The sequence below is a fragment of the Sciurus carolinensis genome, chromosome 11 (genome assembly GCF_902686445.1).
Source record: "Sciurus carolinensis chromosome 11, mSciCar1.2, whole genome shotgun sequence".
Lineage (NCBI taxonomy): Eukaryota > Metazoa > Chordata > Mammalia > Rodentia > Sciuridae > Sciurus > Sciurus carolinensis.
Genome location: NC_062223.1, coordinates 88859772 through 89148129, shown reverse-complemented (window position 1 = coordinate 89148129; position 288358 = coordinate 88859772). Strand labels below are relative to the sequence as shown.

Below are 288358 nucleotides of genomic sequence, written 5' to 3'. Positions count from 1 at the left end.
ATTGCTCCCACCTGTCTCAGCCCTTGTAGAGACTGGGATTGCCTTTGGGGAAGGAGAAGCCAGGGAATTTGTGTTTCTGGGAGAAGTGAATGTAAAAGTCAGGCAGACAAAGCATCTCCGCTGAGGAGAAAATACATGTAGAAATCTGGAATCAAAGAGGGGAGATGTCTAAGCTTTTCGGGATGGACTGGACCTCCACACCAGGTGGCCAGGAAGCCAACAAGGAAAACTGTGCTGTGACATCTACACTGGGCAGCACTGTAGGACACAGAATAGGCTCTCCCAGCAGAGCCCCTTGACGGGAGCCTGTGGACAGTAGGTTTCTTCAGAGTGCTCCTCTCATTACACATGTTCCCAGCTCCTTCCAGTGCTGTGGTCTTGGCAACCAGGGATGCAACAATCTCTTGTAACTGCCTGAGCCCCTCAGATGATTCTCACGCACCACAGACTTTCCTTTGAACATTTTAAGTGTACATCACAGTATTTCTGGATATAGTCATGGTGTTTGTGTTTCTCATTCACTCACCCATCTACCCTGGAGACTAGAAGACCATGGCAGTCCTGTGGGAGTCTGAGACGGCATGCATCCTGCTTCAGTTGCCCACTGATATCATCTCAGAATCCCAAATCTCTTGAGATGAGTAGGAAGTCTGTCTAGACATGGAGGGATCTGGGAAGTCCTTTTTCCACCACTAGGTGTCACTGTCCTTCCTTAAACTCCCTTCAAAATACTCCACCAGATAAAGTGGAATCTCTCCCCAAGGCCTTTTGGATTCTTGGCACTTGACTCTAGTTTGCATCTACCTTTCACACCCTTCCCCTCAAAACCCTACTATGTACAGGTGTGTGCTCTCCTCACCTCCTTGCCTGGTGGGTCTCTGGACTTGACATGGAACATGAGGAACACATCTACCCAAGCTAACAGGTCCAGCCCTTTTCATTTCTTCTTTCAGTCACAAATTTAGTGAGAACTTGCTATGTGAAAGGTTCTGTGTTAAGAACTTAAGACTCACAGAAGAAAAGCACTTGCCCTGTCCTTAAGAGCTTACAACTGGCATGTCTGAAGGACTGAGCACACAAGAGAAGAAGCCCTCAGGCCTGACCTGGGTAGGCAGAGAAGCTTCCAAAAGAGTTAGCACTTAGGTTCAGACTTGAAAAATGCATCAACTTGATATGCAAACCATGGAGACAATTTATTCCAGAACAGTGAGACAGCGGAGGCAAATAGGTCAGCCTAACATGCTTAAAATAAGCTTTCCTTGTTAAAAGATGAAGCCATGTTGAAATCAACTTGGAACCAATTACCTTGCATGGGAGAGAGAGAAGGCTCCATTCTCCACAGATACATAATCACCATTCTCTGCTCTTCTCCTGAGAACAAAGATATGACTTTCCCCATTTGTTGGACCCTCAAAATTGACCACAGTGGAGGTATACAGCATATTTTGAGTGCATAAATGAACAATTTACTTATCAGCTGAGTTAAGAAGCTAAAATACCATTAGTCTTGAAGTGGTCTTTTTTATAGGGAAAACTGAGGTCCAGTCCCCCTCGGGAGAGCTATGCATGCCTGCTGGCTCCTTCTCACTGCTCTCTGCAGAGTTTCTCTAGCTCATTACTTTTCTCCCATTAAACAAGTCTACAGACTCATCAGGCCCAGGGAATTGGCTGCACCTATTTTACTTCCAGATATTCATTCTACTACTCTTTCAGGAACCCTTCTCAGAGATGTATGTGGAACTAATAATGTAATGAAAACCTAGAAACTGTGTGTGCTCAACCAACGTAGAATCAAAGACCAGAGAGCGAGGTCATCTATATGCTAATCTCACAATCTAGACCTCTCGACCTTTGGCAGAAGTTAAACAGCTCAACAATCCACTCTCTGGAGTGATCTTTTTCCTTCCAGAAAATAATTAGCAGATATTTCTTTCTGCCAAAATTTATTAGGATCTTTGACACCTGGAAGGGCATACACTGGAGAGGAAAGGAGGAGTTAAATATGCAACAGCCAGGAAGGAGAAATCAAAGGGGAAATGAGAAAAACTGGCTCTGACCAGGATGCTGTAAATATTGGCTGTGGAGGATTTAGTTTTAAGTGTAGGATGAAGGAGATCAAAGTAAGCAGAAATAAATTCTGAGCCAGACAGTGACTGAGTCCCATTTCTGCTGAAATCCTTCCACAGATAGCCCCATTTCCAATAAAATCAAGTCCAAATGCCTCAGACCAACATTCATGGCCACTGTGGTTTAGCCTTGACTTACCTTTTCAACCTCCTCTGTTACTACTTTCCTTACTTTTCTTTTTCCCTTTTTTTTTTTCCCCTCCTACTATGTTCACTGTGAACCTTCCCTGCTAGCAAAATGGGCCCACACACCCTCACCAGAAAGGCCCATTGGTACCCAGTTACCTTCAAGCTCAGTCTTAGGGATCTTCTCAGAGACACACCTCATGAAACATTCACCTCACCAGGTGCACCGTGCTCTTTAATTAACAGGCTCCTATTTAACCTTCACTGAAAGTCAGAAGTCTTCCCTTACCACTCCCTTGATTGAGCTTGAGAATTGTTATCTTGTACACTTGGTAATGCAGTTATCATGGCTCTTGTTACCCTGCTCAGAAATTATTAATGTGCATGTCTCTGAACTCTGACCCTGTCTCTTAATGACAGGTGTCATGTTGCTCATCTGCTAGAACACCAGCTCCAGCCTGAAGTATAACAGATTAGATCATTAATACTGAAGCACAGAGTTCTCAAGGGCAAAGCCCAGATGTTAATCTCTTGACTATTGCTTGGCATGGAAAAGGACTGATCACAAGCTGGTTGAATTAAGTCATGGCAGGATAAAGGGACAGTACAAAATAAACATTTGACAATTACAAGTGTTATCAGAACCTAAGTTCTAAAATCTGATGGGTTAGTTGAAAGTGCTACCCGTTTTTTGCATCTAGTCTTCTCTATACTTGAGCTTCCAGTTATCTGAAAGGTGCAGAAAGGATATCACATGTTTGCCTAGGTATAACTGTTGCTCTCTGACCAAGTCTTCCACCACAATATTATTCTATGGCAAAAGAATGGGTATTTGAGAGACCTGACAAGAATAATTTTAGAGGAGGAAAAGTCTTATTGGTGCTTGCAATTTCAGAGGTCTCAGTCCATAGGCAGCAGACCCCATTGCTCTGGGCCTGAGGTAGAGCAGAACATCATGGCAGAGGGGTGTGGAGGTAAAAGGCAGCCCAGGACATGATAATCAGAAAGCAGAGAGAGCTCTACTCATCAGGTATAAAATATAAATCCCAAAGGCACAGTCCCAGTGACCCACCTCCTCCAGCCACATCCTCCCTGCCTTCAATTAATCTCTATGGGTGAATGAATCCACTGATTTGGTTACAACTTTTATTATCTAATCATTTCACCCCTGAACCTTCTTGCATTGTCTCACGAGTGAGCTTTTGGGGGACACCTCATATCAAAACCATAACAGTGGGGAAGAGTAAATTAAACCCAGTGAATAAGAGTTTCTAAATTGAGAAGCATAAAGCAAATGTTGCCAGTTTGGGCTTTGCGGTCTATAGTCTCAGTCAGAGTCTTATTAACTTTATTGCAAATTCCTAATGATGGGCAAGTTCTGCTCCTGGCTTGATCATGGGAAGCCAATCATTTTATAAAATCCTCCTTCTAAATATTTTTTGGGGAATTTCTAAGAATCCTTTATGCTCTTATCTCATAATCAGTAAAAACTGTCACTCTGTTCTCCAACCAGCATCACCCCAGTGAAGCCAGAATTGGGGACAGACAGTTAGTGGAGAAATAGGGGATTGGATCAAATCGAGGAAATGGAGGCCATGAAAGCCATCTGCATTTGGAAGTTGGAGAACGGAATGTCAAAGATCTCCAGAGCCCATTGATTACCAAGTCTACCTGCCCTTATGGAGGACTACAGGCAAGAAGTTGCTAATTAATGCCCCCTGGACCCATACCTGCCACCCATCAGCTTGTCACTTTTTACATCTCACCTGCAAAATTAAGCCTAGTCACGTAGGCAGGAAGGAAAGAGATAAGGGGGAAGGAACAGGAGAATAAAACCTATTAAAATGACGAAATTTGCTCATCCCGTGGATTCCTCTTTTGGGTCCCCTTCTTCCACCTGGGAGAAGTCTGTTTCTACTTTTCTTTAATAAAGCTTCTTACTTTCTATTCTACACTTGCCTTGGTGTGCTTCTCTGATCATGTAAGGTAACCAGTGGTATCACCAGTTCCTGACAGTTCCACAGAGGGTATGTGGCAACACAGAAGCTGGGTCCAGGATGCCACAGCCGATATGAATCAAAACCACTGCCCTTTTAAGTCAGGAGGAAATGGCTCCTTCAGTATCATGCCTAGCTGGCAGGGAGGGATCTCATAACACAAATGCAAAAACCTGAAGTATCATAATGATTAGTGAGTCAATCTCTACCTTCCAGTGTGCATATAATCCCATGGGGTGATTGGAGTAAGAGGAATTCTGAAATCAGCTACCTCTATGCATCCAGCACTTGTTCTCCTTCCTGGCATTCAGGCCTGTCTTGGGATCGGTTTGCTGTGTCAGTTCTCTTAGGTAGTCATTCTCACTCAAGGACAATTTTGCTCCCCAGTACAATTTTGTATATTTGGCCATGTCTGGGACATTTTTTGGTTGTCTCAGCTGGGAGGAGGGTAATTCTGGAATTTAATGGGTAGAGGTCAAGGATGCTGCCCAATTCCTACAATTCAAAGGACGTCCCCTACATCAATGAATTGTATAGTCTAAAATGTCAATAGTTCTGGTATACAGAAATTCTGTATCAGGGTGATTTCTGCCTCAGAAATCTTATTGTCCTTCCTTTTGATTTAGCCTCTATGCAATCCATTCTTGTCTACTGAACATGTTACTTTATGTCTAATCTCCAAGATGGACAGAATGAATTCTGCAACCCAGCCCTTGACCTTCATGTAACTCAGCAGATAAAAATAGTTATGTAGTGAGTCTTTCTCCAAACTCTCCTAACTGAGGCATCTGAACTCTAGTCCCTGACCATTATTATATTGAAGGCAAGTCACTGCAGATTCTTTCATTCAAAAAGCAAATGATGAGCACTTAACTATGCAGTTGACACAGGGTTTCTGCTTTCAGGGAACTTACAGTATGGAGGGAGCATAAAATCTATAATTCCAGATTTAACACATGCCCTAAAGGAAAAGCATGGGGTACTAAGAAGGCAAATAATGGAAAGGACAAAATTTAGGAAGGAAAAACAGAAAATTACTCCCTAAAGAAGTAATTTCTGGGCTGAGACCTGACAGAGGCATAGAAGTTAGTCTAGGGAAGAAAAAGGGAAAAGTAAATGTGTAAAAGTGCCTGCAGAGGAAAGAGAGTGGCATCGTCAAGTATCAGGAGAAAAGGATGTATGACTGCACATGATGTGATCTAATATATATTTTTAAAAAGATCACTCTGGCTGGGAATGGTGGTACATGCCTATAATCTCAGATACTTTGGAGTTGAAGCAAGAGGATCTCAAGTTCAAGGTCAACCTGGGCAATTTACCAAGATCCTGTCTAAAATAATTTTTTTTCAAAAGTCTGGGGATGTAGTTCAGTGGTAGAGCTCTTGTGTAGCATGTGAGAGGCCTGGGTTCAATTACCAGTACCAAAAACAAAAACAAACAAACAAAAACAGTCACTCTGACTGCCATGTGTGTGACAGTTTGGAGGGTCACAAGTGGAAGTGAGAGATCCATGAGAAGGCACATGTTGTGGTCCAGAAGCCTGGTGGTGATGGCTTGGCCTGCAGGATAAAAATGGAGATAGGAACAGAAGTCTGCAATGAAGTTCTGAGACAGAGGTCTGTACCCAGGGATTGTCAGTGACTGAGCACTTTGGGAGATGAAATATCACTATCTGAATAATTTCCTAGAGTTGCAGTGTAACAAAAATCATTACCCGCCTTTCTTTCTCTGCATTTCTGTTGTGGAGGAACTACACACATTATGAATAGGTATCTTTTCCTACATTGCATTTGAGATTTTTGCTGTTTCATCAATTAACTGAAATATTAAGTGGTATTTACTTATTTGTTTATTTACTTATTTATTGCTGTGAGAATGGAGAGAGGGGGGAAACAAATAATGGGTCACAAAACCCAATTTTCTATGTTTTCAAGAGCATTGGTCACCATCTTGGCTCAATGCCATCTTTCTGATATCAGACTGACCAACAGCAGGTCAGAGCCAGAGTCTTGGGGTTGTTTTCCTGGAAAGCTTTAGTATTGAGCCTGGACAAGGTCTTCAGAGGAGGCCTCCTGAAGCCCCAGCTGAGGCCCACCATGGGCGACTTACTGGGTGATAACCACAGCCTCTCCTCCCAGAGGTATCCTGGAAAGTCCAGGGGAGCATGTCAGCACCAAAGAACTTGAATCCACAAAGAAAATTAGTTCATCTGCCTTCGTTGTCAAGAGTGGCAGCTGTCCTCTTCTCAGAGGGCTCCTTCTTACAGGTCAGGACCACTGTCATCCAGGTCAGAAAAGAGAAGCAGGCATGGATCTAAATTTGCAGGCAAAAGAGATTGCCCCCAGCAAGAATGATCTACCTGGGAATTGCTGAGCCCCTACAGCAGTGTGCAGAGGACTCCATTGCTCAACTCTGTTCAGGAAAGGCCAAGGAACCTACTATAGGATTTAGTGAGCATGAACAAGTAGTGAGGGCTAATCAAAGATAAAAACCATAGTTCCTGCCCTTAAGCAGTTGACTTTTGGTACAGAGAGCATACAGGTATATTAATGGTAACAAGATGATGAGTCCTCTGCTAGGAGTGAGCACATACTGGTACAGGAGTGGTAGGAGAGAGAGGAAGAGCACTCTAGATCTACCTGGAGAATCAGGGAGATTTGTGGGAGGTAGTGATAACCCCAAGGAAATCACCAAAGTTTAATTAATTGCACGTAGAAAAAAAAAAAAAAGAAATAACATATATCTTTAAGGCTACATCTGCTCCATTATTTATTTTAAAATACTGATCAACTGATATTAATTTCCCCCATGAATTGTTTCCATTTAACAATGGAGGTGTGAGTTTTTAAACACAAAATATTCCTTTAAAGGTAAATTGCTTTAGACTTGGTATTGAATCTAAGCTCCAGAAGTGTTAGTCTATGGAAGAAACCTACCCTTCAAGTGAATTTTAGGAACCTTGGCAGAAAGAGATTAACAGATAAATTGTGAAGTGAACCACCCCTGCACAGTCCTGGTGTCCTTACTGCAGGATTCATGAGTGCAGAATGGAGTTGCAAAGTGGTAGCAGGCTCCATCTGATGCTTATGTTTGTTCCCTGCTGCTGGAACATGGCAAATTCCTGAAACCCTGGTCTAGGACTCCTTTTCAAAAATTAAAAAATTCTGTGATTATATTTTCAAAGCCTTTTTTCGCTTTTTAAAAATCAGAGCTTTTTAGTTATACATAGTAGTTAGATTCATCCTTACAAACTCATATATGCATAGAAATCGATTCCAGTTCATGATCCCCCTCTTTTCCCTGCACCTAAAGCATATTTTTAAAGAAAATTTTAAGTGCTATACTCCATCCTGTTTATTCTAGAGAGAAAACATTATGCAAACTAACGTTTACAAAAAAGGGGTCATTACTCCATTTCCCTTCTCACTCCCCCCAGTGTTTCAAAAGAGAACCAGTAAGTCAACTCGCAGATCTTCTCTGCACACTGTCAACAGGAGATGCAGATTCCTGGATGCGCAGGAGGTCAGTGGGAAAGGGACAGCAAGAGGATTTTATCAATGTATAAGATGTAACATTTTGCCATTGATAAAGCCTCTTCACTCACATTACAGGAATTTTTCCAACAGTTCCCTCAGCACAAAATCAGTGCAGATCACTAATTTATTTAAGAACTGAAAAAATACTCAAATAAATTAATGAAAGAAATGAGATATGAAATCAGCAGAAAGTATTCTGACATTGAGATGCAATTATAGCAAAATCAAAATTCAGATCAGAAAATGTAGTTAATCCTTGAAAGGATAAGATAAATTCCAGATAGAAATAATAAGTAAGTTTCTGGATTATTTGATCATCTAATTAATGGAAGGAAGATAATTTTGACTGCATTGGAACATGTTTTGCTGAATCACATGACAACACAGGACACTGGTAACCAACTAGTAAAATACTGTCATTTTAGACAGTGTTTAATATACAAAATATAAAAGACTACCTGATATCTTACTATGTATAATTCAGTAGAAGTTTTGCCATTTCTAAACATTCACACAATATATAATTTGTGTTGTCAAAAAAGTCTAATAGTCTCAATAATAAACTTAAAATTTAATCAACATGCAAAAGGAAGCATAAAGAACCTTTCTATTCTTTATATAGACAATGATGTTTCAAAGTCATTTGTAGAAAGTAATTGGAAAACAATCAACCAAAAATGTAAGAAAAAAAGTACTAAAGATATCTTTCAGGTAGTTGAATAACAAAAATAGTGTAATACTTTTCTAAATTATGTAACATTTGTGGTATTTTTAACATTTGCAAAATTTCCCTTCATATCTTTTCTCATTCTAAATGGTGTAAGTTTTATACCTAACCTCGTATTCCCAATTTTGTCTTCTTTTTCTGAAAAAGCTCATCCCTACCCTCCACCACCACCCTGCCACAATTGTATACCTTTCAAGCCTCATAAAACCTGTTCTTTTCCTGACTCACATGCATTTTATGAATGAAAAAACAGATTCAGGAAAGTTCTTAACCAGGGCCACACTGTGAGAAACTGATAGAGCCAAAACTCATAGCTGGTGCCCCTCTTTCTCCACAATGTTGTCTCTGTACCCAGAGCCTTAATGCAAGACAAAGCCTCACACATTTCCTATGGGGAAGCAAAGACATAGTCAGGTAGACTATTTTAAAAACCCCAAGAACACACTCACTTTTCCAAGAGGGACTCGGCAGGGCTGATTGCACATTCCTTGTCTTCCCTCAGGGAACTGTTGCTGGACAGAACTCAGATTGCAATCAGTATCCACATTCCAAACTCAAAGAAACCCCAGTCTCAAGTACATTCATGGCAAGTAAAGATGGGTCACATCAAGCGCAGTCTGGCAGTGAAAGCTAACTACTTCTTCCTGAGCGCCAACTGCAGGCCCAGAACTAGCACCTGCACTTGTCTTTATCCACATGAGCAATTCTCGTTTTTCCAACAAGGTAATAGGAACTCACAGGTAGGTTGCCCATTCTCACAGGAACAGTAAGAAATAGTTACAAGTTACAAAGCCATCCATTCTGTCCCCAAATCCCATCTCCAGTTTTCTAGGAGTAGTAGGCATGTCCCTTCCAAACAGGTTGAACACTGACCATGCCAAGCATCCTTGTCTTTTTGCTTCACACATTTCAAAGCAGTCGGGGTGGTCATGCTCTGCTGCCAGCCAAGGTCAGCAGATAAAACCAAATACCTCTAATCCATGTCTGGCACTGACTTGCCCAGGGACATAAGATGATTCCTCCCAACCTCACCAGAGACAGAAAACCATGTGTGCAGGGTAAGTGGCACCAAATCACAAGGATAACCTTGTGTCATACCACAGTGAGCAAGTGAGGCCACATTACCTACAAGTGTTAGCTCTTTGCTCTTCCTCCCACCTGGGATAAAAAGTGGGAGTCCAAACTTTTCTTTAAGTTTGGTAGCATGGCACACACCTGTAGTGCCAGCAACTTGGGAGACTGAGACAGAAAGACTGCAAGCCTCAACAACTTGGTGAGGCCCTAAGCAACTTAGTGAGATCCTGTCTCAAAGTTAAAAATGAAAAACGGGGGATGTAGCTCAGTGGTAAAGCATCCCTGGTTTTAATCCTCAGTAACAAAAACAAAACAAAACAAAAGTTTGATTGGCATTCAGGACCATGTAATATAACCAACATACTGTGCTGTACCCTCAGGACTTTCTTGGAAGCCAGGTATGGGACATCAGGAGTTTTTCAATGTCAGTGTATTCATTGCCTCCAGGATATAAAGTCCTAGCTCTGGGGGTTCTGACTGTTTTCACTTGGCCCTAGGGTGACATGCAGCTGATGTTCAACAGTGACCTCATGCCTAACACAAGGCCTCCACTTCAGGATATCACTAAATAGATCCCACAACCCACAGTAGTTGTAAATGTCAGCAGGGGGTTAGGTCACCTCTGTCAGTATGTACTTCCCACTCCACTGCTGTCCCTCTATAAACCATGATCTCTTCCTGGATACCAAACACCTCCGCACACACTTATTCCCCTCCATCCCCGTTCTGCTACAGTGTTTCCTCCATCCGGCAACCAGAATAAGTGTTTTTATTATGGCAAGAACTCTTGGCATAAGATCTGCTGAACTGTTCTTTGAACAGATTAAGGGTATAATATGGTATTGTTAGTGATAAGCACAATTTTAATAGCAGATCTCCAGACCATCATCTTGTTTAACTGAAACTGGGTACCCAGCGATTAGCAACTCCCTATTTTCCCTTCCCATAGCCCCTGTAACCACTACTCCACTCTCTCCTTCTATGAATTTGACTATTTTAAATTCCTCATACAAAAGAAATACCTCACAAAATATTTGACCTTCTGTGACTAGCTTATTTCATTCAGCATAAGGGACATTGAATTGTCCCTCCTCTCAGAATCCTTTAGTGACTCCTATTTCACTCCAGGATAAAAACCAAAGCCCTGCAGTGCCTTGCACTGTGCACCTGTGGCCTTTGTGACGTTGTCTGCTTCTTGTCTGCCCCACACTCACGTTGCCCCAGCCACCCTGGCCTCTGTGCCATTCCACCCACATTCCTTCCTTTCCTAGCCATCATACTTGTCAGGAGCAGTCACTGAATGATGGGTTTTGAAACTGTCCTGTGACAGAGGCTGTGATCCTTTGGGAATATTCTCAGTGTGAGGGTGCTTATTGAAAAGGCTCCATTGCACAGTGATGCCCTGTTCCTAAGGAGGTTCTGGCTAGCCACAGAGCCTTTCAGTTCTTGACCTAGATTTCAGACACCAGCTCCTAGGGAGAGAGGATTCTGAGTAAGAATCCAGCACTGCTACTTCTGAGCCTGCCACTTAACAGTAACTCTAGACAATGGGCTTCCTGAGTTCTGCAGGAAGCTCCAAGCAGGGCAACAGTAAAATAACTACAAGAATATTTCTAGTAACTTTCCAGTGCATAAAGAACAATGCCTTTATAGTCCTTTACTTCTTGACTATAAGATCCTAGGTAAATAAACTCGCTGGGACAACTCTTTAGACTCTTTTCCTCCATCAAAGAGTAGTATCCCACCTGATCCAAGCCTTTTATCGTCATATCTGTTTGTATGGCTTTTTTAATCCCCCATCACCCCTTGCTGGTACCTCAGGTTCAGCCGTGCAGGATGCCACACATAATGGCCAGGGTTTCTGCCTGCAACTGTCTTCCTCCAGATGATCACACTAGAGTGTGCTTCACCTCCTTCAAGACTTGGCTTAATGGTCACTATCTCAATAAGTTACCACCCTAATTAAAATGGCAACCCGGTCCCCACATTCTCCTCCACATCCCTGACCTCCATCTCTTTGTTGGTTTGTTCTTTTTAAATTTCTTTCCATTGCACTGATCACCTTAGAATGTGAAAGTTCCACAAGGACAGGAATTATTATTTTTGTCTGTTTTATTCTCTGAAATATTCCAGAATCATAGAAGAGTAGCCTAGCACACGGTAAGCTCTCAATAAATTGATATTAAATGAGTCTGCTAGACCTGGGATCTGTCATGTATAAGCTGTATGATCTTCAACAAATGTATTGAATTCTCTGTGCTTCCATGTTCCCAAATGAGGAAAGTCCTTTAGGTTTAAAGAGTGGTATAACATCAGTTTTCTTCTTTATTCTGATCAGCACTCTATCCTGCTTTACTATTGAAAAAGAATGATTCTCTGAAAGGTTATATAATTTATACAGAGATGCACAGCTGGAAATTTGTAGCTTGGATTTGTCCCATATCTTCTGATCCAGAAGATTGCCATTCCTTCATCCACAACACATCAGATTTATAAACATCATAAGGACTAAATACGATGAAGACTTGTCTTCATAGAATTTTATATTTAGAAGCAGGTAGAAGTTTGGATTAGATTGGGGTGCACTAGAATTACCTGGGGAAGCTTTACCATATGGGCATGTCTATTTACACCTTCAAACCTCTGGGGTGGGTCTTATGCACAGGCATGCTAATAACATCTCTCAGATAATTCTTACACACTGGATAAGAATCACTGCCTTAAATCACTTCAATTGGTTCTCAAAACAACCCAATAAGGTGTATATTATTGTTTTTCCAGTTTTAAGGATTAGGAAAGCAAGACCCAGAAATATGAAGGCATTAATGCTCAATCACATGACTGGTCAGTGGTAAGACTGAGAAGCTAAACTCCAGTCCTCTGGTTCAGATTGTATTTGCTAGAAAGCACAGAAATAGAAGTCAGTAGTTCTAGGTCCTGGTTGTGGCTTCTTCTTCAAAAGCTAAGTGAATGTTTTGAGTCATTCAGCTGCTTGTTTTTCATTATGGAGAGAAAAGAAGAGATTTTTAACCTCCTTGAGGTAAATAGGGTGAGGAACAAATGGGATAGTGGCTATAAAATAATAGACACAATATATCGATTGCCCATCAGAGAGGGGAAACACCGTGTTATCATACTCAATCTTCTTACCTATCTTACAGGACAGGCTTATAACCTTTATTTCATTAAGGCAGACAGAAACATAAGCACACAGCTTGTATGTGGTAGACACACAAAATGTATGTCTTTCTGATCCCAGAGCCCATATACTTTCAAATTACCACACTCCTACCATAATGATACAGGAAAAATTAATAGCTATGAGATACACATTAGATATAAAAGGGATGGGAAGCCACATAATACTGGTGAGATCACATGAACCTTGATTTACAGTCATAAATCATACCTAGTTGAGTTCAAATAATATTTACAGAGTACCTTCTAGGCTCCTTGGCAGTCAGAGAGATGAAGGAGACTCAGTTCTTGGGTTATTGACCTAGCACATTTTGTCAGCTATGTTACACACAGCCCAAGTCTTCAACTCAGATTTGTAACACATAACACAAACCCCTTGAGTTCTCAATTAGGAATAACAAATGCAGGCCTGCTGGAAGACTTTGAACAGACCCTCCAGGGTATAGAACCTGAGCCTAGAAAACAGTCTATTCGTAGACTTCAGGTTTCTATTAGTCCTCATGACCCTCTGATCATATTTCCTCTGAGGCCATAGGATTCAGAAAGATACATGTGTAGTTACACCTGAAAATAAGAAAAGAACAGTCAAAGAGTGAATAAGTAGTAAACATCATTTCCATTCTTTCCCATTCAAAGACTGGGGTAAACCTGATAGCAACCATGGCCCATAACACCTTGAGTCCCAGGAGCCATACAGAAATATGAGAAGCCCTTCCAGCAGCTATCTCAAGCCCACAACCCAGTGGGATTCTGTGAGTTGTAACTGATAGTAATACAATCATCAGTGCCTGACAGGAAGTAATAAAGATTAAGACCAAACACAAAGCAAGTGATCTTGAATCATGAACAGAAACAGGTTGGAAAGGGAAGTCAAAATTGTCAGAAGTAGGCTGTCAACAACTTTACCTTCAGAAAATTAGAAGCCAACAAATTAATTCCTGTTGACTTTGTAAAGGGATCAACATGTTAAATACCATGTTTCCACAGATAATGAGAAAAAGAAAGATGCTTTGTTTTACAATGAATCCTGGCCACCATGAATTCCTCAGGCGGATCATGTGAGGCATGATGGAGAGAATGTTGTGCCTTGGCCTTCTATTTCTTCTAACCCAGGAAACATAGACATGGGGTAGGTCACGTCAGGACAAGGCCATGGAATGCCTACCCTCCGGAGAATCCTAAAGCTAAAATCAGATGGGACTTGGTGTTCAGTTCATAATAAATCTTGACAGCAACTCTATGGTCATTTTTACTTATTTTGTCCAGTTCTTGGTCAGGTTCCCAAGGTCTTTATTAATGACCCCAAAGGACACCATTGCCTTAGTAACCAGTCCTGGACTGGATTGAACCTAATGCAGTTGTTTGGAGAGTTAAAGTTAGAAGCATTAGGGAAACAACTGATAGTGACTTCCAAGTGCGTTAATTGACATGAAGCCCTTGGAATTCAGACAAGAAAAGCCTGCAGGGAGACTTTGCTCTGTAGGGGAATGGAGAAAGACCTGGGAGAATTTCCAAGCCTGGAAGAACTTGGATAGATCTGGAAGATGATGAAAGGTCACTCCTTTCCAGCCTCAGCCCAAGCACTAAGACAGTCTAAGGACCTTGGAAACCAAAGTCAGGAAAGGAACGGCATGTCCCCGTGACAGAGTTAAGTAGGAGTTATTTTGTTTACATTGGGCAGACTTTTTTCAACCCACAAATTTAGGATGACTTTCCGTCTTCTCATTAGCAGCCTTGTGGGGCAAAGGATCTGATCCTTGGCCTGATAACCTCAAACCATTCCTCAGAGAAAGACGTGCCAGGTGTCTTGGGAGGCTTCTGTGCTTGAGCACTACCAATGTAATCCAGACTTACAGCTATGTTAAATACACTAACCCACCACTCACCCAGCCTTAAGCCTTTTTCCTTTGTGTGCTCTTTGCTTTATGCCAAGAAAACGATACAATGATCTGGTTTTTTTTTCAATTTTTAACAAAAATTAGTGATAGAAATAATTACCACAAAATACAATAAAACTGACAATAATGAAAACTCTACAGGATAGTTTGTTACAGGTAAAACCAAATTGAAGAAAGAATTATGCATTAATTATGAATTAATGATCATGTTATAAGATTCAAAAAGAAAAAAAAATCTGTTGAGAAGAAATAATCAGGGTTGAAGTGTATCTCAGTGCTTGCCTAACAAGCACTTGAAAACTAGCACCAGAAAAATAAAAAAGAAGAAATAATCAGCAATAACAAAATAAAACTGACAAAGAATGAAAACCACATCAGAAAAACTAGCAAAATAATAAACTCTTGCAAAATTTACGCTTAAAAATTTTTATCTGGAAAAAATCAAATTTAGTTACTATAAACACCAAAAGTGGAAAAAAAAAACTGATCAATAAAAGTTTTTTGAGGACAAATAATTTTTATTTTTCCATACCTTTATTGAGGTAAAATTGAAATATAATAAAATGCACATATTTCAAGGATGCAATTTGATCCATCTTAACATGTATGTAACCAATACAATCAATACAAAAAGCATTTCCATTACTTTTTTTAAATTTGAAATCACACAGACTGTTTCCTGCATGACTTATTGCATTGAAATCAATCACCTTGGGATATATCGAACTCCACTCCCAAATGTCAACTATTTCAAAATTAAATGGCACAGTTATAAATATCTCAGAGGTCAATGACAAAAGCACAATAAAAGTAAATAAAAAGTGCTTTGAACTAAATGATAATAAAAGCTTAAAATATCAGAATCTCTGGGAAGAAACAGTACTCAGATGAACATTTATAACCTAAAGTACTTGTATCAGAAAGAAGTTAGAATAACAATCAAATTATTTTCAAATTATGTAGTAAGAAGTGAAAAGAGTAGGTGCAGAAATATATGAAATAAAGAAGAAATAATACACTTAAAATTTGATAAAAACCAAACAAGTCTAATCAAGATAAAAGAAAGGACACAAAAATTAATATCAATGGAAAAGGAGCTATCAAAATAACCCTACAGGTGCTAAATATATATTAAGGTAATATTACAATTGCATGACAATATATGTGATAACTTACATAACAAGGTCTATATTAGAGAAGGATCCATGTGCTGCTGAGAAGAAAGTATATTCAGTCATTGACAAATGAAATATTCTATATATATCTGTTAAGTCTAAATTATCAATTGTAATTTTTACTTCTATAGATTCTTTATTTAGTTTTGTTTGGAGGATCTATCCAATGGTGACAGAGGCATTTTGAAGTTACCCAGTATTATGATCAATAAAATTTGACAATAATAAAACAATTGGCAATAGCAGAAAGTAACAGATACATCAAGGTTTATTTTTAAAATGTGCACAGAATGAATTCGTTAAGATCAATAACAGTAAAATACAAGTAAATCTAGAACTGGTTTAACTGCACTGCATAGAAAATTGATCAAGGAATTAAGTTGGATTAGTGCAGAACACTCCAAAAGAATAAAAATGCTTTTGCAATGGACATTTATTCACTACAAAGTAATCCTGGTTTAAATATTTAGTTTCAAAAAAAATGCACATTAAATATGCTCAAGGCCAAAACTGCCAGTTCAAAATACCCATGGAGTTCAAATAAGAGTGAATACCACAGGATCAAAATGCTCCATACGCAACTTCCAGGACTGAATCTTGGTGCTGAAATACATGACTGATACTAGCAAACTACGTGACTTTGGGAAAGTTGTTTAATGCTTCTAAGTCTCAATTTCCTCATCTGTAAAATGACATAATATATTTGCTCTTTGTGTTTATACCAGATTGTGCCAGCAAAACCATGGGAAGACGTACACATCTTTTTTCTGAAAACTTCCTTATCCCTACACTTCAATGCTTTATATCCCATAACCTCAGGTTCAAACCATGACTTCTGGAACGAAGGATTTGAATACCTGAACCAAAGATACCTAGTGAATTGGCCATCAATCTGTCAAAAGCATAGTCTAACAAAGATACTTTATATTCAGTGAATTTATATTATATCCTTACTGGTTTATCCAATCCATTAAATCTATTCTTGGGGAATTCTAATTTCAGATGTGCAAAAAAAGTGAGAAGAGAGTTGAAAAAAAAATGGTAAGAGAGAAATAAGCAGAGAGGGACAACCAGAAAACCAGAGGCAGAAGTCATGAAGTAGTGAACGCAGGCACATTTTAGTCACTTTTGCTACAAAAATATCTCACAAGAACAACCTAGAGGAGGAAAAGTTTATTTTGGCTGATGATTCCAGAGGTTTATTCCATGGTCAGCAAAGTCCATTGCTCTGGCAATGGTGAGGCAGCATATCATAGCAGAAAGACATGCAGAAGGAAGCTGCATGGCAGCTAGGAAATTGAGATAGGGAGAGAGGAAGGAGATAGGATCTCAGGGAAGATTAACCTTTCCAGGGCATGTCCCCGCTCATCCACCTCCTGTAACCACACTCCACCTGCCTACAGTAACCAACCAATCCACGCCATCTAGAATGGATTGTTTATGCTTAGGCTACAGCTCAGATACATTCATCGTTTCACCTCTAAACATTCCTGCATTAACAGAGGAGCTTTGGGAGGACACTTCATATCCAGACCATAATAGTGAATTAGTAAAATCCATGAGTAAGCTGAAACTAAGAAGGTTGAAAAGAGAAGTGGGAATCCATGAAGAATGAAATGGAAGAAACTGATGGAATGAGAAACAGAGATGAAGCTGCTCACCATTCCATTAGTTGATGTTCTTCAGAAAAAAACAGAATCAATAGAAAACAGATATATAAGAGAAGATATATCATGTGATTACAGAGGCTGAGAAGTCCCACAATATGCCATCTTCAAACTGATGAGTGAAGAAAGCCAGTGTAATTCAGACAGTCTAAAGGCCTAAAAACCAAGAGCTTCAATGTCTAAGAATGGGAGAAAATGAATGTCTCAGGTCAAAAAGAGAGGAAGTGGACCTTACCTTGCCTTTTTGTTCTACTCAGGTAGTCCCTGAATAGATTGGATAATGTCCACCCACATTGGTGAGGGTGAGTCTTCCTTACTCAGTCTACTGATTCCAATGTTAATCTCATCAGAAACATCCTCATAGACATATCCAGAAATAATATTTTACCAACTATCTGGGTATTCCCTATCACAAGCAAGTTAACACATAAAATTAACCTTCACAGTCATAAGGTCAGAAGACTTTTCAATTAATGAAGCCCAGAGTTACTAACAGACTCATGATGACACTGCTGACTTATACGTGGAAACACACAATACTCCAGGTCTCCAGAATCCTGGCTGTAAAGCCTTTCTCATTTTTCCTATGCATCCCTGAATTAATGCCCATTGCTAGTGATGAAAACTACCACAACAAAAGTGGTCTATAAATATGTAAAAATACATTCATCCTCACTCATAAGAGAAAGAAAATTAAACACATTTTTTTCACATGTCATATTGGCAAATATTCAAATGTGTAATGAGAAACCATTTGACCAAGGCTGTGGGGAAATGGGTACTTCTCTGCCAGTGGGAGAACAAAATAGTACAACCCAAGGTTAGACAAATTTGACAGTATCTAGCAAAATTACACATATAATACTTTAATCTAATAATCTCACTTGTAGAAATTTATGCAAGTATACACTAGGGATGATGTAAATATTCTGGAACTAGATAGAGGTGATAGTTGTACGACTTTGTGAATATACTAAAAAATCCAAACTATTGAACTCTACACTTTAAAATAGTTAATTTTCTGGTATGCCATTTATATCTCAATTTTAAAAAACATTTGTATTTGTGTATATAATTAAGAAGCAGAGAAACAGACATTATTACTTTATGTACATATGTGACTGCATGACTGATGTGATCCTACAATACATACAATCAGAAAAATGAGAAATTATACTCCATTTATGTATGATTTATCAAAATGCATAAATGCATTCTACTGTCATGTATAACTGATTAGAACAAATTAAAAAATTAAAAAAGAAAAAAGAAAAAACATAGAAAGATGTATGCACATGGAAATATATTTAATTTTAAGTAATGGAATTATAGCTGAAAAGTAATTGTCTATCAAAAGGACTAACTGGCCAACAGGTCTAGTCACCAAATTGTATACAGTTAATTAAAGGATAAGAATGTTTCTATGTACTGCCATGGAATGATTTCTTGGATTTAATATTACACAAAATATAATCAAGGCATTAAAGAATATGTTTATAATGCTACTGTTTATCTAAAAGAGGAGAGTACTGAGTATACACGTGCACGCACATACACATGTAGTAGATTCCATTATTCTCACCATTTATAGTGGTTGTCTTGCCACCACAAATAATTCAGTCCCGACTGAATTAGGAAACACTGAGCCATGGCTCCAAGAGGAAAATAAAGGGTTATATTTCTGTAGTTTAAGTCACCCACTGTGGTATTCTGCTTTGGCAAACAGTAAACTATGTATTAATTTGTTAACATCAACAAAAGAGAAACCAAATATTACTTCCTGATGAAAATACACAATACCATCTATGAAGTAATTCCACTTAAAAAATTATGAATTTGATTTATTTCAAGGTTTTGCTGTAATTACTGTTTAAATGCAAATGGAGGAGATAGAGGAACATGCCTCATGATACCAGGAGGATGCAACCTGCGAAACCTGGAGCATGGGAAACTGTAAGACAAATGACTCAGCTTCTTGAATAAATAAATATTAAAGAAAAAATACAAAGGAAAAGATAGGTGAAAATATCCTTGAAAGATTCTAGCCAAACGCAATATATAAGCCTTCTTTAGATGATGGTTCAAACTCTGTGTATGAGAGAGAGAGAGAGACAGAGAGAGAGACTGAGAGAGAGAGACAGAGAGAGAGACAGAGAGAGAGAGAGACAGAAGGAAAGAGAAACAGAGAGAGGGACAGATTTAGACCCTAACTGGATATTTAATATTATTCAATTCATTTTAGGCTATCTTTCAAATTCTTGGTATAATATCAGGGACACACTACAAAATCCAATTGCACAGTGGAAGAAAATGAGAAAGGATGTAAATTAAACAGGGCAGTGGTGAACTAACTTAGGCATTGTCATGGGAATAGAGGTTTCATTGTACTACTTCCTCTAAGTTCAGCATAAGTTTGAGATTTTTCACATTAAATTAAAAATTTTAATTTAAATTCGAATTTATCAACAAACTAATACATCCCAGTTTCTCATATCCTGAATAAATCCAATCACCACAGATTGATTGATTGATTTCAGTATGGGGTTAAGTACCCAGGGCTGCTTAACCACTGAACCACATCTCCAGCCACTTTTATATTTTATTTAGAGACAGCATCTCACTGAGTTGCTTAGGACCTCACTAAGTTAGCTGAGGCTGGCTTTGAACTTGTGATCCTCCTGCCTCAGCCTGCCAAGCTGCTGGGATTTCAGGCATGCACCACCACACCCAACTACACCATAGAATTCAAGATTAAATGAAGCAGCCCACAGAGCACAGTGAATACAGTGGCTGGTAGAATAAATGAATATATATATATATATATATATATATATATATATATATATATATATACACACACACACACACACACACACACACATACACACACATATATGTAAGTAAATAAAGCAAAACAGAAACTCCAAATACTGTGATTAGAACATTATCACTTTGGGATTTCAGCCAACCTGGATTTACCTGTGCTATTCAGAGAAATTTTAGGTTAACTCTATGCTTATTGGATTTTTCAAAATAAGGGGACCAGGCATACATTAAGTTTGTTAATCCATTGAAATTTAAATCAAATTAAAATTTAATATGAAAAATTTCAAACGTACTCTAAACAATGCAAATAATATAGACAAAATGGAATTCTTATACATCTTGCATACATACATTCAGAAATAAAATCTCAAGCTCTGAGTCTTTGGTTCCAAATGTTTCTTGTTTTCCTTCCTGTTGTCCATCCCGGGGGGGTTTCTTTAAGTCCCACCCACCCAATGCATACTGTGCTCCCAGACTCAGCCCTGAGTAATTCCCTGCACAGTTTTTGATATCACTAACTTTATTGCTCCCTTTCCTACACTATAAACACCTGCTCGCTGACTTCTTCAAGTCTGACACATCCAGTTGTTCTTTCCATCTTGACTTTGTCTCCTCTCAGCGCTAATTTAATTTCCCCACCTACACTGGGTTTCTCAAGACAGCCCAATTCCTAATTCATAGAGAGCCCTGCTACCAGCTTCATCTTGACTTCTCAGCAAAGCTGACACACCTTCAATATGCCTCCTTTCTTCCTGTCCTTCCCACCCTCATCATCTCACTCTCTAGCTTGGATGGGTCAGGACTTCAAACCAACCCTTTAGTAGCTCTCATTCATTCCCTCTCTGCTGACAATTTGCTTCCACTTTGCAATATACTTTATTCAGATTTTACAAGCAGTGACAAGTTCAGTACACCAAGTAAAATGTCTCATGTGGTCTCCTTAAGATTGATAACATGTTGTTGTTGACCCAGTTACTACATTCCACTGTTGCCAGAAATCAACTGATTAGGCAATTTGGGAAGTATTTTACTTTCTTTGTTGGTTGTTTGTTTAATTTCTCTAAGCAGAATGACCTTGTAGAATTCAATTGGTTATTCCCAAAAGTAGGCCTCATGGCTGGCAATCTTAATGCTTATGTAATTTCCAAGATGACTGGATTCTGTATTCTCTTAGAAGTTAATAACGCAACCTCTGATTTTACACCACTGTCAATTACAATTGGGACAAAGATTCAGAATCATTTAGTGTTCAAGCAAGATATATATATTCAGCATGGAAAGAACAGAGATTTTAACATTCAATCTTTTTTAACATTAAATCTTTGATTAAATCACATTCTCTATTTTAGGCCTCAGTTGTATCACCAACAAAATGATATTTAAAAAAAAACTTTTATCTATACCCTAAAAGCATCAGAGTCCTTCAAGGTCAGGAATTGCAGACATTAGATTAACCTTGAATGAATGAATGAATGTCCAAGGTTTTGTGAAATGGTGACTTCCATAGAAATATCCAAAATCTTTGACTTCTTCCACAGCTCTGTAGGGCAGTGATGGCTAATCATTTGTGATGAAAAAGAGCCCTGGGCACAATATAAGCCTGCTCAGAGTTGTGAGATTCAGGTCTCAGTCATGATCCTGAAGGGGAGATGGAGTTGAGTGGAGAGTGTGCCAGATTCTGCTTCAAGTCAGGCAACTCTTGAATCTCAGCTATGTTACACAGGACAGTGAGGCTGGGAAGCCAGAGATTCTAGGGTCAGAGAGGCCTGAACATGACTGGTTTCCATCAATTTTCCATTAAGAGTCTTTGAGTGTAAAGAACCAAACTCACTGGAGAAACTTTAAACAAAGGGTGTTGAGTTTTGTTTATTTGTTTTTAAAGGAGAAGTACCAACATGAACTCAAAGGCAAGGAGTTCACACAGGTCTCAAGAAGGCCTGTGGACAGAGCTGAACACTCACCCTCCAAACCAGGCCATGGACCAACTCTAATACCACTGTTTCCCCTCTGTCTCCCGCTCTTTGGGACTACATGGTCTCTCATCCTCTATTCCCTCTGCACATCTCTCTGTAGAAAAATTTCTCATTCCACCTGTAAATATGCTAAACATGGCTGCAAGATCCTTTTCTCCCCCCTCATTGCTCAGTTAAGGTAGTCACAGAGGCTGGATCATGGTTATAAGGTCCATTTCCAATTTCCAGGAAGACAGGACGATCTGATTTTCTCCACATGCTGGGCTCATGATTTCTGTCTGCCCACTGAGCAGGGACTGTGGCAATCTACTTCTTAGAGTCATGATTTTACCAGGGATATAAAATCATCAGAAACCAGGTCATGGACCCACGCTGGTAGAGTATCCAAGGCAAAGTGATCAGTTTAATGGATGTGCATTAATGAAAAAAAAAATGGTGATAACTTAAACAAAACTAGGTCTATTATGGAGATACAAGGAAATGAATGTGATGCATAACAGAATTGGAATTGAAAAATTAGTTGTGGGAATGAGAAAAAGGTCTAATCTAGAGGAGGAAGAATGGCAGAGCTAGTCATTGAACAAGAGGACCAAGAAAAGTGGAGAGTTTAGGTGGTGTTGGAGACAAGAGAAGAGTAAACAACCATATCCTGTTTAACAAAGAACAAGAATCTGAATATAAAGATTAGGGAGAGGTATCCTAGTAAGGTAGGGAAAGGATGGTCCATGGTGATCAGTTATAACACATTTCTAATCATATTATTACCCAGATTAACACTCCTCAGTAACTCCTATTACTAAAGGATAAAAATCCAATGTCTTGTACCTGGACCTCAAAGGTCCTCTGGCCATTTCTCCACCCTAAACTTCACCATAACAAGCAATAAAACCAGTTGCAGTTCCCTAAGCATACTACTTTCTCCTCTCTCCTGTGTGCATTTAGCACTCTGTTTTCACTTCCTAGATAGCCTTCCTCCTTTAGCTGTCTGACTGCTATTTGTCCTTCAAGACACAGCTCAGGATCCACGCCTACCACACATGATCTTTTCACCTGGTGATCTCTGTACTCCTTCCTCCCAGCCCCACACAAACTGCTAAATTGCAATCTCTGACATTTTGGTCTGACTCTCCAGACTGTAAACCCATGAATTCAGGAAATGTTGCTCATATTTTAGTAAACCCAGTTCCTAGACACAGTAAAACCTGTGAAAGGTTTGTAAACAGCTGGAATGATAGCCTGACCTCTACAAAGATGGCACTCACAGCCCTGACAGCCTTTTTTCCTGACAGTGCAAATCATTTCTGTCTTTTTCTCCTTCTCATTTTTTTCTTCCGTTTTCCCATACTGCACATTATTTCTGTGAGCGAGGCTATAGGAAATGGATTTTTGCTTCAGCCTTTGTATCAAATAGGCATCCCTGTGGTCTTTGCTGACTTCCCACCATGGCCTTGGAATTAAAGCACCCATTGGCCAACATTAATTGTGCAGGGAAGAGAAGACAGATCATTTTAAGTAAATTGAAATATATTCAGGGAGAATCTAAACCTACATGAGCTGCAAATAAATAGGGAAGAAGAGAAATTGGCTTTCTTTAAAATTCACAGTGGGGCAGATTAAAAAAATGTTGACTCATACATTTTAAATTAAAGTTTAGAACTGCATGGAGCCTTAGTCCATTCAGGCTGTTGTACAGTGTACTATGGACAGGGTGACTTAGAGCAACAGAAATTAATTTCTCACAGTTCTGGAGTCTGGGAAGTCTAAGATCAAGATGCTGGCAGACTCAGTGACTGATGAAAATCTCTTTTCTGGTTCATAGACAGTCTTCTTCTCACAAGGTGGAAGGGATAAGGGAGCTCTCTGGGTCTCTTTCATAACAGCACAAATCCCAAATACCTCACCTTCAAATACCTTCACATTGGGAGTTAGGTTTCAAAATACAAATTTCAGAGAGACACGAACATTCAGACCACAACAGATGAGGTACCCAAATGTATCCCTTCTCATTATTGTTAGTTTGTATTTTTCTTAAGTCAGATTACAATGGGATAGAAAGAACAGGAGATAGAGAATTAAAAAAGTGAGATAAAGTTGCTTTTTCAAGTGTTTTTGAAACCAGATACAGAGGACTATGAGGTACAAGTTTAAAGCAGAATGAAGTGAAAGTACTCTGTGGGTGTGTTTTGAAGACAGGTAAGATTTGAGCTTATCTGTGGACCGAAAGAGTAAATAAGAGAAAGAGAACTCAAAGAGGACATAGTCAAAGTAACAGGTCAGAAGGAATGGAGCCAGGACCCCAGGGTGGAGAAGACACATCTTCCTTACTGGCAGAGCCCCTATCAGCTTTATCAGTTCCTCACCCAAGGCTGTCCTGCTGTCCGGCTGCCTGGCACAGCCTCTTCCCTCCCACTCTCTCTGACCATGATACTTTCTCATACCTTCATGGTTCCCACACCTGGTCCCCTCCTCCCGGAGTGTCAGTCCCCTAGTTGTCTTCAGTGAAATCAGACTCACCCTTTCAGATACAACTCACAGATCACCTTCATCGGGAAATTTTCCTGAGTCTCCTTTTTGAGCAAAGCAAATCTTCTTCCAGTACTTACAGATTTGGTGAAGTGCACATTTATTGATGTCCTCCACACTTCTGACTCCCCACCAAGGTGGGAACACCTTGAGGAGTATGACTGTGCCTGGTTCATGGTACCTGACTAAACATTTGAGCTGTTTTAGATAAAGAGATAAAGGAGGGGAAAAGCCATTGAGTGCTTCAGAAGCTTTAAGATGGGGAATAAAAGAATGGACCCTTTCTGAGCTGAGGATGGATGGGCTACAGCTGGGGAGGACAGAGCAGCCTCTACTGGAAGTTGAGTAGAAAGGGAGTGAGAGCTGACAGTAGGATTCAGAGGCCCAGAGGGAGCCTAGCTGAAGTTTGCATACCAAAGGCATCAATTCATTAATAGAAATTCACCAAGTTCAAGTTCACGGCCTTCCTGCGAAGTAAAAAGCAACTCTTTTCACTCCCACAGTTAATAGCTTTATCTAGGAAATAAATTAAGAGTGATCAAATCAGATTTGTGAGACCTCTGGGGCAGAGTGCCTCAGACAGCTGGGGCTTTCTACAAGACTTTAAAAATACCCACATTCTGTCCAAGTCCAGGATCAAAGGTTTGCCAGACTCACTCATGAAGAAGAAAATAACTCTTAACAGGATTAAGAAAATCTTTGATTCTTAATCTTTCGCTGTGTGAAAATAAAAGAGTTTTGTCCACCAAATAGAATTAGTATCAATTAGAATGTTTTTAAAGTCTGTGTTGTAATCATGATTTAGCAATGTTAACTGATACGTGCAGCCAGTGATTAATCACCAGATGCACATGTAATATAATCTTGACTGGACTTGCCTCATTTCACTCCCTTCCCTGGAATTCTGCAATCACAGAACATCACAAAATGTTAGAGCCGTGAGGAACCCTGAGGAACATCTAGGCCAATAATCTCATTTCACTGGAGGCCAGGGTGGAAAAATGAATTCTCAGGCTTCCCTCTCCATTAGTGGTAGAACTGAGCCAGAAACCATTTTTCTTGCCTTTCCATTAAATGACCTTCTCTCTATGGCATGTTATGAAAATATGGTTAAATTATTTTCAAACTTCTCTTTTCAATTAGTCAGTGAAATATTCAGCATATTTCAAATGGTTTATATCCAAAAATGTTAGTCTAACGGCATGACCAATGTGATCCTACAATATGTATAATCAGAAAAATGACAGACTACACTCCATTTATGTAAGATCTATCAAAATGTATAAATGCATTCTACTGTCATGTACAACTAATTAGAACAAAGAAAAAAATTTTTAAGAAACTCCAAAAATATTAGTCTAAACAATATTTTCATGTCAAAAAGGGTAACTCTACATACAGCCAGAAAAATATTGTTTTCTGGAACCCTTCATTTCTTAAAAGTTTCAGAAATAGAGATTTCAGTGAGGACAAACACTGAATGCTCTAGGAGCTGTGAAGGGGGACTGATTGATACTGGGCACAGCAGGGAGATTGTGAAAGGGAGAAGACTTGAACAGAAAGCCTAAGAGAAAGGGTTGAACACCTGGGGTATAAGAGGAAAAGAATGGCATTCCTGACCAAGATAAAGGGATATATTACAATGAATGAGTCAAGGGAAACTGACTGCCAAATCTGAATTGGGATTGTTTAGAAAAACTTCTCAGGGCCTATTCCTCAAAACAACAGTTCCAAAATATGCTCTATAAAAAAATAAAGGGGGAATTCTGTGTTCAAGCAACATTGGGAAATGCTGTATACCCTCTTAAAGAATCTCAGGGCACAATGGCATATTAAATGTGCCCAAGTTTCTGGCAGTCAGGAAACTTGTTTAATATTTTTCAGACTCCTGGATGAAGTATGATGTACAAAATGGTACTGCTTAATTGATTTTCATAATTGAGCATGCAGGCATTTAGATTATTGAACACCACCTCCAGAAGTGCTTAGTCTTTTTCAATACTTTCCAAAATTCATTTGACCACAGAGCAGAGAACAACAAACTTTTTCTGTAGGGGCTGAGATGGTAAGTATTTTAGGCTCGTTGGTTACATACCAGCTCTGTTGCACATTCTGCTCTATGTTTTGTAAGATCTTTTAAAACTGTAAAAACCATTCTCAGCTCAAGGGCCACACAGAAATGAGCCACTGCTCAGTTTTTAGTTCTTTACTTCCCCCTGCCATAGACCCCTCTTTCGTGGTCCTTCTACATCATGATGATTAGTATCCTATTACCTCTAGTTGTACCAGAGACATTTTAGAAAATACAACTTAGAAAAATGGCTCTGGAACACTGAGCTTAAGATAGGGTGTGGTGGCTCACACCTCTAATCCCAGTGACTCTGGAGGCTGAGGTAGGAGGATCACAAGTTTGAGGCCTGCTTCAGCAACTTGATGAGACCATAAGCAACTTAGTGAGACCCTGTCTCAAAATAAAAAACAAAAGGGCTGGGGACTTAGCTCACTGGTAAAGTGCCACTGAGTTAAATCCCCAGGACAAAAACAAACAAAAAACATTGAGAATAATCATTAACTGAAAAATTGGGTAAATTTTTACTCCTGGACCTAAAATCTGTATTTCCCTCAAGCACCCTAGGTGATTCCCTTACAGGCAGAATCATACATGTAGGGAAAACTCACAGTAATGGAAAAACACAGGTGATGATGATCTTGGGGTTGAAGATAAAGAGGTGGTCATAGGGAAAAGAGGGAAATAGGCCTCAATTACCTCAGAGAACATCTTCTAAGCTTCTATAGGGGAAAATTGCCATATTTCTTAAATAATCAGAGATAGATAATAGAAAAAGACTTCAGAGAGGAGCAACCCTGATTTCCAAGATCCCTGTGACCTTGAGAATATCTCATTCATCAAATCTGCCACTGCCATGGGCGGGTGGTAGTGGGCATGGGTAGGCTTTCTCTCTTTCCTGGGTCCCTTGTGGCAGCACTGAGCAAGGAGAGACTTTCATTCAGGTTTCAGGAAAGGCTTCTAAAAAAAAGACAGAGAGAAAAAGAGAAAGCACAACATGTAATTAAATAAATGACCTAACGTTAAGGTTTCACCCAGCTCAATAACAGCCTGTATTCTCCAGAGCTCATGGTCTCCACCCCATCGAAGCTCCTAGCTTGTTTCTATGGTGTGGGTGACTTCAATCCAGATGGTGCTGGAGCCAACTCGTGCCAGCTGCGAACTGCATGACTCTCCCCAGCTCCCCGAACAGTATCTTCATGTTGGTAGCTTGAAATTAGTCATGGTGGAAGTACTCGCCCCCATAGAAACCAACAAAAATTGAGTCATTATTTATGTATTTGTTTTCTGAGGGCTAGTTGTCCAACAGTGACCGGCACATCACTGTGTCTCACTCCCCATCAAAATAGATTACAGAGTAGGCTATGCATTAAAGCAGACCTGCCTTGCTGGGCGTGGTGGCACACACCTGTAATCCCAGTGACTCTGGAGGCTAAGGCAGGAGGATCGCAAATCCAAAGCAAGCCTGAACGACTTAGCGCCATCCTGCCTCAAAATAAAAAATAAAAAGAGTTGGGGATATTACTCAGTAGTAAATATCCCTGAGTTCAATTTCTGGTACAAAAAAAAAAAGAGGCAGACCTTCTTTTGAACTCTATGACTATCCCATGCTAGCTACTAAAGCCTAATCTCCCAGTGTCTGCTTATCATTATATAAAAATGAAGGTAATAACTCCTTTCATTTTATGACTGGGAGTATTAAAGGAAATACTATACTAGGAATGCCTGACACTCGGTCAGTATTCACATGTGAGTTAAACAACTTAACACCTTAAAAGTAGAAGTGAGAGAGGTCCTGAGGGGGCTGGAAATTCTCTATCCCTCCTACCTAAAGCCTTCCAAAGTCCACTTTCCTGTCATGTTCCCCCATAAGTGACTGGCAGTGAGAATACCTTCAATGAGTTCTCACACTAATTATGGGACTTTTTCCTATAGACTAAACAGGTTTTACTTTCAGGGAATGCCCATTTAAGACCAATTAGCATAAAAGAGACAACCATATGTAGTATCAGGTGGGGCATATGTTATTATAGCACCTCCAGACCCAAAATTATGCCTAGTCCAAGGCACTCTCTACTCCACTCACTGGATGCAGGCCTCAAGGACAGACACCGTTGGCTCTTCATTCAAGAAACACATATAGAAACTGATAGAAATTATCAAGAAAAAAATGTAAAATTTTAATGTATCTTGATGCAGATTTGCTTTCCTTCCTAAATAGAGCATCTTGCATCCAACAAGCCATTCCCTGGTGTCTGAGGATGGTGAGGCTTCTAGGTCCTTGTTGTCAACATTAGTTCTCTGCGCCTGATGCTATAGTTGGGGCAGAAAACTGCATAGGTGCTGTATGAACCACAAGATAGCTCTGTGACACTGATTGTTTTCTTTGTTATTTGTCCCTCCTAAGGGCTAAGAGGAGTCACAGTGTATTGTAAGTTTCAGTTCCATAATCCAAGTTGATTAAGGTTTCAAAACCAACATCTTACTCATCTGTCTCTCCATCAGTTATGATATGGAAAAAGCAGAGCTGCAGGAACTGCAGTTTCCCTCCCCTTTCACCCTCCCCCTCTCAAGAGCCCAACTGTCTCCCATGTTCTCCAGCATTTCTCTTACATCTGCTCTAAGGAGGAAAATGTTCTCCATAGGATTTTAATCGATTTGCATCAGAAATCAATAAACAACACACAGTCCCAGATACATGAGCATGAGACAGATCAACATGTCGCTTACTTCATTAGGCCATAATTCAATTACAAGAAGAAATTCTTTCCAGTTTCCCACAGCCTTTGATGTTCAGAGTACAAGGTCAACTTCATTAGGATGAGGGAAGGTTTTCAAGAACAACTCTGGAAAATTAAGCTTGAAATTTCAGGTGTCTGCAGGAAATAGCTTCTAAATCATGAATTGCCCAAAGGTTAACATTCAACTTTTAGTCAGTCAAAGGCCCACTATTCATATGGCACCATCTTAGTCTGTTTTGTGTTGTTACAACAAAATACCAGAGTCTGGGGAATGTGTGTGCAATTGACATTTACTCAGATCACAGTTCTGGAGGCTGGGAAGTCCCATACTAAAGTGCCACCATCAGGTAAGGAACTTCATCATTACGGTGGAAAGTAACAGCGTGAGAGTGAGAGGAAGCTGAGGAGCTGGTGTGATCACGCTTACCTGTAACCCCACCTACTCAGTAGACTGAGGCAGGAGGATCACCAACCCAAGGTCAGCCAGGGCAATTTAGGGAGACCCTGCCACCAAATAAAATTGTTAAAAGGGGCGGGGATATGTGTGAGTCTCTGGGTTCAATCAACAGTACCACCAAAAAATAAAATACTGAAATAAGCAAGAAAAATAACTCATTTTTATAAAAAAAAAAAAAAAAAGTCACTCCTACAAGAAATAGCCTATTCCCTCGATAATGCCTCCTCTATTCACCTCCTAATACCATCACAGTCACAATTAAACTTAAACCTGAGTTTTGGAGGGAATATTCAAACACAGCAACTACCACTGGGCCTAAGAGTTCAGAACAAGCAGGCTCCTGCCCCATGAGGGAGTCTACATTCCAACATTGGAGCAAGACGGAAACACAGTGTACACCAATAAGTATGTGATGATGAATTATAGTAAATATCATGAAGGAAAAGTACAAGGAGCCACAGATAAATGGATTTAACTCTGCAGGAGTTAGGGACAATTCTTTCAGAAAGAGACATTTAAGCCAAGATTTAAAAGATGAAGAGAAATTGGCCTGGCATGGCATAGAGAATTTGAGAGTAAAGGAATACCATCAGCAAAAGGTTCTGCAGTGAAAAAGATCACATTTGGAAACCAAAAGATCAGTGTGGGTGATGCATGGAGTGAGGGCAGACAGACATGCCATGCAGCAGTGAAGCTGGGGATTGGGGTCATTATCCTGAGAGCAATGGGAAACCATGAAAGCAGGTTCAGGGAATAGATGACATCATGAACTCTGCAGTTTTCAGTGATCATCCTGGCTTCTGTGTGATGATCAGACTGGAGGGAGGCAAGAATGCTTTCTGGGAGGCTCATTAGGATGCATTGCAGTAATGTAGGAGAACAATCTAGAGGTACTCCAGGACACCAGGACACTCAGGTGCATTCCACACAAAGAAAACTTTCATTCAAGTATTGGCATCTTTTGAAAATTTTAACCTGGGGGTCAGGCTAAGGCCTGGGTGTGGGGGGCAGGGGCAGAGGGAGGTCTGGGAGATGAGGGAGGTCATCTATTGAACTAGAGTTTCAGAAGCTACTGGGGAGTAAAGGGGTGCCTTCATCAGAGCAGAGTCCTATGGCTCTGATATTTCCAGGCTGTGAGACCCGGTGTCAACAAGGTTTCCTTTGCAAGGACTTAGGAGACCAGCTACAAGTTGTCTGGAATCATTCCTCCTGGGCCGGACACATACACCACCATGGTGACTTGAACACAGCTCTTGCCTTTCCGTGAATGAAGAGACCCCAGAAAGAGAAGGAAGAGGTTTGGGCAGAGATGGGTCAGACACTAAGCAAAACCATTTAGTAGCTCTGTGACCTTGCACTAGCTATGCCCCAGTTTCAATATCTTAGTGAAAAAAAAAAAAAAAGGAGACATTTACACCTGCCTCATAGGGTTACTTTAAAGTAAACGAGTTAATATGTGTAATGCATTATTTAGCACAAACCTGGCATGAGAAGTCCTCAACAGAGGTTAGTTGCCAATTTTCTTATCTGGGTGGTACTCTAGACAAATCAGGGAATTTGGACCTATGCTCATATTTTAATACCACCCTTGTCATTTAGTCCTTGTGAATTTTGGGGAAGTGAATAAAATTCTCTGGGTCTCATCTTCCTCATCTCTTTAAATGTATACGATAAAATCTTCTTGTAAAAATTCCCCCAAAGATTAAACATGTTAATACTATTCACTTTTATTTCCACCTCCACTTCCACACAGGGAGGTACACTGTGAACAGCCTTTCCTCAAAACAAGAGAGTGAGTGGCAAAGTCAGTAGTCTGGGGATTGAAATGAGACAAATCTGAGTGCAGATGAGAGAACTTCAAAGGCATGGAGGCAACACCCTCACACCATACCTGCATCTCTCTGCACAAAGAGGATAAAGATTATTCAGAGTGAAGCTGAATCATTCTGCCAGATATCCGTAGGGAGAGACTCTAATTAGCATTTAAAGAGATGCTGGAAAAGGATATCGCTGATAAGGTAAAACCCTGCAGCTTGGAACTTTGGACTAAAAATATGCATCCTGCTCTGACAAGGAAAAGAAAGGAAACCTCCACAAGTCACTTTCCTGTTTTTCAGTTGAGAAAGGGGACTTGTGCTTATATTGCCAGCTCCAGACTCATCAGTGAACAGCAAGCTTGCCCTAGGCAGTGTTCTTTTATTCCTTTCAACAGTCAAGGAACACACACCATGTGTCAGGCACCTCCCAAAGATGGGAGAGACTGATGTGAACCTCAAGGAGTTCACAAGGGCAAAGAGCACAAGCAGCACAGTGAAGGTCTCAGGGACCAATAGACTAAACAGCTGCAGCCACGCTTAGAGTTCTTCAAGGAGGGAACATTTGAGTTATGACCCACATTATGAGTAAAAGAAAGGAAAATCAAATAGGCACTCAGAGGAGAACAGACAAGTATCATCTCAGAGTTGGGAAGAAAGGGCTTGCAGTCAAGAGACAGCCTGGGCAGTGGTGGGAGCTGTGGATGGATCTCCATCCTGGGCTGAGCCACAAAACATCCCAGAGAAGTCAGCCTGGCCACACAGATTGGAGGAGAGTGGTATGATAGTTCTCCAGAGGAAAGCAGGTTAAGGATGGGATGAATCTACAAACAGCAGAGTTGGAGGCATCCACAGAATAACTGGCCATTATCTCAAATGAGATAAAACTGGGAGTCAAAGAGTTGACAACGGGTAAGTGGCAGAGCAAGGACAGGAAGCCAGTTTCCTCCTGGCCTCTTAAGCCTAGATTCCCTCCTTTGTAGTAAGGCAAGGGTCCCTAGGGGCAAAAAGGTCCAACCTGGCCAATAAAGAGGCAGTTGTACTGTGACTAATGGTCGCCCCTCAAGCCACTGCCTCCCCCACAGCCCTCTTACTCCTACAAAGGGCTGGGAGAGGGAGAAAGGAGGGGTGCAAGCCATACTCCATCAGGACCCAACCTACAAAACAACTTCCAAGGATGAAGAAGAGGGTAATCCCTGATGTTGCAAACAGCCTACACTAGGAGAATGATTAAATAAGCAATCATGAATACACTTAATTGATCATTCCTCAGCTATTAAAATTTTTACAAGTATAATACTATTAAAAAACATAGACATTATTGAGTACTAATACTATCTAAAAAGCAAAAATAGGGAAAAAAAAGACATGAAAGCATAAACCAAAAATGTTGGTAAAGAGCTATTTTACTAAACAAAGATGCATTAAAACTGATTTTAAACTTTTCATTCGTTTTTTTGTTTTTCAAAATTTGTTTAGTTAGTATGTTATACCTTTATAATTCTAAGTTATATGATGGTAACATTCCAAATACCTGCCTTCTGCCAATGCCCATGATTTTGTCAGCTTTTTCATTGCTGTGACTAAAAAACCTGACCAGAACAATTGTAGAGGAGGACAGATTTATTTGGGGGCTCATAGTTTCAGAGGTCTTAGTCCACAGACAGCAGGCTCCATTCCTCAGGGCTTGAGGTAAGGGAGGACATCATGGTAGAAGAATGGGGCACAGGGAAGTAGCTCATATTATAATCAGAAAGCAGAGAGAGACACTTCAGTCTCCAGATACAAAATATATATACCCCATAACCACACCCCCAATGAACCACTTCCTCCAGCCACACCCCACCTGCCTCCAGTTACCACTCAATGAATCCCACCAGGGATTACTTCATTGATTAGGTTAAGGTTATAACCCAATCATTTCTCCTCCAAACCTTCTTATATTATCTCACACATGAGCTTTGGGGGATACCTCACATCCAAATCATAACATTCTGCCCCTGGCCCTCGAAAGCTTACACTCATCTGACAATGCAAACTACAGTTAGTTCATTCCCAAGAGTTCCCATAGTCTCAACAGTTCTGAGGTTGCTCAAAGTTCAGGTCCAAAATCTTCTCTCAAGACAATCTCACACTGTGAGCTCCTGTAAAATTAAAAGAAATTTACAAGTATCCAAACAAGTCCTGTAGTTCTGTGTTCAGCATCAGGAGCACATGGCATGTTGTCCTCTCCAAAGGGCTTGTGTAGCTCTGCCCTTGTGGCCTTGTTGGTTGCATCCCAAGTATCCTTTCTGTTGGCTTGTCTTGCTCAACTCCTGCAGCTTTCCTAGGTAATGTCCCCTTTTACTGGCACTTCTTAATCTTTGGAGTCTCTACTGGAGCTTCAGCTTCCTCCTCACCTCCACACTTTGATTTCTCAGGAGCTATCTGCAGGGACTCCAACCCTGCTGCACTTTGTCTGGCCTCCCAGGCCTTTCTTTGGAATCTTGGTGGAAGCCCTCATTACCCCTTAACTCCAGCATCTGCATTCCTGCAAACCAGCAACACGTGTTTGACACCAAGGTCTGCTGCCATCTCGAGTAGTAGCCAAACTTCCAGGGATCCTGGCTGCAGCAACCTCTGAGTGGCTGGGTGGCTGAGCACACTGAAAAAACTTCCTAGGCCCCTTTGAACAAGAAGGATGCCCCACTGGTCTCTTCTCAAGAGAATTTTCACTTTTACTCCCTTGAACCTGAGATGGGTGTGGTCTTGCCAACTCCTGAGACGCCCTCAAGTCATCTTTCTTATTGTCTCTGGGCAAAGTTTTTAGCATTTCTTTAATGGCAGTAATGTCTTTAACAACTGCAACTTCCTTAACCCGAGTTTTACTCCCAACTTTCAAGTTCAATTTTTCAAATATTTCTGCTCTGCTTTCTGCTCCTGAATCTTATAATAAATTTGGCTAAAAGCTGCCAGCAATATCCATGTGCCTGCCTGAATGCTATGCTGTCTAGAAATTTCTTCTGCCAGATCAAGAAACCCATTGCTTTTAAAATCAGCCTCACAACAAGTCTCAGGACACAGGTAAGACAACTTCTCAGCCAGAACATAATAGGAATGGCCTCTAGTCTAAATACCAATAGTATCTTTCTTTTCCTCTAAACTCTTTTGAGCTCAGTCTTCACTGTCCATGGTCCTATTGATAATTCTGATCTTCTGAGCTTCCACCAGAATCAGCCATTAAGCTCCACTTAGAACAATCTAAAGCATTTCCAGCTTGCACTACTAAACAACTCAAAATTCCTCTCACAAATTCCAAAATGCTCCACTTATGAATCACATGGTCAGGTTAGTCACAGTAATGACCCTACGTCTCAGTACCAATTTCTGTTTTAGTCAGTTTTTTCACTGCTGTGACTAAAGGACCCAACCAGCACAATTCTATCAGCTAATGGTTTCAGAGGTCTCAATCCATAAACAGTCGGATCCATTCCCCAAGGGGTTCCAGGAGAGGCTGAACATCATGGTAGGAGAGTGTAATAGAGAGAAGCAGCTCACATGGTGATCAGAAAGCAGAGAGAGACACTTCACTCTCCAGATACAAAATATCTACCTCATAGCCCCACCCCCAGTGAACCACTTTCTCCAGCCACACCCCACCTGCCTACAGTTATCACTCAATTAATCCCATCAGGGATTACTTTACTGATTAGGTTAATGCCATACCCAATCATTTCTCCCCCAAACTTTCTTGCATTGTCTCACACATGAGCTTTTGGAGGATACCTCACATCCAAACCTTAACAGCCCATATGCCAGCAAACAGCAATGACTTTTTCTCCTCAGTCTTCCAAAGCTCATTCAAGAGTCTGCTCTTGACAGAATCCAGAAAGTATGTACACGTGCACACAGAGATACATATGAATTACATTTCTCACATCCCTGTTTTTCATTTAACATAGCAGGCAAGCTATGTTTATCAGCCAAGTCAACATGCAATCACTGTGCATCTGCTTGTGTTCCCAGAATTGAATTACATGCCCTGGAACACAGAAAAAATTATAAAGACCTGTGTTCCAAAGTCTTAGAGAAACAAGACTGGTACAAGTGCAGACTCTGGTGTATAGTAGGTCTTCATGAACTGTTCGCTGAATGAATGACTATAAGTCCATGAACAGGATTATTAGTGATCAGTTCAGCAGGATCCTCACACAGTCTATTCACAGATCCTCACTGCCTGGAACTCCTTTTCCAAAAAACCTTTTCTGGGTTCTGTCAAAAAGATCCTCTTGAGTGAGCTTTGGAAGACTGAGGAGAAAAAGTCATTAATTCCCAGGGGCAGCTGTTTGCTGGCCTATGGATGTTGACAGAAGGCAGGTATTTGGAATATCACCCTGAGAATCACCCTTTTTGATGCTACCAAATATTGAATCTGCAGCAGCAGCACCTAGCACCTCTTGGCAGTCTGCTGAGAATTATTCACCTTGGAATTGCAACTCCCTGAGGCGTATGCACTTGGTGATTTCCTGAAAGCAATAGACTCCACCTTCTAGTGGCTGTAGGAATCTCTGATTCCCTGTATTAAACATTTTCCTACCCGAAATACCTAAATGGCCTCTGTTTTAACCTAGCCCTGACTCTCATGTTATTCCACAAGCTCTAGGAATGCTAGCCATGTCAGAATCCTAGGATCCTTTCTAAGCCAGATTAACCAACCAGACATGTGAATTATTTGTGTGTAAATGAATAACTCTCCTTCCTGTTTTCTTCATTCAAATATCTCCTCAGTTTTTCCCTCGCTCATTTACGCCTCTTCTTTCTCTTTACTATCAGGACAGATGAGAAAATCCTGTCATAGCCTTTTTTTTCTTTTTAAATACTGCAAATAAATATTGATTCTCCCTAAGAAGATCTCATTTGGGCAGTTAACAGTTTGGTTTCCAGGCAATGGTGGCCAACTCCCTGAAATAAGCCTGAGGAAATCTTTACAAAGTCATCAAGACATCTCCATCCCAGGTCACCCATTTCCAGGCACAACTTCTGAATGAATCTAGCTCCTTCCTCCACAGGGACCATGGAGGAGTGGCACAAATCCACTCCAGTATGACAAATTTACTCAGGGTATGGGCGGCTTTGAAATTAATATCATGAATGAATATCATTCATATCCATTATTCACCCATTCAACACCTGAGTTTAGTGTCTAATGTGAGCCAGGCACTGGGTGGGTGATGGGGGTATAATAGCCCCAAGACATGGTCCCCCTCTTTAAGATGCTCAGACAGCTGAGAGTAGCAACAAATGATTACATCATAACCATAGAAAGGTTCTTCTTTTAGAGTCAAATAGTGTTTTAACCCAAGTGCTTTTATAAAAATAAAATAAAAATCCGAGAGACAAAAGATCGAGTGTTGAGTGGAAGTAATTTCACTCCTAGGCAGGAAATATCTACCAGACATATCCAGAGGAGGAGATTGGGGCTTGAGGAAAAGGAAATGGATTCAGTATTTTAAAGCCCAGGAAGCACAACTCTCTCCATCCATTTACGAAAGTGAAGCCTCTGAATGCTGCTCACTGGCCAGTGGCACTTAGACTTGTCTTCAGGTGACACATGTCTATGGTGGTCTCTGCCATGTACAGGATGTACCTGCTTTCAGACTGTGGCTTTCAGTTGCCTCTGATGCTTACCTGAGTTGTCCAATTTAGGATTATGGCTCCCAGTGGTCATTTTATCACAAGTTATGTCTGCCCTATGGGCAGCGGGTTAGATGGCATGTCAGGACTCATTAATAGAATAACAACATAATTTGTCACCCCAACCAGGACACCTTTTGAGTAAAAGTGTACAACACTAATAACTCCAACAGAACAACATAACAGCTGCAGCCAGGACTCTCCTTCCCACCAAGGAGAGCTGTCACCTCCTAAAGCACAGAAGCCGCGGAGCCACATGGTATTGTGCTCTGTGCAATGTTCTGCCAGCTGTCCACATGTGCTTTCTCTCAGCTTAATCCTCACAACAACTCTGTAGAGTGGATTTTATTTATCCCCATTTTACACTTGAGGACCCAAGGCACAGATAACTAGTGAATTTCCCAGGGTTACAAGGTGATAAGAGGTAAAGCCATAATCTGGACTATGATTTGCCTAACTCTAATATCCATGTGCATCACAGTCATTACACTGGCTCTAAAAGTGGTGACATTTGTTTTAGGAGGCCCTCACTGACCTCAGGCTAGGGATACAGATTTTCATTAATAAGTGTGATGTGGTTGCTTGTTGCTATGTTCCAATATTCTGTTGAAGTTCAACCACTCATTAGGGCTGGACTTGTGCTATGGACACACAGTTGAAGAGGTGATTCTGTCCATGAAAGAACTCACAAGAATAGGGGAAAGACGGACAAGAAAATCAATAACCACAGAACCATATGATGAGTTCTGGGATAGAGGAACTCCCAAGGAGCATCTCACCCAACAGGAGCAGGAACCAGAGTACAACCCAAGTACAAAGAAAAGGAATTAGAAATAAAGTATAGCAAATACCACATGCAAAGGAGTAGTGATATAAAAGACCCTTTAAGGAAACAGAGAAAAACAAATGATTCTGTTCAGCTGGAGAAAAGGAGACAGCATGGCTCAGAGGACCCAAGCCCACTCCTTCCACTCGTCCTTCACAGAGTCCACCCATGACTTGGATTGTCGATTTTCATATCCAAAACAAAGGAAGTGGATCAGAAACAGGCTGTGACATGAGTAGAACAATAATCTGCCTGAAAACTTCTCTTTCAGGTCTACCCTTTTAGAATCTTCATTCGGCTGAGGTTACTAAATTGGGAGCACATGAGTGGAGTCTGCCAGGGCCATCTTGTCACTACATGAAGAAAGTCTGTGCATGACTTAAATCAAGATGAAGAAGACACTGAGGGGGATACACAGAAGAAAAAAAAAAAAAAACAATAGAATGGGTACCCAAAGGACGCAGCTTTAAACACTGAACACAGGCATGCTTGCTATTCAGAATTTACATATTTTGGAATTTGCAGTTATGTGACTGACTTTGTTTTCTTGCCTAAATTGAGTGGGTTTTCTGACCTAATGCAAAGGTATTTTGGTATCTTCCAAATGAGGCATCTAAAATATATCTGAAACTCAAAAATCAACCCATGAGACATCATAAATATGGAGCGATCACTATGGGGATTGAAAACTCAGGAATGAAGTCTTATCAATGGAGGGAACAGGTGTGTTAGTCAGTGTTCTGTTGCTACAACAACTTATAAACATATCTGAGATAATCAACTTATAAAGAGAAAAGGTTAATTCTGGCTTATAGTTTCAGTGGTTTTAGTCCATGATCAATTGATCCTGTTGCTATGGGGCCTATGGCAAAATAGCACATCATAAAGGGAGAGTATGGTGGAGCCAAACTTCTCACTTCATGTCCATGAAGCAAAAGTGAGAAGGAAGAAGGGGCTGGAGTCCCACAGTCCCTTTTGAAGGCACACTTACAATTGCCTGAAGACCTCCCCTTAGGCTCCACCTACCACCTCCCATAGTGCCACACTGGAATCCAAGCCTTTAACACAGTCAAGATCCAAACTATCCAACAGGGCTGAACAAGCAGTGGCCCTGCCCTTTGTAGGGAAGAACAGTAATGGGGAAGAACCCAGTCAACAGAAGTGAAAAGAAATCATCAGAAGGGTAGAAAGAGAACACAGAGAGAGCTTTGCTGGTAACTGGAGGAGGATAGCATTTAAAGAAGAGGGATTGCTCAGCAGGGTCCAATGCCACAAAAAAGTAATAGGAATTGCCATCTCAGGAAAATTGGAAAAAACACCAGTCTCCCTCACCCCCACCCAAGGGTACAAGGAAAAGGAAGATCATTGTCATGAGAGGAGTCAAAGTACAATCAGAAGTCCAAGACCAAATTCCACGGCCATTTCTAGCTTAGCATGACTTCAAGTACTTCCACCAGTGTTGGAAGGCCCCTTGTCTACCTCTTGTCTTGGTTTCGGTGCTACTTCTCTTTCTCCCCTCTCCCATGACAGCTTGTCCCCACCTTCTCCGTGGTCTTCAGTGATTTTTCATTTCCTCCTAAATCCGTGTTTCTCCAGGACCTGAGGCTTTCTTTCTTGTCTGTACTGTTTGGGCCATGCCATTCATCTGCTGGCTCTGCACAGCCATACCTCTGAACCACCTTGTGCAATCCCAGGTCCCCATCCCAGAACCACAGAACAGAAGTTGCTCTACCAGAGCTCAGACACGTCTTTGGAGGACTATGAACAAAGAAATCCCCAGAGAGGGGAGCCAGGGACCTCCAGGGCCACTAACAGAATTGTATGCTCAGCACCACATGAAAACACCAGAGCAAACCGACTGAAATGTATCCTGCACTCACTCCCAGGCACACACTCTGCACAGGGCCCTGTGCACCTCATTTCCTCAGTAGAGGTAAGGCACCAGCTACTTGCCAAAGCCACACAGCAACAGGGTACAAGACCCAGAATCACCTTTTTCTAATTTACACAAAGAGGAGGCATGGACCACAGTGGCCTCGGGGACCTAACAGACAGCAAACAAGAGAGATCTTTCCAGAGAGCAGAATGGGGCAGGGGGAAGACTGACCAATGAGGAGATGGCAGATAAATTTACTCTGCTTTGATGGTAGGAAATCTTCAGAAGTCCTGTCCAGGATGACAGATGGCAGTTTCAGGCCAGTGACTGCTGGGCTTCCCAGTCCCTCCTTTTCCTGCAGTGTTCATGGTAGTTAACCTGCTCCTGCTTTACCACTGCAGACAAGGTATGTTGAGAGGAGCCCAGATGACTTGGACTTGTAGTGTTTGGGTTGCTAGACAATAACAACATGCTAATGTGATGGGAAGCCGTGATATGATCAGAAATGTGTGTGTGTGTGTGTGTGTGTGTGTGTGTGTGTGTGTGAAACTAGCAAAGAAATAGATACGTGTATATGTTTGTTTGCTAGTTCCTGACATAGAACTCCTAAAAACCCTTATAGAAAGGGCAGTAGAGAATCTTTTGTTCAAATATTTGGTTTTTGACTCCGGTTTCTATCACTGTATCTTTATGATTTCCTGAGTGGTGAGTGCATTTGACACATTCCTCCTAAACCCGTTGGAATCTCCTGGGTGGTGGGAGCATCTTTTGTTCTAATAGGGCAGCTATTTCTGGGGTCCTAGGAAGCCTCAGTATGGGGTTGACAGCTAGGGGAATCAATCATGGGATTAAAGGATTGTAATTTTCAGCCTCACCCCTCAGCCTCCAGGCAGGGGAGAGGAGATGAAGGTTGATGTAATTAATCATGCAAACATAACGAGGACTCCATAAAATCCCCAAGGGATTTGGTTTAGAGAACTCCTTGGTTGTTGAACATGAGAAGGTGTTTGGAGGGGGACATGCCCAAAGAAGGTACCCCACCTCCATAGACCTTGGCCTGTGCGTCTCCTCCCTCTGGCTGTTCATCTGTATCCTTTGTAATAGCCTTCATAATAGTTGGGTTAATATGAGTGAAGTACTGTACTAAGTTCTATGAGCAACTCTAGTAAATTAATTGACCCTGAGGAGGCAATTTGGGAACCTCAGTTTACAGCTGGTCAATCAGAAGCACAGGTAACAGCTTGGTCTTACTACTGGCATCTACAGTGGGCAGCAGTCTTATGGGTTTCAAGTTGGTCAAGACTTTGGGATGGCCTGTCATGGGAAGGGGATAAGTGTGTTCTATGTAAAAAGACAATGGGGTTTTGGTAGCCAAATGATGTGCTAAGACCAGGTGCAAGATGCTAGCTAACAAGTTACATTTTCCAATTTCACTTCCATCTGCATAGAGCCATGTGGCTATATTTCAGCCAATAATTGTAAAGACGAGTTGTTGAGGAAGATTTTAAAAGAAGGTAGACTGCTGCAGGCATAAGCACTTTTCTTTAATTGCCACACTTTCTCCTGCTTCCTGACTGGAATAAAAGATGATGACTGGTCCCACAGTCATATTTGATTATAAGACAATGTTAAGATGGACGTTACATACGAAAATTGCAGAGTATAAAGATAGGTAAATTCCTGGGTCCCTAATAATACACCATGGAACCAACACACCACCCCTAAATATTAGGTATAATAAACTTTCATCTTTCTTAGACTCTAATTCTAGTAACTAAATGTAATTCCTAATAGTACACCATGAATATGTAGAAAATCTCCAATTTTTTTTTTTTTTTTTAATTTAGAGTTGAGATCTCCCAAGTTGCCCTCTAGCTGGTTGTACCCTTTGTCTCAAACTCAACATCTTCAAAATGAAGCTCATTATCCTTTTGCTAACCCTGTCCCCATTGAGTCTATTCTTCACTTTGGGGTAAGGGGATGAAGAATTGAAGAGGCAAGAAGCAGTGAGCACCAGGCCTCAGGAAGAAGGACCTATTTCAGGACAGGCCAACTAAGGGAGGAGAGACTCCCTGCCACAAACAGGGCTTTTCCTAGAGTACAACCCCTACCCCTGGGGACTCATCTAGGATGCAGCTTGCTACACACTGAGGGTCTAGGGCTATGCAAATATCCATGGTGAGCAGGGTAGTGAAGGAGGCTAGTGCTACCTTCCCCATAGTGCAGGTCCTAATATCGTGAGAGGCTGGCCTTTACCAAACACCTTGTATTTATGTGCCCATTTGGGCCTCACAAAAATTTGTGAGGGAAGAATTAATATTGTTCCTACTTTCAAGTGAGGAGACTGAGGCACATAGAGGCACAATCCCACTAAGCAGAACAATCTTCATCAAGTGCCACAACACTGGACTTTCCACAGGTGGGCTGTGTGAACTTACGTACCCTGGAGGGAGGGTAATTAGCACAGAAGCAATGCATCCAGGGGATGCTTTTGCCCCGCAGCCATGAACCAGCCGCCCACACGTGCTCTTTCTTCACTTGTTCAGTCTCTCCTGAGGACCAGGCCTGCCGGCCTTGGCTGGATGGAGGAGAAACAAGGTGAAACTGAGGCCAACAAGTGACACTAATAGAGCAAACATGGCACAGGTGGGAAGCGAGGAAGGGAGATTAAGGAAGAGTGGGCGGAATTAATTAAATTGTGAATACATTCCAAGCTTCCTTTTCTTTACATTCAGGTTCTACCTGATTGAATTTCAGAACCCTAGAGTTTATGTTCAAAATGCCTTCTAAAATTAGCATGCACAGCCCTGCGGCTTCTTATTAACAACACCTGCCCTACTCTGGCAACACCCATCCTCCCGGGGTTCTTCCAGCTGGGAGTGAGCAAGAGTTACCAGGTCTCCTTCTAACCCGAGCTCTGTCTGAAGAGACCCCTGGGTGATGTTGGAGGAGACTCACCCTCTGGGTCTTCATTTATTCTTACTCCAGCCAGCAAGAAACTGAGGTTGCTCTTGCTGGGATTTGGAGAAAAGCATGAGATACATGTGACACTGTCCAGTGCCACACATGAGGATATCGTTGGCCTTGGAGCGAGAACTCTTAGCCAGCCCTAACAATCTGGCTTCTCGTCCTGTTGACTATCCATCTTCCTTCACATCTTCTGTTCAAGGTGACCTCTTTTTCCATTCCATTCTAAAAGTGACGTTTCAGAGAGGTTATAGGCTTGCCTGAGGAATCAGAGTAAGTCAGTGTGGAAGCTAAGAGTCAGAGTTCAGACCCCCGGTTAGGGATGCACTCACTCCTTCCCTCCTCTTCCACTGTTACTGCATACATTCTGTGTACCAGACACAGCAATCAATGAGACCTGGTGCCTCTGGCAGAGGGGTGCATGCAGCCTAGGGGAGAGATGCAAGTCCACAGGCAGTTCCAGCAGGGAAGTGACAGGGCCAGGGTGGGACAACCAGCAAGCTGCAGAGGTGCAGGGGAGGTTCCTCAACCTCAGCCTGCCTCAGGGCTATAGGAATCACTCTGCACCCTCCTCAGTGTGCCTCACGGTGGGACGAGTGAGGATGGTACTCAGCCCAGGCCTGATGCTGGCAGAGGCAGGTGCATCCCAGCCGGTTTCACTCTGTGCCTCCTCATGCCAGCTTCCCCATCACCACCAGGGTCACTAGACATCAAGGGTGGGTCCCAACCTCCCCTCCCTCCAGATGACTTTGCTGTCAGGGGCTTAGAACTTAGAAGTTCTTCCCATACCACTAGGCCCTGGGGAGATGTGAGGATTAGGTGCAGAAAGTGCATACTTGCCTCCCTTCCTTCTTGTTAGTTGTAGTTATTGAACAGGCCTGCTTGGATTTCTGGGAGAATTTTATCCCCTTTCCTTCAGGTCATTCTGAGTTTTCTTTATATTTTCATTTATAACTCTGTAGGTTATTTTTCCCAGCTCAAATCTTTCCCCAACATCAAAGCTGTTGAACACAGTTTTGGATTATGCTATGGTAAATGTCATGAGGTAAAAATGTCATTTTAACAGCTAGCCCCAGAGTTGTTCTGAGGAAGGGAGCTGCCTTTGTTTGGGGAAACCACCCTGAGAAGCACATTTTACAGGTGAGACTGACAGAAGCCTCAGCTCAAAGCCAGAGGTTAACAGGGTCTGTGAAAAGAGAAGCAATTGTTTTGCTATGGAGAAAGACAGGTATAAGATCCAGGAATGCACACAGAAGGAAGTGGAAGAAGAAGAGGAGATTCAGATTAAGAGAGGTCAATATAGTAAGTGAAGGTCACTATTATTTCTGCCAGAGTGAAGCGGAATTCAAACACTGACCCTGCAGAGAGTTTCATGCTGCAAATTGCAATAACAGGGATACCTAATGTTCAACTTGCAAATGCTTGATTGTTATTATGTAAACCCATTCATCTGTTCCCAAAACTTGACTAAATTCTTTCATGCTGATGAACACTTCATGTGAGTGCGACTATGTTTTCAGATCTTGGAAAAGGGACCGAGTTTCATATTCTGGATCAATGTCAAGAGGCAGGAGTGTTTGAAAGAGATGAGCTCCCCGGGGAACTTGTGGAAATCTTTGAGACAACTTTGGACTTCTGCAAAAAAAAGAAGAAGAAAAAAAAAAAAAGAACTAGTTTGAGAAGGCCCAAGTTGACCTGTGAATTAAATAAATGCTTAGCAATTAAACAAAATGATCCAAAGTGATGGGGGGTAGGGGTGCAGCAACAAGGATGTAACTTGATTTAACCTGTCCAGGAGCTACACCAGTGCTTGATGCTTCAAAAAGTACTTTATCACTTGTGGTCTCATGGACAGAAGGGATAGTACCTACAATATGGGTGCAAAAGACATGCCCTCTTTTCATGTCCTTTCAGACCTAAACTCTACTCCAGAGAGAGGGATTCCCCTCAAAGGCTCACCAGTAGGAACCAGAGAGCTTGATAGACTATAGAGGTTATAAGATCTGGCAGATCAGCAGTATATGTGGGAGCTGGGGTGTGGCGGGACTGATTTATCTGAAATCCTACAAAGAAGCTTTGTTTTGAAAAAAAAAAAAAAAAAAAAAAAAAAAAAAAAAAAAAAAAACACTGTCCATTACTCCTGTGGCTTCCAAGGTGCATTCTGGAGCTGGGTTTACCCCACTTAAATATCCCAAGTGAACAGTGGATTCTGAGATCAGCTCTCTGCTCCTCCAAGGGCTGGCAAGAGCCCCAACACTCCTGCATCCAAGCAATGCTCCTAAGAAAGCCTTTCTCCCCACAGGCCCTAAATTTTGCTCATCTTTCCTGTGCGAGGCAGCTCTGTTGTTCCTCAGCACTGGCAATCCTGCCTAGGATTCCTGGAAGGGATATGTCTTTACTGGTGCTTTTCCTCAGGATTCATCTGAAGAGTCATCCCCTTGTCCTCAGACCTGCCAAGGGTTTTTGACCTTTCGGGTTCAAACCCCAGAATTCTTCCAGCAGATGTAGCTCTTTCTCTGACTCATGCTGTTGGTCACGGGTTCCTCTCTCAGAGGACTTGTATTTTGCCAGTTTTCTTTGGTGGAGGAGAAGGTATTTTGGTAACGAAGTAGTTGCCTGGTTGACCTGCAGGCTCGAACTGACTTCTTATCCCCTACCTTCCCCGAGTCCCTCCCTGCCTCCACAAACCTCAGGGTGAAAGCCTTCCTAACTTGGCCCCTCCACTATGACAGGTGTGCAGATGTGGGGCTGGGAGGGATTCATCCCCTTATGGCCTGTGTCACATAGGTCACATCAACATTTCAAAGGTATCCTCTCTTTCAGAACCCTGCAAAGAGGTGATTAATACAATATACAAATGTGTGAATATATCATGAATATATAAAGGTTCTTATTGCCTTTTTTGAGCTTAAGTATGAAACAAACTAAACCCCCTATTTCCATGAGCTCATAAGCACTCTGGTTTCCAAGTGAGAGCCAACAGCTCCCAACAGCCCTCCTCTGGGAATTGGACCGCCCAAACAGATTGTGCTAAGAGCTGTAGGACTCACTGACACTTAGGGACAAGGTCTGGGTGCAAACAGAACCTAGGCCCAAGTTGGAAAAGAAGTCTCTGCTGGAGAGATGATCCCCACACAGCTCCAGAGGTGGATGGTTCATGTGGTCAGGCTGGTCCAGCAGCATGCAACCCACCTGCAGGAGCCCACTTGGGCTCCTTTGCAAGAAGCTACCCTGAATCTCCCTCCTGTCACTGTGACACCCATTTCTTGCAGCTCATCTATATTTTCAGAAGAAAAGCAGCAGTGATTGAGTCTTAAATGACAGGACAGGCAGATGTGTGACATCTCTGAGGGTGGGGCTGGATGCCCAGGAGGGAGGGCAAGGGAAGGCTGCCCAGAGAATACCTTTTCCTGATCAGGAACTCCTAGTATAAACCATTGGAAGGGTTGACTCCATGACTGAGGGAGCTGATGAATCGATTTTGTCCCGTCAGTGCTGAGACTGAGCCTTACTAGCATTTCAGGCCCTACTGATTGCCAATGAGGCTGTCCCAGGAGAGGAAGCGATAGTGAGAGGTATCACCCAGACTGCAGGAAACAGCAAAGACAACCTAGTGCTGTGGAGGGTGGAAACTAACTGGGGCTGTACCACGTGCAGTTGGGAGCTGAGCGGTCTTGTAGCTCAGAGAGACAGGAGCTGGGTTTGTGGCCCCTAGATCCCTCGCAGCCCTGCACAATGCCCAGCAGGTGCCTCTGAGCCGGATGGAGCCGGAGCCTAGCCGGAAGGTTGCACTGGTGGAGCGCGGGTGCCACCTGGTGGTAAGATCTGGAGTTAGCAATGCGACCCGCGACTGGATAACCCCAGGAAGCAGCTGGTGCCGCGGCCACCACAATGGCTACTATGCAGTGACCATAATGATGTTCCCCCATTATCTGCACCGCATCCTTTTGCAGCTTTCCTGCATTTTGCCCTCTCTTGGCTTTAACCAGGTCGCTCCCTCTGTCGTCACAAGCCTATTAATTACATAAGGGTAGCAAATCCATCAAAAATAACCACCCTCTACAGTATTGGGCACTTTATACTATGAACTGAGCTAGGCATAAGGGATTTAACATTATCAAGAAACTCTGAAGCAAAATCTCGGAATCCACAAAATCAGCATGACATGACCTCAACCTACCTCTCTCATCCCATGAAAATTCAGAGTTGGTTTCCTAGAAATCTCTCCTGCCATTCTAGGTTAAAAATGTGTTGAATCAATGTCGAATCTCTAGAAACAGAAAAGGAGAGTTCCCTGCTCAAGTTCCAAAAAGGAATAATAACCGTTCTATGAATAACTGGAGCTAAAGACTCATCACTACAGCAAATCCAGGGTGTCCTTCATTAACAGCTATCTCTTCCTTTGGCTCACTTCTGGTCCTTAAAACTCACCCAGTTCCTATTCCTTCCACCTCACTGCTGACCACACGTGGTTGTGGTGCTTTTCCTCTCTGTAGCATCTTGGGCTTACACCAGACTATAATGCTTGCCTGTGTGCCCACATGTTTATGCCTATGTTTTAAAATACAACCCTAAAAGTCTTCAGCATCCCTGACCAAGATGTGGGAGTCTATCCAAGTAGACTTGTGACAGTTTTGATAATCAGAATATAATAGAAGTGACACTGAGTCATTTGGGCTAGAGAAAAACCTGGAACCATCCATAATCTTCTTGGAATACTGGTTTCCAGGGGCACATTTTGGCGACTCCTCTGAATACCAAGCTATAGGGAAAGGCCACAGGTAGGTGTTCTGGTTGCCAGTCTCAGTTGAACTGAGAACCTTCAAACCATCTCAGTCAGCCCAGGCCCCAAACCTGTGGGTAAAGAAGTCATCTTAGAAGGGGGCTGTCCCACCCATGATGTTCAGTTCCCAGCCTGTTTCCACATGAGGCCTCAGACATCACAGAGAACAGGAGCTCCATGTTTACTGCGGCCTTTATGAATTTCTGATCCACAAACCATGCAATCATGATAAAATAATTGTGTTATGTGTACCACCATCCCCACGAGGAAAGTACTGGTACAATTTCTTTAACTAGAAAGAGGCCAGTTGTGTAAAGAAGTCTTTTCAGGCAAGTCCAGGCCCTCCTGACTTATGACTCCAGGATAAAGGATACTTAAGTCTTATGGGAGACTTTAATCTCTTATCCTTCACAGTTCTAACTTCCCACTACTCTCATTCTTATTGTCACTTGGAAAAGAATATAAAAGCGTTCAAAGTAATATTGAAAGTAATATTGAGTATAATAGAAATAATAATAAATCACTAAATTAGTCCCCAAAAAATTCCAACCTGTCTGCAATTGATATGGATGACATCACTGGTGTGGTGAAGTAATAAATATGGTCATACTGCTTTTTTCCAGTTGGACCACTCTCTTACTCTGGAACTCCAGTAGCCACGTGCTGAAGGCAGGTCTGCTGTATTCCCCAAACTTTCAGACGCCTGGGCTATGTCAGTGAGTGAAACCAAGATCTCTACCCGGTGGCACTTATCTCCATCAGGGAGAGGTGGCCAAAATATAGATGCAATAAACAAGTCAATCATTCAGCACACTGAAGAGTACTAAGTGTTGAGGATATTTAAAAAAAATTTTTTTTTAAAGTAGAGCAGTTTTAAAGGATCTGATGCTAACATGGAGCGAGCCTCACTGTGAATGTGACCTTTAAGCACAGCCTCCAAGAAGGCAGCTACAAGTCCTAAGCATATCCAGTCTCCAGGAACACAGGTGTCCAATATCCTACACTTACACATTAAAATGGGAATCTTCAGTAGTGCTTGAAGTTTTACTCCAAAATGACCTGCTGAATATGCTTATGCCAAGATATAACAGCGGTTCCACTATGATAGTCCATTTCTGCTCCCAGAATTTATAGTTAGGGGTATGATCCAAATAACAGGTTCACAGAATACCAAGGCTAATGGTACTATAATTGACAAAATTTTTTGAGTTGTACTTTTGATGTCAAATTTAAGAAATCTTTGCCTAACCCAAGCCCAATAAGATTTTTTCAAAAGTTTTTTTCTTCCAAGAGTTTTATTTAGGTTTTGCATTTAGGACAATGATACATTTTGAATTAAGTATACGTATATAGTATGAATTAATTTTGTAATTGTTTGCAGTAAGCCTCAAGTTTTTGTTCTGTTTTTGTTGTTGCCATATGGTTAATACGTGTGGTGGAAGATTATCCTTTCCCCTACTAAATAACCATGATACCTTTGCAAAATTTTGTTAACTGAACATGTCTGGGCTGATTTCTGAACAAAGTGGAATGTTTCCCTTATCTATTTGTTTTTACATCAATATTAGAATGTCTTGCTTTTGGTAGCTTTATAAGAAGTCTTCAAATCAGGTAACCTAAGTCCTCTTTGTTCTTTTTCAAAGTTATTGTGGCTATTTAAAACCTGTCCCACTTCCATTACAGACTTGCAAAATTCATTTATCAATTCTAGTGGCTTTCTCTATATCCCACAGGATTTTCTGCATAGACAATCATGTTGTCTTCCATGAAAGGCAGTGTAACTTCCTGCTTTCCAGTGCGAATGGCTTTATTTCTTTTTAAGACTTACTATGGTGCTCAGAATCTTTAGTTCAATGTTAAATGATAAGAGTAGATACTCTTCTCTTATTAATGATCCTAGAGGAAATGTATTTGGTTTTTCATGATTCAAGTATGACATTAACTGCCAAGATTTTGTTGATGTCCTTTATTAGAAAATTGTTTTCCAAGCTTCTAGTACTCAAAAATGAATTCAGCAAAGTATCAGGATATAAAAGTAACACTCATAAATTAGTTGCATTCCTATGCACCAATGACAAATCAGCTGAAAGAGAAATCGGGAAAACTATCCCATTCACGATAACCTCAAAAGAACAAAATCTAACAAAAGAGGTGAAAGACCTCTAAAATGAAAACCACGGAACACTAAAGAAAGAAACTGAAGACCTTAGAAGAAGGAAAGACCTCCCTTGCTTCTGGATAGGTAGAATTAATGTTGTCAAATGGCCATACTACCAAAAGCATGATACAGATTTAATGTAATTCCTAATAAAATCCCAATGACATTCTTCTTAGAACTAGAAAAGGAAATCATGAAATTCATTTGGAAAAATAAGAGACCCAGAATAGCCAAAGCAGTTCTTAGCAAGAAGAGTGAAGCAGGGGGTCACAATACCAGACCTTAAATTATACCACAGAGTTATAGTAACAACAATGGCATGGTATTGGCACAGAAACAGACATGAAGACCAGTGGTACAGAATAGAAGACACAGAGACAAACCCACATAAATACAGTTATCTAAAGCCATAAACATACACTGGGGAAAAGATAGCCTCTTCAAAAAGTGGTGCTAGAAAAACTGGAAATCCATATGTAGTAGAGTGAAATTAAACCTCTATCTCTCACCCTGCACAAAATTCAACTCAAAGTGGATCAAGGACTTAGGCATTAGACCAGAGAAATTGCACCTACTAGAAGGAAAAGTAGACCCAACTCTTCACCATGTTGGTTTATGTACCAACTTCCTCAATAAGACTCCTAAAGCACAAGAAGTAAAATTCAAGAATCAATAAATGGGATGGTATCAAACTGAAAAACTTCTTCACAGCAAAGGAAACAATAAAAATGTGAACAGAGAGCCTACAGAATGGGAGAAAATCTTTACCACTAGCTCCTCAGAGCATTGATCTCCAGGATATACAAAGAACTCAAAAAACTTAACACCAACAAAATACATAACCCAATCAATAAATGGGCTAAAGAACTGAAAAGGCACTTCACAGAAGAAGAAATATGGTCAAAAAATATATGAAAAAATATTCAACACCTCTAGCAATTAGAGAAATGTAAATCAAAATTATACTGGGATTCCATCTCACTCCAGTCAGAATGGCAATTATCAAGAATACAAGGAACAATAAATGCTAGCGAGGATGTAGGGGAAAAGGTTAACTTATACATTGCTGGTGAGACTCCAAATTGGTGTAACCACTCTGGAAAGCAGTGTGTAAATCCTCAGAAAAGTTGAAATGAAATCACCATTTGACCCAGTTATCCCACTCCTCAGTTTATACCCAAAGGACTTAAAATAAGCACACTACATTGATGCAGCCACATCAATGTTTCCAGTAGCTCATTCACAATAGCCAAACTATGGAATCAACCCAAGTGCCCTACAACTGATGAATGGATAAAGAAAATGTGGTATATATGCATAATGGAATATTACTCAGACATAAAGAAGAATGAAATTATTGAATTTGCTGGTAATGGACAGAACTGGAGAATATCATGCTAAGTGAAATAAGCCAGTCCCAAAATACCAAAGGCAGAATGTTCTTTCTATCACACAACAAGGGGAAAATTAGAAGTTTATCGAATTAGACAAAGTGAATGAAGAGAAGGAAGAAGGGATAGGAATAGGAAAGACAGTAGAATGAATTGGACATCACTTTCCTATCCTTACATATGAATACACTATCAATGTAACTCCACATCATGTGGAACCACAATAATAGGATCCTAATTGGAACAAGTTATACTTATCCTATGTATGTATGTCACAATACAATCTATTATCATGTATATCTAGAAAGAAGAGAGAAAAGAAAGAAAGAAAGAAAGAAAGAAAGAAAGAAAGAAAGAAAGAAAATTACTTTCTTAGCTTCTATTCCTGGTTTCAGAGTTTTGAGAAGTAGATGTTAGCTTTGTCAAAAGCTTTTCTTGATTCTTGATGATTTTCGTGATGATCATAATGGTTTTTTTTAGTTTGTAAATATGATGAATTGCCTTGATTAATTTTCTAAATGATTAATTACTAGTCTTGAATTACTGAGATAAATCCCACTTGGTTGTGATGTGTTGTCCTTTTTATTGTTTGGGATTCTAACATTTTAGTAAGAATTCTTGTCTTTTTGGCTAGAAGATTAGAACTTCAGTTTTCTTTTCTTATAATTTCCCTGCCTGGACTAGGTATCGGGAAAATGTTGCTCTCATAGAATGAGATATAAATTTTCCCTCCTTATTAATTTCCTGGAAGAGTGTGTATAGAATTGGTATATTTTTCATTAGATGTTTGGTGGAACTCCTCAGTAAACAACAGGGCCTATTTTTTTTTAAGTCCTTTATCTAAAAATTCAATTTCTTTAATTCAGTTGTTCATCTAGTTCTTCTTGTATGAGCTTTGTGTTTGTCTTAGTTCATTTAGCATTGCTATAATAAAATGCCACAGATTGTGTAATTTATATAAGAAGAAATTTATTGCCCATGAACCTGAAAGCAGTTTGCAATTCCGAGATCAAGACATCAATTCCTGGTGAGGACCTTCTCACCATGCCTTCCCATGACAGGGGAGCAGAAGAAAGTGAGAGAGAGCAAGAGGGAACTTTCCTTTTACAATTAACTCACCTCCCTGGCCACCAAACCACTCCCTAGATGATGGTTGTCAATCCATGTGTGAAGGCAGAGCCCTCCAGGGTCCCACCTCTCAAAACCTCCACACTTGGGATCAGATTTCCCAAGCAAGAACTCTGGGGGATACATTCAAACCATAACAGTATCATTCAAGGAATTTGCCCATTTGGTTTATATAGTCAAATTTATTGGCATAAAATTGCTTATGATAGTCTGATAATACTTTTAATTTTTAAAGAATCTTTAATGACATCACCTCTATTGCTGACATTTCTTCATCTTCTTACTGTATTTTCCTCTAATCTGTTTAGAGGTTTATCAATTTTATTGTTTTGTCTCAAAGAACAAGCATTTGGTTTCATTAATTGTTTCCTTTTTTTCAATCACTTCACTGATTTCTAATCTTTTTTGTGGGGGGAGTACTGGAGATTGAACTCAGAGGTGGCACTCGACCACTGAGCCACATCCCCAGCCCTATTTCGTATTTCAATCAGAGACAGGATCTTACTGAGTTGCTTAGTGCCTCTCTTTTCCTGTGGCTGGCTTTGAACTCTTCAGACCCCTGAGCTGCTGGGATTACAGGTGTACACCACTGTGCCCAGGTGATTTCTAATCTTTATTTCTTCTGTTTCTGCTTATTTTGAATTTAATTTTCTCTTACTTTTCCAATTTCTTTAGATGTAAGCTGAGATCAATTTTAGAAATTTCTTCAATTTTACTATAGGCAACTAAGTTGTATTTTTATTTTCATTCAGGTCAATGTACTTTCTAACTTACTATTAACAAGCATGTTGTTTAGTTTTCAAATATTTGGGGGGGTTTCCAGATGTCTGTCTGTTATTGATTTCTTTATTTTCTTTCTTTCTTTCTCTCCCTTGCTCTTTCATTGCCAGAGAACACAGACATATGGTTTGAACCCATTTATTGCAAGTTGTTGGATGACCCAAAATATTGTGTCTTTTGCAGATGTTCTGAATATAGATGAAAAGAATGTGTATGGTGTTGTTGGGTGAAGTGTTCTATAAATGTCAATTAAGTCAAGATGGTTGACACTGTTTTTCAAGTCTTACACTTACTGGTTTTTTGTCTACATTTTAATGATAAGGCATTAAAATCTCCACCTGTATTTCTGGATTGCTTATTTCCCTATGCAGTTCTATCAGTTTTTTCCCCCTCATGTATTTAGGTGCTTTGCTATTATATATTAGCTATTTAGGATTATAATTTCCATTTGTTGAAGTGAGCCTTTATCATTTTATGATAGTGTTATGTTAATCCTCTATCCAGGCAATAGTCTTAGCTCTGAAATCTACTTGGTTCACTATTACTATAACAATCCATTTTTTAAAAATTTGTAGTATCTTTTTTCTTTCTCTATACTTCACTTGAAACCTTTAAACATAATTCTTTCATATTAGTGAGTTTTGACTAGCTTGCATATAATTGGGTCTTGCTTTTTTTTTTTTATTCAACCTTACAATCTTGCCTTTAGGGGGTTTAGATAATCTACAAATAGTGTGATCACTGACAATTAGACTCCAATCTATCATATTGCTTACTCTTTGTACTGTGTTCTTTGTTCCATTGTTCCTTTGTCCCTTTTTTCTTTTTGAAAACTGAAAAATTTCATCCCATTGTACCTCTTTTGTTAGCTGCTTAGCTGTAACTTTTCTGATGTAAGGAGGAATTACTTCAGAGTTTATATTATACAAGCTTAACTTATTACAGTTTCCTTCATGTAATTTTATACTTACTTCATAAGATAACCTTGCAATGGTACAGTTCCATTTGCCCCTTCCTGAACTTGTTGTGGTTGATGTTTATTTTGCTGCTATAAACTCCACAGTAAATTGCTACAATTTTTGCTTTAAGCAATAATTTTTTAAAGAGATAAGAGAATAACAAAAATTGTTTTCATATTTATTCATATATCCATCATATTCCCATTTGGTGTCATTTTACATCTGCTTGACTAAAAACATTTCTTATTGAGTGGGATCTTATGGTGATTTTTCCTTCTCTCTCTCTCTCTCTCTATATATATATATATATTGTACCAGGGATTGAACCCAGTGGGGCTTAACCCACTGAGCCATGTCCCCAGCCCTTTTTATTTTTTATTCTGAGACAGAGTCTCACTAAGTTGCTGAGACTGGTTTTGAACCCACAATCCTCCTGCCTCAGCCTCCAGAGCTGGGGGAGTTCTAAGCGTGCATCACTATACCCACTTGTAGAATACTATAGAAATGGCAGGTTTGCAGGACTTTCCCCCTGCACTGAGCTAAAGATGTTGCTCCATCCTCTTTTGCATTTTTTTAATTGTAAACAAATGGGATACACATTATTTCTCTGTACATGGCGTAAAGGCATACCATTTGCATAATCATAAATTTACATAGGGTAATGTTGTTTCATTCTGTTATTTTTTCCCTTCCCCCCATCCCTCCCACCACTCTTTTCCCTCTATACAGTCCTTCCTTCCTCCATTCTTGCCCTCCCTAACCCTAACACTAACCCCTCCCACCCCCCATTATGTGTCATCATCCGCTTATCAGCGAGATCATTTGTCCTTTGGTTTTTTTGAGATTGGCTTATCTCACTTAGCATGATATTCTCCAATTTCATCCATTTGCCTGCAAATGGCATAATTTTATCATTCTTTATGGTGGAGTAATATTCCATTGTATATATATACTATAATTTCTTTATCCATTCATCAATTGAAGGACATCACCACTTCTATTCAACATCGTCCTTTAAACTCTAACCAGAGCAATTAGACAAACCAAAGAAATTAAAGGGATACGAATAGGAAAAGAAGAACTCAAACTATCCCTGTTCGCTGATGACATGATTATATATTTAGAGGAACCCGGAAATTCCACCAGAAAACTTTTAGAACCCATAAATGAATTCAGTAAAGTAGAAGGTTACAAGATCAATGCTCATAAATCCAATGCATTTTTATACATAAGTGATGGATCTTCAGAAAGAGAAGTTAGGAAAACTACTACATTCACAATAGCCTCAAAAAAAATAAAATACTTGGGAATCAATCTCCATCGTCTTTTGACTGCCATTGTTTTAAATGAGATAGGTCCTGCCATTTTTATTTGGGCTCTTTTCTATGTAGTATGCCCTTTTCACTACCTGGATGCCACTAAATTTTCTTTCCAGTTTCATTTAAAGCAATTTGACAAAGATGTGCCTTGACATGGTTTTCTTCGTGTTTCCTTTTCTTGGGTTCATTGAATTTCTTTTATCTGTTGGTTTATAGTTTCTATCAGATTTGAAAAAAAAAATTGGCCATTATGTCTTCAGTTTTTTTGTTTTTTTTTTTAATTTTCCTGTACCTCAATTCCCTCCTTCTACTTTATCTCCTGGTTGCTTGAAATTCTTCCTGTCGCACAATAAACAGTTTGAGAAATTTTCTATGGCTATGGTTTTGAGTTCAAAAATCTTTTGTTGTCTAATCTGCTGTTACACCCACTCAGTGTTTTGTTTTGGCAGTACTGGGGATTGATATAGGGCTTTGAATATGCTAGCAAGCCCTCTATCACTGAGCCAAATCCCCACCTTAGTATAATTTTTTGTAAAATATACATTGTATTTTTTATTTATTCTTATTATCCATGACAGTAGAATGTGTTTTGACATATTATACACATATGGACTTTAACTTTCCATTCTTCTGTTTGTACATGATGTAGAATTACATTGGTGGTGTATTCATATACACACATAGGAAAGTAATATCTGATTCATTTGCTTTCCTATTCCCATTCCCCCTCCCTTCCCTTCATTTCCCTGTCTAATCCAAAGTACTTCTATTCTTCCCTACTGCCCTGCCCTGCTTACTGTGAGTTAGCATCCACAAATCAGAGAGAACATTGGCCCTTGGCTTTTCAGAATTGGCTTATTTCACTTAGCATGATAGTCTCCGGTTCCATTCATTTACTGGCAAATGACATAATTTCATTTCTCTTTGTGACTGAGTAATATTCCATTGTGTATATGTGCCACATTTTCTTTATCCATTATCTGTTAAAGGTCACCTAGGCGGTTCCATAGTTTAACTATTGTGAATTGAACCACTCTATTGTATTTTGAATCTCTTAATATTTTCTGTTCCATTGTATATCTTCCTTGTCTCCCCTTAACATACTCAATCTGGCCCTCTGAACTTCTCCTTGATTGCATGGCACATGGTTACAATGTCTTTTTGCATTAATTCTATTATTTGTGACTATGTTGGGTCTATTTCTATTCATTTTTTCCTCCTCTTATGGGTTGAATTTTCAGGGTTTTTCAATGCCTGGTAAGTTTTCACTGGATGCCAAACATTTTGAATTTAATTTCATTGCATATTGAATATTTTTATATTCTTTATTCTTGTAATTTGTTCTAACAGAGTTACATGGAAACTGAGATTTTTGAAGATAATTTTTAAGCTTCAATAGGTGAGGTCACAACAGGTTTTAGTCTAGGGTTAATTTTATTTTCATACTAAGACAATCAATACTTTCCTGACTACTCTATATTGTGCCCTTTGTATTATGAAGTTCCCCACTCTGGCTAACGAACTATTTACTGCCTTATGTAATGCAGTGATTGCTCCCTCTTCTCCTTTCAGGTGTTTTTCTCTCCAGCCTTAGTAATTTCCCCATACAGGCAATGAGTTCACAGCTAAAGTATTGAGGGCATACTCTTTAGATCACCAAGTTTGCTTTCTGTTCAGCACTCTCTTTTTTTGTTCTCTGCCCTATGAATTTCATCCATTTCAGCCTGTCTAGATTCTTGGCTCTGTTTTTTCAATTCAGGGAAACTTCTGGATTCTGCTTAGCTCTCTCCCCCTGAGCTGCCATCTGGAACCATACTTCAGGCATCAGCAAGAACAATCATAGGACTTGACCCATTTGTGTTACTTCTTTTGGGGTTACAGCCCTGCACTGAGAGTCAGGTTTTTAAATTGTTCCAGATGAAGAGGTAAGTTCACTTCCTGTTCTTCTGTCTAGGCTGGAAATAAAGTGGAGAATGAGATGGATTAAATTATGTTATGTGCATGTATGAATATGGCACAATAAATTGTACTATTATGTATAATTATAATGCACCAATAAAAAAACAGTAAAAAAAATACAGTTTTGGAGACAAAGTTTTTATTTCAATGTTAGACGATTACTTTTAAGGGAAAAGAGTAACAGGTATTACTTCAGTTTAAACTTTCAATTCTTGGAGATACAAGTTCAAATTTCAGTACAGTCACCTTGGGCAAATTACCAGCTTCTTTGATTTCCTGTTCCCTGAGTGGTAAAACAGAACTAATGACACTTATTTCATAGGGTGTGAGAAATGAATGTGATGTAAACAACCTACCATATATTAGAGGCTCATTGATTACATTTTTCATTTTTCCCCCTAAAAATGAATATTGGAGAAGCTATTTATTACAGCTCGACCTATCTTGATAAGTGATCCCAACCCTTACCCACTCTCTAATATCTAAGATCCTGTTACAGAAAAAAAATTAAATCACAATATTATTTTGAAAAGCCAGACAAAAAATATAATTCTGGGCAAATTGCCTGTGATTTTTAATCTGTGAAACTGAGTGGGAAGAGCTTTGTGTCCTGCCCTGTCTACTTCTGGATTGGATTTGGCAGTTTTAAGTGGGGAATAATCCAGAATTCCAGCTCTGTCAGGAAAAAACAAACAAATGAAACAGATGACGAATCATTTGTCTAAGACCTGAAGCCAAACTGGCTTCAATAGCTGCTGGGATTGTAGTAGAAGCCAATTTCCTAGAGTATTTACAAAATCATTTGTAAGGACGATATTTTCCAGACGTTCACAGGGATAGCTAAAAGTTGATATTTGGTTTGCAGATTCCATGAAGTTAGCAGGCATTCAATAGGCAGCTGCTGAGAACACCACCTCCCACCCTAACTCCACTCTATTTATAAAGGGCTCACAGGAGCCTTGGGATGGAGCATAAGCTAGAGTCTTTGTTCTTAAAATATATGCCACAATTTAAAGGAGCAACAGGTGAATACACAGATTATCACAATCAAATGAAATGTTCTTTATTGGAGGTACTAGCAACTGCTAAATTAAGACAGAGACAAAAGATCAGGCAAGGACTCACTGACTAAAGATGTCAGAGTGTGGTTCAGATTTCTGTACATTCAGTCTGTTTGGTAAACTGGTCCAGTTTGAATTTGCTTTGGCTGCTATAGCAAGAATCCCTTTAGTGGAAAGTAAAGTTGCAAATGGTTGTAGTATTAGCAACTGAGAAGAGCAGAAAAATCATTCTGAATGATCAGCAAAAATTATACAAGGTAGAACCAATTACCAAGCATATAAGTTTGGTATAGTGGCATGGGCCAGAAAAGAGTGCTTCTACAGAGCTTAAAAACCAGTTCAGCAATACTATCTTGTTTGCCAAGAACCCATTCCCACAGATCATCTGGTACAGAAAATACCTCCTGGCATGCAAGAACACATCCAGTCAGGCAGTGTTGGTCCATTTGGAGTTTCTCTGATTTTTTTGTGGTTGGACTATATGGTTGTATTTATTTCCATCAGATCCATCCAGGACTTATTTCCCCTAGAAAACCACAGCAATGGGAAAGAACTATGAGAGCGAGAAAACTTTCCTTGAGAAAAGATATAACAAAGATCTGGAACTTTAGATGCCATTCACACAGCCACCTTAACCCTAAAGGAAAGATCTGGGGCAAATGGCAGAAGATAACAGAAGGTGCAATCTGCAATGAAGCTGGATTTAGGGGATTTGCTTCACTTTAAGTTAAAATTTGGCTGCCACAGCACAATAATGAAGTGACTGAAAAATCCAGATTCCAGACAACCTATTTACTGAAATATGCTTAAAACATGTTTTATTTTGTAGACTTTGTGCAGACTTATTTCTACAGGGCCTGAGGGACAGCTGGTTTTTGAGTGACACTTATGAATCATAATAAATTGTTAAGGTTTTTCAAAAGATGAATGAAACTTTCAAAGAAGAGGTGACTGAATACTTCAGGATATGTGCAGAAGTAGAGGAGGAGAGAAAAGGAGAATTCTAAATGTTTGGAAGGAAGGATATAATTGAAATAAAACTGAGGCCTAATCTATATAGGGTTGGAATATGTCAATTAAAAAATGTTTTTGGCTAGAAAGTAACAGAATTCTTAAGGCCTTAAATGATAAGAGGTTTTTTTTCTCAAAATGCTCAGATATAGATAGTTACTGCTATCGATTCATTGGTTGAAGAATGTCATGTAGGCAGCACATTCTGTTTTTCTTCCTGATATCCTTAACATGATAATTTTTCATCTTTGTACTTTTTTACCTCGTATTGTAAGATATGATTGATGCCACAGATCTAGACCACAGTGACTAATACTAGTGTCCTACACAAGAGAAAAAGAATCCAAAGAGCTTTCCTTTTCTGGAGGGAAGGGGGTCCCAGAGTTTCCCAGATTTTCCATTTCATCTTATTAGCCAAAACTTGGTCACATGACTGCCCTCTGAGGAAATTCTGGTTATAAAAGTAGCTGAACAAAAAGAAAGGAGTAATATAAAAGGTATAGAACAAATCTGATCCAGTCCCTGGGGCTGGGCATGCTGCTATCTTAACATCAAGCTTTTATACACAAGGAAGAACAATTAAACAGTCAGTAAGTGAGGATTAACAACAACTGTAATCCCATTTCTGAACTTTAATCCGAGTTATAAAAAGTGTTCTGGTGGAGAGGGGGGAGATGCCCCGATGACTGAAATCCACCTGTGCTTTCCTGAGGCTTATTGGGGCCTTAGTGATTCCCTCCAGCAGGGACAGGCTTTCAAAAACTGCAGACTCAGATTCAGATGCAATGGAATAGCTTCCTTCCTGTAGCTTTGAAGTTTTTCTTTTACACTATAAATTAATTCAAAAGAAAGAAATTTAAAATTCTTTTCATATAAAACTTCTAATACTTTTAACATATTGCCAATTTAATAAGGAAATAACTGCTGTCTTTTCTTAAGCAGCACAAGGCCAGTTGATGACACAAACACTGCACACACTAATGGAGCAAAGTATCTTTGGGTCAATCCCTGATTTGACCACTGGCCTCCAGTCAGGTTTACAGTCACAGCAATGCTTGCAGACATGGCCCCTACTTTAATAATGAACTCCCCCTTCCTCTCCCATCACAGACGCTCTCTTCAGTCAGCCAAGTTGGGCAGTAGAGGCCTGTAAGCAGATACCACTGGGATGTGGCTCTGAACATTCCTCCTGGGACTAGATCCCTCTGGCTTACCTCTAAGGAGTGAGAAGAAAAGAGGAGGTAGTTTGCTTCTTACAGACTCAATACTCCTTAAAGCTCTTACCTGACCAAGAGCCAGTCTGATGATTGTATCTGAACTCACCTTCAATTTGCCCTGAAATAAATGGGAAAATAATGCCTCTTGTTTTGCCCCTAAATAACTCATGCTAGAGAAATAAATGACCAAGTTACTTTAGAAAAGCACAGGCTTGGGAAGTTAAAGAAAGAAATAGGAAAAGATAGATATGGTTTGAAATGTGTGCTGAGTCTTTTCTCACCCATCCGTTTTGGCTGTCCATCCCACAGTGACCAAAAAACACACAATGTACTTCTGCATTATTAAGCATTTCAGACTTTTGGTACTAATCCTTCTCTCAGGGCTTCAGGGCCCTCTTGGGTGACCAAAATAATATGAGAAGAAAATTCACTTACAGAACTCATTCATGACTGAGAAAAGTTTAAACAACACTGAGAAAATCAGTCTCAGAAGTTAACCAGTTCAAATTAAAGGATGAGAGAGGGAGTACTGCAGGGGCAACTTTAGACAATACAGTTCCACTGGTCCACTGTGGAGATCTGGATATCTCAAGCCACAAAGGGCAAAGGGATGTTGAGTCTGACCGAGGTTATTACTGGGAGTTTTACATCTGTGAGGACGAAAGATAAAGTCCAATATATTATCTCATTTCAAAGAGATTTGGAGGAGGGACAGATGGGCAAAATATGAGAGAGCAAAAGGAAAAATAAATTTCTTCTTGTCCCTTAAATGAAGCCACAACATATCAGAGTCAAACCATGTTACAGGGTTGTTAAGAAGACATTGTTCTGGAATTAAAGACCTTACGAACAGAGAAACATCTCTTTACACGTTTGCGCAATTATCTTCCATGTCATCCTGCCTAAGAAATGGAGAACTAAATGTTTATTCCATTGTCATAATCTTTCCAGAGGCCCCACTCCCACCACCATTACACTAGCTGGCGTCAATGGTTGCATTGGAGCTCTTGAGTCTGAGGAGCACAAAATAACACTAGCAAGAGAAGAAGGGCAAAGGAGCAACAAGCGGTCAGGCATAAAGATTCCAAGTCTGGTTAGACTGGGGATATAGCTCAGTGGTTACATGCCTGCTTACATTCCCAGGGCAGGGGGAAGAAAAAAATCCAAGGCTGGGAAGAAGAAGAAAGGAGAGAATTGGGACAGGGAGAAGGAAGAACAAAGGGACAAGATAATTTCCAAAAGACTAGCTATGAATTTCTTTCTCCAATTAAAAGTTGCTCACTTGTCTCTGTGTAAAATGACATACATTATTATTTACCACAGCCTCAATCCTAGGATACAGGCTGCATTATGGCCAAGCATTATGGCCAAACTCCTCTGCTGTTTTCAGAAGTCACACCCCAGCGTCAGCGTCACTTCTCTATAGTAACTTTTTCATAACCAAAGAGTTATCACAAAGTCACCTAGGGATACAACTTGAAACAGAAACACAATGCCATACAGCCCTACAATCAGAGTCCACACCCAGATCTCAGGGTCACCTCAGTCCCTGAGTCTCCTTTCCTTGTTAATTCCAAAAAAAGATATTATAGAGGCAGCACCAACTCTGAAAGGTTATCAAAACGAAGGCACATGATCAAGGAACTTCAATAACTTTAAGACAGTCTAAGAACTGTCTCCTATGCCTCCAGAATGAAGGCACCTTATTTCTCATCACCTTAAAAGCCAGTCTCACAGAAATTATTCATTTCTTGTTCCTTTTTAAACATTTTTAACCTTTGGGTCACTCATTTTCAGTTACCTAAATTTTCTTTGAAAGAAAATGAGGGGCTGGGGATGTAGCTCAGCAGTAGAATACATGCATAGCATATGTTAGGCCTTGGTCAGTACCCAGTACTTTAAGAAAAAAAAAAAAGTTTCTTCATCAGCTGGGCATGGTGTCACATGCCTGTAATCCCAGCAACTTGGTAGGCTGAGGCAGGAGGATCACAAGTTCAAGGCCAGCCTCAGCAATTTAGTGAGACAAAAAAAGAAAAAAAAAAATTAGAAAGAACTGAGGATGTACCTCAAGTGGTAAAGCACCCCAAGTAGAATCTCCAGTATCAAAAAAAAAAAAAAAAAAGAAGAAGAAGAAATGAATACTGAGGAGACAAGCAGCAGTGAACAGGTCAAGGTGTTAAGGGAGATAAAATTTATTAGGTATTTAAACAAGGTCACAATTTAGAAATGAATACTTGCACCTTTAAGTACCAAAAAACAACTTCACTGCTCCATCAAACTACCTGCTACTTATACAATAAAAATAAATCACAAGCAGAATTCAATTCATCCTTTGACTAAGGACTTCTCTTCTCCAAAAGCACCAAGAACACCTGAGTCACTGCTCCCAGTGGATTTTTCACCTAAGGACCTACCAGGAGGATACTCAGCCACCATTACTGGGACAGACTGCGGCACAGGCAGGTGGCCAAACTCCTTGAGAGTTAAGGACATTGATTTTATCATCTATGCACTGGCAAAGGATTTAGAAACTCAGGGATAGATGAAATACAAGCTGAAACATTTTATTTTTTTGTCAGCATTATCAACTAAATCAAATGTTAGCCTAGGCACAATCTATAAGGAGGTGTATATTCAAGAAAATATGGCAAATACCCAATGTGAGTTCCATCACAAAACACATATTTGTACTAGATAAAAGTGAATTATAAAATCTGAAAGTAAAGAATAATGAGATAAAATTATAAATTAAATAGCTGACTGAACAATAGCAAAAGAAAAAATAATGAAGTAGGTATCAACTGAGTGACATCTATGTTAATAGATCAAGAAAAAAGTTACAGAATTTATGAGAAAAGAACAGAACCAAAGATGTTCTTTCAGAAATGAGTTTCAGAATGGACACTGAAACTACCTGATGGAAAACAAGAGTCTTAACAGATTTGAGACAACTGGTTATATTGCAATCTCAATCTTTACTTAGTTGGTACAAGCTCTAGGATTTTATTAATACAGGAAATAGCAATGAAATAACCATATTACCACTTCTCCAAGAGCACAGTTTTTCATTCTACATAAAAATGTTGAAAAGACTAAGGGGCATATAATTGTTTATAATTATCGGCCTGGTGGAAACTTACTTGGACATGATTTCTTGAGAATTTAAATGAATTTAAAAACAAAAACATATTTTGGAATGGAGAGGTCTATTTGACTTTATTTAAGATGCCAATACATTGTCAATCAATACCTGATTAGTTAGAGGTAGAAAGACACTTTAATTGTCTTCAGGAACACAAAGTTTCTTTGTGTTTGCTTGAACAAGTATACTTTGCAATCTGCCATACTGGAATCAAACCGGACTTCTTGATTCCTCACTGCAAATTAGTTAACTATTCATTCAATCTATATATTCACTACTATATTCTGCTTTGTGATGTTTTATATTTTATATAAAATAAAAATGATTGTAATTTGTTAATATATATATACATATGTGTATATATTGCAGAAATGTACCTTGACCAGCAAAATTCTGCTAAACAATTCTAGAAAATTTCAATAGAATGTATTTTTCAATATCATAGTTTTTTAATGTCAATGAAAATAACAACTTATGGATTAAAATGACTATATTTAACCTGATAGGAAAAATATAACAAACAAAATCTGAACAGGGAAAATGAGGTGCATGCTGGTGCTTTCTCAGTGTTTTAATACTTCATTTAAAAAGTAAACACAGTACCAATCATCATTTTGATTCCAGTGAATAAAAACTTAAAACTGCATTTATTTATCAATTTCGAAGCCTGAAACCAAAATGATCCCTTAACAGTATGGCCAAATGGATGTCTACTCTAAAAAGTTAACCACAATGCAAAATTTTGACCCAACTGAAGTGACTCTCTGTTACCATAGTACTAGAATCTGCCTTTTTGCTGGGTTTCAATTTTCCATAACAACCAAAGATAGGATGACAAATAAGCAGAAGTATACAAGGCTTGATGAAATTTAATATGGGGAATAATGCATTTTTAACCTCTAAATTAAATTCCCTATTGTAACACAAATTCTACTGCATGATTTACCATAGCCTAAAAACTTTTCAGCAACAAAATTGTATTTCAAAAATATCATCACTTGTAGATGTTACATTCCCTGTAGACATCACAATCACTTTAAGCCTTTTATTACCTTAGAAAAGTAAAACTTTTCCCTGAAAAACCGTAAGTAGTGATCATATATTCATCAGCTGTCCTGAACTACTTTCGTCATCAGGAAATGACTACATTTTGTCACTTCTTTATTCTAGAGTAAAAAAGATGACATTTCTGTAAAGGAAGCTGGGGAACATGAATTAAATTAGTGATAAAATACGTTTTAACTACTACTGGAATTTTATGCTGTTTTTAGTTGTAAAATATCCATTATTTAAGTGAAACAGCTGATAGGGTAAAAACTGCTAAGCTTCACAACACTTCTTTTGTTCCATAGGACTTTGATCCCTTCTAAAACAACAGTGACATACAACCTGATTTATAAACAATTCAGCCTTTATAAATGACAACATAATATACCTATAGGAAGTTTAAAAGATTTGTTTTAAAATATTTGTTTTTAAATATTCAAGTGTAATGCTATTGTAAAAGATTAAAACATATGTCAATTTCCATTTGTTCCTAACCTGCCATTAGTATGTAGGTTTACTGAGCCAAACAGCTCAGTAATGGAGAGAGATGGTTGAAAAAAAGAGCATGGATACCACGACATTTACCCCAATGGTATAAGACCCATCTTTGCATCCCTGAAGTAAGAATGGCCACTTTTCTCCAATCACATTGCTCTATACTAAAGCAGCATTGTGTGTGGAGAGTTCCTTCAAATCTATAATATTCTACTGCTACAATACCAATTCAAAAGTTAAAAAAAATCACAGACCAAATCCATGTACCCGTGATCCTTTGTAAATCCTAAAATAAGAAATATTCTTAGTTTTAACTAAGAATTATATTGGAATGAACTAAAGATATCTTTTAAGCAATTTTAAGTGTACTCTTGGTATTACATTTCTACATAGATAATTCAATATCATTTGTGAACATAATTTAATCAATAATATATCACAATGTCAACCACTACACAGTAATCCAGAATCAGATTCTGGCTACAGAGGAAGCTTAATTATTAAGCAACACCTTCCTAAAAAGCTTCTGTATTTCTGATTGGTACGAAAAACAAAACAAAACAAAAAAGCATCTCTCATTGAAATAACACTGAAGTTCGAGCTGGGCCCCCTTCTTTGTATTCAACATAATTAACTCTTCAGGATATAATGATGAAACACAGTCACATTAATAAATTACAGTCATCTTCAAGAAAACTCTATGGGCAACTCTGGTGTTACAACTGTGTATCTTGGATCCAATCTGGGGATGAAACCCTGAAAGTGTTTAGATGCACCAGTACCAAAAACATCCAGGGCTTTTCGATTCATGACAGCAAATCTGTAAAACAGAGGAAACAATGAAGAAGTATTTAAGGAAGTTTATAAAATAAAATTATTTCCTTTATTTGACTTAGTTTTCATGGAATGGGAAAACAGAAAGGACTAACCAAGACTCACTGTATAATATTTAAAGAGATAATCCCCAAACAATAAATTACATCATTTGAAATTCTTCTATAGTTCTTTTCACTTGAGTATGTCAAACAGAAAATTTTCTGGTGAATGAAATCATAGGAAATTAAGTAAACAATGAATGAGCTAACATTTACCAATAAAAGTGTTAAATATAATTCTCTCATAATTTGAGAACTTAATGTCTTATAATCAAAAGAAAACACATCAAAATATGTAAATATTAAATGATTAAAATGCAAACAGCATACAGGCCTTCCAATTTCTAACAGATACAACAGAGTAAAAATATTCCCTCATGATGGATAACCTAAGAGGTGCTTTTAAAAGACACGTTTAGCTTATGTACAAAATGGACTTTTCGTGTCTCTGCCTTTTCACAAGTTTTTCCTTTCTGAAGAAGATACAGAATGAAGTAAGTTTTGAATCACTGGCCAGCATCAATATTTCAAGAGCCATTAAATGTGACTTTTAGTACTTTTCCAAAGTAAGTTCCCTTCCAAAATAATCACTGGGTAAAACTCATTAATTCAAAGAATCTGAACACCAAAAAAAAATGTGATGAAACAATAATAATATAAAGGATGGACAGTGTCAAACCTAAGAGGAAGAATTCTGAAGCCAGAATGTCTGGCTTATCCCCCAGCTCCTTTACCTCCTAGCTGTGTAACTAGCTAACTTCTCTGATTCTCAGTTTTCTCAAATACAAAACTAGGGAGATGATAACACTCATTAAGTTAAGCTATTTTAATGATTAAGTTTACATAAGAATCATAAATGTGAATCTTGAAACTGTATATGGGATACATTAAGCACTATGTTAGCATTTGTTACATTATTTTTAATGATAGTAAAATTAATAGCAGCTATGATTTAGTGAGTGCCTAGTAAGTGCCAAGCACTACAAGGAACATCTTAAATATCCCACAATCATACAATGTATGTGATATGGTTTGGATATGGTTTGTCCCCCAAAAGGTTAGTGTGCTGGAACCTTAGTCTGAGTGTAGTAATGTTAAGGCAGTGGTAAAACCTTTCAAAGGTGGGGCCTAATGGAGGGTAATTAAGAGATGGGAACTTCACTCTCATGAATGGTTTAACGCTAACCTTACTGAACAGGTTGGGTCCTGTAGGAGTAAATTAGTTTTCCCAAGAACAGGTTGTTATAAAGCAAGCTTAAATCACAGGCTAGGCATGCCACCAGTTCCTTTCTGCTTATCCGCCACATTGTGATATAGCCTGATGGCCCTTACCAAAAGGGTAGTATCATGCTATGTGGACCTCCCAGTTACTAAAATCATGAACCAAATAAACCTCTTTTCTACATGTAATCCAGCATCAGGTATTGTTATAGCTACACAAAACAGATTAAGACAGTATGTGTAATTGTTTCATTACAAAGGGAAAGAAAATTAGAGTAATGAGGACAAATAAATTTCCCACAGAAAAGTGGTTAAAGGTACCAGTGCTGGAGTCAAACTCAGGTCTCCATGACTCCAAAGCTCATGCTCTTTCCATTAGGTCAAGCTCTCTCTCTAAGAATTAAATTTGGATTAAGGGAAGAACAAGAATAAAGATCAGGAAGAGGAGGAGGAAAAGGAGGAGAAGAAAGGAAAGTACACTTACAATATCAGGCAATAGAAGATGGTTATTTTTCCATACTGAAATCAATTAATTATATAGAGATGAACCATTTTAATGAATATGTTTAATATTTTTAATCAAAAAGAAAGCAAAGATTGAAAAAGGGAGACTTAAGTATTTGTGGAGTTACTAATTAGCAGTTAGCAAATAACAGGACACTTAAAATATCTAAAATTATATAAAGAAAAGAATAATCCGAATCATGTTGATTCAATATTTCTCATTAACTTGGTCATATTTGGTTTATATATAAATACTAACTTTATCACTGAAAGAATATTTCCTCAAGGAGAAAAAGAGATTGATAATCTTTTTATAGAAGTTGCTTTTTCTCCATAAACACTGAACACATCACAGTCACTTACCTGCCCTTGGTGAGCCTTAAAAGGAACTTCCAGTAAGATGGTCGCAAGGTCTGAACTTCCATGACAGCCTAAGATTATTCAATATGAGATTTTTTTTTTTTAGTAAATACATCTGAAGTCTTAAGCAATGATTTTTATCTCTTTACTGCACATTGTATTTTTAAATGATAGTGATGAAAATAATAACATATTTAAGTCAATAACTTTGAAGAATATTTATAAATATGTCTTCAAATAGAAATGCTGCTTTGGGAATAATAATCGAGTAATTCATTTTTATCAGGAAGCATTTACTGAGTATCCATTAGATAGCTGACACTTCAATGATTTTAATGAGTTTATTAATATAGCAGCATTCCTGTAAGAAAGAGCAAATAAAAGCTCTCCTCAAAGCTTTGCAACAGCCCTTTAAAGCATTAACATCAATAATGATGATAACAGAATTTAAACTTCTACTAACCTATTTCTTCTTCCCTCTCCATTCTCTGAGTAATGCTGGCAAAATGCAATCATTCTTTACCCATGGAATTTTTTTTCTCCAAGAAGGTAACTAAATTAAGGAATTCTAACCTCTGTTCTGGAGTAAGGATTTACCTATAGAGTGCACACTGTTTAAACCTAAAAATTGGTCTGCTCATAAAACAGGGCCTGGCCCATTAAGTTAACTTTTAATGATTTGAAACATACAAGCTATCTTGCTGAAAAAACAAAAAGCAAAAAGTAATGTTATGTTCCCAGGTTTTTATTTTTCCCCCTCTGGCTTACTGTAAATTAAAAACAGAAATTTCTATTTCTCATTTCAAAAGCTATACTTACTGCATGGAAACAAATTGCTGTAGAGATGGAATAGATAATAGTATCTGCGTGAGGAAAATAGGGAACTTTCCCTGCTTCAATGCCTTTGAAATACATTGTCTGCAAAATAAGCATAATGCAAGAGTCATATTAAAAAACATTAAACAAGCATTAACATTATAGTTTAATGGTATATGCCCTCTACCTACAGTTATGTTTTCTATTTTTCTGAATCCTAACTCTTTCAGAGCTCAAATCATAGTATATCTTCCATGACAATGTTAAATGTCAGCCCCTTCCCTTTCCTTCATTCCTTCACTCTAAACCTTAGCTTTGAATAGCAATACTTTTCTGTGAAATTCAATAGCACTTTATTGCTACTGCTTTTATGTCATTTATTCTTCAATGCTTTTTATAGATTTTTAAGTCCTCCCTTCTTCGTTATATCTGTTCCTTTCTTCCTTTGCTCAGTCAGTAAACATTAATGGTGTCAACTGTATGCTGAGAACAATGCTAAGAGCAAGGGATCTAGAAATGAACAAAACACAATGCATAACATATCATTAATGCACTATGGTAAGAGTTAGAAAAGAGGTGTAATTATATATATTACATATTATTTAGCTCCCCAAAGTAGGGAGCAACTACTTCTTCTGGAACAGAGGACCAAGAAGACTATCAGAAAGACAAACTTTAAGCAGTGTTTCTCTATTTGCAGTGAATTTACAATTGCCATGGATTAATGGCATTTATAATAAAATGAGTTACTAGAAAAAATACATTTAAAAATTACAAAATTGAACCAAACTTGCACTCTGAGTTTCAAAAGACAACATTACTCTGCAAAATAGCTGTAAAAGTTCCCCAAATGTTGCCAAGCATGGTGGCACATGCTTTGTAATCTTAGATACATGGGAGGCTGAGGCGGGAGGATCACAAGTTTGAGGCTAGCCTGGGCAACTTAGCAAGACCTGGGATCAAAATAAAAAATGAAAGTAAGGCTATAAAATAAAGCTCAGAGATAGCTTTCCCCTGGGTTCAATCCCCAGTATTGAGGGGAAAAAATGGGTCAGGGTTTTTCCAGTGCCTACTCTGAATTACTATATTACTATACTTACGTTGTCATGCATGTCATGAGTAGTTATAAATGGTTGACAAACTAGCACTAGTCACCTGATCACACTTTTAATTGTACCATCTTAAAGATGCATAGTATCAACAATTCAATAAAAGAAAAACTGAAGACTAACAAACAGGCATGAAAGCATCTCTCTCTCACACACATACAGAGAAAGGGAACTGCCAGCAAATCTATATGGCTAGAACAAGTGAAAATTCATAGAAAGAGCTTTCGAGTATATGAGAAAGCTAAAGTAAAACTAGTGATGAAAGTAATAAAGCAGGCCAAGAAAGACAGATGTTATAGTAGGATGGAGGGGAAGGTTCAGGAAGGTATAAGATATGAATCATTTACAAAACAAAGAACACGAAAAGAATGAGAACTAAAAAGAAGTCACTGACAGGTGGCAATGACCTTCTCTTTATCATCTTTGCATGGTCTTTAACACCCACTCTATTTGCCAAATAAATGTCTTTTTAAAAGTTACATCCTCTTTTGTCATAAAAAAATTCTCAGGATACTTAAGAGCTACCATAATCAAAGAGCAAAGCAACAAAAGAAAGAATGAAGTTAACACATTAAATTTGAAAGTAAATATTGAGGAGTAAATATATGTAATGTAAATAGGGATTGGGATACATAGAAAGTGTAGGATGCATACAAAGTGACAATGTACTTAGGAAACAAGATAAACAGTCATATGCTGGCCATTATTTTGAAAACTTTTAATATAAAATTAATTTCAATCATAGAAAAATGATTGCCTATTACACCATTTTAACTAATTTCACAAAGGGCATAATAAGGATAAATTTCTAATTTTCTTTATTAAAAATTTCCTCATCAGTACACTATACATGCCAGTTTGTTTTGCCAAGATAAGATATGACCTGATGACATAAGAAACAGAGTGATGCCACTGCTTGGCTTAAAAAACTAGCCACATAGGGAAGCAGCTGTAAAACACCTGTTACAAGCTGGATCTCAATATTGGTTTCCTCCTGTATCAAAGAATATATTTTGCTATCTTGGGGTTATTTTCTATTTGTTACTCTTTTTTTTCCTCCCTATTAGCAAGTCTTATCTCTATTACCAAACAAACCATATCTGTGTACTTCTTTCCATCTCTATAGCTTCTATTCTGAAATGAGTTGTCATCTTCTGCTAAAGACTTTGTTCTCCAAGCTTTTTCTCCAAAACTCTAGGCATCAGATTGAAACAAACAGGGGTTTCAAGACCGGAATTGAAGATGATACTCCTGGTTCTATCATTTGCCTCCCTCCAAAATAATTTCCATATACTATCCAGAGTGTTCATCTTAAAAATGGCTTCTTCTGTCTCCCTGATTTCATTATGTATACCTTCCCTCTCCCGATCTCTCCTCCTCGTGCATGCACCCACAAACACACTTAGGAAAAACAAATATATATACACTTCTCTTAATGTCAATAGGGGCACAGATTTTCGGAGCAAGATAAAGCTTTTTAAAAAGCTAACAAGTAAAATAAAATCTATAATCTTAACTTTTAACTGGAAATACCTATAAACTCCAAACATATTTTCTCTCTCTTTCTCTAAAAAGAAAGGAGGAAGAAAAAATTCTCAAGGTGTGTTCACTGGAAAGACCAAGAAACAATGATCAACCTGGAAGCAAAAACACTCGTTTAAGTCTCTAAATATCTTTTCCCAATAAGAGAAACTAGGAACCATTGGGGAAAAAAGCTGATTCTATGTCTGAGACAGAAAATGTCTCAGATGAGCCTGGAATATCTTATATATCAAGACAGGGACCAAATATAATGGCATGTCAAAACAAACAGGAGACAACTTAGGAGGCTCTTGAAGCCAAAGATGGGAACAATTTGAGGATAATGAATGCACTGGGTTGAAACAAATCAGATATGCTAAAATCCATGTCTTCATAATGATATCTGAAAATAAATACCCATAACTCACTTTTGCAGAATGCCAAGGTAGGTACTAACTCATTCTGAACACTGACAAATAAGGGATGTAATCAAGCATTTTATTTTCATTGTCCTGAACAAACTATTTCAGAGTAGCCAAATACTTAAAATGGAAAAGTTCTTTTTAGAAACATTCTAGCTGGTGAATACAAAAGATGTAACAACAGATTATCATCAGTAATGATCCCAGTAATGATCATTTATAGCTGCTAAAACTATTAGGAAAAAGGCTATTGGAAATCTTACACTGGCTCTATTAACAGTTGGTACCATTGGTCAATTTTAGTATCAATAGGAAGACAACCAGACATTTATGTGACTTTTAATGTGATGCAATGGAATGTTCATCCACAAAAAAAAATAAAATAAAATAAAATAAAATGTAAAGTACTTCTGCCACTTACCCTCACCTCCAAAACTTGAACTTGAATTTGCTTAAGCCTCTAGATCTAGTTAACAGTTTATAGGAAATATATGAGTTAAAGAAACATAATAAACAATACCAGTGAGATGCAATCAGTAAAATACAAAATGTGGGAAATTCCATAGAACTATTGACCTAGATATTCACTGAATCAATGGCAGGAGATTTAAAAGAAAAAAAGCAAATTAAAAAAAAAAATGGAAAAAGGAGGAGGAAAAAAAGTAATTATCATAAATTAAGAGATTTTGCATTTTGATTCAAACAAAGATATTGCACAAAATATTTATAAGATAATCAGTAAAGAAGAAACTAATTAGATATGTGACAATATTAAGAAATTATTGGGTTTTTGAAATGTAGGATTACAGTATTGTGGTTCTACTTTCATGATAATGTTGATTTGTTTTTAAGAAGTCTATCCTGAGGTTTTTATGAATGAAATGATACAATGTCTGAGATTTGCTTTAAATTAATTCAGTACCTGGGGGTTGGGAAATGTAGATGAAAGGAGATTAGTCAAATGCTGATAATTGTTGAAGTTGCATGATGGATACACAAAGGTTAATTACACTATTCTTTCTACATTTGTATATATTTAAAAATAGTACACACAAAAAGAAAAAAATTGGGAGAAATTACTGTAAATAGTTTTATAGAATTAGAATTTGCATTTGTAGTGAAGACATATATTTGTGCTTAAAGCAATTAGAAGCTTAAAAAAAGCTTTATATCCTTTGGAACTGTTCATGCATAAAATTGTTTGCTTACCTCTACCAGTTTGGAAGCTAAATACATGGAAATTGTTGTGCTTTTATAAAACATCATTGATATACCCGCCAAAAATCCTGAAATAACAAATATGAAAAAAATGATCAGTATTTCTTTGTTATTATCAGAAATGTTAATTCATTTAAATAGTACAGAATTGACTCCAGCACTGCCTCTAGATACAACAGAGTCAAGGACAGTAATACACTTGATGACATTAAAATAGAGTGAGTTCTTATCACATATTTTAAATTTAAAAAATTAAATTAGAAATTAGAAACAAACAGAATTAGAAACAAACAGTTTTGGTTTATGTATGACAACTACTGTTTAAAACAGTAGTGATTTTGGCAAATACAGCATTTTAAAAATAACTTTTTAAAGACTATTGGTACCTCTGATCTTAAATGGGAATATTTATTCATCTATTTTCCTAAAAGCTCAAATTATTTTTAATGGTAGGTTCACACTTTTCTATAGGGATGGGGTCTAAAATACTAATAGTAGAATTATTACTAATAAATATCTGAAAAATAATCTAACTTAGGAACTACATATATTTCAGTTTAGAAAATAATATTTATTCTTCATTTCTATAAAATGATTAAGTTCCTCTCAAAATTTATTAAAATACATCATTTTCCAGTGGCAAAAATATAATTTAAAAAAATCTACTTGAACTTCCATTAACCACATATAAAATTTTAAGTATTTATGTTCTTCTGACATATTCTCTAAATTTCTGGCCTGTAGTAGGGCAGATCCAAGCCATTATATTGCCAGCAATATAGAACAAAAGATGGCCAGAGGTTCCTGATATGTTTAACTCACAGACAAAATATTTCATGAGTGTCTTGATACAATAGATAAAGGAAGATACATAGAAATTAAATGAATTTGGAAGCTATTTCCCATTCATTCCTGTCACTGATTGATAAAATTGTAATCATTCCCTTTTAATTATTGCTTTACCAGCTATAATTGCATGTAGTTCATCGTCCAGGTTTCTGATCCAACGCAAGAAGCAACTAGTACCCTGTATTGAAGGGGGAAATACACAATGACTTCAGTTATTTTATTTCTAGGAAAAAATTGCACGATTGCATGAAAACAACAATAACCATTAACATGTAAATGATTCACTAATTGACCCTGGAGACAAACTGGTGATCTTATATAAATTAAACTGAATACAAAATTTGAAATATTATGAACAACAATCTGTTATGAAGTCATTATTCTGGATAGACTTTAATAAGAAATTACATATCATATTTTTATTGAATTAATAAGTGGGATGGCATCAAATTATAAAGTTTCTGCATAGCAAGGGAAAAAAAAGAACATGAAGACAGGAGCTACAGAATGAGAGAAAATCAGCTAGCTACTCTTCCAACAGGGGATTAATAACCACAATATATAAAGAATTCAAAAATCTTAACACACACACACACACACACACACACACACACACACAGACCTAATCAATAAATGGACAAATGAACTAAGCAGACATTTCTCAAAAGAAGAAATTCAAATGACCAACCAATGTATGAAAAAATGTCCAACTTCTCTAATAAACAGGGAAATGCAAATCAAAACTACATCAAGATTTCACCTCATTCCAATTTGAACAGCAATCATCAAGAATACAAGTAATAATAAATGCTTGAAATGATGTGGGAGGAAAAAAAAACACTTGTACACTATTGATGTGATTACAAATCAGTATTACCACTACAGAAATCAGTATGGAGCTTGCTCAAAAGGCTAAGAATAGAACTACCATATGAACCAGCTATACCACTCATTGGTATTTTTTCAAAAGAATTAGTCAGCATACTAGTAATACATGGACAATTCATAATAGCTAAGTATGGAACTAGTCTAGGTTCTGTCAACAGATGAATGAAAGAATGAAAAAATGAAATTATGTCATTTGTAGGAAAATGGATGGAAATGTATAACATCACGTGAATAAGCCAGACTCAGAAAGTCAAGGGTCATATGTTCTCTCTCATATGTAGAAGATAAAGAGGGGAAAAAAATTTTAGAGACCTCTGAAAATAGAAGGAAGACCAATAGAATTGAGAAAGGAATCAGGAAGAGGAAAGTGGGAAGGAAAAGGGGAGGTACTGGGGAATAAAAATGATCAAATTATGTGCATGTACAAATATGTCATAATGAATCCTACTATTATGTATAATCATAATGTATCAATGAAAATTAATTAAAAAAAGCAGGGGCTGGGGTTGTAGCTCAGTGGTATAGTGCCTGCCTCGCATGTGTGAGGCACTGGGTTCGAGTCTCAGCATCACATATAAATAAATGAATAAAATAAAGGTCTATCGACATCTAAAAATATTTAAAAACAATAAAGCAAAAGAACAGAAACATACCATTAAACACAAATTGAAAGAAAGTTGAAGTAACTAAATAATATCAGACATAGTACATTTCAGAACAAGGAATATTACCAGGTATAAAAAGGAATATTACAAAATGAGCAAAGGGTCAGCTCACCAAAACCCAGAAATAAACAAGTTTATTAATTTTATAATAATTACAATATTATAGAGATGCTAGTAGCATGAAAAATTTGTTTTAAAAAATCACATATGACTTTGGAATACAATCAGTGAGTATATTCCATGAGATTTTCTGATTCAGTTTTATTTTCCTTAATTTAATGCCATTAGTTTGTATTTCCTAAGCAAATAAATAGTACAAGAAATGAAAAACAAAAAGTTAAATAAAACACAATGCACATTGACATAGACAAGATGGGGGAGAATAACCAACCTGGCACTAATAATGTTGTAAACAATACATGTGTAAACATATATGAGGTTTTATTAAGAATAAATACAAATACTATGAGAAATGAAAAACATGTAAGTACCAGTGATTTGTCCTTAACTCTTGCATGTTCAAAGACATTAGTAATGCCATATTGAAAATGCTTTAGTATTAATTAGATTTCATAACAAGTGATTTGAGTTCGTCTGTAGTTGTTTACTCCTTTTCATTTCAAAATACTTTTTCCACACCTACCTTTTATGGAGTAAACTTTTACCTAAAATGATACATAACCATTTTACCTATAATAAATTAACTCAGTTTCAATTTTCCCAGCATTAAAATTTTCACAGAAATATATATATATATACACACACATATATACACGTACATATATATATACATGAATGCTTACAGATCATCTTTAATTAACATACTTTATAATTTAGACTATATTTAGATTTTGAATTTAAGTTTTAGATATTTAATAAAATATGTCAGTAATATGATTAACATATTGGCAATTCTCATTCACCAAAAGGCCATTACTTAAAGCTGACAGTTGGGGCTGGGGTTGTGGCTCAGTGGTAGAGCACTTGCCTAGCATGTGTGAGGCATTGCGTTCAATTCTCAGCACCACATGTAAAGAAAGAAAATAAAGGTCCATCAACAGTTTAAAGAAATTAAAAATAAAGATCTTTAAAAAAAAATCTGATAGTACTGTGTCAAGAATTGTCTTTGTATATTTATATACATCTGTGTACATTTATAGGAATACCCAGAAGGAGGTAGAAAGAATGTTAACTCTGGTAATTTGAGAAAATAATAAGAGTGGATACAAGAGTGAAAATAAGTCATTGCTTATAATAGAAAATCTTTATGGATTGAATCAAGTATTGATATCAGCTGAAGGGTCTGAAATATGTATAAACTAATAAAAAGGTAGTCAGTATGATTAAAAACCACAGACAAGTTATATAATCATTTTTGATACTGGAAATATCAAGAAATTCATATTTTGAGTGTCAGTACATTGAAAAAGAAAAAGGAGTTTTTGTAATCTGTAATATTATATGTAAATGCAAAGTATCCATATAGTCAAGCATATTAAATAACATTCTAAAAGAAGAAATTTTTCCTACCTGAATTCTAAATATACTGTATATTTGGTGTCAATATATTTATGAATGTGGCAAAAAGAAGCATTAAATAAAATAAATGGTAGTTGAATTAAAGTCATATTTCATTCTTACCATAATCATGTTATTTATTTATCACACTGAAAACCTTACCTTGTATATACTAACAAAAGAACCAAGAAAAGCTCCAAGCTGGAAATTTTCTTTATTGTAGAAGAGAGAAAGTAGCCGGGATGGCTGCGTAAACAGATGCCTAAATGCAGAGGGGATTCGGAGGCAGCACTGGATCAAGTATCCCACACTAAACATTCTGATAAAACCCTATAGAAAGTTGGGAAGACAACTGATTTACAATCAAATTTTGAAGTTTGATAAAATATTAATTTTACCATCTCAGAAGCAAAGCCAAACTCATACTTAATATCACAGAAAATTTCAAAATAAAGTCTTAAACCCTCAAATAATAATTTTAAAATGATTATCTTAAAAATAAGAGTGAAATCTTGGAGTGAGTATACTTTATTTGATTTATAAAAGATTTTAAAAGCCTCATAAGCACTGGTCAACCTTGACTATGCACCAAAATTCCATTTCTTGACATTTTGTTGACAATAACCAGGATTTAAAATTTCTAAACCACAAATGAGTTTAAGAAACAAAAGCACTGAAATTTAAAAAAAAAAAAGGCTCACAAAACCAAATTCTTTGGGGAATTTTAACAGAATACTGTTCTTCATCATTAGTACTAGTAGAGATTCTTTAGATAAAAATGTTTTTCATTATTTCTTTAGACCTTTGGTACAAAATTTTTTCAACAATCAGGTTAAAAGAACATCCTAGGGAATATATAATCATATCTATGTTTTTATTCCTGTGCTCATCTGCATCAGGCTAAAACATCTCTAGGGAATGGATGGCCATTTTGAGATATCCAAAACTAAAACCAGACACAGTGGCACAAACTTGTCACTGGGTCTGAAGCTGGGGAATTGCAAGATGGAGGTTGGCCTCAGAAATTTAATAAAAAAAATAATAGGCCTGAAGATGTAGCTTAGTGGTACATCATACCTCAGTTCAATCCCCAGTACCCTCCCCGCAAATAAGATGCACTAAACGGAACTTGATAATACATTGTAGTACGGTCTCCCATTCCCTTCCCATCTCAACCCAACCGGCAAGACAATATATCTGCATTCCTAGCCTTGTTTCTATGCTCAGTTCTAAAAATCAGGTTTGTATTTTCTAGATTGTAGCTTTCTTTTCTAGAAAAGAATGAATTACTATGAAGAAGTATTGGTTGATTTACTAGAGTCTACCTAATACCTGTTTAAAACATGAAAAGTAAACTGGCAGATCAATTACTGTGAATTGCCATGCATTTGCTTAATTGAAACTAAAGTATGAAATGTTCACACTTTTATCTTGTCATTCATAATCTTATAATATTAATTAGGGTTTCAGGGATCACAATCATGTTACAATCCTCTTATGCTATTTTCCAAAAAATTAAAAAGAATAAAATAAATTTTTGAAAATCTACTCATTCACCCTTTCATGTACACAGAAAATATTTGCTGAACATCTACTATGTGCCAAGCATTACACTAGATGCTAGGGATGCAGTGGCAATAAAGATACAAACTTTGGTTTTCATGGAGTTTCTCATGCTCATTACAAAAAGAGAAAATATATAAGTAAACAAATAAGCATAAAACAACTACAGATTAGAACAAATGTTATGAAAGAAGTAGCCAGGGCACATGAGCAGTCTATTTTAGATTAAGTGGTAAAGGAAGACTACTGAGAATTTGACATTTAAGTAGACTCCAAAGAGAAGAAGTAGCATGAGAAAAACATTTCAGACAGCTTGGACAGAAAGCACAGAGACACTAAAGAGGTTGGTGGGTACAGGGACCAACAAAAAGTGAACCAACAAAGAAGAGGCTAAGAGTAGTAAGTGAGTTGAGGAAAATGTAATTAATATGAATATTAATCAATTAATATTTCTATTTACTCAGGGATATGATTTAACATGTGGTTTAACTATCTTCATGGAATAACAAGGCTTATTCTCAAAAAAATTAACTGTATTCATGCTAAATGCCTCACCCACAAGTCTCCAAATAGTTTTACATTTATGGATATAATATTCCAACTTATATATACATTATCAAGTTTATTAGAATACTGGTACACATTTGAAAGAATCTCTACTTGGTAATTATCACTTATTTTCTCAAAAAAATTTTAATATGAACCCCCCACAAAATTTCTCAAATACCTCTGATTTAATCAGAATGTTTCTCTTAGTTTCTCTCCTGAATTCTTCCTGTGAACTACAATCAGGTTCAGCTGTAAAGAATAACCTTGAGGAGACAGTAGATTCTGAGACTACCAATAATGTGCTTTTTTTTTCTTTCCACTTTAAAAGTGAGGCAAAGGAATCAAAGTTGGAAAGAGTGTATCAAAAACCACAGCACAACTGAAAATACACTCTACTGCTTTTACCCCTGGTCATATCTTTTGGGATTCTGAAAGTAAGTATGGACTCAGGCAAATGGCACTGTCAATGGTGGGCCACAAGCATTCATTCACATTCATAAAGCACTGATGTGAGGCAGACAGTTCCTCCTTTCTACAGGAACCATAAGGAGACTAACTTTTGGGGTGTTTCAGCTCTTCTCATCAGCAGCAAATGGGGATTGGACCTTGCAAGAAAGAACATTAACTTTTAAAATAATCAGAATTGTTAGAGCACCATGCCAAACTAAGGAACTTGCCGCAGGCGGTGCCACCTGTGCCAGGCTAACTGCAGTGATAAGGAACTTTCTGGGTGGGGAGAAGTTTTAAACTATTACACAAGTATAGTAAGCAACAGGGAATTTACACAGTGGACACAGCTAACCTTCTTAATGTAGAACAACTGAGGACATGATCCAATTAGCTTGATGACTTTTAAAAAAGTAATAGACTAATAAGTTCAAAACCAAATACCACTGTGTTAGATTGTACACAGTACATACAGTGTGTCTCAGTGTAACTGATCCAGAGAGCAAATTCCACAGTCCAAAGACCTGTTCTAAAATATACTTCTAATGAGGATACATTGCCAAGTACACATTTTAATAATTTTCTTCTTTTCCTAATTATTTTTACATATATTCCCCATTATGAAAGTAGATACATTAATATACTTACTTTAATGCAATAAGAGATACAATTATCATCATAGTGTTTGCAACATCTATGCCTTGGTCCATGCTTGCATCTGAAATTAAACCAAGTAAAAATTAAACTAATCATAATTAAAATGTATGTGTACATGTATGTATTTGTAGATCTGCTTAAAACTTTCTAAAACCAAAGAAGAGAATGTCACCACTTAATATAAATGTGTGCAACTTCTGTTTTTTTAGGACATACAGAAGCAAGGATAGCAAATATTTTAGTTTTTATTGTTGTTTACCATTTGACACAATGATTGTAGTCAAGATACTTAATGTGGAATACAAAAACATTGGTAAGTATTTTTGACTCAATATGAAAAATCTGTATACATTATCTATATGCCCTGCCAAATCTTTGGAAGCTTTAAATCACTTATTGCAGAGTGTAACGGTTACAAATCATCCGTGAAGCCAGTACTTGAGCAAAAATCATAATGAGAATGTGCTCAGGTTACAGGAATTTATACTTAATTATATTTGAGAGAAAACATCTGGAAAAGAAATATGATACAGTATTAGAAATTCAAAATTCAGTTTCTTAAAAATAAATATAGAAATAGAAATCATGTGAGAATTCAAAAAGTAGGTTGTTTGTGATTTAACTGTAAATCACTTAACCCTCTAGTGTTTAATATAAACATTTCTGTTGAGAGAACTTTTCAGGACATACTCATTTTAATTGTTTGATGTGTTGACTATAGGATTATTTATTCACCCTTGGCATAAAGAAATAAGTAGACTATCTAATATGGGTCTAGCTATTTCCTTTCTCTCTAAAAGAGTTGTGTTCCAAAATAAACAGTCCTTATAACTTCTTTCAGACTAGTTAATTAATTATTTCCATAGTTGGAACACATAAACACCTTCCTGTTTATAATAAAAAGTTGCAGAAAAAAGTTTTGGCCCTGCACCTCTCCAATTCCATTTGCAAATTGATCAGTGAGGTCTTTACAGAAATCCAAAATTCTAGACTGCAGCTGGATTATATAGGCAGCCTTTCTTAGTCAAAGGTGACAGTAACGTTCTGACCTAAACCCTTATGTTATTAGGATGATATGACCTATCTAGTTATGTGAAGTGCTGAGTGATTAAAGTTGGAGATGGAAAAAGAGGTGAATTATAGAAGGACTGCCTCATGCAAACCATCACTCTTCATACTTCTAAGAGTTCTCTTCAAAAATACTTCAGCCTTGCTACCAGAGCTGAACAGAAATGATTAAACTCTCTTCATTAGTGAAGTTAAATACTGATATCAACTAAACTGTCATCCTTAACCATTTTTAAAAGGGCTTCCCAAGTCCTGGGCTGCCCCTCTATTTTATTATTTGTTTTGGTTCAGATTATTCTGCATCTGCTTTCACCCCAGAGGACCTATGAAGGCTACTCTGACAAGTTCTGCCATGAGTTGATCAGCTCTAGTACCCAAGGCATCATTCACCCATGAAACTATTTTCTGAATTTTCTTCTGATTCTTGTTGAAATTTCCATTAAGGGGGATCCACTCTTCCTTTTCTCCACTAAGGTAATCATTCTATAACTATGGTTTAATTTGCTTAAGTTCACTACAATAATTATTTCTGTCCTTTCTTTACTCCTATATTCTGTGTACAGTGTATGCTAAAATGAAGGCAAAAATCTTTAAATTCAATAAAAATTTAACACCTGTTCTGTGCTCATACATTATACCAGGCAATTTCATATGTTATTTCACTTAATGCTCACAACAATCTTTAATAGAGATTATTAACCCCAGTTTACAGATAAGGATTTTGACATGCTTGGTGGTTAAATCACTTGTCAAAAGTCACAAAGTGAAAAAGGCAAAATAAGAGTCAAAGATCAGTTTTCTGATTTCTTAAAGAGTTTCATCTACCTATAATTGATACGTTAACTTTCAATATTATCTACTCATTTTTCCCCTCTCTAAAATATCACTACCATGATTGATTTTACTAATATTCTAATTTAAAACTATTAAATTTATTAATTGTCTATACTGGAAATATAAATGAATATATATAAAGTTTTTTTTTCCTTTGTATAACATAAAGATTTCTTATTTCAGTCTGAGAGCCCTTATAAGTTTTTGTTTCACAAAATATTCTTTTCTTAATCCTTGATCCTTATTATTTCTGTATCTTCTTGAATCTCTCTCAAGAACTTTTCTTTCTCTGTTCTGTAGTGGGCATATTCAATTAGCATGTATTAGAATTTTCTGAAATTCTCCATTACAACCTCTTGCTACTTGGAAATAGAACAGTATTTTAATTCCATGCAAAGTTAATTTAAAGGCCTATGTTGGTCTACCCTAGAAGAGAGAATGAATAACATTGACTTATCATAATGTGCCTTCTGTAAATTTCTATGCAGTTTCTGGTGAAAAAAGAAAGTAACATTGTTACCTAAAAACAAAAATAATTTGGCCTGGTACAAATATCATATAGTATGCCAAAATATCAAGATAAAGAACTCACATTAAATCCACAAGTTTCCTAACTAGAGCAATTATATTCATTCTTCTTGGTTTCTCCTCATGTTTCTCTCTCTTTTGTTCCACTTTTGCATATGCTGCCTCTGGTGAATAAGAATGTGTGGGAATTTCTTCCTTGCCTACAATGAACCTAAAGAAAAGAAAACAACATGAGGCATTTTTCAATAATTAAAAAAAAATGATAAGAAAAAATATTTGGCTTATTTATGAACATATTTTGGGGAGTATCTTATTTAAAACAGTATTTTCACAATTAATATAATATAGTTATTCTTTAAGAAAAAAAGACTTTCAAAATCTGAATACTCAGGAATACTAGGAATTTTTCAGTCATTGGGTTTAACATAAGGGTATTTTAAAATCAAATTAACCAAGTAAAACACAGCATAACACTTCTATGAAGCAATCTTGAATTAGGACACCTTTGTTTTAAGATATTACATGCCTTAATGATTTTCAAAAGAAGCAGATAGTTTTGTGTCTACTAGGCAAACATGAAAATTATATTTTTTTCTAAATTCTACTAATATTTACAAATGAACTAGGTTCTTTTTTAGAGTAAAACTAAATTTATACCCAATGTCGCTTTGAGTTATAAACAGCTACAGTGCAGAAGGTCATTTATATACACCTAGGAAAATAAATAGAGGGAACTAAAAAATGAGAATAAAACCTGATATTATTCCAATCTACTTATTTTTCTTCAGAAAAATATCAAACATCCAGAAAATGACACCATTCCTGGACAATATTTTCCCAAAGACAAGCAAATATTGCTACCATTAGTTAATAATTAAGAAGTATCCTCTCAGAGCCTTCCTAACTCATTTGCACCTACATAAGAGTCATTCCTCTTGTAAAGAATAACTGAGCTTTCCTAAAGATACTAGCAGAAAATAGAACAAAATATAATAAAACACGGAATCGATACTACTACACCAAAATTCTGAAATTTGTGGGCCTGTGAAAAATAAAATGTGAAAATTTAAGCACTCAAAGAGGGAAAGTAAAAGCTATTACATTCAACAACTGCAACCCATTGTGTTTGGGCAAACTTGGTAAAACACACAGTTCATCAAATCCTAAGGGGTGTGCAAAGGATTTACTTGCCACCAGGTGTCAGCTATGAATCATTAGTCACTCTTAGTCTAAAAGAACGTGTTTCTTACTCATGGGGGTACTGGGAGAGTTTAAGATAAGTATTAACAGTTATTTACAAGCAACACGGATGAAACTATGCTAGAATAGATGCCATGGTACTTTCATACCTTTTATAATACTGTTGCTGTTCTGATAGTGCTATCTCAGATTAGAGGTCACTTCTTTGGAGATGTTATCCTTGCCTCAAGTTAGGGGGAGTAAGTGATCCTAGCTCTGTGCTCTCATGATACAATAACACCCAGTACCATATGCATCATTTTAGTACTCTGTGTCCCCTTACTGAACTGACCACAAGATTATGTAGACCCTGAGATTATGTAGATTTTCTTTTACCCCAGTGTCTAGTAAAGTGTATGGCATGTATATAGTAAATATTTGATTAATACATATTGAATGAGTGAACATAGTAATAGATAACATTTTTCTGAGTACTTACATCACAGGCACAGTGCCAACCAAGGCTTTTACAAATGTTAAATCATTTTAATATTTGTAACACAGGAAAACTATAGGTATCACAATTCCTGTAAGAATTAGCATGAATAAGTATCTTATCTACTGGCAATAAACTGTAATTATTTGAACACAGAATTATCTGACTTGAAAGCTTGGCCTCTTAATCACTAAGCTATGTACACTTGTTGTACACTGTGGTCAATCAGGGCTTAGTGCATCTTCAGATAGATATTACCAGCACTAGCTCTTCTTCCAGGGTTCTGTGATTGACTCTATCTATTTCTATGACTTCTACTGTATAGAAAGATAATTTCCAAATCATTCTACACACAATTCCAGAGGAAGTTTCCTAAAGTTGCTTCTCTGATTCTCAGAGAACTTCGCTGACTTATGGCCTACTAAATTAAACACAACTTCCCATTTAAAACACTACCTAGGACTGAGAAAGTGCTCGCATAAGAATGAGTTCTTATTATTCATTATACCTAAATGCACTACTAGCCGTTCTCCAAATAAACCAATGCTCTGATGCTGCTCCTCTTACCTGGATCATTCTTCCCTACATCTTTGCTAAAGTCTTACCTGCCTTTTAAAGTCTATCTTACATGCTCCTTTGTCTCACCCTTTTCTGCCTATTACCGCTCAGAAGTAAAGGAAATAATACCTGAAATGTATAGAAAATTTCTATTCTCTCATAGCATTTGGGCTTTTCTATTCTATAAGAAATTCTGTGCAATTTTGTTTCTTCTCTACCTTTACTCCTATTCACAACTTGGGGACAGACTAAAGTTAGGTCTAGCTAAAATATATTCCTAAGATAGCCTACACCTCTCTATTGTAACATGGGGCATAATTATAATTTGTTGGGAGAAATCCTAGTTCTTGGCTGGCAGCAGTGAACATCTCAAGTATGTAAACCTGTGGGGAGGAGCGTTCTGCTTCGGTCACCTAGGAAAGTACACAACTCCCCCAAATTGACTCAGTGTTACCAAGGAAACCTGTATAGGAACCTGGTGGTCTGATCCCCCGTGGCACAATGTGATTGGGCAAGAAACCTATACAATGTATAGCTGTTCCCGCAATAAACGAATTTGCAAGCTGCTAGCCACAAGTCTGCTTCCACCCAACTCCCAGAGTCCGGGTCTTGACTCCACGCCCTTACCCCATGTATTAGCTAGCCCAGCACAAGAGAAACTACAATAATTGACATTGTTTTCCCACTAGACCATAAGCTCTAAGGACAGAGGCTGTATCTGATTTATTCACCAGTGTTTTCTCAGCATTTAATTCAATTCCTGGGACAAAGTAAAAATCTACTAAAATTACAAAGAATGAATGTTATCTTTGACTTGCACATGTGGAATGTTTAAAGAAAATAAGTGCTGAACTAAAGTTAAGGCACTTAACTTTATTTTCTAAAACTTTATTTTCTAAAACTTTCAATCTATGTCATACTAGGAGGTATTAAATAAGGTATGTTGTGAATATTTGTACTTTGTGAGTAAAGGACGGTTTTCCTCAGCTGAACCAATGTGTTTTCATGATAGAGTAATTATGATCTGTATAAGATAAGTACTTCCTTCAAGTCTGTGACTGTATCCATTTAAATCTGAGAATGGTGAGCATTCCCAAATGTATCAGGTGCTATATATACTTTCATCATCAAACTTTAATATTGCTAGGAAGTCATATTAAATTTGGCTACACAAGTGTTTTTCTTAACCCTTCCTTTTGTAAATAATATTAAATGTTGTGTCTTTAACATGCTTTAAATTTATAGCATATGTCTTCAGTAAAAATCAGTACAATCAAGAATGCAAGAAGGTAGAATTAGAAAATCACGTCAGAAGATACTTTTTATGAGCCTATATATATGAGCCCACATCTTTTTTTTTTTAAATAATGAAACTTAACAATAAAAAATACATCTGGCTTTTGGTATTGAGCATCAACTTTAATATCTGTGAGAACACTCAATTTGTAATGTGGGGAACTGAAAAATGAAATCAAATGTGTTTAGTGGAAGGAGATATACAACATAAATACAATGATAACACATAATACTTAACTTTTATTTTACTTACATATTTTTTGATAATGGGAATTGAACATAGGGGCGTTTAACCACTGAGCCACATCCTCAGCCCTTTTTATTTTTATTTTGAGACAGGGTCTCACTAAGTTGCTTAGGACCTCACTAAAATTGCTGAACTGGCCTGGAACTTAATGATCCTCTTGCCTCAACCTCTTTTGTTACTGGGATTACAGATGTGCCCACCACACCCAGCTATTTAATGATTTTTTTTTAATAACAAGAGTACTAACACGAATTAACTTTTTTTTCCAGATTATTTTCCTATAATACAGAGAAAAAAATAAGTTCAAATGGTTCAAATTATTCCTTTATTATAAGTGGATTTGAAGACGAGACACAAAAATATCTGACACATTTTGAATTTTTGCAAAGGACAACAAGCAAAGTTTTCTCTTATCTTTAGAGAAATCACCTTTTTGTTTTATCATCAGCTTTCAGTTAAAACAGAATGCTTTTTAATAATCATAGGAAACACAGCAAATTAAAAAGTTATTTTCTAATAAAAATTTATATTTTAATGAAAAAAATAAGAAAATTTTATTGTGTAGTATGACTTAGAAACATTTTGCTACCATAGCATTTCCCACAATTAAAATTATTATTATTATTATTAATTCATTTATGTTTGCAGTGCTAGGGACTTAGGGACTTCATGTATGCTAGGCATGTGTTAAAAATATTCCTAAACACATTGTGGACTCAAATTTTCTCTCTCATAAACCAGTTTCCTTGCAAGTCACCTGATTTTCTATTAATGATACATTCTTTCCAGGCACTTGGGTTTTTAATATTTGACTGGGATTAAGAAGTAGAGGAGAAGACAAAGAAAGAAAATATCAGTTATAGGGTCTTCATTTTCTTATACTGCAAACTGTGTCTTTTGTTTTCTAATCTTCCCACTATTACCCACATTTCAGTCCTTATTATATGGTCTTTATATCTTCTGGTTCTCTCTTTTTCAATGTCCCAAATATTGTAACTAGACTAATCTTTCTGAAACACTGTCAACTACTCTCCTGAAAAGTCGTTAGTGGTTCCCTATTGCCTACCTTATCAAATCCAGGTTTGTCTTTTATTTCTTCTATATCTTCCATAACCTGACTCAACTTTACCTACTAGAAAATATCCTTATATACTCAAATACAAACTTTTCTTACGAATTATGTTGATTTTCTCACTCTTGCCTCATGTTTAATGTTTATAACGTCCATATTTTTGCTAATTTTATTACACCCTTATGTTCTTCCTCTTCACTAGTAGTCATCTAAAGTTATCCTTCAAATGGTAACAATAATAGCTGACATTTTTTGAGTACTTACTATATGTCAGACACTATTGCAAACACTTTTCATGCACTAATTCACTTGATCCTCAGCATAGCCTCATGAGACAATAACACAAATACTTCTCTTAGTACTGAAGCCTATCCTAAATATTCTTCAACACTTGTAGTAAATACCATGCTACTAATCTTCTCTAAGTATCTACTATATATATTTTGGAGAATAAAATAGGGAACATTTATAAATAGGGAAGAATATTGAGTGTGGAGTCAATATACTGTTACTTGTGTGATGTTAAATTAGTCAAACATTCTGACCCTGGTTTCTTCATCATGTCACATAAGCAAAAACCTGTTTCAGAGATGGCTACAAAATTTAATTATATAAACTATGTGATACCTGACATTTTGTGTGTGTGTGGGTGTGCACACACGTGCGAGTGCATGTGCCAACTACTATGGTAAGAGATGGACTATGAAGTAAAAGAAAAAGACTCTAGCAGTACTTAAGATCTAATAAATGTTTGACAACACATAAGTTCCCTGAAGAGAGTTCTTATCTTTCATTGTGTATAAATCACACAATGGGTCCAAAAAAGTAGGAGTTAACTGACTGATTTTTAGGGGGGAAAAATCTAATAAATTACTCTTTCAATAAACTATTTACAAAGGCTTGGATATACTATTGTGACTTCTAAAATTGTCATCAGCTTAAAAATTGAGTCAATAAATATTTATTGCAGTTACATTATTTTACCATTTTAAAAAAGTTTGCTCATATCTGCTTTCAATATAAAGATAAATGAAATACTCCTTACCTAAGTGCAGAAAATGTAAATCCTTTCAAACCATCTTTGCACCTGAAACAAAAATTTATAATCGTTAAAAAAACTGTTTTGATATACAAAGAAGTATATTAAATAGCTATTAAAATTTTTCTATAAACAATTTTAGAATCATTTTTAAAAACTTTTTAAATCCTTTTTTAAAAATACAGCTTCACATTTTAAAATCATGTTTTAAAAGGTGAAATGCAGGCTTAAAGACCTGAGCATTACAAATGGTCAAAAAAAGCAACTAGCAATGAAGCAAATCATTTTACACAAAATGATTAATATGATAATACTTTTCTATGTCATATTAAAACTATGCCAACATAAGTTAGGGCTCAATTCTCAGATCTGTTGGTTGAAGAAAGGCTGGAGTCATCTTCTCAGGGCTCCATCTGGCCTTAAAACCAGGATGGGAGCAGAGCATTCTTCATTCTACCCAGTCCCTGGGAGACTAATTTGCCATGAAGAAAAAGGCCACATATATTTGCAGGGTAGTACATATATAGGTCAATTTGAGGTCCTGACTTCTCTCTTCTTATTAATTTGATGAATGCAAAACAACGTAGAGTTGGCATGTACAAAAAGGCTTCAAGATAAGTTCAGTACTTTTGCCTTCTGATTAAGCCTGATCAGAACAGATAACATAGCATGGGGAGTGGGCGTGGGTGGAGGCAGGCAGAAAGGGAGGATTCCAAATATAATTTAGTGAGCTTTTACTATTGCCAGGCACTGTTTTGGGTCCTTGATATGTGTTATCTCATTTAACCACATCACAACTCTATGAATAGGTTTTCTTCTATTCCATACCTGCATGGGGGCCCAAAATAATGCAGTAACTTCCCAGAGATCACAAAATTAATAACAGTCAGAATTCATGGTAGGAGAAAAAAGTTGATCTGACTTAACATCATAGTTTTCTCCTATGCATCCTCCTAAAATTGTATTGTCTTTAATTGGGGAAGATGCAAACTACACGGTAATGAGGAAAAAAAGGACTCAGATTTTTGAAAATTATTTAAACAGTATCTTAAAGTAGACACCTAATGCTCCAAGACCTTTTATCTAAGGTGATTATACCTATAATGAAACCATAATATAATCACTTAAAGGGTCTCTGGGAATGTATAATCAAAATTCCTTGAAGAAATTCACAGACTGGTGATCAAATGAAGTTCTAAAGAATATCAATATTAGACATATAATCTTCGATAAAAAGAACAGCCTCAAATCAGGTAACTCTGTGTGTATTTTAAATGAAAGGTCACAAAGGAAATGCCCAACGTAAAGGAAATCTTAGTTGAAAATACATACATTATTATTGGAGGTGATAAAGAACCTCAGAAAAAATTTAATCAATGTGCACAGAGATGTTTAAAAACGCTTTAGGATGTATTCAATTAATGACATGATCTAGTTTATGATCAGGTTAATGGTGAGAAATGTAACCACAGAATTTAAGTAACATGCTAATTATCCACCCCATACAGAATTGGGGAAAAGGCAAAAGAATTCATATGTTGAGCTAAAAATGTGCATGGGGAAATTATAGCATTAAAATTCTTAAATTTATCTATTTCCATCTCAAGTGTTTCACAGTAATTTAAAACCCATAATCTAGCTAGGTGAAGTGGTAAGGGAGGAGGCTAGGAGCCTATTGACTGCAAAAAAGAAAGCAGATTGATTAAAAGATTATGTACATCTGGGAACAAATTTTGGCTTTGGTATGTTATTGTTGAAAGATAGCCATTTATCTTTGTGCAATTCTGAATGGATAAAAGATTCTGACAACTTGGTCTAGTCAGCATTGCATATTTGTGACCCTAAACAATAAATTTAATTACAGACCAAAACATCAAAAAGTAGCTTTCAAGTATAAAAGGAGCATATACAAGTGAATTTGCAATTTCATTATGATGGAAGTTTGGTTCTTTCAGTAGAACTCTGTGGGAAGCACTTCATATTGATAAAGTCTTAACATGGATTTAAAAGGGCCTATTCTTCTTTCCATTCATGTGTATAAGGTTTGTTAATGTAATTGAGGGTCAGATGTCTATGTCAAAAGAACAAAAAAGTAATTATTCCCATAAAAAGAATCTTTAGCTAGTAATATGGTCCTACACTTTGACATCAGGAGTATAGTCTGAGCATTAACCTAACTATGCAACACTATTGCAATCTGTGTTAAATGTAGAAAATATGATGTAAACATAAAGATTTAAACAGAGCACACCCCATTAGAAGATTCCCCGCTTTTCTATGAACTTGGTTATTATAATGTAAATTAAATCACCTTCTCCATTTAAGTATTAATGTTCACTGACTTATTTAACAAATATTAACTAAATACCTGCTGTGTATAAGCACTGGTTTCTGTTCTAAGTTTGTAACAGTGGATAAGAGAGCATCCCTGCTTTCATACAACTAACATAGATACAACGAAAAAGTCCATCATATTGTGAAAACAGTATGGCAAAAAACAAAACAAAACAAACAAAAAACCCTACAGGATGAGGGGAGATGGAATAGTGATGGATTCTGGCTTTCTTTTTTAACATTGTACAGACAAGAAGAGTCTAAGTAGGTAAAAGTTGGAACCTTAAGGAATTAAGGGAAGGCGTTTCAGTTTGAAGCAATGGCAAGAACAAAGCCCATGATAAGAGTCCACATAAGTAAGGAGAACAGTAAGAGGAGCTTAACTGGTGCAGGGAAGAAGTGGTATGAAAGGAGGTCTCAGTAACAGGAGTGGAGGGAAGAAGTGGTCTACAATGCATGTAGGCCCCTTTAGACATGCAATGTAGGCCTCTGGAAGTTTCTCAGGAAAGAAGTGACCAGATCTATCTTAAATTTTAAGAAAATCATTTTGGTTGCTGGATGGAAAATACAGGAAGGCAAGGTAGGAAGTAAGGAAGCTAGTCAGGGAAAAGTAATTATGTTTAGAGGTGGGTTAGAGATATGGTAAGAATCCTAATGTATTTCAAAAGTAAGAGCTGGCAGAATTTCTAGATAGTTTGAATGTGAGGTACAAGGGAAAGAAAATCTACAAATTACTAAAATATCTTTGGTTTGAATGAACAGAGGAATTGAAATGATCATTGACTGAAGTTAGGAATAATGTGGGAGGAATGCTTTCAAGGAGAAAATTCAAAGTGTTAAATTTAAGAGATGTCTTAGTTACCTAAATGAAAATGTGAGGAAGAAGAAGTTGGCTATATGCATCTGGGTATCAAGAAGAGGCCTGATTCATTTATATATAGTTCTTAAATCAATGAGAATAGATGCAGTCATATAGGAAATCAATGGAGATAATGTTCAAAGATTGAATATATTATATTCCTCCATAACCTATGAAAACTCTTCTGTAGAAGAAAACAAAGATCTATTTCTCCTAATTAAATCACCCTCTACTACAAAGTCTCATTTTTATTTTCAAGTGTGCATGAAGATAATGATTTACTTATATATACAGACTTTTCTATTTAGTCTATGCAAATAACATAAAATAACTCTTATAATTCAATCCATATTTACTGAATCTCTGCTTTTACAAGGTTCTGTGCTAAGGAAAAGTAATATAAGACAGAGCCAGAAAAGACAAGAAGAAAAAGGAATTTGCAGGATTACATCAAACAACTGGATCAATACACAGTTAATTATAGTAGTTCAAGTTAGAATTACATACCATATACAGGAGAGGATAAAGAAGCTTAATGTTATCATTATCAGAATAACACTCTTGTAAAATTACAAAAGGTTAATTAGAAGTGTAAATGAAAATTAAAAAAAACAATTCTGCCCACAAGATTTTTTTTCTCCCATGGTTAATTTCTATGAAATTACTTCCATGAGTTTTCACCTTTTATTACAACATTGTACCAGCAGATGGCGGTAGAAAATTATTTTTGGAAGAATTTGTAGTTCTGATTTCTAAAATATTTTTTGCAAGTTTTCCTCTGAAAAATAGTTTATAAGGATTCAAAAAGGCAACTTATTTTAATTAAGTTACATTAGGTTTCTTCAAGTAAATATTGTAATATTAGATTTAATGATGTTCCTGTTCCTGTAATCTATCATTCCATACAGAGATATGAAAGAGCTAAGAACTTGGCACCAATACAAAACTTGATTATGCAAATGTGATGCTTCACTATATGTCCTCTAATTAGCTGAAAATATGAAAACAAACTATTTTTATTCCTAAAATTCTTTTGTCTACTCCGTTTTCATTCATTTGGTAAAACTAGTGGATGTAAAAAAAATAGCCTTTAAACTATTACTTCAGAGACAATGCATAGTGTAGTGGAGGAATCTTAATGTTTATAAGGATGAAGACAGGAGTGATAATTTTTCTACTAACCCTGAGGAAAATAAATTAATTTTAGAGTTCAACTTCTTGGTCTATTAAAAAGAGAACCCTAATTAGTCCACTGAACGACTTTTAATTCTGAAATTTTATCATATTATTTGATACTATGATTTCATTACTAAATGGGAAACGATCAATTATTCTAAATCACTTATGATGTTAAAAAACAAATATCTTACCAACACCAAAAATAAAACAAAAACTTTTGAGATTACTGGTTGCTACTGGGATTATTACACTTGCTTATCATTTCATAATATTTTTGATAAAAATTTGTCCTAGAAAAGTTCTCTTTTTTTGAGATTAAAAGATAAACTGCTGAAATAGACACATGCTACTATAGTAAGAACTGTAAGAAACACTGTCAAGCAATTCATTTTATAGTCTCACTAGTGATAAAATATTACATTGTTGCTATATTTGGCATCCATGCTAAAATATTAATATTATAAATGGTAAAATATAAAATATTGTTCATTACAGGCACATAGAATGTTAGAGAAAATGCTCTAAACACTTAGGATAGCCCACTAACCACACATAACCAATCTTGTTAGTGGGTTATACTATTTAGGATAGATTAAGGGGCATGAGGAAAAAAGAACTTTTTATTCTCTGTAGTGCTATATCATTTTTAATTTATACAGCATGAATTTATATTGTGTAAACTGTTTAAAATCAACATATAGGAACAGATGAAACAATGTAAAAGTTGTTCATCTTTATTTCACCAAAGCAAAGGCAAAGAATGTAAAACACTAGTCAACTTTACTAACAGTGTTGTAAGAGGTTTGCTAGGAAGATACATAAATATACTAACTAAAATGAATTTTTTTTTTTCCTGGAATTTCCTGAAATTGTGATCCCAAAGAACAAGGATAATTAAATGACTGCAATGATTAAAAAAGATTTATGAAATATCAATTGGGACATTTCTATTTCTTTTGTCTTTTTACTCACTGAATTGGTTCAAAGGAAACTCATTGACTAATATTATATGGTCTATTTTTACCCACTAAACAATCATTTATTGAGAACCTAATACACAGAAGACACCACTGCTGATTACTTGGGGAATGCAATGAATTGTTTAGTAGCTTTAACTAAACTACTCTGTACTTCATGAGTTAAATTTTAAATTTCTTTTTTTGGGGGGTGGGTTGGGTACCAGGGATTGAACCCAAGAGTGTTTAACCACTGAGCAACATCCCCAGCCGCCCCCCCACTCCTTTTTTTTTTTTTTTTTTTTTTTTTTGAGACACAGTCTCACTAAATGACCTAGGATCTCACTAAGCTGCTGAGGCTGGCTTTGAGCTTGGAATCCTCTTGCCTCAGCCTCCTGAACCAATAGATTATAGGCATGTGCCACCGGGTCCAGCAGCTTTAAATTTCTTTAGTCCAGCATTTTATATCATTTATGTCCTTAAATTATTTGGAAAACTACTATATGCAAAACACAAAGATTGGTCAATAAAAAAGATTTTAAATTATTGTATACACTGGTAATTCTTAAGCTATCTATTTTATTCTGACTGTATCATTCACTACATCACTCATTATAAAAAAATAAGTTACAAGCCAGGTACAGAGGCACACACCTGGAATCCCAGTGGCTAGAGAGGCTGAAGCAGAAAGATTGCAGTTTCAAGGCCTGCCTCAGCAATTTAGGGAGGCCCTGTCTCTAAATAAAGAATAAAAAGAGCTGAGGATGGAGCCGAGTGGTTAAGTGTCCCTGGGTTCAATACCTGGTACCAAAAAAAAAAAAAAAAAAAAAAAAAAGTTGTATTATTTTATGTGAACCAAATTATTTAAAACGAAATGCTTGAAGATCAAGTGTTAAGATTTATCCTGGAGTTATGAAAAAAAATGACATGAATAGTTACGGAAAATAGTTGACTTGGCAAAGTTTTTATTTCCTTAATTACTATATCATTGGTGCTAAACGCATAAAGCGTAAATGTAAATAAAAAAAAGTTTATCTTAAAAGTCAAAAACCAAATCAAAATGCCTATTTAAATGCCTTAAATCTGTGATACACAGTTGTCTTTATTCTAAAGAAAACTCATGTAATTTTATGCAGGTTGCTTTTAAGTTAAATGAATCTTTTTGGTTTTTAAAAACTCACAGAAAAGATTAAAACAGTACTTGTAATTACTTTTCCTAACCATTTTCATACGTAAAAACTTATCTTAATAGTGACTTATTATTTAGCATTTGAGACCTATTCAAGTTATAGATATTTTTGTTTTACCTATTTATCTAGGAATACCAAGGTTGACACAGAATTAACTTAGACTTTTATTTATTTTTTTAAATCTTCAATGTATTAATCATATATGCATACTATAGTAGGTTAAAGCAGTTACTGCAATTTACTATTCAAAAGTTGTGGTATGTGTTTAAAATACATTACATTGCTTACACATACACAACAGGTTTTTCCTCTTATATGTCTCCTACTATTTGAATAATAAAATAGACTAAGAGTTTGGTTTCAGTTTGCATATGGCACTTAACATGAGAAAAAAAGAATAACTAATGTTGTATTTCTATTTTAAGAAACTTCATGTACAAAAATCTGAATGTGAAATAAATTAAATTTGGCAAAATTATTTTGGTTGCTTCATGAACACTTACATCTTCAAATCTTTTCAACAGAATTATATCAAATAGTGAATTTTCCCAGTGTATTAAAAATATTACTTTTGATTCTGTTAAATATTTTACAGCACATTCATTTCATATAGAATGGAACACTGGTGATTGGCTTTGTCCTCAAGAACCCAGAGAAAGTTTTGAACCAGGCAGCAGTTGTGGGTAATCAAGTGCGATTTTAAGTCCCCAGATGATTACTGTGCACTTTTTTCTGGTGTGTCCTCAAGATAAATTGGAAACAGTTGGACTCAAACTTACAGTAACAAATCCAATAGAATCATATTTCTCCCTTAGACTTGCAAAAGCTGGAACTGTTTTTGCTTTAAAATCCGAACTAGGAAGGTCATGCTCCAAGCTGCCTTCAATTGCTAGGGAACCAAGAATCACCTTCAGAAAGAAATGTTAATTGGGATAAATTTCCCTCTCAAAATGAACTGCTAATAGCAATACTAGTCAAACTTTAAAATACTTATAAAAGGAGCAGATTGTGGTTTCATTGGACCTAAACTGAAAGGCCTGTTTATAGATCCCTAGCAAATGGCCTGTACTTAGACTCCACAAACTGTAGGCAACAACCAAGAAAGATCAACATGGTGTTTTCATGTAAATCCAAGGAAAAACTCAGCAAGTATTCTAATAATCATGGCACTGCTAGAAATAAAACCTATTTACATTAAACAAAATTATAATCATGATACTGAACCAATCTATTTTTAAAGACCACAAGACTGGCAAGTATTTTCTTTTTTCTTTTGCCTTTTCCCCTTTCATAATGGTTGTGATAAAAGATGAAAACAAATGTGTTCAATTAAATGGAATCTTTAAATCAACATTATTTTCAATTGCATATTGTTATCTATGTCACTAAAATAATATGGCGATTTGTTTTCAAACTGAATGAAATGAGCAGATATTTGAAACATTAGGCTATACATACTCCCAAATTTATGCTTATTTAATACCAAAGTTCAAATCTAAAATAAGTAAAATATGTATCTCTGATTAACGGAATGAAAATATTTTGCAAGCTTTGCAGACTATTTTCTGATTAACTGAGGACTTAAAGTATCAATGATCCTTAAAGAAAAGTATTCATTTCAAACATTCCAGTTCTCCTCCTCTCAAAAATGATGAACTTAAATTTGTGGTATATATGTAACTAACAGAAACAGGGAGAATTAACACATGGAATTTTGCTGGCCAATAAAATGATGTTAAAAAAATGGAATACTGCTACTAAAGGAACTTGAGAGAATTTGTTACAGATTAAGAAACCAAGGCCCAGATAGGTAAGCAATAGCCCCAAACAGTTTGCCCCCCAGATATTCCCACACAACAGTAAATCCATCTCAAGCAATAATCTGTGCCTGGTCGAATCTCATTTGTGAAGAAGAATTACCAGATAAGTAACTGGTATTATGAAGACTTAGAAGGGACAAAGGGCATGGATGGATTTAAAGGAACCAATGTCCATTTCCACACTTCTAACATGTTCTTTTATCTAAACATCATTTGCCTGAGCGTGTACTTTAGTCTAGACTCCTCACTGCCTTTTCTTATCCACCTCCCCTTTACAATACCTATTCTTCACATCAGAAATACAAATACTTGGTCTCTACCCCAGGCCTACTAGCCAACAATCTGTGTTTCAACCAAATCTCCACATGATTTTGGTGCTTGGTAAAGCATGAGAACCACCAGGCTAGGTTATGTTGCAGTAACAAAATCACAATGGCCTTTAACAAAAGTCTGTTTCTTGCTCATGGCATGTCGAACAAGGGTTGGCTATGGCTCAACTATATGTAATCTTATTTTATGCCTTAGGGGATAGAGAAATATCTATCTAAATAGATTGTCATAGTAGAGAGGAGAAAAAGAGAACATAGGAAACCATGTTCTGACTCAAAGCTTTTCTCACAAGTAAACATAAATCACTTCCACTCATATTTCTTTAGCCAAAGCAAGTCATAACTTCAGGCATGATGTCAATAGGGAAGGGAAGTACAATGCTTCCCCAGGGAGCAACAGTAAAGGCTCTTGAAAAATAACACGGTCTAACATATGAGCACATAATTGTTGAAAATCAATTGTATTTGTTTATAATAATTAATAAAATTCAAAGTCCTATTCCCTTTTTCTGCCTAAAATACTACCATACTTTTTCACAGTAATGTTAATCTTTCACTTTAAGTATGATGGTACTTAAGATCTTTCTAGTACTGACTTCAGAAATAGACTTGTCTATAGTATATTAACATTTTATAATGTATGCACGCACACACACACACACACACACACACACACACACACACACACACACACACATTTTATTCAGCTTTTATGCTGCTGTGACTGAAAGACCCGACCAGAACAACTATAGAGGAGGAAAGATCTATTTGAAGGCTCATGGTTTCAGAGGCCTCAATCCATAAGGGGCCGGCTCTATTCCTTAAGGCTCAAGGTGAGGCAGAACATCATGGTGGAAGAGTGTGGCAGAGGGAAGCAGCTCACATGATGATGAGGAAGTAGAGAGATTCCACTTTCCTGGTACAGAATGTAGACCCCATAGCCACGCCTCCCAACAAACCACTTCTTCCAGCCACACCCTACCTACCTCCAGTCACTAGTCAATTAATCCCATCAGGGATTAATTCACTTATTAGATTGAGGTTATGCCCCAATCATTTCTCCTCCAAACCTCCTTGCATTGTCTCACACATGAGCTTCTGGGGGGGCACCACATCTAAACCATAACAATATATATTTTAAAATTCATTCTTTTTGAATTACTGAAGGATTTGGAAATTTTACATTGTTTGATAATGTATCTCAAGTGCCTAGAATATAGTGCATTGGACATAAGTCACTTAGTAAATACATGTTGAAAGAAAAACTTTTATCTGTGTATTAATTAAAAGATAAAGAAAACACACACACACACACACACACCTGCATTTTAGAGTAATTAAATTCTTAACTGGGTGCAAGTTCCTTCAATTCATTTTTTAACAGTAATTCTAGGTCTTTGTTTTGATTTGATTTTCAGCTTCTAAAGAAATTTATTTAAAACAAGCTACCTCAATACTCATTACAACTCCCAGGTATCATCCTTAATATAAAGTTCCAATACTTTCTTTATATTAATAATTTGGTATGAATTTCACTTAGGCATAAATATGCCTATCCTAAAGAGGTCTCCATTCTTTTCTTAATCGCAAACTATTTTTAATACCTCAAATGTAATATGAAAGTATCAAGTACAAAAGGCAGGAATGGGGATGCTGCTGATGGTCATGTTCATCACTTTGCCAGGAACTGTAACCCAGCAAAAAGATGAGACTATGAAGTTGTTTTTTGGGACATTGTTTGCATTTCTTCATTTATCCACTCATTCAGAGTTATATATTTCACAAATATTTATTACTAACAGTTGCCAAGAGGTAGTGATAACCATTACCCATGTCCCACAGGTGTTCACAAGTCATAGGGGTACTCACAGAAGTAAACAATGATTCTGTATTATAGGAAGTGCTTTAATATAAAGTGCACAGTGCTCTGGGAGCACAAAGAAGGGAAGCCTCACACTGGCTTGGGTGTCATGAAGACTGCCCTGAAAAAGAGATACTTGAGGTGTTATATAAAGGAAGAAGTAGGGGAAGAACACAGAGGAAGATTCTATAAGACTTGGAAAAAAGACAACATTGGGAAGTCTGAGAACTGAAGAGGTTAAATAGGACTGCAGCACTGAGTTAAGGAAGCTGAATGGAGAAAAAAATGAGTTTGAATTTTACTTCTAAGGAAAAAGGCTCCACTCCTCAGGGGGAATGACATGAGCAGACCTGTGTTTAACAAAGGATAGTCCAAGTATAACTTTCATGACTATTCTACTGAATCCCACTCCACTGTTCCTTTTTTAAACTATAATCTCATTTAATAATATCTGTTTAAACTTTCTAAATGACAACCTACAAACTGAATTCTGTTAAAGCAACAGATTTTAAAGCAATCTAAAAACTTATATTTTTATTTCAAGACAAAAGATAAAACCACCACACTTCAAAAATTAACATTATCAAAAAGGTATTACATTAAAAAATAATACTAAGAATAATAATTCTCAAAACTATAAATAAAGACGTCAAAATTAAACATAAAATTTAATGAAACTATAAAATTCTGGTAATTAATACTAGTTGTAACAAGTCGAAAACTGCCAGTAGGTTAACATAATAAAAGTATATTTTTTTAATTTGGGGGGGTACTGGGGGTTGAACTCAGGGGCCAATGAGCCATATCCCCAGCCCTATTTTGTATTTTATTTAGAGACGGGGTCTCACTGAGTTGCTTGGTGCCTTGCCATTGATGAAGCTAGTTTTGAACTCTTGATCCTTCTGTCTCAACCTCCTGAGCCGCTGGGATTACAGGTGTGCACCACCCCACCCAGCAAAAGTATATTTCTTATAGCATTATACAATCAGGCATTCATCTAGGCTGTCCCTGACACAGAAAATAACCTCATTTTGGTCAAGTATAATGTAAGATATTGCTTGGTATGTATGTGAATAATATTCATACAATTTGTTTGCTGCAGAGACAGGAAAAAATGATGAAAGTCAAAACTACCAATAATCCATATCATGTGGAGTAGCTGTACAATTTTGTGTAATTAAAAGTATATCCAAAGAACTCCAACGTTAATGTTAATCATTTATACAATCACTCATTTCTTAGCACATGATTATTAAGTATTGAGTTGGCAGAGTTAAAAGGAAAGTCTACAGATTCAGACAAGCAAATTGTTTAAATTCTATACCTATTTCATCATCTGCAAAATGCAAATAATAGAACCTAATTCATATGGTTCTTATACCAAATGCTCAACAAATGTTACTTAATATTATTACTAGTTACTGCTGCTGCTGTCACCACGGAAAGCACAAATACAGAGGAAAAAGCTGTTGCAGTTGTTACCTTAAGTACTGGCACTATAAGGAAAAAATTAATCAGTCTATACTATGCTGCAATAAGGACTACTGAAATACTCAACAGATCAGATGAGAAAGAAAGGATGGATGGATGGATGGATGGATGAATGGATGGATGAATGGAAGAAGGAAGGAAGGAAGGAAGGAAGGAAGGAAGGAAGGAAGGAAGGAAGGAAGGAAAGAGAGTGAAAGAGAAGAAAGAGAAAGAAAGAAAAGTAAGATTGAGAAGAAGCTAGACACGTAAGTACATGCTATGTGATTTCACTAATATGAAATTCTAGAAAAAAAATCTATAGTGACAGAGGGTAGATTCGTATTTTCCTGGTATGAGGGATGGGGGAAGAGTGGGAACTGACTACAAAAGAGCACAAGACAACTTTTAGGGATGATATCCTGAATCTTGACTATGGGACTAGTTAAATTAAGTTATATACTCGCCCAAATTCACAGAACTTGTAGAGTACACTCTTGATGTCAGAACCAGGAAGAAAGCAAATGGTATAGCTACAAAAGAATACCAGAAAGGATTTAGTAAGAAGAACAGAGAATAACTGCCTGAAGCCCTAGTTCTTTCTATGACAGTCTCATAAAATGCTTCAATTTTCTGATCCTTTATCCTCACAACTCTACTTCTAGGGATGTTCTGGGGAGAGTTGGACAAGGAGATTACAAGTATACCCAACTATTTTTTTTAGAAGATTTAGAGAAAAGTTTTTTTTTTTCTTTAAGTATTATTAAAGGTGAAGCTCTAAAGTAGGCAGAAAATTAGAATAAAAATGGTTATAATTCGTAAAGCCATTTGGAAAAACTAAGTTTTTTGAATGCACACATACACAAAGTGAAAAGAGGTTTATACGCAATCATATCTTTAAAAAACAAAATGTATTTGAACTGCTGTTAACAGATGAATGGAGAGTAAAAGGTGATCCAAAACTATAAGGCCCCTATGCTTCAAAGACATTCACTAGTGTTGCAAATAGGAAGTTGGGTTAACAAAGGCAAAGTAATCTGGAAGGTATTTCCTTGCTATCAATCATATGCCATTGATAATTTAGAAATGCATGAGAAAGAAGAGACAGTTACTCCTCCTTGAGCAATGTTTGGCTTTACTGTATCAGAGTCAAGAACTATAATGATTTAGAATAGCCATGGATTTTAACAGAAATGACTGGTTCATCCACAAATAGGTCAGTAGATAACTGTGGCCTAATATAAAACTCAGAGACTTATTCTTTCCTTCTAATCAACAATCTTCTCCCATTTTAGACTCCAAAATTGATTATGGTTAGAATCTGACATAAATCTGATCTTTAATTCTGGCTCCTTCACTAAATAATAAGACCTTCAAAAGAAAGTTATGTTTCTGAGTCTTAGTTTTACCAAGTAAAATGAAGAGACTGAATTGAATGGCCCTTAAGATTCCTCCCAACTTAGCATTTGCTCAAACTTAATATGGTCCCCATGATTTTAGGTCTCAAATTAAAACAGTATTATTGAGTCAATACTAAATTAGTATCAGATACATTGCAATATTTTAGCGAACACTGAAGATATCTCTTTATATATTATTCTAAGTAGAAAAAAATGTATAACTATAATTCTACCCATAGTAAAATATCTTTTAATACAAATGAAGGAGTTATATAATCAAATATTCAAAATTATATTTTACTTCCAGGTGACTAATTCAAAATTAGTCTAGAATGTTTCTGTATGTGGAAATGATCTGAGTTCTGTAGAATTAAGTTTAGCAAACAAGAGTATATTGTATTCAGTACTATCTATATTTGTTATAAGTTGAATTTCTGAGTATGCTGTTACTTTGTCAGCTACAAAAGATGAAATATACACAAGCAGTATATTCTATAGGAAAATATCTTAGAATGTTCACTGTATATACTAATACTTAATAAGAAATCTTAGATCATGTAATGAGGCTACATCAAGAAATACTTTTAAATATTTTAAAGCAGTTAACAAATTCTAGGGATTTGGATCAGTGGTGGAGCATGTGCACAGCATGCACAAGGCCCTAGGTTCAATTCTCTGCACCACACACACAAACACACAAATACATACCGAGAGAGAGAGAGAGAGAGAGAGAGAGAGAGAAAAGAAACAGTTAACACACAAGATTATATATCTGTGTGTGCTTCAATGTATGTGTACACGTGTATAGATGTACATATATTTACACACATACACCATTAGTATTACAGATTTTCTTTTTAAAAGATGAAGTGAAGCTCAGGTATGACACATTCTAAGTAGTTCTAATTAAGCCTTAATTCTGTCCTTGAATACCATCCTTGCTAGTGTCCATCCCTTATAATTTTACATTTTCCTTTGTGTATGTAAACATAAAATGCTGAGTCAAAAGCAATACTATTATTTCAAACTACAGAAAATAATCTTTTCAGTGCTACATGATTAGGGCTCTCTGGGGAGCTTGGCAGTAGGGAAAAGTGGGAGGAAAACTTTAAAATCCAAACTAGCTTGGCTTTCCTACTCTGAGACTTGGTGAAAAATGTACTTTGTCTTCCAACAAATTTGCATGTGTGGACTATATTTTAGGTTTTCAGTATCCTGCCAGACAAAAACTTAATACTTAGAGTGATGTGTTTTTTATATTTTTGGCAACAGTATATCAAACTCAACATTCTTAAAGTTAGTCAAGTGCCCTTGCCTAGAACATATGGTTCACCCAACAGCCAAGTGATAGGCAGGCTTTGGCTTCAAGAACCCTGTAATGGTTGCTAGCACTTAAATATAGGAATTCACTTTTGACTTCATGCCATGCCTTGTCCTGCTTCTCAGTTTCAGAGAAAATAAGGATGGGAGCACAAGAATCAGAAACAAGATTCCAAGATGCTAAAAAAAAAGAGTCAAGTGAAAATACAAAGGATAACCATACAGCAGAAAATGATTCTTGTATTTAGTTTTTGAAATAAAATTATCCAATGTAATAGTAACACTTACTGTGGGCTTTTTAATTTTTTTTAATAAAAAATTGTAGGGGTCCAAAAATGGAGACAAGAAATATTCATTCACTTAAATAAAACAAAAATAAAGAAGAAAAGTTTAAATATTATTCACTAGAAATATGACAAATACCTACTAGAGCTACTGAGGGAGGAAAGAGAATTCTCCAGAAGTTAGTTCATTTACAAATCATGATGTGTGAGCACATGGAATTGAAAATATGGTACCTATTTTTCAAGAGTTCATTAACTCCTTTCTCTACAATTGAGTCAGTACAGAATTGCCACAAGACCTTTAAAGCACAAGAAGATAATATAGCATATTCTGACTGTTCAAAGAAAATGTAAGTTAGAAAATCACAACGTAGGGAAATGTCCTGATGGAACCTGAGAAAGACATGTCCATGTGTGGAACATTAGAGAGCTCATAAGCAAAAAAGCATAGACAGGGAGGAAAGTTTAGAGGAAAGTGGGCAGAAATTGTTGAAAACAACATTTCTGAGGATATTTCAAATAAATTCAAAGTTAGTACTGAAAGTCGCAGCACAATTTACAGACTTACAATTTTCACTTTAGTTATGCCTACCAGGAAAAGCAGCAGCTAGCAGACTAGCAAAAGTTGAGCCTAAGAGAATATGGAAAAGAAGTGCAGACATTGGGAAAGGTTTCATTTTTAGTGTTCAGCAACTTTCAGACCTGAAAGTTCTGACATTTCCAGCTTGGGAAGGGAAGGCTTCCTGAATTACCCCTTCGATCAACTCTTAAAACAAAGGGATCATGAAAAGAGAGGAGAAGTGGGAAAAGGAAACTACTAGGAATGAAATTGGTCAAATTCTGTTATGTGCATATACAAATATATTACAAAGAATCCTACTATTTGTGTGATTACAATGCACCAATAAAAAAATAAAATAAAAAGATTGGTCTGAAAATCTGTTTCCCAAAACTGAACAAAATGCATTTCATAAATTTCATTTCTGGAATCCATATTTAAAAGCACTCAAATTTAATTGATTTTACTAGAACACAAGAAACAAATTTTATCTACATAATTAGCACAGAACTCAACAGTGTTTACCAAACAATGGTGGGAAGGGAGGCAGATAAGCAATAAGAAAGAAGTCAAACTAAGAAGTTACTCATATGCCTATTATTCAATAACCTTCTCCATAAATAGGGTGTACGGTCTCCTTTCAAAGATTGTGGTGAGCAATTCCAGAAATAGGACAGATATTCAATATATGGTAAATATGCATCCTCCTTTCCCTCAGGTCTTGTTTTCAACATTTGTGGTATTCTCCTACTTCCCCTCTTGGTATTTGGAACTCTTCTGAATCTATTATCTGTTTAAAAGTTAGGTGCAAGTTTCAAAGGATGATTGTGATTTTGTGAGACAATCCCTGACTTAATGGTGGATGAACTTAAAATTTTTCAACTTTACAATGGTGTAAATGCAATAAACATTCAGTAGAAACCATGATTTAAATTGCCAGTTTTGATCTTTCCCTGGACTAGTAACAGGCACTGTGATATTCTCTAGATGCTGAGCACTGGAAGTAAGGTTCCATGAGATCATGAGGGAAAATGATCAACACTCTATGGTGTACTGTGATGATAAAATGTGATGCTCCACAGATTAGGTGTATTAAATGCATTTTTTACTTCAGATATTTTTGATTCAACAGTGGGTTTATCAAAACATAACTCCATCATAAGTTGAAGAATATCTGTATAAAACGAACAGTTTTTCTTTATCATCACATTTTTACAAAGACTAAAGATTGATAGAACCAAGAGTATCAATGGATGAAGAAAAGACTGAAAATTATAACATGAATAAACAGCAAAAAATGAAGAACACTAGGAAAGTACGGTACTCTTGAAGTCAAATACCATCAGGAAGAAGACTGAAAGGATATCTGAATAAGACCATTGGTTATCTTCCTAATAACAATATCTGTATGTATTTTATTTAATTCTTATTCATTTTACAGATACAAAGATGGAAGCTTAGCAAGTAAGTATCTTATCCAGGCCTATTCAAATAATAAGAGGAGGAACTAGAATTAGAATCTAAGACTGCTGACTCTAAATACTATGTCCTTTCTATTATGCCATTCCAACTCTAGTGAAGAAGAACCCAGACTACAGGTCAAAAACTGGATGGAATAAATTGAATCATTTTAATAAAATTAGTAATCTTAAGATTTCTAACAATAGAAGGAAGAAGAAAGGCATGATAATAGTTGTATCAAGTAGAAAGTTCCACCTTCAAAAATGAGAAGATCTAGGCATAAGGAAAACTATAATGGCTAAGTTCCTTTCACAGTAAAAGCAGCTTGGTTCATGCTCTGAGACAAAGTAAGAATTTTCTGAGAGCTCTGTACTCCAAAAGAATACCTTAAAAACTCCAAAATTCAACATCATAACAATCAAAAATAAAATAATTTCAGAAGCAATCAGAAACATTACACTGCTGGGAGGATAGACAGAGATAAATCTCATACCTTCTACAGCAATGCTGTTCTATAGACATACAAGGAAAGTTACATACGTAATTTTTAAATTTTATAATATTTTTCAAAAAAAGAGGTAAAATTAATTTTAATAATGTATTTCATTTAATGTAATATAGTCAAAATATTACCATGTCAACAAATAACCAATAGAAAAGAATTTTTAATGGGATATTTTCATTCTTTCTGTATAAGGCTTTGAAAGCCAGTATGATTTGCACAGATAGCACTCTCAATGTAGGCTAGCCACATTTTAAGTGCTTAAGAGCCACAAGCGGCTAGTGGCTACCACTGGTCACCATTCTGGTCAATGCAGTTACAACAGTAACTGCAATTTACAGAAGTCACGTGTCTTTCTAAAAAATTACTAAAAGTTTTAAAACTTCTAAAAGTTACTAGGGTTATAATAGAATGTGTGAAAAGTCTTCCAGCTCTTCATTGATATTGGAAAATCTCATAAAAATTCATAAAAAGTTAATGAGACCACAGTGTGGCTCTAGGGAGCTGGTTATTGATAAAACTGAACAGCTCTTAGATTTAATAAGACTATGATTACAGTCATTTTTTTGGGTGGTGGTATATGATTTTCAACAGGGCTTTTCATCTAAGAATTGTAGTCAAGAAGGGAGCAATAACAATGACCCTCCTAAAAGTAAACTGATAGGTAACCTGATATAGTACACTTCATGAGAAGTGTTTTAAACTGAGAGTTCATATAAGAGAAATAAAATAAGGATTTTTACAGATGTTCCTTTAGATACATATGATTGAAATCTAATGAGAATTGAGTTTCTTTCTTTCTTTTTTTTTTTTTTTTAAAGAAAGAGAGCCAGGTGCACAGTGGCACACACCTGTAATTCCAGTGGCTCCACAGGCTGAGATAGGAGGGTGTCAAGTTCAAGGTCAATCTCAGCAAAACTGAGGTGCTAAGCACCTCAGTGAGACCCTGTATCTAAATAAAATACAAAATACAGCTGGGGATGTGGTTCAGTGGTTGAGTGCCCCTGAGTTCAACCCCTAGTAACCACCCCCCCCCCAAAAAAAAGAACTTGTGGTGGAAAGGAAACCAAAATATATCCTAAAAATAATGATGATATAAAATGTTACTCCATAATTTATTTTAAATTTATGACATTACAAAATTTATAAAAATTAATTCTTAAAGAGGAAAAGTTTGCTAAGTCATGTAAATCAAAACTATACGTGAACCTGCTTACATTTTGGTAACCAAAGTTAAAAAGCAATAATTCATGAAAATGACATGTCATGGTCAATATTCTTATTTCCCTTTAGGATAGTGTGCTCTTACATGCAGGATTGCTAAGTAAAGCCTTGTTCACTTTCAGGGGAGAAAGTAAATATGGCAAATCACATGGTTGGTATGAGTAGAAGTATGTCTCTTCACATTAATAGAGGCTAGAATTTCTGAATTAGAAACATTAAAGAAACACTCTTTTGCAATATATTGTAGGACAATATTTTACAGATAGGCTAATGAATGCTACTGATTTAGTTGTTGAAATTTTAAAAGTACACATAATTATTTTTAACACATATAATCCTTCCTTAAAATTAGCCATTTTTAAAAGCAAATTTTGGAAACTATAATTCTACCTGTATAACAAATTTAAGTATAAATTATGACTTTTAACATGAAAATTTAAGTAGTTATTAGAAGTTTATGAATCCAAAGAAATTGTTTAAGAGAAATTAGGATAGCATCTACAACAGAACTGTTTTTTTATTCTAGATGTTATCTGAAACTTAGACTTCATAGAGGAAAAACTCAAACAGCCGGAATCTAACTTGAATACACAAAATAAATCACTTCTGACTGAAATCCATTCTCAAAAGTTCTAATCAAGTTTCTATGATGGGCTGGGGATATAGTTCAGTTGGTAGAGTGCTTGCTTTGCATGCACAAGGCCCTGGGTTCAATCCCCAGCACCACACACACTCAAAAAGTTTCTGTAAGTAACAAAACAAATGAAACAAAGAACTCTAACAACATCAGTAAAATGCATTTACCAGTTGTGTAGCAAAAGAAAAATATAAAATAGCAAGGAGACAGAATAGAATTCTCTAAAAAAATCCATGATGATATATTCAATATCCTTGACTCTTGAGGTCAGAATCTGGTTGTAACACCCAGGTAAAATAAAGATTAGAAAAGGTTGTCTCATTCTGGTTCAAAATCCTGAGTCATTTATTAAAAACTTAAGTTATCTAAAATATGATAGTTCATAGACAAAGTATGCACAATGAATAAGACATAAATACTCATATTCAGACCATCTTTAGAAAAGAGAAGGTACTTCATCTTCCCTGAAAGAATATAAGATTTAACTTAGCTATGTACTCCAGAGCACACTGTCAAAGGGAAATAAGAATAGTGATTATGACATTTAGTTTCATGTCTTTGATGCTTAAATATCATGCATAAAATTCTCACCAAAACAATCATAAAACCTATGTCATGAATTAAGAAATAACTTGAAGTAACTATTTGAAACTATTATTTTTCAGTGGAAAAAATACATTTCCACTGGACCATTCTTTTTCTACAAAACACTTTTACTTTCCTTTTTTTTATAAAGTAAAATTCCATAACCACATATCAAATACAAAATGATTTTTATTCTTTAAAAGGAGGGTGCACTAGAATCCTTGTCTTGTATAAGAGAGGAAGAATTTCCCCTCCATGTTGTTCAGAATTTTATCAGTTCAATAATCAATCTTTTTCTATATCCATAAATGAAAACAAGTTGAGAATTTTTCATACATTCCCTTCCCATGTAGAAACTACAAGTTCAACTAAACATACTGCTTTTGATTAACCTATCAATAATGTAACACATATTTTATGTGAATTATAATTAAACATTACTTTATGGCACAGTTTTATACTAAAACCCTGAAGACAATATAGCCATAGCTAATACGACTTAATCCTCTTCAAACTTTATTTCTGTAACTTCATTATAAGCCATGAATGACAAGAAATACCATTTGACTGTTTCTCAATTCTTATCTTCTTCATCTGTCAGTTATTTAAATTCTCAGTTTAAAATGTGCTAATAAAAATCAGTGTTAAAGACCTATCTGAAAAGACACACATACCAATAATGGTATTCCACAGCTTTCTAGAAATTTGCATATATTCTCCCTTTCTATCTTAGATAGAAAAACTCAATTATTAGTTAGGCATGCTGCTATCCAGAATAAAAGACATATTCCCAAATAGTATGGCCATGTGACTAGGTTCCAGTCATGAGATGAGCAAAAGCACTGTATAAAGCTTTGTTTAAAGAAAACTGATATACACAAGAGGAGTCCCTTTTTCCTTTTCATTAACTAATTTAGTGTTTATTTACTTTGCCATTTATCTTCCTTCTGGTCTATAAGGCAAATATGATGTTTGGAGTGCCATTTTTATACACAATGTGAAATTAACAATGGAACTGATTCAAGAGGGGTGTTAGGACAAATAGTATGCTAGAATACAATGGCTGTGGAGTTACCTTACCAGCCCTGTACTGCTTACTTCTAACCTCCCTTTGTGTGAGGAATAGATTTCTCTTATTTAAGTCATTGTATTTTGGGTTTTTCAATTTTAAGCACTGAATCCAATCCTAAGTAATCCATATGGACTGAGAAAATAAGAAATCAAATGGAGGGAAAGAAAAATTTTATTTTTTATTGGTCTTATTCTTGAAGTCACATGAAGTAGTCTAAGTAGACTAATGATTAAGAGCATGGACTATGGAGCCAGACAGTAAGTCCACGTCCTGGTGCTGCCATTTTCCAACTGTGTGACTTTGGGCAAGTTAGTGAAGCTTCTCTGCATCTCAGTTTACTCAACTATCAAAATAGAGTGGTAATGAAAGTAGCTGTATCATAGGGTTGTTTTGAATGTCAGTTAACATATATAAAATATTCACTTATATTTTTGTGGTATAATATAACATGTTAGTTATTATCACTACTAATAACCTCTAATAATAATTAAGAGTATTCATTATACATTTCAGTACTAAATGAATTTGAGGAAATTGCTCAATTCAAGGATACATACAAATATATACAGGCTCCGAAACTGGAATATGATGTCAAATACATCTGCTTACTAAGAAGTAATCTACTCTACTTGGAAAGTTCAGAAAACAATATCAAAAAATCATTATTCTATAAAGAAACAATTTCTATTTAGTTTTATCACTTATATGAAATAAATCATTACTTTAAAGAGAAAGCAATTTTACACTATTTCAGTAACTGTAAAATGATAATGATCATAGGATCACTAAGATGTAGGATATGAAACTGAAGAAGTTTCTCTAAGCAGCACAGATATTTAGGTAAACTTAATTTGGAGATAAATATAATCAATCACACTAACAAAAAGAATTATATAGTCCTTGAATAGCAAATGTTCCATTGGACTTGAAAATTTTACACTGATTCCCAAGGTTTTGATTGTTTCTCTTATTCACACTGGTACTCTGATCTCATTCTGTTATTAAAACCCATTTGGAGTATGTGTCTTCCATTCTAAACACAAAAGCAAATGAACACCAAAAGGCATGTGGGCATATTACTGTTTCAATGCAGTTTTTTATTACTAAAGAAATAAATAACACTTAATATGTTCTAAACCTCATCAGAGAAATTTTTCTTCATCTCTTTGCAGTTAGTAAGAACTAGCTGTCCTCCAAAAGACACATATGCACCCCACCCATCACAAATGAAACTGTTTATCACATTCTTCTGCACTTCCTATTTCCAGCTTCATACAATTATTTACAATTCTTTAGTAAAGATCCTGATCACATGAGGCTCATGCACTTCAATCATATCACCTCCTGCTTCCTCATCACTGTTGTATCTACTAAGCCTTCATTTTCCCTTATTCATGAGAGGCTTTGGAACTTAATTCACACATTCTCTCCTAATCTCAAATTCCTCCATTATTCTGGGTTACTTCAGTATCTACATGTGGGATTCAGGTAGTCCTCTGGCCTTCTCCTTCCCAATGAGTAACTCCACTTCACTTCAGCCATCTACTTCTATAGATACTACCATAATCTTGTCATCTTTGTCTGCACTTCAGTAATTTTATTCAAGCAGTTCACCTTTCAAATCACATTCTCTATTACTTTGAATTTTCTTGCTGAATTACTCTCAACATGAAGACTCTTTGTTCTTATAAGGGCTTGCCAATTCATTAGCTATGTATTTCTTCCCATTAATTAATGCTTTCTTCTTCAAGATCCTTCTTATCCAGTTTCACTTCCATGACCCTAGAAAATACTCTATTACTCTAAAACTCCTTTCCATTCAGTCCTTGCATCATCTATCTGACATAATCCCAACCCTGGATGAAACTGACCACTTTCTTTGTGTCTATAAAAATGAAGCAGCCATACACTGCTACAGAAAAAACACACAATAATATGATCATCATGTTTGACTGAAACTGAACCCAGTTCAGCAATCCTATCATTTTACTCAGAACTTTATAAAACATATATTTTAAATCCTGTGAATTGTGTTTAGGCCTTTGATATGGTATACTTAGTTTTAGTGAAGACCCTCTCTCCTACTTTTACTGAGAAATACAGAAATTAACAGATAGGACCTTCTCGTAGGAACTGATGAGATTCCTATTTGCTAGCTTTCACTTGACATCATTTTCTCTTTTTCTCTTCCTATTAACGTTCTGAGCTTGGCGTGAACTGCTTACAAGGAGAATATATAAAAGAGAAAATTAGCCTAAAACTAATTCTTGAAGAATTCTAAAATTTAATGATGACTAGATAAAGGAGAATGAAACTTCAAATGAAACTTCAAATTTTCACTAAAAACAAATCAGATATATTCTGTTGCACAGGCAAGTACACACACACACACACACACACACACACAGTTTTGAAGAAAAATACAATTCTAGTGTTTTCTAACAATATTAAACATCAGTCTTTGATTGATGATATTTTGCAATGTTATTATTACTGAGGTCCAAGAAGCCTTTCCCCTGAGGAAATAAAATAATCTACTTGACAGACTTTTACTAGCCAAGGGTGGGGGAAAAAGGGTGGAGAAGGTGAAATTATTATCCTTTGCAGACACAAAACTTTCTGGTTGGAACAAAGATGGCTCTGACTCATCAAGAGCATATGTAGATTTAAGATCCTTAACTATAAACAGTAGGTTTCAGTCCTGGGTGGTCTGTGTTATGTCCAATAATATATAAATTGGCTGATCCTCAAAATAAATATTTCCTTTTTATTACTCTGAGTCATGAAAAATATTCAAACTTTGTCCAAAAACAGAAAGGTCTTCAATAAAACTTTTAGTTATCTCTATTTTCAATAGCTAGTCCACAATACTACTACTCATTAAATGCATGTAAAGAGATCTTAAGTGACTTTCTCAATATCTTAAGGAACGTTCTAAGTAAACTAACTGGGAAGATACCAATGACATATAGTATCAATGATATGATGATCACTGATATTTTCTGTACAGTGAGATAAATGAAATACAAAATACCAAGTTCCATTTTTTATCTCAAAACTAATTTGCCATACAAGTTACCTAAAATCTATTCTAAACTTGAGTGTGTCTTTCATTTTATTATATAAAACTGGCATCTAATTAGGTTATATATCTTTAAAGAGAATATTTGAATATATACCTCAGAAGACTTCACACCTTTATTAAAATTCTATCTAAAGTAGCATTCAATGAAAGGAATTGATTTGGAGGGCAGAAGCAGAAGGAAAAATAAAGAGAAAACATTAAGGATTAATACACTATACTTGTGTGCAGTATGGCAAAATGGCTCACTGAAAACATACAAAGGATTGTTCTTTTTCAAGATTTAGAAGTCCAATATTCCTCATGGATGATAGGAACTTGATCTAACTTCAGGATTTTCTTCCATACCTGCTTAACGAGTTCATCAGAAAATATTATGAAGTCATAACAAAGACATATCATCATAGTATAAAGATTCCAAAATTATCATGTCCAGATGTTAAAGACTAAAATTCTTGGCTTCTGGCTAGATTTCTCACTATTGGTTTATAAAATGAGCATTAAATATCATTTGTTGTAGCTCTAAATTTCTTCCATCCAAAAGAGCTGACCTAAGTGTGAAACGCTATCTATGGAAAGTTAGTGAACAGCATAAGGAAATGTTTTAGCTGCAACTGGCTGTTTTCCATATAGTACATATGGACTCAGATGCTCCCTCAACTCCTATACAATTCAGTTCTCATAACTGCAGTCAAAAGTACCAACATCAATTTTTCTATAAAATAGTATAATATCTTTTATTCTATATTCTAAATGATAGAAAATTAAACTTAAATATTTTAAGTAATATGATAGTTTTTATAATAATTTAATAATTATATCAACATAGCCATTTTAAGATGAATAAAATGTGTGGAGAGAAGCTATTCACTTTAATTTTAAAAAAAGATTTAACTTGGGTTTGAATCTATACATTATAACTGAATATACTTAATTAAGAATAAAAAGAAATAAAGAGAAAAATTTTATTTTTTTTTCAAAAACAGAGAATAAGGGAAAAAACCCTGTGCTTTTTAAAATTATTCTAGTTAAAATATAAAAAATAGAGTATTTTATTTTCTTCTCCATTGTAAGGAATTATTTGTTACCAAAATTTAAGAGCATTCAATATAGGAAACATTCATGTACATGTAGTAAACTTTACAACATTAAAGTTGTCATTTAAACCCTAGTGATTGTTTCACCAAAGCAAATATATTATCAACCCTTGGATTTGTCCATTTTAATTGAACACGTTTTATATTAAAAATTTGTTAAAATATGATACTCTTCAATATTTATGCCACTCATACTCCTTTCATTGTCTATTATACAAAATCCTTTTGTTTGATATATCATTAAAATAACTTGATAAAAAGAAATTTGTTGTATTTTTTTCAAATAGTTCAAAATTCTGCTTAATGTACTATTATTTTATATGTTAATCAAGGGCAGGTTTAATTACCCTAGAGCCCTAAATTCTGATTATAAGATCATCTGTTATGTTTGGATGTGAGGTGTCCCCCAAAAGCTCATGTGTGAGACAATGCAAAAAGAAATGATTGGGTTACGAAAGCCTTAACCCAATCAATGAATCGATCACCCGATGGGATTAATTGAGTGGTAAATGAAGGAGGTGGGGTGTAGCTGGAGGAGGTGGGGAATTAGAGGCATGGTTTTAGGGAATATATTTGTATCTGGCAAGTGGAGATCTCTCTCTCTCTCTCTCTCTCTGCTTTCTGATCATCATGTGAGCCACTTCCTTCTACCATACTCTGCCACCATGTAGTTCTGCTTCACCCTAAGCCCCAAGGAATGGAACTGGCTGTCTACGGATTGAAAACTGAAACCATGAGCCCCCAAATAAACTCTTCCTCCTCTACAGTTCTTCTGGTTGGGTCCTTTCCCCACAGCAGTGAAAAAGTTGACTAAAACACCATCTTATATATATAAAGTATGAAATTCAATACTCACATGGCATTAAATTAAAGAAAAATATTTTAGGATTATTCCAAAATAAATAAAAAGTATTTGAAAAACTATAATTTACTTTTAAAGCCTTTATGCAACAATTCATTTTCCAGCTATAACATGAAAGCAATTATGGCACTGTGCTTTCAGTTTAAAGTCATTCAATGGATTTCTTGCCCTCAGAATAAAGTCTATGCTCCTATTAAATGGTTTATATGTAGGAATTTGAGTCTGTTTCCTGAATTTGAGTTCCACATACTAACTGTGTGATCTTGGGCAAATTACTTATCTTCCCTTTGCCTCAGGTTGCTGGGTTAAAAGGGGACTAATATTAGAGCCTAGAATTTTACTAGGATTGAATACAGTTGTTAAAATATTACCTGAGAAATAGTAATTAGTCAATCAATGTTAATTATTGTTATTATAATTGTTACCCCAATACATTATTTTTTTAAAATCCCATCTTTGACATTATATAATGTAGTCATTCATTGATTAAAAGCCAAGAATTTCTATAACTTCAACAGTCAGAGGGAACATGTTAATCAGAGTTCCTTGTGGACATACATTAACAAAAAATGAATAGTGTGTGTGTTGCCTAGGAAATGATAAAATAGACAAAGGAACACCTTGGGAGCTTGAAAGAAGAAGAGAATAGTCTGAAGTTTTCATGTGTCTTTTAAAAGGAAGGTTATGGAAAATACAACAGCATCCAATACTGAGTTCTTACTGTGTGTTAGCATTAAAACACTTTGTGTGCATTACTTCCTTTACATGCTCAAAAGACCTTTTGCAAAGAGTATTTGTAGCCTTATTTTACAAATGAGGAAACAGAAGCTTGAAAGATTAGGCAGTTCTGTGAAATAGAGAGCCAGAAGTGAAATCCAGACAGATGCCAGAGAAGTCCTATAATTATTAGGACTTTAAAATGCTTTCCTTTTCTGTCACAAGTCTTTTGAGATTCTATACACACACACACACACACACACACACAGTGTTTAAAAACAATTTAGAGGTATTTTATTTATTTATCTTAAATCATTATTATTTTGATTCAATGTACACAAATGGGGTACAACTTTAATTCCTCTGGTGTACACAAAGTAGAGTCAAACCATTTGTGTAATAATACATGTACATAGGGACATGATGATGAAAAACAATGGGACACACTGGTTTAATCAGGTAAACTGAGTAATGAAGAGAAAAGGTTCTAAAGTTAGAGAAAAACCAAATTCGAAATCCAAGTTTTGTTTCTTTCTAGTTATATAATCCCTGGCAAGTTACTCAATGCTTCAGTTTCCTTGTCCGTAAAATGGAGAAAATTTAAGTACCTACCATCTTCTGGGTGGTAAGGATTAACCCAATATCATTTATAAAACACCTAGCGCAAAGTCTTCCACACAGTAAGTACTCAATAAATATTAGCTACCTACTTTTTTTCTTTCCATAAAAACCTACTATCCATAGAGACCTTTCCAGATGCAAGAAAAGAACAAGCTGGCTCTGAAGTCTGAGAGACTGAAATAAGTGTTGTGAATTATTTAAGCCATCATGGCTTATATACTATTTACATGACGAGTTCCTATTAATATGTGATTCCTTCAAAGATGACGAAATTAAGATAAATATCTGTTCCTGAGAGTCATTATTTTATCTTAATTGTTCTAACCTTAGTTCTTGCCTTAAGAATTTAAAAATCTTAGGCCGGGCTTGATGCTCAGTGGTAGCACACTCGCCTAGCACACATGAGGCCCTTGGTTCGATCCTCAGCACCACATAAAAATAAAATAAAGGTATTGTGCCCACCTACAACTAAAATATATATTAAAAAAAGAATTTAAATATCTTCCACTTAAGTTGCATACCAACAAATCTAAATTTCAGCATTATTTCCTATAAAAATATTACAAATACATTAAGAATATAGATACACTAAAATGAGAGCATATTAGCATTTTAAAAATCATTATACACACCAAATAAAATTGGTCACTGAAAGAAAGTAGCTATACCAAAATGTGATCTGTATAATTAGTCCCAGCCTGCAGATGAGGGAATATGAATACCTGCCAACTCACAGAACAGGTAAAGAAAAAGTGAAAAGAGGGTTCTGAAAAGAAGAGAAATATTAAAACAAGAAGTTCAATGGCCAAGGTTAGAAAATAGATTTGCAGAGTTAGAAAACTGGCAAAATGTCAAGATCAGAGCAACAGATCTGGATGATACTATCCAGGAAAAGACTTAAACCAAAGGAATCATGGTTTGAAAAAACTTTTAGATACAAGAAAACTTTGTACAAGGTATAAGTACAACGAACCATAATTATTCATGTACTCAACAAGAAGAAACAAGTAAAATTAAGCAGAACAGAAAAAGAATTCAGACTTAGTAATCTAATAACAGGGACGAATGGGAGGATAATGTTTTAGAGACAGGATGAATTTCTAATCAATCTTTTATGCCAACAGCTATTAGTAGTGTTTCAATTTCTTTTTTATGTTAGTTTCCTCTTTCAATTGTAGCTTATTATTACTGTTGTGGTATAAAACATAATATAAAACCTATATAACAACACAATTTCAGACCCATCTTATAAAATTACAGGTAGTTTTCAACTAATGAACAGAGAATAAAGTTTAAGATGTTTCTGACTTCCAGGATGAAATTAACTTATCATAGAATTTGAAAATAAATTTGAATGAATGACAACTGACTCTATTAGTGAGTTTAAGGATGGAACTACATTGTGGAGATTAAATAGCTCAAATCCTTAAAAGGCACAGGCTGCTATTCATATAAATCTTTGATACATATCTGTATATTTTTCATTTAAAAAGTGATTGATTCATGACAAAAATCAGAATGATTATAAAAATATGCTAGTATAAAGTATAGCTTTCTCTAACATAGAAAGAATAATGCATAAGCAAATAATAAGATAAATTTAATTCAATTCTAAAATGTCAGTCATATGCTCATTGGTCACACTTAAAATGATAGAATGAATTGCTAAATGTTAGGTGTCATAATGCATTACTAGCTATTTCCTTGATATTATGAATTAAAGTAAAAGCACGAAACAAGAAAAGAAAAAGGGCGATATGTGGGATGGAGGGAAGAAGGGAGATATTGAAACAGACACCACAGCCATCTGACTACAAAGCAGCATTTTCCTCCTTTCTCATTGAAAATTTAGTCACATGAAAAGAATTTCAAGGACTTCTAATGGTAATAATAAAAAATAATTACTATTTCAAATAGAAAGTCCCATGAGATGGTACTTCTGATACAGTTTAAACTATTTCTTCTATAGAATCCAAAATATACATTAAGAAAGGTTTGACCAAACTTCTATCTTCCTTAATTTCTAGGTCTTTCTGTTTAATTTCACCTTTCATTTCTAACAGGTTTTATAATACATGATACCATTTAAGAATACAAAAATAAAACTTGGGTCTTTCCTATGCCCCTCATATAAAATTCAAAGTATTCAATTGTTTAAAAATAATTGGGGTATTTTAAAGGAAATTATTCAAAACTCTACTTCTATCTGTAGCACTAATTGCTGCAACGATCTAGGACAAGTCACAAAAATTCTTGGATAGTCAATTTCTTCACTAGAAAAGTGGTAATTCTGTATTTCATAATCTCTATTTTGGTTTCTGCTCTAAAAATTTATGATCCTTGGCCAGGGATGGTGTACACCTGTCATCCCAGCTACTCAGGAGGGTAAAGCAGGAGGATCACAAGTTCAAGGCCAGTATGGGCAACTTAGTAGCACCTATTTGAAAACAAAATAAATATAGGGATGAGGGTCTAGTTCAATGGTAGAACACTTGCCTAACATGCACCAGGCCTTGGGATCAATCCTCTACACTCCAAAAATAAATAAATAATAATAATATATATATATATATATATATATATATGATTCTCTATGAACATTATTATTCACGTTAAAGAAAAATATTTAAAAGAACACTAAATCAGTATATAATCTATGAATTTTTTAACTTCAGTTATTTTTAGACTAGAATATGTAAGCACCAAGATTATATGGCAATTACATCAACTGGTCCTTATAGAAAAAGTATGAATAGTTTGATTCTATTATAATAATTAACAAGCCAAAAAGTAAAAAAAAAGGTAGGATTCAGAGCTTGAAAAAAGACATGTAAGAAATCATAAAAGAATGGAGAAGAGGATAGCAGTAATTATGCTGCAGGGACAAAAGATGTAGAATGAGACATAAGTAAATATTTTAATGTATTATTTACAGTAAAATAACTTATTCAATCTCCATTAAAGAGACTATATTTAATAAGAAAAATTTCTCATAACTTTCCCATTTTCTCTCTGTAAAACATAAGAACGTTTACATCAATTGTTCAAAGATAAAAACACCACTCCCAACTATGACCATATATACCTCTATTCATATCAGTTGAGTTGTATATGTACCTATAGTCAGCTGTGTTTGTCCCAAAGTGTTTGTCAATTGTACTTGTTAATGTAATCATGATATTTTATAGATAAGTGAAAACAAATCTCATGCCACACAGGTTTCTTTTCATCAGCTTGGGCTCAGAATGAATACGTGAGGAGCAGAAGTATCCCAAACATCTCACAGACCTTGAACACAGCTGGCCAGACAACACCCTTGATGTTACATGCCACTCAGACGGTGTGATTATTTACATTAGCTGATTGATACAACACTATGAAAAGGGAAAATAAACATTATAGCATATAAATTGTTCCTACAAGTTAGCAAAGAAATCAAAAGATAAAAAATGGATAGAGGATATTAAATCAAAAGAGGTAATTAATTGATGAAAAGATGTTCCACCTCATTAGTCAAGGAATAATATAAATTAAGAAAAAAATGAGGCATTACTTTTAGCTCATGTGATTCACAAGGTAAAAATTATTCATACAAACTAGGATGTCAGAATCAATAAGCCATTTTGAAAGGAAATTAAATTGATACCATCTTTTTTGGAGGATAATATGGCAATAGCTAGTAAAATAAAATATGGCTAGCTCATATGATTCAGAGAAGCTATTTGTGGGTAATTATTTAGCCTGCAGAAATACTGGAATATTGGTAGATATATATATATTTTTATAATGGTGAAAAACTATAAACAGTATAACTGTCTGTAAATTCTTTGTAGTCCCCAAAACAATGAGGTAGATGTATATGTACTGGCATATGGAGAAAGTCCTGACATATATTATTAAACAGAAAAATTCCTATCAATTCATCTACTAAATTATTCAATAACATACTCATGATTTCTACATTACATAGATGATTTATATAGGTAAAAATTAAAGCAAATTATGCATAATAAATTAAGGCAAACATATTTTAAACATGCATATGTTTCAATATACATGTTTTCCATTTATATGTGTGTTTCCGTAATATATATATATACATATATATATATATTAATGAAATGAAATGAAATGTTAAAGAAAGTTGATGTTGAGAAGAAATTAAGAGGGAGGGAAGGGAAGACCTAATAAGCTTTGAGCATTTGAAGAAAATACATGAACAGTTATTTCTGTTTCAACTAAGAAAAGGCCTATATTTTCACAGAGATTAAAGATGTTTGAAGATAATGTCTTGACTCTTCTTGTTAACTACTGAAATAGGTCAGGGCAGTGGAATTAAATTCTCTGGATTGTTTAAACTTACAGATTTTAAGGAAAATTACATAATGATTTACTGATAGGACTTACAGATTTGCTGCTGAGCATGCAATCCCAGGACCAGGAGCACTGGCATCATCTGAGAATTTGCTATTTGTACTAATTTATTAACAAGTGGGTATGAGGGAATTAATAAGAGAAATACCTCCTTTGATAACAAAATCTTTATTTTGCATTGTTATCAGTGCTATTTTATTTATGCTTTTCCTAAAACAGAAAATTAAAAAACAACACCTTTTTTTTAAAAACTTAGACCTATATTCTTTTAAGAAGGTGAAAGCTACAAGTGCAACCCACAGTCATTCACACAGTTCTTCCTAATCATTAAAAATACAATAGATAACTATGAGGTAAAAGATAATCCAAAAGAAACCAACAATAAATTCGGCAAAGTTATAAAAAACTTAACTTTAGTGATCATACAATTCTTATGATTCCAGTAACTTCACAAACTAAGCTTGATATAATAACTTTCCCTTTATGTTTTATATCAGAAGTTTGTGGTGGTTTTAAAGGTCAGGAAAAGAGTCTTATCTTTCATATTAAAAAAAAAAAAACCTGAAAGTATTTTAAAATGACACTCTGCAAGGACATGTATCTGCAACATTATAATTTGATATGAATTCGAAAAGCCTTTTTTTAACATTAAAGGAAGAAACAGAAGTTATGATAGCAATTGTGCTTCTGATATTAGAGTTTGAGGCTTTGGTGACAGATTAAAGAAATCAAATCTCATAAGCTTAATTGCTTTCTGTCATCTAATTTTTAATATTATTCTTGTTCTGAATGTGCTAAAGGAGCTCAAAACCACTAAAGGCTGTATACTCCACTTCAGTGATCAAATCATTTCAGCAAGCATTCCAGAACAGCTGAGATTCAGAGGTTCCAAGCTGCCAAAGTGCCTGAGAATCCAAACCTGTGTTCTCCTCCTCCATTCATTTTGCATTTTAAGATGACAGGAACATGATAAATAGCCAGTATTCAGTTACCATCAAGGCTTGACCAGTACAAAGGGTTTTGTGATTGACAAGAGAATATAAAAAAGTGAGGAAACCAACTTTTTCCTTCCTCTAGGGAAGACTCTGGAAAGAGAAGACTGAAATTTTAGAACTTAAAAGCTTCTCCCATTTCTACCATCTCATCTTGCAGGTAAACACCTTCCAGGTTGAATAACTCAGTCACATACTGGAAACAGGATTTTTACTTAAAATTAATAATGGTGGACAAATTACTATTTTACCATGGATTTTAGCTGGGCTTCAATAGAGATGGTATTGGCCCAGTCACCATAACAGGATGAAAAATAAACCTCCAAATATGGATGTTTCATTTGCAGTTTAGAAGATAGGTAATACAGTAAACTTAAATATTTCCATTTTTTGGCTGTGATACTTTTGGAAAATGTCTAGATTAGATGACGAAAGAGGAAAAAATACAATAAAATGCAAAAAATGTAATATTAGTATAATGTTCCTCTGTACCTTTCTATTCAATTCAAAATTATCCATGGCAAGTAGATTAAGATGGTGATTTTAACATACCCTCTCCCCAAAATAAACAGAAAGTAGAGTATAATAAAATATTGATTCTTCAAATAAAATCAATATGGATTTATAATCAAATATAATCAATGAAATCTATGTTCAAAATAAAATCAAGTTATGAACTGATAATTTATATTTTAAAAAACTGTAAATTTAATTTCTATTCAAACTAAAAGGGAATGTATTATTAGCAAGAGACTTCATAGGTGCACTCTTTATTTTTATTTATTTATTTGAGTACAGAGGATTGAACTCAGGGGCACTAGACCACTGAGCGACATCCCCAGCCCTATTTTGTATTTTATTTAGAGACATGGTCTCACTGAGTTGCTTAGTGCCTTGCTGTTGCTGAGGTTGGTCAAGAACTCTGAATCCTCCTGCCTTAGCCTCTCAAGCTGCTGGGATTACCAGCGTGTACCACTGCACCAGGCATAGGTGCATTCTTGTGTTGACAATTTGTATCCGGTAATCTTTGACTTTTAATTTTGAACAAGAATGCAATAGACTTATTTGAGAACACATTTGCAGCTTTCTTCAGATATAAACCACATATTATACAACTCACTACTTAAACTGTATCACTCAATGATTTTTAGTATATTCACACACTTGTAAATACAAGTGGTGAATACAATAACCATGATTACTTTAGGAACATTTTCATCACTCCTAAAACAACACACATTCCCAACAGTACTCATTCCTCATTCCTCCAAAAACCCTCGTCCTAGACAACCATTAATCTAATTTCTCCCTCAATGAATTTGCCTATTTGGGACATGCAATATAAATGGAATCATCTATGATCTTTACAGCTCATATTTAAATAATAAAATGACTAATGCATATTGAGTATTTACTATGCAATAGTCATTTAATACTCATAACAACCTTCATTTAAAAGGAGAATCATGACGCACAGGGAGGCTAAGTAATTTACCCAAGATTCAAAATAAGTAAAATGATGGAAGGATTTGAACCATCTCTGGACTCCAGAGTTCATATTCTTAAATATCTCTGCTATACTACAGTTGTCTTTTGCTATCTCTGAGAAAACTTGATCAGTTGAAAATAACAGAAACAAAAAGTTAGACTTGAAAAGGACATAGTGGATTATACCATTCCTCATAAATGGTAAACAAGCAGTTACATTTTAAGGGTTTCAATTTGAGATTCAGTAGCAGCAAAACTCTAGTCAAGAACACTCTGTGATTAGTAATGTTTTTCCTTAAACAAGAAGTAGATATCTTAGCACATGGGAGAAGATTCCAGAACTTAAAATTGTATGATGTTTGAAGTCATATTCATATTATCTGAATTATCAATAGTTTTTTAGTGACTACTGAAGATTAGGATAAGAATCCATACCAATACCATGTGAGTAGTATTGGGGTTAAAAGGATATATTAGATTTAATTCAAAGACATGTATAATTTCAGTCTTCATTTTAAAAGATTCCCCCCTTAAGACTTTCCTTTAAGGAAAAGGAAACTTAATGGAGACAGCAAGCAACCTACACCTTGAGACAATAAACAGGTCTTCAGGTCAAGGTTTTCAGGTAGATATCTGAAACACTAATGTATTCATTAGTAAGCTGAAAAGTCCTTCCCAGTTTTATAATTTACCAAGTAGATGATAACTACTAAATCTGAGAAAACAGTATATCATTAAAGACACACATACAAAGTGAATGTAGATATCCTTTAAATATGAAGAGCTATTCTAGTCAATCAGTGAAGGCCTCCTCTGATACCACTGCTTCAAGCAATTGTTTCCTCTTACTCCTCCTCTCTACCTTTGCTCCATCCCCTACAGGCAGGAAATGAGACAGTCAGTTGCATGGAAAGAGGATCAAATACATGGCAGCTATTTGGCTATGAAAAGATAATGAAAAGTTACTTTCACATCCTTTTAAAGAGTCACCTGTAGCTTTACTTAGTTTTCTATAATAATGGTACAATATAATGCCTATAAAAAATTAGATTGTGGATGGGAAAGATATCCCTTTTGGTTATATTCTTCACACATTTTAATCTTTCTAGATGTTTAAATTGAATTTTTGGTGAATAGACTAACATCTAGTTAAAAGTAAGGCTGACAACAGAGAAAAGGATGGCAAAATCTTGCTGTTCTGCATTTCAGGCAAACACATTTCTCTTTGAACTCTCCTCTTCCTCCCACCTCTCTCACCCAATAGCATGCATGTACCCTATGCCTCCAACACCCTTTCTTCTCCATCCCACTTACTGTGCTGGCCCCAAATACAAAATGCCTGTAGTCAAAGTGGCATCAGGGTGGAGAGCAAACGCACAAAAAGAAAGGAAAAAAAAAAAATACAGCCATGAAAGGAACAGTACCACTTTAAACCATAATCACAAATCCTAGGTTCCACAATTTGCATGATTAGACTTTCTTATTTTTTTAATCCATTCTCTTCCTAAAAGCTCTAATCCTATTTATCTATTCATTTACTTCCCATTCCCCATGGTCTGAACTCCTGCTTCTAACATGGTTTCTGTACAGTAATTCAGAAATAGATAATTCCTAATCATTATGCTTTAGCTCTAGCATATTGGATATCAATGTATTTTCCCAATAAATATTATTATAAATATTGTTTTTCTAGAAACAATACCACATCACTATACTCCAAATATATTTTATAGATTAATAAATAGGCTAAATAACTTTTAAAGGTAAGTTTCGAAACATAAATACTGTTAAAAGGCTTTATATTCATGTTGCAGTGTACATTCTAAGTTCTTAAAGCCACATAAATCATTTTGTGGGTAAAAATTTTAAGATGAGAGAAGCCTTGATAGTAGTGAGAATAACAAATGAAAAATTCACATTCAGAAAATTGCCTAAAAACATCATTTTTGCTGTCATGAAAACAATGCTGCAGCAAATTTTGAAAATTAATTGATCACTTTTGACATGTACCATTAAGTCATTACTTTAGGCAGTTATAAGTTCAGCTCATACTACTCCATACAAGTTATATTCATTATAAAATGATCTAGAATTTTCTTTATCTGTACATAGTTATCTTAAAAGACAGGTGAAACAAAAATAGATTCACCACAAGCTTCTTTGTCTTGGAATACACTCACCAAATGAGTAGACTAATTTTCTCCAACAAAAAGGTCAAATTACGCTTAAGTGACTTGGTAATAAGCTTTGCATTTTCAGAGGAAATAATTTAAAACATTTATGGTCCCTTCTCACCTCTTTCATTTGTTCTAAGAAAACATCAATTTATGTATTCTAGATATTAATTCTCTGTCAGAAGTATAGCTAGCAAATATTTTCTCCCGTTCTGTAGGTTCTTTCTTCATATCCCTAATTGTTTCCTTTGCTGTGAAAAAGCTTTTTAATTTGATGCCATCCTATTTATTAACTCTTGACATTATTACCTGAGCTTTAGAGGTAGTAATGAGAAAGTTATTGCCTGTGTCTATATGCTGGAGTGTTGACTGTATGTTTTCTTCTAAGAGTTGCATAGTTTCTGGTCTAATTCCTAGATCTTTGATCCATTTTGAGTCGATTTTTGTGCTGAATGAGAGATAAGGGTCCAGTCTCTTTCTTCTACATATAGATAACCAGTTTTCCCAGAACCATTTGTTAATAAGGCTGTCAATCTTGTCAATTGATCTTGTCAAACAACCTCTATATTCTTTTCATAGGACAAATTTTAGCTTTTAGAAAACTCATAGGTCTGTTGCCAAAAATAAAAGTGCATCTTTTCATCTGCTTTTATCTTCTGAGAAATACTGGTTTCACATTTCCATGTCTATTTTTATATGTTAATTGCCTTTTTAAAAAGACTACATAACTGGGTACAGTGGTATATGCCTGTAATCCCAGTAGCTCAGGAAGCTGAGGTAGGAGGATCAAGAGTTCAAAGCCAGCCTTAGCGAAAGTGAGGTGGTAAGCAACTATAGCTTTCTAGTATAATTTGAACTCAGGTATTATGATGCCTCCAGCAATTCCTTCTTGACATGGAATTGCTTTTGCTATTCTGGGTCTTTGATTTTTCCAAATGAACTATAGGACTAAAAAACAATAATCATTGTTCTTAAGTCTATTTTTGCTAAGGTACCAACCACTGTGGTAGGTGTTCACATGTATTAGCTATTTACTTTCACACTGCTGGCTATTACTCAATGAGTGTTTAAGTCAAAACAGTTTTGTAAATGAATAAATTAGAGTAAAAAATATCCAAATATATCACATGTAGTAATATTAAGCATTATTTTGGGAAATGTATATGTTCACACAAAATAGCATGTATCTATTTTGGGTCACATCTAAAAGCATTTTGAAGACATTATATGAATGTGTTTATATGTGTGTGTGCATAACAGTACTAGGGATTAAACACACAGGGGCACACTGCCAGTGAGCTACATCCCCAGACCTTTCTAATTTTTTTTTTCTTCTTTAAGACAGGGTCTCACTAAATTGCTGAGGCTGGCCTTGAACTTGTGAATCCCCTGCCTCAGCCTCCAGAGTCACTAGGATTAGGCTTCCAGAGTCACTAGGATTATAGGCATGCACCACCATGCCCAGCTATCAGTTCACAATGAGGAAACTGAGGTTTAGAGAAGTCTGCAAGTTGTCCAAAGTCAGATGGCTATGTGACAGTCAAGAAAAGACTCTTATCTTTATTACCTTCTGGTACTACTCTGACTCTCTGTCACTGATTCTTTTCCCCATACCCTAGACTTCAAATGGTCTCCAGGTCATCCTTAAGCCTATTTTATTTTTAAACTCCACATTCTTACTATGGAATACTACCTACCTACAGTACAGCTCAAACTAATTTCTATATACTGATAACCCCTAAATTTCTGTCTCTATCGTTTATTTCTTAAGCAGCAAAAACCAAATAATATCTATACTTTTGTATCTAAATATATTAAAAGAATCACAATCTCACTAATTGCAAATCCTTTACTCATTTCCATGTATATTCTCTCCCTTCTCATTTGCTCACATTCTAGCATCTATCATCTTCCTCATCCATGAAGCAATCTTCAAACCTTAAGATAAATCCACTATTCACAATATTTTCCCTATGACCTTCGGTCAGGTTGATATGGTTTATATGTGATTTGTCCCCAAAAGTTCATGTGTTGGAAGCTTGGGTTCCAGTGTGGGAAAGTGAGAGGTGATAAAACTTTTAGAAAGTGGGAGGTCACTGGGTAACTGCCCTCACAAGGAATAAAAGTAATTCTTGTGGGAACCTAGTTAGTTTTCATGAGAAGATTGTTATAAAAAAGACCCCTTCCTGCTCTTTCGATTCCTGTTTCACCATGTGGTCTTTCCCTCTTACATGTAGCTCCAGTGTGATATCTCAGTCACATGGTGACCCTGCAAAAGGGGCCCTCATAAGAGGCCAAATAGATGAGGCCAGTCAATCTTAGACTTTCAGCCTCCAAAACTGTGAGCTAAATAAACCACTTTTCTTAATGTATTTCTCAGCTTCAGATATTTTGTTACAGTTATTGAAACTGACTCAGAGAGAAGTCATCACTATTTCTCTACCAGAAAACTACAATATGATCCTCCCAAGACCTGTTATGTACTCCCTTCTAAATGTCCAATTCACTATTAGCATATCAATGATTTTTTTTAATGAAATCTATTTAGGGAAAATTCTCCCAAGAATTAAAACTTTTAACCTCCAAATGTCATAAATACTCTGTTTTTAAAGTGGATTTTGGTACATTTTAAAGCAATACTTCTAAATAAAACTTAACCTGATACTTAAATGACTTTCATTTAAATTAAGTAAATGAGTGAAAGACCAAGACTAAAAGTTTTTTTAGCTGCTGTTGCAGTTCATTCAGAGACACTAAAGTAAGCTTATACAAAGATATTCTATGACAATCACAAATGTCTCGAACTCAAGAACCACAGGTTTTCCAACCAATAAATAGTAAGGCTTTCTTAAATACAAAAACTAAATCTATACCTTAAGGTTAATGAAATAGTTTATTATTTGTGCCTTCAAAAAGAGTTGATCAAGTAACAGAAAAACACTATTTCTAAGTATGCTTAAAAACTACAATAAACTTGCATTTGCACTGGTTTCTGATAAAAATGCTGTGCTTTTCCATGTTAACATCAAATTATTTAAGACATGTCCATTTTGAAACAATCCAATATAGTGTACAGATTAATGCTATGACATGTCTGAGCTTTTCAATCTACATTTTGACACAAACTGTTGGATCTGTTGCCCTTGCAAAGGCTTGTGGGAAGAATTTCTAGCTAGTAGTCACTAGACTGGGATCAAAATTATTATATGCTCTATGATACTATCTAATTTAAACTAACAAATGATGCTGAATGACTTCCTTTTTCTAAAATACAGGTATTTTTCATACCTATAGTTGAAAACAAAACTATTTTTATTTTATTCTTACTTTATTCTTTCTTTTTTCCATTGGTAAACAGGATTACGTATAACATTTTCTCTTGGTGCTTACTGATTCTTTCCTTTGTTTTCTCATATAAAACAGAAAAAAGTTAGTGGCCAAAAGAAATGAATTTCTTTCCTCCACATGACTATGAAGAAGATCCTAATTAAGCCTGATTCAAGAAATAAGATGAATCCTTTAACTCAAAAGAACTCAGGTTGTTTTATTCATTAATACATATTTGAAAGTTTTTTAAAAATTCTTTAAGGAGTACATGAGACAGGATTTTCTATTAAATTTTCATGATTCTGCTTGACCTGCATTGATAGTGACAGACAATCACCAGCTTTTGTCAGAGCAAAAGGTAATGACAAAACAATGCATAATGATAAGATAATTGAACAAGTAGGCAGCACCACTCAGAACAATGCCCATTGGAACTGTACAAAGAGCCTTCTTTCAAAAGATCTTCAAAATATGTTTCATCCTGCCTTATATCCCAGTTCCTAACAGAATCTATAGCAAGAACTTCATGGCTATATTGCTGCAGGCCAGCTGGCTAAAAAGTGTAACAGAACTAAACCTCTCTCTTCACACATTACCTTTCCCCAACCCAAGCCTGTGAGGTGTTCCCAGAATTTCATTTGCACATAGCCTTTTTTTCTCATGTATAGATTAAAAATCATAATTACCATGTATGAGATAAAGCATCTTAAAGAACTATCAAAAAGCTATTTAAGAGTAAAATGTTTCATTTCATATTTACTTAACCATAGTTTTCAACACCAAAAATATTGTGTTCTGTTTTAAATAAACTCACAATACAAACATCACAGCCAGTGACCTATTAGAAAATACTTTAGGAACTATTTCCTCAAGTTCTTTCTTAAAAAAAAAAAAAAAAAAAAAAAAAAAAAAAAAATCCTACATTTTTTCTCTATTGAAGGGGTCTCATTTCCCTTTTTAGAATAAAAACATGAGTTGACTCATTCAAACATAAAATTTTTTTCTTATACTCTTGCTAAGAAAGGTCACAATAAAAGGAGTCTTGGGGTCAATATCATCTGATATTTAAGCATTCAATTTATGCAATTAGGTTGAAAATAATTATTAATATATTAAATAAATGTGCTCACAAATGTCTGCATTTGTAATAAAATTTAATTTCTAGAATAAAATATTTTAATACAATTGGACTAGCCAAATGCTATTGTATAATGTCTGTTCTTTCCAAACACAAGTTATAGTTCAGAAAAACATATAACATTGTTTTGTTTGGTTATAGTACTTTATAAATGGTTTTATTTTACCATTCATCAAACCTCTTTTGTTGAGTTATTCAAACTAACTTTTGCCAAGAACACTAAGAATTTGGTGATAGTGCTTCTTTTAGAAGAAAAACAACCCCTTTCCTCAGAAAATTGAAAGTGTTTATCTTGGCACTTAAACCTTGCATTGAGCCTTCTGGAAAGTATTTTAAACTGTTGTTTTTAACCCAGACTTTATGACTGAAACAGGAAAAGGTTCTGTAGCTCTGCACCAAAACACATATTTATAGGGTTGATTTTCTTTCTACACCAAAATACTAGGTTGATGGCAGCAGCTTTCAAAATATAATTTCCTAAAACCATGCTACAAATTGGTCATTTATCAGTGTATTCAACACAGGATTTGTTTCTAAACCTCAAAACTGTCTTATGACAAAGAAATGCTAAACATTAAAGCATGTATGTTGTCCTTCAGCATCACCTTGGTGACTGTTTCATTTAACTGCCTGTTCTGGTAGGTACTTTTACAAAAAGAAAATTTACTTGGTGTTGTTCTTTCCTCCTGTGCATGTCAACAAGATTTGAATTTCTAACTTTGCTTTTCTTACAATTGTATTTTTCCCAGCAGGTATACTTTATCTTCAGACTATACAAATAAAGATATAACTATAAACCATGTGAACTTTCTATAATATTGTCTTAATAAATATGTGTGACTATAATCATGAATTCTTTGGAAACTGATGGAATTAGACAGTTATTGTTCCTAACCCTTCCCTACTCCTAAGTTATAAAATATAGGAAAGGGACCATAGTCTGTGCATGGTATATCAGTATACTAGTCCAGTTTAACAGTATAGTATATATGAAGATACAGTAAAAATAATGAATAGAGTAAAACTCTTCAGGCTAGAGGCATACATCAGTGGTAGAGCACCTGCCTAGCACTCACAAAGCCCTGCACTCAATACCTAGCACTAGAAAGACAACCAGACAGCCCCAATAATTTTCTCACTTACTAATAACTGATGTAAAATTCTATGCATCCCCTTACCAATTCTTTGCTGGTCAAGTCCTCCCAACTCTGAATGTTTATTATACATTTCCCCTAATGCTCTGGCTGTCTCTTTACCAAAATAAAAATCATAGCATCATCATTTTGTACTTACATATAACATTTTCAAAATCAAGGTAATTTTAAATTATGTCATTGGGTTTTATCAAATATTTATTAGGATGTTCTGGCAAGAAATCAGTGGTTTAAAAATGTAGGTATGGTTCAATTATCTCATTCTTTTTAAAGAAAAGATAAATATATCTACCAAATATATCATTAAAACCCATAATGGCCTTTGTCAATTAATTATAAATTATAAATTTAAAAGCCTGGTCATTCTTGCTGTGTTTGAACCCTGCATAGATTGAGGAAAACCAAGATTTATTTAAATAAGAGAGATATAAAGAGGAATTAACTGATATCACTGAAGATGAAGGTTATGATTAAGGAGTAGACTCTTTATAATCAAAAATTATATTCCATATTGCTGTGATTATACAAAGATGACAGAGAGTATTCTTATTAGCATTCATATCTTGAAACACTCTCACACTTCTCCCACTTTCCTCAGACTTCCAATGAAAAGTAAAACTTACAAATTTAATATTTATAGAGTATGATTAATGTGCTAAGGTACCTTCACAGAAGGCTTAGCTAGAACTCTACTGTCATTTTTTTCTCATTTAAATTTAAAATGTTGATTGGTTTAAAAAGGAGAATGAAGAATACCTAAAACCAAACAAAAATTCTATTATTGGGATTTGAGTCCTATTAATGAACATATTCTATTTTCTAAAATGGGCCTGCATGGAGAATGGGAGGAAAAAGTGTATCTTCCTTCCCTCTTTCTCTTTTCTCTACTCACAAAGAAGTACGGATATATCCATTACCAACCTAGGAATAAAGGTTACTTGTGGGGGCCAATTATTTAGGGAATATTTTGCATTTCATGGTTGACAAAAAAATTACAAAGGCATACTATTTTTAGTATTAAAATAAATAGATAAAACACAACATACCTGAAAAAGAACATGTACATGGCCGCTGTGATGCAGAACAAAAGGACCTACAAGGAGAAAATACATTATTTACAAAAGAACACTGACATCATTATTTGTGTGACTTATAAGGAAAAAGTATTCATCATTAAAATCTTGTGCCTAAAAACAACGAAGGGATATAAAAAAACTAGTCATGCATATTTTATACTCTGAACCTTTCAAATAAATTATATTAAGGCAATAATAAACTAATTATATATAATTATAATATACACATTATATACAATTGTCCCTCCATATCCTTAAGGAATTAGTTCTAAGCACAACCCACAACCCACTTTACCCCCACAAGTATCAAAATTCATGAATGCTCAAGTCCCTTATATGTTTGGGCACATAATCTGCACATACCCTGTGCATACTTTAAATCATCTCTACATTACTTATCACAACTAATACAATATAAAGGCCATGTAAACAGTAGCTAGGCTGTATTTTTAAAGCAATAATGACAAAGAAAAATGTCTATATAGCTTCAATACAGATTCAAATTTTTTCTAAATATTTTCAATCCATGGTTGAATCCATGCATACAAAACTCAATGATACAGAAGGATGACTGTGCATGTATGTGTGTATATGTATATAGGTATGTATGGTTCGCACACACACAAAGTTATATAGAATAGATGGAAGTGTAACAAGGTTCAAAAAAAAAAAGGTAATTTTTTAACTTGTCTGTTAAAATACCTGAAGAGGCAATTAACTTCAAAACTAGGATAACAGCTTTTATATATTCAAGTCAATGGATAAGTCAGAAAGCCTATTAACTACTATATCAAGAAAATCAGATTCTTTAAAATGTAAAATACAGTCCAGCTGACAGCCAATTCTTATAAGAAAAAATCATTAAAATATAATCATCCTTTATGAAATATGTATTACCTAGGAAAAAAGTCCGTTCCTCTAAAAGCAAGCATATGAACATACAACAAACCTGGATCGAAGAAGCATTCCTCAGAATTATCATACTAAAACATAGTAAGGTGGTATAGGGGAGGAATCCAGAACCCCAGTCTTAGTTTTACCAGCAAAGTAGATCTCTATAAAACTGTTTTTAAGTCACAAAGAAGCAAGAAGCTCTAAAATGCATTCTTATGCAAACAGTGTAAATTAAGCAGACCAATTATCAATGGCTTCACATCACAGATAAATAAGAGATGAACAATCTCTCAACTGTAAAATGCTGACCACAATGAGAGCAAAAATGAAAATGGGTAAAACAGTGTTTTGCTATTTCCAAACAAATAATCCCTACTCAACTTGAAGAAAATATAACAGTTTAGCTATTACAAATCAAGCTTGTCAAGTTGGCCATCTTAGCTTAAGATAAGCATTATAAATACAGCCTGCATAACTTAAGAGATATATACCCAGGCAAAAGAACATTGATATCAATTAATACTAAAAAAAAGTATTTGTGTACCAATTATTACATTATATATGATCTTTCTCTGATAAACAGATACTCTTCTTCCCTCCCTTCCCCCTACTTCTTTTCTTTCTAATCTTTCCTTTCCATTGCTTTCAAAAATAACCTATTTGTGATAACTAAGGATTATTATACTCTTTTTAGAAACCTCAGGCATATAGATTATTTTTGTTATTCATTAATCAATTATAATGTCACATCAAGTGAGTCTGTTTACTGGCTATGATTTACTGGTCCAAACCCAGATTATGAAACTCAATTTTTTATTTCCTTTCATTCTATCCCCTTTGGGTAATGCCAACCTTCCCAGATGGTCAATGTTTTGTGCTTCCCCTGCATAAATCAATGTCACCCTGAAAAAGACCATTCAAAAGCCTCTCTAGAATTATTCTACTTCTTCCCCAAATTATCTTCTCTAAAGAACATATTCAAAGACTTCTTCCCTTAAATTGTCACTATGCTTTATCCTAATATACTAAACTGATCTGTGCTTATATTAAACTGATAATTATCTTTACCAATGATATATTTGAAAGGGGGGGATGTTCAAGAACACAAGCTTTGGTGTAAGATTTGAATCCTCTTTCTGTGTGACTCTGAATGCTTTCTATGATTTCTCAAAGCTTTAGCTTCATCTATAAATTAAGAATAATGTCTCACTTTATTAACGGAATCAATGATGATTATAAAAGTACCAGGTATATTGTAAATTATTTTTGTTTTCTTACTGAAGTGATCTAGATATAAAGACCTAGTCCAGAGATATAATTTTGGAAATAAATTATTTTCAAATAGGCAATAATTGGAGTTTTCTTTAATACATAGCAGAAAATCAAAACATGAAAACTTGTAGAAACAAGAAAATAAATCTAACAAAAATTAAAGTTCAATAAATCAACTCATTCCATAAAATATTTATTGAATACCTACTATGTGCCAGGCAGTTATCTAAAACTTACAACAGCATAAAATACGAATTAAGTCCTTGCTCTTATGAAACTTATTTTCTATTCATGTATGATAGGTTAGGTAGCCATTTGGAGTATTGGAGGAAAATGAGGTAGGATAAGAAAACAGAAGTACAAGGGAGTAAATATTGCTGCTTTATACGAAGTACAAGGAAGCAAAGATATGTTAGTTGCTCACCTTGGAAATCAGGAAGCAGAAAGAGAGAGAAGCAGTGGGTGGGGTCCCAAATACAATTCAAATACACGCCCCTACTAACTGCCTCTCACTAGGCTCCACTTATTAAAGGTTCCACCATCTCTCAATAGCAACACAGACTGGCAAGTAATCCTTTAACACATAGGACTTTCAGGGACATTCTAGACCCAAACTATAGCACTAAGTAAGGTTATTTAATTCTTTTAAATTAATTCTGCTAGTTTATTAAATCATTGTGATCTCAACAAAGTACTCTTCCAAAATAAATGTAAAGCTGCAGTTAGAAATGAAAAATTTTGTTTTTCAAATTACAGAATTTTAGAGCTAAAAGGAACCTTGAAATAAACCAGCACATCTCTTCTCACATCAAAAAACTTAGATCCTAAGGAGGTATATATGTCCATGTCTACCAGGCTAGTTCTATCTTGAATTCCTTCATCAAATAAATATTAGAAAAGCAGTTAGTCTGCATCTGTTAGATACAGAGAATATTTAAATGTAATTCTGACCCTCAGGAAATTTACCAGGTACTACTGCACAGTTCAGTGCAGCAGCTATTGTACATCTGTGGCTATTTAAATGACTTAACAGCTTTAATTGAGCCATAATTAGCATAAACTGTACATATTTAAAGGGTAGAATTTTGAAAGTTTTGACATAATTATACACCTGCAAAATCATCATCATACTCAAGATAATGAAATTTTTCACAAAAGATATTTATAGTATTCTCTCATTATTTGATAGTAATTCTAGATCTTTTTAACTTAGTATTAATTTTCTTTTATTTTTAACTGATTAAGATTGTTATATTTGGAGTATATGCTTACAAGCAGCATATAGCTGTCTCTTCCTTTTTTTATGCCTCTTAGTTGGGATATTTAGATTGTTTTTATTTAATACATTTAGTGGAATGTTTAGATTTAAATCTATCATCTTACTATTAATTTTTCTATTTATCTCACTTTTGTTTCTTTTTTCTTCCTATTTTGAATTAACCAAATTTTTCTAATGATTCCATTTTCTCTTCTTTGTTGGAATATTTTAATGTCTGTTTTAACATTTATAGCATGCATCTACAAATTGCTATGGTCTACATTAAAATAACATTATGCTACTAACGCAATATAAAAATCTTATGAGTATATTTTCATTTCTCCTGACAACTGTGCTATTGTTCCCATCCAGTGTGTGTGTGTGTGTGTGTGTGTGTGTGTGTGTGTGTGTATTTTGGGGATATGGGTAGAGTCAGTAAATTTACAACTACATTTTATTCACTTTTCATTGAAAATATATGCCTGAAATTCTTTTCCATTTCATTGTGAAAGGTACCTTTGCTAGGTATAAAATTCTAGGTGAATGAATTTCTTTTTTCAGTAGTTTAGAAATGTCATTGTAATATATCTGCAGAATTTGATTATTATTATTATTATTATGCCTTGAGGTAGCCCTTGTCATGTTTATTTACTAAGGTTTCATTAAGCTTCTTAGATAACTGAGTTTACAATTTTCATTAAATTTGAAAAAATTTTAGCTGTGAATTCACCAAATGTTTTTTATCCTCCTTATTCTCTCTTCCAGAAATTTCAATTACATAGCAAGTCACCTGAAATTTTCCCATAACTCACAATTAATGCCCATCATTATGTTAAAAAAACAACAACTTTCTTTTCCATGTTTCATTTTGCATTATTTCTTTTTTTCAAAAAAATTTTTGTTGTTGTAGATGAACAGAATGCCTTTATTTTATTTGTTTATTTTTATGTGGTGCTAAGGATCAAACCCAGTGCCTCACACATACTAGGCAAGGGCTCTGCAACTGAGCTACATCTTCACTAAAAATTTTTTATACAATGTGTACCTACCATTAATGCTATCCAGTAAACTTCACATCTCATACATAATTTTATTCTTTAGAAGTCTAATTTGGGCTTTTATCCTCTCTTCTTTGTCTCTATTTAACTTTTGGAAACTATAGGATTTAGTTTTAATAACTCTTTTTAATGTCCTTGCCTGTTAATTCTAACATCTTTATCAGCTCTAGTTTGACATTAATTCACTGATTTATCTTATTATGAGGCAACTTATTCTGTGCCTTAAGTGGTCATTTTTTATTTAATGTTGGGCATTCTGAATTTTACTTTGATGGGAAATGGACATTTCTGTATTCCCAAAAATCTTCTTAAGCTTTATTCTGGGACACAATTAAATTACTTACAAACAGTTTAATTCTTTTAAGGAATTGCTTTTAAGATATTTAGGTGAGACTGTAATAGTGCTCAGTCTAGGAGCACTACTAATTATTACTCGTTACTGAGATAAAACCTTACCCAGTGCCATATGATTCTTTGCAATTTTCCACTATGGCCAGTTCATAGAAACAGACAGTAATCCTAACCCTGTTTAAGTCATTCCATTAAGAAACTATAATCCTTTAGGTTGTTCTTTTGCCTTGGCCTGAGGGTAGTTTCCTCATACACATGCTCTAATCTATAACAAGCAGAGTACTTTCCTCTCTATCCTCTGTTCTGTGAACTCTTTCCAGCACGGTCTGCCCACTCTTTCAGTTTTATTTTCTCAACTCAGAAAGTTTTGTGGACTGTGTGCAAGTGACTCCTCTTTGACTCATGCCTGGAAATTCTCTCAAAACTAGAATAATAATAGATTTATTTCATTCATTCCCATGTCTCAGAGATCCCTGGCCTCCAATGCTTAATGTCTAGGTTCTTACAAACCATTGTTTCATGTATTTTGTCCCTTTTGTAACTGTTCAGATGTTTCAATTGAGAGAGTAAAATCCAATCACTGTTAAGACAATCCTGTCCAGAAGCAGAATGTAGTTAAGTTTCTAAATAAAATTAAATATTAAAATTCACTTCTTCATTCACACTAGCCATATATCAAGTAATCAATAGGCGTATGTGGTAGTGTTTATCATAGGTAGAACAGGTGTTGATCATCTTCATCACTATGAAAGGTTCTAAGACATCCTAGTGAGGAAATGACTTTTTACTGTGTGTTGTAAAAGTGTTTGTTATGGTACTTTACATAATTTAATTCTGGTTGTAAAGTATGTGTCTGCACATGGACACCTTTATACATCACAACATTTATATACTCTGTACAACTCAACACAAAAAATTAATAATATTTCATCTGTTCATTTGTAGAAACTGCATACTATTATGTATGCTATAAGGATTAAATGCTGTGACCAAACACACAAAAAGCCTAATAGAGTGACTAGTACATTGTAGATGTTCAATAATTGGTACCTATTCATAATAAATAATTTATCTGGAATTCCAAAACATATAAGCATTGTGAAATACACTTAAATTTGTAATTTCAAAACTGCTATTTTAACTTTGATTTTTAAAAATATTTTTTAAATTTAAAAAATGTTAGTTGAGTTACAACATGGATGAACCTCAAAAATACTATGCTAAGTGAAAGAAGCCAGTCACATTATACCTCATCATTTACATGAAATTCAAAAATAGGCAAATTTACTTACGGAAAATTGAATAATGGTTGCCTAGAAGTGAGAAAGTAAGGAGTAATGGAGACGTACTAATAACGGATGTATGATTTATTTTATGGGGGGATTAAAAGGATCTAAAATTAGATTGTAGGAATGGATACACACACAACTCTGTAAACATAAGAAAAGTTCATGGAACTCAAACTTTAAGCTGGTAATTTCTATACCATATAAACCCATCTCAAAAAATTAAAATTTAAAACAAGAAAAGTAATACATGCACATAATTAAAAAATTCAAATAGAAACACAAATAAAAAAACCACAATGAAAATAATATTCTCTTTTACCCAGACATCTGAACTGTGTGTAGAATTTTGAGTATGTATGTATATACCTTTGAACCCAGATACATACAAAATAAAGACACTGCTTTATACTGCTTAAAATTTTTATGCTCACATACAAACACATATGGAAACGCTGAAGTTTACTTAAAATATTCTGCAAAAAAAATTTGGAGTTGATGAAAGAAAATTTAATATAAAGATATGTTTTGTAATCATGCCCTTATATCATTGGAGACAAATGCTTAGAATTGGATTGACTATGTCAAAGGATAAGTCGATTTTTAAAATTAGTTTTAATTAGTACATAAAAACATTACACATATTGAGTATCATGTGATATTTTGATACATGTGTACATTGTATAATGTTTAAATCAGGTTCAATATGTCTATCTCCTCAAACATTTATCATTTCTTTATGGTTAAAACTTTCAAAACCTTTTCTTCTAGCCTTTTAAAATGTACAGAACATTGTAATCTGTAGTTACCCTACTGTGCAATGGCACAACAGAATTTCTTATTCATATCTAATTGTAATCCATTTATTTGGGGGGAAAGGAAAGTGATTTATCTAGAATACCAAGACAATGAGTACATGTGCTAGTGCCTGGTGGAGGAGAAATCTTAGAATTTTTAAGCTCTTTATCCTTAAGCACGGGGGGAAAGAGAGATCTTAGGTTAACAAATGACTGATGACTAGAGATTTCTAGGCACCTCTCCAGTGGTCTAGAATAAGATGTTGTGAAACCAGGTAGTTGGTATGCATGTAATCACAAGGTAGTGATTCTCCTTTCTATCTTGAAAATATCTTTGTTACTCTTATCTTGGTGTCTTCAATCTTGAAGGTGGAAGAGAGAGATTAGGTACATTTAGGACATATTAATCTCATATTGCCAGCCCCAGACAAACATTTTTTAAATGACTAACATGTCTATATGCAGAGTTGAGTAGAAATCTGATCCAGCGGTCAAGGTAGCAAAGGAAACAGATACAATATGAAAGCAAAGATACTAAGTTTTTTCATCATCCTTTAGTTCATTGGGCAGTTCCGCAGGCTCTCATGAAGAGTTAGTGCTTTCAACAAAAGCAACCTTCAAGTCTTTTAAAAGCAACCTAGGCAACTGTTAACATAATCCATAACTCAGAAGTATCATCTACAGCAAAGATAACGAGGGACTAATAACTATATTGCTCAGCTGTGTGACCTAAAAAATCAGTGATTTTTAAAGTGTACTAAAAACAAGTGAAGCTACAGGGTTTGTTTAGGTTTTCCCTCAGTTGTTACAACATTAGGTTCCTAAAATATAGAAATGTAATTTAGTATCCAACAATTAACACTTCCACCATTCCCACTCATCTCCCTGGCCTTTGGTGAACAACATTGTACTCTCAAATTCTATAAAGATCATAAACTTTTTTAGAACTCACATATAAGTGAGATCACAGTTCTGTGTCTAACTTATTTCACTTAACAGAATGATTTGCAGTTCTATCTGTATTGTCACAAATAACAGGATTCCATTCCTTTTTATAATTGAATAGTATTCCACATATGTATCACATTTTCTTTATCCATTTTCAGCTAACACATGCTAAGTTGTTTCCATTTCTACTATAAACAGTGCTGTGATGCATAGAGGAGAGCAAATGTCTCTCTGAAAGATTGACTCCACTTCCTTCAGTTACATATCCTGTAGTGGGATTGCTGGATCAATGGTATGTCTGGTTACACTAATTTACATTTCCATCAACAGTGTACAAGGGTTTTCTTTTCTCTACATCTGTACCAGCAAGTGTTCACTTTTTTTTTGTTTGTTTGTTTAATAATTGTCATTCTTGCTGGAATTAAGGGTAGGTATATTTTAAATTTTAACAAATATTTCTAAATTGCACTTCTAAGGAGGTCATACCAATAAACTCCCACCAATAGTTTATGAAAGTAGGCATTCCCTTATACCAGTTATTTCCCATATCCATAAAAACTGTGCTTTATCAAACTATTTTATACTTGCCAATCTGATGGGTGAAGGAAATGCTACTTCACATTATGGTTGCATTCCTCCTATGAGTGAAGTTAAGTATCCTCCAGGTTTTTTGAGATTGGCTTATCTCACTTAGCATGATGTTCTCCAATTTCATCCATTTGCCTGCAAATGCCATAATTTTATCATTCTTTATGGCTGAGTAATATTCCATTGTATATATATACCACATTTTCTTTATCCATTCATCAATTGAAGGACATCTAGGTTGGTTCCACAATCTGGCTATTGTGAACTGAGCAGCTATGAACATTGATGTGGCTGTATCTCTGTAATATGCTGATTTTAAGTCCTTTGGGTATAGGCCAAGGAGTGGGATAGCTGGGTCAAATGGTGGTTCCATTCCAAGTTTTCTAAGGAGTCTCCACACTGCTTTCCAGAGTGGCTGCACTAATTTGCAGCCCCACCAGCAATGTATGAGTGTATCTTTCTCCCCACATCCTCGCCAACACCTGTTGTAGCTTGTATTCTTGATGATCGCCATTCTAATTGGGGTGAGATGGAATCTTAGGGTTGTTTTGATTTGCATTTCTCTTACTACTAGAGATGTTGAACATTTTTCCATATGTTTGTTGATTGCTTGTAGATCTTCTTCTGTGAAGTGTCTGTTCATTTCCTTAGCCCATTTGTCGATTGGATTATTTGCATTCTTGGTGTAGAGTTTTTTGAGTTCTTTATAGATTCTGGAGATTAGTGCTCTATCTGAAGTATGATTGGCAAAGATTTTCTCCCACTCTGTAGGCTTTTTCTTCGCATTGCTGATAGTTTCCTTTGCTGAGACAATGCTTTTTAGTTTGAATCTATCCCAGTTATTGATTCTTGCTTTTATTTCTTGTGCTCTGGGAGTCCTGTTGAGGAAGTCTGGTCCTAAGCCGACATGTTGAAGATTTGGACCTACTTTTTCTTCTATAAGATGCAGGGTCTCTGGTCTGATTCCGAGGTCCTTAATCCATTTTGAGTTTAGTTTCGTGCATGGTGAGAGATATGGATTTAATTTCATTCTGTTGCATATGGTTTTCCAGTTTTCCCAGCACCATTTGTTGAAGAGGCTATCTTTTCTCCATTGCATATTTTTGGCCCCTTTGTCTAGTATGAGAAAATTGTATTTATTTGGGTTTGTGTCCATGTCCTCTATTCTGTACCATTGATCTACCTGTCTATTTTGATACCAATACCATGCCGTTTTTGTTACTATTGCTTTGTAGTAGAGTTGAAGATCTGGTATTGCAATATCTCCTGCTTCACTCTTGCTAATGAGGATTGCTTTAGCTATTCTAGGTTTTTTATTCTTCCAGATGAATTTCATAATTGCTTGCTCTATTTCTGCAAGGTACATCATTGGAATTTTAATTGGAATTGCATTGAATCTGTATAGCACTTTAGGTAGTATGGCCATTTTGACAATATTAATTCTGCCTATCCAGGAACATGGGAGATCTTTCCATCTGCTGGCAATTTTTTTAAACAAATAGTTTAAAACAACTCACTAATTGAAGGACTATAGATAAAGATCTACATGTGGAAAAAAATCTAACCTTGTTAAAATTTTTAAAAGAAAATTTAATAGTCAAGTAAAGATCAAGATGAATTCAGTCATTAAACAAAACTCTCATTCAAAGCATACTCCCAGAGCTGAAAGTGTAAAAACCAATGAGACATTTTTATCAGACACACACAGTCGTTTGTTCACATCTCTATTATTATCATGTAAAGGAAATACAGTTTGCTAGACATAGAATTTAGCTAATGACTTATATATAAAAGTTACTAAGATATTTAGTTGCCCCCCCTACAAATTCCTCTATTTTATGGTAATTAATTGGTTATTATAAGCCACTAAAATGCAATTCAAAACAAAAAATAAAGGAAGGAAATAAATATGGAAAGAGTAAAGAGCCAAAAGAAATCATGAAAGAGGGATAAATGAAGATATATAAAAATAACTAGGTAAAAGGAACCAGAGAACAAAGAGAAGAAGAAAGTAGATGAATAAAATAATAATAATCTACTATGTATTAACAGTACCAGGCACTGGGTATTTTAAAAAATATTATCTCTAATCTTCAAAGTGGCTTTTTCATTTATTTAATCACTCGACTTTTAAAGATGAGGCATTTGGACTCAGAAGATAAGTTACTTAACTAAAATCACAGAATATTTATGTGGTTAAATTCAAACTCAAAGCCCAGAGTGACTGACTACAAATTTGAGGCTTTCAATTACATCACCCTGCCTCTGGTAAATATTTTATCCATATTAATGTTGTTTTAGTGGCTACTGTGGGGAAAAAAGGCATGCTCATACATTACTGGTAGAGTTGCAAATTGGTGCAGCCACTCTGGAAAGCAGTATGGAAATTCCTTAGAAAACTCGGAATGGAACCACCATTTGACCCAGCTATCCCACTCCTCGGCCTATACCCAAAGGACTTAAAATCAGCATACTACAGAGATACAGCCACATCAATGTTCATACCTGCTCAATTCACAATAACCAGATTGTGGAATCAACCTAGATGCCCTTCAATAGATGAATGGATAAAGAAATCATGGTATATATACACAATGAAATATTATTCAGTCATAAAGAAGAATAAAATTATGGTATCTGCAGGTAAATGGTTGGAGCTGGAGAATATCATACTAAGTGTAATAAGCCAATCCCAAAAACCAAAGGCTGAATGTTTTCTCTGATAAGTGGATAATGATATATAATGGGGGCAGAGGGGGTAAAGAAAGAATGGAAGAATACTTGATTGTGTAGAGGGAATTGAGGGGTGGTGAGGGGCTGTGGGGAAGGAAAGATAATGGAATGAGACAAACATCATTACCCTATGCACATTTATGATTACACAAACGGTGTGACTCTACATTGTGTACAATCAGAAAAATGAAAAGTTATACCTCATTTGTGTACAATAAATCAAAATTATAAAATTAATTAAAAAAAGAAATAATCCCCATAATGCCTGTAATATTTTTTATAAGTAGAGTAATAAGAAGAATCCTCAGACTTCCATATAATTGTAATTAAAATGATAGCATAACATCACTAACTGCCAGTGTTGTTGAATGGTCACTGTCTGTCAAATGTCGTATTAAGAGCTTGACACACACTGTTTTATGTAATTTTCAACACAGTCCTACAATGCGGGGATTATTATCACCACCTTGGAGATGAGTTTTAGAAGAACATACAGAGCTGTATGACTGAGTCAGATTTTGAAACCACATGAAATCCCAAAGCCTACAAGTGTCATGAACTCTCTCAAAGACTTTTTAATATTCCCTTAAATAGTTACAGCTTTTACAAATTTCATTCGACTTAATTAGGAAACACACACTATTTTCATGTACAGCAAATAAAACAGTAAGTTAAAATATGTGTCAAGGAGTTCATTATTTACATAATGAATGAGATTTAAGAAAGTGAAGGTGACAAGAAAATTCCATAATCTTCAAAACTTCTATAAAATATTTGTTCTAGTGAAGGAAAGCAGATCTAAAATATAATTTTTAAATTTCCAAAATAAGTAATCCAAATATTACAAATAAAAGCTTAAAACTCCACTTGTTTACATATGGAGCAAGATGAGAGGAAAAATTGCAAGTGCCAGCTTTCTAATGCGTTCATATAACTATATAAGGGACTATTCTTTATTCTAAGCTGCCAAACATACTACTTTTTCAATTTAGGGGGAAAAAATTCACACGTCATTCAGCACATGAAGGAGGTAGAAGAGAAAGTTGCTATATGAACTCAGAGCTAAGTTGCAGCTGAAAAAATATTGTGTTTTCAGCAGGGCAAAGCAGACAGGTCACTGAAGTGAAGCCTCCATGTTATAAACAGACAATGTAGTAATTTTGTTATTTTCATTCAAAGGATGGTATTCCCATTAACCTCAGATAAGAATAAGACGCAGGCTAAGGGTGATGTTTTTCCTTCAGAGACTTTTAAAAAGTAAATAAATAAATAAATAAATAAGATCTTCCAGATTGCTTTAAAAGGTCACAGCAAGGCCATATACAAATAGTACATACCAGTATGGCAATTCCAATTTTTACCATTCATTAAGGTAAGAAAGACCATTAGTGACAGCAACATAGCTCTCACTCACCATTTGATCAAACTATACTGTTTTATGCACAAAATTCCAACAGCTGCCCTACATCTGAGTTTCAAATTTTTTAGGTGTCCATTGAGAGTCAATTCAATCCCAATACATAATTCAAGAAAAATCAGCAACCAACAATAAAGACAGGGATATATAATCTCTTTAAAGTTGCTTGAAACACAGCATATGGTTATATTACTCATGTTTTAGTATATGGAATGTCACTTAGTTCTCTCAAATTGTGCATCCTATGCCTACACTCAAGCCATCTGCTGGTTCCTTGTGTGTATTATACTCATTCCAGAATTCATTTAAGAAAATCCTTCCTTGATTAGGCATGGTATTGCTCATATCTGGGGTGGTTCTCAGCATTTATATCCATTTGCACATTCCTCTCTGCATACTCAGTTCCCACTGATTGCCACTTCTTCAGACAGGAAAGGTCATAAACTAACGTTTTTCTCTAATGAACACTAAAAGAAGTATTAAAGCACAATTAAAGAAGTCTTAAAGTACACATTTAGATTCTAAATCAGATGAACCACAGAAGTGTTTTTCAATTCAATTTATTGTGTAACCTATACTTTTCAATGATGTTTTCCCCAAATTTGTCTACACATAAGATTTTTCCTTCAATCTTCCCATGCTTATATAAGGAAATAATAGATTAAGGCTCTAAACTGTTCTGTACAAGCTTAACAAACCTTCATTTTCTTTTTTTCCCTCTCTGATCAACAAGACAGACTCAGGATCTAGTTTAATCACTAAAAGACAATGATATTGAATGAGATTTTTCAGATTTATACAAAAGTTATTTTAACAGTCTATAGATATGAGTGATAAAAGAAAAAAAAATCACCAAAACATTTTTAAAAATTCAAAGCCAACTTTGTTCAGATTTAAAGGTTTAAGGCAATGAGAAGAAAGAAGAAACTTAAATGTTTACCTCATTTCAACATTCAAAATAAATTAAGAAAAAACAGAAAATAAAAATAAATTGCAACTATGAAATCAAGTTAATCTTACATCAGCTCTTAGTTATGGATTCCAAAATGATTAAGGATTAGGAAGAGGACTAGAGATGTGGTAGAACACTTGCCTGGCATGCATGAGGCCCTGGATTAAATCCCAAGCACCACAAAAAAATAAAAAAATAAGAAAGATATTTACAAGCTGGAGGTTATCTCTTACAAAGAAATCTTTCTTCCACTTTGTATTCTAGTTGCATGTGGTCAACACCTTTCATAAAATTTGTGTACAGTTTCAAGAATAAATCTGACCTGTATGATCTAAATTGCAATAAGGCAGTCTGTTTCCACCTAAAATCAAAAATATAACTTTAGGTACTAATACCTGCAAATGTGTACACAAACTTATCACCACTAAAATCACATTACTATAATTATGATAATGTGAACATTTAGTATGTATGTTTCCTGAACATTCTAAATAACATTACTCGAATATCCTAAAAAATTCAAAATAATGTACCATCAAATCTGAGCAGCAGATTTCTAGTCCTCCATTTATGAGGACTAGAAAGTTTTAGAATGAGAAATGTGATCCTCATATGGTATTTTAGTCCCTCAAAATGTTTTTTTTTTCCCCTTCTAATTTTTTTCTTCTTTAGAAAGACATGGAGTGGTTGGTGAGGTAGAGCACTTGCCTAGCGTGCACAAGGTCCTGGGTTCAATCCCTAGCACCAAAAAGAAAGAGAGAGAGAGAGAGAGAGAAAGGAGCAGTAAAATAGCTTTGTACTGAACAGACTAGTTTCTAACCACACAAATTATTCTTCATTGCCTGGCATAGTGACACATGTCTGTAATCCCAGCAACTCCAGAGGCTGAGGCAGGAGGATCTCAAGTTCAAGGCCAGGCTCAGCAACTTAGTGAGGCCCTGAGCAACTTAATGAGACCTTGGAGAAAATAAAAAATAAGGGCTGAGGATGTAGCAAAGAAACCCTTGTTTCTATTAGCAGGAAAGGAAGGGGAAGGAGAAGGGGAAGGGAAGGGAGGAAGGAAGGGAAGGGAAGGTAAGAAAGACAGACATGGGAAGAGCGGCTGGGGCTGTAGTTCAATGGTAGAGTTAGCATGGATGAGGCTCAGGCATGGGGGCAGGGCGAAGCGAAAGACAAAGGTTTTTGAAACTTTCTCTTAATAGTATTTGTAATGCATTTATTTTCTTTTTGGGGAGCAATTAGCATAGACACAGAGTTTTAGTCTGCTTCTTCTGAATTCTTTTATGAAATCAACCATACTTATTTTTATTTTAAAACAACACTAACATTAATGCAATACTTGCTCTAGGTTATATTCCAAAGTTCTTTGAAAATTCAGGCTATTGGACACGCAGATATACTTGACATAAATTTCATGATTAAGATCAAACACATTCATTTTAGTCACAAATAAAAATCATAGTCTTGGGCCAGGTGTGGTGGCACACACCTAGAAACCCAGTGACTCAGAAGATTAAGGCAGGAGAATGGCAAGTTCAAAGCCAACCTCAGCAAGAAGGAGGTGCTAAGCAACTCAGTGAGACCCTGTCTTTAAATAGAATAATTTTTTTTAATTGGTTATTTCTCTCATGTAGTTTTTTTTTTAAGTGTTTACTTTTAAGGTATTTTAGAGCATAGAAAGCTAAATTCTTCTCAAAATAAAAATTTATAAGTCTTGTAGAAAATTATCTGTGAAATATTTCTAAAACACCATATCTAAATACCATTATGTACATGCATAAAAAGTTAGAATGAGATGAATAAACACTATCTCAGCAAAGCCAAACAACTCCAAATCATCATGCTGGAAAAATGATTAGAAGTAGAAAAGAAAAACATCCTCAAAATTCAGTCTTCACATGTTATCGTTTGGATATGAGGTGTTCCCTAAAAGCTCATGTCTGAGACAATGCAAGGGTCACAGGAGAAATTATTGACCCAATCAGTGAATTAATCCTGATAGGGATTAACTAGTAACTGAAGTGGTAGGATGTGGCTGGAGGAGGTGGGAATAGGCCGTGGCTTTGGGTATATATTTGCATCTGGCAAGTGGAGATCTCTCTCTCTGCTTCCTGATCATGATGTGAGTTTCCCTCTGCCACACTTTTCCACCAAGATGTTCTGCCTCACCGAGCCCCAAAGAATGGAGTCTGCTATTTATGGATTGAGACCTCTGAAACCATGAGCCCCCAAATAAACATTTTCTTCTTTATAATTATTCTGGTTGGGTCTTTAAGTCACAGCAGCAAAAAAGCTAACTAATACATCGCAACATCCAAAGCATTTAGAAATTGATATGATGGGCCCTTCTCAGTCTTCAAAATTTAATTGGTTCCAATAAACCAGACTAATTGGGAGTGGAAACTGCAAAGTTCTGAAGAGCACTTCTGAATGTACTCTTGAGCATATTAAATATAGGGCATGGCAAAAATGAGGTATGGGTGTATGGTTAGCCAAAACTTTCTCATGGAAATTCTGTCTTTAACAACAAATAGTGTGATTAATATTTTAATAGAAAATGCCCCTAAGGAAAACAGGTGGTTCCTGGTATACACTGTCTCAGTGTCTAAACTACCCTAAGCATATATTTCCTTCATATTAATCAAGTTAGAAGCCAAAGTATAAATAGAAATTTGCAGAAGCATGATTTCATTTTTTATAAAGAAGAGTGTAAAATGACCAGATTTTAATGAAAAGTAAACATTAAAATATTTCTAATTACTCAACTTCAAAAAATTTCATTAGAACATAGACCATTTCATACATTGATATCTACCTGAGCAAAAATAAATCATCCAATTTGTTATACCAGATAATTAGTAGTAAGTAGCATCAATAATGAAGTTTTCTCATTATCTATAATACAGTGGCACTTGAATTCCATCTCAGTTTGTTATGCCACTAAACTACAAAATACAACATCAGCGGTTTATTTCTATCAACTAAATTCTAACAAAAAACTAGTGTCTATCTCATCTCAGTATCATATGTATAAAACTGATAATCAGACTGATTTTGTCCTTTCCAAAAAATTCATATGTTAAAGTCTTATCCATACACCCCCAATGTGACTATATTTGGAGATAGGACACTTAGGGTCCATTCAGGTTAAATAAGTTAAATGAGGTCTTACGGGCTCGGTCCTAATCCAACAACACTTGCGGTGTCTTTATAAGAGAAGAGACACCAAAGAGCTCTTGGGCTCACTCTGACTCTCTCTTCACATGCAAAGAGGACAGCCCAAGTGAGGAAACAGCAATAAATCCTGCTATTTAAACCATTCAGTCTATGGCATTTTGTTATACCAGTGCTAGTTGACTAATACAAGTTAACTGATCTTTACCCAGATGATTGTGAACCACTCTTAGTGTAATTTCCAGTGCTCAAAATGTTCCCATTGATATTTTAATCTACCTCAGAGTTGTTAGCTATATAAAAATGCATGCAAATATTTCTAATGTCTTGAAATATTATTTAAATAATTTTGAATAGATATTAGGGAAAACGTACATTGTCTTGCTTTAATAAAGTATACTTACATGTTTTATGTGAATGAAACTTTGTAGATTTTATGGTACATTTTCTAGACCTCTGAGTAAATAAGGGGAAATCTTGAGAGGCAGAGTCACTATGAATTCCTGGGAGAGAAACTGAGAGACAGGCATTATCATCCTAAGAAAACAGTATTAAATCAATTGTTTGTTGGGGTATTCATTTTGTAGATTATCTAGGTAACAGAATAGATGTTGAAGAAAAGGGACCAAGGGCGCTAAGCCTAATAAGGTCAAGAGTCATCAGAAAGGACAGGTCCAGAGAGGTGGTACAGTGGCATACCCTACAGAGAGCATAAGAGCAATGCAATTGGTGGTATGATAAGCATGACAAGAATTTGTTGAAAGTGTTTCCTACTTCACTTCTATGCCTAAGGCTCATATTAGCTGGCATAGTAACTTCAGGGGTAGACTAGTTTTAAAGATTAAATAGAATACCACCTAAGTCACTTACTCTGTCAAATCCCTAAAGCAAAGTATTTCAACATCAGCACAAGTGACTCTGGGGGATGAATAATTTTATGTCACTTGGGGAAGGGGTCTGTCCTAAACTATAGGGTAGTTAACAACACTCCTTGGCTCTACCCACTAGATAGTATCCCCTGTCACTGATCCCCCAGTACTGACAACCAAAACATCTCCAAACATTGCCAAATATCTCTTATAGGGTGAACAAAATTTTTCCCAGTTGGAATCACTGACCCAGAAGTAGACTTGGAATACACATACAATCTTATGCACTGAAAAAGCCCTAAGGACTATCTAATCTAACCCATTTTTTGCTCAATGAATCCCTTCTGTAATGACCATAAGTAGATTTGTATCTAGCTTTTGCTTAATCATCATCTGAAAAAGAAAATTCTCAACTTCACCAAGCACAAAACCATTTTTAGACAGTTCTACTTGAAATCCATTTTTTACAATTCTCATTATTTATCTGAAATTTGTCTTTCTCCACATTATATACATTAATTCATGCTTTTATAAGAAATTAATCATAACTTTCATAAAACTTGCCCTTCAAACATAAGATAATAACCTCTATTACCTTGATCCCTTAGTAGGTCAGAACTACAAGGGACACATAACCTCAGTTTGTGTTCTATATACCCAGTTGTCAAGGTCACCCAAGTCATGCCTGGGGGCATATAGAAATTAGACTATCTCTAAGCCTCAGATAGGTCCAGACCTCAATCATATACACATTTATAGCAACACGTATGAACACTTCTTTTTTGGATATTTTTAGTTGTGGATGAACACAATACCTTTATTTATTTATTTATTTTTCTGTGATGCTGAGGATCAAACCCAGTACACGTTAGGCAAGCCCTCAACCACTGAACTACAGCCCCAGCCCTGAACACTTCTTAAAATTTAAACTTATATTTTAAAAATATACTATATAACTCTTTAATTATTTCCTTTTCATTTAAATAGATAGTTAATTTCTGATAAAGTTTAATGCTTTCAATATTTTTAAAAGATCTACTCTTGGACTAAATGATATGCCTCTTTCAGTATACTGAAACCCTTCTTATTTTGCTGTTTTGTTATAATGACAACTTACTTAGATGTTAATAAATCCTTAAACTTATGTAATGTTATTTTTTGTATAACTGATACTCTAAATATGAGATTATTATGTTCTAGAATATATTTTTTAAATTGAAACATTTAAATCCCCCATTTAGAAACTATACTTTAGAAATATCTTAAGGCAAAAATATTTGTATAAGACCATAAATCATTTAACAGTATAATTAAACTCAAATATCCAAAATTCAACAAGTTCAATTACCTAAAATACTCATTTTAAAGTCTTGTTTCTTTAAGAAATTTGTTCAAACAAAATCAGATCTGCAAAAACTAAGTAAAACAAATGAACACTGAAATGTTCTATTTTGTCTCTGATCTCATACTACACAGTAGTTCCTGGTAGGCTCTGTGAAACTCTTGAAATATATTAAGATTATCTTGAAAAAAATCGTCTTGGTACATAGTGAAAAAAGAGGGTAGAATAAACCCCTGTGTTCTCCCCACTATAATCCTGTCTCAAAAAAAAAAAGAGAGAAAGAGAAAGAAAAATCCCACTACCATCATACACTTGATCTGTAGTAGAATTATCTCAGGACCACTCTCAAGGTAGATCTGTTTTTGGTTTACATATTAATTTGGCAATGGGCAAAAGGTCTTCAAAAATACAATTACCAATTCAGCATTGAAGAGAAAAAGAAGAAAGGACATGCTAGGGGAGGCATAAAAATAATAGTGAAATTAGAGTTGAAAGTGAAGGAGGAGTAAAAAAAAATTGATAAAAATGATAGATTATTTGCAAAGTTGGACAGAACAATTTCTCCCATTCTTGTAGGCACACTCCTTTACCATTTGTCATGGTTGCTCCACCCACAGAGATAAAGATTGGTTTTCCTCCCTTCATAGGTCAGCCATATGATTTGCTTTGACAAAAGAATGTGAAAAAGTGAAAATGGACAACTTCCAACTCTAGGGCTCCCCTCTATCTCTTAGAATCTTGAAATTATTATGCAATGAAACCTAACCCAGCCAACATGAGCACAACAGTGACAAAAGAAGTCAACAATGAGCTTAACATGTGACACACATATAGCCCCAAGCAAATCCAGAAGACTATGACTATAGCTGTAAGGGTGATCCCAAGAGAGGTAAGAACTACTAGGTTAAGCCCTGACCAAACTGCCAATCTGTAGAATAACAAATAAAATTGTGGCTATTCTAAAGACACTAAACTTGAGGGTAGTTTATTATGTAACAAAGATACTCATAAGAAAGCGAAATTAAAAATCAATGGTCAGTAGTTGGAGTTGTGGCTCAGTGGTAAGGTGCTCACCTAGCATGTGTGAGGCTCTGGTTTTGATCCTCAGTACCACATAAAAATAAATAAATAAAATAAAAGCATAGTGTCCATCTACAACTAAAAAATATTTTTTAAAAAAATCAGTGATCATCTAGGGACTGTTTAATGTAGAATAAAAAGCCCTGCCCAATTTGATAAGTCCTAAATGTATAAATAGTATGATATTTCACATTAATAATAGTTAATAAAACATTCAAGCTGTTTAATGCAGTCTAAGAAAAACATGTGACATCTTTTAGAAACAATTTAATATGAGATTATTGAAAATATTTTAATGACTCCAAAACTTATAGCAAATTTGGATATTAGCTTTACTGAATAACAATGAATTCTAATATTAGATATACAACACAATAGAAATTATTCTGGGTGATAAAATTTCCCAGTACCTGTTCTTCATTATTATTTCCTTAGTGTTGAACAGAAGGTTAATTATGGATATATAAAACATAAAACACACTTTTTAATGATCTAATAAAGATGAATATTTTGGCTGCTAACATACATTTATCCTATACTTTATTTAAAAATATAACTAATCACTTGTTATAATAGCTTCAGTCTTTCCTTCTTTTAACATTCCATAGTGATGTGACACAGGGGAGAAAAGTTTTAAGTATCTTTTAATCATTCAAACATTGAAATTACTAACAAATACTTTTTTTTTCTCTTTTGCCTCATAACCTGGTGCTGTAGCCAAAATAAAACACAGAAAAAGTGTGATAGATTCTGATCTATAGGGGTAAGGTGTTTTCATTAAACTTTTATTCATTGTATACTATCAATGTTGTGTGGCATACAAAGAAGTAACTTACTAGAAGATTTCCTAACACAGGAATGCCTTCTGTTCATAAGAATTTAGCACACCTACCAAAAATCTATAAGAATCCTACCACTCACTTCTGCCCACTAAGAAAACTATACTCTACTGCTATAATAGTAAAGGGCTCAGTACACAGAAGTTTAAAAACATGTGCTTTTCACTAGCAATGTGACCTAGAAAGATCACCTGGTGGTCAAAAAAGGTCCCCAGTAATACTGTAAGACATTGAGGATTCACCCCAAATCTAATACAGGGATCTATCCCTTTGTGTTCTCAGAGTACTTTGAAATGAAGAAATTAAGACCCAAAACATTAAAGTCAGTTGTTATGGTTTGGATCTTAAATGTCTCACAAAGACCATGTGTTAAAGGCTCAGTCGAAAGTCTATGGTGCTATTTAGGAGGCAGGTGAAGTTTCAGGAGCTGGGGCCAAGGGGAAGGAAGCTAGATCACTGCCACATGCCCTTGAAGGAGTTACTGGGATCTAGCCCCTCTACTTACACACAAACACTCTCCTCAAACCCCACCTTCACGCCTTTGTTCTGGACACAAGGGGAGCAGTTTACTCCGCCAAATACTTCTGCCATGATGTACAGTCTTGCCTCGGGCCCAAAAACAACAGGCCAAGAAAACAAGAACTGAAATCTCTTAAACTGTGAGCCAAAATAAATCCTTTCTGCTTTTAAATTGCTTATCTCAGGTATTCTGTCATGACAATGGAAAGCTATCATTATCAATGATTATTAAAATTACTACTACAATAGAACTCTTGTGGCACCCATAGAAGGACTCATTCTTAATCAAATAGTCTCATTTTAAGTATTTAAACTTTTCTTTTCCTACATACATCACTGTGGAATATTAAGGGAAGAAAAGACTGAAGTTATGGTTCACTTCAATAGCCTTTCTACTACTAAATTTAAGTTATATGACTATTTTTCAGTAAGTATTTAGAAGAGGATAATAAATCTGCCAAATTATGCATCTTTTATATTTACTTATTTATTAGAGCATCATAATTATACACAGTAATGGGTTCATCCTAACAAAATCATACATGCAAGGAATTTGATTTCAAACCCCAATGGACCCCTTTTCATCCCCTCCTCCCTCCCCCTATTCTCCTTCCTCTACTCTATTAAACTTCCTTTCTTCTACATATACCATAAAAGTGAAATTCTCTTTGGTATCTTTTATATATGAATATAACACGATTTGTTACATTCATTCCATTTATCTGCCCCTTCCCCTCCTTAAATTCCTCTCATTCTCTTCCTTCTACTCAACTGATCTTCCCTATATCTTTAATGATATTTGAATTCCTCCCCTACTGCCTTCTTTCCCTTTTTTTGCTCTACAAATTATGCATCTTTATCAGGTCATTTACAAAGTGTATTAGGTTTTAAAATAGCCACAGGACCTCCTATTAAACACTCTTTGAATATTCATTCTATTCATTTATTCATTCTACAAAAATTAACTCTATTCCTATGCTGGTGATGCAGTAGAGAACAAACCAGATATAATACCCACTTCATTTGAAAGCTTGAAAGCTTGCTTTTTAGAGGTTGAGTATAAGTAGATGTTACCCTAATTGTGTTTCATCATTTATTTTATAAGGGGGGAGTGTTCTTTATTGAGACATAATTGATATACAGTAAAATTCACCAAAGTATACAGTTGAATAGTTTTTAATATATTTATAATCTAAGTTCACCACAATTACCAGAGATGGTGAACATTTACTCTTCTTCATTTTTTTTTTTTTTTTCGGGCGGGGGGGTTAGGCGGCGGGCCCAGGGATTGAACCCAGGGGAACTCAACCACTGAGCCACATCCCCAAACCCCTTTATTTTCTATTTTGAGACAGGGTCTTGCTAAGTTGCTTAGGGCTTCACTAAGTTGCTGACGCTGGCCTTGAACCTGTGAACCTCCTGCATCAGAATCCCACATTGCTGGGATTACAGAGTGCACCACCATGCCTGGCTCACCATTTACTCTTCAGGCAAAGTTCTTAAATGGTCTAGAAAGCTTTCTTTGGTACTGACTTTTCATAACTTTTCTAGCTATTGGAGGTTATATGGCTTTTCTCCAACTATACTTTGCCATAAAAGAATTGTATAACTTCAACAACAAAAGTTAGATTTATTACTGGTAGAGGAGCAAGCACCAGTTTGATTCATTGAAGGCAGACAGAGAAAGCTGATTTCATAGCATGCAAACAGACCATGTTACAAATGCTTCCTCATGTTAAGGGTTCAGAGACAGCTTGATAAAATGTAGTTTATAAATTTATATTGTAAAATTTAAATGCCATGTATTCTCAAATTCTTAATAAAGAATACTGAATCTAAGATCCTGAGAAGCCAGAGTATAATCTGAAGATTTATTGGTGAACATGGGATCCAAACAGGATGAGTTCAAGTTGAGTATTATATTGTGATGTCTCATTGGGAAAACCTATCATTTCTATTAAAAGAGAATATTTTCCCTTCTCTCTCTCTTTCTATGTATCTCTCTCTCTCTCTCTCTTTCTGTGTGTGTGTGTGTGTGTGTGTGTGTGTGTGTGTACGCGCACACGCATGTGTTGCTAGGGATAACCATGCATTCAGGGCAACTTCTTAACCACTAAGATACATTCCAAGTCCTAGAGTATTTATATTCTTGAATCATGGTTATCTCAGTCCTGTATTGGCATTGATAACCTTTGATCTGCAACTCTTTATGCTCCCCTTTCTTTGATGACCAATTTCCTCTGTAATTTACAAAGTTCTCCCTTAGAATTACTGATACATTCAACTGTATGTCAATCACACTTTATTCTGATCTTGGAACAATTCTGACCCTTTAGAATAACTACATTTCTCTCCTTTAATCCATTTTGTGCTTTTCAGAAACAGGGTAAGAGATATTCACTTATTGCCATTTACTGGCAAGGAAAAGATGTAGAAGAGCCAATCCTGGTAGAAAACTGAAAGCAGTTATCCAAATTTGATTCAGAAACCAATATAGAGATGAACTGTACTACCTGGTAACATTCACTACCAGTTAATGAATGTTTTCTATGTATCAAACCTTATCCTTCATAAATGGACAGACAGATATATAATATCTCTTCTAAATAATTACATATGAGTAGCTATTACTCCATCTGGTTTATGTATGAAATATACTTTGAAAGTTAGGAGACATGCTCAAGATTTCATAGCTATGAAGTCAATGAACCTTTTCTTAAACAATAAACTATCCTGCTAGACTGTCTTCAGAGAATTTCAATGCTCTTTTATTCCTGGAAATCTTCAAAAACAAGGGCTCAATATAAAGGAGTGGTTTAAAAACAGATGCTTAGTTGTTTCTCTCTACCTTCCTTCCACCAATCAACTAATCTTTAAATGAAATAGACAAAGAAAGGCAATGCATACCAACTCAAGAGAGTTAATGGATCAAAATCACCAATTTCTACAATAGTCCATGTGGTCTCCTCAATTCTATAATATCTTCTTAACTTCTATTTTCTTTTCATGATTCTAGCCAATATACATTTTACCATATAGTTCTAAGTCCATAAACAACAGGATACCTAAAAATATAAGGCCATGGATATAGGACTTCACAATAGCCATAACAACTCTGTTTTTAATATATTTTATGAACTAAGAATGGACAAAAAGTATACAGTCACAAAGCTGCATATATCCAATAAAGAGAGCACATCCTTTATTCAGCCTTCATTTAGAAACAGAACTAACTATGGAAATGTAGGTAAGGACCTTTCATCACCTCCAACTCAGGAATCACACTGCTCAGTTTTGCACTGATTCAGATCTTTGGAGAAATAATTTTTTGTGATATTATTAATACACTAAAAGAAGGATTATAACATTCCTTCCCCAGACACAAATCCATAACAAAGGCCTGGTTTAAAGACTTTAAGAGATGCCTAGAAGGTAGGGCTTTCTGGATTCTTACTCAAACTTTAAAACCAGGGTTTTTCAGGGTTGCAACTTGTTAATTTCATTATTATAAAATAGGAATTTGGATAGATCCTCTTAACAGCTCTTATCACAATAAATAAGAAGCAGGAGGAAACTTGGTAGTGATGGATAGGTTTCTATCACAGATTATGACAACCTTTTCAAGAGTGTATATTTACCTCCAAACTTATCAGTTTATATAATTTGTACAGCTTTTTTAATATCAATCACACCTCAATAAAGCAGTTAAGAAAATTTTAAAAGTATACAGTTACATGATGATAATAAAGAGGATATTTATACAAAATAACTAAATTCAACTTCCTTTAAAATTTCATATTCCATGAGATAGTATATTTTTCTGGGAAGTACTAAGGCTCTAAAGTTCAAGTCCTTATTGTATATGACTTTGAGTAAAATATCCTTGCTTTTAAATTTATAAAATGGGACTTACTGAACTGTCCTAAGGATTTAATGAAATAGTAAGTATGTATAAAGAATTTAGCACGTTGCTTGGCACAATTAGGTTTAACAAATGGTGGCAACAATTATTACAGCTTTAATTTTATGCTTTTAATAAAGTAAACAATAATACCTAGTGCAAATGTGTACTTGAATCCCAAAGAGATAAATGGAAAATCCACTGAACCTACTTCAGGTACTTCATGGAGTATAAGGGAACAAGAGTCATGAGGTAAGAGGATCATAGCAGAATGACCAAAGGTAATGCAAAAAGAAAATTACTAATTTCAATAACTTCAGGCAACACTTTGTAAGTAAAGTTTATCCTTGGTGATGTTTCCAGAATGCTTCCCAAGAGTCCAAAGTTTAAAACAAATAACTCAGCACTCCAAATTGAAAAAGAGCTGGGCAACATATTCCTAAAATTTCCCTCCTTCCTTCTCCTTTGTCTAGATACAATACATGTAGGCTGATTCACACCAGACAGGAGAGTAATTGGTTAATTTTACCTTTAGGGGGTTACTCTGATCAACACTGCTTCTATCATCCATATTAAAATAAAAATAAATATTCAAATAAAGAATTCGGGCATGGAGATATTTTAAGTTTAAACAACCATTAAACAATTATAAGTGTATATACAAGACTAAGCAGTGAGACTGAAAATAAACGCCCTCAATAAAAGTTCCTATAAGAGTTTAATAACTATTAGTATTCTATCAAAATACCTTTAAATATTGAACTTGTATAGACTAAACTTTTTATTTTGGTTAACTGCACTATGGGTATGTAATAAGTATTCTTAAAATAACACTAAATGTTAATATTCTGAACAGATGTTTCTGATTAGCTTCTTAACAACACTGCCACAGGTTATATTAAGGAGACTTTACAGAAATTTGCCTTCACTGCGAGATTCATTATTACACAGTTTCATTAATAAATCTTCACCTCAGAACAATTATGTAAATAATTTGTTCTATGTGATTGAAGGGGGAAAACACAGCATTTAAATTTTTCTGAGTGAATTACATGTACTATTGTTTGCCTTTCCACAGTCCCAAAGTAATTTGAGATTAATTATAATAAATTTTATAAAACTCAAACTTTATCAACTATACACAGACATGTATTACTAGAATTACAGAACACTAAATCACAGCATTTCACAAATTACTTATTATTCTCACATGCAGTTTCTGAAGTCTTGCCAACAATCTGGAACACAGTATGGTCTTTGCAAGCCAGATGCACATCATTTCCTTGCTTTATGAAATGTTACTGCAAAGTTGGGTTTCAATAAAAATATTACAAAATGAATCAAATTTTAAATAACAAGAACAGTAATTCACAACCACTAGTAGAGATAAGCAGACAAACATAGTGACATAGGAAAAAAAAGAAACTGTATTGTAATTATTAAGACAGTGTATCCTGATGTTCATCCTAGTTACCAAATAAGTGATCTCAGTGAACTTGGGAAGGACTAACAATTACCAATGCCCTTACTGTTGCCTTCAGTTCCCCCATTCCCTATCTTCTGGCCAGCAGCTTATTGAGCAACAATACAGAGCTGTAGTATGTACCAACTCAAAATGAGGGGATACAGAAGAGGAACCAATTCCAATTTAAATTACTACATTTAGCCAACCTTTATTTTAGGTTAGAAAGATATTAGGAGATTGTATTATTCACCTGGTATACCTAGAGGTTACAGCACTGACGTTACAAAAGTTCAGTAATTTATCAATATTTTTTAAAGGTTGGCTATAATATAGTTTACTATCTAAAACTTTTAAGGAATATAAAAGTTTCATATAAACTTGTTTAATTATGTATCTGTAGAAATGGCTGATTAGTAATCTGATCATAGAAGTGATATCCCAACAGATGCACTGGTACCACCATACTCAAACTTAGGAAAAGAAGACAGGCACGCCCACGCATGAATAAATAACACTATTGTACACACAGACACACAGACAGACACACACACTTAACATAATGATATTTCAATCAATGTTTTAACATAGGCATTGTAGTCCCATTGATTGTTATTATTTAGTGACATTGTAGCCATCTTAGTGAGTCTATGATGTTTGTACAATAATGAAACTTCCTCTGACTGTATCCCTGTAATTAGCTATGTGTGACTGTGTGTATGTGTATGTGTTACACAGGATTGTGCAAATCTGAGAAAGCTACTTCTCTAATCCTCTTCTCATTTATATATTTGAAATATTAATATGTGGCTTATTAAGATTGTTTAAATGAGTGATTACATAAAGAGTATTATGTAATTATATATACATAAATATTAAATATTCAGACTTTTTTTTGGTGGGGGGCCAGTACCAGGGATTGAAATAAGGGGCACTCAATCACTGAGTCACATCCCCAGGACTATTTTGTTTTTGTTTTTTTTTTTTTTATTTAGAGACAGGGTCTCACTGAGTTGCTTAGCACCACCCTCCTGCTGAGGCTGGCTTTGAACTCAAGATCCTCCTGCCTCAGCCTCCCAAGTCGCCGGGATTATAGGCATGTGCTACGGCACCTGGCTAGTCTTTCTATGAAGTTATTATATAGTGACTTTATATATGGCTATAGATGCAGGAATTATAAGCAAACTACATATGGCAGGTCTGAAGTTAATTTCCATTTCCTTCTGATAAAGTAGTTTTATTCCAATTCCTAAAGAGCACTGACCCCTTATTCAGTTTTTTCCGAAGAGAATGGCCCTGTTGGGTTTCCCTCTCTACATCAACCGATTCGTTGTTATCTGTGACTTCTCTTTGTTAGTCACATACCTCATCACATCTGGGTATCTGGATTTGTATTTCAATGGAACTCTCATTTTCTTTGTTTTTAATTACACAGAGTCCATATTGATATACAAAGACTTCAACTGTATTTCTATAGTCCTCTTTATTTATGTTCCAAATTTTCTTTTATTTTCCTTGCTCCTTTTTTTTTTTTTTTTTTTTTTTTTTGTGTGTGTGTGTGTGTGTGTGTGTGTGTGTGTGTGTGTTTTGTTTTGTTTTCGTACCAGGGATTGAATTCAGGGGCTTTCAACCACGAAGCTACATCCCCACCCTTTTTATATTTTTATTTAGAGACTGAGGCTCACTAAATTTAGAGCATCACTAAATTGCTGAGGTTGGCTTTGAACTTGCCATCCTCCTGCCTCAGCCTCCAGAGTGGCTGGATAACAGGCATAAGCCACCAGGTTGGTGCAAATTTTCATCAAGATAGAAGTATTCAGAGCTAGAACAAGGTTTTCTTTGTTTTAGTGAATTTTCAAAATGCCCATCTACTATTTGAACTTCCTAATCTTTCCAAGTATTAGTTTTTCATCTATAAAATGGAGAAAATATCTATTTTTTAAGACTACTGTCATGGTTAAAATAAATTAACACAAAGCTTTTAAAAATATAAATAAAATAAAATGGAGCACTAAGTTTTTAAGACAGAAAAATATGATGATGTATGATATACAATACAGTAACTGTGTGATACTACAAAAATGGATACATGTCATTACATATTTGTTGAAACCCATAGAATGTACAACATGAAGAGTGAACCCTAAAGTGAACTATGGACTTTGGATGATGATAAATTTGTTAAGTAGGTTCATCAATTATAATAAATATACCACTTTTGTGAGAGATACTGATAAAGAGGAAAGCTTCACATATGAAAAGACTATACTTACTGATCAATTTTGGCGCTAACCTAAAACTGCTAAACAAAAACAACAACAATAAAATATTTTTTAAAAATATTCACTTGCATTAACATTAAAACAAAAACATTTGCTCTGGAGTCAGCTGGCAACATATGATTTGGGGGACAAAATTCTGCATAGGTCCTTAATGTTTATGTATCTTATAAATAAAGCACTCATATTTTGTTCCATACAATCTTTCCAAATGTTTGTATCTAATGAGCAACCTTTGAAGATATCTGGGGCAAAAAGGCAGGTATGCTTTTTCCCATTAGAAAAGATTTGAGTTTTCCACTCTCAGATTTCTTATAGTATAATGTAATCTAATATTTTTATAAGTGTCACTTAGTCTTCTTCTATTTTTTTTTAATGAAAACTGGGGCTCAGGAAACCACCACAATATATTATATCTAATTCTACTGCTTTCCATAATAAAATCTTTTGTCTCTGACAAGAAATCTTGTGCCCTCTGAGAGCATCCATGAAACTGTGGCAGGCTCACTTTTTATCCTCTAAGTAGAGTAAAATCTCAAACTCTTTACAGTTCTTGACAATAATCCAATTTACCAAGAGCAAGATCATCTGGCCTCCCATTATTTTGAAAACAGTTTCCTATAAAATGAAAATATCAGAGTCAATTTCATATGTTATCAATATTAAACTAGATAAAAATATCCACATAAATAATTTAGTAAAGTATTTGACAATAACCATCAATCACTATTAATTATATTAAACATAAATACACATATATAACAAAAATATTTCATACATGCAACACTTATGTCTCAACAGTTACTGAGGTTAATAAATATGCAAACTACTAAACTGGTAATGACAGAAATCTTTCACAGAATTTTCTTTAAAACAAAAACCAAAAGTATATGCATATATGTATTTGTGTATGTTTTTTAATCTCCTACCATGTCTAATAAAATGTAATCATGTAACAGATTTCACTACAGAATGATACAAATGAAATGTCTCTGTAAACTGTCATTCAAGTTCCTTGAAGGCTTAGTAGAGATACAGTTTAGCAAACCCACTAAGATTTTTCAACCTACTTACAACACGTGATTTTTTTCAAATATCAGATTTTTGAGAACATGAAAAAAAAACCACAGGTGAATGAAATTTACTTCTCACATTTCCCAAAGCAAAAGTTTTCATATGGTATGGCTGACATTAGCTGTCATCATGTAATAAAATTAATTCCTCCAACTCAGGAGCATCTTTATAATGACCTTAATGATTACTATGTTATATTCACTGGCTGCATCAGAGACAACAAAGAATCACAAGATCACAAAAGGATGGAAGCCAAGAATCACCTTATGCCAAATGAAAACTTAAAGATAATGAAACTGAAACTCCATCAACTGAGACTCTAATTAAAGCCTTAGTAAAATGGCAACATATATTATGATATGGACTCATTATGTCTTCTTTTCCAAAGGTAATTTATTTATTTTTATACCAAAAAATAAAAAATAAATACATAGAAAGTCAATGGGAGAAGTAAACAGTCATTCTAGTGAAAATTAAGTGGCACTTAAATTACCACACTTAAGATCTTACGTATGTTATACATTCCTTCTCTAAGATAGGATGATGTACTAGAAACATGATCTTCCAGAATTCAGATCTTAAATTTATAACTCCTAGCAATGTATTTTTAGGAAAGTTTTCTGTACCTCATCTTTCTCACAGGCAAATAGAAATAATGGTACCTCACTTAAAAAAAATTTAAATAGACTTTTTCAAAATAATTTCTCCAAATACAACCTTTCTTCACTTTGTAAAATCTACATACATGTGTGTGTGTAATTTTTTCAGCACTAAAAAGAAATGAGCTACTAAAAAACAGGATAAAACATGGAAAAACACATATTATAACTTAGGAATGTGACTTAATGTTTGAAATGCATATTACTATGTGAAAGAAGTCACTTTGAAAAAGGCTACACACCAGATGACTGTTTACATAAGGTATCTAGGAAAGGCCAAACTACATACATATTAAAACAATCAATGGTTCTCAGGGGTGTTTGTATAAAGATAGGTATGAATAGCTGGAGCACAGATTTTTAGGGCAGTGAAAGTACTCCATATTATACTATATTGATGGACATAAGTCTTTATACATTTGTCAAAATCCATAAAACCACAATACCAAGAGTGTACCATAACACGAACTAAGGACTTTGTTGTTGATAATATACCAATGTAGATTCTTTGATTGAAACTAATTATTCTGGTTTAGGATGTTGGTCATAGAGAAGACTGGACATGCATGAGAACAGAGGGTATAATGGGAACTTTCTGTATTTTCTACTCAATTTTTCTGTGAACATAAACTGATCTAAAAAATAAAAGACTACTAATTTAAAAAAAAGGACTAAGATAAAGACATCATAAAATAATCTAAAACTGTTTAGAGAATTCATTACATGCCTTTGGTCATCCTGAATTCTAAGATTATAAACATCTTTAGATAATTCAAAATTTTAATTATGTTATTTTCCTATTAAATTTTTAATGTATTTAGACAAAGTCCAAATTACCCATATTAATTGTAAATATTTAGATGGATAAGATATTTCCTATTATAAATAAAAATTAAATATCATCTCAAATTTAAAAACATTATTTTTACTTCCTAAAGATAATAATTACTGAGTCAAAATTACTAATATTTACAAATTTTAATGAGTGATTTTGAAAACCTATAAATGAGACTTAGAGAAGGAACGAATTACACTGAGGATTAAAGTAAAATAAGCAAAAGGGCTTGGAAAAAAGATACAAAGGTTAATAATGGCAAATGTTTCTCATAGCTTTACAAATCCAAGTTCTTTTATTCTCTCTTCTCATTTACTCAGACCTACTCCAATTTCCTCAAATGCCTCAACTAGAAATCTGTAAGTATCTACCTCATACCCTATGAGCTCAGTAATTTTTAAATACTACTACTGTATGCTCAATTGAGTAAATTATTGTTCATTCAAGTTCATAGTCAATAGTTCCAAAGTGAATGCTTATACATGAAACAGAGCTCTGAGTAAAGGTCACAGCTTTCTATGTTTATAGCTTCCCCACACAATTAATCTTGCAGCTGCACTTGATTAGTTTTTGACATGAATACACTGTCTCAAAGAGGTCAATGGAAGGAGGTTTCCATCCTTTAAACACTCTCTTTAACCTACCCTATTCAGAAACATTAAACCACTTGTAATAGCACTACACAAGGACTTCCCAGTGTCTGGACTCTAGGAAATTCTTCTGTCTTCAGTGCTCCATTATTTTGACTGCAAAAGGTATTCTGAACATGTTCTCTTTTTTAGGAATAGCTCTTCAAACAAACAATTAAAATGTTCATTATCAATTAATAGCACAAATTTCCAATGATGATATTGTATTATTTCAAGAAAAACAGAGTTAAAAGTATAAAGACAATCATTGCAAACCTAGGATTAAATTCTTTTCCCTCAAAATGCAAACTGAGAATTTGTCTTATGAAGAAACTATGATAAGAGGTCATTTATACCAACAATTATATTGTGCTGTTAAAACAAAGATACCGATGAAAATAAGAAAAGGGATAAATAATTTGAAGTACTTAAAGTGCTAAATTATGAATTAATTTTTTCAAAATGTAGTTTACCCAATTTTCCACAACTTTTCCCAACCACAGAAAACAAAAACAATTCATTTCAAACAAACACTATTATTTTTTTTTACACCATGACTTTATGTATACTGACAATGGGTTTACCTAAATAAATATGCTGGCAGAAAAGTATAACATTACATAGTAATAGATAAAAGGGTGCAGAGTTAAACAGGTATATTTACACAAAGGCAATAATACAGAGAGAAAACATACTTGATGTAAGTTATATTTCTCTGATAAAATTAACAGTTTATAAAATGGCGTAAGTGCACATTCGTAGGTAAGACATGCCTAAATGCAGAGAAAAGTTTGTTTCTATGATTTTAAAATACTAGCTTAAATATCATTCTACAGTTAAAAACGAACTGTCAACAAAGTAAATATTGACATTTTCATGCCAAAGTTTCCATTTTTGTTTTCAAATATGGCATGAGTTTAAGTGATCCTAATTAATTGACAATATCCTTGCCAAGTGTCCTTAGCTCAATATCTCTAAAAATTGCCATATGTCTTCCATTCCATTGCTGTAGGCTTTCAGTGGAAACTTAATATGTTAGGGGAGGACTTGACAGATTTTAACAACTGTTAACTAACATTCTTGGATGAATATGGTGATATAGTTAAAAGAATGTCTAATACTGTTATTAACTTCAAACTTTGTTGGGATGTAGGGTTGTGAGTAAAAAGAAATTACTACCAAACAATATTTTTAGAAGATATATATTGCTACTTTTCAAAAGTTAATATACAAGGTCATCCTATGAGTTTGTCTTTTACCCTGAATATTAATTTAGCCATTCTTAACATTATGAAATAATCAAAATGTTTAGCTCCACAAAATCTTTCCTTTAGCATAGGATTAGTATGACACCAATTGTCTTGTGTACTTCCTTTGATCAAGTGCTATAAATTCCACCTAAAAAAGGTAATATACCTCTGTACTAAATAGACACACTTAATAGAAGGTGGGATGTACATATTCAATATGTTATAGGATACATTACATACTTAATAGAAGGGGGACTTTCTAAAAAAGAAAGCATCTTCACTATTTCCCTAAAGAGGAAATCAAAGTCTTCATGTCAGTGTTCTTCCCAAATTATGAAATCTTTCATCAAGGAAAACGAATGACAGCTAAAGAATGACAAAAATTGAGAAAGTAAAATAAATTCAGAGATGAAATTCTTTTGTAACAGTAAGCATGAGAAACAATGAATGCAAATTTTAATTCATGGCTAGGATTTATTTCTATTTTCCTTCCTAATTATTTGTCTTTAATGGAAGAGGTTTCCTATTTTCTCAGTATTGACCACTCAGGTCATGTTTTTAAATATTCTCATGACTGATCCTAAAGGGAGCTGTGTTTAGAAATGATTAGTAGCAAGAAACTAATGCAATGTTAATTTCCTTTATTTTGAATACCTGTACTTACTTAGCCATGGTGTTTGGAGTGCAAAAGCTAATGTTATTTGTTCTGACATAAAAACAAAAGGCAGAATATCCAAAAATATATTTATCAATCTACAAGAAATTATTGGTAAATAAACAATTTAATGCTGGTAAATAAAGCTTCTTGTATATCTTAGAGCAATTCATTATAATGCATAAATGTTCGATCAGTATTTATTCACTGCTTAGTGTCATTCCTTATAAATGACATCCCAAACACAGTTTATTGTAAGGTATCTAAACCTTGCCAAATTCTAGTCTCAAGCATTAAATCTTACAATCTAATATACTCCCACATAACCTCTGATAAAATAGATTAACTCAAGTACCCAAACAATTTTTGTTCTTTTTCTATTCCAAATTCCTCCATAGTACTAGAAAAACCATGACGTTTAGAATTTAAAAGAATTAAATGTACCACTGTATTCCTGAAACTAGAGATTAAGTATATTATTGCATGAGTTAAGGGCTAATTGTATTAGAATTTCTTACTTTTTGGTCTTTAAACTAGAACTGAGACCCGAAGAGAACAGATCTTTGTATGTGCTATGCATTTTAATCGGTATTTTCTGCATTTATCTATATAAAAATAGTAATTTAATTTTTTGTTAATATAACACAGTACAGTGCCTTTAATAATTAATTTTTCTATTACAGGGACATTTCTAAGAAAATACCTATTATATTAATAATCAAAACTGTCTGCCATCCGAAAACATATGCTTTAAAACCTATTGTTCACACTCAAAATAAGAGAGGGAGAAGTGCTGAATTCCTGAGACAGAGAAGGCTACACTAAATAATAATAGAAGTCATTTACAAATACCTATACTGATTCTTGATCATAGAAGACAATTCAATAATTATCTTGATGGCAGAAATCATGTCTTTTAATTTAGTGTGCACAAAATTTACTACAGAATAATACATACTTCGGTGCTTTACCAAAATGTAAGAACTGGAAGGACCAGATAAAAGTTTAAATGCATTTTGGCTGTTAAATATTTGAATAATTTCAACATCTAAATCCATCCTTGGTATACTGTCTTTGGTTTTGCTCTGACAGAGTAGCTTTAAGGCTCAGTATGCCAAAATGTAGGCTCAAAAAGTGCAAGTTCTAGTATAAACTAGATAAATGTTGAGAACACAAGAGGTGTCTACGCTCAGCTTCCAAATCAGAGCAAAAATATTTTAAGATGCTCTTTTTCTTTATATTTCCATGTTATTTTGTACATACTTCATTAATAGCACTAAATAGATATTAAAGTATGAGCCTCTTGAAAGCAAGAAAATCCCCAGTGCCTAGCAAAATAAAAATTACAGAAACTGAGCAAACCATATTTTAGTAACTCAAGAGATAGGTTCTATATTATAACTATATCCTAAACCTTAAGGAAGAAGGTATTTTCTGTTTTATGGGACAACACAAAGTAATTTGGTATACTTTTCCTGTTAAACTACCTAATAAACTCTCTAATAAGTATATAATTAATCTGTATGAGAATCTGATATGTTTTCCCATTTATGTCAATTTGGAATTTCTTGCATTAAAGGATATAGACTCATATCATACAGCTATTGCATATGCTGTTTATATCAGGAAACTTCTAACAATAAAATTTTGTTTGAAGATAAAAATAACCTAATCATAAACAATGCATTATTTCCTTTCTTTGCCAATGTAAATAAGCTTTGTTAATTTTTTTAACTTGGAAAACTGTTAACTATATTTCATAAATATCACTTTGATGCTCCAAATTTCTAATGTAGAAACACCAGTATTTAATATGTTCTAAAATATGTATGTATCCATACAATTTAAGTTTCTTCTTGGGTAGCAATTTGTTTTAAAAAAAATCTTACTATTTTAAAATGTCTAATGAACACACCTATTATAGTCTTACAATTGGAGGATTATTTATGAAAGTCTAAAAGTTCAGGTTTCATTGAAAATTTCACTGTGCTTTTTCTTATCAGAAAGTCAGGAAATACTGAATAAGTGGCTAGATTGTGCACAATTATATTTGTAGTCTATTTCCTGACAACCAAAAAGATCTTCCTGTAAAACTGAACCTCAACTTCCCATCAAATTCCTTGAAAAAATAATGGTCCCAATTACGCACAAAAGAAAATGAAAACATTGTACCAGCCGGGCATATAAGCATGATATAGATGAATCACAATTTGGGGTACAGAGACTGGCATATACTAAAATAAGCAAATTTATAGATTTTTATGATTATCATTTTTTAAATTTGTATTTCCTCAGCATTTTTGCCAAACTAAGTTATCTACTTAGAAAAAAGTATGTAAGAAAATAATTAATATAACTTTAATAACTTTCAGCTTTATTTTAAGGGTATCAAAAAGGGTATAAATGGAACTATCATATTTAATAAAATGTGTAAGATAAGAATTTACTGATATTTCATGGTTAACAAAGGTTAATGAAAGTTATAGGTTACGTTTTAGAGCAAAATGCCAATATGTTTTTAAACTGTCATAGATATTATCTTAACATAATTTTATTCTCCTACTAAAATTATGAATAGAAATATTTAAAACTTAGTTTGTTTTCTTTAATAATATTTCTAACCAACAGAATATCATTCCATACAAATTGATAACTACCAATAAAGAACTACCCAAATAGTGAAAGTCACTGCAATACTATTCAGCAAATGCCACAATTTTAAAAATGTTTTCAAATTTTACTTATTGTTAATAATACTATGGAACACCAACTTGAAAAGGCATACTTCAAGCAACTGTAAGGTTGACAATAACAAACATGTAAAAATAATGTTTACTTGTGTGCAAATAACGAAATGATTAAAATTTATCATTTGCAGCAATCAGTAATTTCAGAAAATTCTGAAGAACTGAGAGAGAATATGAAAGGCAAAAGGAATAAGGAATCTTGCTTAATACAGTAGAATAAGAATAATGAGGTAGCAATTTAACCAGCATACTTTGTGTATTTTATAATTGATGTTTCCACTGTACATAACTACATATATATACACATGTATGTATTGACATGTTTGTATAAACACACACACACATACACACACACATATATATGAATTATTATTAAGAACGTGGACTATTCAGAGGATGAAGCAGAAGGATCACTTGAACCCAGTAGTTCAAAGTCAGCCTGGGGAACATAGCAAGACATCATCTCAAGAATAAATAAATAAATGAATATTTAAAAAATAAAGAAAGCAGAAGTATAAAATGTAGAAGAAACTAAACTATAAAAGTGAACAGTGGCAAAGATCAGATATATTCTAATAGGAAAGAATTTCAAGTCTTTGGACCACTAAAGAATTTGAGAAATTATTGTTGTTTTTAATTTGCACATTAGGATAAAGTTGCCTGGACTAAGAGAATGCAGACTTAAGTAAGCATCAGGGATAGTACTTTGTACATTCAGCCACAGCTGCCGGTGATCTTGGGGCAGTATTGTGTTCATTTTAAGAATACATGCAACAAATAGCACCTTTCCCAGCACTTCACTCAACAAAGATCTACATTTACCTTTTATTTTTTTAACATGAACAAGAAAAATGTGTCCTTTTGTTTAAAGCCACAGTTCCCTTTTCATTAAATGAAATGTTAGTTGAAAAAAAAAAAAACTCTAAAAGGCTTAAATATTTAGACAGAAGCAACTGATTTTAGATATAATTAGCTGATTATAAAACATTTTAGGGATTAAAGAAACAGCATGAGCATCATAAGTTTTTACATTATTTCATTAACATTCCCTTGACAGCAATGAAAAAAAGCAAAATTAACAAGATTATATCTTACAACGAATATGCTTTATCATCTTACACAGTAATGCTTCAACACACACAAATTAAATAAAAATTTACTGGATACCTACTGTGTCCTGGCATGATCTTAGGCCCATTAAAAATTCAAAGCAAGTGCCATATATTAGGATTTTTTAAAGTAGTGAACACTTAAGACTTACATTTAAAGAAACTAAAGAAAAGTTAAAAGAAAACTAATTGAGTGCCTAATTCTCTATTTCTGATTTAAAAAGAGAATACTATACTATACTCTTAATAAATAGTCATCAGACAATTATTCCCTGGGTAGTTACTAGCAATTAATTAATAGTTATTTCCTTCCCAAAAGGATTTTTCTATCCTTGCTACCAAACTAAAAATTTGGTATCTGGAATCTTACTAATGTTTTATGGAAAACTAAATGGGAAAATAAAATGAGAAAACCTGAAAAACATGTGAAGATTAAAAAAGAAAATGAACAAAATTGAACAAAAATTAACAGAGACAGAATTATTTAATAATCCATACCTTAATCTCGAGGAAAACTGTAATCTGTACCTTAATTTTAAGGGAAATTGTAAAGAAAATTTCTGATATGATTTTGATAAATCTAAACATCTCTTGAATTATGTTATACCACTGCTTTAGCTTAGAATTTACTAGATTCAGGCTCTTCAAGAGTAAGTACCATGTTATTGCACTCAGTCATAACTTAATAATAGATTGTTAATTAATGAAAAATCAATGAATAAACAACGAAAACCTAACAGTTCAAGTGTTTATTAAAAATAGCTTTCATGACTCATTATATACATTATCAAATTCTTATATGTAAACTGATTTTATAAAGAATCTCAATCAAGAATTTACAAGAACAGATCTAAAACAACAAAAACTCAAATCACTATATACCAAATTACATAGAATAAAACATACTTCTCATTTGTAAGTAACATGATAACTGATATCTTCAAGGAGCACAGTTACAAAATAAGTACATGTACAACTACATGGTTTTCTGAAAACTCTTCTATTCATTCCTATTTACCTGATTAGCAATATCTTCAATTACAGGTTAAAAAATAAACATGTATAAGGGAAGTTTGCTTATCCTTGAAGAAACAATAAATTCTAATGTCTGTCTATAAATAATATATGTATGGCTGGGGATGTAGCTCAGTTGGTAGAGTGCTTGCCTAGCATGAACAAGGCCCTGGGTTCAATCCCTAGCACCACAAAAATAAATAAATAAATAAATAAATAAATAAATAAATAAATAAAAATAAAATATGTAGGTATATGACATTATTTTTATTTCCATTGACATACAGACCCAAAACAAGAGATATGTTCTTCTGGAGTGTGACTGTAGTGGTTCTAAAATATATACAAAAACTTTTTGTCCTCCTTCATTCCAAAGTTGGAACCTAACTTTTCCCCTTCAATATTAGGACACAAAAGATATGTGCTTTCCGTGTTGTTCCCTCTTAGAACACTCAGTCATGGGACAATAGCTGACAAAATCTAATGCCATTCAAGCAAATCTATGGAGAGGAACAAACTAAGGAACTGAAGCCTTCTACAACCAGCTAGCAAGGAGATAGACTCTCCCTGTAAACAGTTATGTGAGTGAGTCATTCAGAAAGGAAATCTTCCAACTCTGATCAAATCTTCAGATGTCATAGCACTGGCCAACATCTTAACTACAATCTCATTTGAATTCCTGAGTCAGAAACTTAGCAAATTCTCTCCCAAATTCCTGAATTTCAGAAAAAGTGATGTAATAAAAGTTATGGCTTTAAGTCAGTACATTTAGGAATAATTTGTTAAGCAGCAATAGATGACTAATACAATGACCAAGTAGAGTTTATGCACTTGATTCAATGTTATGAAAGCTATTAATATAGTCCATTATATCAAGAGCTCTTAGAAGGAAAAAAAAATCACATGAACATCGCTAGATTCAGAAAAGATATTTGATAAAGCCTATCATTAATGCACATTTTAAAAAAACATGTTTATTAACAGAAACTTGCTTAACCTTAATTTCTCTCTCCCTCTCTCTCTCTCTCTCTCTCTCTCTCTCTCTCACACACACACACACACACACACACACACACAGTCCAAAAGTCAGAATCTTATTTAATGGTAAAACATGAAGGTTTTCCTGCTGTTACTGGCAATAAAGCAAGAAGACCATATATCTGCATTTCAATTTAACTCTTTGTTCTACTTCTTAGTCATAGCAATTTAAACAAGAGAAAACACAAAGAAATAATTTTTTAAAAGGAGTTTGTCTATTTGCTGATGATCTATATCTAGAAACACCACAAGAATTAAAAAATAGATATCTAGGGCTTGGGTTGTAGCTCAGTTGTAGAGCACTTGCCTACCATGTGTGAAGAACTGGGTTCAATCTTCACCACCACATAAAAATAAATAAATAAAATAAAGGTATTGTGTCCATCTATAACTTTAAAAAAGTGAGAAAAACTGATATTTAATAAAAAGAAAAATTAACAGGGGAACAGGTTGTGAAGTCTACAGAGAGAAATCAGTAGGCTTCATCTAAATAAACAAAACCCAGTTAGTAGATATAATGGAAAAAGTGATGATCCCTTTATGATAGAAAAAAATAACAAAACACTAGGGTAAACTTAAAAGATATGTCCAACACAAAAATGAAAAAAAAAACACTATAAAATTCTTGAAAGACAATATAGTTCTGAACTAATACAAAGACATATCTGTTCTTAGATATCTAGGAAGACTCAACATTTAAGATGTAAATACTTTCCAAGTTAACTTTTAAATTTAAACTGAAGTAAATTAAAAGGCTATAATGGCTGGACATGGTGGCACATGTCTGTAATCTCAGTGGCTTGGGAGGCTAAGGTGGGAAGATGGCAACTTCAAGGTCTGCCTTGGCAACTAAGTGAGGTCCTAAGCAACTCAGTGAAAGCCTGTCACAGAAAATAAAAATAAAAAGTGGCTGGGGATGAGACTCAGTGGTTAAGTGCTCCTGGGTTCAATCTTTAGTACAAAAAAAAAAACAGAAAAATATATAATTAAAATATTTTCCTGAAGTTAAACAAGTTGACAAGTTGATCATAAATATCAAATAATTCAAAACTGTCACCAAAAAAACTTTATGAGGACAGTTCTATCAAATACCTAAAACATATTGATATCTATGTTAAATTAAATTTGATCTGAAGCAGATCTTCTACTTTGAGTCCCTGTGTAATTAACTGAAAACTAACTTAAGAGTATATTTTTTGTAACAGACATCCAAGTCTCAGTCAATCACATGGAGTCTAGCTTCAGTCAATAAAAGGCTATCAAGTGATCAGAACTTGTTCAAAGAAGGCAAATACCTAGCTATAACTAATCAAGCTATTTCTGTACTTTACCTCCATGTGTAATCTATAAATACTCACTACCCTCATTTCAGAGGGAGCTCTCTTCCGGTTCTGGGTAGTGCCTAATTGAATCATTCCTTGCTCAAATAAACTCTTAAATTTATTTTGTCTAAAGATTTTTTTTTAACAGCTGCTATAATTATAGCTTTTGGCAGACAGCTCAATGGTGGAAAAAATAAAAATCATAAAATAGATCAACTGTATGTAAAAATTTACAATAATAATGATGATAATTAATGACAATGACAGCATGTTGAAATCAGTGGGTAAATATGGACATTTCAATAAGTGGTTTAGTAATAACTAATAATGGATTCATTCTTCAAAAATTACATCAATAAAAATTCTAAGCAGAGCTGGGAATGTAGCTTAGTTGGTACAGTGCTTGACTCACATGCACTAGACCCTGGGTTCAATCCCCAGCACCACAAAAAAAAAAGAAAAGAAAAGCAAAATCTAAACGTACCAGAGGCTTAAATCAGAAGAAAACAGAAGACTAGTTCTTAGTTGTCTCCCAACCCACACTATACACTAACACCCATAAAAAAATCTTTCTAAAAGAAAAGTAATCTAATCTAATCAGGTTTCTATCAACTTAAAGAAAAAGCAGGACATGGAAAGACATATTAAATAATACCACAAAAATTCAGCAAAATACACCTGTGGAAAACACAACTATCTAAACAATCTGATTCCTTCACCAAAAAACAAAGTGCAAAGAAGAAACCATCAGGTTTTAAAGATATATCACACAAATAAAATATCTGAGTCCTCATTTGAATACTTTATATGAACTCTGAATCAAGCAAATTATAAAATACATGAAACATTTAAAAATTGAACAGATATCTGAATATTAAAGAATTATTGTTGTATTTTCGGTATGAGAATTATTTTATTGCCAATTTTTTTAAAAGCTTTTTTACCAATGAAATGATATAGCATCTGAGATTTGCTTCAAAATAGACCGGTAGGATAGTACCTACAGATTTCCAAAAAAGTTCAAGAACTAAAATTGTTGAATTTAAGTAATAGAGTTATGGAAGTTCATTACACTATTCTTTTTTTCTTTGACATATGGTTTAAATTTCCATAATAAAAAAATAAGCTGAGAATGACAATAAACAAGTTAAAAATCCTATACTCTCAATATAAATTAGTTTTCTGAATTCATATTAGCATAACTACTCAAAACATATTTCAAATAATGTTATATCATATTTGCACAGAAGCATTAAAGGGTATGTAAGAAAATGCAATGCTATTTAACTCAATCTAACAGAGTATACTAGTTATCAAAAAGCCCTCTCCAGAGTAAGTTACAGCAGAAACACATACAAATCTCTTTAACTAGTGTACACTGTGGTATGAAAAGTAAAATGAAAAAATATGTAAAAACACTTTGATAAAATGAAGGTATTATCAACACAGGAAGTTGTCTTTTCTGAATGAACATAATCATTTAAGCTGGAAAAAATTGAAGTTACATCATACTACATTTTTATTTCATTTCAATGGTTAATATACTGCATATATATTATAAAATATGCATACTGTAAAAAAAAAAAAGTCTATTGTTCTATAAGTTCCAAATCTATTAATGGTAAGTAGTAGTGAACTATAAACCACAATTTAAAATACTTTACATTTTTGGCATTTTGCAACAAAGATCTTAATTAGAACAAATAAGCAGTAAAATTTCTGCTAAAAATAGCCTAAAACTGCAGAGCTTTGAGACCTTAATCCAATTATGTTTGTATATGCAAAGTAGGTCAGTTTTTAAACTAAGATAATATTCAACTAAATGCTCTTAACACTGAAGGAATTTCATAACTTACAATATTTGGGTTTTCCTGAATATAATACAATTGATCTATATCTATATTCACCAGGGAAATTGCTATTTTTTAAAGGCTATTTTTAAAAATATATATTTATATTTAAATATAATATAGAAGGAAAGAAAATATTTGATGCAATAGAAGCTATTTTGTTGGCAAATAACATACTGTGAACCTGGTTTCGAATGAACTGATATGTCACCTATTTATACAGAACACGTGAAGTAAAATTATCAGAGACTAGTAAAATTTTAGACAGGACTATTTTTATTTAAAAATTTTTGTTGTTTGGCTAATAAAAAAAATCATTTTTTAATACTTATTACTGAGAAAGTTGGCCATATTGTAATTTTGGTTGGAATGTAAAAATTCAAATAAAAGTATTATAAGTCCATGAAGTTTAGTATAAAGTAATTAAATCAAATTAAAGTAATGGTTAAATCGACATGTAAATGTGTATTATCAGCAACATACAAATACATATTATCAGTAAACTCCTAATATACCAAATGAAGAAATGACCTCTAAATAAATTTGTCAAGTTAAGCATGTATGAATAAAAAAATAAGATTAAATATCTATCACAAATACAATAAATAATTTGGATATACAACCAATAACACACACAAAAAAAAATCAAGAGGACGTGTATTTGTTGCTCCTTTACTCAGATCATTCTCCAAAGAGCTGCTCTGATTATGAGCAGAAACCTTCAGTAAGCTCCTTAACGTCATCCTTCTTAAAGTTAATTCCAAATTGCTCACCTAGCTCTTCGAAGTTCTTGCTGCTGCTTTAAGATAACCCTGCCTCATAGTGATTGCAAAGAAATGCCTACAGATAGTTACCTTAAAAAACAAAAATCTTAGAAATTCTGATTTTTCAGATATTTTGGAAGTTTCAAACTTTCTAATTACAAAACTATCATCAAAAAAGAAAAAACTAGGATAATAAATTTTCATCAAATAATTCTCTGCGTCTATCAAGATCTTTGAAGTTTTTTTTCTCTTAATGTGGTAAAGAATATTGATTTTTTTTTTAATGTACACTATCCTTGATAATTAGAACAAATTCTAATTGATCATGGGGGAAAAAAAATTCTAAAAAGAAAAAAAAAAAAGGTTTCCTTAGTTCTTTTAAAAATTCTCCCTCCCCCACCACCACCACTACTACTTCTTTTTGCCTATTTTCCTATGGCACTAACTATAATATTTCTCACAGATAGCAGTCAAAGATAAACTAGAATTACATAGACAGTACTTCACAAAAATGGTGATTATGTTTTTCAGAGACTAGTAGAAGTTTTGAAATCTGGAGAATATTTGTAAGCAAACAAGAAAAAAAATTGAGAAGTAAATCAACTTTGGTGCTATTTGATAAGGTTATAAAATAAAGAGTATGAGGTTTCTTTAAGACATTTCTTTTGGAAATCAGTAGATTCAAGATAATAGCAGTTCCTTGTTCTGCACAACTGATTTTTTTTTTAACTGCTGATGTTGTATCTTTCTTTAGCCTTTACAATTGAATTTTTAAAATCTATTTTATATGGGACCATCCAAGGACTCCTCAGTATGTGAACTAAAATGCCTCCTTCCACTGGCTATCTAAAATGGTGTATCTTCCCGTAATTCCAAGTCTATGAAATAGAGTTTAGTCAAAATATTTCTAAATGGAATAACATAAGTGTAGCCTTTAGTGACTTACCCTGTAAACTCATCATAAAATTATTAGAGCCATTCCAAAAAAGTCTATTAATAGCAGTTTCAGAATATACACTTCTTAGACCTAAAAATATGTTCGTCAAAGACATGTTACCAGGGAGATGCTGCCCATAACAAGATGTTCTGTCTCCCATCATCACCACTATACAAACTCTTCATATATTTTTGCTGATTACCAAATATCTGAGATTGCCTAGAATTCCTAGAATGGAAGTGTAAAGAAGGTCATGAGTACAGGCTGCTATATTAGAAGAAAGAGTGGATATCTCTGATTTATTGGTTACGCCTTTAAAAAGCATAACCCAAGTCTACGACAAAGGCAGTGGTCTACATAACAGTTCAGTTTCCAAGTCCTTTAGTAAGAGTTGAATAAGTTCCATTTGTGCACAGTTCAGGGATGAGTCTGGTACTTTATACACAGATTAAGTCATCTTTTCTCTACCACCTTCCTCTGCACAATTTTCTCCATATTCTTTGTCTCCGAGACTCTTTTCTAGATTTTCTGTCCACAAAACCGGAATTTTGAATCCTCATACTGTCCATAAACTTCCTGTAACTACATCTGCCTCAAGGGGAAGGAAGGAAAGAAAGAAAGGAAAGAAAGGAAAGAAAGGAAGGAAGGAAGGAAGGAAGGAAGGAAGGAAGGAAGGAAGGAAGGAAGGAAGAAAGAAAGAAAGAAAGAAAATAACACATCTGCTCCTCATACTCTTTGAACTACAGAGATCCTCTTTTCCAGTTTCTCTGGTCAAAGTAAAAGACTACCTTTCAGAGTCTGGGGTTTCTGCATTGGTACCATCACTACCACTGCAAGAGGACAGCACCACAATTAGTGTCCCACTAAAAGAATTAAAAAAAAAAAAAAATAGAGTAAAATAAAATAAAACAGTACAGTGATTCCCCACACAATCTCCTTCATACAGGGGCCCTTTTCTCCAATCTTCTGACCATTAACAGAGAAAGAAAAGAGAAATCTTGGAGATTTTTCTCCCTGAACTCATTTTGCAGACCAAGAATTGGAGATGACCTGGAATCCAAGCTGGGAGATAAACCAGTTGAACCTCCAGTTTTTATCTCCCTCCTAATCCTCCTACTATTATTTACTCTTTAGAGACCTCAATAATTGCTCAGGTAGCAGTCATCTTCCCAGGATTTTACTTGTGATCCATGGAAGAGGTGGATGAACTATGTATGCTTCCTCCATCTTAACAGAACAAGAACCACAAAAATTCTATTTACATTCACTGGTTTTTTGACAAGGATGATAAGGCAATCCAAGGGGCAATGGATAGGTTTTTCAACAAATGCTAGTACAGTTGGATATTCATGCAAAAATAACAACAAATAATAATAATAATAATAATAATAATAATAATAATAATAATGAACTTGGACTTTTACTTCACGTCATATTCAAAACTAAATTCAAAATTAGATCACAAACTAAATGAAAAACCAAATATTATAAAAATTTTAGAAAAAATATGAGAAAGTTTTTGTAACCTTGTATTTGGTAAAAATTTGGATAGGGCACCAAAAGTATAGTCCATTTTTAGAAAATAAAGAATGAAACTTTCACAAAGATTTTACTTTTTTTTCTCTTCAAAAAACACTATGTAGAAAATGGATAGGCTACAAACTGAGGAAAATATTTTCAAATATTTCATATAATAAAACATTGCAACCTGAGTTAAAAATAGAAACAAAAAAATTAACTCCTACAACTCAGGACAATGAATCCAATGAAAAAAGTAAGTAAAACATCTTAATAGACATTTCATAATATATATGCAAATGACCAACAAACACTATGAAAACAGGCCAAATATCATTAACCATTGGGAAGATGAAAATGATAATCCACAATGAAATCCAACCACAAATTTCTAGAATAGATATAATCCAAAAGATTGATACTACCAAATGTTGGTAAGGATAGTGGCAGACCACACTCCTCATATGTTGGTATATAAAATGGAAGGGTTACTTTTTTGTGTAAAAGTTACTCCTTTGACATAGCAATTCTATTCTTTATTATCAACCTAAGAGAAATTAAAACATATGTCAACACAAAGACTTCTTCACAAATGATTACAGTACTATTACTTATAATTGAATATTGGCAACTGCATATCTCCATTAACTGCTTAATGAATAAACAAAATGTTCCAATCAATGGAATCCTGTCCTGTTATGGAAAGGAAAAGACTATAATACAAATGGATCACAAAAACTTTATATACTAAGGAAGGATATCAAACACAAAAAGATATATATTAAAGCATTTGATAAAATACAGCATCCCTTCATGCTCAAAACACTAGAAAAAATAGGGATAGTGGGAACATTCCTTAACATTGTAAAGACCATCTACGCTAAGCCCATGGCCAATATCATTCTAAATGGTGAAAAACTGAAAGCATTCCCCCTAAAAACTGGAACGGGGGGTCCCTATTTGCTGATGGCATGATTATATATTTAGAGGAACCCGGAAATTCCACCAGAAAACTTTTGAACTCATAAGTGAATTCAGTAAAGTAGCAGTTTACAAGATCAATGCTCATAAATCCAATGCATTTTTATACATAAATGATGAATCTTCAGAAAGAGAAGTTAGGAAAACTACCCCATTCACAATAGCCTCAAAAAAAACAAAATACTTGGGAATCAATCTCACAAAAGAGGTGAAAGACCTCTACAATGAGAACTACAGAACACTAAAGAAAGAAATTTTAAAAAATCTTACAAGATGGAAAGATCTCCCATGTTCTTAGATAGGCAGAATTAATATTGTCAAAATGGCCATACTAAAAGTAGGTCCAAATCTTCAACATGTCGGCTTAGGACCAGACTTCTTCAACAGGACTCCCATAGCACAAGAAATTAAAGCAAGAATCAACAACTGGGATAGATTCAAACTAAAAAGCTTTCTTTCAGCAAAGGAAACTATCAGTAATGTGAAGAGAGAGCCTACAGAGTGGGAGAAAATCTTTGCCACTCATACTTCAGATAGAGCGCTAATTTCCAGAATAAAAAACTCAAAAAACTCTACACCAAGAATACAAATAATCCAATCAACAAATGGGCTAAGGAAATGGACACTTCACAGAAGATGTACAAGCAATCAACAGATATATGAAAAAATGTTCAACATCTCTAGTAATAAGAGAAATGCAAATCGAAACTACCCTAAGATTCCATCTCACCCTAATTACAATGGCGATTATCAAGAACACAATCAACAATAGGTGTTGGCTAAGATGGTAGTATCTCAATAAAGCTGTCTGAAGATCTAATCAATAAGTTTTTGAGATTGTAGAAGGTATTCAAAAAGTTATAATAATCAGATATTTCCTCATTCTATACTCTCACAATGAACAAATATTTATTAAATATTGTATTCACTGAAAAACTGAATGGTTTCAATTGTCATGAAAATATTCTATTAAATATAGGGAAGAACTCTATCATAATTAGTACTGTTAAATTGAGGTTACAAATATCACACATGTAGGATGAATTATGTTCACATTTATAACTTATGAAAAAGATCTTAAAAAGAAAGGGGGAGTGATGGGTAAAGTGGTTTAACTTGGAGCAATCTACAATTGAGACAATGCGCGTATATCATGATTAGATTCAAGGACCTCAAAATCAATTATGATTCTTGTTTTAAATGTTTTTTGAACTGATGATCTTCCAATCCATTATTGTAAATAATAACAAAATCACTGTTATGTAGATTACATTAAAGCCAAATGACCTTTCAATAATGGCCATGGGGACACCTAAAACAAAAAAGAAAAGAAGAAAGAAAGAGAGAGAGAGAGAGAGATGGAGAGAGGGAGGGAGGGAGGAATGGAGGGAAAGGGAAAGGGAAGGAAAATAAAAGAATAAGGAAGGAAAGGGAGAGAATTATTATAAGTATGGGATCCTTTGTTTTATCCATTTTAGCTTTCCCTCTTGTTATTGTTCTTTAATTTTTTTCTCTTGCAGTTACCAACCTAAAAAAAGAGGAGTGCATGAAACCTATTCATTCTCATCACCCACTCATTAACTTCCCACCCCATAATAATCTGACTTCAGTTCTAACCATTAGGCTGAAACCAATACAGCAAAAGTCACTGAGATTTTTTTTCAAATGGCACTACTCTTCAAGATACCTAGGCAATCTTTCCTACAAGTTTCAGGCCTCTTTATTTCTAGGGTATGTGGAAATTTATACAATCTCCTATTGGAAATTAGAGATATCTCTTTATCGTTAAATATAAATCTTTTCCTTTCTGACCTACCACATCCTTACTGAACCACCTTACACCATTATTCAGTAGGTAAGTGTGCCATTAAAAGCAAGCTTACCTACTGAACATGAGCAAGAGTCAATTAAAAAAAATTTTTTTAAGCTGATGTACAAACAAAATAGTAAAAATTGTATCTGGATATACACATATGTATTAAGATAAATTTCTTTTATAATGCAAAGAGTTTGTTTTACTTGGTGCTGAACTCACACTAATGCTAAAGACAAAATTATTTTTGTCTGCTTGTACAAAGAAACATTTTCTGTATATCCAAAGACTCAAATTAAAAAAAAAAAAACTCTGTACTTTCTAATGCATACAACCACATTTAGCTATATGACCAATGTACATAAGTCAAAATTTAGAGGAGGTGGTTGGAACTGGCCTAATCCATGTGGAAATGATTACTTTCCTGGCCTAAAGCTCTTATTAGGATCAAAACAAACTGATACTATCTTAAGAACCCTTCTAATTTTTGAAAAATAAAACCTAAGTGTTCCATAGTTAGGCAGATATTGTCCAGATATTGTTTGTTTTGTTTAAGGACAAAATCATGGGATATTTATTTTTGTATTTAAATCAAAAGCAGAGTTACCATTATGAAGCAAGTAAGGGTATTTCAAAAGATAGAGTACAGCATGGTAGCTAGTCCACTTGAGGTTCCAGTTCAGGAGGCTGAGGCAGGAGGGCCAATGGAGCCATGGAGATCTAGGGCAGCCTGAGCAACATAGCAAAATCCCATATCGAAATAAATTAATAAACAAACAAAAAAGGTAATTAAGTACGGAAAGGCACAAAGTTGGTATAAACATGGCCACCAAACTAAACATATGATCTGATAGTTTTAAAAATCTCAGTTTGGCCGTGGGCCAAAAAATTTTTAAAATAAACTCTATTCATCAGGAGCATGAAAAAATGATAAGAAATTTAGAACAAATTTAGTGGTAAAGATAAAATATTCCAGCAAGAATAAATGCAAGTTCTAGAGTTCAATGTTTTATGATGTAATTCTAGAATGGATTATAAATGTTTTACAATGATTGTAAAAATTGTAAACTTTAAAGTACCTGCCAAAATATAGTGGTGTTTTGATTCATAAAAGTGAAGAACTGAATAAAATATCAACATGTAACTTAGACCAGACTCCTGACTCTGGCAGCTCAGTATCTATACTATATAGATTGACACCTAAAAGAAATACTATGTTTTGATCATGAACAAGATAGCAAGCAATTCTACAACCTTCTTGAAACCTCTTCTAATGGTTCATCATCCAGCGATAGCAAGCAGCTTCAATTAACTCAAAGTTGATGTTATGTGCTCAAAACTCATTTTATCCCACTACATTACAGGGCTAGGTTTGGTGCTTCTTTGCATATATCTTGCTTGTTATTCTCAATACACCTTTTAACATTTCTCATCCTTTTTCTCAAGATCCTTCTCTGGATATTATTCATTTTTCCCATATCCTTTGGTTTAAAAGTTTTATTTGAGCTCCTGCTTAAGAAGAAAAAATATTATAACATTTATAACCTAAATTCTAATAGATACTTACATAGTTTGTCGAAAAAGCAAACCATCATTCTAGAATGGTCAGATTTTTTTTTCTTTTTCCTTAGATATATGGGAGGAAGGTAATCAAGTTAAAAAAAAGCATGCTTCAATGTCAATGGACATGTCTAAGTAGCTTAATATTTTCTTCCTGTTAAGATACAATAAACAAACTGAAGGTTTACTTGATACATAAAAATTATACATGCATATGCTGTGTAGTGTTTAAATCAGGTTAAACAGATCTATCTCCTGAAACATTTATCATTTCTTTACTGTGAAAACTTTCAAAATCCTTTCTTAAAGCTTTTTGAAATATATGGTACATTAATGTTATCTATAGTCTCCCCACTTTGCAACAGTGTCACAGAATTTCTTATTCCTATCTATAATTTAGTACCCTCTGATCAACCTTTCCCCAATCCCCACTCTTCTCCCCAGCCTCTAGTGAATACCATTCTACTCTCAATTTCTGTAAGATTAAATTTTTAAGATTCACATATAAGTGAGATCATGTAGTACTTGTCTTTCTATGATGGCTTATTTCACATAATGATCTCCAGTTCTGTTCATGTCACAAATGACAAGATCGCAATTTTTATGGCTATAAAGTATTTCTGTATACATGCCACATTTTTTTTATCCATTAATCACTTGGTTGTTCCCATTTCTTGACTATTGTAAATAGTGTTGGAGTGAACATGGGAGTGCAGATATCTCTATAATTTCATTTCCTTTAGACATCTATTTGAGAGTGGAAAATGCCAGATCGCATGGCAGTTCTTTCTTTTTTAATATGTTTTGTATGCCAGAATTTTTTTAAAAATTTTTGCACCTCAGGGATATTGGTCTGAAGTTTTCTTTCTTTGATGTGTCATTGTCTGGCCTTGGTATCAGGGTGACAATAGCCTCAGTGAATGAGTTTGGAAGGGTTCCCTCCTTTTCTATTTCATAGAATAACTTGAGACATATTGGTGTTAATTTTTCTTTGAAGGTCTTACAGAACTCAGTTGACTGTCTGGTCCTGGGATTTTCTTGGTTGGTAAGATTTTGATGGCATCATATATTTCATTGCTTGAAACTGATCTGTTTAAATTGTTTATGTCCTCCTAAGTTCGACAGATCAATATGTCTCTAGAAATTTGTCAGTGTTTTCAAGATTTTCTATTTTATTAGAGTATAAATTTTCAAAATAGTTTCTAATTATCTTCTGTATTTCAGTATGTCCATCCTGATGTTTCCATTTTTTACCACGAATTTTAGTAATTTGAGTTTTCTCTCTTTCCCTTCATTAGCATAGGTAGGTGTTTATTAATTTTTTTTTCAAAGAAATAACTTTTCATTTTGTGGAAAACAACCCCTGCCTGAGTCAAGTGGTTACCCTGTGTAAGCTCACCGCTAAAGTTCAAATACAGGTCCTGGAAGTGGGAATGACCAGCTAGAGTCAAATAGCTTGCTTAACTCCATCCCTTCTCCTGTTTTCCACAGAGGAAGCTCCTACCAGCCCCCTTTACATCTGTACCACTATAAATAAACCAAGCCCAGGCTCCTTCCTTTGTTAGAGTCAGACCCTTATGAACGGCTCACTTCATCATGCCCCTGCTTCAAAGATAATTCTGTCTTCTGTCCTTATTCCTGACAAATAAATTTCATTAGCCTTTTATTTGCAGCCCACCCATCCCTTCTACTGGAACCCTTTCCCTCACCCACGGGGTACGTGTGGTGATATCATTTTGTCAATTTTTTGAATTGTTTCTTTTGTTTCAATTTCATTAATTTCAGCTCTGATTTTAATTATTTCCTGTTCTGCTTTTGGTGTTGATTTGTTCTTTTTCTAGGGCTTTGAAATGTAATGTTAGGTCATTTATTTATTGACTTTTTCTTCTTTTAATGCAATGAACCTTCCTCTTAGAACTGTCTTCATAGTGTCCCAGAGATTTTGATATGTTGTATCAGTGTTCTCATTCACCACTAAGTATCTTTTTTTTTTTTTTACCACTAAGCATCTTTATTTCCTTCCTTATTTCTTCTGCTATCCATTCCTCATTCAATAGCATGTTATTTATTCTCCAGTTGTTATAGTAGTTTCTATTTTTTATTTTATTGTTTATTTTCTAATTTCATTCCATTGTGATCCGATAGAATGCAGGGTAGTATTTCTATGTTTTCTTTGGATTTGCTAAGAGTTGCTTTGTGGCATAGCATACATTCTGTTTTAGAGAAGGACCCATATGCTGCTGAGAAGAAAGTGTATTCACTTGAAGGATAAAATTCTCTAAATATGTCTGTTAAGTCTAGATTGATTGTATTATTTAGTTCTACAGTTTCTTTGTTTAGTTTTTGTTTGGAAGATCTACCCAGTGACGAGAGAGTGTTAAAGTAACCCAGTATTATTGTGGTCTACTTGATTTTTTAAATTGAGAAGGGTTTGTCTGATGTACAAACATGTTCCATTGTTTGGGGCATAAATATTTACTATTGTTATGTCTTATTGGTGTATGGTTCCCTTAGGCTGTATGAAATGTCCTTCTTTATCCCTTCTGACCAATTTTGGCTTGAAATCCATTTTATCTGATATGAGGATGGAAACCCCTGCTTGTTTCCAGTCAATGTGAGTGATGTTTTTCCCTAACCTTTCACCTTCAGTTTGTGGACATCTTTTCCTAAGAAGTGATTCTCTTTAAGACAGCATATTTTGGGGTCTTTTTTTTTAAATCTAATCTGCCAGTCTGTCTTTTGATTAATGAGTTTAGGTCATTAACATTCAGGGTTATTATTGAGATATGATTTTTAATCCCAGTCATTTGGTTTATTTTTGGTTTTTAACTTGACATAGTGTCTCCTTTGATTTTTCCTTTAGTGTAGTTCCTCCCTTTGCTGGTTTTCATTGTTTTTGTTTTTGCTTTTTTTTTTTTTTTCCATTTCCTCCTCATGGAATATTTTGCTGAAAATGTTCTGCAGCACAGGCTTTCTAGTTGTGAATTCTTTTAACTCGTTTATCATGGAAGATTTTTAATTCATCTTCAAATCTGAAGCTTAGTTTTGCTGGATATAAAATTCTTGGTTGGCATTCATTTTCTTTCAGAGCTTGATATATATTATTCTAGGACCTCCTAGTCTGAGTGTCTGGTTTGAGAAATCAGCTGAGATCTGAATTGGTTTCCCCCTATATATAATCTGATATTTTTATCTCATTCATAGCCTTTAAAATTCTATCCTTATTCTGTATGTTAGTCATTCTCATTATAATGTGCCTTGGTGTGGGTGTGCTGTAATTTTGTACATTTGGGGTCCTGCAAGCCTATTGTAGTTGATTTTTTTTTTATTTATTTATTTTTTTTACGTTTACATAGGGTAATGATGTTTATTATATTTTTCCCCTCCACCCCACCCCTCCCACCCCTCCCACCCCTCCCACCCCTCTTTTCCCTCTACACAGTCCTTCTTTCCTTCATTCTTACTGCTCTCCTTAGCCTAACTCTAAACCTAACCCTAAACCTAATGCTAGCCCCTCCCACCCCCCATTATATGTCCTCATCCGCTTATCAGCGAGATCATTTGTCCTTTAGTTTTTTGAGATTGGCTTATCTCACTTAGCATGATATTCTCCAATTTCGACCATTTGCCTACAAATGCCATAATTTTATCATTCTTCATTGCGGAGTAATATTCCATTGTATAAATATGCCACAGTTTCTTTATCCATTCATCAACTGAAGGGCATCTAGGTTGGTTCCACAATCTGGCTATGGTGAATTGAGCAGCAATGAACATTGATGTGGCTGTATCTCTGTAGTATGCTGATTTTAAGTCCTTTGGGTATAGGCCAAGGAGTGGGATAGCTGGGTCAAATGGTGTTTCCATTCCAAGCTTTCTGAGGAATCTCCACACTGCTTTCCAGAGTGGTTGCACTAATTTGCAACCCCACCAGCAATGTAGTTGATTTTTAATTTCACTCTTTAGATTTGGGAAATTTTCTGATATTACATCATTGAAAAGATTGGGCATTCCTTTGGTTTGTATCTCTGCTCCTTTGTCTATCTCGATGAATCTTAAATTTGATCTTTTCATGTTATCCCATAATTATTGGAAGCTCTGTTCATGGTTTCTTACCATCTTCTCTGTAAGGTTGACTTGATTTTCAAGATATATATTTTGTCTTCATTGCCTGAAGTTCTGTCTTCCAAGTGGTAGAGTATGTTGGTGATACTTTCCATTGAATTTTTAATTTTTAATTTTTAATTTGGTTTACTGTTTCCTTCAAGAATTTCTGCTTGATCCCTTTTTTATAATCTCTGCCTCTTTACTGAAATGATCTTTCACTTCTTGTATTTTCTAATACTATCCTTTATTTTGAAGATCAGTATAACTATATACTGTCTAAACTCTTTCTCTGACATTTCTTCTATTGTGTTGTCTACAGATTCTATGTTGGAACATCTTGGTTTGTTTGAAGCACTTTGTTACATTGTTTTTTCATGTTGTTTGTGTGTCTTCCCATACGGTGGTAAGGATCTGAGGCATACAGTTTCTAACCTGTATTCTTATAGTGTCCCTGAAGACTTCCAATACCTCACCTTTAAAGGGGAGATCAATATTAACAGCAAACAATATAAGCCTTAAACCCAATGCAAACAATATAAGCCTTAAACCAAACAGCTCCTATTAAGACGTCTACAGTTTTATCACAACAAACAGAAATGATGTGTTCAATTATTGTCTATAATATAAACAGTAAGTTTGCTGAGTTGGTTTACCATTTCAAAAGATGGACAAAGAGGGAACGAAAGTAGTGTAGGATATGACATTTATGAGGGAAAAGGAGAGAAGTTACAGGTAAAGTTACAGTAAGAGAAAAAGAAAAAATTAATAGAGGTTGGCTGTTAGTATTAGAGAAGTGAGAAAGAGAATCCAGGGAGCTAGTTAAGTGAGGGAAAATACATATACAGATTTTTTTGAAAAATTAAAAATATAAGAATATACAACAAAACTGCAATATACTATTCAGGCATCCCAGTCCTCAATAAATTGATGCATAAAAAATATTTGGTTTCAAAGATGATAGAGATGTGAGAGAGGGCAAAAAAATTTAAAAATATATAAAAGGAAAGTCTCAATGGAAATGTGAATAACTGCTTCCATTGGCTTTTGAGAATTTTCTCAGCTTCCCTTCTCTGCTGATAGGTAGGGTTGTCTGGAGTTTGATGGTAGCTCCAGTCCAGTGCGTGCTGGACCAGTTGGCTATATAAGCTGATAGCAAGATGCCCTCACATCCTCTTACAGTCTTCCTACCCATTGTAGCTGGTCCTTTCCATCCCCATGCATTCAGGACTCACTGAGCTGAAGAGATCCTGGTTCTCTCCAGTTTCACCAACCTGTGCTTCACTGGCGGAACTCCCCCATTCTCCAGTTTTCCACAGGCTTGCCAGATCCAGACATCCATGAAGACCCAGCTGCAATCTGATGGATCTGGGCTTCAGATTCCCTAGATTCTGCCTTGCTGCAGTCACAAGATCTCAATGCCATTTCAACTTGCAGAGAGACCGCCAGGCATGCATTCACACAAAGGCGCAACCCTGCAAAGAAGCAGCCAGAAGGCAGCCACTAGCACACCCAGCAGGAAGACCTCAGGTTCTTTATTCTGTCCCACTGGTCTATGTGTCATTTTTATGCCAATATCATGCTGTTTTGATTACTACAGCTTTATAGTATATCTTGTAGTATATTTGTGTAATGACTCCTGCTTTGTTCTTTTTGCTCAAGATGGCTTGGCTATTCACAGTTTTTTGATTCCACCCAAACTTCAGGATTCCATCTTCTAGTTCTGTGAAGAATGTCACTTGTATTTTGATTGGGATTGCTTTGGGTAACATGGACATTTTAAGAATAGTGATTTTTGTAAACCATGAACATAAGATGTTTCTATTTTTACATGGGACCTCTTCAGTTTCTTCCATCAAAATGAAAAACACACACCTGTCATCCTTGTGGCTCGAGAGATAGACAGGAGGATCAGGTGTTCAAAGTTAGCCTCAGCAACAGTGAGGCACTAAGCAACTCAATAAGACCCTGTCTCTAAATAAAATACAAAAGGTAATGGGGTGTGGCTCAGTGGTTGAGTGCCCCTGAGTTCAATCTTCGGTAACTCCTCTCAAAAAGAAATTTTATAGGCAGAGTTGCTTTGATGTATAAATAATTATAATGTGCCTAGAGTATATATAATAGGTCCTCAACAAATGTTACTTACCTTCATTGCTCTGATGTATAAATGAGCTAAATAATTATAATGTGCCTAGAGTATATATAATAAGACCTCAACAAATGTTTCTTACCTTCAACATAGTACCCTCCTCCCATTTTCCTTTTTAACTCTATAATAAGAATAGTTACTTGTCCCCAGTGCCCCTCCATAACCCTAACTATGCCCCTTTGTGTATTGCTTCTACTACCTCTCAATGCCTTTCTACCTCTTCTTCAATAACATCCATTGTTCAAGGCACAGTTCAGGAGGTACCTTCTTTAACAAATCTTCTGAACTAACAGTCATACTTAAAGAACTTGTTCCTTCCTTATTATTTAAATTACTTGCAGTTTTAGAGCATATAATTACTTATACCTTCTTTTAAAACTTTGTAAGTACAATTACTTCTTAATTGCCTTGAATGTTTTTATTTTCTTCCCTAACAAGAAAGTAAGCTGTTAATGAACTAGACTATAAATTCCCCAAGATCAGGAATATTGGTCAGTTTTGTTTACTAACAGATGACAGGTGCCTAAAACAATGCCAGGAATGTAGAAATGCTCAAAATGAACTTTCTGCATGAAGTTATTTCTCCTTCCATTCATGAATTGCTCCACAATTCCTAATATAATCCCAAATATACATATATGAAAACTAAATGTGTTTGAGTAAATGAAAATTGATATGCCTGAAATTTTAAAAATTCAAAAAATTAATAGAACCAAAACAGATTAATCAACTCAATTTCTATGGAATGGTGCTTAACTTGTTCAAGATAAGAGTGGTCTTAGAACTTGCAAAAAATCATTGTTAATTACAAATCTTAGAGGTGTTAACTATAATTCTTCAGTAGTCACACTAATGACAATTATATAGGACTAGCAACACAAAAAGGGACATATTTGGAGTTATAGAGGGGCACTGAGGATAAGTAACTTTTCTTATCATAGAGTTATAAAGGAAAGTGGAAGGAGGGTGTTACATTGAAAGTAAGCAACGTTTGTTGAAGGTCTATAATATATATTCTAGGAATATTACAAAACTACTTAGAAAACTCTTAAATAAGTGAACTATGTTTGGGGAGATTATATTGTAGAATGAATGGGTTTTTGAGACTAGGATATGAATCCTAGCTCTCCCATTTCTTACCTGGTTAACCATAAGCAAAACGTGTACCTTATAAGATGATCATTATTATTTCTCCCTTGCAATTTTAAAAGATAATGTATTACTCCTTCACTCAAAACCTTAAAACCTCCTATAATGAACTATAACTTTTATGGTAAGTTTCAAAGTCCTTCAAAAACATCTTTTTATTTTCAGAGGCAAGGAAGTGTTTTCTAGTCTCAAAATTCTTAAACATTTACTCAAAAATGTTCAAAAAGCAAGGTTGAAGACAGAACACAGAGGATACACATGCAAAGCTCTTGATAATCCTTCATTCAGATAACAAATTTACCCAGACTAATATTTTTGTAATCTGAATATACCAATCTTTATCCCCCCTACCTGTCATTATGAGATTACCTTAACAAATAATTTTACAATACTGGGCAAGCACAGTAATAGCCCAAAGATATATAAATTCATTATACTACTCTCCTCCCTTAGCATATCAGGAAATTTCCAATATGATAAATATGGTGATTTCTGTTTCAGTTTTAAATAACATATTAAATTATTAATCTTTTGGTTTATCCCCTACTCTCATATGAATTCTCTACTATTTACTTGATAATTAAAGAGTTTAAATTCAGAATATTCTAACTGGAATTGGGATGCTATTTTCAGACTCAACCTAAACTGAGTATGTTCACATTCTCCCACATTCTTTGCTCACAATACAGATATTGATGGAATTTTTTCCCCCATCAGAGGGTATACTTCTATAAAGGCAGAAATCATAACATCTATTTCCATAGAACTTAGCCCACCAGTCCCAAAAACTTGTCTCTTGTATATGTGTATTCAATGATATTTTTGTTCTATTCTGTCTTAATTTTCTACTTCCCAAAGTCATATTATTAAATGAAAACTAATTAGTGACCTATCTTAGTCACTATACATTTTAAACTATATTATTTTATCAACCCTAAAAAATATCATAGACTTAATAGAAATCTCCCAATTTACAAGGTGTTATATGTGAAAAAATAGCAGAGTAATGATGACACATTCCATTTTAAGAGCTCTTAAAATGTAAGGAAAAATGTGTACTTTATTCATTTTAGAAACCAAAGGTGAGAAAGTACTTAAACGCTTTTCACAACATCAATCCCTACATACCAAATCAGTCACATGGAGCAACACCCAATAACTGGAAGAAATGGATCATAAACCAACTACATTAACTATTTCGTCTCCATTCATTAAAATAAAGACATATCCAACATGTACTGATATGCTCATATGATTACTTATAAAACAAAATATATTGAATCCCCAACATTCCTAAACAGATGATGAAGATCAAAAGTTCATTGACCTTCATGAGTAATCAAATAGCAATTAATAAAATCAGAAACTCATTACCAGACCTTATAGCCAAATATGTCAGACCTTATTGTTAGGAAATTTTCTTTCCTTGAAATAGTATCACACACTTCTCTTTGTTAAGAATATGAAGGGAACAATTAAGTCTTTCTTAATATATATGACAAAATATATTTAAAAATTATAACAAAGTCATTTGCCAATATAAAAATAAATATTTAGGGGCATATTACTCTTCATATGATGGCACATTTGTGCCTAATGAGAAAATATGTTGACCAAATTTGAAATCCTATAATACAATTCTACTTAACCCCTTAGATAGTCACTCACTTTTACTATTAGGTATTTAGATTATTGAATGATAAATATTACATTATTACAAAGAACTTAATTCAAAAACAGAAAGCACTAAATTTTATCCTTAAGTATCCACTAGCAGAATTAAAAAAAAGGAACACTACAACATAATATAATAATATTCAACTTCAACCTAAATATGTCTTAGAGAAGGAGCAAAAGAGGAAAAGAATGATAATCAACCTGGTAATAATTTTGGAATAGAAATTTAATTCAAGTGGTAGGAAATGTTTTTAAAGAATTAACAGTAGCATTTAAAAAAGTCACATCATAGAATTTATAGCTTAACTGAGCCTCAATAAAAAGGAGCAGACAAAATGCTCTCTTACCCTTCTTCTATCAGCCTATGATAAATGTCAACATTTCAAATCATTTTATCCTAAGAAATAAGTATCAGTTCTGTATAACATAAAATAGAAGGAATAACGAAGCTTGGGAATATTTTCATTAAAAATAAATATTTGTAGATGTTATTACTAGAAAATGTCATTTTCTTTTAAAAAAAATGACTGGTAATCAAAGATTAAGAGATTCAGCAGTTTATTTTCAACCTAAGATTTAGTTCCGATAAATTGTGAACTAAAATAGATTCATGTATCAGGTACTTTCAATATTATACATCAAGTATTTCTCTATTTGTTACACAAAGCATCATATAATTCACCACATTTTATATTTTGAAAATTTTAAACCTGAATTAACAACTAATAATTATATATCAAAATTCTCATCTTACTTCTCCATTTCTTAATGTTGTGATAGTTCCTCTTGCCACACCCATTCTAAATAGTGTTTCTGTAGCCTGTGAATGGAAAAATAAAAAAAGTTAAAGTATATAATCTGTACACAACTGTATACGCACCCCAAAAAGGAAAAATAATCCAATATTATTACATATTCAACAACTTCTACTGACACATCAATAAGGTAAGAGTTACACATTCTAAATTATTCCCCGGAAATACCATGTCCATGATCTTTTAATGTTATCAAGAACTAAAACTGAACTATTTCAAAATGTTATTTTGACAGACCTAGGGATTGTTTTTAAAAAACATTATTTTGATATGTTGGCATTCCTCCAGATCTAAAGCTTCAAATTAGACAATTAGTTCACTGTGATAAGTTTAACTTTAGTTTGAAAAAACAAAAACTAAATTAAAATTTAATATTTGAATTCAATTCAGAAATTATTATTTATTGTGAATTTTGGTGTCCATTTGAATTCAGTTCAAACCACTATTAAAATACAGAATGAAGATGAGTAATTTAGTAATGGCGTATATTAAATAACCTCACAAAACAGTTCTGTAAGTTAATAAAGAGCAATCAGAAAAGGAAATTAAGAAAATAATTCCATTTACAATAGCATTAAAATAAACTTTAGAAAAACCTTAAACATGGTGGTAAAAAAATAACTTATCCACTGAAAACAACAAAACATTGCTGAACAAAATTAAACATACAAAGAATGGAAAGATATTCTGTACTTCGGATTTGGAAGACTTCTTATCAAGATGTCAACACTGCCCAAAGTGATCAAGATGCATGCACAAAATTAACTATTATAAGATCTTTTCTGCCTGGCTTCTTCTACTAAAATAATGTTTTTCATACTTATATGTTATTTTTTTGTATAAAGTAACTCTTCCTTCTTATTGATACAGGAGTTCATGGCATTGACATTCTGTAATTTGTTTATCCATTCACCTGTTAGACATTTCATTTGTTTCCAGTTTTTGTCTATTGTAAGGAAGTTTTCTGCAAACATCCTCAAAAAAATTCAATGCAATCCCTATCAAAATCTCAATGATTTTTTTTGCAGAAAAAGAAAGTCTATCCTCAAATTCATATAAGCTTATTATAACTATGGGCAAAAATGTAAAAAAAGTTATGCCATGGCTCAGCTATGAACCAAAACCACATTATTTGAACACTATGATTTTATCACTTATTATTTATTAAATTTATGTATTACCAAATTGTGAACATCCCCATCCTCACTCAGGGTGTAAGGAAAATCAAATTCCCATCTTCTACAGAACAGTTTCAACAATGTGTAAAACTGAATCAAAAACAGCAGTATATACAAGTTAATTTAATATCAGTAAGTAAATAATAACAAAGAAGTTAAAGGCTGTAGGTAGCTGCCTCTGCATTGTAGAATTAAGGCACTAGAAGAGGCAGAAAAGAAAACTTGTTTTTCTAATATTTTAGTGGCTTACTATTTGATTATTGGATTCATGTGTAAACCTGTGACTAATATTAAAAAAAAAAACAAAGAAATGATCAACAGTGTCCAATTTTGTAATGATGTCAAATACTCCAATACTCGAATTTTAATAAAGCAGTGCACATGAGAATGAGAAGATAAAAAAATCAAAGTCATAAATAAACTCCTCTGAAAAGTTTTACTAAAGCATGTAAAACTAGATGTTGGATTTTTACTAAAGCATGGGTATAGAATGAAATCGAGTTTCTACTTCCTTCTAGAAATAGAATCAGAGTTGAGAGAAAATTGGTAACAGGATACTTTTAGGATTAAAGATATATAAACAAGCTTTTAATGACCAAGTAGTGGTCAGTAAGGTAAGAAAAGTTATAGATTTGTGAAGGGGAATAAATACTAAAAATGTTTCCTAAAGAAGATAGCATCAAGAGTATCCATAGCAATCTATAAGTTATACTAGAAGAAAGAAGGTACAAACATACCTAAACTGTCTCCCTCCTCCTCCAGCAAGTCCCTCTTCCCAGCTCTTCTACCCTTCCCATCCCTTTCCCTCTCCAATTAGGAAACAAACTAATCTTCTGAAAATAATAGAAATACTGACTTAAGGACAAAGGGAGAGTATATAATATATGCAAAAGAAAAATTTAAGGAAATGTATCACAGGACTGCAAAGCAGTACTTAAAATCTACCTAAAATTGAAAAACATGAATTTTTGTTGGTACAAATCGACGTAGTTAATTAGAAAGCTAGAGGGATTCCATTTGGTAATTGTCAAGGGAAAGTAAGCAAGACAATAGAGGATATGGATGAAAAGGTAAATCCTCTTACTTCAACTTCACTGACTAGACACACTATGTAATTTATAACTAAAAGAACATTTTTCTGACATTTTTTAAATGAGTGATTACAATCTTTAGAACATCCTTACACAAAATCTCACATATAGGTGGAGCAGGAATGGGTACATTAGTATCTATATGCTAGGTTAGAAAATAAGAGCAACTTTTAGGGCAAACTGTTAAAGTTTGTGAAGACTGCACAATATAAATACAACTCCAATACATAATATACTCAGAGATCACATATCTAAACATAAAACAAATTATAAATAAATGAATTTCTATGATAGATTTTTACTAAGACATGTAAACCTAGATGTTGAAAGAAATACTTAAAGAAATTTTTATTAAAGGCATACGTATTTCACCAATGATGTATTTGCATTTATTCCAGTCTTAATGATATGTATATTAAATAATATCTTACATCTTTCTGTTTCTTTTTAAGCCCTACTTAAATTTAGTAATATGATTTTTAACAATACTCATCTAACTCAGGCCAGTTACTGTACATATTTAAGGAGGAAAAGGGGAAAGATAGACACAGCAAGGATTTAGAATAAAATCCGCAACAATTTCTCAAAACCAGAACAAATTATTCTTTTTTATGTCTCAAAAACCAGAGGCAATTTGAAAATCAAATTCTTTTTCCATACCTTCTCCAGCAGAATAATAAAAGCTTTTGTTTCCAACTAAATTAATTTATTTCCTCAGTTCTTCCCAACAACATTTTTAATGTTTCAGTCTAGTACTACTCTAGGCTAGTAGTACTCTATCAATTCAGCTAAGTTTTTATTTCTATAAGAAAGTACCAAACTGTGAAAGTTTCTTTTGACCTCAATAAAGAGATCACTTTTAACTAATTTGTACCTAAACAACTACTAACAAGTCAAAATGAGTAAGATACAGCACTATCTCAGCATCTGTAAATTTACCAACAAATTCTTGATTGAAATATCCTCTCCTTTTTATTCCATCTAAGATGATGAATACTAAAAACATTCCTGCAATATTCTCTAAGTCAGTGGCAGAGAGAAAAACTGTCTACAAGTCCATCATTTAGAAACAGGTTATTGGAGCTGCAAAACAGCTTAGTGGTAGAACATGTGCCTAGCATGTACAAGGCCTTGGGTTCAATTCCCAGCACTGAAAAGAAAACATAAATAAATAAATAACTTATCAAAAAAGACCTTTCTTAAGAACAATGTTAGATAAAAGAGACTTAAGAGATACAAAACCTAGAAATAATAAGAGTAAAGTTCTAAATTGGATGCCTGTGTATATGTAAAAATAAAAAAAATCTGGAAAGATATATACCAAGATAAACACAGTAGGAATCTCTGGATGATTTTCTTTTTTCTTTATTTTCTAATGTTTCACTATACACATACAGTAGTATCGTTTTAGCCAAGACCCCCATAGATGCCTGAAACTGTGTACAATACCAAACTCTACATATACTACGTTTTCCTATATATGCATACCTATAATAAAGTTTAATTTAAAAATTAGGCAAAGTAAGAGATCAATAACAGCAACAAAATTCAAGATTTATAACAAATTTTGCATAAAAGTTACTTAAATGTATGAATTGTTTATTTTGGGAATTTTCCATTTAATATTTTTGGACTGTGTTTCACTAAGGGTAACTAAAACCACAGATAAAGGGGATTTACTCTAAGTTCTTGCTTGCTTGTCACCATTTCTCCAATATTGTTTCTAATACTTCATTTTTTTTAATGTTCTTTTCTGTGGGAGGGCTTCATTACCTCAGGGTTATCAGATTTTTTTTTAAATTTATCAGATATTTCTGATAAATTTCTCTTAAAAATGATAGAGAGTAACACATGCACATGGCAAAAACTTTAGAAAAACAGACTATAGAATATCCCTTATCCCAAATGCTTGGAACAAACAGTGTTTAGGGAATTGTTTTAGTGTTGCTTTGCCTCACTGTGACTAAAACCTGACAAAAACAACTTGGAAGAGGAAAAAAATTATTAGGGATTCACCATTTCAGAGGTCTCAATGGATAGATGGTCAACTCCATTACTCACCTTGGGGTGAGGCAAAACATCATGGCAGAGGGGCCCAATGGAGAAAAGATGCTCAGTTCCTGATGGGGTCAGGAAGCAGAGAGCAGCGTGAAGAGGAAGAGGCACCAGGAAGAACAACTTTTCCAGGGAACACCCTCATTGACCTACCTCCTTCAACCACACACCACCTACAGTTATCACCCAATCTGTCCATTCAAACTTGGATGGACTGATTAGTTTATAGCCCTTAAAATCTAATCACTTCACATTCTTCCATTAATACAGAGGCCTTTGGGAGATATACGTATTCAAACAGGGATTTTTTTCTTCAGATTTTGAAATATTTGCATATACATAATGAGGTGTCTTGGGGATGCAAACCAAGTCTAAACACAAAACTCATTTATGTTTCATATACATTTTACACAGTCTGAAGATAATTTTATACAATATTCTTTGTGTACTTCTGTTTTGACTGCAATTTGTCACATGAGATCAGATGTAGAATTTTTCACTTGTGACAACATGTTGGTACCCAAAAAGTTTTGAATTTTGGAGCATTTTGGATTTGGGAATTTTGGATTGCAAATCGTCACCCTGTAATAGGAAATAGTCTACCAGAATTACCAATAGAGCTATAAATTGTATTTGCTAAGTTATTACTTATAAAAAATAAGTAAACAACAAGAAAAAATTTCTACATATTTACAATGGATTATCTTGACAAAATGATACCTAGTATTTATCAAATAGATAAGTACTATATGGTATATTTGCATTAAATTAAAACAGTGGTCACAGCACACTCCTTTTCTAAAGGGTCACATGGTAAATATCTGACTGTATGGCTACATAGGCCATACAGTCTCTGTTGCAACCATTCAATTCTACTTTTGTAGTTTGAAAGCAGTTATAGACAATAGGTAAACAATGAGCATGGTGGTATGCCAATAATACTTTATTTATAAAAACAGGTAGCAGGCTAAATTTGGCCTGCAATCTTTGCTTTTCTGATCTTTGGTAAGAAATGTCATTACTTTCACAGTGAAGGTATGTCAATATGAACTGCTCAGCATAAGGAATTGCTCCAAGTATCAGTTTTTCATTTGTGATGAGGAAACTACAGTTTTTTACTTTGAAATAAATATTCAAATTTATCTAACCATACTGGTTTACTATCTATAGTGTGTGTGTATATGGGCATGTGTGTGAGAGTGTGTGGCTGCTTTCAATTTTTTCCTTGATATTTGGATTTAAGCATTTCTGATGATGTGGATGGATATCGTTTTTCTTTGAACATACCTAACTTGGGGTTCACTAAGTGTCTTGAATCAGGAAATATGTATTATTCAAACAAATCCTGGAAGTTTTCAGTCATTATTTCTTCAAATGTTTTCTCAGTATTAAGCTGCTTTTTTTCCTCTTTGCATATCTGATAATAGAAATAACTTACTATTCTCCCACAAGTCTCTGGGTCTCATTTTTTTTTTTTTTTGCAATCTTTTTTTTTTTTTTCCTGTGTTAGGTAGAATGGATATTCTTCTTTTGTGTCCATTCTGCTTGAGTCCATCCACTGAAAATTTTGATTTCAGATTGTATACATTTTAGTTACAAAATTTCCATTTTAAAATAGCTTTCTACTCCTCTGCTAAAAACTTTTCTTTCCATTATTATGTAAACATGTTTATTCTATATCATGAAATACATTTATAACAGCTGCTTTATTACATACATAATTCTTTCTCTTGAGAAGTAACCACTTTTGTTGTTTATTCTTTACAGACAGAGTGACTGCAGAATTATTTCTAGACATTTTGATATCAGGTTGTGAGACTCTGGGTCCTAGCAAATTTTGATTTCTTTCTTTTTTTTTTTTTTTTTTTCTTTTTTTTTTTGTAATAAGCAATCACCTGGTTAGGTTTGGTTTGCAAGTTCTGTCTGGCCTTCAGTGGGCAGCAGTTTCAGTGTTAGTTTTGTTTCCTGTTCTGCTTTGGGTCTATTCCATGTCATTCTGGATCATACTCAGAATGACTCATGGGTCATTCTGGGACTTGGGTGGTAGTTTTAATTGCAGTTTTGCTCTCAAAGCATTGCCTTAATGTTGGAATCTATCCCATGCACATGCCAATTAGAGATGAACTCTGTATTTGTACCAGTTCAAACAAGATTTAATTAGGAGATCTCTTTTTCTGGCTCTTCCTTTTTAGGATTATTCCCATTATCTGTCTCACTGAACCTCTTTTTTCCTGGTCCTCTGGCCAGAAAGATAGAGTTTCTCTTTGCTCTCACAACTGTAGCCATTTGATGAGAACATATCTTTGAAACAAAGTAACTAGAGAAAAGAGAAAGGAAAAAATAATAGGGATCCTTCCTTTTCTGTTAGAACCTCAGATGTCCTTTTCCATATTCCTTTGAATCAAAAAAGTACAATTCACTTTCCATTTTTAACAACCTGCACTGTGGTTGCTTCATATTGTAACTGGGTGCTATCATCAGGTCAGAGTCCAGAGGGGGAAAAAAAAAAAAAACACCAACTACAAGGGCTTCATTCTGTTCATATTTTCTGGCTTATATGGAGACAGGCCTCTCTTCCCTGATTTCTCACTAGAAAGATAAGATTTCTCTCAGAAGCACTGCTACAGTTACTCTGAGGTTATGAAGAGAAATTAGGGATACAGAAAAGAGTTGGGCTGTATGCAGAAGCCTAGAGAGAAAAAAAAAAAAAAAACCAGTGAAAATTGTTCAGAGACTTTACAAAGGTCTTGGTTGCTAAGCTAATGAATTTGTGTATTTTAAAGACATATTATTAGATTAGTTTCATGTATTACCACTTTTATGAGAAGCAGAGAGCCCGATGTTCAGTTTTCCTATTTTATATTTTTGTTACCATAAGGAAGGAAAGCAGCTGGTATTTACAAGTATCACTATTTGAATTATTTTCTCCTCTGGCCAGGAAAATAAAGTTTTATATAGGATTTCTGAAGACCTTTGCTATATTAATCTTCTTAAATTATGTGTGTTTTCTATTTGTGTGGTTGTCCTGTCAAGAATTTTAGAATAAAGCTAGGCATAGTGATATATATATATGCCTGGCTACTCAGGAGGTTTAGGCAGGAGGACCACTTGAGTCAGACTGGGCAACACAGTGAGAGACCATATTAAAAAAAAAAAAAAAAAAAAAAAAAAAAAAAAAAAAAAAGGAAAGGCAAGAAAGGAAGGAAGGAAAAGAAAGATTGATTAACATAAATAGATGGTCATACAGCATAATGTGCTTATACTGGTTGACTTTTTTTTTTTTTTAATGTGGTGCTGAGGATCGAACCCAGTGCCTCACACATGCTAGGCAAGTGCTCCACCACTGAGCCACAACTCCAGCCCTGGTTGACTTCTCAGATAGTACATTTTTAATCACTAATATGCTGACTAATTTTAAGGTAGAATTGGAATTCTCCATTTCCATTTGAGCTAATAATAGTAATAAAAGTATCATCTGTTGGGCACTTATAGTTTTTCTTGATTTTCTATACCATTATTATCCTTATTATATTGATAAAGAAGTTATGAATCCCTTAGCTTCCACTTTTACCCCTATTATTACTTATCAAACTTTTAATAACTAATCATTTTTACATCAAGCTTTTTTCTATTTTTCCTTGTCAAATAATTTATGTGGTTTCTGTCTGCAGAACAGACTTTGGTATAGAATGGAACTTCTTTAACCTGATGATGGACAATCATGAAAAAAGTACAACTATTATCAGACTTAATGGTGAAAGACATTCGGCATAAAATGAAGCATAAGATCAGGATGGCAACTCTCACCCCTTCAAGTTGATATTCTTGGATGCCTTATTCAGTGAGATAAGACATGAAAAAGATATAAAGGAGTACATATTAGAAAGAAAGTAAATAGTAAGAATAAAATATAAAGAAAGTAATAAAAACTTTCCAAAATCACACAGGACATGACTGTGTAGATAAAAGAATTCTAAGAAATGAATGAGAAAATTATCTAGTCTTAATAAGTTTAACAAATGCCATAAAATAACTGTCAATAATCAATACAGACTCTTTTCTCTATCCTAAGAAAAGAATTATTGAAAACCAAAAATTTTAAAAACATTTCAATTAGAATTAGAATGTAACTATATTAAGCATTTGGGGATACATTTATCAACAGAAGTATAAGACTTGAACACTAAAAATTAAAAGGCCATGAAATAAGAAATTACATACCTAAACAAATGGAAAAGTATGTTTATAAACAGGAAGAATTGATATTATCAAATCCCCTCAAAATGATCATAAAGTCAAAGTGATCCCAATAAAAATCTTTCAGGCATTCCTTTAGAAACTGCCAAATTGACTATATGTCCTGATTTTTTTAAAATGTAACTTAATGAGAAAAGAATAGTTTTTCCAACCAATAAAGCTGAAACAATTGAATTTCAAATAGTAATACATAAACCTCAATCCACTTCATACTATACCCAAAAATTAACTCAAAATGTACTGCAGACTCAAGTGTTTGAGCTCAAATCATAAAACTTCTTGAAGAAAAACAATGGAGAAAACCTTTATGATCTTGGTTTAGGCAAAGATATGTTACATTAAGGAACGGTGAAACAAGACAAAACAAAAATCATCATGGCAGACTATACCGTCCAAAGACAGCCACACCAATATATATCCTATCCCACATATGCTTATTAAAATGTGGCAATGGGATGAAATTATGTGGAGCTGAAGTGATGAGCAGAGAGTCCTCTGGAGTCAATTTGTGCCCACAGGAGTCCAGGAGTGGTTGGAGCTGGCAGGGCAGAGCTAGTTGGAGCCATGAAGCCCAATTCCTAACCTCAAGGAAACAAGTTGGAGGAGCAACTGGTTCAAGGTTCCTCAATCTGGGAGCCAGGTGCATAGGAGGGAAATAATTTGGTCAAACCCACTAAGAACACATAAATCGAGAGGAGGAGCCACTCATCAAGATGCTTGGATAGGAACAACGGTCCTGGGACCCTAGAGGGCTGCTCCAAGGAGGAGCTGCCCAGCTAGATGCTTGGACTTGGAGTGACGGTTTGGGGACCCTAGGCAACTGCTCAGAGGAGGAGCCGCCCAGCAAGACACATGAACTCGTAGCAAAGACCCAGACCCTAGGTGGCTTCTTGGAGGAGGGGTTGCCCAGCCAGATGCTTCCGCGCAGGGCAAGGCTCCTTGGCCGAGGAGGTAGGTCTGGCCCCCTGGGAACAGTTGCAGAGGAGGGTTGCTGAGCCCAAGCAGTAATTCGGGATGAGGGGAACTTTTAGGAGGGGAGCTGACCAGTGAGACATCACCAGGTAAGGTTCCCTGCTAGGCAAGGATTTCCCACCAGGGCGGTAGAACCAAATTCCCAGGTGCAGACCAGCCATGCCTCAGACCACAGTCTAGTTCCCCTTTGGCTGATCATCGGTCAACAAGTGGAGGCGCCTCTGCCCACCAGCAGGAAATATACCCCAACTGAAGGCCACCACCCCTAGAGTGGCAGCTTTCTTGTGGAGTACTGCATTATCAAGTTCCTCCAAGACTTTAGGCTACTGAAGTCTAGGAGGTGATACACTGGAATTCTATAGGGATACTACAAGTCAATAAGGAAATTTGCAAAATTTCAGCATTCCACTCATACCTGACCAATATGAGAAAACAAGGGAAGAAAATGTCCCAAACAAAACTAGATACTATATCAATAAAATCCAATGACAGCATGGCAGAAGAAATGTCAGAAAGGGAGTTCAGAATGTACATAATTAAAATGATTGGGGAAGCAAACAAGGAGATGAAAGAGCAAATGCAGGCACTGAATGATCACACCAATCAACAGGTAAAAGAGCAAATACAGGAAGCAAAAGATCATTTCAATAAAGAGAGATATTGAAAAAAAAAAAAAAAAACAGAAATCCTTGAAATGAAGGAAACAATAAACCAAATTAAAAACTCCATAGAAAGCATAACCAATAGGATAGAACACCTGGAAGACAGAACCTCAGACATTGAAGACAAAATATTTAATCTTAAAAACAAAGTTGACCAGAGACGATGGTAAGAAATCATGAACAGAATCTACAAGAATTATGGGATATCATGAAAAGACCAAATTTAAGAATTACTGGGGTTGAGGAAGGCACAGAGAAACAAACCAAAGGAATGAATAATCTATTCAATGAAATAATATCAGAAAATTTCCCAAATTTGAAGAATCTGAAGAATGATATGGAAAACCAAGTACAAGGCTTATAGGACTCCAAATATACAAAATTACAATAGACCCACACCAAGGCACATTATAATGAAAATACCTAAATACAAAATAAAGACAGAATTTTAAAGGCTGTGAGAGAAAAGAATCAAATTACATTCAGGGGGAAACCAATATGGATATCAGCAGATTTTTCAATCCAGACCCTAAGAGCTAGAAGGGCCTGGAACAACATTTTTCAAGCCCTGAAAGAAAACAGATGCCAACCAAGAACCTTATACCCTGTAAAATTTACCTTCAGATTTGATGATGAAACAAAATCCTTCCATGATAAACAAAAGCTAAAAGAATTTATAAAAAGAAAGCTGGCATTACAGAACATTCTCAGCAAAATATTCCATGAGGAAGAGATGAAAAACAACGATGCAAATCAGCAAAGGGAGGAACTGTCCTAAAGGAATAGCCGAATAAAGGAGAAACCAAATCGTGTAAAAAACAAAAATGAGCCAAATGACGGGAATACAAATCATTTCTCAATAATAACCCTGAATGTTAATGGCCTGAACTCATCAATCAAAAGATACAGACTAGCAGATTGGATTAAAAAGAAAGATCCAACAATATGCTGCCTGCAAGAGACTCATCTCATAGAAAGAGATACCCATAGACTAAAGGTGAAAAGATGGGAAAAAACATACCATGCACATGCATGAATGAAACTAAATCCCTATCTCTCACCCTGCACAAAACTCAACTCGAAATGGAACAAGAATCTTGGTATCAGACCAGAGACCCTGCATCTTATAGAAGAAAAAGTAGGTCTAAATCTTCAACATGTCAGCTTAGGATCAGATTTCCTTAACAGGACCTCCCATAGCAGAAGAAATAAAAGCAAGAATCAATAACTGGGATAGATTCAAACTAAAAAGCTTTCTCCCAGAAAATGAAACTATCAGCAATGTGAAGAGAGAGCCTACAGAGTGGGAGAATATCTTTGCCACACACATTTCAGATAGAGCACTAATTTCTAGAATATATAAAGAACTCAAAAAACTACACCAAGAATACAAATAACCCAATCAACGAATGGGCTAAGGAAATGAACAGACACTTCACAGAAGAAGATCTACAAGCAATCAACAGATATATGAAAAAATGTTCACCATCTCTAGTAATAAGAAAAATGCAAATCAAAACTACCCTAAGATTCCATCTCACCCCAATTACAATGGCAATTATCAAGAATACAAGCAATAATAGGTGTTGGCGAGGACGTGGAGAAAAAGGTACAGTCATACATTGTTGATGGGGTTGCAAATTAGTGCAGCCACTCTGGAAAGCAGTGTGGAGATTCCTCAGAAAACTTGGAATGGAACCACCATTTGACCCAGCTATCCCACTCCTTGGCCTATACCCAAAGGACTTAAAATCAGCATACTACAGAGATGTAGCCACATTAATGTTCACAGCTGCTCAATTCACAATAGTCAGATTGTGGAACCAACGTAGATGTCCTTTAATTGATGAATGGATAAAGAAACTGTGATATATATATATATATATATATATATATATATATATGAATATTACTCAGCTATAAAGAATAATAAAATTATGGCATTTGCAGGCAAATGGATGAAATCGGAGAATATCACGCTAAGTAAGATAAGCCAATCTCAAAAAACCAAAGGACGAATGATCTTGCTGATAAGCGGATGAAGACACAAAGAGGGGGTGGGAGGGGGGCAAGAATGGAAGAAGGAGGGACTATATAGAGAGAACAGAGGGGTGGGAGGGGTGGTGGGGAGGAAAAAATAACAGAATGAATCAAACACTATTACCCTATGTGAATGTATGATTGCACAAATGGTATGCCTTTACATCATGTACAGAGAAACAATATGTATCTCACTTGTGTACAATAAAAATAAACTTTTTAAAAAACTCGGCAATGACTCTCCTCCATATTTGTTCCCTTTCCTTCAATTTGGAATATTTGCAGCTACTTTTATAACTCTAACTGAAACAGAATGAGGCATAAAAGTGAGATTTACAGAGATTAAGTCATAAAAAACAAAATGATTCTGTAGTTTTCTCAATTTCTTTGGACATGTTCCTTTGAAGCCCTAAGTCACCACTTAACTACTTAAAGTCATCATACTCAATATAATACACAGAAATAGACACAGATTTCCCAACTGCACCAACTAATTGGCAATTTAATTTCCATCAATCATTAAAAACATCCTGCATTTTACTCTAATGCAATCTTTTAGAAAGGCATATAAGTATATGATTTAGATATAGATTTCATCTTAAATTCATATAAACTTTAATTTATTTAAATTCGGAGCAGAGGTAGAACGTGACCAGAGCAGCACAAAATTAGCAGAAATACTAAAATCAATATTAAATGTTAAATATATGTCACAGTTTGCATGTCACACTCATAGGTAGACTGAGACCCAAGAAAATTAAATCATTATGAAAACCCTGCTTTCCACGCAAAATTCTACACATATCACCAATTAAGAACCACTGCTTTAGTATATTCTTAACCTAATCACTAAGAAAAATAAGTACTATATATAAAAACTGGGAAATTAAAAGCAAGCATCATCAATCTCACCTTCACTTGCAGGTGAATGCTCTTGTACCTGTGAACAGATACACCCAACCATTTTTCCAACCAGAAACTTAAATGTCATACCTAAATTCCTCTTCTCACTCAGTAACTTATAATATATAGTAATTATTTATTGATCTAAAATTTCTCATCAGACTTTTTGCTGATTCCACTCATTATTATACCTACCTCTAGCACCTATACCTAAAAATAATAAATGTTGAATAAATGCAAGATGTAAGTGCTAATGAGTTAAGTAGTTGTTAGAACTATATCAAGGAAGTGCTCATATACTGATTTTTTTCAAATATGTGGTTAACCAAAGTGTGAATAAGTCTCAACTGTATTATAGCAATTTCAAATGCTGAAAGTATAATCCATTAACCTTTCTTGTTAATGAAACCAACATGGCTTTTTTAGACATCATGAATATCATAATCTGTTTTCATTCAATATACAGGAAATATACATTTCACATAGAGACAATGGACCTTTGCAGTGGTTTAAGGATATGAAGAATGTTCCTTCTGTTTAGAGATGTGGGCTGGTAAGTTATCCAGGAATTTAAATGATAAGCAGATGGTCCATTTCCAAATTGAGAGCAGTCTTCTGGCTCTAAAAAAGAGTGTATTTTTGTAAATACATGTTCTGTCATGTTCTATTCAATGTGACATGATGTAATCACGTACTATGTTATGTTCTGCTTTTCTTCTTTTAACAAAAAACAACTTAACAAAAGAAAAGGCACAGATTTTTCCTCACAATGCTATCTTCTTACATTTAGAGTCAAAATAAACAAAAGGTAACAAACAAATCCACAAATGCTGACATTTCAATTCATACAGTTCCATTCTGTTTCTAAACAAAATCAAGTTCAGTGACTCTTCTTCACAGAACTGAGCTTTCTTAACCATTAAACCAGGATAATATCACACATTAAAATAATTAGGAGTCTACCTAACTTACATTTTGAGAGACTGGAATACAGAAATTATCCAAATTTGATCTTTCATATAAATTTCAAATATTTTTTTCTAATTTTTATTTTATTTTAGTGAATTATAATTATACATAATTGTAAGATTCATTATGCCATAATTATACATGCATGTAACATAACTTGACCAATCTCATTCCCAGTTTTAACCTTTCCCTGCTTTTGTTCCTCCCCCTGATCTATTTACCCTACTCATTTCCCTTTTATTATTATCACTATGATTTTAATTACCGCATTAAAATTATATATAAGTGAGATTCATTGTATAAGTGGTATTTCGTACATGGGCATACCATAATTTGATAGATTTCAGATTTTTAAGTACCCAATTTTAGCCAATGTAGTAGATAACTGTTGGGTAACTCCTGTCTCTACCATTGCCTGTATTCAAAAAAAAAAAAAAAAAAATGCTGGTTTTATTTCAATAACTCACTTTCATTTACAAGGATATTGGCTTAAATAAATCAGGAACAGTAACTCCATTCCTCTTGTCAGAGACATTTTTTTAAATCTAAGCATATAACAGTGCAGATAAAGGTCATTTCATGATAATAAGGAAGACAATTTAGAGGATATAACAAATAATGTTTATTCATCTAAGTAGAATTTTAAAATACATAAATCAATAATTGAAACAACTGCATAGACAAATATGGCAAATCCACAGCTATAATCTATATCCCTTTTACAGTACCTGATAGAAAACAGTAAAGAGAAAATTGGGAGAAACATGAGCCTGGAAAAACAATACCAATCATGTTTACATGTTTATAGAGAACTACAGTAAACCAAAGCAAAATAAAAACTTTCCACAAAACATTTCCCAAAACAGACTATAATTCAGAAAAAAAGAAAGCACAAATTATTCTTTTCGGGAATGAGATGACATCATTACAAATTCTTGGGAAATTAAAAGGATAATGAGGGAATATTATGATCAGCCTAGTACCAATTATTTTGACAGCTTAAATAAAATGGACAAAGTGTTTGAAAGACACAAACAACTAAAGCTCTCATGAGAAGAAATAAATAAATAAATAGTCCTATATCTAAAAAACTGTTCAAACAATACTTTTCTACAAAGAAAACTCCTGGCTCTGACTGCTTTCCTGATAAATTCTACCGAAGTTTTAAGAAAGAAAGCAATAAGCTTAATTCTACAAAAGTATTCTAGAAATTTGAAAAGAAGGGAACAATATTTATTCTATGAGAGCAGCGTTGCCCTAACAGCAAAATCAAAGACAGTACAAGAAAAGAAACTATAGACCACTATCTCCCATAAACACAGTTTTACTCTGCACAAATTTAAGCAGATTGAAAAGAATATTACATTAAGTTGACTTTATTCTAGAATGCAAAATATTATTTTATTACACTGAAGCTAAAAATATTATTAGAGAAATTAAAGAAAATATAAATAAATGAAGAACTATACCATGTTAATGGATCAAAATACTCAATATTTTATAGATATTCTTTCAGTCAAAACTGATACAGAAATAAAACACAATTCTAATCAGGGGTAGGGGAAAGTTCACTGATAGAATGCATGCTTATGCATGCTTAGCATGTACCAGACCCTGGGTTTGATCCCCAGCACCAAACAATAATCATCATCATTACTACCACCAATTTCTCAGGAGGCATTTCATACAGAAATTGAAGTTATTCTAAAATTCACATGGGATTGCAAAGGACATAGAACAGCCAAACAACTTTGAAAAAGAGAAACAAAGTTGAAATACTAATACTATTTGATTGCTAGAATTGTTACATACTTACTGTTATCAAGACAGTGTAGCTTAGGTTTAAACACAAACAGACTAATAAATCAATGTAAAACAAGAGAATCCAGAAATAGATCTACGAGTATGACAAACCTTTTTTCAACAACGGCACAAACACAATTCAATTAAAAAAAAAATTTCACCAATGGTGCTGGAACATTTAGAAAAGTAAATGAAAAAGCAATGAAATAAAATGAACTATAATTGATACTTCACATCATCTACAAAAGTTAACAGGCAAACTGGATCACAGAGCTAAATATAAAATCTACTATTATAAAATAAAACAGAGAAACTCTTTGTGACTTTGGATTAGGTAAAATTTTCTTAGATATACAACAATAGCAAATAAATAAAGAGAAAATTTCATAAATTAGGTTCCATCAAAATTTAAACTTTCTGCTCTTCAAATGACATTGTTAAGAGAATGAAACAACAATCTACAGTATGTATAAAAATATACAAAAAACATAAATTTGACCAAGAATATCTATCCAGAATATAATGAGTTCTCAAAACACTTTAAGAAAACAAGCCCAAATTTAAAATGTATACTAGGTTTGAAAAAACAGTTCACTGAAAATCTATGAAATCATATTTAAAAGGTTCTTATTAAAAAGGTCCTTGACATAATTAATCATTAGGAAAAGAATCATTAGGAAAAGAATCACATAACTTTGAAATGTCTAAAATTAAATATTCTGATCATTCCAAGTACTAGCATAGATATGAAGCAACTAGAATTCTCATACGGTACCAGTATTTAAAATGATATAATCACATTGGAGAACATATTGGTCATTTTGGAAAATAATAACCATGTGTCTAACATATAACCTGAATCATGCCCCACCTCTGGTCAAAAAAATAAATTAAAAATTGAAGTCCTAATACCCAGAATCTCAGAATGTAACTGAATTTGGACATAATGATGTTAAAGAAGTAATTAAAAGGAAACCATACTTGTGGGTTCTAATCTAACATGACCGGCATCCTTATAGAAATGTGGATCCAGATGCACAAAGGGAAGGCTATGTGAATGCACAGGAAAATGACAGCCATGTACAAGTCAAGCAAAGAGGCCTCAAAAGAAAATCAACTCTGCCGACACCTTAATGTCAGATTTCTAGCTCTAGAACTGTGAGAAAACAAAGTTTTACTGTAGAACATATCTGAATTCTATAGCAGCTTTGTTTCTAATATCCAAAGCCTAGAAACAATTCAAATGATAAACAGAAAAACAAACTGTGAGAAAGCAATGGAATGCTACTCAACAATAAAAAGGAATAAACTATCGTTACAACAAAATAGACGAATCACAAAATAATTAGGCTGAAAGAAAAGAAATTTTAAAAAGAGCATATACAGTATGATTTTAATTATATGAAACTCTAGAAAATGTGAATTAATCCATGGTGATAAACAGAAGACTGGTGTTTTGTTGGTGATTTGTTTTGTTTTGTTTTGTTTTGTTTTTTGAGAACAGAGGATGGTACTAATGAAAGAGACATCACAGGGCACAAAGAAACTTGAAGGGTAGTGGAAATGTTCAATATCTTAGTTGTGGTAATGGTTTCATGGAGATATATATAGTTTTCCACATTCTTTAACACCTCAGTAAAGTGGTTTTTAAGAAGAGATACAGTGATGTGCCTTTAAAAAAGGTTACATGGTATAGAATTCCATTTATATAAAATTCTAGTAAATACAAAATAATTTGCAGTAACAGAAAGCATTCACTGGGTATGGCGATATACCAGTGAGGAGTGATTGCCAAGGGCCATGAAGAAATCTTTGGAGATGATGTTTATGTTAATTAGCTTATTTGTGGCAATGGTTTACAAGTGTATAAATCTCTCAACGCTTATAAAATTGTATTTTTAAACAAAAGCATTTTTATTAATTATTAAATCAACCTAAATAAGGCTATTTTTGAAAAACTAAATACAAATGTATCTGCTCAGCATACAAAGATCTTAAAGGACAATCATACAATGAGAAGTTTATCCTTGATTATTCCCTTCATTAGGCATGTTAAAAGACAAAGACTTTACTTAAGAATCAAAGTTCTGTTAATAAACTACAATGAAATATTATCATGTAAATTAGTCCCTAGCAACAACACTAAAACCACTTATAATTATACATGTATCACTATTGACTTCTCAATTTTTTAATACTTCTGTGTGCCAATGAGTACCCAAGCAAGTTTTAAACACTATGAGGAATCCTCTCATGAAAATCAAATATTCATAGTAGCTTTAGACACATAATTGTTAATTTATCAATTCACTAAACAGTAAGCAGTTGCTGTTAACTGTGTGCCACATATAAGGTTTGCAAATGTAATAGCGTACATAACACATTCCCTATTCCCAGCAAATCATCCTGCAGTGAGGGCTAAAAGCCACGAAACAACTCTTCGATTTTGGGAACAACAAAACTATAGAGAAAAAAGGTCACTAGTTGCAAAGATAAGGGGTGGATAAATTAAGTGAAGTATGGGGACTTTTTAAGGCAGCGAAACATTTTTTATAATAATGTAATAAAACTGGGTAACACAATGTACCTTAACTTAAACTATAGGCTGTAATTAATAATAACGAATCAACGCATGTTCATCAATCTTAACAAATGTACCACACTAATGCAAAATGTAAATAATGGGGGAGGGTAGGGAGGGTTTAATATGGGAACTCTGTACTTCCTTCTCAAATTATCTATTAATCTACAACAGCTCTAAAAATAAATCCTATTTTTCAAAAGTACATATATACAACCAGAGAAGAAAATAGGTCATAAATCTCAGGTTTAAAACAAAAGGAAAAGGAAAAACTATACAACTTTAATAAAACAAAAAATCGAATTAACACCTTTTGTGTAAGCAAATGAATTTAATAAATACAGCAAAATGGGTGAAATTAGATCACTCCAACAATTTGGATTAACTCACTTTAAAACATCTAACAGCTACTCATTACATATTAGACTGCCAAGAGTCATAAAGGATGGTGATACCCAGATACACATAGTCTAATTTCTATAAATCATATAAAAGGACAGTAAAAAAAGGGGGGTGGCATTCTCTTTCCATAATATCTAGGTATCAGTCATATGATTTTTAAAATGCTATCAATAGTACATTGATTTCAAGGAGTTAGGTCCTAAGTTCTAGTCTGTTCTCCTGATATCCCGAAGGGTTGGGGGGGCAGGGGTTAAAAAAAAAGGAATTGTATACTTTTCACTACCACTGCTAACATCATTATCATGGAATTTATTGACAAGTATAAAATCAAAAGACAATAAACCAAAGGGTGCAGAGTAGTAATATGGAAATAACAAAGTTCCTTAATGATATCACTATATCCTACAACTGCTATCCTCAGGATTCCTTATAACATTCTTTTTAAAAAATGTATAAAATTTAAATTATTTGTTCAGAATGCTGCTATTTGCATCCAAACAAACAAGCTATTGAAGAACTTGTTTCAGAATTTGTTCTAATAAAATCTGTATCAAAGAGTAGAACCCTACATTATTTATCATTCCTTAAACATTCTGTGTTCTAGCTTCTGAAGAATTATTGAAGTTTTCTAAATATTTATATTTTACTAATTTATGGCTTATTTTTTCCAAAAACAGAATGTAAATACCAATTTTTCTATTTCTTAGAACTATATACCTAAACTACTAATAAGTTTTTCTTACAAAAATAGAAGTTAATTAAAAAATTAAAAATGAGAGCACATAAAAGCCCTAAAAACTAGAATTAAGCTATACCTCTAAGTAAAATAAACTTAAAACTGCTCAATTTCCAAATAGGTAACTACATGGGCATTTGAAATAAGCAATTCATTGGCATATCAACTTGAGTATTCTATACCACATGGTGTTCTGAAACATGACTATGAAATTTATTTATTCATTCAACTTCTGATGAACTATTGTGTTGAACTCAGTTTTCATTTTTATGAACACACTGCTCTAAATATTATTTTTGCCTTTTTCTGGTTCCTACACATGGGTCAAAATTTGGTATACACTAAAAAAAATGAATTGATGAGTTGCAGGATTTATACATATTCAATTTTATTAAAATATCAAATTATTTTCCAAAGTGGTTGTACTGTTGGCACTCCCACCAGAAAGAGATAAAAGTTCATTTCTGGTAATATTTTCTTTAGTTAACAAAAGTTCATCCGTATCCTTAAAGTATCTATACATACTTTAAAGTGTAATTATTAATAGTTTATCAAATATTTCTTGACTACCTAATGGTACCTCAAATGTGGTAGTAACTCAGTAATCAAAACCATTTCCTTAACGTTCTCTTAGTAATAATAAAATCAAGAGACACTTCCTCTAGTGAAGATTCTCTTATATTATCTACAGAAACCTACTCCTTGTTTCTATAGATTAGCATTCAGAGTTGGAATAGCTGGAGTAATGTTCGGGAGTCAGAGAAGTGCAAACCATCAGATATGAATCAAGTACTTGCATATGCATATACATATGCATATATATGATGCATGCAATCATATATACTAACATACAAGCATACACTGGCACAATTAAAACAAGGAAAATGTATAATCAAAGTACGGAGAAGTTAGTGGGTTTTTTTTTTCAGTCTCTAATATTCTGGGATGTGCTTTGTGTTTTTGTTTTTGTTTTTGTTTTTGTTTTTGTTTTTGTTTTAGTGGGGTGGATGTTATTTTTGTTTTTGGCACCAGAGACTGAACCCAGGGTCACTTAACCACTGTTGGCTCTAATATTCTTAACAGGAAATTAATAAAAGTTAAAAAGCAGGAGTTTTACTAAACTATACAGCAATTTCTTTATTATCTGTGTAAAGAATTCAGAGAATAACACAATAAAGCTAAAGAGTCTAAATTCCAGAGTCATCAGATAGAACACTTAATTGACTATTTTGAATTTAAGAAAAATTGCAAGTACCTCCCACCTCCAAAACAGATCTTCCTTTCTTCTGTCAGTGGCTGAAACCATATTTACATTACTGTATTCTGTTGGATATTTAGGGGTTTTTTTTCACTCATTAACAGAAATTTCTATTAAGTTACAAATATCCACACAGGAAACTTATGAGGATGGGCATTTAGGTAAAGGGGGTGGCAGGGCATGTAACTAGGAAGAAAGAAAAGTGAAAAAAAAAAATGAAATTTTACCTACTTTACAATTTTAGCAACATCTGTCTCTAACACAGGAAAAAAACAAAGTTGCTGATATTTTTCATTGAATTCACAAAAATTTAGTCTCCTGAAAGCTAATATACTAAAGTGGCATAAAATTTGTTTGGATTGTTTAATACCTTTCCAGTATACTCTACTAAATTACACCAATTTTATAACTACATTAGGGTATCATATGATCAAATCCATACAGAAAATGGGAAAAAGAACTGAGTCTAAAATCAGGGAAGCTCATGAAAAGAACAAGTAAAGTTCCAGACACTAAAATGCCAGTGCCACAAAACCTGGAGGCCATGAATCTTGATTAGTCCACAGAAAGGCTGGCTTATGGAGACTGTGTGACTGGCACCCATGGAGCAAGTAGTTTGGAATGAATGGAGTCCTTAGTATTTTGTATTAACTGAAGTACATTTACGAATCTGGCACTTCAACTGGCTATTTCACACTAATTGAACACAATGCCAAATATTATCCTAAAACACCAAACTAAAATGTTTAACAACCTATAAACAGTGCCTCCATATTGAATTATTTGTCTTAAGTCAAAAGGAACCAGATTACCTTGTTACAGTTTTAACAAAGTAAACAGAAGTTGGAAAGTATCCAAAACTGTTCAAGCATGTTGTTTTCTACCAGGCTAAGGTTATTAATAAATATATCATAAAAGCCTTTTTAAATCTACACTATGTGTATTCTTGAAAAGGATATAATATATTCCAATTCTTAATCATTCTTCCTAATTCCACCATAATTTCTCACCATTTCCTGTGCTAGTTGGCCTCTGCTCTTAACTTTTATTTCCATCATAAATTACTCTAACAAGAATTCAGAATCCAAACATAAATTTTATAAACACATACAGTGCATATGCCCACATAGTAATTAAAACCAGCCTACTGTCAATGTAATGCTTCCTTCTAGCACTTCCAAATATGCAAATTATACTTCATGAACACTTTAATTTGTTAGCAACATTTTTAAAATATTTTTTTAGTTGTAGATGGACATAATACCTTTATTTTATTAATTCATTTTTATGTGGTGCTGAGGATAGAACCCAGTGCCTCATGCATGCCAGGCAAACGCTTCTACTGCTGAGCCACAACCCCAGACCTTATTAGTAAATTTTAACACTATATATATATATATATAGAGAGAGAGAGAGAGAGAATGTTGTGTGACAAAAGCAAAAACAAAAAAAAATCCTTAACACTTCTATGTCTACACACTTTAGCAAAAACTAAAATTACTTTTTTTAAAAAGCAGACTATATCAAATTTTTTATATAAAAAACCAATATATTAAATTTTTCATTGGAAAATTAATGAAATTGTTTCATTTGTGGTCATTTTTAAACTATAATTTTTACATGAAAAGATAAATATCAATAACAAATTATATTTATGAAAAATGAAAAGATTTAAATACTTTAATAATACTTTATATATAAAATTAGACATATAGTGCCAGGTGCAGTGGCATACACCTGTATTCCCAGCAACTTGGCAGTCTGAAGCATGTAGATCATAAGTTTGAGGCCAGTCTCAGCAATTTAGTGAAGCCCTAAGCAACTTACCAAACCCTGTCTTAAAATAGAAAATAAAAAATAAAAAGGGCTAGAGATGTAGCTAGTGTAAAGTGCTCCTGGGTTCAATTACCAGTACCTCTACAAAAAAAATACTCATTATACCTAGGCATAATAGTCCAGACTTCTAAAAAGATAGGTACAAAAATTAAGTTTTAAGAAACAATAAGGATAGAAATTATTTTTCAAAATGATCAATAAAGATTTATACTGATCCTGTGAATTAAAATACTCTGTATTTGCACTGCACTTTTGAAGTATCAAATCACTGTCATATAAATGCAAACAAAATGGTTACTCTTCATCTAGAAAAGGAGTTCTCAACTTTTTTTGCTTCATGACCCCTAAGATGATTAGAGTAACACCCCCATGGGTGCTCCCAAAATTGTCGGCAGTTAATGTCATGCTAGTTGTCTTTCACCCTTTTTTTCCAATGAATGAAGTACACTGGAATGTAATTCAGGATAAATTATGTTAGTAAAAAGATAATCCTAATATTTTCACTACTACAAGTAAAAATGTACTGGAGCATGCTGTACTATAGGTATCAATACAATACTTAGTTTAATAACTGTTGAAAACTACAAAGAAAGGATGGGTGAAAATGACAGGGAGAAAAAAGGTATATACTGCAGGTACTGACTATAAAATTTGCTTTGTTAAAAAGAGTAAAACAAATCAGTGCCGATTTTAGAACTTAAAATATATTTTCACTTAAACTATTTGTACAGCTTAATTAAGTGAACTTTAAGTCATTTATATATAAATTTTCTGAAGCTCTTATAATTGGCTGCAATAGCCTTAGAACAACTGGTTTCCTGCTTCCAAAACTGCTGCTCATTCTCCTTACAACTACTCATTTCCAAATTACCTAGAGTAACTGTTTTTAAATATCAATCACATCACTTGTTTGATTTTTTAAGTCTCCAATGTTTTTCTATTACACTTAAAACCTAAGTTCTTACCATGGCCAACAATGTTCTAAATATGATATCTGTTTGTTGCCTATATTTCCAACTTTATTTCATACCATTCTGTCCAGTCTTTGAGAGCTTTTTTGTCTATAAATCAAATGAACCAAACTTGTTCCCATCTCAGGGACTAGTGACTTACTAGTCACTTTCCCTGACCACTCTTGCAGAAGTTGTTAAGATCTAGCTCTTTCATATCATTCAGGAGAGACCTTTCCAAACCAAAATAGCTTCATCTCCCTACAAGTCAGTCTGAGCCCATTATTTATTTCTACCTTGCTCATATCACTTCTGTTTGTATTTTTAATTTATCTACTTATCTACTTTTTTAATTTATCTACTTATCTCATCATTGTCCTGCTTTTCTTCTAGAATGAAGCTCCCCAAAGACAGAGGCATTGACTTTTATTTATGCCCTGACCACAACATCTAGAAAAATGTTGGGCATATAGCAAGCACTCAATAAATATTTGCAAAGTGAAAGAAGTGTTGACATGAAAGAAGAAAAATTAGTATTCTACCTAAATGGGTTGCTTCAAGCATTAGAAGATAAGAATGACTAAAGTCTCTGATCTGAAAAAGCTTATCAGTATAATAAGAGAGAAGTGGAAGAGGAAGAAAGAAAGGGGGGACAAAGGAGAAAGGAAAGCAGGGAGAAAAGAAGGGAAAAAGTAGTAGAGGAGGGAAATGGCTACCACAGAAAAGGGAACCAAGTGCCATGGAAAAACAGAAGAGAATATAATCTACTCCAGAGGAAAGATTTCTAAATGTAGATTTGACACTGTTATAGGTGCATGACCAGGAAATAGCAGACCATGTATTAAATGGAGATTATTTCTTGTGATCCTCCGTACCAACAAAAAGTCTCATGCATGTGAATTACATAAAATGTTACTGAGAAAATCTGAGTTGCTCTTTTACTCATGAAGAATTCAACAGAGGTCACATGCCCCCTTCTCTTGCTGTCTCCCACCTGCTATGATCACTTGACCCAGGGTAAGATTATACCCAAAGTAGGACAATCAGATTCTCCCTTCAGAAGTTTGAAATTTGAGGGCAGGGACAGGTGGGAGGAAGGGGATGTTGGAACTGAGTCACTTTAATGTCAGTGTCATAAGGTCCTAGGGCTGAGTTCATAGTTGCCCTTGTTTCCTGTCTTTATTAAGGCTTGACTGTTTAGCACTTTTCCCAATTCTGTCAGCCAGTCCTTTCCTTAATTCTTTTAAACTATCTAAATTGGTTTCTATTTAAAGGCAAAGAAACTATAACAGATATTTAAAACACTGTGGATTGAAATCATCCTAGTAAAGAGCTAAAACAAGAGTTTAAGGATAATGGATCTATTTCAAGGAGCAACAAGTCACTACATACATAAAAACTATAGTGATAGAGTAGTGAAAAGAGTAGAAAACTGACTTTACTGTCAGCTTCAGATACAGATTCATTATGTGATAGTTACGTGATGTGAGTTTGAATGACTAAATTTAGTAATATTCTTAGTTTGTTTCAAGAGCTGCTGATAACAATATCTGCCAAAATTATAAGGTTGATTGAAGATTAAACAAGATGAAAAATGTCAGAGCACTTAACAAAATATTTGGAAGATAATAGGGACTCAATAAATATTAATTCTCACCTTGCTTCCCAATAAGGATAAGATATTTATTTTAAAAATAGTCAACTCTGGTTAGAGTATCAGCAAATACAACCCATGGCCAAATCTGCCCCATCACCTCTTTTGTGTGGCCCTCAAGCTAAGGATAATTTTTAAATTTTTTTTAAATAAAAGTTGAATATTGGGTTAGAAATTTGCCCCATGAGAGATACATATGATCTTGGCACACATGAATGTGACCTTATTTGGAAAGAGGGTCTTTGCAGATGTTATTTGGAAATAGGGTCCTTACAGATGTAATCAAGTTAAAGTGAAGTCATACTGTATTAAAGTGAGCACTCAATTCAATTAGTAACATCTTTACAAGAGAAATCAGAATTTTTATACAAAGTCGCACAGACATACAAAAAGAAGGCTACATAATGAAAGAAGCAGAAATTAGATAATGCAGCAACAAGTCAAGAAATACCAAGATTTTTTGGAGCTACCAGAAACTGAAAGACACAAGGGAACCTTCCCAAAAGACCTGAGAGACAGCATGGTCCTGATACCTTACTTTCAGGCTTCTAGCATCCAAAAACTAAGAATAAATGTCTGTTTTAAGACACTTAAGTTTGTGGCCATGTGTCATGGCAGCCCTAGATAATAACACAAATAGGATTTAAAAACTAAAAGAATACTATTTCTGAGGATGTAAAAATTATGTAAAATCATACTCATTTACTTACATATAGTTTATGGCTGTTTTCATCCTACATTAGCAGAGTGAGCAGTAACCATAAAGATCAGATGACCCGCACAGTCAGAAAAAAATTTTCTATATCTAAACTGAAAAAGCTTGCCAGTTCCTGGGCTTGAACTTTATTACCTAAAAGAGGAATTATTGCCTAAGAGAGGGTTCTAAAATAGATCTGCAGAATACCAAGTAGTAGCTGGGTAGATTTTAAAAATTAAATAAACAAACTTTAAAAAACTAGAGATTTTTTTATCATGAGAAATGGCTCAAAGTTTTTAAATAAATCAGGATTTGGTAAAAGATTAGCAAAACACAAAGCTATTGGTCAATAGTTGCTTGTTTTTGTGAAATAAATTAAATGACATTAGTCATCAGTTTTGAGCAGAAGGAAGTAGAATAAAATGATTCATTTGCTTTACTATGCATAAATTCGGCAGAAAATACCTAAAGCTCTCCTAAAAGTAGTATCAAGTGGAACTAAAGAAGTTATTTAAAAATTTAGATGTAGATTGATACACTCTAGTCTCTTTCCTGTCCATATGCCAATTCTAAGCAATTAAAATTATTTATTGACCATACAATATAAAAACCTCTTAACTGACCATGTTATCAACTATTCCTATTATAATCCACCCTGAAGAGTACTTTCAGAAAGCTTCTCTTAAAATAAAACATTTGGCTGTAACACAAAACTTCTATAGTTAATTTTTAACAAAGTATTATTTGAACAACTGCTTAGTATACAATGACTTTCACAATTGGACCAAATCCATTCCTTTCATACCATTTCAAACCATTAATATTCTAGAAACTTCTCCTATATTTAACATTGTTACATACACCTATAAAAACTTATCCTATCCCTTTTATAATACCTATTATAACTTTAATTACTTATTCTTCTACACTAGACTAAATGTTAAGATATGGGTATGCACATCAGGTTTGCTATGATATCCACACACACTGGTTGGTGGTACACAGGTGCACAGCAAATGTTGGTTGAATAAGAAAATGAATAAACGGTCAGAGAAAGAATGAAACTATGCCAGACCAACTCAGGACTCCATTCGGTACACAAAATGCTCCCTTTGCTGAGAATTCCTTTGCCCTGTTTACTTACCTGGAAAATTCTTCCTCATCTTTCAAATGCAACCTCCTCAGAAAACTTTTTCCTACACATCCTGGCAGTTGTTCTCTTCTTTCTCCACATTACTAAAATAATATTTACCATATATATTGTAATGTATGCATTTACTGGTATCTACACTTCATTGAACCTTCATTTTCTCAATTTGTCATTATTTCCCCAATGCTTAACTCAAGTATGGAACATGTGAAGAGTCAAAATGTGCTGGGTGAAGCTGGGCACAGTGGTGCATGCCTGTAATCCCAGCAGCTTTTGAGGCTGAGACAGGAGGATCAGGAGTTCAAAGCCAGCCTCAGCAAAATTGAACTGCTAAGCAACTCAGTGAGATCATCTCAAAATAAAATTCAAAATAGGGCTGGGGATGTGGTCAGTGGTTGAGTGCCCCTGAGTACCAACCCCCCCCCCAAAAAAATTCCGGTACTCAAAAAGAAAAAAAAAAATTGCTGGGTGAAAGAATTAAGATTATCTTAGAAATTTAATTCAAGACAACAAATAGTGTTCGAGATCATGGAACACAATACATTTCAGCATTTTTCACTTATGCAAGTTAATTTGTTTTAACAAGTTATTGACGTGTTCTAAATCGTGCTTATCATGTCAAATAAAATTTGAAAAATTAATGAAATTTCATCTCATGCTACAAAATTATTTTGTTATAGAATCCCCACTATATAAAAGTATATTTGCACTGAAATATGAAATCCTTTTTCTACCATCCTTCTTCACTGCAGATAAATTAACTATAATTATTAAGCAATTTAGTACTTTCAAATGAGTCTTTTCATTTGATACTACATACATGTACTTACATATGATGACTATATACACATATATTGTTTGTAAATATATGCCGAAATTTTAATAAATATTAACCATTGATTAATACCAATCCTATTAAGACAGTTCAAGTTAACTGCATCCAAAATAAATGTCATAACTTAAGTGTAATTTTCTAATATCTGGAATCAATTAAGTTCAGGAAAGTTTTAAGAGGGCCACCCAGTAATAAACACAAAATAAATTGTGTCTGCTGTCCTATTAGTGATAATTTTTTATTGCTACCTCAGTTTCAGATGTCAGAGTAATGACTTCCATATTCTGATTAAAATGCAAATTGAAGCCATATGTTAGAAAAGCATAGGCTTTCAATATCTCCGTTTCCTTATTTTAGGCACAACAAAATTGTGTCTATAAAAGCCAACAATTATCTAGATGAATTTGAGCCATTTCAGTTCTAGAAAATGTGAAATGTTACATATTAAGCTATGGCAATAGATGCACTTATGCCACATCTAAACAGCTATTTTCATATATATACATATCATTGGTGGAGGGGGGGTGAAAACTATGAAAATGAATCTCAGTTTTCTTTAAGAAACTAATACAATTAAAAAGTGATTTTATAAATATATTTGTTAATCCTTAAACTTGTTAAAGAAACAAATTATTTTAATCTATATTCTTAAAAATAGATTGATACTTTTATTTGATTTTGTTGATATATTAAATAAACCAACTGCATAAATCATTTTAATATTCAATATTTTCTAGGACTATTCTATAAATTTCCCTGGAATCTTCTTGGATTGATATTAAACTATTATCAGTCCAATAATACATTTAAATATGATGGGCTCTACTCTTTTATTTGTCATAAACTCAAAAATGCTATGTATATGAAATTTGCTTTGCATTATAAAGGAAGTCTTGAAGATAAATAAACTTATAAAGAAATGTTTCAAAAAAGTTAAGAGTAAATATTTCTAAATTTAATTATCTAATATCAGCTACATCCAAAAAATAATGGAAAAATCATTACAAATTAAACAATTGAATTGCAGTTTATGTACCTCAAAGGTAGTAAATTCAATGTAAATATAGTTCAGTTGCAGAAGTATTATCAAATTATATTATTATATTGTACATGTATGAATATGAAATGACAAATCCCATCATTATGTACAATTAAAATGCACCAATAAAAAAATGTGGAAAAAGGGAAAATGATGAAAGAAAAAATATGTCAATAAGAAAAAAGTTAACTACAAATGTTCTTACTGGGCTGGGTTGTGCTTGCCTAGCATGTGTGAGGCAGAGTTCGATCCTCAGCACTACATAAAAACAAATAAATAAAGGTCTATTGACAAACACAACTAAAAAATATTATTTTAAAAAAACATACTTACTTAAAAAGGGACAGGAGTGAGGTAAAGTAGGATTAAACCAAAGCTCCCAACCCAAGTAAAATCATTTCATTGTACTTTAAAAAAAAAAAGTTTTACTTAAAATATGAAGATAGAGATCTTTAAATAATGAAGACACTAAATTCGTTTCCAATGTAGAAACAAATACTTATAAACTAAAATGATTAGAATTTAGATTTAATTATTAAGATGGTACTAACAATGTATGTTAAAGGCTTCAATCATTATAACAAAGTTTTTAACAAAAAATGGACAACTAAATTAAACAAATTCTTTACTATATATTGAAACCTATACTACAAATTATATCATTAAATGCTTAAATAGTTCCCTTCTTTAACAAATTAATTACTAGGGCTTATGTCACATAGTTCAACAAAGTTCCTCCAAAATTATTCTCATATACTGCTTTCATTTGGGTTCAGTGATGACAAATAATGGTGACTATTCATGAAAATGTGGAAATATGATCAGTAATCTGTTCTAGACTTCTGTTTCCCTAGCTCTTTGCAGGACTATCTTGTTTGCCAAAGCCTTTGTTGTAAAAAATAGTATGCCATTACAAACACTGCCTCCCTGGCTGATTATATACAATTACTTTCAAGCCTTGTACAGCTATGCCTCTCAGTACTCAAATCAGTTCCAATACTGTGTTCTTTTTCCCATCTTCTTTACAGTGGGTTTATCATGTTCACCCAAGCAGCTTAAAGTTATACTATAGCTCATTCTTTCAACATACACAATTCAGTGAGTTAAGGATGCCCCAAATTACTTGCCTAGTAAGTATAAACTATTACTCATTGACATGTAGAAGAATCACATTCAAAAGTAATCTCAGCAGTGTGGACTAAGTCTAATATACTGACTGGCAGAATAATAATCTTTACTTCCTTTCCATAGGCTCCCAAGCCATATTCTAAGTACATTTTGTCTTAATTTAAACCAAAACTTACAAGTGAATATAGAAGGTCTGCATTTTCTAAAATAATTAAAACAAAAAGAAAAAAAAGTACACAAGTTGAATTTTGATCAACTTAAAACAAGGCCGAACATTTCACAGTAAATAGTGAGAAAAGGGTTTAACTAGGATCCTAACTTGAAAAATAGAAACAAAATTCAATTTGTGAAGTTTATTCAAGCTGTTAACGGCTAATGCCACATTTGTTGCTAATGCCATTTGTCCATAAATATTAATTTTAAAGGGATCTGTGAAAATGTGTCTTTTACACAAGACCTGCAATTTCACTCTGCAGTGACTATATTGAATCTGCACTGAACCGTCAAATGTCTGCAACATGGAACATCATCTGAGACTAACAAAGACACTTAGTCCTTGTTACAGTATTGAAATTACAATATTAAGCTGAGAAAGATGTTTAGCTACAAATTAGTGAATATTTGTGATAGAATAGTTTCAGCGATTCTATACATACCACAACCTGAATGAGAAAAATAATAATAAAAGACAAATAAAATCAAAGTTAAATATTAAAGGCCCTTACTCAACTAGTAGCCCTGAACTTTGTTGAGAATTGATTTTAGATATTCGACTATGTTATCATCATAAATCTGCATAATAAGTTTACATATTTATTTATTGATTTATCAACCTATGCTATCTAAAACATACCCTGGGACTCAATCCTTCTAATTTTTGTTATTTATGTCATTTTTCATTCTCTTGGGTGGTTGTTGTTGCTTGAATAACTTAAACATATTTCATCTACAATTTCTTTATCAACTTCGGTCATTTATTGACTCCCCTGTATGTAAAAGGAAACTATTGTACCTAAATTTTCTTTCCTCTCTTCTCCTCTGTGTCCCAGTTTTTATCAGACACGGTTATTTTTATATTGTTATGGTTTGTATTTACAGGCTGTTCTCTAACTATAATTAAGTATCTTGAACTTTGACTATTGATTGATGCAAAAATTAAAATTACTAAATGGTTAAACTTTAAAGTACTAAATATATATATAAGTTTAGAATCAAAAATTGTAATAGGACTCATGTAATTATACATCAAATATAACAATAAGAACTTAAATGGCACTCCTCTACAGAATACATTCCAAATATCAAGATAAATTCTCTACCAATTGTTCAAAGGTGTGCCATATTGTTTCATATTTAGACTATCACTAGCTATATAGCTTTTTGTTTTTCACAGAGTTTCTAATTGTTTTGCTCTTTTCTTATTGTTGGAAGAAACTTGTTTTTATTACATCACCGAATTTTCCAATTCTTTAATCACATATTTACAAATAAAATAGACGTTCTTCTAGGAGTCTTTAAATTCCTATTTAAACTTGGACAAACTCCTTTCAAGATCTGCTGAACTGTTAATTTGAAATTTCTTTTCATTGCATTCTTGGGTTATTTCCACTATTTCTAGGGTCCATTATTTTTCCGTTTTTCTGGTTCCTTTTCATTTTGCAAGAGCGAATTATTCTCAAGGGCTTTTTATTCCAAGTGAGACTAGATGAGAGGTAAACTTTGAGTTCTCAAATGACTGAAAACATCATTTTTCCCCCTTGCCTCACTTGGGATTTGGTTGTATTATAGAATTCTGGGTTCAAAAAACTATAAAGACATTTAACCATTACATTCTGGTTTTCAGGACTGCCGATGCCAATTTGATCATCTTTATTGTGGGTCACCTACCTTCTCTGGAAGCTTCTAGAAACTTTTCTGTAGTTCTGAAACTCTACTTGAACAAAGACGAATCTTCTTTCTCTCATCTTGTGCAACTCTCAATGGGTTCTTTCCATGTGAACACTAATAGCTTTTCTCAGATGAAGAAAATTGTTTTCTATTTTCTATTTAATATTTCTTTCCTTATTTTCTCTTTTTAGAACTCGTAATTTGGCACAGATTATCACATATGTTAATTTATATTTCAGTGTTTTGCATATTGTCCAATTTCTGGACAATAACCTCTGCTTTATCTTTCTTTTGTTTTCATAGCTTTTTTAATTAATCTCTTTTTTTGCTTTCTAAGAACTTTTATTTCTCTAAAAGACTCTTTTCCAAAGCATCCTATTTCTGTTTTGTAATTCCTATATCCTCTCAAATTTCTCTGAGGAATCTTTTTTATTCAGGTTTGCTCCTATTCCTGAATTTTCTATTTTCTCCAAGAACAAATGTTTATTCAGCATGAGCCTTCTATTTTATGCTATTCACACACACACACACACACACACACACACACACACACCTGACAGAAATGTCCACTACACTTGTAGGGCTGTTAGCTTTCTCTAGAATGGAGGACAAACTGAGTTATAAACATGAACTTGGAATGCTGACTGGCCAACTTCACATTACTAGAATGAGTACAGAGCAGACAAGAAAGCCAGAGATGGGAGACCTCCCAGATGCTTAAAAATCCTCAATAAATTGCCTTACTCTGCACCATCTAACTCTACCCTTCTAATTCCTAGGGGGAATGACTCCACTGTTCCAGCTAAATCCCATTAATTAATGACTCCTGCTCTTTATCGAGCCCTAGATTCAGATCTACCCAGAGTTCCACAAGAAGGATTCCAACTTATTCTGTAGTTCTTTACCTACGACTGCTAAACTGTGCTTATCCTTCCCTGGATTTTTACTTATTAGGATTCCAACTTCTAAGATCTTCAACAAAATTTCTATTCTTTTCCAACATTTTTATAGACTTATTCTTTTTAGCACATGTTTACTATCATTTCTTTAGAATCTGGAAGTGGTAGGGGGAGAAGTAGTAAAAGACTGTGACTGGTCCACCATCTTGAATATTCTTGACATTTTTCTTTTAATATACAACATCTTGCCAGATAACTTCTCTGTATTACAACCTATATTTTAGATGCAGTTTACCTTACTGCACCTATCATCAATGTCTTTGATCCTTCTATCATTCTTTGATACCAAATTGTAGTTAATGTTTTTCATGTTTGTTTTCTTGCACATGGCAGAAAACCTAAATCACATGCACAAGATAATTTCTGAACAAATTTTAGGATCTCTTATATGATCCATAGCCTAAGAAAAATAATTTACCAGGGCATTAAAAATATTTCATTACTAATTTCCAAATCCTGTAGACATGAAAAAATTCTTAACTCCTCAACCATGAATCTTTCACCTCAGTAAAATAGAGATAATTAAAATAGTATCTAAATGTTAAAGTGTTTAGTTACATCTAAACACTCCCTGAAGGAAAGACAACTAAATATAATTTGCTATACAATATTAGTAATGACCGTATACCTGTTTTTAATTCAAAATTACTAAAATCTTTCAAAAACAAAATACCAGTTATTCTTTATCTAACCAATACTTCATGTACCTGTTGGGGAAGAAGGACAAGAGTTGGAGAGTTAAAATGGAACCTTTTAAAATACCTAAATTTAGTTCTTAATACAGATACTGTAAAACTAGATTAACATACCAATATTTATTTCTAAACTAAGGAAACTTTCTGTCTTCATAGTATGCAAGTTTTCTCAAGATACACCTTTCTTAAAAACAGAAAAAAATTTTCCATGCTTTGAGGACTTCATAGACATGATCATAATCATAGTCTCAAGGACAACAAAAGCAAACAATGATTGAAATCTTCCTATGTGCTAGTAAATCTTTTATATACATTATTTAATTTTCAAATTATTATTCTATAAAGTAGGTACTATTATTATACCCATCTCACAGCCAAGAAAAAGGACACTTGAAAGTAAATGGTTTGAGCCAGCTGTAGTGATGCATGCCTATAATCCCAGCAGCTCAGGAGGCTGAGGTAGGAGGACTATAAATTCAAGGACAGCTTCAGCAACTTAGCAAGGCTCTGAGCAATTTAGCAAGATCCTGTCTCAAAATTTTAAAATTTTTTAAAAATTCGGAGGAGAGGGGATGGGGATATGGTTCAGTGGTTAAGCACACCTGGGTTTAATCCCCCAAACAAAAAATAAATAAAGAAATTGTTCAACCAAGACCATGATATAAGTTAAGATTTTCCTGTAGAAAAAATTCAAGTACTAAATTTGTACTGAAAAGATATGCGTTCCCAGACTAGAAAACAGGGCTAAGGAGTTGAACTAAATGAACACTAACTGGTATGTAAACTGATAACAGAATTTAGGTCTCCAGATTCCGTAAGAATTTACCTTCCACCATCTATGTGTTTCTCATTTGACCTGTAACAGGTTGCTGCTACACTTTCAGATATAGAAAGTCAATTTAATAGTAACTAATATAAAAACCTATCTTCTCACAAGGACTTGTGTTTCTAATGAAATTCAGTTAAATCTTTAAATATCTTTATCAAACTATTGTTCCCACTAATCATCAAACATCAAAAATAATTGCAGAGGTAAAATAATACATACCAGATCTAAAAGATGCAGGTCTATGTTATAATAGTACATTTTTGAATAAAATGTTTTTCTTTCCTTTTCACTTTTTTTTTTTCAAGTTTTATTGAAATAAATAGTTCCATGCAAATACATAATCAAGTTTCAGGCAAAGTAATTTCTGTCTGCTTCCTACAGTTTTTAAGCAAAAGGGAAATTACCATGTGAATTTAACTTTCATCAAATGGCATTTATAAACTTGGGTCAGTACTTTTCATCTTATACTTTGTGAAATCACAACTGGAGATATAAGAGGTATCCCTAACAGATCTATTTTAAATGAGCTATTATTTCTCTATACATTAAAACCAATTATACCTCTTAAATTTCTTCATTGTACAGCTCACTTTATTAAACAAATTACAGTATAACTTAGGACCAAATGTAAAAAATTCCAGAATCTATACGTTAGAGATTTCATCCAAATAATTCCTCAGACAGTAAACCATTCCTGATAAAGGTATAATTGTTAGTTTAAACTCATGACACCTTCATGAAAAAGTCTGCTAAGAGGTACCACTAAATGGTGCAAGATAATTCGGGTGGGGGAAAGATAACAGACATATTATCATACACCATTCAGTGACATCATTTAACAAAAGATGAGAAATTACATCAGGCTAGGAATCAGTGCTAGACCCTTTCCTCCAAAAATTTTAAAATATATTGTTTTAAAATTAAAGTTCTTAAGCACTTAAGTAAATATTTTTTACTACTTGTCTTTAAATTTTTCTGAAGAGTGACTTTAGTATTGTAAAAATTTTACATACAAGATTATAAATATGATATTTTACCTTGCAATTAACCAATTAAGTGTGTTTTACCATAACAATAAGCACAACTATCACACACACAACACCAAAAACAAAACATGGTTCTTTGCTTTTGGTTTTAAAAAGTTACTAAATATTATATTAAATCATAGCTATGTATATCAAAGAAGAAAGAACATAAAATTCATAAAACCCCTTTGAAATACAGTAAGAAGAATTACAAAATATAGCAAAATAGGTAAAAGATATTTTTAGGACTTAAATAGCTTGCTAAACAAATATAAATTAAACTATTTTTCCTTTGGTTTTAAATATACAAGTCTCTTGAATAATTTAATTCCTGGAAGTATAAGTAATGCTTAACTTCTAGACCAAACTGACACAAAATGATTTAACATGAAGGTATATTGAATTAATATCCCCTGCTGTTGCCTGAAGATGTCATAGTAGTGCTAATTTTTTAAGCACTGCTATTACATTCCAGGTCCTCAGATTCAACCTTAATTAAAAGACCATAAATGAAATAAAATTCTACATAGCAACTTTTGCCACATTTGAAGTTATTTCTTGATATGATCCAATTAAAAAGTCTCAAGTCCTAAAAGCTTATCAATCAGTATTTAAATAGAATATAGTGACCTAGAAAAACCACTAAACCCAGCATCAAAGCCTGAGTTTCCAGTACTACCTTATATATCATCAGTACATTTTCAGAGAAGTCATATGTCTTTCAATGTGAGTTTTCTGACATGTAGTAATACATGTAGTAATAAGGAAGGACCCAAAAGGAAGTCATTCTACTATTCATTCCAATAAGGGGAAAATAAGCTGTTTGTCAGTTGTGCCTATTTAACAGGATGGTTTTGACATGGGAAATGTATAAGAAAAACATGTTACAAAGTAATAAATAAACATGAGCTACACAACCATGCAGGCATTATTTGATGAATACCAAGCATTCAGGTTATTACTGCAGAAAATTACAAAGACAAAAGTAGAACACAAAACCCCAAACTCTTAAGAACTTTTCTCAGAGAAGAAAAGCAAAAATACAGAAAAACATATATTAAATATTTAAAAATTTTAAATTTTTCTCTTTAAATCCATGACAAAAATATGCCATGAAAACAAATAGTTCATGGATTAATTAGAGAGCTAAATAAACTATTTCTTCAGCCTTCCTTGCTAAAGAGTCATACTTCTCAGTGTTGGTCTATAAGCCCACATTAACGAAACTATAGGTGTAAGTTTATTAACAATGACTTATTTACTCTAGATTTAGTAAAAGAATGCAGAACGAGAAAAATGAACATCTACATTCAAGTAAACAGATATCTAAAGCAGGTTCAAGTCCTAGAACTTACTTTCATATCAGTTTCCAAGCAGCCATTTTGGAAAACCAATCACACATTATGAATATGATGTTGCAATGTTAATGACCCAAATATTATTTCCTCTTTATTTCCTCTTTACAATGTCTGCAATTTTAAAATGCATGTCCATTTTTATTTCTATTTAATTATTCATTTGAACATCTTATATACATATTCCTTTAAAAGTAGAAGAAAATACAGTTTTGTATGCAATCAAATGTTTCTTTAAATTATTCATCTTTTCTTACTTAATGGAATGATTCATTATCGCAGTATAGAAATGTAAGTTAATAGCTTCTTATACTTCTTACACCATAATAGTCTTCATAATAATTGCCAAAAAAGATATATTAATTATTCCATTTGACAGATAAGTTAACTTAGGTTTGTGATTATAGTCACAAAGTTCATAAATACTATGGAAGGACTCAAATTTAAATTCATGTGACTCCACAGCCCATGGTCTTAACTTCACTCTTTCGTGTTCTTGTAATCTGAGCTGAAAAACTACCTGGATCCTTCTGCATAAGGGGTATAACATTCAGAACAATACCACAGAAGACTCCCTTCTGCATGAGGAACTTCTACCCTGCCATAGTCAGCAAGACTTCTACAGTGGGTTTCTACCACCCAGGTCATAAATGATTGCTCCAGAAACACTAAGACCAGATTCACTCAGCTAGAAATCTGGAGGAAGATAATCTTTCTATGAAGCCACATACCTACCATGTGAAATAGAAAGCTAGGGTAGTTATTTTTCACATAAAAACTAGAGTAAATTATAAAAAATAAATTAAAAGTATAGAAAGAAAACCCAAAGGACGTAACTCTATTATTCATTCCATTAAGAGAAAACTATACCTTGTCAGTGGATAAAATCTGCTCACAAGTGGTTTGCTTATCTATCTCATTAACACATGGAGAATTTTAAACCCATTTGACATGAAGTAGTAGCAGTAGACAAAGAAAAGAGTCGATATTTAAAAATTATTCTAAAACTGAAGTAGCAAAATTTGATTGTATTTTAACTTACTGGTAGAGCATGAAAACTCTGGGATGTTTGAGAAGTTTTTAATGCTATAAAAATTATTTTTAATAGTTTTTTTTTTTTTTGAGGTAAAACTGACATAATAAACACCACAAATTTAGGAGTACATTTGGTAAGTTTTTACACATATATACACCTATAAACAGATCATCACAATCAAGATAATTAACACATACATCACCTACATTTCCATGTGCCCCTTCCTAATATCTTGCCCAAGAGCCAAAAACCACAGAAAAAAATTGTGGCTCCTCCCTGACTCACAACTGCCAGGTTCCATCCTCATGAGGCTGTAGTAAGGCCCATAATCAAAATAGGTGGCATCAGAAAAGACTGAACAGGGAGCTAAATTTTCATACCTACCAATGAGCAAAATGACCTTTGCTTCCCCCCAACCCTGGGGGTGTCAGTAAAGACTACCTAGAAAACAGGATTCACACTCTTACCCAGGATTAATGTGGTACCACATCCCCAGAGTCCATTTTGTGCTTTTATAGCAGAATACTCCATACTTGTAATTTATAATGAACCAGAATATATTAACTCACACACAGTTCTGGCCACTAGAAAGCCCAATATCAAGTTTCTGTCATTGGGCAAAGACCTTTTTGCTGCATTATAACATGGTAAAAGGCATCACATAGCAGAAAAGGAAAGAGAGCCAGAAGGAATAAACCCACTCCCATAATAAGGAACCTACCCCTGCTACAATGCATTACTCCACTCCTGAAGCTGGACCCTCAAGACCTAAACCTATTCTACCTATTCATAACATTACAAAGGCACTTAAACTTCAACATGAGTTTTGGAGAGGACAAACATTCAAACATAGCATGCTAAGTACTTAATAAGCTTTTAACATTTATTTTGCATCTTCCTTTCTTGCTACTATATACTGCTTTGCTTTGGCCCTCTTATTTATATTCCTTTGTAAAATTCTGCCTCTTCACATCTTTTTATTTATATTTTTTGAATTTAACAATTTTTCTTAACATTTCTTTTTCAGTTTTTTTGTATTTTTAATGTTATTTTTTCATGAAAAATAGAAAGCAAAAGTATTAAAATCTTGATGTAACAATAATGCATGCCCCCACAAAATTATGTCCATTTATCCTTGGCCTAAGTGACCCTGTAATAGTCTGTCAAGCAATTTATAGCATAGTTTCAACTAATTTCAAAGTTGAATCTTCAGCCATCAATTTCCTAGGATGAATAATCAAAGCATTCAAATGGAAGCACAGGTCAAAGAAGCAGAGGACAACATCTCTCCCAAAGTAACAATAGAATGAACTACTAAAATAATGTTTCCTCACATTCCAAGTCATTCTATCATTTTACCAGAAAATACACCACCTAAAAACATCTCTCTGCTTAGCCTTTATTCATGCACATTCAGAGAAATTCACAAAATAGTCAGATACGAAGAGATTTTGTTATTCTGAGGAATTAGAAGCAATCTGAACCTCTACTACTCAGAAAATCAAGTAAAATGCAGTAGAACAAATACACCAAAATTAGACAGTGATGAACATCACACAATCCTGGGAAAATACCAAAAAGCAATGGAATGTAAGCCTTTAAATGGTAAATTTTATAGTCTATGAATTATATCTCAATAAAACTGTTATAAAGCATATATATAAGAGACAGATATTTTGGCACACTATGAAGTCATCAGAGGCAATACACTGAAGTATATAAATCACTTACAGGTCTTGAAAACAGGCATAAAGTTCAGAGTGAACACAACAATAAAGATATCTCTTTAGAATGCAATATTAAATTATCCAATAAAGGAAAATAAGGAGTATTACATGAACTAATAATAACAGTATCACCATATACTCAATACCTCATGTTCGAAAATAATAAATGAAACAAATAATTGTCACCTTACACAATCATTGGTTATTTGAGATATATCTGAACAGAATTTAACAAGACAAAGGAAAACTAAAGTCCTACTTTGGAAGGACATAAAATGTAACTTCATAATTTATTTTAAAATATTAACTTATCTTAAACCTTTCAGGAAAGTTCCTTAGAAAAAGTCCTGTGAGAAATCTCTTTTATCAACTGTCTCCATCTTAAAGACCATTAAATTGACTGCCTTTCTTTACAAATATGGTAACAAGAGGATTCTCTGAAAGTAGTAATTCTCAAACAGCATACAGCAATATCCATCAGAATTACCTGAAAAGATTTAGGGAATGGGAGACAGAGAAACAGAGAGATGGAGAGAGAGAAAAGAAGTTGGAAAGGGGGACAGAGACAGAGAGACAGAGTGGAAAAGAGAAACAGATTCTTGGAAAGGATTCTAGTTTGGTAAGTCTGGAGTCTGTCTTGAGAATCTGTGTTTGAAAGTCACCTATGTGCTTCTAATAAAGATCAAGTTTGTGAACCAATTCTTTGCAGTAGTCTTCTTATATTCTTTACTCAATTTGGTACACAAAGGAGAAATTGTTAAGACAAAAATTCAGAACCCTTCAGGGCCTAGCTCCTCAGAATTGAACAAGAAAAAGACACTTCCTTTATTCACAGTCATTAAGTCTCATCTTCCATTAAATGAGACCTTTTGGAAAATTCCTTATTGTCCTAGGCTTTTTAACCTCATTTGACAAGTCTTGTTACTCTTGGTAATAAATGAGGTCAACAAATTGTGCCACTCTTCTTTAGCAAGTTACAGCAAGGTTCTCTGGGTCCCTATTGCAGATAATAGATCATACTTATTTAAAGTAAGAAACCAGATCATGTCAGTATATAAAACTCATGAGAACTCGCTCTCTAAAAGTTGTTTCCATCTTAATGTATCTAAATTTTAAAAGAAAAAAGTTGTGACTACCATCATAAAAACTGCCTCAAATGAGGAAAACAAATGCAACTATCAACAAAAATATTCAAAGAAATTATGTTTATATAATGGTTCTTAATAATGACCATTTTCATGATGAAAAACTTAACAATAATGTTCAGGAAAAAGACAATGATCATGAGTTAAAGTAGAGCGGTGAACAGAAAATTCTTTAACTACAATAGGTGATAATGGATTGAGAAGTAAATAAGAAGAAACTACCCAAGAAAAATATGGGTAAAGAGTTTTCCAAATTAAAAAAACAAAAAACCTAGTTCTAAAGAATTAACAGGTTTTAAAGGTTTAAAAAAAGAAAGACAAAATGAGAAAAAATATTAGGAGATGAGGTAAAGTGAGACATTAATAAAGAATCTTGTGAGGCACAGTAAGGCCCATAAATTTTAGAAGGATTGCAGTAGAAAGGGAAAGTTTTTCTAAGTTTTAAGTTGAGGATCAACATGCTCTAATTTGTATTCCTAATAACTAACTGCTATATGGAAGAGAGACTAAAGGAAGACAAGAATGGCAAAGTGAAAACCAGCAGGATTATTAAGATAGCTCAGATAAGAGATGTGTGGACTTAAACTATGGTTAGAACCATGTATTCGGCTAGACATGGTAAAATGCAGAATATATTTTAGAAGTAAAATAAGATTTCCTCATGGATTAAACTAAGAGTATAAAGAGAAGAAAATAATTAAAATGCCTAAGTTTCCAGCCTAAGCAACTGGATGGATGAATGATACCATTTGCTGCATAGGAAAGCTTAGGGAAGTAATTTGAAAAATGTTTATAATTTTTTTAAGTTTAATTCTCTTATTTCTTTTGTGTTCATTTGTCAAATTTCTTCAACTCATTTACAACCTGTCTTGTATTTCTTTCCTATTTTCATGTGCCCAGCACAGCACTGATATATATAATACTTGTTAAATTTAATTAAATTGAAGTGTCCTTATAAAAAAACACATGAATCAACATTTTCAATCCTTATGTTTGAAAAATCAAATACAGATGTTTTAATCAAAGATAGTGCATGTTTAACATTAACAAATAAATGCTATAGAGAAGCCTACTAGATGTATGTTTACAATTTTAAAATGCAAACACTGTTAAATGTTTGGTGGCATAAATGAAATTATAGAGAAGTTTTCAAAACGACTTAAACAGAAGGATTTTTAAATGTCTTAAATTCTTTTTCTTATAAGTAAACTAAACATAAAAGAATTACACTTGACATCCTATTTTAAATAACTGTTAGCAGTGTATGACGGATTTTGAAAAACTAGAAACCTCAGTTATTGTCACAACCAACATAATAAAGAAAAAATCACGTAAATGTAAATTTTTAGCTCATGTGTTCTCTTAAATGATACCACGGCAAAGCTCAATTCTAGCAGCTGGTGTTCCTGTGGGTAATTGGTTGTGGCATATGAGCCCCAGGAAAACTTTTCCATTATTTTATTACTATTATGTTGGCAGAAGCCAGAGAAAATATTTCTTCATTTTATACATTTTCTATATCCCCTATATTCTTTTATTTATTTTAACCTTTAACAACTAATTCACTATCAATTTCAAAAATCTAGAAAACAGTACTATTTTAAAAATTGTACAGTCTTTCCCTAAAACATGCTAAACAACATATAACAAGGAACAACATTTTCAGACCAGTATTAACTCTATTGCCATATGTTTGTTTTGTATTTTTAAGTAGTTGTTTATTATTAAGTGTATAGAAACTAATAATCGAATAAATGCAACTTACTAGGACTTATTGGAGAATATGACGTATAATAAAAGTGACTATAAGGGAATACCTTTTTACAATGAAAGCATTAATAAAGTTGTCCCCTTTTTGAGAGTACACGGTTCTTTACATGCTCCCTGCAGTGCTCAACCCAAACCACAGCTAGCAAAACTTAGATTCCCAATAACATAATACAAGTATTTTCACGATGTTTACCTGTATCAAAACATCATGTTACTCCATTAATATGTGTAAGTTTTGATTTTACGTACCAATTAGAATAAATTTTTTTTTAAATCTAAAAAAACAGGTATAAGGTTTATTTACTTTCCTTAGTTTACAGATTTCTCTCCCCCAGGAAAGTATGAGGTCTTGGTCTTCTAATCACCATTTCATTTAAAATCCAGATATTTATCTACCTTGTTCCCTCATTAAATTAAGTTTAAGAACAGAATAACCACTTACTTCATGTTCCAATGCCCAGCACATTTCTTTCTTCAAAAAAAAAAAAGTCCATTGATGAAAATAAAGACAAAGGTAAAAAAGATAATACGGAACTAGTTGTATATAATTTTCTACCATAATTCATTCAAAGGCATGACAATATCTTTAAAACATTCAAGTCAAAATAATTAAGGAATGCGTAATGCATAATTACCACAGTCAAAACTAACAAAATTACATTATGATTCACCAAGTAGTTATTATTTCATTTTCTCCCAACAATTTGAGTACAATTATATATTACACATGTATGTATAAAGGTAACCTAATATAAAGAAGATAAAACCAAGAATTTTAAAAGGAGCAAATCCCCCAAAATGATTTAATATCATTAGCAAAAAACAGTAACACAGTAACGAAAAAAACATAACACAAAACAATATGCCCCAACTTTAAAATATGGGCCTTTAACATGTACTGCGTATGTGCAACTTTGTGTATTTAAAACACATTGAAAAGAGAAATTAAAAATAAATACAATAATGTTAGTAATTATTAAAAGATAAAATTACAGATAATTTTTAATTTTCTTTATGCTTTTATTTTCCAAATCAGAAACATATACCAAAAAACAATATAATAAATAAAACCTCCCAACATTTACAAATTTGTTGTTAAAGTTAAAAAGCTAATAATTTCAACTTAGTCTATCTAGTAAGCAATATAACTCAGTTATATCAGAAAATTATTTCTATAGATTAAATTTAGTTCTCTATGAAAATATTGAAATCCTTAATCTATTTTGTTCCAACTCTCTTGTTAGTATAATGGTTATAGAGGAAATGGTCATAAATAAATGGTTCTATTTAGATAAAATGAAGACGAAGCTTATTAGGTTCTCATTAGCATCCATAATACATCATGATCATTTACAAATTCACTTTCCCTTAGAGTCAATCATTAAACCTTTTAAATACAAACCTTTATAACTGACTAGAAAGAGACCAAATCAAATTCTGCATTTTCCCAGAATCTTTTCTAAACTGTAATTTATTAATCTATACACAAAAATTACAAACAACACAAAAAAAGACAAATGTACCCCCACTCAAAAAAAAGTTTTCAAGTGAGATAGAACTACAGATTCAAAGGGCTTATTCTAGATTAGGAATACTATCAAAGTGGTATAGCCTTTACTCTGGAACATAATTTGACAGTTTCTTTAAAAACCAAACACATAACCAACATCTAATCCAGCAATTGGACTGCTGCATTTTTCCTGACAAAAGCTCACGCCCACACGAAAATTGGTACATGAATGTTTACAGTAGCTTTATTCAGAAGACCCAAAAGTGGATACAAGCCAAATGTTCTCCAATGGATATATCCACACCATGCAATACTACTCAGCAATAAAAAGAAATGATATATATAACTTGAATGAATCTCCAGAGAATTATGTTGAGTGAAATCAGCTAATCCCAAATGGTTATATACTATATGACTTCATTTACATAACTTTAGGATGACAAAAATCACAGACAGATTAGTGGCTATCAAGGGGCAAGGGGTTAAGAAAACAGAAGAGGAATGCAGGTATGACTATAGAAAGTGCAACATGAAGATGAAAGAAACAATCTGAATCTTGACTATATAAATTAAACACCAGGGCTTTGATATTGTAGGTAATTCAAAATGTCATTACTAAAGGAAGTTGGGTAAAGAGCTTATGGGATCCCTGTATTATTTTTTACAACTACATATAAATCTGTAATTATTTCAAAATGTGAAGTTTCATTACTTTTTAAATACAGTATTATAAAAGCCCACTCTCCAACACAGATGATGTCAAAGTCAAAGATCCCTTCTCCTGGAATTCATAATCTACACCAGACAATACACATAAGTTTTAGAAGTTTATTTATAATCTATAGTGTATAAGTACATATACTATTTGGATATTAAAGGATACACTATGTGCTATTGCAGAAAAGCATATGAGTGAATAAAAAAATATTAAAATTCAAATCCATTCTAACACCCAGGGATATGAAGATATATATATACATATTAAAGCTTTTTTAAATATTAGAAAGGAAAGCCAGGTATTAGGGTGCCACCTATAATTCCAGCTACTTGGGAGAATGAGATAGGAGAATCACAAGTTCACAGCCTGTCTTGGTAACTTAGCAAGGCCCTGTCTAAAACCTAAAACAATAAAATAAAATAAAAAGGGCTGAAGGACTGGGGAAAGGACTTGGTATAGCATCCCTGGGTGCAATCTCTAGTATGATAAGAAAATATAAAATGTATAAAAATCCAAGGTTGGAAGATAGACAATAAAATAATAACAATAACAACAAAACAAGTCAAATGTTGAAAAAAATTTTAGGGGAAAAAATTAATCATGGGTTAAGGGTAAAGAGTATGGGTGACATGGAAGGTGACTATTATGTGAAATAGATAAGGAAGGCTTCAAAACAGTGGCATTTCAGCAGTCTCAATGAAATGATAAAGCATGACATGCAATCTGAGGCTGAGTCCAAAATATTGAGAATAAATACCAAGTTCCTAAAGAAGCATGCTTGTCATGCATGCTCTCTGAACACCAGAGCAGGCAGTGTGGCTGAAGTAGAGAATGAAGAAGGTAAGAAAGAGAGGGCCAGAGAGGCATAAAGACTCCTAATTTTTATAGGCTCCTTCCAAGTCTTGAGAAAAGCACTATATAATCTGTTCAAATAGTCACATTTTGATAACATTTGCAAAACTGAGATATTTTAACCACAAATGATTAAGATCACTATCACATTACTTTCTGATTTCTCCATCACATTTCTTCCTGAAGTGAATAGCCACAGGCATTTTGGGATCCAGCTTACTAGTAGTTAAAATGGAATAATTTAGTTTGAGTTTATCACTATATATTCATTAATTTGCTTTCCAGTTGCTTCCAGGTTTAGATAATTGATTGCTAGTGGTCAATGAAGAGTGATTTCTAGCAATACTCTACCATTCACTGTGCCAATTTACCCTGTCATGACATTAAAGTGAAGGATCACAAGACATACTAATATACAGACATGTCCTAAGGTGCCAACCCCTGAAAATATGTCAATAACAAAAAAGAAATATGATTTTAAATGCCCAGGGCCAGAAAATAGATTGTCAAAAGTTTTGCTAATCATCCAACATGTAAAGTAGCAAGATTCTTATCAAGGTCTACTTAAAATGGAACTTTCGCCTGTCAAGAAAATTAAATAAATATTATTATTATTATTATTTTCACTAATGGAAATTGAACTATTGAACTACAGGCAATTTTTTAGAATTCCCATGTTTTAGAACTACTACCTAAAACAGAATTGAAGTCTATGTATTCAGTCATATGGTTTACTTCAAATACCAATAATTTAAACAACGTATTTGATCAATAATGCAAGAAGACAATTATATTTTTAACCTCTCTACATAAAATATTACAAAATCATCTTATGAAGAAACAAGCAATTTGTAACCAATAAATAATGGAAAAAAGTACTATAGAGATAGATGTAATTTTTCTGGATTTGTTATGTCTAGTATGTATCACCTTTATAAAATTAAAGCACAATAATTCAAATTAAATGTTTAACAGATAGGTTAAACAAGGCCCTTGGTTCAATCCCTAACATGTACACACAGCTCAGTCGACTTGAAGACAGGCCTGAAGAGATAGCCAGAATTAAGCAGAGTAGAGAAAGTGGGAAAATAGTAAGAGCAATAATGAAATCACGGAAAGGAAAACAAAGTTTGATATACATCTAAAAGGAGTTCCAGTTAAAATAACTGAATATAGAGACCAGGAAGAAGCAAGATTCAGAGAGAATGGTTAATTCCAGATTTAACTATTAGTCCTCAGAATGAAGAAGTAAACTAAGGTACTGATCAATCTAAATGAAAATTCTACATCCTAATGAACCCAACTGGCCGAGATAAAGAACTCAAAAAACTTTACACCAAAAATACAAATAACCCAATCAATAAATGGGTTAAGGAACTGAGCAGACACTTCACAGAAGATGATCTACAAGCAATCAACAGATATATGAAAAAATGTTCAACATCTCTAGTAATAAGAGAAATGCAAATCAAAAGTACCCTAAGATTTCATCTCACTCCAATTAGAATGTCTAATTATCAAGAATATAAGCAATAATAGGTGTTGGCGAGGATGTGGGGAAAGAGGTACACTCATACATTGCTGGTAGGGTTGCAAATTCGTGCAGTCACTCTGGAAAGCAGTATGAAGATTCCTTAGAAAAGTTGGAATGGAACCACCATTTGACCCAGCTATCCCATTCCTTGGCCTATACCCAAAGGACTTAAAATCAGCATACTACAGTGATGCAGCCACATCAATGTTTATAGCAGCTCAATTCACAATAGTTAGATTGTGGAACCAACCTAGATGCCCTTCAATAGATGAATGGATAAAGAAACTGTGGTATATATACACAATGGAACATTATTCAGCCATAAAGAAGAATAAAAAGATGGCATTTGCAGGTAATTGGATGGAGTTGGAGAATACCGTGCTGAGTAAAATAAGCCAATCCCAAAAAACCAAAGGTTGAATGTTTTCTCTGGTAAGTAGATGATAATACACAATGGGGGTCGGGAGGTAAGGGAAGAATGGAGGAACTTTGGATTGTATAGAGAGAAACGAGGGTTGGGGAGGGGATGGGGGAAGGAAAGATAATGGAATGAGACAAACATGATTACCCTACTACATGTATGATTACACAAACAGTGAAACTCTACATTGCATACAACCAGAGAAATGAAAAGTTGTACCCCATTTGTGTACAATGAATCGGAAAAAAAATGCTATTTAAAAAAAAATCACAAAAACAATTGAGATAAAGATTAAATGCCTACAAAGTAAAACCAGACTGAGAATAGATTTCAAAAAGTATCTATAGAGAACAAAAATAAAGGATTATTATCTTTAGATTACTGTCAACTCAAAATTGTAAAGCCAGCAAGATTATTATTAAGTCAACAAATATTAATCAAATCTCTACAATAAGCCAGACTCTGATTGGGTGCTCATAGTACAAGGGAGATAAAAAAAGATAAAGTCCCTGACTTCTTACAGTTTACATTCTAGTAAGAATTCTTTCATGAATTAGAAATATTTCACAAGTCTCTGCTCTCTTGGTGTCTAGAAATGTTCATCTCATAGATAATTAAGAACTTAGAATACTTAGTTTTCTACAGTATATATTTTTAAATAACTTACAGCATACCCTTTACGTTCCTAATCTGTGGCACATGAAACCTCTGAAATTGTATAAAAATGTAAGTGTCTTTCTGTACATGAGCAATTCTCTATGAAGGATGTCCATTCTGTCATCAGAGTCTTAAAGAAATCTATGACTCAAAAGGATTAGAACCACTTTTCTCTGACTCAGCTACTCTGTGGTGCTAATCTTTTGTTTTCCACAATACCTTATCAGTCATCTTTCATTCCTTTTCACCCATTATTCTCTGTGTTATGACTTCTTCATGAATGTAAGGAAACTGCATGAATGAAAAGGCTGTCTTATGGACCAGCATCTAGGGCAGTAACTAACACATGGTACTAAACAAAAATTATTTTACCACTGAAATGAATTACTAAATATATCTCTGAAATATACTCTCTTACTATAGAATTTAAAAATCTATCTTAGATAAAGAAATTATCTCTTCTTAGTTGAATTTTTTAATGTTGCCTATCAATTCTATTAAGGAACTTTAAAAGATTTTAATGTAAATATGTTCTTAAAATATGAACTTGGTGGTAGAATTAAACCTTGATTATATATATACATATATTTTACAGATATATATATAAAATAAAGAATATCAGACTAGGTAATATTAACTTTATTTCTGTCAACTTAGAAATTCAGAAGCCTAACCAATTATATTATTAAATGTACTCACTCAGTCTTTGGAGATAGTACCATTGGTGTTTTAATGTTTAAGTAGGTATATCATAAAAATTCATCCTTAAACATTTTTCCTATAAGAAATGGCAGCAGAGGCAGAGTATGAAATTCAACATACAGAGAGAGAACTAGATATACAGATATAGATACATAACCTATCAGAGAAGAAAATGTAAGCTTACAGAAAAAAAAGTCATGAAGGGCACAGGACAATGAATCACTTTCCTACTAAAATAAGAGAAAGTCAGTCCTACCGGACAAAAACAAACCAGATAGTACCCAAGGTTCTTTTAAATATTTAAGTTATCCTTTAAAACAGAGATGGAAAATATTCTCAAATTCAAGTAGTTTCCCTTTTTCCTTTGTTCTTTAAGAAAATGTAATTTTTAAAAAATTAAAAAGCATCTGGAAAAACTCAGTTAAAAAAAGAGAGAGCGCATTACTTACCAAGTTGGCCATATAAATTGTGAGCAGCCCTCTCCTGTAAATAATTTTAAAAAGAGAATAAGATTAAACTTCAATTTGATTCAATAGTCACTTTATCATGTTTTAGAAATCTATCAAAATAATTATCATGAATTAGAAAATATACTGGTATCTTAAAAAAAATTGGTGGATGATGTTGAACTAATTTCCTAGTGCCTTTCTTAATAGCTGAATCTAAATAGTTCTCTAAGTCATTCTCCTTAATGATCAGAGTATGTTTGCTAAAAGAATTCCTGTTTTTTTCAGACACGATTTCACTTCATTGTTCAGATTGTCCAGGCTGGTCTCCAACTCGTAATCCCCATTTTTTGGCCTGCCAAGCAACTAGGTCTACAGCACACATATAGGCCACCACACCCAGTTTATGCTACAGAACTCTAAAGTGGGTAAAAAAAAAGAATCTTAACAAATTCAACTTGCCAAAAAATCAAATCCATAACAATCATGACTAAATGCAAATTTATCCTCCAAAATTCAAGTTTTCTATTTGTTTTGTACACAAATCATTTATTTCATTAGATGTCATTACAAATTATATGAAATCACCTTGGTTCTAATTTCATTGTGAAATGAAAAATTAGGAATTAGGGAACTTTATCAAGCCAAAGGACAATGAAAATTACAAAACACTCCTTTACAGAAAAATTGTATATTCATCAAGCTTATTTAATGATAATTCAGGCAGAAACTCAGGAACTATTTTTCTCTTAATCAGTTTAATTTATATAGTATATGAGGAATGAATGAAATACATCACATTCACTAGGAAAAAAGTCTTTAACATGTTTTAAGAGTTCAACAGCAGAGATCAAATAATAAACTCCGGAAAATTTCAAAAACATCTTTGGGTTTGAGAGTTGCACACTTTGAGTACTCAAAAACAAAAATACTTTAAGCCAGGGACAGTGGCACACACTTGTAATTCCAGCAGCTCAGGAGGCTAATGCAGGAGGATGGAGAGTTCAAAGCCAGCCTCAACTTAGCAACTTAGCAAGGCCCTCAGAAGCTTAGGGCTGGGGATGTGGTTAAGTGCCCCTGGGTTCAATTCCTGGAACAAAAAACTTAAAACATGAAACCAGTACCAATATCAAATTGCTTTCATTTAAATATTCTAGGTCTGTATATTAATATTGTCAATGAAATCTTCTTGTCAAATATATATATATAATACTGATTGTTCATTATGTAAAATGGCTTAGTAGATTTTTAATATTCCCAAAGCCAATGTGATTTAACTGAACAGTGCTAAAGTGAGGTTAGGAAATCAGGGTCCTAGCTAACTTTATTTCTCTGGCCCTCTGTCACTTTGCATTTAAAAAATAATTTACATTTAACCATCAAAATATAAAACATAATATTAAACCTACTCTAGTTGAAAAATAAGAGGGTACAGGTACCATTGTGCCAAACAGGCTAGGGAATCTCCCCCCTCCACTGGTCTTAATGTACCTTAGCAAAACACCAGAATCCTACTGCTTCTTCAAATAAAGACCTAAAAATCAGTGGCAAGATGATCTGTAAAGTTACTTTTGTGTCTTCTTTTCTATGATTTCTATATGTGGATTAAAATTTTCTTCCTAATCCTGTTAAACTTTGCCAGTTCCTACCAAATTATAAAGCAAAAATGTTCCAATATTACTTATTTTTAATAAATTATATAAAGAAAAATTGGAAAAATTAATATCCACAAGTTAAATACATACACAGAAAAAAATAAAATGCTTCTCAAGAGATACCTATTTTTATCAAAAACTGGTTAAAAATGAAGAAAAAATAATATTCTTTAGTTATAAATTCCAAAATAAAAATATTTCTGTTCTTTCAGCAGCTCATATATTTCATTATGAAGAATTCTAAGATATGATGCTATTTTTAAAAACAATTGTTCTACTAACCTTATTTTATAATACTGAATAGTAATGCAGCTATAGTTTCATCACTAACTTCCATCAACCTGTAAATAAAACTGTTTATCTTTAACCATGGGACAAAAATTATCTTGTGTACTTTTCTATTTCCACAAACCTGCTGGCATCTAAGAGGCACTAAATAAATAATTGTAGAATTACTAAACATATAACCATCAAAGTATTTCTAGGAACTCAGTCTTATAAAACACAACATAATACAGATATATATTTTAGACATATACCTGCAAAAACAGACAAGAAAGAGGAAGAACCAACTAATGATACTAATTCATTAGCAAGCAAAGAAGTGATAAGATTGCCTTACACTTATATATAAGGTATAATCAATATTATAAAATCAGATTTTATTCTCCCAATAGTATTATCAGGCATAAGAAATAATTGTCCTTACTCTATTGAAGACCAATAATCAAAGAAGTTAAGTGGTGGGCTGGTGTTTTGGCTCAGAGTTAAAAGTACTCGCCTAGCACGTGTAAGGCACTGAGTTTGATCCTCAGCACCACATAAAAATAAAATAAAAACTAAGGTGTTGTGTCCATCTAAAACTAAAAAAAAAAAAAAAAAGAAAAAAAAATTAAAGTTAAGTGGTTTCCTTAAAAAATGTATTAATAGCAAAGACAAAATGGAATTAAGAGTCAGATCACTGGACTCCAGTTTTAGATTCTAACCCCATGAACTGCTTCTCCAGAAGGAAATTTTTATAGTACCAACTTACTTCTTAAATCTGAAACTCAATGACTTGTTTAATATGGTATCTTAACAGGTTTCTGTGCTGTGAGGATGAATAAAGCCTTGACACGACATGCTCTTACCATTATGAAAAAACAGCATGTATTATTATTACTTTGTGCCCTATTCTGATCGCAAGTTTCAATTTATCCTTCCCTATATCACTTCATTCCCAGTCTTTCTCCAATCTAGCAAAGTTCAGTATTCATAGTTGAGTATTCATATTCATATGCAGAGGTATTATCTAAAAAAGCTACAGACTATAAGCATTCCTATAAGAAAATATTAAATAATTAAATTTTATATAACATTTTAATAGATTAAAATATCCTTATATACTGCCCAAATTCTCAAATTCTAAGCATTATCTTCTAACATCATTATCATTTCTTTTTTTTTTATTAAAATATTTTTTATTTTTACAGACACATTTTGATTCATTGTACACAAATGGGGTACAACTTTTCATTTCTATGGTTGTTACACAATGTAGATTCACACCATTCATGTAATCATACATATGTATAGGGTAATACTGTCTGTTTCATTCTACTGCTTTTCCATTCCCACCCCCTCCCACACCTTTTCCTCTACACCATCCAAAGTTCCTTCATTCTTCTCTCCCCGCAACCACCCTCTATCGTTATATATTGTCATGCACTTATCAGAGGAAACATTCAGCCTTTGGTTTTTTAATTGATGAACAATGCTTTTTTTGAAACTTCAGTGCAAAAAAGAAACTTCATTGCATATATTCCTTAGCTGGCCTTCTCAAAATTTTGAAAGACATTGTGTAACACATTTCAAAACTGAGGTCACTGGGAAGTATAATAGGAACAATATTACCTCTAAATTCTAAACAATTGTATATCCTATATATACATATAAAAAATACTTAATATTTTCTAAATAAGGAGATATTAGAGATTAAAACAAAGACAAGGTGAAAGTTCCTAAAAATTGTAATTGATGCTATTTAATCATCACAAAGATACTTCAAGATGTAAGATTTTCATCTGTCAAAATGTTTAGAAGAGTATAAAAATACTTCTTTAAGGAAAAGGAATAAACAAGATAAACTTCCAATCTAAAGCAAGAGTCTACGATCCTATTCTATCATATATTGTACATAATACAGAGTTGACTTTTCAGAAGACTTCAAGGTCTTGCCACTGAAACTTAAAGATACTAAGAATTTATAGGCCAAATTCTTAATTCTTTTGTTTACACCTTGTATACACTTCAATCATTTTGGTCATTTGTGCTTATTAGGAGCTTCAAAACTACTAGCATGCAATTTAATAACCAATAAGTATGTTTGAGAGAAATATGCAATTTTTGATATTTTAATACATATCCATGTTTCAGCATACTGTAGTTTTTAATTTATCTAAACTAATACAAAGTATCAAATCGAATTCCATAGCAATTCTACAAAACAAAATCCATCAGAACAACTTCTTTCTAAACCACAAAAAAAGCACTTCCTAAAATAAGAAAGAGAGGACTAGTTCTTAACAGCCCTCCTAGGGATAAACTCCATGTTACAATGCTTCCTGCTGAGTTACTATGATCAGGGTTCTTTGTTGCACAAATTTTTTAAGCAACCCTGGAAACAACTTCAAAGCTTTCTCAGAACCCTACAATGATGTGATTAAGATTTAAGTAAGCCTCCCTCTTACTAGGTGTCAGGAAGTAGCAGGCAAAGCATATTTAACTCTGTGAAAAGAGGGAGAGAAGAAGGGAAGGAGGGACTAATGGAGGGGTGGAGGGATGGAGAGATAGAGCAATGGAGGGATAGAGGGATGAAGGGATGGAGGGATGCATGAATAGAGAGAGGAAAAAAGGTAGGGAAGAAAGAGTTAAGCAATACAGATGAACATATATTTATGGATACAGGCAGATCTTCATCCACACATCTACATGTATATCCAAATAAGTGGACAGGTAGGTAGGTAGATAGAGATCTATAGTGTATGTTCTCACCTCATTAAATACTTTTTGAAAAAGTGATTACACAACTGAATACAAATGTATATAATATGGGAGTAAAATTTTCTTCATTAAATAAAGCTTTTAAGGTTTAAAAAGTAGGACTTTCACTATTTACAATTTGCGAAGGGAAAAAAAAAACTCCTAATCTTCCACAATGTATCTCTTCCACACTCATGACTGACAGTTACAGAAAGACTGACTCAACTGTACACATTTCAGTTAGCTCCTTAAGTAGCTGTTTCCCAACTTGCAACCTCAGACCTCTTCTTATTCTGGGTCTTACTACTCCAATGTATCCCACAGCTACAATGACCACCTTTTAGAAGAAAACTTCCAATTTTAGTTAATCACCATCTATGCCTGAATCTGGACATATTTCCAGCAGCCTACTAGCCATTTCCACTAGCATATCATTGATTTTCTCTGAATTAAAGACATAATTATAAATTCCTTTTTCTTATAAGAAAAACTACAATGCTAACATGTTGCATTTTAAAATGCACAAAATTTCACCCTTTGTAAATTATGAACTATTAAGGAATGTTGGCATTTAATGAAATCTTAATACCAATCTGTAGTAACTATATTTTTTTCCGAGCACATTAGGCCACTACATTAACTCTTACAAGACATACTATAAGGCAGCATGTAAAGAGATAAAGCAAAATGGTTAGTTTTTCTGTTTTAAAGTTTAACCCAAAAAAAAAAAAAAATCTGCTTTGTAAAATTGTCACTAACTTTTAAACAAACAACACTCACTAGAAAGCTAAGACCACTTTCAACCAGATCCAAGGAGGAGCTGTGGTTGAAATACAGCTTTCAACATAAAGAACTACAGAGCTACTCCCCAGTATTATAAACTGCATCACCTAATAAACAGAACTAAAGCAACACATAGAGTACAATTATCCGAAAGTCAAATCAAGGAAAAAATCAACTTTTCTTCAGCAAGCATATGACAGCAGTTATAAAGAAGATAAACAAAGCCAGACTTAAATTTTTTATTGTCTTTTAAACAATAAAAACTCTTTCAATGAATATTTAAACTAGCTCATAATTTATAACACCAGAAACATTCTATAAACAACCAGTGTCTAACAAATCAAGCAATAATAATTGAGCAAATGCTCATTTTCAGGAAAATGAAAGGAAAAAGCTTTTCTAAAACTTCACTTATCAAAAATGAACATGAAATAGGAAATAAACCACAACCCAAATCTATGTCATCCTCTTCCAGGAAAGTACTTTCTATGCCCTAAGAAGTTATTGCTTTAAATATTAATTACACACTTCTACATTGGTGTTATTGTACTTGAACTAATGATATTACTCAATGAAAGGAAAAAACAATATTTAAATCCTATGATAAAAGTTTCTAGGATTGACCCAGACAGATTTCTACATTTTGTGGAGTGGTAAAATATTAACAGTAAGAAGTTGTAAATTTAAACATGTATATTGTAATCCATACAGCAAGCAATGAAAAAAGACAATACCAAAAATATTAAAATGGATTTTTTTTAAATTCACATAATGTAAAGGAAGGAGGAACATAGAAATGAAAAACAGGAAATAATAAAATTCAGATCTATCCTAGCTCTATCAATAAAGAAAATGTTAATGGACCAAATACTCTAATTAAAAGGCAAAAACTAGGGCAAGGGTTGTGGCTCAGTGGTAGAGCACTTACCTCTCATGTGTGAGGCACTGGGATTGATCTCAGTACCACATTAATAAATAAATAAATAAATAAACAATAAAGTTATGATGTCTATCTACAACTAAAAATGTTTTTTAAAAGGCAAAAACTAGTACAATCAATGTAAAAAAGATCAGAAGACCCAACTACATGCTATTTGTAAAAATATATATTTTGCTATAAAGAAAGAGATGCTTGAAATTAATTAGAAAGAAAAATGTAGATTATACAAGTAGTAAGCATGAGAAGGATAAGTAGTTATATTAATATCAAATAAAAATAGACTTTAGAACAAATAATATCTGAGCTACAGAACATTTCATATGGATGAAAGCTTCAAATGATCATGAAGAAATGGCAATCATAAGCAATAAAAGCAACACAGAAATTAACAGATTTAAAGAGAAATAAATAATTTCAGAATTATAGCTGAAGATTTTACAACTTTCTCTTAGCAAACGATAAGCCTAAACCAAAGAAATTAATGAAAATATAGATCAGTAGTTCTCAACAAAGACTGATTCGTCCTATGGGGACATCTGGAAATGGTTAGAGATATTTTTAGTTGTTTCAACTTTGTGAGAATGTAGTGGTATGTATGGTATAAAGCACAAGACAGCCTTCTGGATAAAGGATGATCTGTACTAAAAGGTATCAATAATGCCAAGGTTGGAAATGTAGATAACATTATGAACAACGTTGACCTAAAAAGAAAAACCACATGATTATATCAATTGATGAAGAAAAAATAATTAACAAAGTACTATACCTATTCATAATAAACGTTCTCAGCAAATTAGAAATGAGTATGAACTTTCTACACCTAATAAGGCACATCTAAAAAAAAACACCTTACAACTAACATTATGCTTAATAGTAAAACACTGAGTGCCATCCCCAAGATCAAAAGCAAGGCAAGAATGTCGCAATACAATAAAGCAAGAAAAAGAAATAAAGGACATACAGAGTGGAAAAATAAAACTAAAAACTTTTCCATTCATAGGTTACACAAATGTCTATATAAAAAATCTCAAAGAATGTACCAAAATCTTCCAACTAATAAGTGAAATCAGAGCTGGGGATGTGGCTCAGTGGTAGAGCATTTGTATAACATGTGCTAGGCCCTGGGTTTAATTCCCACTACCAAAGAAAAACAGAAACAAAAACATAAGTTCAACAAGGTTGCAAAAGTGAAGATGGACAAATGACATATACAGTGGCAACAAGCATGTGGAAAATGAAATTTAAAGCATAATACTCCCCTGTGGGGAACCATTCTTGCCTAGCAGAATCAGACTTGGCTGAGCCATGGGATACAGAGGTCTGACTCCCAGGAACTGGTGGTTATGAGAGACTGTTTCAGATAACCTAGGAGTAAGTGGCCCTGTATGAAAGTGGCTTACCATCTGGGGATATGCTAGTTCCCTAAGCAAATGGCTTCCCTAACTCCACTCCACTCTGTTCCTCACAGAAGCCCCTCCTGGTCCAGGTCCCTTTACCTGTGTAACTATAAATAAAGGTGAACGTGGGATTCTCCATCTTGTTGGAGGTCAGATCTGGTATAGCTCAATCCATCGCACCCCCTTCCAATTGAAAAGAGTTTTGGCTCTTGTGTGTTTATTGATATGTTTATTAGTAATTAATTGATTTATTGCCTGTACTGCAGTCCTCCAGCAGTTAACCCTTCTCTCATCCACACTGGACGTGGCTTGAAATCCCCGCACTCCTCTACCACACATCATACATAAAAATTAACTCAAGTGGATGAAAGACCTACATGTAAAAGCTAAAACTATAAAACTTTTAAAGAAAACCAGGGGTAAATCTTTGTGTTTGTAGTGGTTTCTTAAAGCAAAAATACAATAAACAAAAAAAAATTAAAAAATAGATAAACTGAGTTTGCAAAAATTAAAAACTGTTATGCTTTGAAGAACATTATCAAGAAATTGAGAAGACAAACACATTTCGCATGAGAAAACATCTGCAAATTATATATCCAGCAAGGAACTATATATAGAATATCTAAAGACACTTACAAAAGCTGGGAATATAGCTCAGTGTTAGAATGCATGCCTAGTATGCCCAAGTTTGATCCCCAGTAACAAAACAAAACAAAAAAAATACTTAATAATTAAAACAAAACCCAAATTAAAAATTTAAAACTGAGCACTAGATCTGAACAGATATTTCTCCAAAAAGGATATGCAGATAGCCAAAATGTACATGAAAATATTCTCAATACTTTTGGTCATCTGAGTAATGCAAATGAAAGCCATAATGAGAGACCACTTCACACTCACTGGGATGACTACAATCAGAAAAACATACCATAAGGAGTGCTGGCCAGGAATTAAGAGAAATTAGACACTTCATACACTGTTGGAGGGAATGGAAAATATGCAATCACTTTAGTAAACACTTTGGCAGTTCCTCAAAAGGTTAAAAAGAGTTACCATATAAGCCAGTAATTCCACAACTCAGTACAACACAGAAAAATGAAAATACTATATCCACAAAAACAGGTGTATGAAAATGTTCATAACAGCATTATTCATAACCAAGAAGTAGAAAACAATCCAAATTTCTATCACAATAAACAGATAAGTAAAATGTGGAATAGTCATATAATGGATTATTATTTGGAATAAAAAGCGATGAAATAATGATACATATAACATCTTTGACTCTTAAAATCAATATCCTAAGTAAAAGAGGTCAGTCACCAATGACCACATACAGTGTAATTCCATTTATATGAAATAACTATAATAGATAAACATATAGACACATAAAATTGATCAATGATAGCCTAATGCTGGGAGAGTGGGAAATAAATGATACCTGGGGAAGAGTGACAGTTAACAGGTTTATTTTTGAGGTGAAAATTTCTAAAATTGTGTTGATTGAACTACTCTGTAAATCTATTTAAACCAAGGAATCATGTATGCTTTTAAAAAGAATGAATTAAATGGATATGAATATATGACTCAATAAAGTTACCACAAAAATAATACCATTTGCAATTGTTTCCCCAAAGGGAAATACTTTTTTGTAAATGTTAACAAAACATACATAAGATGTATTCTACATATTATAAAGACAGATGAAAGAAATTAAAGATTTAAATAAATTAGGAAGTCATACCATGTTCATCAATAAAGCAGACAAAAAATGGAAACAACAAAAATGTCCCTAAAAGGCTAATGTTTAAACAAACTCTAGTACATTCATGTAATGGAATACTACTTAGCAATAAAAAGAAACGAACCAGTGATACAGTTAACACCTTAGATGGATCTCATAGGCATAATACTTAGTTTGGGGGGGAAAAAAAAAGTCTATGTAAAAAAGGTTATGTATTGCACAATTTCATTTATATAATTTTCTAATTTCCTAAAAATGACATAAATATATAAGTAGAAAACAGGAAGTGGAGAAGAGGAGTGAAATTACAAAGGGACAGAACAAGGGACATATTTAGTGATAATGAAACAGGTTTATCTACAGTGGTGGTGGTAAAACAAATCATACATGAGGAGAAACTGCATAGAACTATATACATTATAAATGATATGAGTGCATGTAAAAGCTGGGGAATAATTAATAAGATCTATAATATAGGAAAGTAATGTCAACCTCCTCATTTTATATTATACTATGTAAGATGTGAACATTAAAAAGAATGGTCATTTCAAAATTAAAAGTTGAAAATAGACCACATAGTGATATAGTAAAGATACTGGAGTATAGTATAGTATAGAATAGAATAGTATACTATTGTTTCACAAACATAAAGACATACTAAGCAAATGCAAGCAAAAAGAAAGCAAGTGTTGTGATCTTGATATCTTAAAGCATAGAACTTATGCTAAAAGGCATTAGATGGAAAACATTTTTTAATGCTAGACATTCCATCTCCAGATGAAGTGTTGTGGTTTGGATATGAGGAGTTCCCCAAAAGCCCACATGTGAGACAATGCAAGAATGTTCAGAGGTAAAATGATTAGATTATTAGAGTTATAACTTAACTCTGATTAATTAATGCACTGATACACATTAACTGGGTGAGTGATAAGTGTAAGCAGGTAGGTTGTAGCTGGAAGAAGTAGGTTACTGAGGGCATGCCCTTGAGGTTTATGTTTAGTCCCTAGTGAGCCAGAATACTCTCTATGCTTCCTGGTTGCCATGTTCTGAGCTGCTTCTCCTCTGGCCCAGAGATATGGAGTTAGTTGACCATGGAATGAAACTCTGAAACGATAAGCCAAAATAATCTTTCCTCCTCTATGTTCATCTTGTCAGATCTTTTGGTCACAGCAACAAACTAGCTAACTAAAGCATGAAGATAGAACCAAAATAACATAATAGTATAGATCTTATGACTATTTTTTCAACTTTTGAACCCTAATAATACACAATGCACTTTTTTTCAAGCATTCATAAAACAGTAACAAAAACTGGGTATAAATTAAGCCACAAAGAAAACTTTATGATAAAGTTTCATAAAGAGAAAATATCATAAACAATATTCTCAGGCAAGAAGGCACTAAAACTAGAAATTAGCAACAGAGGGCCTTTATCTGTTTATGCTTATTACAAAATAATTCTTATATCAAAGGAGAAATACAAACTAAAACTTCAGAATTTCTAGAAAGTGATGATAATGAATATTTTACATATCAGAATCTGTGGGACACAACTAAAGCAGTGATCAGAAGAAAACTCAGAGCCTTAAATACTAATAGTAATAGAACTTAAATAAGAACAAACTCCTAGAAGAAAATTTAAGGTCAACACTCCAGCATATAGGCACAGGAAACAACTTTCTCAATACAAAACTTAAAGCTCAGGAAGTAATGCCAAAAGTTAATATATTGGAATGTCATCAAATTAAAAAGCTTCTGCAATTGGAAACAATTGGGAATGTGAAGAGAGAACCTCCAGAATGGGAGAAAATCTTTGTTAGCTACTCTCTAACAGAGTATTATTATTTAGAATATATAAAGAGCTCAAAATACTTTAAACCAAAAAAATCAAATAACCCAATTAATAAATGGACAAATGAATTAAACAAACACTTCACAGAAGAAATACAAATGGCCAACAAATATATGAAAAATGTTCAAGATCATTAGCAATTAGGAAAATGCAAATTGAAACTGAGATTTCATTGCACACCAGTCAGAATGGCAGTCATCAAGAATACAAACAATAATAAATGCTGAAGAGGATGTCAAGAAAAAGGAATACTTTTACACTGTTGGTGTAAATTAGCAAAACCACTATGGAAATCAGTATAGAGGTTTCTTAAAAGACTGCACATATAACCACCACTGATCCAGCTATACCACACTTCAGTATTTATCCTCAAGAATTAAAATCATCATATTACAGTGATATATGCATACCCATGTTTATAGCAACATAATTCACAATAACCAAACTATGGAATCAAACTAGGTGTCCATCAACAGATGGATGGATGAAGAAAATGTGGTATATATACACAATGGAGTTTTATTCAGCCATAAAGAAAAATGAAATTATGTCATTTGTAGGGAAATGGATGGAACTAGAGACCATTATAATAAGCAAAATATATCAAACTCAGAAGGTCAAGGGTCATTATGTTTTCTCTCAGATGCAGAAGCTAGATAGAGAAATTGGGAAGCTAGAGAGGAAAAGAAAGGTGGAGTGGATCTCATGGAAAGCAAAGGCACCAAGAGGTGGGAAGTGTAGAGGAAGGGGGGAAATGCTGGGGAGCAACAGTGGCCAAACAATATTGTCATATTGTGTCATACATGTATAAATATATAACAACAAATTTCATCATTATGTACAACTACAATACACCAATTTTTAAAATGTGGAAAAAAATGAAAAAATAAAACAAATAGTATTGAACTAAAAAAGTTATAAAAATCAAAGCAGTCAAAAGAAAGTAAAAGTAAAAACACAATAAAAACAAGAATTCAATTAGAGCACCAAAAGAGAGTTAAAGGTATAGCTCAGTGGTAGAGCACTCACCTAACATGCATGAGGACCTGGATTTAATCAGGGTTTAAAAAATAAAAACAAAAATAAAAAACTGTAGAATCAATAAACAAAATAATTCACTGGGAAAGAACAAAATTACTAAATTAATAAAAATAAGAATGGCATAATTTTACAAAATAAGAAATAACACAGAAAACAAATAATTCAGTCAAATCACAACAGACTACTTTGTTCAACTTTAAGTAAATAAATATAAAAACCTTTTAAATTTGATAATTTCTGGAAAATTAATGTTTTTTTAAAAAACAGATAAGTTTCCAGCTCTTAGAGAAAGTTACTCAAGCCCTTTATTGTGTGAGTTGAAAGCTTAAACAGAACAATTTCCATACAGGAAACTGATAAATTTTTCTAAGAACTACCACCTAAAAGAATCATCAGACCCAAGAGATTTCAAAGAGGGAAAAAAAGCAACCTTAAAAGACCAGAAAATTCATTGCTATTTAAATTATTCAAGAACAAGGGAAAGAGGCAGAAAATTACATATTTTCTGAAGTAAATATTACACCAATACCCAAGCATGATAAAGAACAAGCACACACACAATTAGTAGCTGATCTCACAAATACTGATGTATTCCTGCAAATCCATTAATCTAATCCACCACAAATAACAAATGTATTGGAAATATCTGTTAATCATCACCTTCATCACATAGTCAACTTGGCCCATGGAGCTATGAACCTTTAGATGGCCTCAGCATCATCTACAAAGTATACTCTTATCAAGAATGTTTAATTTGAATCTAATCAAGCCTTTAGACCAAGTTTCAAGTTTACAGAAAATTCATTAGATAAATGAACCAATTAAACAATTCCATGAGAATACAATTCAGATGAAACCAAAAATGTATTACTACAAGAAGTCAACTGTCCGGATCAGTTTAATAAGTCAATTCTGTGGGAAAAAACTAAGTAGACTATCCTACTTTAAAAGAAATATTGAAAATATAACAATATACATAAACTTTGACTAGAGTCTAATTCAAAGAAGCAGCTATAAAAGCCATTTTAGGACAATATGGACAGGTTGGTATTAAGCAATGATTTTTAATTTTCTTATATGTGACAATGATGCTATAATTATGCAGAATATCCTTATTTTAGGAGATACATGCCAAAGTATTTAGGATTAAAGCAGTATGATGCCTACAACATGTTTCCACATGGTACACACACACATAAAACCATATATACATACACATACATTCACATACAAAGTAAAAATGGCAAAATGTTAACTGTTGACCATAGTTAATGATTAAATACAGTTTCTGTTGAAAGTAAGCACATAACTACAAAAGTGATCACTGAAGTACTAAAAGTAAATAAATCATAGTACACTTGATTTAAAGGATCTTTAAAGTTTGATACAAGTGACATAAATTTTGAACATAAATTTTGAACATACATTTTCAAAACAAACATTCACATTTTTAAATGATCAGGAAGTTACAATCACCAGAAAATCTCTCATTACTTACAGGAAAAAAAAAAAAACTAATAATACTTAAAACACATATAACATTTAACTATGTGCAGGCACCATTCTAAGTGTAAAAATACATATATTAACTCAGTTATAAAAACAACCTAACAAGTTATCACTATTTCCATTTTTCAGGTAAGGAATAAACCAGACACATTAAGTGGCAGAGCAGAATGCCAAAGTTACACAGTACAGCTACAGCATCCACACTTCAGCTACCATACTATACTGTCCTCTTAGGTAAAAGAAATATTTTCCTGGCATTGCTGACTTGATTTTGCAGAGGTAATAACATCCACCATTTTTTTGAATTTAGTAATTCTAACAATTCATAAGGATCATGATAAACCAGAGAATTACAAAAATTCAGATGGTATTACATTTACAAAAGGGCATTAAGAATGGCTTTAGGTGATTTAAGTAAATATTTGGTTATCTGAGATCTGCTCATACTCTTAAGAGGGAATCTTTATAAACTACTAGAGTAACAATCTTTATAAACTACAAAGTTTAAACACATGACCCCATTTGATTTCCTGGAACAAAGGTAGATAAATTTCTCAACAATTAAAAATATTGTTCATAGGATGACAGTCTCTTATACATAAGCTTTAATTTCAACTAGCGGTCTGAACGGTTTACATAAGATTGCAGCATTCAGTACTAATCTTATTAATTCACAAGGAAAATTTCAAGTTCATAAAAATTAAAAATACTTTTCTATGCCTGGATGCCTTAAAAATAATAATTCATATGACAGAGATCATTCAATGAGCCTGAACAAAGTTTAGATCTATATGATAATAGAAAGTTATTATTAATGTTATTAGGTGTGATAATGGTATTATGGCTGTGGAAAAGGTCCTTCATGAATTTGCATATGCCATGTTTTAGTTAGGCCATATTATAGAACCCTCTAATTTTTTAGTAAACAGAAGCAAATGAGTATTATTGCTCTAAATATCAAGCTTTATATTTTATAAACATAAATAAAAACATTCTATAAAATTAATTTTTATTCAAGTATCTGTAGAATTGAAAAATTACATCTAGAAATATTGCTCATTCCTGGACTATAAGTGATAAGCAAAAAATAAACAATAACTATAGTTGGAGTAGAGATGGGTAACCAGTTCTATTAAATATGTAGATATGTAGAATTTTACCTGCTTTTTCTTTCAATTAGAATGGCCACATAAGATGCTGGTAAAGCGGCACCAAAGCCAGGAGTCCATGAGTAGAATTTTCCAAGTATCTTCCTGAAATTCAAATTTGGAATTTTTGTATGAAATTCCTAGTTGGTCATTTCATTTATCACAAATAGAAGTTTCCCCTCACAGTCTACCCTCTATACTTCAAATCAGCATGTCCAAAACCAGACTCATTGTCTCTCTTTCCCCTATCACCACAAACTTGTTCTCCCTCCTTTATTTTCCTAGTGGCATCAACAACTACCTATGTGTTATGTTTGACACTTAAGAGTCATTTTCAATTCTTTTTTCCTTACCCAATATAATAAATTATACCCTTAAATTATTCCATATATGATTCATTTCTCAAATTCCTCTCCAACCTACTGCCCCTATGTTTGTTAAGTCCTTCAACATCTTTTATAATAGCAAACTAATGGATTTGTTAGTCTAATAAACTAATTTCCTTCTAATAATTTAATCAATCATGTTCGTTCAGGCATTCCTTCAATTCAAACCTACTGGCAATGCAAACCTTCTGGGTTCTCAGTTTCTTTATTTATCACGTAGGAATGATAACACTATCTGTCTCATATTGCTGTTGAGATATTTCTCAGCACCACACAGGGCACATAGAAGGAACTCAAGGTATTATATATATATACATTATATATATATATACATTATATATGACCATCAGCTGCTTGAGTTTTTAAAGAGGGAGGGGAAAAAAAAAACAGAAATCTAGAGACATTAGGAAGACTCTTCTTCCTTTTAAAACAATATATTTCTAAGAAAGGGAAAGTAGTACATACAAATTATAAGAAATTATCTGAACAAATGGATCAATGGATAAATGATGCATGATAGGAAAAAAATAGATTGGGATCAAAATGATGGATGAAATTATCTTTTTATCTGAAGCTCAGATCTAAAGGACTGGAAAAACTACTTTAGATACTTAACTTGGCTATTTCTAAAATGGATATCGCAAACCTGCCTGAGAAGACTGGAGGTAGTTTTTCCTCCAATATAAAATCCACAAAGGACTTAACGAGTTACTGAATAGAAAATCTAAAAGAAAATTAAAATGAACTCATTGAATTAGTTACAGGAAGATCATGGATGTTACCTTAATAATACTTAATTATAATATTACACAAATAATTATTAATTATAAATATTTCATGCTTCTATAACTTAACCAAACAGGTTCATAGAACATAAAGAAATATGCTGCAATAGCAATTTGTTGCAATTTTTTATTCTTATTATTTGTAACCTTATTTTTAGAGCTTTAACAAGTCTTTGAAACTTCCAGAGACCACATGATGAAGAAAATTCCTGACACAGATTTTCAAGTCAATTTAAAGATATGATTTGCTTAACAGTATGAAAAACTTACTAGTTATTTTCTGCATTATCTAAAAGTTTACAAATATTAATACTTTGAGGAAAAGTCTATAAAACATTTGAAAATTAAATATTTAATTGCAGTTAAAATATATAGAACTACTTTGGACAACATAAATATAAAGATAATGTGAAGTAAATATTTTAACTTGACAGATAAAAAATAAGTTTATTTTTAACAATCAGTGCTGAAAAAGATAAAAGTAAGTATGTAATAAATATGTTAGGTTTGTCACAGCACTCAAAAGACTGAATTCTATCTGCATCTATAATGTATAAAGCATGAAGCACCGATAATATTACAAGACTGAATCAGAACCAAATGTTCCAACAGTAGGACATACCAGGAGTTAACTTATTTTTTCATAAAAACATGCATTTTATAGTCATTTTGAAGTTTGCTCACTACATATGGTCCTAACCTATATCATAGTCACTTTGAATTTCTGATCTACGAAACTGAGGAGCGAAGAAATTCTGATCAGGGCTGGGCTATAGCTCAGTGGCAGAGTGCTTGCCCTGCGTGTGTGAAGCACAGGGTTCCATCCTCAGCAACACATAAAAATAAGTAAAATAAAGGTATCATGTCCATGTACAACAAAAAATATTTAAAAGAAGAAATTCTGATCAACAAATTGGAATTATAATAGAACTCAGAAAATACATGATACATAACAGTATTTTTGTTATATAAGCATACTAATAATTTGAAATGTATATAATATCTTGAGGCCAAGAAGCCCATAGTTCCTGGTGGTTTTTTGGGGAGTGGTGGTGGCAGGTATTGAACTCAGAGGCACTTGACCACTGAGTTACATCCCCAGGCCTATTTTGATTTTATTTAGAGACAGGATCTCACTCAGTTGCTTAGTGCCTCACCTTTGTTGAGGCTGGCTTTGAATTCAAGATCCTCCTGCCTCAGCCTCCCGAGCAGCTGAGATTATAGGTGTGAGCCACCAAACTCAGCAGCTCCTAGTTTTATAAACTATCTTTGAAACAAATGTCATTTATCTGCTTAAAAAAATAGAAATAAAAGAAGTGACTACACAATGGTTATATAAACATCTGTTTCCATTTCAAAAACAGAATTTGTATTAATATCTAGTGGTGATTATGAGTACCAACCTTAAAATGCAAAAGAAAGAAATATACAAGGCCCCATTAGCAGTCAGAAATGAAGCGGATTGTAGGATCTCAGGGAGTAGTTTGTATAAATAATAGTCTAATTTTCGTTTCCGGAGAATTGCTGCAATCTGGAAAGAGAAAGGCTTTTTTGTTTAATCCAAACAACTGTTATTAACTTAAATTAGCTCTTATGTGGAAGTTACTGAATAAAACATGTATTTAAAAATAAAAGTAAAAACTATGGCATTGTACTGGTTCCTCGATAAAAATATAATTTCAAGGACAGAAAGGAGACACTTGAATATACTGAAGGTAAAATACACACCAAGAAATTAAAACTTGGGTCATATAATGAGTATAAAATCATAAATTGAGAAGCATTTATAATACATTAAACACAGTTTTAAACTGAAAAATGAAATATACTCTAATTGGAAAAAATAAATTACCATTCTAATAAAATCAGATGCCATAACAAACTATATTACAAATTTTATCAGTCTACCATTACTAGAGAATTTTAATGATAGAAAACAAAAAGAAATTATTCAGTTATTCAAACATGACTATTTTAAAACCAAAGAAATGCCAGGAATATAAAAAGTAAAAAGTTAATGATTTCTAGCTTCCTGGAGCCCATGTAAAAAGATCTAATAAACCATTACTAAGAATCTAATAATAACACAGGTAAGTACCACATGCCACTAGAATACAGAAAGAGAAGACTGTAGAAGTTTATGACAGTAATCTTTCATTAAAAAATATTAATCTATCAGTCTTTATAACATAGCTTTAAATTTAGATTAAAAACTTTTCCAGTGAACTTTGAATTTTAATCATTTAATTATTAATTATTTTGTTTAATGGCTAATTTCCCTAATAATATATCAAAATAAAGACATGATATTTAGTTACTGATCACACTATTAATGCTATACGAAATAAAACAAAATAAATCATGATATGCTCAAAATGTGATATTTAAGAATGATTAAGTGTTAGTAATACAATTCGCAGGTACCATGGAAGTTTAGTAAAGTGAGTTTAATATAAAGTAGGCAGAAGTTTCATGGAAAAGGGAGCATGAGCTAGATTTAGAACAGAATCCTCACTTGTCATGGGAAGGAATACTTTTCTACCACAACCAAACAGTATATCAAAGGAGTGAACATTAGAACAACAGGTTCAAGGAATGGAGGAGGTATAAGAAAGGGCAAAACTGACTGGAGAGCAAGAAAACTCTTCATTCACTCCCTATCTTTCTGGAGATATTTTCCCTAAGTTCAGTGATCAACAATCTAAAGGCCTCTTCTAAGTTCTTCTGATTATCCCCTTGAAATCTCTGAAACTGACCACCTCCTATTTCAATTCAACTACCATACACACAAAAAAACAATGATGAATAAGACCTAATCCTTGCTTTCAGGGAATATAAAATTTTGATAAGGACAAAAACATATATAATAAACTAGAAAATGGCAGAATGGGAAAGGCAAGAGGAAGAAGCATACATGAGGAAGTTGGGAAGGGCAAGTGATAATGTCAGGAAGATTTAACTGGACTCTTAATATGAGTCTTCACAGGCAGAATTTTAACAGGTGAGAAGTTTTTATGAAAGTGCATTCTTTTCACTCCCCAATTATCTACCTAAAGGTTATTCCTTCTTAGCAATTTGCCATCAAACCTCAATACGCATTCTACATGTGCTGTCTCCCACAGTATCACCTATTACCTGAATGTAGGAATTCCTATAATAACCCTAACCTGTCCCCCAAAATTTAAATCCACACTTCAAATGTGCACTGGGCACACCAGCACAGATATTCCATGAATACCCAAAAAATCAAGTGGTCCAAAAAAGAACTCATTTTATTTCTCAAATACGCTTTTACTTCTGAATTGCCTACCCCAAGTATCAGTATCACATTCAACCAAACAGAAATAAAACGTTGGTGTCATTTTTAATTCCTCCTTCATCCTCAGCCATCACCTCAGTTTCCATTATCTTCAGGATTTAGAATGCAATTTCTCTTTCATTTTAGACTTAACACTTAACTCTTAAACTGGTAGAGTTATATATTTACATAGTTACAGATCAGAGGATACAAGATAAAAATCCCAAAATCAATTATATTTTTATGTAAGAGCAATGAACACATACACATCAAAATAAAAAATATGGCATTTATAACTTCTCAAAAAGATGAAATACTTGGGTACAAATCTCTAGCACATTTATAGTATTTGTATGCTGAAAACTACACAATGCTAATGAGAGAAATCAAAGATGTACACAAGTGGAGAGGTAATCTGTGTTAGTCAGCTTCCCATCACAGTGATAAAATGCCTGAAATAAATAACTTATAAGGAAGAAAAGTTTATTCTGGCTTACAGTATCAGTCCATGGTCAGTTTACGCCACTGCTTTTGGGCCTGTGGTGGAAGCATGTAACAGAACAAACTGCTCAATTCTTGACAGTCAGGGAAGGAGAGAGACATGCAGTGGCTAGAGACCCAAATCCCCTCAAAGGCACACACCCAATAATCTAAATTCCTTTCACTAGGCTTCACCTACTAAAGGGTCTTCCACCTCACAATAGCACCCCAGGCTGGAGATCAAGCCTTAAATCATGCACCTCTGGGGAACATTCAAGATCTAAACTATAGGGGTTGCAGTTGTAGCTCAGTGGTAGAGAGTTTGCCTAGCATGTGTGGGGCACTGGGTTCGATTCTCAGTACCACATATGAATAAATAAAATAAAGTTCCATTGACAACTAAAAAAAAATTTTTTAAATTTCTAAACTATAGCATATGCCATGTTCATGGATTAGAAGACTCAACATGGTGAAAATGTTATAAACTAATAAAAATACATAAGTAAAATGGAAGCTAAATAAGTTATAGGTAGATCTAACAATTCCTATCAGAATCCAGAAAGATTTCTATACAGACAAGAGTATTCTAAAATTTATATAGAAAAGCAAATTAAAATAACTTTTAAAAAATTTTTAAGAAGAACAAAACAGAAGAAATCAGTCTGATTTCAAGATATTACTATATAGCTACAGTATCTAACTGTGTGATAATGGCATCATAGACAAAGAGATGAATAGAACAGAATAGACAAACGATAAATTCATCAAAATCCATCTGGTAAATTTTTTCCAAATGTACAAAAGCAATCTCATGGAAGAAAGATAGTCTTTTCACCACTTGGTACTAGAGTAAGAGGGCATACATTAAAAAAAAAAAAAAAAAGAGAGAGAGAGAGAGAGAGAGAGAGAAACTTAAGCTAAGACACTGTGCAAAAATTAATTAAAAATGAATCATAGTAAAATACAAAACCACAAAATTTTTGGAAAAAAAACAAAGAAAATCTTACAGCCACAGATAGGTAAAGAGTTTCTAGACCTGACATTAAAAGCACAATTCATAAAAGGAAAATTTGATTAACTGAACTTCATCATAACTAAAACTTTTTCTCTGTGAAAGACCTTTTAGGAGGACCAAAAGGCAAGCTAAAGAACAGAAGAAATTACTTGCAAATCACATATCTAACAAAGAAATCTTAAAACTCAACAATAAAAAAAAATCCAATTAGGAAATAGGCAAAAGATAATAAACAGACATTTCCTAGACAATAATATATAGATAGCATACGACCACCAGGTGCAGTGGACACACCTATCATCCCAGCAACTCAGGAGGCTCAGGCAGGAGGATTGAAAACTTAAAACTATAATAAACCATCAGTATAAAACTGTCAGAATGACTAAAATAAAAAACAGTGACATCATCAAATGCTGACTGGCAGGAAATCAGTGAACTGGTTCACCTCTTCTTTATGGTTGAAATGTGAAATGATAAAACCACTCTGGAAAAAAGTTTGGTAGTTTCTTGAAAAACTAACCAAGCAAGTACCACATAGCAAGTAATTGTAGTTCTGAGTATTTATCTCTGAGAAATGAAAATCTATATTTACACAATAACCTGTGCACAAATATTTATAGCACCTTTGTTCAGTTTTTTCCCAAAACTGGAAACAATTCATATGCTCTTCAACAGATGAGCAGTTGAATAAACCATGATATATCCATACCATGAAATAAATAGTACTTAGAAATAAAAAGGCACAATCCAGTGATTCACCAAATAACCTTGATGAATTTCCAGAGAATTATGTTGAGTGGAAAAAGCCAATCCCAAAGGACACATACTGTATGATTCACTCATATAATATTCATGAAATGACAAAATTATACAAATGCAGAATAACTTAGTAGTCGCCAGGGATTAAGGTGATACTGGTGAATAGAAAATTAATAAGTGTGGCTACACAAGGGCAAAACTAGGAATCCTTGCCATGATGGAAATATTCTGTTTTGAATATATAAGTGACAATATTTTGTTGTAATATTGTATTGTTTTGCAAGCTGATACCATTAGGAAATCTCTATTACTTCTTTCAAGGGCATGTGAATATTCAATTATCTCAAAATAAAAACAAAAAGTTCATTTTGCTTTAAAAACCAGTTTTTTCAAATAGCCAACAGGCATTTGAAATGTTCTTTGCATCATTAGTCATCAGAGAAGTGCACAATGAAATGCCACTACACACCCATCAGAATGTCTGAAATGAAAAGAATAGATAACATACAGTGCAGGGGGGAATGAGAAGCAACTGCAACTCTCACATATTGCTGATGACACTGTAAATTGCAGTTACTTTGGAAAACTGACAGTATCTAATGAAATTGTATGTGTATCTATTCTAGGAAATTCTATTTATGGGAAAAATGCCCAAAAGAAATACTGCCTATTTCTACCAAAAGACATATTCATAGCACCATATGTAATTATAAACACTAGAACAACTTAAATGTTTATTAACAGTAAAGTAGATAAATTTTACATATTTACGATACTGTGAGAAAAAATTACAGGCTATTACAAGAAACAGGAAATATCTTATATAAACATGATCACCGTGTTATAACCCAGAGCTTACAACAAGATTTATCAGAGGCTAAAAAACTGATCTCAGCAGTGTAAGTGGTCAAGCCAAGACAGGATACAAAACAGGGTGATCACCACCTCAGTTTTCTCAGTATGCCACACGTTATTATCATTTTCTAAGTATATCAGAGCATGCTACAATGTGATAAAGGTTAAGAAGCAGTGATCTAACCAAAAATAATGGAAATTGTGATAGCCAAGTTATAATAAGAGCCCTTTCCCTGATGTATAAAAGCACCATCGGATAATGAGACACCTTCAGAAATAATACGTTTTATATGAAAGACTTTGTAATGTTCATATGCTTTGACTAAATAATTCCATATTAATTCCTTATAATTTAAACATGCATATAAAGATTTAGCTAAAAACAAAATATACCATACAACTATAGCTAAAAATACACACCTATGTTTATTTACTTACATTATAATAGTCTTATTTTAGAAGACTATATAATAACCCAGAAAAATAAATCAAAATATATAAAGTCAAAAGACAGACTACAAAATGGTAATTTATAATTAACATATAGAATGAATATTAGGATGTTATGAATTAGTTATCACTGAATGATGAGTAAGAAATTATTTTTAATTTTTCTGGGGAGGTCTGGAGGGCTTTTGTTTTTGTTTTTGTTTGTTTTGTTTTGTTGGCTGTTTGCTTTGGATATACTCCAGACTTCCTACAAAAAAACACATTGTTATGTTTTGGATATAACGTGTCCCCCTAAAGCTCCTGTGTTAATGCAGTAGGTGAAATGCTATGATTATGAGAACTGTAACCTAATTAGTGGATTCATCTATTTGAAGACCTAATCATCTGAATGGATTGCTAGGTGATAGGCATGTGGGGTGTGACTGGAGGAAGTACATCTTTGGGAACAGGCCCTTGGGATTATATTATTCCCTAGCTCCTCCCTCTCTCTCTTCTTCTGGGCTGCCATGATCTAAGGAGCTTTCCTCCACCAGGTCCTTTTGCCATGGTATTTTGCCTCACTAGGGCCCAGAGCAATCAAACTGGTCAACCATAAACTGAACCTCTGAAACTGTGAGCCAAAATAAACTGTTCCTCCACTAAGTTGTACTTGTTAGACATTTTAGTCACAGCAACAAAAAGCTAACACACATATGTTCTAATTTATAATATCAGGGAGAGAGGAATAAGTGTCTGAAAGTAATGATTAATTATTATAATATATGTTAATAGGGAATAAAATAATCAGAAGGATATAAACAAAATAATTTGGAGATTTGATTTTTTTTGTGGTGCTAGGAAAATATTTAATTTCTATGACAAATTCTTGCTTAAATTTAATTTAGTTAAATTTCTTAACTAAAGAGGTTAAATTAAATGATACAAGGGGTTCCTTACTACACTTCTAAAATTATGCCTTTAAAAAAATTAAATGATACTATAAGAATTAGATATCTGTGTGGAAACAGAGAACTTTGTTCCCTGCCTCATATAACACAAAAAAGTTAATCTGAGATAGACCTCAGACCCAAATTCCAAAATTATAAACATCAAAGTATCTAGAAGAAAACATTAACAAATATTTTCACAATGTTCCAAGCATGGGTTAAGAAAAAGAGGCAGAGCTACTCCTGCAACAGGGGATTAACATCCAGAATATACAAAGAGTTTGAAAAACTTACCACCAAAAAAACAAATAACACAATCAATAAATGGACAAAAGAACTAAACAGAAACTTCTCAAAAGAAGAAACACAAATGGTCAACAAATATATGAAAAGATGTTCAATATCATTAACAATTAGAGAAATGAAAATTAAAACTATAAAAACTATACTGAGTAAGCAAGGAGGTCTATGTGCAGCCCTGGGAGAAGAATGTTGGTTTTATGCTAATCATTCTGGAGTAGTGAGGGAATCCATGGCAAAAGTCAGAGAAGGACTAACAGAAAGAAAGAATGGGAAGCTAGTCAGAGCTGGTTTGAATCCTGGTTCAATTTTTCCCCCTGGTTAACTACTCTGGTGTCCGCTATAGTGGGACCCCTAATATTGTTGCTACTAGCTTTAACTATAGGACCTTGTATAATCAATAAGTTAATTGCTTTTGTTAAAGATAGAATAAATACAGTACAGCTAATGGTGCTAAAGGCCCAATATCAGCCCATTAAGCAGCAAGAATTATAACAATAGAGACCCAAGATCGGCTCTCTAAATGTTCTTGGAAAGGGGGGAATGCTGAGAACAGGGTGGTATCTGTGCTGCTAACTGTCTCAATCACCCAGATGCAGGCAATACAGGACAAACAGGACTGCTGAGCCCCTGTGCTTACCAAGGTTGTTAAGAGATATTTGTCTGAGGAATGTGCGGTTGCCTGGAAACCTTATCTATCAAGGACAGGGGGGGCTTAGCCCTGACTCATCTCCTGCATAGTTCACCCCTTCCCTCCTCCCTTCTTCCACTAGGACCGTTCAGTTCTGGTGGGACCCAATGAGAATCAAATAGATTGGCAGGACCCAACCAGAGGAGGACTAATGTTTAGCTGTTCAAATGTTAACCAATTAAAAGAACACTGTAAAACTGCTTGCCTTTCATTATAAAAACCCTGCTAAACGAGGGCTCAGGGCCTCTTAGCGTCACCGGTCACCGAGGGCGTGGAGGACCAGGCTCGAGCTTGCTAATAAATGACTCTTTGTTGCTTGCAAAAAAAAAAAAAAAAAAAAACTATACCAGAATGGCAATGATCAAGAACACAGTAATAAGTGCTGACAATGATATGGGAAAAAAGGCATATTTCTATGTTGTTAGTAGGACTGCAGATTACTACAACCACTCTAGAAAGGAGTAGTGAGAGTCCTCAAAAAACTAGGAATGGAACCATCATACCCACCTATCTCACTCCTGAGTATTTATCCAAAAGAATTACACTCAGCATACTATAGCAATATAGACTCAATGTTTACAACAGCACAATTCACAACAGATAAATTATTGGATCAACCCAGATGCCTGTCAATAGATGAATGGATTAAGAAGTCATGGTATACATACAAAATGGAGTTTTATTTAGCCATAAATAATGAAATTATGGCATTTGTTGGTAAGTGGATAGAAATGGAGAACATCATGCTAAGTAAAATAAGGCACAGTCAGAAAAATCAAAGGTTGAATTTTTCTCTCATATGTGGAAGCTAGAGTAAAATAAAGGATAGGATGGTTGGGGATTGGATACCATAAAGATCTAGAAAAGATCAATAGTGAAGAAGGGGATAAAGAGTGAGAGAGGAGGGATGGGAATGGGAAGGAAATACAGAATGAATTCTTTAAAAATTATGTTATATGCATATATAAATATACCACAAGAAATTTCACCTTTATGTATAAGTAGAAAGAACTAATCAAAAACAAATAGCCTAGCATGTGCAAGGGTCACGGTTTGAATCCCTGGCGCCTCAGAGGAGAATTAAAAAAAAAAAAAAAAAAATAGATAAGTGAAAGGAAAACCAGTAAAGGTAGGGGGTGAAGGGGGGCGAGCAACAAGAAATGAAACTGAATTCCACACATGTATGGTTTTGTCAGGATGAACCCAACTACTGTGTTTAATTATAATGCTCTCATTAAAAAAAAAAGAAAAAGAAAAAGAAAAAACACAGAAACAGGTAGCATTAAGCATAGCTTATGACTGGCAAGTATGGACACCAATCTAATACAATGGCTACAGAATGAAGACTGATACAAAATTATAAGGACAGACCCCCAACTTAAAAATATCTCCCCCACTTTGAGGGAGGTGCACAGGGTCTCACTATTGTGCCTAGATCGGCTATGAACTCCTATCTTCAAGTGACCCTCCTGCCTCAGCCTCTGAAGAAGCTGGGACTACAGGTGCACAACATTGCACCTGGCTGAAAGTTTCCCTTAACAAGAATACCACAATTAAACATCTGCAAGGACCATATGTATTTCATCTTAGTCATTTATATTCCATTGTGATTACCTTCTCTGTTTCCCATGAGATTAATGCCACACATTTTCTATAGAGGTAGTTTCCTACTATTGAGATGCTTGGTCATGGGCTAGAGCAAACATAATTGGCCCTCAAAGGGGCTAACCCATTGTATTACCCTTATTAGTATCAAACTGTAAACTAATGGTCAGGGTTTGATCATTAAACTGTTCTAAAAGACTTCATTTTTAGAGGATCTAAAAATCTAGTTTCTCTGGAAAATAAAATAGTTCACAGAAAGAGTAGACTTTATGTTGTGACTATTTAATTTTTTTAAAGTAATCACTAGCAAATAATGATTTGCTTAAAGCAGGGTCTTTCAATCTCAGTGTTACTGACATTTGAGAAGAGATAATTTGTCGTTGCAGCAAGAAGAGCAGGAACTGTGTTATAAATTAAAGGATATTTAGCAGCAAGGATATTTAGAGGCCAGAGTCTCTAATTTCTAAACACCAATAGCATCCCCATTATGACAAGCAAAAATGTCCCCTAGACATTGCCAAATGTCTCATAGGAGGTAAAATTCCCCCTTATTGAGTGAGATCATCTACTTTAAAGAAAACAGAAAAATGAATTTAAGTATGTGCTATAGTTTGGATCTTAAATGTCCCCACAGAGCCTACATGAAAAGCTTGGTCCACAGTCCATAGCACTATTTGGCAGGTGGTGGAAATGTTTTTACCCCAAAGTACTATGGATTGAACCCAGGGGCACTCTACTTACATCCCCATCCCTTATTTATGCTATTTTACTAAATTGCATAGTTTGGCCTTGAACTTGCAATCTTCCTGCCTCAACCTTCCAAGTCACTAGGATTACAGAGTCATTGGGAATAGGGGCATGTACCATTATGCCCAGCATAAGAATTGAAAACTAGTTTAAGGTGTTAGGTCATTAGGGGCACACCCTTGAAGGGAATAGTAGGAATCAAGCCTCTTCCTATCTCCCTTTTTGTTTCCTGGTTATCACAAGATGAGCAGCTTCTTCTGCCACATGTTCCTACCATGATAAACAATCTTATCAAAGGTTCAAAAGCAACAGGGTAACATTCCATGGACCAAAATCCCCAGAATTGTAAGTCAAAACAAATCTTTCCTCTTTGTAAGCTGATTATCTCAGGCATTTTTTTTATAGTAAAGCAAAGCTAATCTACACAAAAATCTGGTGCCAAGAAGTGGGGTTGTTGCTGTAACTATACTGAGGTGATATGAAGTCTTTCAAGTAGATTTACAAGAGGAAATTGGAAAAGGTTGGAGGACTGAGCTACAGAAAGCCTAGAATGCTATAAGTGAACTTTCACAGACAATTCTGATGGCAGCTGAAAAGTCAGAATGCTGATAGAACAATGGATAATCAAGAAAATGTAGATGAGATTTCAGAAAGAAATGAGAACTCAACTAGGAATTGGACTGGAAAATATCCTTGCTATACCATGGCAAAAAAAAAAAAAAAAAAAAAGAAAAAATCTGGTTGCATCTATTAAAGCCTAAGACTTTAATAGAGGCTGAATTTAAAGGTGGATAGACTAGTTTTTATCTTAGAAGAGCAAATTTTAAGGCCACAGACCTTGGGTAGCAGCTTGGGTATTGCTGGCTGCTTTTAGTTAGATTTATAATAAAAATCAGGAACAAAAAGTAGAGTGGAAACATTTGAAAATTTCATAGCTTGGTGAGAAAAGAACCACATTTTAGGGTGCTACCAAGAAAGGCACAGAAAGAGATTAGAACTATTCAAAAGAAACCAAGTACTTCACACTGGGGAAACAGGAAAAATGACTTGAGGGCATCTCAGGAATCATAAGATCCTACCCATGGCAGGATCAAAGGTACAAAAATGCAAATGTTCCAACAAATTTAGAAGAGGGCCCTGGAATACACTGCTAGCCCGGGAGTGATTTGGGAATCCTCCATGAGCAGTTGTCAATGGAGGCAGAGGATACTGCAGCTGTGATTCAAGAACCAGTGGGTCCAGGTACAGACTGAGCAGCTGGCAGAAGTCATGGAGACTTCTAATAAGATTTCAGAGGAAGAAGCAAGGCAGTATGCCTGCATGTAGCACCTGACAGGATGATGCAGAGAGCTGTGAAAGTGAAGCCAAAGTGGCAATGGAGACCCTAGGAAGACAGAGATACCATGAATGTAGAATGCCTGCCATGAGTAGCTGTGAGCAGCAGACAAAGTCAGCCAAGTGGGACACAGTCAGCAGGGGAAGGTATAGGGGTGAGGATGCCCAAGCCCTTGGGAGCTCACATCCCATCACAGCGTGCCCCAGATGCCAGACATGGAAAAAGGATTTAATGTTTGCCTATTGGGTTGTCTTGCTTTGGTCTGATTCGTACTATTTATGCCCCCATTCCTCCCTATTGTATACTTACTATTGATACTTACTATTGTATCTTAGAAGTATTTAACTTTTTTTGACATTTATAAGGGCTCACAGCTAACTTTACCTTGAGTCTCAGAGGAAATTCTGGACATGGACTTTTGATCAATACTAGAAATGTTATCTTTGAGAGAACTCTTTTGAACTGAATATATTTTGCATAGTGAGATGGATATGAGCCTTTGGATGCCAGGTACAGAATGATAAGAGTTTGGATCTTAAATGTCCTCCAAAGGCCTATGTGTTAAACGTTTGGTGCCACAGGGAGGTGGTAGAAGCTTTAAGAGGTAGGGCCTAGTGGAGGATATTAGGTCACTCAGGGCATGCCTTCAAAAGGAACATTGGGGTCCCAGGTCCCTCATCTTCCTTTCTATTTCACTTGTTCACCCATGCAGAGAACAGCTTGCTCTACCACATGCTGCCCCCCATGCTCTTTGCCACATAACCATAACAACAGGGCAAAGCAACCATAAACTGAGAACTGCAAACTGGGAGTCAAACTAAGTCCTTCTTTATTCTAAACTGATTATCCCAGGTATTTTGTTACAGTAACACAAAATTAACACAAAAAACTGAAAGTTAGCTCATTGGGGCTTTTCCCTTGAAGGGAATATTGGGTCCTTAGCTCTCTTCTTCTCTTTTCGTTCCCAGACACAATGAAGTGAATAGCTTGCTCCACCATACACTCCTCACCATGATGTGAGGACCAAAACGACAGGACTGACCAGTCATGTATAGAAACCTCCAAAACTGTGATCCAAAATAAACCTTTTCTCTTTAATTTGGATTATCTCAGGTATTTTGTTAGAGTAACACAAAGCTAACACAATATTTTCAAGTATTTTATTACCAGAATTTATATTTTATTTAAAAAACCTTACACAGCACTATTTGCCAGGCACTATCTTAAACACCATAAATGTCAATTTGCTTAATCTTCATAATAGTCTATAAGATGAGGGCTGGGGATGTGGCTCAATAGTAAACACTTGCGGGTCATGCATGAGGACTGGGTGCAATCCCTAGCACTTCAGGGAAGAAAAAAAAAAAGAATTCTATGAAATAAACATGATTATTATCTCCATTTTAAAGAAAAAATGTGAGCATACAGATTAAGTTGCCTGATACTACAAAACTAATAAATAGTAGAGTAGGGATTGAAGTCAGAAGTCAGGCAAGTGGTTCTTAAAGAAACCTTCATGTTCAAATCTAATATATCATAAAAAAGGAAAAATAACATTTTCATAGTGCATAATTTTCATAAATTAAAACCTGTAATTTATTAGCACCTACAAAATTCAAGTTGCCCATACTGAAAGAAAGACATAAAAATATAGGGAAAATACAACAAAGATTATATAAATAACTGATTATTCAGAAATGTATATACCTATCCTGATAAAAAGATTAAATAAGGCATCATGATGACTCCTGGGCTAAAAATTTCATTCCCCATCTACAAGAACTAAAGATGTAAGAAGAAAACAGTGTTCACAGCCCTGAGTCAGCAAATAAAAAGAAATGATCCCAATAGAATAAAAACAATAGCTGTGTAATTGTTAACTTTGCTCTTTCCATCCTGCTCTAAGATCTTAGTAATTTTAAATAAGTGAGATAGCAAATTATTTAGCTAAGTAACTAACACATAGTAGGCACTTTTAAAATTCCTTCACTCTGTACAATTTACTCCCTGCTGCAAATCCAATTCCTTTTTGTGTTGTGCTCACTAGAAGATATCTACATTTTTAAAAAAATAAGAATTTGACTTTTCTAGCACTGAGTATTGAATCCAGAGACATTCTACCACTGAGCTATAGTGTCTGCACTTTTTTAAGACAGGGTCCCACTCAGTTAGCCAGACTGACTCAAATTTGCAATTCTCCTACCTTAGCCTCCCAAGGAAATAGAATTATAGGTGTACACCTGCTAAATATAAAATCTTGATTTTAAAAACATTTAGCATAATAATAGAATTACTTTGTTTCCACAAATAACTGTACACTGAAAGTGACAGTTAATTTTATGTGTCAACTTGACTAAACCAAGGAATGCCCAGGCATTTGATCAAACATTATTCTGAGTGTGTCTATGATGGTATTTCCTGAGAAAATTAACCTTTAAATTGATAGACTGAGGATAAGAGATTGCCTTCCTTAATATAGATTGGCCAATCCACTTAAGACCTGAAAAAAAAAAAAAAAGAAAGAAAGTAAGAGGGAGCTCCTCAGGCCTGATTTCTTGAGTTAGTACATTGATCTTCTCTTCTTTAGAATTACTAAAACCTCAGCCTTTGCTGGGTCTAGAGCCTCTGGCTTTCAAAGGAGTAATTACACCACTGGGGCTCCTGAGGCTTTCAGACTTATACTAGAAGTATACGGCAGAGCACCATCTATGGTCTGCAAATAAAACCAGGCTTGGTTGAGCTATCAGACATGGAAATCTGGCTCTCAGGTGAGAAATTGTTCCAGATTACCTGGAGTATGTGGTTTCTATAGAGTGGTTCACTGCCAGAATTTTCAGTCCCTGGACATGCCAATGACCTGCTAGAGCAAAATGGCTTGCTTAACTCCACCCCATCCTGTTTCTCACTGAAGAAGCTCCTACGGTTTCCCCTTTGAACTGTACCACTATAAATAAAGGAAACATGAGCTCCTCCATTTTGTTAGTGCCAGACCCTTATGAATGGCTCAACCCATCATGTCCCCACTCTAAAGATAATTCCGTCTCCTGTTTTTCTTGATGATAAATAAATTTCTTAGTGATTAGTTCACAGCCAGCCCATCCCTCCAACAGGAACCCTTATCCTGGCCCAAGGCAGACATGTGGAGATACTACACACCCTCATGTGTCTCCAGCTTGCCAAGTGCAGAATGTAGGCCATTCTCAGCCTCCTTAATTATGAGCCCATTCCTTATTTTATATAGATAATAGTCATCCTTCTGTATTCAAAGGGGATTGGTTCTAGGACCCCCCACTGATATCAAAATCCACCATGCTTTCTATAAAATGGCATAATATTTGCATATAATCTATGGACATTCTCTTGTATACTTTCAATGATCTCTAGATTAATATACAATTATTCAATCATCTCTAGATTACTTACATTTACTACAGTATAAATACTATATAAATAGCTATTATACTGTATTTTTCAGGGATTAATAACAAGGAAAAAATGATACATATTGAATTTTTTTTCCACTACAGCTATGTGTCATTTAATGATGGGAATATGTTCTGAGAACTTTATCATGACATGATTTCTGTTATTGCAAAAACATCAGAGTATGCTTACAAACCTAGATAGTACAGTCCACTACACACTTAGTCTATATGATATATACTGTCAGAATATAGTTCTTTGTTGACCAAAATATCTTATGCAGCACATGGCTGTATTTTCAATCCACAGTTCATTGAATCCACAGATGCAGAACCTGCAGATACAGAGTGCCAACTGTACACACACACACACACACACACAAAATTTTTACTCTTCCCTGAAGAACCCTAATATACTATACCTAAACTGCCCCCAATATTTTTATGTTTCAATTATAAACTACAAGTCAAATTTAAATATCTAAAAGAAAATGACAAGAAACCAAGTATCACAGACTTGTATTTACATAATCATTTTACAGCTTTCAAAGCTTTTACATAGCACTATCTCATGATTTTCACAGCACACCATGAAGTAGTTAAGACAGGACTAGCATCTATTTACAAAGGAGGAAATCACACTGCATATCCCAGAGCAAAACAAAAACTTGGATATTACAATTTAAACTCAACACATCACACCATGCTGCCTCATCAGATACAGGCAACCAGTTTATTAAAAAAATAAAAAATAAAAAAACTAGGGCAGCTCGTTAGTACTTTATGGGAAAGGACACAAGCAGATCTTCAAAAGTTTTCATTAACTATTTACCATAAAGTCTCCCTATAATGAAAATCATACCATCAAGCTTTAATAATAATCATTAAGCTTACACCTTACTTATCCTTACTTTCCTACACATTCAAATTTATATAAAAGGTTTAAAGTTAAACCTGAAAACATACTTAAGATACAATTTGAGACTAAATATTATTAAGAATAAGATTCAGATTGAGCCCTGCATACATTATACCCATGTTCTAAACTGAATAATATTCATTTTTTTGGTAATGAAGGTACAGTCTTGAAAACACATTCCTGTCATTTGAACTTTTATTGCTGTAACTCACTATGTAGCACTATAAATCTAACCAAAACATTCATCTGTACCCTCACATCTTCTGCATATATAACTACAAATATCATGGGCTCTCATATGAAATACCTTAATTAATGAAAAAAATCCTAATAATAAACTTTTTATTGAGAAGCTTCATTCAGATGAAAAATAGGAAGTATGCATGCTTATATTCCAGTCTATCCAGTAAGAATACTGGGACTAATGAATTGAATTAAATTAGTGAACAAAATTCTTAAAACAGAACTCAAGCAAACTAAGAGTTGAAGCCCAAGCCCAGGCAGTAGGGACAATTCGGGAAAGAGAGGTCGTCACAGATGTGGGGGAAAAGGGGGCTATCTTGATTTTAAAATACCAACTATTTCTTGATATAAAAATTCTTATTAACAAAAGAAAAGCCTACTCAAAAGGTTTAAACAACACTCACACTAAAGTCTAATAGTCCATCAACTAGACAATAGATCTAAAATCCTTAACTATTTTTAATAGTATAACACTGACCACCTACCTAAATCAAGACAAAAAGAAAAAAAAAAAAAATCTTAACCATGAAAGTTAACCACAGAGCAAAAAGAGCACAGAAAAAGTTTACAAAAGAAGTTTAACTTCTTACACCTTGATCTACTTTTAAATGAGTGTAGACAAATAGAAATTCAAAATAGTTTTCTAACTCTTATAACTGAAATCTTCTACAATAATTTTAAAATATAGATTTCATTAGAAGGAAGTCTCCATTTCAGAAAATCCATTAACCAAAATATTTGTATGAATCTAGGATAATATTTTCTTACTGTCTTTCGTTTCAAGTATAAGGGAAGGCCAAATGTGAAGGGAAAGAAATCAAATTCTTGGCTAGATATTGGATTTAAGAAATTGTCAAATAAACTCTATTCTATAATGTAATTACTTCTTACTTCTCTCAAGTTCCTTATGCTAAAGTGAATATTTTGTGCCATGAATGTTTAATCCAGATACATATTCACTTAATATTCAGGCCTATAATCACTATGTCAGTTCCTTGGGAAAGGCTTCCCAAAGCTTCCATACTAGAATATGTCCTCTTATAACACACACACTTGTACCCTATACATCTCCTTACTTACTAACTAGTATTTTTCACAGTTGTATGATTTTTGTGTTTATCTTCTCCCACTAACTGGGAAAACATATCCATGTTCTCTCTAGCCCCGTATTTCTGACTTATTGCAAGCAGTCTTTAATATTTGATAAATAAACTAAGTGTAGAAAAGAAAGTGAGAGAAAATGAAGATTATAGTTCACTCCCTGGGCTCTAAATGAAGCCATGGCACATGCAGAAATTCAGGCTGGTCCTGGTGAATTCAGTTGCTCCTGTGCTTAGGAGATGCATGTTGTAAAAAAATGTACCATGCCTTTTTTTTTTTTTTTTTTTTTTTTTTTTTTAAAAGAATCAAGGCTGACCAGGACAAACTTCCCTCACCACTGTCAAAATATACAGAATCCCAAGGAAACTCCCTTGGTATACTTATTACAATTCAAACCCCAAAGATCTATCTGAAATCAAGAAACTAGAGCAAACTGACAAAATGTAATGAGTCAAAAGACTTACTGGTAATAAACTAAAAACAGAAAAATTGGCATTCTGCTCAAATCTGATGATACCTGATCTAGTACTTTTCCCTAATACTTTTTATTTCCTCACACATAAATTCTTTAAGTATTCATTTTACTGAATATTTTTCAATGATCCTGTAACAAAAGTTAGTTCAAATCTGAATTCATTCAATTACTGAGTCTCTTAAGGTATAATTATGAGGAAAGAGATTTATATGATTTATAATATCAATTTATAATACTAATTTGATTTACTAATTCATTAGGCTTATTGTGAAAGACTAACTCTAATCCTGTTTCATAATTCTAAGATGCAACAGATTCATTTCATATTGTATGAAGGGAAAAGAACCACAAATCTTAATCTCAACACTCTTTTTAGAGTATATCAATGAGTAGTAAACAAGTTAAGATTAGTGATGAATCAAAGGCAATTTAAAAGTTTGAACAAAGGTCCACTGGGATTCAAATGAGTCTTTAATACAGTACTATATTTTGATCATTAGAATAATGAACCTAAAATATAAGACCCTTAATCATCAAAGCATCAACCTCTCATATGTATGACCTTGAATTCAGTATAGTCCTTGAGGATATAAACGTATTTCACACTCACTGTACTATACAAATAATGCAAGTAACGATAAATTGTGCCAACACATTTTTAAAAGATTCTCTTTAAAAATTGTATTTAGTTCTTTATTAAATAGTCACTTCAATTAACTCCCCTTCCCTAAATATTGCCTAGCTTAACAATGAAAAACACTAAGGATGTGAAGACCTTTTAAACTTTTTTAATCACACAAATGATTTATGAGAATCTACTGATTCAGAAACATGCATAGTATTGGTGCATAATCATTTAGAAACTATCTAAACCGTATCTAATGTTTTAGAACCTATCTTCAAATATATATTAATATTTAGCCCCAACCTATGATAACAAAAGGAGCAAATAATGATAAATCAGATCTGGTCATCTATTCTCAGAGATAGTAGAGAAAAGGTGAGTTTAAAAAGTGTTTACTACAATAATAAACTCTCAGTTCTCAACTAAAAGTGATGTGCTGGAAGTTGTACTTTGTACTCAACAGAAAACAGACAAACAATAACAAGAAGTCACATATAAAAAGAGTTCAACAAAGTAGAAAAGGCATTAATGAATCAAATTCATCCTTTAGTTTCTCATTTAAAAGAAAAAAGATCAAATGACTTTCTTCCATCTCTAATGGAATAATGACAACTCAAAAATAATTTACTTATTGAATAGAAAGATAAAATGAGTCCCTTATTTATATCCCTTAAACAAGAACTCAAGCAAAATCAAAGGGGGATTAGGCACAAGTGTACAATGTCATGGTCTTCAAAGTCAGAAAATCCAGACAGTTATTCTCAACAGTTGACATTATTTAATAACTACGGGGATTTTTTTTATTTTTTTAAGCAAAAAACAAAAGCAAATGCCTATTAACAAAAAATTTTTAAAGTCTGTTAGCTTTGTGTTGCTATGATAAACTACCTGAGAAAAACAACTTAGAGAAGGAAAGATTTAATTTGGCTTATAGTTTTAGAGGGTCCAGTTCAAGGTCATTGCTTTGAGCTTGAGGTAAGACAGACAGCATCAAGGCTGGAAAGGTGTAGTGGAGCAAAGGTGCTCATCTCCTGGCCATCCAGAAGCAGAAAGGGACAATGGGCACCAGCAGGGACAAGTTATAGTTCCCAAGGGCATGCTCCCAAGTTCCTACTCAATTCAACTAGGTCCCACCTACTACAGTTTCCATCTCCCCCGCATCATCCATTCAAATTATGACTATATCAATGGATTAACCCACTAATGAAGTTAGAGCCCTCATGATTCAATCATTTCCTAAAAGTCCCACTTCTGAACATCATTGCATTGGGGACCAAGTCTTCAGCACATGAGCCTTTGGGGGACATTCCAGATGTGAATTACAACAGTCTCATTACTGATCTTGTTTCTTTCTAGAAAACCTATTAAACTACTGCCTTAAAAAACTCAGTCCATATCATATATGATTTCCTCAGTGGTTTTCAAGTTTTTCACAACAACTAAGAATTCCAACTCTTGCTTTAATGTTCAAGGTCTAGAGGTGACGAATTGATCCTTTATAATCTAACAGATTTGTTAAACTGTAACAACAGATTTTGTTAGAGTATATGGTTCATAGGGAATAAATACTGAGCAAATATTTTCATACTCTCCAGAAGTACACGCCCAAAGGAGAATGAAAACACAAATGTTAAAATCATCCTTCTCAAAAATGCAAAAGATTCTCTATACTTTTGATTCAGCTAAGGGAACTGCTAGTAACCTAATCTGGAAATTTTCTAAAGAAAGATACCTGGGAAAAAGATAATTAAGAAAAATCATAAACTACCTGGTAAGTTAGTGAACAAGTTATCCTTCTGAATAGGAAAAGCACCTAAGTACTTGAACAGCATAGAATTCACATGGGCAATTGTGCATTCTAAATTTGCCACAAAAACCAAGGATACTATAATTTACAACTGTTTCAAGTATATGTGATTGGTGAGAGGTACCACTTTCTTTGAATATGTGGTAATAACTAACATTGAAGAAATATACTTCCTAAATACTGTATTACAAAATATGTAGGAATCTTAAAAAAAAAAAAAAAACCACGAGTGAATTGATTAATGAGGATGTTTCTTACAAACTGTAAAAACACAAAAGATTCATTATTAAAAAAGAACAGTACATCTACATTTTGAATTTTTTTGTTGTTGTTTTTTGTTTTGTTTTGTTTTGCGGTACTGGGGATTGAATCCAGCCTTGAACTTGTGAGGCACACACTCTCCAACTGAGTCATATACCCAGCCCCCTTGAAATGTTTTAAGCAGACAGTAAATACCAAAAACAGTTGTAGATACAAAGATGAAAATATAAGCATGAAAAGAGATGCATAGAACAAGAGAGTAAATATGACAGGAATAAAAAGAATCAATTTAATATAACACATAATATTTCAAATACTAAGCAAATAAGACCCATTTTATAGGCTCCAGAAAAATCTTGCCCCAAGTTACCTTCCCTTCAGGATTTCTCTATATCTACAAAAATAGCAAATGTATCAATCAGACCTGAAATCCTAGAAATACTAAATGTCCTCATGTTACCCCAGTGTCCTCAGTCTATATGTCCTGTTCTGAACTTCCATGAAATGCTTCTATATCTGTTCTTTCATTTGCTCTGGCAGACTTGCCCAGTGTCTCCTCACTTCTGCACTATTCATGAGTTCCTTCATTCATACCTGTACCCATTCAGACCTTATTATGTACTTACTGAAGTACTATGCCAGTTCTTAATAAAAACTGATTGTTCTAACAGGAGATGAAAACAGAGATCACGACAAATGCAACAGTTCAAAAACACCACCATTTTATTAGTGCCCTAATATATGTCAGTTATTCCTACATACTACTATCCCATTTAAGCCCTCACAAAAGCCCTAAAACATGAATATTTTCTTCAAAGCAAGGAAATTAATACAAAGATACAAAGAGATGAAGTAATTTTCCTAAGTTCACACTGATAATAAATTGGAAGGTGAGATTCCACAGGACCTTGGACTTTTTCTACTACTTGGTGAAATACTGCATTAATTCCTAAATGTCTTTCCAATCCACCTACCTAAAGTCATCATCTTAAAGTACCATCTTGTAATCCCTTCGCTCAAAAAAATTCCTCAATGTCTCCTTTATTCTGACCTTCAGTCTTACTTTTGGTAAAAAGTAAAACCTGAATCCTGTCTTTTTTCCTTACTAGCTCTAAATCTTGTAAATCACTTAATTTCTCTAACTTTGTTTTCATACCTATGAAATGAAGATAATAAGATGAACTTGTATAAGGATTAAATAAAATATATAAAGGACCAAACTCTTAAGTGCTCAAGAAGTTATCATTGATAACTTCTGTACCTAAACTTGTTTTAGACAATGTATGTATTGGTTCTCTTACAAAAAAATCCACTTAGATTTTTGCCTCAATTTACTCTATCACCTCTGCTCCCTTAAGATTAAGCATTCCAGGGCTGGGGTTGTGGCTCAGAGCTGGAGTGCTAGCACATGTGAGGCACTACATAAATCTCAGCACCACATAAAAATAAATAAATAAAGGTAGTGTGTCCATTTACAACTACAAAAATCTAAAAAACAAAAAAAAAGCATTCCAGAAAGGTGTGGTAGTGCACCCCTGTAATCCTAGCTACTCAGGAGGCTGAGGCAGGAGGATCACAAGTTCCAGGCCAGCATCAGCAGCTTAGTGAGACTCTAAGCAACTTAGTGAGATCATGTCTCAAATTTTTTAAAAATGTTAAAAAAGAGCCTGCAGACTTAGCTCAGTGGTAAAGTGCCCCTGGGCTCAATCCCTAGTACCAAAAAAATTTTAAAAAAAAAATAAAAAGGGATAGGGGATATAGCTCAGTAGTAGAGCTCCTAGGTTCAATCTCCAGAAATTACAAAAAAAAATTTTAATGGCATTCTATGAATATTTACTACATGAATCAATGTCTGTCCACGCTTTATCCTTAAAGGCCCAAGTCAAATTCCTCTTCCTCCAAGAAGCCTTCCTGAGTCAACCCCAATAAGATTCACTCCTACATGAGTATTCGAGATATATTATAAATTAGAAAATATGCAGTACATCACCGTGGGTTATTTCATTTCATTCTCACAAGAAATATATTAGCAACAAGCACAAACAGATGTAACTGGTAAGAGCTGAAATTCAAATCCAGATATCCCTGATCCCTTTTAAAAGTCCAGCTTCTCCCCAACACATCACCTTGCATCTTGGCACACAGGAATACACATTTAATCAACAACTAACCCACGCTTACAAAGGGCATACTATTGCTATATGCTCTAAGCTGCTCTACCCACACACATACCTATACAACTGAAACAAATCTGTTATGAAATAATGCTTATCCTTACTACATGCAATGCATTCTAATATTTTCTAATCTTTTATTTCATTTAAAGTGCTATTAAGTACCCACTAATTTTTTTTCACAACCACTGATAAATAACAACCCAAAGTTAAAAATACACTGTTTGAAATACAGCTGTGAAAGCTACAAGGCCACATGAGATGGAAAATTTATCCTCAAGAAGTATTTAATCCATTTGGAGGCAAAACACAACTCTTTTCCCAATTTGTAACCACCCACCATACCTTTCTGAAAAGGGAGAGAATCTATGTTCCAGTTTCTCTCCTGAACTTCCCCATCACAGAATATAATCAATAAATTGTGTAGGCTGAATATGTAACAAAAATGCTTGTTGAATAAATGAATGAACAAATGGAGGAAAAGAAAGTGCTGGATTTTCAGAGGGAGAAATTCCATAGCATAAACTCTCTTTCCACCTAGTTCATAATCTTCTGAGATCAGAAACAGTCTTTCATGTATGTGGTGCTGGGGATGGAACTCAGGGTCTTGCATGTGCTAGGCAAATGCTCTACCACTAAACTATATCCCCAGCCCAGAAATAATCTTTCTGTATAGTTGTGCATATCAAGATCTCAATGTTTAGTGGTAGAATACCTGTCTAGCATGAGCAAGGCCCTGGATTCAATCTCGAATACCAAAAAAAAAAAAAAAAAAAAAATGGAACCACAGACTGGCCACAATTCATATAGAAAGGCAGATAAGCATGAATCTTTGCCAAAGAAAATCAAGATATTTCCCACTCTTAATTTTATTATTGGCCCATACTTACTATTCAAAGTGCACCCCCCATTATCAACATTACCTGGGAGTTCCTTAGAAATGTAGATTCTGGTCCCATCCGGACCTACTGAATCATAGCCCCCATTTTAACATGATCCCTAGGGGATTCCTAATACATTAAAACTTGAGAAGCACCAGTCTATACCATAAAAATGAAACTGGCTCCTTCAACTTCAGAGAAAGTCACCATTTTATCTTCTATTATCTCTGTAATAACCAATCAGACTTTTCAAGTCATACTACAAACATAGCCAGGACACACTTTCAGGCACATTGATCATCCATTGAATACTGAATGGAACTTTCAGGAAACTTATAAAAATATGATCTCGGCCTTCTTAGGACACAGACTCCACAGGCAAGAAAATGAGACAATAAACTTCAGTGGACACAGTAATAAATCTTTAATACCAAGGATGGGGTTGTTGAAGAAAAGATGTTGGTAACATTTAAGAACAAACATCTTTAACAATTCTCAATGTTACGTACACATATTTCCAAATATTCTCTATTAATTGCCTTACATATAAAGCTGTATACTTAAAATGACCTAGATGACATAAATCTCCTAAGCACCTTCACTGACTCAAAGACTAGACTCTAAATCATCACACAAAATCTCAAGCAAGGAGTCTTTTTGGTGAACTTGCAAAAACACTTGCAAAACCCTCAAGTCACAATCCTGTCATCACAAACTGAGACAAGATCTGTGGCTACAGGGACTTAAGGTGAAATATGCCCTTTTTCAATTTTAAAGAAGTGTGGAGGTGAATACAACAGGAAATTATATGAGGAAAGACTGCAGGCATTCTCATCGCCTCACTGACCTACAAACACCTCTCCATCACAAGGCTCGAGAGAGGGAAAATAACGCATGTCCCTGGGTTCAGGATTTTAAGTGTCCTGCACTTAATCCTAAAAGTTGGGTGTCCATCTTCTTCCCAGCAACAGGCATTCAGATGACAGTTCAACCTCTATTTCCCCTCCCCCTTCTCCCGTGTAGAAGTTGGACCTCCCCGCAGCCGCTCACCCACCCAAGGCTGTCCGACCTTTCCAGAGACCGACAGCAGGCGAGTCCCCCAGGGCCCCTCGGGGACGCCGACTGAACCCCCGGCCCATCCTCCACGCTAAACTCCATCTGGGGGAGAGGCTGACGGGTCTCACCAAGTACAGGGGGGCATAGATCTTCAGGGACTCCTCCAGGGCGCCCCAAGTGACCTGCAGGAAGGAGACCCGGCAGGAAGGGTGCCAAGTGTGGCCGATCTCGTAGCAGTTATGAGGGATGGACTTGCTGAGGGCCGCCATGACGAGGAGAAGCGCGGAGGGGCCAGGAGGGGGACAGCTGGGGCTCGGGACCGAGCGGCGCGGGCGCCCAACCGCCGCTCTCTCGCGGGGCGGGCAGTTAGAGGTACGGAACGGAGGGTAAAGGTCACGCGAGCCGGGTTACTCTGGGCCAGAGTCCTCGGATGTTGGGCGATCGGCGTATAGCAGCTCGAGGGGGTGGGGCGCGCACGGGGGAGGCGGGGAGAGGCGGAGCGTGCGCGCTCCCTCTGGCGGGTCTCCGTCGAGCGCGCTCTCGCGGCCGCGGCCCGCGAGGTCTGCGGAGCCCGGCGCTGTCCCGGGAGCGGGAGATGTGAAGGCCTTTCCCCGAGAGCGCGCGCTTCCTGTGTTGGCAGCGCCACTGGTACACGCGTCGGCCTCCCCCTCCCCTCGCTGGAGCGTAACCGCGCTGGCGGGAGCACAGTAGTAGGTTACTTGATTAAATTATCCTTCAGTCTCCGTCCTCTCAGAACCCGGCCAAGTTAGGCTGAAGGTAGTGGAACAAAGGGATTAAATGACTTTGTTGGGAATTGGTAAAAAGATTTGCCAGAGGAACACCTGGGAGAAACATCCTCCGCAGAACTGCCAGTCGCCTCCAGACAGTGCCAGGTAATAAATTGCTAAGACTGCCTACTGGGCCTTCTAAGTTCACAGGTGCCTGGGAAGTCTTGAAAAATCTGTTCCCATTGTTCACACACCTACCTGTGGGGAAAGGGCAGTAGGTCATCCTGTGCAAACCCCAGGCCACTGAGCAATCCTGTCCACAACATCTTTATTGGGTGCTTATCAGCCAATATTAGAGGTGTGTTAGAACTCATCTGGATAGAGAGCTTGAACAACAACGGATTGACATGACAAGGGACCTGTGAGTCACATAACCCCGTGAACATCAATTTCCTCATCTATAATAACTTCCAGTTTCTTTACAATTCTAAATTCTATAGTTTCTTAAAGCAGGAACTTACTACCTTTAGAGCAGTCCCTCTTAATCTAATCTTCATTCATTGTACAAATATTTCCTAAGCCTTTACTATTTCCAAACCCTAGAGGACAGATGTAAACAAGATGAAACCTTTATTCTAGAGGAAGAAGTAAAACAATAAGCAAGAAAACGAAACCAGATAAGATAAAGTAAGTTGTTTGAAGGAAATAAAAGAGGAAAACTCAGATGAAAAGCCCCACGTGATGGTAAAAAGATAAAAGTGTCTCTCTCAGGTAAACATAGATTGTGCTGGGCTAAGATGGTGGTTCCACAACCATCAGGAGTCCCAAACTCTTTCCAACAGGTTGCTCTGCCAACTGTAATTTGTAATTTCTACCCTGACTTATAAAATGACCACATCACCCAGCATGACATCTACATGCTAGCCAGAAATATCAGAGAAAGGGAAAAAGAAAGACAAACTTCTTTTTAAGAAAATTCTCAGAATACTCAAACATCCCTTGGTCAAAGTTTAGTTACATAGCCACCTTAGTTGCAAGGGATGCTAGGAAATTTAGTCTTTTGTATTGATGGAACAAATGCACAACTAACATTTTGGGGTTTGTTACTGAGCAAAATGGAAAAAGAAATATTCCTGCAACTAGCAGTGTCCACCTTAGTTCTATGGCTCCGACTGTCCAAACATCTAAGCACATCATTCTTCCCTCCAATAAACATACTTTCCCTTCCCAAGAGAAGAAGCCTTAAGAACCATGCAGTTATCACATCCTCTTCAAAGTTCATGATCTTCCTCAGGACCAGAGGCAGCAATATACTCAATATACAATGGCAGAATATGAACAAGATAATGAATTTATTTTAAAGATCATTCAAAAAGTGAGAAGATCAAAAGCATACAACATGAACTTGTCCTAGAAATTACAGGAATAGCAATGAAGTTTTATCTTACTTAACTTTGGTAATCAATTCAATAATGCATTCCTGAAAACCTGATGGTCCATAAGAAAGTGATGAATAATATCCTACATTTACATTGGAAGAAATAAAATGCACTACACATTATTCCCAAAATTCTTGACAGTCATTTAAAGTAAAGTGTCAAATATAAGTAACAAACCATCATGTTGGGTTGCTCAGTACTATAAAAATAGCATTTTAGGTATAGGGGTAGGGTCTCTGTTGTAAAGAGCTTGCCTGAGGCCCTGGGTTCAATTCCCAGGACTGAAAATGTGAGTATAGCAAATATACATAAATAATTAAGGAAATTTTAAAATTATAATTAAAAACAGGAGGTTTCTTTTAATTAACTGTTAAATGGAGACTGGAAACAATCTGAGAAGAATAGAATTATTGTTGTCAATGATGCCAAAGCTGACAGTGCTGATAAATTAAGTAGCAAAGAGTTACTTTCAGGAAAACTCTTAGGATCAAAGAAAAGAGGTCTTTATCTTTCCCAGAGCTTCTATAGAGACTCCAGGACAGGAAAATAGAGCAGTTTTCAGTAAACCAGTAGTTTACATTTGTAAATTCGTTTACATGATTTAATAGGATACATAATATCAGTCTGTTTTTCAAAAGAAAGGCATCTCATCATGCCACCTTTAAGTTTAAGGGTGACATTCAACATTGATCTAGATAGGCCACTTATTCATTCACGCTGGCTATGACAGTGGATTCAATAAACACTGTCTTACACCTTCATTGTTTTTTTTCATTAAAAAAAAAGTCTTAGAGCTCATCAAAGAGGTGAAGCAAAGGGTTTCTCCAAAAAAGATGTACAGTGAGAGAAAGAAACATATCTGGCAATTTGTAGTGGATTTAATGCTTTGGAGAGAGAGTAAGCAAAATCGTGTTGCTCTTGCAATATTCTGGCTTTGAAGATATGATTGAAAAAGAATGAAGAGTTCTTACGAACTTAGGCAGAGGAATTCATAACACTGTATTTGTTCAGATCTACAAACAACCATTGTAGAAATGTGTACCAGTCACAAGCACAATTAGAATTAATTAGATTAGTATTAATCATACTTCAATATGACACATTCAACACATTGCCTTTGTTGAAAATAGGCAAACTTGTCAAAATAACTACATATGATACTCTTTTTGTTGTAATATAACTTCAGGGTTTTTTTTTCTGCACTTCTTCTCATTTAAAATTTATATTCAGTTTTTAAGATGCAAATATAAATGTTTATCACATAAACATTGAAAGCTGGTGTATGGAGAGATGTCCTTCCAATCCAAGCAGGCAGTGCTTCTGCCAATACAATTTTCTTTAAAACTTTAGGGACTTCTTATATATCAAATTATAATACACGTCATTAGAAAAAAGCCACACCCATAAATCTCTGAGACAAACATTTTCTATTTGGGGTGAGAGTCAGGAATCTGATGAAAATGCCTTTGACATACTTAGAAAGTCTCTTGTGTGGCTGAAAGGTTCTAGGAAGAACAGTTTAAATTTTTTCAAGTCTTAGCAAAGGGTCATTGAGCTGTATCATGGATTTAAATTTGACCTTAAAGTAATGCCTTAATTTCAGAATCTTTTACCAAGTAGAGAGCAGGGATAAAAATCAGTTATTTTTTTAATCCAAAGATCCTAGATTCTTGATATTTTCTTCAAATTATGCTTTAAAATAAATGTTTTCTTTTGGATCTCATTTATCTATATTTAATCACATGTAGTATTAAAAAATCAGTTGGCAATTTCAATATTATACCTGGAGATTTTCTTAACTAATTGTGCCAGTGTGTTAGATATATTTTCTTTTCCACATTTCAGCAGGCAACAATGTTAGCAAACTTTTCTCCACTGCATAACAGAGATCCCTTTTTTCTGTAACATCAGATGATAATTTCCTAACTTCAAGCCTTCAAGGGTTGCACAAAATCATCTCAAATAGCCTTATAAAATAGTCAATATACTTTATAGAATTTTCAGTGTCTTTATTT

At 34.3% G+C, this 288358-nt stretch overlaps 1 protein-coding gene and 1 pseudogene across 1 annotated transcript; one reads left to right on the top strand and one right to left on the bottom strand.

The window, feature by feature from the left end:
* Nucleotides 1-58879: 58879 nt before the first annotated feature.
* Nucleotides 58880-59532, top strand: LOC124959614 (proteasome subunit alpha type-2-like; annotated as a pseudogene).
* Nucleotides 59533-63577: 4045 nt separating this feature from the next.
* Tmem135 (transmembrane protein 135) lies at nucleotides 63578-284638 on the bottom strand. The gene is made up of 15 exons (XM_047518197.1): nucleotides 284305-284638; nucleotides 260154-260281; nucleotides 257592-257684; nucleotides 242494-242527; nucleotides 192966-193031; nucleotides 132329-132375; nucleotides 89224-89265; nucleotides 83395-83541; nucleotides 80892-80961; nucleotides 77847-78014; nucleotides 74728-74791; nucleotides 73756-73832; nucleotides 69498-69596; nucleotides 68682-68749; nucleotides 63578-66538 (listed from the first exon to the last, which is right to left on the bottom strand). Exons 1-15 carry the CDS (start codon nucleotides 284443-284445, stop codon nucleotides 66406-66408), a joined length of 1377 nt encoding a protein of 458 aa, XP_047374153.1. The 5' UTR covers nucleotides 284446-284638; the 3' UTR covers nucleotides 63578-66405.
* Between the last annotated feature and the right edge of the window lie 3720 nt (nucleotides 284639-288358).

Excerpts from the sequence above, each read along its gene's own strand:
- Tmem135 (XM_047518197.1), bottom strand. The coding sequence starts at position 284,445 with ATGGCGGCCCTCAGCAAGTCCATCCCTCATAACTGCTACGAGATCGGC. Across the intron at positions 74,792-77,846 it reads CTTTTGTTAGTATATACAAG|GGTACTAGTTGCTTCTTGCG; the intron begins GTAAGGTTTTCA and ends CCTTCAATACAG. Across the intron at positions 66,539-68,681 it reads TTAAGGCTCACCAAGGGCAG|ATTTGCTGTCATGAATCGAA; the intron begins GTAAGTGACTGT and ends TCTGTTTTACAG.